Raw genomic sequence first — 288,358 nt, forward strand, 5'->3', positions numbered from 1 at the left:
GGCTCTATCCATGACCCTGGGATCATAACTTGAGCCGAAATCAAGAGTCTGACATTAACTGACTGAACCACCCAGGTGCTGCAAAGAGAAGTTTCAATATTACATCTCCTTCCAGCAGTCCTGCAGGCATCTCCTAGTTTCTGAAATGCTACACCAGGAAAGTCCTTTAGAAATGTTATGAGAGGGGCACCTGGGTGGCTCAGTGTTGAGCATCTGCCTTCTGCTCAGGTCATGATCCCAGGATCCTGGGATGGAGTCCTGCATCAGCCTCCCCATAGGGAGCCTGCTTCTCTCTCTGCCTATATCCCTGCCTCTCTCTCTGTGTCTCTAATGAATAAATAAATAAAATCTTAAAAAAAAAATGTGTTATGGGAGTTGGTTGGGTTCTTGGGCCTGACAGTGACAGAAATGAGGCCAGACTCCCAATCAAAGGCACATAAAGGCTTTATTGGGGCTATAGCTTGAGCTGAAAATAAATACAGAACCAACATAATAGTTTGGCTGACCTCCAGGAACAGAGGGGACACCCTGCTTGCATAAAGAAAGTTCCTGCCCAAATTCCCACTGTGGTCCCATATGCCAATGAGGGAAAGGAAAAAGAAATGCCTCGTCCTGATTGGTTGGAAGGGCCTCATCCTCATTGATGATATTGGCAGGCAGTTCAGGCAGCCCTTGGGTGCTTTTTGGAGAAGGGGTTCTCTGTGTTAAGTCTGGCTTACAGATGTGGCCCATCCTTGCAGCATCCTGGTGATGCTGTCTAAGAGAAGCAGTTTAACAAGAACAACCAACAGCCAGCACCCCCAGTTTTGCATAATGTTTTTCACTTGGGGCTGGTTCCCATGGCCCCTGACTGTCTCAAAAGCTGGATTAGAAACTACCTGGCAACTGAAGGGAAATAACTGACCACCCATGGTCCACCAGTGAGAGGATGGGGGAGCTGAGAGGTGTGTGTGCGCATGACCCTGAGATCCACATGAGCTCAGCTGGAAACAAGCCTTCCTTCCCTTACTTCTTTTTCTTTCTCTCTTTCCCTTCTTCCCTTCATTCCTGGGTATACAGTTGAGTATTGTGGAGTGTGGGAGAGAGAAACAGAAGATGCAGGTGGATGGAGGAAGGGCAGAATGTTAGCCACACCGTGTACATGACAAATAGTGCTACATACAGAGTAGATTCTAAGACAGTATTTGTGAATGAATGAATGAATGAATGAATGAATGAATGCATGCATTAAGTAGGCAGCTAAGGTCTAGGACTAGAAGTTAGGAAGTCAGCATGCATAAGGTCATAGGTTTATGTACAGTGACTTAGTACGGAAATGCTTTCAGGGTAATTGGTAAGAAGCCAGGTGAGGGTGTGATTTCAGGCAACATCTCACCAAGGGCAGCTTCACTCGGTTCCACAGGGAAGTATGGCTTATGCCTGAGAAGTAACCGACCTAAAGCAAGGTATCGGCTTTCACGTGCCTGCACTGGGGTTAGAGAGTCAGGGACAGTGGGCAGGGGCAGGATGGTGGAAGCTGGGGAGAGAAAGAGAAATTATCAGGCACTCTGCTCTCTGCTTGTTCAGATGCTGCTGCTCCAGTGGCATCAAGGCCACCCGTGAAGTAGAATCTCAAGTGTGGCAAAGAGAAGACAGGGTTAGGACACACACCGGGTCATAGGGACCCAAGAGGACCTGGGCTGAGCACTAGCTTGTCTCAGGTGATGAGACTGAACCTAAGGCAGGGCTGTCTTTTCCCTGCTCTGTTACATTCCACTGAGCCTGCCAACTGCTCTATAGGTAACATCTACAATTAACCACGTTGATTTCCACAAGAAAAAATTCATTCTAAAAAATAAGAGATAGTGTTTATTTGCTGCAAACTATGTGGCAGGCTCTTCTTCAAACACCATACATTTGTTATGTTTTAATCCTACATGCATAAGGTTTTGTAGCTCACTTTATAGATGAGAAAATGAAGTCTTAGAAATGTTAAGCAACTGGTCCATGGTGACACAGCTGTTCAGTGCTGGAGCGAGGATTCAAAATGAGGTTACAAGAACCACGGACAACTAGGACAGCACAACTCATCTGCTTTGAAGTGTAGAGACACTTTCAGTGAACCACATGAATATCATTTTTGAGGCCATATCTGTGAAATAGATGTAAATATTTACTAAACTAAGAGATTTAAGTCATTTGATGAATGCACTACAATGTATATGCATTTTAAAACATAAAATATGTCAGCAATTTTCTTCATCTGTTTTTTTGTAATAAAAGTATATGGTCACCAATTAATATTGAGTGAGTTGATTTTGGTGGTCAGATTCTATGTCATCTGGAATATATGATTTTTGATCACATCTACACACTATCTAGTGTAGGACATGAGCAATCCTTTGAGAGCAAAGTTTTGTGTCTAACCAACTTGCAGCAGCTAAGGGGGTCGTCTAACATGTTGACTCCAATGAATTTAAGTTCTGGCTGAAAACCTTGGGCAATTTTTTTTCTTCCTTACTGTGAAATAATTGTCTAGAGATGGGAATTCTCCAGGTGTCTAGTTAAATGCCTCCAGAAGGCATTGGGCATTGATGAATCCCTCTGAGAATTTCTGTAGTTTACAAGTGGCTTTTTTGGTCAAAGAATCTCATTAACCATACCCCTTAGAATGGAATCTCCAAGAGTGGCATGTTAGTGAAGAAATAGTCATGTAAATCTCAGCATCTCTGGATGAAACTCTAATGTAGAGTTGTTTTTTATCTTAAAAAACAAAACAAAACAAAACAAAACAAAACAAAACAAAAAACAAAAAAAACACCTTGGGCCGCCCTGGTGGCTCAGCGGTTTAGCACCGCCTTCAGCCCAGGGCCGGATCCTGGAGACCCGGGATCAAGTCCCACATTGGGCTCCCTGCATGGAGCCTACTTCTCCCTCTGCCTTTGTCTCTGCCTCTCTCTCTCCCTCTCTGTGTGTCTGTCATGAATAAATAAATAAAATCTTAAAAAAAAAACCTTATTTTAAAAATAGTTACTAACTTGTCTTTTTTTAACATGACTGGATTCTATTAATTTTCTGCATATACCCCACTCCCTTGCTCTTAGGACTCAAAAACCTTTATTTTCCCGGGCCATATTGGGCCAGGGAGCAAAGTTGGTCAAAATTAATAAGGCACATCTTGGCAGGCTCTCGCTTCCTATGAAAAGTGCATGAACATCTCATAACCTTCCATACCCCTGAAAGTTCCCTTCAGTTATTTCTAGAAAGTCCCAGGGAATGAGGTCTTTAACCAGCACAGTTTATGTGTGTCCCTGCTCTATACTCCTTTTGGTGCTCTTTACTGAGGCATCTACTGCTTGTGAAGGCAGGTGCCAGACCTGTGCATGGTTGCCTCTATGAAGTGATACTGTGTCTTGTCAGGTACTCTTGCCATGGATGCCACGTTACAGTCCTCGGGAGCTCAGGAGGCACTGCCAAGGTGACTGCTCCCGGCACCAGAATGCCTCTCTTCTTCCTCCCTCCTTCCCACATTGTGTTTTATACATGGTATAAAAGAAGGGCTGTTTGTACTCAAACAAGTTTATAGAATTTACAGCGAAATATTTATTTCATGTTTTGCAGCCATAGTTTGCCAACCACTGATAATGGATAGATGCAGAAAAGCTAAAGAATAAACTTTTATCTTTGGAAGTTGGGCGGGGGGGGGAAGCAAAGCAAACTCAAGGAAATAATAGGAAACGTAATTTTTTTTTAAAGCAGCAGAAATAACTGACAAAGTAACAAAGCATATAGAGATAATTATTAATAAAGCCTAAAGTTGTTCTTTTGAAAAGATTTGCAAAATTAGCAAAACTCTGGTGAAATTAATGAAGAGTAAAAGAATGTAGCATAAAGGAACAATGGTAGAAGTGCTGTAGACCTTTAGAAGATAAGAGAATCCTGTGGATGACTTTATGCCACTGAACTTGAAAAAGAAGAGCAGACATGTTGCTGAAATATAGAACTTCCCAAATCTGATTAAAACAAAAATGACTAACAGGACCCAAATGATTTCCCTAGTGATTTCACTGGTGAGTTTTACCAAACATTTAAAGAGCTATAATTTTGTTGGAATACCAGATCCTCCAGAAGCTAGTATAACTTTTACATACCAAAATCTGGTAAGGCCAACAAAAAAAACGCATAAATTACAGTATGCAAAAATTCTAAACTAAATACTGGCAAACAAAATTCAAGAGAGCTTAAGTTTCTGGACATAATAAATATAAAGATCTATTGCATTTATATACATTATCAGCAATAACTAGAAAACAAAGTTCTTTAAAACATCACTGCCTGAGTCAGATTATTTAGTTCTATATTTAGAGAATTTTTTACTGTATTGGTTTTCAAATGTATTGGTGTAATGTACAGAACATACTTTTTATTTATTTAAATTCAGTTAATTAACATGTAATGTATTATTAATTTCAGAAGTAGAGGTCAGTGATTCATTAGTTGCATGTAACACCCAGTGTTCATTACATCACATACCCTCCTTCATGCCCATCACCCAGTTACCCCATCTCCCTACCCCTCTCCCCTCCAGCAACCCTCAGTTTGTTTCCTATGATTTGAGAGTCTCTTATGGTTTATCTCCCTCTCTGATTTTGTCTTGTTTTATTTTCCCTCCCTTCCTCTATGATCCCCCATTTTGTTTTGTATATTCCACATATGGGTGATATCATATGGTAATTGTCTTTCTCTGACTGACTTACTTTGCTCTCTAGTTCCATCCACATCATTGCAAATGGCAAGATTTCGGGTTTTTTGGTGGCTGTGTAGTATTCCATTGTGTATATATATATATATATATATATATATATATATACCACCTCTTCTTTATCCATTCATCTGTCTATGGACATCTGGGCTCTTTCCAGATAATATGGCTATTGTGGACATTGCTGCTATAAACATTGGGATGCAGATGCTCCTTTGGATCACTGCATTTGTATCTTTGGGGTAAATCCCTAGTAGTGCAATTGCTGGTTTATAGGGTAGCTCTATTTTCAAGTTTTTGAGAAACCTCCATACTGCTTTCCAGAGTGGCTGCACCAAATTGCATTCCCACCAACAGTGTAAGACCCTTTCTCCACATCCTTGCCAACATCTGTCATTTCCTGACTTGCTAATTTTAGCCATTCTGGTGTGAGGTGGCTAAACACCAGATCTGTATTGGTGATACTAAGTGATACTGAGTATTTATTTTTTGATACAAAAAATCTAATGTATCTGTATTTCCCTGATACTAAGTGATACTGAGTATTTTTTCATGCATCTGTTGGCCATTTGTATGTCTTTTCTTGGAGAAATGTGTGTTTATGTCTTCTGCCCAGTTTTTTTTTTTTCTGCCCAGTTTTTGATTGGATTATTTGTTTTTTGGGTGTTGAGTTTGAAAAGTTTTTTATAGATTTGGATACTAGCCCTTTATCTGATAAGACATTTGCAAATAACTTCTCTCATTCTGTCTTTTGTCTTTTGGTTTTGTTGGCTGTTTCCTTTGCTATGCAAAAGCTTTTTATCCTGATGAAGTCTCAAGTGCTCATTTTTGAGCTAATCTTTGCCTTTGGTGATGTGTCTAGCAAGAAGTTGCTGCAGTCGAGATCATAGAGGTTGCTGCCTATGTTCTCCTCTAGAATTTTGATGGATTCCTGTCTCACATTTAAGTCTTTCATCCATTTTGAGTCTATTTTGTGTATGGTATAAGGAAATGGTCCTTACAACGGTCTGCATGTGGCCATCCAATTTTCCTAACACCATTTGTTGAAAAGCCTTTTTTCCTATTGGGTATTCTTTCCTGGTTTGTCAAAGAGGAGTTGACCATAGAGTTGAGGGTCTATTTCTGGGTTTTCTATTGTGTTCCATTGATCTATGTGTCTTTTTTTGTGCCAGGACCATACTGTCTTGATGATCACAGCTTTGTAATAGAGCTTGAAGTCCAAAATTGTGATACTACCATCTCTGATTTTTCTTTTTCAACTTTCGTCTATTTGAGGTCTTTTCTGATTCTATTTAAATTTTAGGATTATTTGTTCCAGCTCTGTGGAAAAAAAAAGCTGATGGTATTTTTTTTTTTTTTTAGATTTATTTATTTATTCACGAGAGACACACACACACAGAGGCAGAGACACAAGCAGAGGAAAAAGCAGGCTCCTTGCAGGGAGGCTGATGTGGGATTTGATCCCTGGACTCCAGGATCATGCCTTGAGCTGAAGGCAGACACTCAACCATTGAGCCACCCAGGTGTCCCAAGTTGATGGTATATTGATAGGGATTGCATTGAATGTATAGATTCCTCTAGGTAGCTTAGACATTTTAACAATATTTGTTCTTTTAATCCATGGGCATGGAATATTTTTCCATTCCTTTGTGTCTTCCTGAATTTCTTTCATGAGTATTCTATGGTTTTCTGGGTACTAGATCCTTTGCCTCTTTGGTTAGGTTTATTCCTAGGTATCTTACAGTTTTTGGTGCAATTGTAAGTGGGATCAACTCCTTAATTTCTCTTTCTTCTGTCTCATTGTTAGTGTATAGAAATGCAACTGATTTTATATCCTGCCACTTTGCTGAATTCCTGTATGAGTTCTAGCAATTCTGGGGTAGAGTCTTTCAGGTTTTCCACATAGAATATCATGTCATCTGCAATGAGTGAGAATTTGATTTCTTCTCTGCCAGTCTGGATGCCTTTTATTTCTTTTTGTTGTCTTATTTCTGCAGCTAGGACTTCTAGTACTATATTGAACAACAGTACATGCTCTTATTTTTCTTTCCATTATCTGCAGCATCTTCAAATAGCTTCTCCTTTCACATTTCCAATTTAATTTCTTTGTTCTATCTTTCATTGTTGTTGTTGTTGTTATGGGAGAGCAAAATGCCAAACATGTCCATTTAAAAAAGAAAAACATGTTAGGACATGCCTCACAAAAATATCAGAACTTATTATAAGCCATAATACTTAAGATAGCATAGTTGCTGCAAGCCTAGCCAATTGGACCAATGAAACAGAAGAGAAAGCAAAGAAACAGAGTCACATTATATTTGGACAGTTGGTATATAACAGAGACAGCGGCATGTTATTGGAGACTATATAATAAATGATGCCAACAATTTCTTGTCCATGTGAATATAATGAAATTTGATCCCTCTCTCACAGCACATAAATGTGACAGGCAAAGCTGTAAAGCTTTTAGAAAGTTTAAGAGAATATCATCATGACCTCAAGGTGGAAAGCATTTCTAAAATAATACACAAAAAGCACAAAGCATAAAGGAAAAGATTCACACATCTAACTTAACTAAAATTAAGAACTTCAGTTCCAAGAAAGTCATAAATAGGAAAAAATTCCATAAACAAGGAGGTGATATTTGTAAAATATATAACCAATAAAGGACCACATCTGAGAATGTATAAGGAGCTAGTCAACATACAAAAAAAGAAAAAAATATCTAACATTAAACTCAATTTTTAAAATGGGCAAAAGATTTGAACAGGCTTTTTAACAAGAGAGGAAGCTTAAATGACCAATAAATATATGGGAAAATATATTTGGCTTCATTAAAAATCAGAGAAATTCTTTCTCTTTCTCCTTCCCCCCCTTTTTTAAAGAGAGGGATCAAAAGCATGCCTATGAACAAGCTGGGAGAGGCAGAGAGAGAGAGAGAATCTTAAGCAGACTCCACATCCAGCAAGGAGCCTGACATGGAGCTCAATCCCACAACACTGAGATCATGACTTGAGCTGAAATAAAGAGTTGGGTTCTTTTTTTTTTTTTTTTTTAAGAGTTGGGTTCTTAACCAACTGAGCCACACAAGTGCCCCAGAAATCTCAGAAATTCCAATTAAAATCTCCAAGATTTTGCCCCAGATTGGCAAAAATTGAGAGATGATAAACCAAGATCATGAAGGATGTAGAGCCACAGGAGCTCTACAACCACTCTGGAAATCATGTGGCATTGCTTATAAAGTTGAATATGTGTGTATCTTTAGAATCAGCATTTCTAATACTTTGTCCATATTCTGGAGAAGCCCCCACGCAGGAGATATCTACAAGAATATTTATAGAAGTATGTCTTTTAATAAGAATACATACAACCCTAATGTGGAAGAATAATAGAAAGGATAAATAAATAACGACACTGTCGTCCCATGGAACACCATTCAGCAGTGAAAATGAACTCAACAGCATGTCTCAACATGGAAGGATCTTCACAAACATAACATGGAGTCCAAAAAATAATGCACAAAACACTACCTATAGTGAAATTCTACTAGTGTAAAATTCAAAAGCTTGCAGAATTAAAGAGTTCATTGGTTAGGGCTCTGAAGTAATAAAACTACAAAGAAAAGGTAAGGGAAAATGATAGACACGATGTTCAGGACAGTGGTCACCCATTGGGGTGAGGTAGCAGAGTACAGGAGATGGATCTTGCATGAGCACACTGAAATATCATGGGAAAAGGGTAATATTTTGTTCTTGAGCTGGTGGAGGGGTGTATGTGTCTATGTATTGTCAGTGTTTTATACTCCTCACATACATTTGAAATATTATCATTATACATTCAAAGTATAGTAATGTATTTTTTCTAAAAGGATTGAGATGAGTAAGTTTATTATTTGGAAGGAAAGAAAGAATAGAAAGAAGAAAATGGGGAGAGAGGAAGGCAGGAAGGGAGGGGAGCTACCAAGAGGGCATGAGTAAGAGTCTAGGTATTTGTCAGTGTTCAACAAAGAAGATATGAATGAAGGGACAGTAATCAGGGAGGGTTGCCCAGAGGAGGGGAGTCTTGAGATGTGCTTTGAAGAACTGATAGGATATGTTACAGTAAAGAGATGGAGAGGAAATGAAAAGAATCCTTATGAGGAAAAGAAGATGTACAAAAAAAATCTGGAGGAATGAGCCCAAGAAGAATCCACAAGGCAAACAGTCCTCTCTCCTGTGTCCACTCAGTAGATGGTAGGGAGGTCTGTGTCTCTTGGGGAGCCTGTGGCAAAGGACGGCGATGCATAGATGGCAAAGCCCCATCAAGGAGGGCCCTGAAAGTCAGGAAAGATCAGTGAGGCTGCTTTAGTTCAGCTGGTGGTGACCACAGTCCCCTCTGAGGAGCTGAAAGGGAGACTCTGACCCTCATGGGGATGCGAGAGCCCCCTGAGTCCCTTAGCCATCTTGGTGAATCCAGACTTTATGTTCTTGCTCTATCAGAATGCCCTGCAGATATTGGATAAATTCCTACTCTCTATCTTCTAGGGCTTAGTTATGTGGAATCTGGCATTTCCTGAAAATAAAGAATGTGGGGTCAGGGGGATGTGGGATCCCTACTGCCTTCTCCCCACTGTGATTCTGCACCTGAGCTAAGATTTCCCTGAAGTTCTCCTCCCTGTGGAATGAGGTTAGAAACCCTGAAAACCATATGCCCAGAGGCCCCATTAGAGTGTGCAGTAAGTTGAAAATATGGCTGTGCCCCAAGAGGAATCTGCAGAGGATCCCTACAGTTGAGAGTCCTGTGAGACAGGGTCACTTATAGGGAGTCCTGCTCAAGGTGGACTCCAACATCATATCTAGGTAAGTGGGACAAGCCAACCATGGGTTGGGTTCAGTGTAAAATTCCACCACTTCCATATTTAGGGGCAAGGAAAGCTCTCAAATTATGGCATATAATATATAAGATATAAACATTACTACTTTCTTTGCAAGGAATGCTTAAATGCCAGGTTTTTGTATAGCTGAGCTTCTCCTCTCATTTAGCTGAGCTGAGTGTTTACCTCAATCAGAAAGACCTTCCTTAGAGGCTGCACCAGTTTTGTTCCCACCAAGAGTGGAAGAGCGTTCCTCTTTCTCCATATCCCTGCCAACACCTGTTTCTTCTGTTGTTAATTTTCACCATTCTGACAGGTGTGAGGTGGTATCTCATCATGGTTTTGATTTGCATTTCCCTGATGATGAGTGATGTTGAACATCTTTTCATGTGTCTCTTGGGCATTTGGATGTCGTTTTTGAAAAAAAATGTCTATTCATGTCTTTGGTCCATTTTTAAACTGGATTATTTGTATTTTGGGTGTTGAGTTTTATAAGATCTTTATAAACTGGTGGAGCCACCCTAGAAGACAGTGTAGAGTTTCCTCAAAAAGTTAAAAATAGAACCACCCTACAGTCTAGCAATTGCACTACTAGGTATCTTTCCAGAGGATACAAAAATACTAATTCTAAGGGGTACATGCTCCTCAATGTTTATAGCAGCATTATCTATGAAACTATGGAAGCAGTCCAAATGTCCATCAACATATGAATGGATATAGAAAATGTGTTATATACGTAGTGGAATATTACTCAGCCATAAGAAGAAGAAAATCTTGCCATTTGCAATGACATGGATGGAGCTAGAGAATATTATGATAAGTGAAATAAGTCAGAAAAAGACAAATACCATATGATTTTACTCATATGTGGAATTTAAGAAACAAAACTGATGATCATAGGAAAAAAGAAACAGCCTCTTTGCTCTAGAGAGCACACTGATGGTGTTGGGAGGATGGGTGAAATAGATGATGCGGATTAAGGAGGGCACTTATGGTGAGTACTGGGGAATGTATGGATGTGTTCAATCACTATATTGTACAGCTGAAACTAACATTACACTGTATGTTAACTAACTTGAATTTAAATAAAAACAGAAAGAAAGAAAGAGAGAAAGAAAGAGAGAAAGAGAGAAAGAGAGAAAGAAAGAGAAAGAAGGAAAGAGGCTTCCTTAATCTCAAGTAAAGTATCCCCTGGTCATTTTCTGTCATAGCACTTGCCATTCCCTACAATGTTTAGAAGAGTGGGACACTATTTTGTCATTGATCTACCTGAATTGCTTAGAGCAGTGCCTGCCAAATAATTGAGCAAATGAATATTATATGTGTATATGCATAAAAGAAGAGAGACACAAAGGTGGAGTAGGAGAGAGAGAAAGGATGAAGGAACAAGGAAGGAAAGGGGCAAAGGAAGAGAGGGGTCCCAGCTCAGGTCTCAGCTATGTCCACCACATAGGGATCCACATATATCTGAGCATGTCTGCCAGACTGTCAGATGGACCCACCAGGAATGTGGTTTCATGAGAAATTGAGGCATCACCAGAGATAAATACTCACTGTAGAGTAAAGGTAGTAAGAGAAGTAAACTTAGTCCTATTAACAAAGGCTGGAACATGTGAGGTGGGCACTGTAAAGTTCAGCATCTCATTTGGCAGCTTCCAATTTCCATGTAAATTCAAATGTGGTATATCCATTCATCAGTTGATGTTTTTTTCCCACTTTTTGGCTGTCATAAATAGTGTTTTCTGTAAACATTTATATACATGTTTTGTTGTAAACATACGTTTTTAATTCTCTTGGGTATATGCCTAGAAATGGAATTGCTGGGTAACATGATATATTATGTCTAACTTTTTTAAAAAAAGATTTTATTTATTTGAAAGAAAGTGAGAGAGAAGGCACAAGTGGATGTAGGCAGAGGGAGACGGAGAAGCAAACTCCCCTGGTGAGCATGGAGCTCCATCCCAGGATCCTGAGATCATGACCTGAACCAGAGACACACTCTTAACCCACTAAGCCACCACGGTGCCCCTGTATGAGTGTTCTCATTTCTCCACATCCTCATCAACATGTATTTTTCTATTGTTTTAAACTCATACCACTATCCTAGTGAGTTTGTGAAAACAAGATGTTCTTATAATACTTAAACTTTGATCACTCCCTTCCCAATTTATATGCAATTATTTTCTAATTATGGTAGTTCTAATTATATCATAAATATCATACATCAGACATTGTTATTATTATTGCTTCATGTAGTCATTAAAAATATTGACCACATAGTTAACAAGGTCTTTGTCTATCATTCCTTCTTGTCTTTCAGATTTTTATTCAAGGCCATTATCTTCTTTGAAATTCTCTTTAGGGAATTCCTATTGATGGCGAAGGCCCTTAATTTGCACACATTCTTGAGAAAGATAATATCGGTTGGTAGAAATATCATATTTACAATTAATCCCTCAACCCATTGAAGATCTTATTTCACTGTCTTCAAATTTCTATTGTTGCTTTTGAGAAGTCAGCCATTAATGTCTTTCTGTTGTAGGTAATTTGTCTTTTTCCACAAACTCCTTTTAGGATATTTTGTATATTTTCTATGGCAGGCTCACTTCAATGTACTGACATGATGATTCTTCGAATTTATCCTATTGGGATTCATTTGACTTCCTAAATATGAGGATTTATATCTTTCAACAATTCTGGAAAACACTTCAAATAATACCTCTGTGCCATTGTATCTATTTCTCCTTCTAGAATTTTGATCAGACATAGATCAAATATGTATGGTAAATAGTTAATTTAATAGTTAATTTAGTCTCTGACCTTTCAGATTTTTAAAATTTATTCATTTTGCTGTGCAGCTCCTGGATAACTTCTTTGAATATACTTTTTAGTAACTCTCTCTTTGGATGTGACTAATTTGCTATTTAACTTTTTTTTTTTTTAAGATTTTATTTATTCATTCATGAGAGACAGAGAGAGAGAGAGAGAGAAAGAGACACAGGCAGAGGGAGAAGCAGGCTCCATGCAAGGAGCCCAACGTGGGACTCGATCCCGGAACTCCGGGATCATGCCCTGGGCTGAAGGCAGACACTAAACCGCTGTGCCACGCAGGGATCCCCTGCTATTTAACTTCTCCATGGGTTTTTATTTTTTTTATTTATTTATTTATTTTTTTTTAAGAGGGTTTTTTTTTTTTTTTTTTTTTTTTTTTTTATGATAGAGAGAGAGAGAGAGAGAGAGAGGCAGAGACACAGGCAGAGGGAGAAACAGGCTCCATGCACCGGGAGCCTGATGTGGGATTCGATCCCGGGTCTCCAGGATCGCGCCCTGGGCCAAAGGCAGGCGCCAAACCGCTGCGCCACCCAGGGATCCCCTCCATGGGTTTTTAAATCTTAGTTATTATGTGTTTTCATTTCTAGACATTTTACCATTTTAAAAATCTTGGTCATTTCTTAAAGTTTCTCGTTCCTTACTCATATTTTTAATATTTTACTTCTTTAAACATATTAAGCATAATTAATTATGTTCTGCCTCTGGTAATTCCAGAATCTTAAATCTTTACAGGTCTGGCTTTTGTCTCTTGTTTCTTCAGGCTGTCACTCATGGCTTATTTTCTTACAAGTTTTATGTGTTTTAACTGAGAGTTTCATGTTCCTTAGAACATTATCTATGGGAATTACTGGTAGATTGAGTAGAAGTTGTGTTCCTCCAGATAGGATTTGTGTTGACTTTCTCAGGCATCTGAGAGCATTTCCAGCCCAGAATCACTTTATTATTTTTTTTATTTTTTTAAAAATTTTTATTTATTTATGATAGCCACACAGAGAGAGAGAGAGAGAGAGAGGCAGAGACACAGGCAGAGGGAGAAGCAGGCTCCATGCACCGGGAGCCCGATGTGGGATTAGATCCCGGGTCTCCAGGATCACGCCCTGGGCCAAAGGCAGGTGCCAAACCGCTGCGCCACCCAGGGATCCCCCCAGAATCACTTTAAATTTAACTGTCTGCCTCACATAATTTAGATCACAAAGATAGTCATTAGTTTCAATAGCTACCTAGCATCAACTGTTAGGATGATCAATTATTGGGGGAAATTTCTCCTTCCCGCCTCTACCTCTAGCATGAATGCAAAATTAAGCACATCTCCTTGCTGTACTTGCTCCATGAAGCGAGTTAATTCTTGTTCGCCATTACCTTTGCAGGGTAACTTGAGGTCCCAGGTACACACTAGGGACTCCTCTCAGTCTGTCCAATCTGGGGAAGCTCCTAGACTTGTCTCGTGTGCCTGCCTCCCTGTACAGCAATCAAAAACATCAGTTCCTGGTCACCAGGGCATAGATGGGTGTACTTAGGGTTTAAGAGGATTTCAGTGCTTGCTTACCAGCTTTGTGCAGTGGCAGTATCATAGCCAATAAGATTTATCAAAGGCACAATTATTGCCAATTGAAAACTTTTCCCAGTTTTCTTGCCTCCCAAGATTGCTGTTTTCACTCAACTTTTGACTTTTCTGAATTCTTTTCATTCTTGACAAATTGGCAATGTATTTAAAAAAGATTCCAACATTTTTAAACCCAGCATTTTTTTTCTTTTTTTTACTGTTTTAGGACAGTGATTCAGGATATTTAGCTCATGTTGGAAATGGAGTTCCATCAGCATCCTCTTTAAGGTATTACTATGGGCAGAAATCATCTATGAACATATATATTCCACAATAGCATAGGACACCATGTTGGGCACCTCATAGTAGCTGTTCAGCTCTCCTCAAGATGCTTTGGTTCTTCCTTCTTCCTTCATGTCTGCATCATGCTTAACTCTCAGGTTAATTCATTTAACAAATATGTATTAAACATCTGCCTTTACCATGATGCTAAGCCAGGCATCCCTGGTTTATGTAGAATTTAAAGATAAATTGCTATAGGTTTCTTTGGGGTTTGCTTTGTGACAGGAAGCAATACAAAAAAATGAAGGTTCAAGTTTACTGTTTGGGGAGATTGTGATTACTCATTTTATACTCAAAATGGCAATAAGTCAACTGGAATAGGAAACAATTACTTTATATTATTTGTAACTCCTTAGATAAGTGGCAATGTGTAGAGCAAGCATTCTTACTAAGGTTCCAAAACTTAGGGAGGGAGGGAGCTGAAATGAGAAGGGAAAGCATTAGGGTATATCAAGTAGGTAGAACCTATATGATTTGGCTACAAATAGGAAATGCGGAAGGTCCCCCTTACAGACAGTTTTAGGCACTTTATTTTATAAGATTTGATTTATTTGAGAGAGAGTGAGTGAGCACAAGTTGGGGAGAGGGGCAGAAGAAGAGGGAGAAGCAGTTACCCCACTGAACAGGGGCCCCATAAGGACTCGATCCCCGGAGGGAGCTGAAATGAGAAGGGAAAGCATTAGGGTATATCAAGTAGGTAGAACCTATATGATTTGGCTACAAATAGGAAATGCGGAAGGTCCCCCTTACAGACAGTTTTAGGCACTTTATTTTATAAGATTTGATTTATTTGAGAGAGAGTGAGTGAGCACAAGTTGGGGAGAGGGGCAGAAGAAGAGGGAGAAGCAGTTACCCCACTGAACAGGGGGCCCCATAAAGGACTCGATCCCAGAACCCTGAGATCATGACCTGAGCCGAATGCAGATATTTAACCAACCAAGCTACCCAGGCGCACTTTAAACATAGCCAATTGGGGTAGACAATCCAGTACCTAGATATGAATAAGAGTTCAGTCATTACGGGAACCAACCATGTTAACCGGACAATAGGAATTCAGGGGGCTTATCAGATGCAGTCATCATTATCCAAATGTATATCCAAGAAACATAGTCTCAAGAAGCTGAAGATATGGCTCTTCCCGAGATTTAGATATGAACACCAGTTGTAAAGGTGATGACACACTTTGAGGGAAAACTAGCAGAATATGTCCCATATTTTATAAATATCTCTATTACCTTGAAAGAGTCTTTTTTTTTAGAGATTTTTTATTTATTTGTTCATGAGACACACACACACACACACAGAGAGAGAGAGAGAGAGAGAGAGAGAGAGAGAGAGGCAGAGACACAGGTAGAGGGAGAAGCAGGCTCCATGCAGGGAGCCCGACATGGGACTCGATCCCAGGTCTCCAGGATCAGGCCCTGGGCTGAAGGTGGCACTAAACCGCTGAGCCACCCAGGCTGCCCACCTTCAAAGAGTCTTAAACCTCAGTGGTGGATAAGAGTCTAGCTTCCCATGTAGGTGCTTTCTTCTGTATCCAGCTATGCATTTTCTGCCCAAAGCTAAGCAACTAGGTTTAGAATCTCTTTGGTTGTCAAGCAGTTATTTATTTATTTATTTATTGATTGATTGATTGATTGATTTCAAGTAGTTTTTTTATTTGCTGATCTGAAAATATGATTTCTTCCAAAGGAGCAGCTTCTAAATGTTTTGAAGTTTTATCTTAATTTTTATTTTAAGATTTTATTTAATTATTTGAAACAGAGAAAGCATAAGCAGGGGAGAGAGGCAGAGGGAGAGGGAGAAGCAGGCACCCCACTGAGCAGGAAGCCCAATGTGGGACTGTCGCAGGACCCTGAGATCATAACCTGAGCCGAAGGCAGACGTTTAACCAACTAAACCACCCAGGTGCCCGATCTTAATTTTTAAACTTAAAACATTTTTCTTTTATTCACTCATCAAATAATTATTTAGTACTAATGTGTATATATATATACGTATGTATATATACACACACATATATATCATATATCAGCCTCTATGCTAGGCACTGGGGATACACAGATGTATAAAAAGGACATAGTTTTTTCCTTCAGGGAATTTTTACATATACACATATAATTATAGAAAGATTAAACATTTAATGACACAAAGACAAAAAATGAAACATATAATTTTACAAAGGCTTCTAATTACAATTGATAAGACTTGTGGAGGAAAATATGTAATATGTGCAAAGCTATTCTCATCTGGGAAATGAGGTAGTAAAGCTTTCCTGGGGAAATGACATTTAATTGGGACTTGAAGTATTGGTTGGAAGGAGCCAAACCCATGGCAGTGGGTACAAGGAGCTGTAAAGTATGTGCAAAGGAATATTCAGGGAAGTGGAAAGACAGGTCTTGACACAGGGAGAGTCAAGTGAGAAGAGGATATGAGCCAGCATATCTAGGTCTTTGTGATCATTGTTGATGATGCTGGATTTTATCTTACAAAAAACAGGCAGCATCCAAGAAGTTTTCAGCTGGAAAGTGACATGACTAGATGTGTGTTTCTCAGTAGTCTTTCAAATTGGCTGTCTGGTGGAGAATGAGAGTAAGGAAACACAACCTTAGGCAGGGTGATATTTTAGGTGATGGTGGTGCCTGGGATTCAGAAAGTGGAAATGGATTTGGAGATGAGCAAATGGATTCACTTATGAAGAAATATTTGAGCAGAAGACTGGATTGAGCTTGGTGACTGGCTGAAGAACCCTTATAGGCCCAGGGCGCAATGTGGTGTGGGTTCAGCACAGTATCACACTGAAATAATTATTATTTCTGCCGTAAGACAGAAGCATTTCAGAGATTAACTCAGGCTTTTGAGGAAATGCCACAGATCCTTATAGTATTATTTTTAATGCGCAGCAAAACTTCTTTAAGAATCCTCTTTTGCCATCTCTCACTCTCAAGGTCTTTCTCACACTTAGGAAGAAGCATAAAAACAAAACTCTCCTCTCCGTGAATGCACTAACATTCTCAAGCATCTCTCTGAAGTGACTTCTCATTCCACCTCAGCTCTTCATGATGGGGGTTTATGTAGCCTTTGTGGCTTCTGAAATCCTTCTCCCTCTGCTCAGTTTTGGGATTCTGCATAAGAGAGCACAGCTCCAAAATGAATTCAGCAAACAAAAGCAGAGAGATTGGAGGGATGACTGTGTTTACTGTTGTCTCTCTGCATAGTCAAATGTGTTGTGTGAGCAGAGAAATGTGTGTGTTTAGATTGGTAGATGAGGGCCTATTTATGGAGATGGGAACAGGAAAAGAGAAGGTGTTAGTGAAAACATGTGATCATGTGAATGTGTTGAGTCTAGGCTGCCTTTTGGTGGTTTAGGGTAGCTGTTCAGGGGCCTGGTGTGCTGAGAGCTGCCTTTTACTGCCTTGCGAGAGTCAATTGCCAAATTTTCAAAAATTTCAAACACAGCCACTAAAAAACTAAATTGTACAAAAGTACAGTTAAATAAATTGTATTAAAAACAAAGGTAATAAATACACTAAAAACTCAATATTATGTATATCTTACTGTTATGTATGAAGTTCCATGTCTATAGTAACAGTAAGCGGAAACGCCAGATAAGGGCATGCAAGTGCACATCTCTTGCCTTTAATGACATCAGATTGGTAGCTGGAATTCAGCCACATATGCAGTATTTAAACTACAAAAAATCGGCAAAAGCTATGAAGGGCTTCCCCTCTCCAATACCACATCACTAAGGGACAACTGGATAAATACACGTGGGCCCAGGAGATGGATCTACAGTGGAGATACTGTTGTAGAAGAAGCCAGAATGTAGGTATGGGGTGGTGGCTTCATGGACTTACAAAAAGATCCCACACTTAGGAACGTCCCCATGTTCGGTTTAATGCTTTGCTGTTGCCATCTTGATATTCTTAATCTTTGAACAAGGGGCAACAAGTTTTCGTTTTGCACAGGGCTGGTATAGGTGGTAGAAAGGTTTGGGTGGCCTGGGGGTTGCTTGATTTACTGCCTTCCATCCCTCAAAACAGGAACTCTAAATTACTCACTGGCTTGGTAGCATATTTGCACTGATATTCTCCTCATGCATTCTCTTAACCTGTGCATTCTTTACAACTGGCTCACAAAATTCCTTTCTTTTTCTTCTCTGTATTATTCTCTTCTCTCTGGTCTTTTTTTGGGAAAAAAAAAAAGTTGTTCACTTTCCTGGCATTAATGTATTAGGTAACTTGAATAAAAATGTCTCTGCTCCAGATTGCAGTGCTTTATACGTTCACCTTTTAGATTAACATGACGTGGTGGTCAAGGTAGTTCTGGAATCACAGAGAACTAGACTTGAATTTTTGTGTGCGACCCCAGATACATTTCTTCCGTTTCTCTACCCCTTGGGTTCCTCATCCGAGTAAAGAAAAATGGTCATTGTGAGCATTAAATCAGATTATCTACATCAAGACCCTGATGCAATGCCTGCTTCATGGCAAACATTCAATTCATAGTAGTTAATTATCAATATGACCTTTGTTCATATATGGCAGTTTGGAACAGCCAGTAACGGGGTTTGCACAGGCCACGAAGCAGCATGGTCGTAGGAGGAATAAAGGGCGTCCCCGGCAGAACCGAGCAAGGATGATTTCAACTGTTGATGGAGAATTTCCCTGGCCCCATAATATGTATGCCCCAGAGTGGACTGGACAACACCTCTTTAGTGCATTTCCACTCGCGTACTCAAGCGCTGACCCAATCTACACGAATTGCATGAATGTGGGGTCTTGGGCATGGACAGCTAGCTGCGGAGCCACCGGCCTTCCCGAGGCAGGGAGCAAGCCTCTTCCCAGCATACAGGTAGCAGGTGGTAGGTGCTCCAAATATTGCAGGCCGGCTGTATCCCCCGCCTCCAGCATGGGGCCTGGCTCACAGCGGGCGACCGTTTATGTCAGGACTGCAGGATAACGCCACCAGGCTGCCCCTCCACCCCCGCAACCCCTGACTTCCAGCTGTCCCTGGGGAGCCCCCTGGCAAAGCCTCCGGGACTCGGGCGCGCGCCAGGACCGGTTCACGGACTCGCTTCCGCGCGTGGCTGCAGTCGCTATGGCAACGGCGAGAAGTAACAAGCCCCCCCTCCCCCCGGGACTAGGAGGGCCCCGGAGGCAACGGCAGCGGAGGAACAGCGGGAGCGCCGCGCCCCGCCCGGCCCCGCCCGGCCCCCCCGGCGCCGGCCCCGGCCGCCCCTCCCCCAGCCGGCCCTCGAGGGTCGCCAGGTCCCGGGACCCCGCCCTCCGCCCTCCGCCTCCCGCGCTGGGACTCGGCTGCGCGCCCGGCGTTCAAACGGCGCCCGCGGGACCTTCGGCGGCGCTGGGCGGAGGGTCTCGGAGGGGGCGAGGGGTCCGGGAAGCTCCTGCCTCCTCCGGCGCCCCCTCCTCCTGCCTTTTCCCTCTGAACGCGCGTTAGGCTATTATTTTGGCGCAAATTAAAATCTGGGCGATTCCGGCCAGAATCTTATTTGCTTTCATTTGGGGAGCAAGCAGGCCAGGAGGGGTGAGGCGGCGAGGAGAGAAAAGACAAGGGATCCGGAGGAGTAGCACGACTCGGACGTGAGCAGCGGCGCTGGAGCATCTTTCCAGGGTGCGTGCGTAGGAGCGCGCCTGCCACGTCCGCCCCCCGCGCCCCCGCGCCCCTCGGTGGGCGCCCGGGGCCTGCGGCTACACCTGGGCTCTGCGCGTAGCGTGCGGGGCAGGTGTGCTGCGCGCGCGGCGAGCGCCGATTGGCTGTGCAGACTCCGGTGAAGTACCTGGGCGAGGTGAGTCCCGCCACCCGCAGGGTCCCCGCGGGGCGCGAGCCGGGCGCACCTCAGCCGCTCTGCCCTTTTTTTTTCTTTTTTCTTTTTTTACCTTGGGCTTGTTGGTTTCAGGCAGCCGCGCCGGTGCGCGCCGCGAGGCAGCCGGGCAGCAGAGGCGGGTCCCCCGAGAAGCCCGCCGGGCGCGTCCCCACGGGGAGGATGAGCGGCACCGGCGCCAGGTCCAGCCACCTGTCCCAGCCGGTCGTCAAGAGCGTGCTGGTGTACCGCAACGGGGACCCTTTCTTCGCGGGGCGCCGCGTGGTCATCCACGAGAAGAAAGTGTCCAGCTTCGACGTGTTTCTGAAAGAGGTGACGGGCGGTGTTCAGGCGCCGTTTGGGGCGGTCAGGAACATCTACACGCCGCGGGCCGGCCACCGCATCCGGAGGCTGGACCAGCTCCAGAGCGGGGGCAACTACGTGGCCGGGGGTCAGGAAGCCTTCAAGAAGCTCAAGTGAGTCCGTCCGTCTGTCCTCGCCGCCCAGCACCTAAGGTTGCACGCAGGTGTGCGGTGCGCTCGGGCCGGGTCCGGAGCCCCGCGCCGCCCGCCCTCGGCGGCCTCCCCGCGCTGCCGCCGCAGCCGGGCTGGGGCTGGGGCCGGGGCTGGGGCTGGGGATTGAAAATGGGACCCGAGAAGGAATTTCACTCGGCGAGCGGGAGGAACAGGAATCTTAGCAAAGTATTCAGTGACCAAACTGGTACTTGACAATTTTCTGTTTTTTTTTTTTTTTCCCTTTTTCTTGGCACCTACTTTTTTGAGTTTAAATAACGATTTCTTAAAAATTATTTAGAAGTGTTGGATACTATTACCTACTCACAAGAGGAGAAAATTGCTTTCTGCATACGCCCCCCTCCCCCCCATTCAACTTCTTCCAACTTTTCCTTCCAAGTAGAAGTAGAAGCCTTTTTGGTAACTGACTACGTCCCACCGTTGTGACCCTTCTTCCACGGCCTGCGTGTTTATGCTGTGAACATAATGCTTGGAAAAGCTTACTGGCTCGCTGTATTTGTCTATATGTCTGTCTGTCTTTAGGTACTTGATGGCTAGATCTTCACGCGCAGGGGATCAGCATTGGTGCTTATTCCTAGTTCCTGGCAGGGAGCTCACTCACAGTAGGTGTGCAGGGAGTTAAGCTGTGCTTAGATCTGTGAAGGGAACAAGGACGTAACTCCTCATCTTTAAGAGTCTGAGACTAACAGGACAGACCCAAGAGGCACACTAATAATTTTAATGTAAGGTACAAAGGAATAATTGCAATGGGAAAAATAAAGTTATGCAGAAATTCACAGTTGAGGGACATTGTGGGGGTGGGTATTGCAGGATAGGTAGAATTTAATATTCCATAGGACTATTTATTTAATATTGTATTTATTTATTTGTGAGAGACGCACAAAGAGAGGGAGAGACACAGGCAGAGGGAGAAGCAGGCCCCCTGCAGGGAGCCTGATGTGGGACTCCATCCCAGGACCATGAGCTGAAGGCCTGTGCTCAACCACTGAGCCACCAGGTGCCCCTCCACAGGACTTTTTTAAAAAGCTCTATTGAGAGCTCTTTCACATAAGGTAAACTTTATGTATTTCAGTCATTTTTAGTGGGTTCATGGAGTTGTACAACCATGATTACAAGCTAATGTTGGAACATTTCCATCACTCCAAAATGAAACCCCATTCCTCCCAGTTTCCCTTTCTGCCCATCCCCTGGCAACTGCTAATCTACTCTCTGTCTCTATGGATTTGTTTGTTCTGGATATTTTGGATCAATGGTATCATACCATATTTGGCCTTTTCTTTTTCTGGCCTCTTTCACTTGGCTCATCCATGTTTTCCAGGCATATCCATGTGTAGTATGTATCAGCACTTTATTCTTTGTATTGTTGAGTAATATTCCATGGTATGGGTATGCCACATTGTGTTTACCCATTGATAGACATTTGGGTTGTTTCACTTTGGGCTGTTATGAAATAATGCTGCTAGAAACAATCATGTACAAGTTTTCATTTTCTTGGTTATATACCTGGGAGTAGAATTATTGAACCGCTTGGAAACTTTCCATTTCATAGTTTTTAATTGAAATTCAGCTTGGATCACAGGATAACAAAAAAATATGTTTACTGTAAAGCTTGTACTTGTGAATTCTAATTTTCACTATATAGAAGTATTTCCCCAAATGTCACTAATCTTGTCTAATATTATTTTTCTTTTCCCGAATGTGCTTAAACTGATTTCTAAAAGTGTTCTTCTTTTTTTCTGCCAGGCATTCTTTTTAAAGCAAGGTGATAGATGCATTTGGATTTAGTTTTCCCTTCTTGGAAACTTCCTTTAGCACACTTTGTCTAACTTCATAGACAAGAACTAAATGAAGTGATGTGTTTCAAAGACATTTAGAACTTAAAGATCAGGAGACATAAGGCTGAGTTGTTAATTAGCTATGTATCCTTGGGCAAGCCACTTGACTCAGCTTCCTGATATGGACAAAGAGCATAACCATTCCCGCCTCACAGGGTTTGTTAGAAAAGTGAATACTATGGATGTGAATGTGCTTTGTAAACATCAAAATGTCATATAAATACAAAGCATCACTATCCAGTTCCTTTCATCATGCTTTTTGTTGATTTTTTAAATTAAATAATCCCCATAAAAAAGCAGTTTCATGGGAATGGAGATCTGTTTTGGAATCTACAGCCCAAATTTGCAGACTCACTTTTGTAACTCATATTCTCTTTTGTTTGTTTGGCATTATCAACTCAAAAGATAAAAACAGGTCCAGTTCCAAACCAAATAAAAAGTGTACTTCAAGTCATTCTTTATATAGATATAAGGGATTTGCATGGTTATTTTTGCCTTTAATTCACATACAAAAAAATACCTGAGTCTGTTATAGTGGTTTCCATGGTTAGTTTTTACATGCTGACAGAGGAATAGTCTATTTCTGTTAAAGTGGTAGTATCTATGGTTATAATGATATAAGCCAAGAAGATTTAAATGCTGAATATATTTGAAGCTTAGCAGTTGCAAATTTACAAAACAATTGAGGCAACTGGCAGGATGAAAGAAAGCCCAGAAGATATTGAAGGTAATTTATGTCATTTAGGCCCTACATGATGTTGGGGAAATTTAGCAATGGTAGAAAAAAATTATTCAAATGAAAATGATCAACTTCCTTCTTGAATTTCTTTTACCCAGATTTTTCCTAATATTTTTGAAACCATAATTAGACTTGAGGTAGCTATTAAACTTTTATTTTATAGTGGAGAATTCTAGAGATGGTTATCTTCCCTAAAGTTTTTCTATGTGTTTCTGAACATTGACTCTACTTCACTAATCATGTGGATCTGAGATCACTTTTCTGCACATGGCAGTTAAGCTGTTTTGCTCCTATGGCAGAAATCAATCCTGGTAGATCTGCAAAAGAGCCATTTTGTTGCTAAACAGAGGGAGTTTTGCAATATTTTATGTAAACACTGTTTATATAAGAAAGGCATGATTTCTAGTAGCATTGATTGACTAAAGCATTCTATCAAAAAATGCAAACAACAATAATAAAATACGGCTAAAATTAACTCTTAGTATAAATTCTTTTTTGCCAACTCAACAATTATGTAGTTGAGGTATCTTTGTATCCCTGGTTATAAATTAAATGCACCTGCTCTGTGTGAAGGACAATGGAACCAGATCACAGTGATGGACTTAGGGCTTGACGGTGACAAAAGTGTAGCTTGCAGGTTGTGTTTATGCTATATCTGAAGAATGATCACAAGTTAATATCTATAGCAAGTAGGAGTTTAATAATAGGGGTCTCCAGAGGTTAACTAGTCCACCCATGTGCATTGATTTAGCTGAATCAATGCCTAAGCTATCCCATGTGGCTGAGCATTTCCATATCAAGAAAGTGTCTTCATAGGAAAGAAAATTCCCCAGCCTTTCATAGATGGTCTAATGCACACTACCAGTACTTTCTTTGTTTTGACCTAAAGGCTGTTATTAATGGAACTATTAAGGACCTGTACACACAAACCACTCTTTATATCAAAAGTGGTATAAGAATTAGAAATACCACGTATATGGTCAGGGGCCAACCACCGTGGGGGAAAAATGTTCCCTCTAAGAAGTGTGTGTTTCTAAGACTTCAATTTCATTGAAGTTGGGAGAAGAAGACAGTGTATCAGCTCTGGTTGGTGATGCTCAAAGCTGTTCCTGCTACCATAATTGCTTTTGATTAAGGAGCTATTGATCTTTGCTTTAGGCTTACGTATTTCCTATGGCTTGCTTTACTTTTTAAAAATTTTAATAAGAAATTTACATAATGACTCAAAAGTAACAAAAGAAACCCTTACTGTTTTGTTTTTTTTTCCTCCCCCAGTTACTTGGACATAGGAGAAATGAAGAAGAGACCTATGGAAGTTGTTAATACAGAGGTAATGCGAATAATATTTTGAAGGTTCAAGTAAATAGCAATACCATTTTTGCATTTCTTATAGCATGTCTTAGGATTTAGACGGCATTCTAATTCTTTATAGACAAAGGTATATATTTTTCAGGTTTTGCTTACGTTATAGCTGAAGAATGACCACTAGTTACTATCAGTAGCAAGTAGTAAAAAGTGTATCAGTGAATTGGTTCTGGATGTAATTTTGTTTGAAGGATATACAACTGTTCAAAGTAGGCAGACCTTGCTTGAAGTTAGTGACCAAGGCCAAATTTCTGTGATAGAATATGAGGTATGTGAATTCTTTAAACATGAGCATATATCTGCTCTGGATTCTTTGTCTTTGATGAAGATGCTGGCAAAGTGCAACAGGTATGCAATATATTTTTCTTATATACTTTCTTCAAAAGATTATCCTTCACAGGGGATGCATTCACGAGGACTCTAGTTAATTTAATTTGCTGACTGTTCTTCCACTGAGGGGCAATAGCTCTTGGTGTCCTTTATTGTGGGTCTGTGTCCCAGCCCCCCAGACAAGGTTCTGACTTATAGGTGCATATGTTACCTGTGAGAAACCCGCCCCTTCCCTCTAACTAGGAGACTGCATCTCTTCTGCTTTATTTCTTCCTGGTGATTCCCTTCTCTTTTCTTCTAACTATGCAGACCCAGCTGTAGCCTTTCATTTCTTCTCAGTTCTTCCCCATAAAGTTTTGTGGAGGAGATAAAGAGAGAGCAGTAGAAGAAGTTTGGAGATGCAGAGGAGATGGGAAACGGAGGTGCTCTTTGACTATCCAAGCCCTACTCTCCCTGTTGTTCCCCTGAGGCCCTCTCTCCCACTGCCATCCTCCCAGCCTAGATAGGGATGTATACATTGCCCTCACTCTGCATTCCTGGTCTTGATCTTCAATGCAGAGACCCTCCTCCTGGAGTCACACCATGACTGCACTCAATGCCTGCTGTGAGCCAGGGGAGCCCCTAATTTCATTGCCAGCAAGGGAGAGTTTTGGGTTCCTTGCATCCCAGAAGGGAGGTGTGGATGCATTTGCTCATAAAGATATCACTTTATTTTATTTTATTTTTTTTTAAGATATCACTTTAACTATTGGCTCTGCAGGATTATCCCTGATGTTTGACGTAGGGCGCAAGGTTTTGTGAACTGTTCTGAGAATGTATTATGTGTATAATTCTTACCAGGAGCAGGGGAGTACCCCTCTCTTTCCCATGGCTGATTTCCAATCAAACTTGTAGGATTCAACAAGTTCAAAGTCAGAGGACTATCTAGGAACAGACTTGATAGACACTGGCCTTTCACAAAAATTATAGATGCTTTCTTGATTTAAGCTGGTGATTTCATTCAGTGTTCGAGTCAATCGAGAAAAGATTGCATACCTTGTCAAAGGCTATTGACTGCTCTTTGTTGGAGGAAGAGAACATATCTTATTCCCAGTCACAGGGAGGGGTTCACAGAATTCTTGAAGTGAGTCTAGAACATGATGAATACATCAATTAGGAGGGTGGAGAGCAGTTTCAAGGAGGGATGTTTCAACACAGTGGTAGCACAGACCATGCTTATTCAGAGATGTTCCAGTAGAAAGGATGAATAAGGTTATTTATCAAAATCTGGGTCATTTCCCTCAAAAATGAGGTGATGTCATACCGTTTGAGTTGTCTGTGTTGGCGACGTGATAAAGGCTATCACATCAGCGTACATGATTCAGTCATCCTAATTGCTCAACACATCAATTCTAAGAATTCCCTGCAAGTGTTAGTGTAGAAAGACCCTTTATCATTCAGAGGCATTCTGCTGGATGTGTCACCTTGTGTCCTAGCCACTGTGGCTCCGTTTGGACATGATGGATTCTGGGAGTCAGAGACGACATTCCTTCCCTTCTCCCAGAGCACCCTCACCCAAGTCCATCATATGATCTGGGTGCTCTTTAGACAGTTAATAATTTAGACACAGTGGAATCCACTTGCTGACCACAGGTCACAGTAGTGAGAACATGCATGTCACCTTGACATTTGAAGTCCTTTTGTGGTTTCTGTCATTTTCTGTTCTATGAGGCTCATCTTTGAAGAGATGCTAAAAGGACAGCTAGTCCTGTTCCTCTTGCTCTTTATGGCCATATCACTAGGATGGAGAAAGGCAGAGCTCTGGTGGACCTCTTCCACTAGCCCCAGAGAAGTACATGGTCCTCTTTGGCCAGCACTTTGGGTGGCAGGAGGAAAGGGGGAGAAGAGAAAGGAGATAAAGATTAGAAACCAAGAAGGTGCATCTGTGGGAGTTTGCACCTGCTCCAAGGTGGGGCAGCACTGTCACTGTGGGCTCAGAGAAGACCTCCCTTGTCTCCCTACATGTGGGTCCTGCTTTTACTAACATCCAGATAAAGGAAGCTCCTAGGTCAGGTTTGCATTCTTGCTCCCGGTCCTCAAGCATTTTCTAGTTGCATTCTTATCTTTCATCCCATCCTCCCTCCATCAGTTGTGGTCTTAATAAAAATGGGTTGCTCATCTTTTGACCTTGGTGGCACATCTTTTATTCTCCATCTTCTCCTTGCTTCCTTCTCCCCTCCTCTCAGCCCAGGTGCAGATCTCTTGCAATATATCTATATACCAAGTCAACTCACCAGCTTTTCTCTTTCCTCTGCTACCTAAGCCGGCTGTGGGGGTCCTCTGTTGGCAAGTGCTAGAAGCCTCTCATCGGCACGAAACACCTTTCCTTTTCCTTACCAGCATGCACTGTGCTTTTGCCCTGAATGGGTTTCTCCTTGCATTTCTACCTCATCTCTTTTGCTTTCATGGGATTAGATGCCTAAACTGTGCAGCACAGTAGGCAGAGTTCTGGGAGCAAAACTCAACAAGACATGCGTAACCTCTCAGCCTCAGGAATTGATAGTCTTGGTGAACAGATGGATGTGTGAACATCTCTAGCACCAGAGGATTAGTGATTCAATTCAGAGGGATTCAGTCCAGTGTGTGTGGAGCCGTTTAAGCACAGTTGGCTCCATCATGTTGCAACAGAGCCCTTGTGAACCCTTCAAACAGAGGCTCCCCCTCTTGGACACAGAGTTGCCCTTTTGCTGGTCATCCTGCCTGGCATAGGGCATCCTTCAGACGAATAGCTGTCTCGCATGCACAACCTGTTCTTCCACGTGCAGGGCCTCGATGCACATTGTGCAGGAGGGGTGAGCAGACAGCTCGGCCCCAGAGAGTATGTGGCAGGTTGGGGTCTGTGCGGGGCCCTGGGCGGCACTGGAGACTTCGCCACTCTCTCTCTGGAGGGATGTAGAGTCTAGGGGAGGAGATGGGGGAGGGGTGGAAATCATCCTGTTATTCCCCAGGGTGCTGGCCCAAAGGTTTGCTCAGAGGACTGAGGAATTGAAGGTGGGCTCAGGCTTATGGGTCAGGACTGTCTACTGTGGGGCTGTTTCCCCTAGATGAAGGCTCCAAGGGCATCCCTATCTACAGCTTGATTAATGGGAATTAATTAATACTTAGATCTGTGTGAGAGGCAGAGCCTGTCTCTTGCCTCAAGAGTGGAGGCCATCTGGGCTAGATGAGAGACGGGGCAGCCTTGCCCTCAGTGAGGCTTGGAGGATGGACCCACAACAAGGCGGCTGCAGGGTGAGTAGAGGCATTGCATGTCCTACAGGCGTGCAGCAGCTCCAGGCTGCCATCAAAATGGCTTTTCCAGTGATTCCCGCTCTCCTTTTGCTGACGTTCCAGGCCTGCTTTGCGCTGTCCATGTTTTACTGGGGATCTTTTTTTTTTTTCCTTCAAGATTTTTAATTAATTTATTCATGAGAGACACACACAGAGAGAGGCAGAGACACAGACAGAGGGAGAAGTGGGCTCCCTGCAGGAAGCCCGGTGAGGGACTTGATCCCAGGACCCCGGATCATGATCTGAGCCGAAGGCAGACCCTCAAATGCTGAGCCACCCAGGCACTCCTTACTGCAGATCTTTAATTGCTACACTGTCCTCACCTCATAATCACCCGAGTTACTCTCCACTCCTCCTGACCTCCCCTCCAAACAGCTCTCAGTCTAGAATGGATTCTACTTCCCTTAGCCACCACCTCAGAGTCCTTCAGGGAGAACCCAGATCTTATGAAAGACGATTTCCTCCCCCCTCTGTCTCAGCCTTGTCCTGTCAGCCTTCTCCAAGAGCTGTCCCTTGTTGCACCAAGTCAATAAATATGATTTCATGGGATAAGTTTGTCCCCATTCCTGGTTAGTCTTGAGCTGATCAGTCTTGAACATATGCATCAGAGCTGCCTGTTAAAATTGTAAGTCTCTAGGAGGTCATCTGATTCTGCAGTACCTAGCATGAGTAGGCTGGTAACAGTTTTTCCTTTTTTTTTTTTTTTTTTAAACATTTTATTTATTTAAGAGAGAGAGAGTGATTGAGAGAGAGAGAGAGAGAGCATGAGCAGGAGGGGCAGAGGCAGAGGGAGAAGCAGACTCCCTGCTGAGCAGGGGCCTGATATAAGACTGGGTCCCAGGATCCTGAGATCATGCATAATCTGAGCTGAAGGCAGACCTTTAACCAACTGAGCCACCCAGGCTTCCCAGGCTGGTCGAGAGTTTTAATTCCCTCTACTTTCAAATATTCCTCATCAACAGTTCAGAGAGATGTCTCTTTGCCTTTTGCATGCCCGGTTGTTCCGGGTTTCACATATGAGTGAGATGTTGCAAATGCCTTGAAGGTTTTCGTGGCCACCATCTATTTAGATTTGGTTTCAGGGATAAACTTAGTTGTGGTTGAGCCTTTGTGTGATGCATTAGTGTCTCCCTAGTGTGATTTGGAGCTGTATTAAATGAACATTGTTCACTTAACAAGGATTTATTGTGTGTCTGCTGTGTGCTGGGCTTCATGCTTGTCCTCTGGGAGCCAAACCCACATGGCCCCTGTCCTCATGGACTTGGCTACCATTTAACCTCTCTTGCTTGCTGTGATTGATTTTAACTCCATTGGCGATGATCTTCGTTGAGGAACTCATACATTTTCTTGGTCAAGGCCCTCATTTTGAGAGCTAAACAGATTTGGAAGTGAAGATTAGACTTCCCCATTATTAAAACTTGATTGGCCTCATCTGCTGGCTCAGCCTCTGGTCTTTGAATGGCCCTCTTGGCCTTGTCTGTCTTCCTCTCCGTGTCTGGTTCGTCTCGGTTCTATGCCCAATGCAAGTTTCTTTTCTTCTTCTTTTAAAAAAATTTAATTATTCATCCATTCATTCATTCACTCATGGGGGACAGAGGGAGAGGGAGAAACAGGCTCCCTGTGGGGAGCCTGATGTGGGATTTGATCCCAGGACTCCGGGATCATGACCTGAGCCAAAGGCAGATGCTCAAACACTGAGCCATCCAGGTGTCTCCTCAATGCAAGTTTCCATCACTGTCTGATACAGAACAGCTTGGAGCTTTATTTTCTTGAATCTCACTAATCTGTGTTCTCAGAGTCAGCAGAAAAGACCATTTTTAGCCTTTTCTCACATTTATATTTCTAAAAAAATTAATCAAGCATCTATTTGGTTTTCTCCTTCTTTCATCCACCCTTCCTCATGTGCTTCTGGAAGTGTCCGACCCACGTGCACCTGATGACCTGGAGAAGGTCAGGCTTGCTTTATTTCTAAGTGATCCATCCGTGAATAAGCGTGCTATCTGTAGTTTTGAGAAGTGGGGCCTTAAAAAGAAATCTGCAAATTAAAACCTGAAATGAGACCCCAATGATGTCCTTTCAGAGGAAGTGGGAGCCTCCTTGATGGATGCGCCAGTCAGGTTGAATTCTCTTGAATACACATCCCTTACCTTAGATGTTCAACAGTGGAGAATTTGGATAAGCTTTGTTTCTTCTTAGTGGAGAGGAACACTTGCAGGAGTACCTGGGAGAGGTGGAGGGGCAGGAAGAGAGATTTCTGGAGCATCAAAACTGGAAAGCTTGTGGTGATGGGGGTTGTCCAGCCTTTGGGTAGGCCACCGTGGTGCGCATCTTTAAGGCTTTGTGAATAATTTTTACAAGTTCATATTTTTGCCTAATTATTAGGTATAATCTCTAATGAAACATACTATGAGATTTGCTACTTAAAGGCTTTTGGTTGGAAATGGGATTCTAGACATTAAATTGGGTGTAATTATTAACCTCACTGCGGGGAAGGCATGGGGCTCTGTGGTTTAACTTACTAATCTTTAGCCTGGGAATTCTGGGTTCAAAGGGGGAACTACCATATAGTTAAAGTCCTAAATAGTTCTTTCTTTAACTTGGGGAAAGATTTCTAGATTAAAGTTTACTAATTTATTGAAGAATCAAAGAAGATAAAACCACTTCTGTGAGGTCTTTCAGCAATAATTGAGACTTCTTCCCAATCTTTTATTTCTTACCTTCCTCTACCTTCCTAATATAACTGCTAAGTAAGAAGTGTTTTTCCAGGGATAGCTAGTTTTCATCAGTGGTCAGGATGATTCCAAGGTGAATATGACCTTGCCACAGTTCTCTGAAGACACAATTTTCTATTAAAAACAGCTAGCGATATTTCACTTTCCTTCTACATTTTCTCGTTTTATTTATTTTTTTCAGTATTGAGCTGTGTATGTATGTATGTGAGTTTGAACAAGAATAAGAATGAAATGTTGCATCAGTCTGGAAAATAGTGGTCTAATGAAAACTATACCGTAATAACCCTAATCAGCTCTGATCAAAAGCTGAAGGTTTGGTGATTTTAGTTTGTCCATTAGCATGAATCGTGACATTTGTTTCAGATATTTTGTATTCTCTATTTGGCATTTAGACATGATTTTAGGAGATTGAATGTGAAAGTGCAAGACATATGAATTAGTATAATTTTTAAGTTTGTAGTAATAAGCTGTTCTAAGCAAAGACAGACTTATAATAGACATTTAGAAAATAATTATCATATTTTAAGAAGCAAACAGAAAAAGTATCTAGTAAAATAAATTGCTAACTAAATGTAAATGTTTGAAAATACCACTTAATCATAATAAGACATTACTACTAAACAACAAGACCTATTGAGCAGAGAAAAACTTCTTGTTCTTATACTGGATGGGATTCAGACACATGTGAATATGTACTATGATCTGAAGTTCTGTCGAGGTAAACCAAGCTTCTGGTTGTGCACTTACTAATACTTAGGTTCACATTTTAGGATAATTAATAGAAGGAGTTTATTGGGTTTTCTGGTAAGGTCAAAGGGACTATTCATGATGAAGGTATGATAATTTCCATATGGTAGGAATAATTGGGAAAGCGTGATTAAGCAAATAGTGAAGGATAGCCAAGGAAGACAAATAAATTATGCTCAGTCGTTTATTGTATACTGCTCATGTATGTTTTCCCATTTTCTCAAGAATATTTATCAAGAGACTGCTGAATGCCAGGCAGTGGGCTAGAGTCCAGCCATACAGACATAGAAAGACACTTACCATAGTAATTGTTGTAGGAAGACTCTGGAAAGAGTTTGAAGAGATGAGATACACCAAAAAGAATAAGCAGATTGAAATATATCAGAGATTGTTATTCCAAGGGGAGAAAATGATTTATTTAGACCTAGTTAATAATTGGCTTCAGTACTTAACAAAGAATACGGTGACTAGCTCTTCTCCACCATAGCTGGGTACCAAAAAGGGGGAAACCAAAATTAAACTATAGGTTGATGGCTGAGGAATTTAAGTAGAATTGAAAGAAAAAATTCTTTAAAAATTGGTGAAGACCACTAAACAAGTGTCAGGGCAGCCTGGGTGGCTCAGCGGTTTAGCGCTGCCTTTAGCCCAGGGTGTGATCCTGGAGACCTGGGATCGAGTCCCATGTTGGGCTCCCTGCATGGAGCCTGCTTCTCCCTCTGCCTGTGTCTCTGCCTCTCTCTCTCTCTCTCTCTCTCTCTCTCTCTCTCTCTTTCTCATGAATGAATAAATAAAATCTTAAAAAAAAAAGAAAGCAAGTGTCATGTTTCCTTTCTGCCTATTTCTAATGATAGACCCATTCTTCTGACTTCCATATCTCGGTTGCATACCAAGATGGCAGAGCTGAGTTGAGATTGATGCCCTCTGACCCAGGGTTTGTGGGAGCCTTACTGGGAGACCCAGGAAGACCCAGGCTTGGGTTGTCACATCCCTGGTTGGAGGAGGCAGCAAGCATGCAGAGAGAACCGCTGGAGTGATTGGCAATCCATGGCGGTGCCTCCTGCTGTGATTTCTTTTATCAGAGAACCCTTCAGTGTAAATAAGCATGTGGTGCTCTGATTCACTGGCACTTCCAGTCAGAAATTTTGAAAAGCAACAAAATTTGGAGCAACATGATGAAAATGAAGGGTCTGGAAGATATTCCTGTCTTGGAATGTGGTTTTTGTATTTAGAACTGAAGGTATCCTAGCATCTTTGACAGATACGCAACCATCTTGAGAGATGTTTCACTTTTTCCCCCCACACAATGTAAGTCTGGAAAAGACAACCCAAGAGGGTGATATGTTAAAGGAATAAGAGAAATGAAACTCAGAGGAATCAGTAATAAGAAACATATAACATCATTTATGATAATACATTGATTTTTTGATTTTGGTATTGAAGCTTGTCAGTGCTTACCTAATTTTAAATTTTATTTCCCTTTAATTTAGAAAAAATTGTCTGTGTGTGTTTACTTTTCCTATTTTACTATTACATGGGTTACTTGTAGAAACTGTTTCAAAGATCCCCAGTGGCACAGAACAGCAATAAATCCTTAGACTTTTGCTGGTGGAATAGCATGGGAAGAATGCCATGCTAATGAAGCCAGGGACTTGTGCTCAGACCTCATGGGCCTCTTAGTTCTGCTAGGTGTGTGGCCCTGGACTGACCCACACACAGCCCCCTACCTTCTCAAGTGTGGTGCTGGTAAAAGCATGGGCCAGAGTGTATGCATAATTTAGCTGCCTCTATCACCATGCTGGAAGAACACCTGTAAAGGTCTCTATCTTGCAGGTAGGTAGCAGGCTAGTAGTCTTAATCTTTCCATATAAAAAAACAGGTTTCAACATACTTCAAAATGGATTGATGGTGGTATTTTTTAAGATAGGGCTGTTGGGGTGTCTGGGTGGTTCAGTTGGTTAAGTGTCTGGTTCTTGATTTAAATTTTTTTTTTTTTTTTGGAGTTCAGTTTACTTGATTTTGACTCAGGTCTTGCTCTTAGAGTCCTGAATTCAGGCCCAGCACTAGGCCCTGTGGCCCTGTGTTGAGCTCCCCACCCAGCATGGAGCCTGTTTTTTTTTTTTTTTTTTTTAGAAAGGCTATTTATTTGCATTTTGTTGATTTCAGCAGGAAGTTTGCAGGTGGTGTGCCTTACTGTCTGGCTCTGTCAACAATGAGAACTCCCACTGATCCTTGTGAAAGACTCCTTTATAAACAGTTAGCCAGATCAAGCTCAGATGTCATCCATGATTACATAGTTTGGATGTTTGGTTTGTTGAAATAAGGCTGATTTCAGCCCACCTGTCAGCTGGGGACAAAACTCTAAGTGGTAAGGGATTGTGGGAGAAAGAAAACTAAATTGACTTGATATATTTGCAATGTCTAATGTTTAACCTGGAACATTTCTCTCTAGGAAATTTCTAATGGTAGTCTGTGCTGCTTTGTATGAGTGGTTTTTTGTTTTCTTCTCACCTTGAGTTTCAGAGATTTATGAGCTTCCATGGCCATTTTTCCTGTTTCAAATTCTATAACCTAATATACCTGGGCTGCCGACTTTTAGAAATTTTTATGAAACAAATCATCTAATATTACCCAAGTTGTAAAGTGTACATACATATTCACAGTCTGTCTTCCTGGAAGTGAACAGACAGCTCAATTTCCAGTGCTACAAGTTTTGCATTATTGAGTGTAGAATCTGCCACTGCTGCTTTTAAAAACTGGATTAGGGACGTCTGGGTGGCTCAGCGGTTGAGCCTCGGCCTTTGGCTCAGGGCCTGATCCTAGAGTTCCTGGATCGAGTCCCACATTGGGCTCCCTGTATGGAGCCTGCTTCTCCCTCTGCCTGTGTCTCTGCCTCTCTTTGTGTGTCTCTCATGAATAAATAAATAATCTAGAAAAAAAACTGGATTAAAAAGAGATTGGATATCTCAGTTTTTTAAAAATTTTTTATTTATTTATGATAGTCACAGAGAGAGAGAGAGAGGGGCAGAGACACAGGCGGAGGGAGAAGCAGGCTCCATGCACTGGGAGCCCGATGTGGGATTCGATCCTGGGTCTCCAGGATCGCGCCCTGGGCCAAAGGCAGGCGCCAAACCACTGCGCCACCCAGGGATCCCGGAAATCTCAGTTTTAAATTATATATATATATATATAGTATACATCACTACATCTGTATCAGTATAGCAAAGAGATTCTTTTAATATAGCTTTGCAAACCGATAGCTTATTTCTCGTGAATGCTCAACTGGCTGATACTTAATTTAGTCAGAGTGTATGGAAATTGAATTAAATTACCTTTGTGCTAGGCGGTGCTTCTCCTGGTCAGATTGCTGTCCACTTGTGTTATTCCTATTTCAATGATTTTATCAATAACATTGATTATCTTTGGCTCTTTTCACCTATTAGTGTAGCTAAACACATAAGCATAGGTATGGATGTAATGAAGGGCAGGGGATGTGACTTGTCACTGGGAACTTTCAGCATTTTCACTTAGTGACTATAACTTCAAACTCTCTTTGTCTCTCCCACCTCCCTATTTCACTTGTTTCCATATAGCCATATTCAATTTATAATTCTCCATCTGTTTGGAAATTCCCTTTGCTTGGCCTTCTGGCATAAAGTCAGTAGAGTTGTGTGCATCTAACTTGGTGTCAACAGGGCATGTTCGGTGCTTATTATAAGTGTATTTACTTGTAGACAATCTTGGCTAGATGTGTACATTTAGTCTGGTAGCAATGCTGGTTTAGTTTGTGTGTCCCAGACACCATGTGATTACTCTGAGTTTACAGGCAGAATTATAAAATGATAATGGCAGTCTTCTTGTACTCCATCTGAGAAATCCTTAAAGAATTTAAAGCGGACGGCTGTGTTTGCAGGGCTTGGGGGAGCGGAGTCGGAGGATGAATTGCTCTGTGTCTGTGGTATTATTTTGGGCCTTCTTTCTTGTAGGAGTGTTGGGAGCTTTAGGGAATGACACTAATCACAAGTATGGTTTTTTTCATTATGATTTTATTTATTAGAAAGAGAGCACAAGCGGGGAGAGAGGCAGATGGAGAGGGGGAGGAGGGCAGAGAGAAGCAGACTCCACAATGGGCAGGAAGCCTGATGCAGGGCGATCCCAGGACCCCAGGATCATGGCCTTAGCCAAAGGCAAATGCTCAACCAACTGAGCCACCCAGGCACCTCACTAATCACAAGTTTTATGGCTCTTTTTGGGAGTTAAAAGTTAATATCACAAGTTTTTCATCAAAAAAAATTATTGAGGACATATGTATGTGCCAGACATCATGCTAAATTGGATTTGCAATGGCAAGGGAGCCAGACAAGGTCATGGCCTTCATGAAGCTCATTGTTCGGTGGAGGCAAACAAGTCATCATAACAGAGCACGCAGCACAGGAGGCATGGTACCCTAGAGGGGCAGCTACCAGAGCCAGGTTTCCTGAAAGGTTTCCTGGAAGAAATGGCATTGAAGTTGAGCCCTAAAGGGATGAGTGGGTGTCAGCCAGGCCGACAGGGGAGGAAGAGGTCCCAACAAAGGGAACAGCATGTGTGAACATCTGCAGATGAGGGAACATGAAGCACATTTAGAAACTCACACAAATTCTGTTTGGCAAAAGAATGGGGAGGCATTGGGGTGACAGGGAGGGGATGGGGATATTGAGAGATGAGACTCGGGAGGCAGAAGGGGACCCAGAGATAAAGTGTTTTTAAAAGAGTTTTGACTTTCTTCTAAAATCACCAGAAGTTATAGAAGGAGTTCAACAAGGGGTTGACAAGGTGGCCCTTGCTGCCCAAGCAAGGCTGAAGGCCAGGAGACTACTTAGTGGAGAAGAATGTGGTGCTCATAATGAGGAGGCTGAAGAAAGGGTAGAGGGACCATATTTGAGAGGCAGAACTTAGTGATTGGTTGGGCGTGGGAGTAAGGAAGAGAGATTAGTGGATGATTTTTGGATTTCTGGCCCTGGACACTGGATAAATGGTTCTATCATCAGTGAGAAGATAGGTTCCCCTTCATGGAGACAGGGAGAACAGTTTAAGATTTTATTTATTCATTTGTAGAGAGAGAGAGAGTGAGAGGAGAGACAAAGAGGGAGGAAGAGAGACAAGCAGACTCTGTGCTGAGCACAAAGCCCAAAGCAGGGCTCTATCCCACAATCCTGAGATCATGACCTGAGCCAAAATCAGGAGTCAGATGCTCAACTGACTGAGCCACCCACGCACCACCCCCCTTTTTAAAAAAATAATAGTAACAGTCATAAATATTGGAAGTCTTAACTATTTGCAAATGGAGCCAATCCAAATGTTGGGAGTTGTATAAAATCAGAGCCCACAGTGGAGAGAGACAGAGAGTTGTTTTACTGTGTGTGTAGTAGTGTTCCAGGGCCCTGTCAAAGTTATCTAATTTAATCCTTATACAGTAGGGATTGTTATTATCTCATTTTGCAGAAGAAGAAACTGGTTACCATGATCCTGTCTAGCTGAGAGGTGCTGCCTGTGTGTCTTTTTTGGTTTTGAAAGGGGATTGAGAGGGTCTTCTTTATTTATTACAGTTTTACTTAATGATGATAGGAAAGAGAAGCTGTATAAAGAAGACTGAAGTTGGGAAGTGAATCCAGAAAAGGGGCACAATTTTCTTTTAATATCCTTTAATATTTTTTAACAAGTCACCATTAATTATAAAGTCTTGCCTGGAGTTATTTTAGTTGTATTCTCAATTGACTTTTTTTTTTTTTAACCTTTGCTAATATTCCCTCTAGGACAAGATATTTATGCTGAATGTTTCCAATACAGCACTTGAAATGGCTTTGGCATGTCTACTTATAAAATGGCTCCCACAGGAAACCTAAAATATTTTTACATGGAAATTTACTACAGGGTGTGAAGAGATTAGAGAAGGAGACATGGAACCAAGAACCATGAATGCATTTTTAACTGTCATATTTACTGTCAAAGGGCTGTTTCTTTTCTTTTCTTTTCTTTTTTTAAAGGATTTTATTTATTCATGAGAGATGCAGAGAGAGAGGCAGAGACTTAGGCGGAGGGAGGAGCAGGCTCTCTGTGGGAAGCCCAATTTGGGACTTGATCCTAGGACCCCAGGAGCATGCCCTGAGCTAAAGGCAGATGCTCAGCCACTGAGCCACCCAGGTACCCTAGTTTGGTTTCTTTAGCAAACATTCTGACCAGATGTTTTGAGTACCAGCTACCAAGTGACCAGGCTAACAGAGCAATCTTCAGGATGGGCAGAAGGGAGTAGGAAAGGTATCATGTTTTGGACACAAATTGCATTGCCCCCTCCCCCCCTGCAAGATCTTTGTGGAGCTCACTTTCTTCATCTGAAATGTGGGAATAATAATACCTCTTCAAATAATTGTGGCGAGGATTAGAAGCATATAGATATATTAAGCTGTTAGCATTATGCCCAAAGCATAGCTCAAACTCAATATGTGGGAATCGTGCCCTGTTGCCATGATGTGAGTCAGGGTTCTATGAATTAAGCAGCTGGCCAGTAAAATAAGACCTCATCCTGGCTTCCTTTGCAGGCTGTGGCCAAAAGGGGAAAATGTAACTGTAGGTGCTCTGTGGACAGCACCCTCTATGGATGCTGCATGGTACTTATCACTCCCTCCGACTAGGGTGACTGTAGAGTAGAAGCTTGATAAACTGTTGAGATGATGATTATATAAACATATCAGGAAACAGGCAATGAAAATAGCACACAGGTAACTTCTTTGTGTGACTGAACTTGATGGTGGTCTTCAACAACAAGACAAAACTTAGTAGCATAAAACAATGATTTATTTTGCTTCTGGGTCCTGTGTCAGGAAGTCAGGGAGGATGCAGCAGAGAGAGTTTTTCTCTGCTTCAGCATGTCTGGATTTCAGGCTGAAGCCTTGACAGCCACATGCTGGAGTCCTTTGAAGGCTTGCTCACTCTTGTGTGTGAGAGGTTGCTAGTGTGGGTTATCAACTGGGCTTTACTTCCTCCTCACTTGTCCTGTCCTTTGCGATCTCTCCTTGTGGCGGGATGGAGCATCTTCACAGAGTGCTGGTGGGGTTCCAAGGGCTCAACCGCTGAGCCACCCAGGTGTCCCTAGACCTTACCTCTTGATGGAGAGTGGCAAGATTCTAGAAAAGAATTGGGCCAGAAATATTGCTGTGGCCATTTTTGGAAAGTACAGTCTGCCACACTGGAAATTTCTTTTGCTTACAACATTTAGAGTTGGTTATTGCCTACCTTCAGGCATCCATAGATTTGATGGTAATTTTGAGAATTAGCACGTAGGCTCTTCAACTCTCTCTCTTTTTCCTTTTTAGCATCCTGAAGACTGTAATATAAATTTTCTCCCCAAATGGAAGACATGTAGAAGGAGACTAGTAATATGACAAGTAGTTCTGTTTTCTGTAAACAGAATAAGTGATACAGATGATTTAGAACATCCTAAAGATTAAAAAGGTCTTCATCTGTTTATTAGAAGTGCAACTGCAGTTGTTTCATTTGCTACATAAACCACATAAAGATTTTTTCCTTAATTGATAGCAGGTACATTTTCTTTTTCAGAAACTGATACATGTCAGTTGTCATTTAAAGAAATTAATAGGGACTTGGCATAGAATCACAAAATGAACCATTTTTATCAAATCATTTGTAGTGCATAAGGCCTGAGGGCAAGTCTACTGCTTCCTTTTGATGTTGCACAGTCCTCCTACCTCCGTGCTGGGTTGCTTATCAAGGAAGAGAGAGGGGTAGTCATTTGGAGCAGCTAATTTTAGACAGGTAGTGCTGAGAAAGGTATGAGACCAGTGGAACAACATTGAGCTAATACTTCGATTTCTTAACAACATGTGGAAGAAACGACTGGGTGCATGTTGTAAGGCTGTGAGTGAAGGGGGACCGTGGAATTGACACGTCCCCAGACAGGATCCCTTCCCATCTTCACTGAGGTAAGAAGGGTTTTATAGACTGAGTGAGAATACAATAGTTGATTGAGTAAAAGATGGGGGGACATCTGAAGAGCTGGGAACAGAGGAGGGGGTGCTGATGGATGTCAGTACATGTCGGGAAAGACCAAAGGAGGAGCCTTTTATTTCAATATTCCTTTCTCCCCAAATACTGTATTTGGGGAGTAAACGTTCCAGTTGCCTTTTGCTGTGATTCATTTTAATGATGGGAACACCTAGTTTCTAAAATTGCAATTTAGACTTGTTGGGAACTCAGCCAGGCACTTTTGTGCTGGAGAGGAGAGCATCACGGTGCAGAACATAGGGTTCAACCACAGCCTCACTTTCTGTTCAGATTGAATGAAGTTCCTTTAAAACCCTTCCTGTGGATCATATTTCCCTGTCCCTCAGTGCCTGGGCTCTCTTTCCTTCCAAATTCTGTGTTCCTCTTGCATCGTGGGATCTTGTCTGCACACAGTAACCTAGAAAGAGATGGTGCAGTCTCACATCAGGAAGGTAGCCTGCCATACATACCAGCAAAGCAGACTGACAAGGATAAAATGTCTTATGTGTTCTTTGTGGCTGCTCATTTTAAAAGGCCATGTTTTTGGATAGTCGAGGAAGCCAAATCCCTCCTCTTTTGAAGCCAGGCAGAAGGACTTTGGAGCTCAAGACTGCCCAGCCCATACGGTTCTTATAGGGTGAACCCTTTGCTTTGATATATTATGCTACTCCCCATGGGCGTGAAGGTTGCAATTTATCTTTTGATGCATATGGCAGGTTTTGGAGTCTTTTGGAAAAGGCTGTCTTGAAATTACACTCGCCTGGGGTTGTTTGGCAGTTGGTAACCTGGAAACCTAATTGCAGCAACAAGCCAGCCAAACACAGTTACTCTTCTGAGTGCTCATAATGAAAGCAATACCAGGAGGGATCAGCCAGGAATTGACTGGACGGTCCTTGCAAACAAGACTGGCTTCTAGTTTATGGTTATTGCTTTTTGGGGTCCAGTAATTCTGAAGCATGTGCTGTGGAACTTTAAAAAAAATAACTAAATAATTCTGCAATCCCTGGTAGCATGTTTGCCAAAGACATTAGTAGCAATTGATACTGGATGAAGTCATTCTCTTTCATTTGAAGATTAATGTAGCTATTTTTAATTTCTTTCTCTATATCCAGGAATATATAAGAGGCTTGCTTTCTTTAAATAAATGTGCTTTTTTTTTTTTTTTTTGTAAGCACTACAATTAAATGGAAAGGACCACAGCGTGGAATCTTGAACACAAACAGCCCTTCCCCATTTTACTCATTCATTTGGGCATCAGAAATATAAATGCTGGTGGAAGAGCAGATCGTGCAGGGAAAACTCACTGTTTCCTGGGGGAGCCGTTTTGGGGTCACCTCATTGGTTCCTCGAATTACATCCTGAATGCAATTAAAGTGCAAAGTAAGCTAGGCCTCTTATAAAACCTAGATGAATCACGGAAATAGGTTGCTTCCACTTTGGGCGCGGTGGAAGGCATCTCTCTTCAATTTCCTGTTCCATTGGAATTTAGGTGACTAATGGGAGTTTCCTTAAGATGGTTGTCTCTGTCCAGCGTATCCATAATTTGGAGCAATTACTGTTCTTCCTTAGGTTTGTAATTGTGTGATGGATGGCAGGGTGAAAGTGAGGAGTTGAAATGAAGCAGAGATGCAATGGGATTGTTTCCAATGAACATTTCCACAAACCGAAGTTGATGAGAGACTTAGTTGAACTTGCTTTTTCTTCCCAGTATGACACTTTATGGTCAAGAAAGCAGACACACAAACTTGGTAAAGGTATTGCCAAGAAATCCGTCTTTGTGCAAAGATAGTAAGGGTGAACTTACTTCTTCATTTGTGTTACTGTTTTATTTTGCATGTCTCCCTGCTTACTCTACATCTACATACATTCTAGGTAACAAAGAATATCCACCCTGGATTATATCTCCAGGCCTCCATCAGGGAGGGATTGGCCATCTGTTTTTATTTGAATGTCTCAGGTGAGCATTGCTTATCATGGAGAGATGGCATGGCATGAATCTTAGAGCCAAACAGGCCTGAGTTTGTTTGATTTATTTATTTATTTATTTATTTATTTATTTATTTATTTATTTATTTATAAGATTTTATTTATTTACTCATGATAGACATAGAAAGAGAGAGAGAGAGAGAGAGAGAGAGAGAGAGAGAGAGAGAGAGAAGCAGAGACACAGGCAGAGGGAGAAGCAGGCTCCATGCCGGGAGCCCGACGCGGGATTCGATCCTGGGACTCCAGGATCGTGCCCTGGGCCAAAGGCAGGCGCTAAACTGCTGAGCCACCCAGGGATCCCCCAGGCCTAAGTTTTAATCCTGATTCTGGGACCCATAGTACAGTTTCCTTATTGGAAACCAGAGAAAACTTTAACTTGTCTTGGAGCTGTAGGCATCAAGAAACGTTAAGTGGATGTCTGCCTTGTGCCAGATACTGACCTGGATGAAAAATGAAAAATACGTCGCCCCTATTGTCCAGGATTTAGCCTTTTTAAAGCAAGATGATAGACATGCATCCAAGTGACAGTTTTACATTTGGTTAAGCATGCCAGAGTTAAGCTCACAGTTGATGGGTGTTCCGAGGAGAATGCAATTAATATTGTGTGGCAAGAGGATTAGACATGGGAGGGAGAGGACACCTCAGACAGGGTCTGGGTCTTAAAAAAATCAGTAGTTCAGTAGACCTATTGAGGATGGGGTGAAAATCCATGAGCAAGGACAGAGGAACATAACATTTCACAGTTGAGGTGGTCACCAGTTTGTGCAGCAGACCTGCGGGGCATGAGAGGCCATGGTCCTCACTTGATAGAAATGTCTCCTGGCTATAACCAGTCCCTAAAGCGTGATTCTCAATTCCTGGGACATTCTAACTATACAGATTCGCCCTATGTCCAAAGATGTTCAGATGTAAGTTGCATCCTTAATTCATTGCATGAACAAACACTGCCTGTTTGGACACCCACAGCACGGCCTGCTTCATATCCCTTATGCTGTGCTTTACAGGAATCTAAACTCTTCAGTACCTGGAGATCTACTAACTGTAAAGGTAGGGCTACCCAGGGGAATCCACTTGAGAATCCTCAGTTGCTGACAACTCCATGCCAATAGGCAGGGGACTTAGAATTACCCTGTGACCTGAGCAGGATCTTGTCAAGTGTCTGTATATATGGAGAAAATATTCCTCTGTGGTTTTGAACAAACACCATGCATCAGACATCTTTTGATGCACAAAACTATTTTTGTCCATTGTCAGGGAATGTATACTTTACTGAGAAAGTCATCTCCACTGTCTTCCTTGAAAGAATGAATGAATGAAATCTAGAACTCATTTTCTTGTGTTTGCCATCTTAGCCATATGATGGAGAGTAGCCAATGGTGGGCATGAAAGTATAAGCCAAGCTGGATCTATGTTAAGTGAGCCTAATAAATACAAGGGGAAGGACACATGTATTAGCGTAGAGACTAGGTTTTTAAAAATTGTGTAAAGAATATTCATTTTGTTGACTAGCAACACCCTATTTCTTTATTTAAGTTCATAATGTTCACAGGTTGGTGACAAGCAGATGGGTGCACTGAGAACTAACTCTATCTGTGAGATTCAGACCCATTACACGCCAGCAACTACTAAAAAGAGACCTTGAAGTTATTAGCAGAGATTAATTTCAAGCAACTAGGTCACCAAAGAAAGCATCAGTGGAGACAAAAGGAAAACGCTTGGGTGTGTAGAAAGATGTCAGGATTGAGAGCTGGAGGTGCTAGACTGGGTTATCTTGTGGGCTCAGTTTCCTGAACCGTGAAGCAGTGATGAGATGGGAACATCATGTCCTAACCCAGGCTGGGTTTTTTTTCTTTCTCCGTAATTCAGTTCAGTTCAACTCTTCAGATGCATCCTGTTTGGTTAATTGTGAGCTCCGATTGTCCAATAGTCCAGCAGCCCGGACTGACCTGTGCGTGGCCCCCTGGGTCCCCTGGGTCCCTGGGCTGTTGCTCGCGCTGTGCCGGGGGGAGGGGGGGGGAATTGGTGGGGGGAGGGGGCAGGTGAAGCCATCCCTGAGCTCACTGGGCAGCTTGTCCTTTCGGGGAGACAAGGGTCACCAAATGCCATAACCACAGGGCAGGGCGGTATGGGTCAGGTGAGGGTGGAAGTGGAAGTTCTTCATGCATTCTCTTTGTGGTTTCTTTTTTTTTTAATTCTTAGTTTTAATTGCTATGAGCAATGATCAGTTTGTTCTTTTTTCCTTCATGTGCTAGGTAGACTATGACTTCTTTTCTGTCTTTTCTCTTGATAGCTGAGATATGTGTCAGCCCCTCTTAATAATCTTCATGTGACTTTTGACTTTATGGATCATTTATACTAAAGTTTGGACTGATTTTCTTTTTTTTTAAAGTTTTTATTTTTTGGAGAGTAAGCACGAGGGGGAGAGAGAGAGAGAGAGAGAGAGAGAGCGCACAAGCAGGGGAAGCTTCAGAGGGGGAAGCTGACTCCCCGCTGAGCAGGGAGCCCTACCCGGAGCTGGATCCCAGGACCCTGAGATTGTGACCTGAGCCAAAGGCTGATGCTTAACTAACTGAGCCACCCACATGTCCTTGGATTGATTTTCTACTATCTTGGGGGAGCTGTTGAGGGGATGTTCTTTTGTGGGCTGATGTGTTCTAAAAGGAAGACTTACTTAAACATTAGCTTGAATTGCAAAGGGAGATAGTAAATATATTGGTAAAATGCTGATTTAACAAATTTTAATTTTGAGTGACTTTTGGATTAGCCAGTGCTGTGATTATCTGTATCCCTTCTTTTCTCCATCAACAAGGAGAATTGGAAGTTTTGTGTGGATGTGCTTACTGAGAAAATTGCAAATTATGTAATGGGTACATGTGCTTTTTCATTTACCTCAGTTAACCAGAGCAGAAATTTTCTTTCCTTCCTCCCTCCCTACCTCTCTCCCTCCCTCCATCCCTCCCTCTCTCTTTTCTGATTTTGGAACTTCCTGTGAAGCCTATTCCCACATATGATGGGATTAAAGAAAAATTATCCTGGTTTGTGGTCTAGGATTGACATAGGAGGGGAATAGGAAGAAGTAATGGCAAGTGAATATGCGGTAGTGAGAATGGTGAGGTTGTGAGAGTGAAGACGGTTTTTGGTCCTCTTACTTTAAAAATCAGAAACATGGTGAGATAAATGTGACTTGTCTTGCACTTAGAGGTATGCATTTGTTTCTTGAAAACAGACTTTGAAAAAGAAGAAAAAAAAAAAAAAAAAAGAAAACAGACTTTGCTGGTTATGCTAAGGAATATATCCTCTTATGGGTGGAGAGGTGAGTGTGAGGACAGAGAAGAGACAGTATGAAAAATGTTCTCCAGTAATTTACTTTTAAAAATAATAAAAATCCAGGCACCTGGGTGGCTCAGTGTTTGAGCATCTGCCTTTGGCTCAGGTCATGATCCTGGGGTCCTGGGATCGAATCTTATATCAGGCTCCCCACAAAGATCCTGCTTCTCTCTCTGTCTATGTCTCTGTGTCTCTCTGGATCTCTCATGAATAAATAAAATCTTAAAAAAAAGTGATAAAAATTGACTTCACCTGCTTGGAATTACAGATTTTGTGGAACACATTTGTTGAAAACTCCTGGACTAGGACTTGGTGTTAACATTACTTTAATTTGTTCTTTGCACAGTGCCTTGTAGAAATGGCCCTCCCATGTGATGTGTGAGGGGCAGTTGGTCTCTCAGCATGCAGGGCAAAATGTCCACTGTCTTTGCAGGTGGGAGGGAAGATCTAAGTTAGCTTTCCAAGATGGTTATTGGTCGAGGCTTCAAGACTTTGAGGGTTTCTCCATAGGAGAATAAAATAAATAAAATAAAATAAAATAAAATAAAATAAAATAAAAAAATTAAAATAACCTACATCCCATGCTGCTTTTCCTGTCACTAGGAGGACCTCCTGAAGTGCCTGTTTACTGTAATGTAACTGTTTGCAGAGTAATTCACGATGGTGGCCTGTGAGTACCTTTATCTGGAAAGAGAAGGGGCAGTATGGGAGGAAGCGGACGCCCTGCTCCCTCCTAGCTGGTGTTCGATTTGAACCAGGCAGTTCTGGAGATCCTGATTTTGGACTGTTCCACAAGATGTGGTTTACTCCAGGGACTTCCTAATTCCAAGGCTTTCCCTGCAATAGGCAGGCTGGAAGTAAGATGAACTTGGCCTCTCTTGATTGTACTTGATATGTCTCTCCTGAATGGATAGTTGGAATCTTTAAAAAAAATAATTAAGACACAAAGTATCATAAGCTTTTTCCCCCCACCCAATCTTAGGATTTTTATGGGCCAAATACAGAGTTTATTTCTTCCTGTGCTTTCCTTAAAACAGTTGCATTCTCATTCATCTTCTGTTCTTAGATGAATGTACTGCATTCACATAGGCAGGAGGTAAGCTCACAGTGGGTGAATTATATAAACTGGGTGTCACTGTGCCGGGATAGTCTTGAGCTGTTACTTTTTGAGGTTTTCTTATGATTTTAATTAAAAAAAAAGATCCTCACTGGACCTTGATCATTGTTCATGTACATCATGTGCTTTGATCACCTGGATGGTAGGTACCGTTTTCACTGAAGGGTGAGATTCTTTTGACCTAGTTCTAACCTTAAGGGAATACAAATATTTTCCCACATAAGCTAGCTTTACTGGTTAACAACAAACCATTCTTTCTTTCTTTTTTTAAAAAAGATTTTATTTATTTAGTCATGAGAGAAACAGAGAGGGAGAGACACAGGCAGAGGGGGAAGCAGACTCCCTGCAGGGAGCCTGATGAAAAACTCAATCCCAGGATCTTGGGCCAAAGGCATATGCTCAGGATCCTGAGCCAAAGGCAGATGCTCAACCACTGAGCCACTCAGGTGCCCCAAAACCATTGTTTCTTATTGTTCTGACCTGTAATCCCAGGGTGTGATAAAACACCCCTGCCTTTGGCATATTGGTGACAAAAACAATGATCTTCGGGGAGAAAACTGTGCCTTCTTCTCTGATTTAGGAGTGCAAGAAATAACTAATTTAGTGTCGCAGGTAGCTTGACAGTTTTTTCTCCTCTTTTCAACTTGTCTTTTGTCTCGACAAAGTAATAGAGGATTGTTTCTTTGCAGCTAGTGCGAAAAGTGAATGTAATCATTTGACAGAAGTGCTTAAGCTTCATCTAATTGCAAATGGAGAGACTTTTGTTGATTTTCTCAGAAGGTATTTTTTTTCTTTCTGTTACATTTTAAATGCAGAATGGTGGTTGATAATCGAGAGAAGACAAGGCAGGAAAGGTGAAGACAGAGTGACGAAGGCCTCCTATATGTTAGATTTTTAGGTATGATAAAGAGTATTAAACACTACATTTATTTAACTTTTTATTTTCAAACATTTTTAGACAAAGTTGACAAGTAATACAGAATCCTTTCTATGCTTTACTGTATTCAGCTTCCTTTGTTAGCATCTTACACAGCCACAGTACAGTTACTGATAGCAGGAAACCAAAATCCATACCATCCCCTATGTTACAAATCTTACCTAATTTTGTCCGTTTTGACACTGATGTCTTTTTTCTGATCCAAGACCCAATCCAGGATCCCACACTGTGTCTAGTTGTCATGTCACCTTAGTTTCCACTGACCTGCTACTATTCCTCAGTTTTTCATGACCTTGACAACTTTGAAGGTCCGTTATTTTATAAAACATCACTTGAGTTTGCCTGATGTTTTCTTGTGATCAAATGGAGGTGATGCTCTGCTCAGAGCCTATCAGAGGGTACTGTTGGGGAGATATAAGTAGAAACAAAATCTTCATTCAATCCAGAAATCCTCTCCCTGAAGGTAGTAGAGAAAGGACTATTATGACTGATTAAGCATTATACCTGAGTACCATGTGCACCATACTCCAGAGATTGCAAAGACTGAAGGAAATCTCTACTCTTTCATATAGCCAAGCAAGTGCAACTCACTACACACATTTTGAAGATAAAAAATAATTGATCTTCAAGGAGAGGACTTGAGGGCACATGTAGTTCATCCTGAATTCACCTGGCAATTGGGGTGGCCAGTCTGTTTAGTTGATTGGCTTTATTCAGAAGAAAACAAAGCTATTCCTGTCTTTATAAGGCGACATAGTTTTGTGACTTGGAGTAAAGTGCCCACTGAATTTCGGCTCCAGTCCACCCACTGAAACTAAGAGATGGTGGTGCTTCTCACTTGATGTTTACATTGTTGGTTCTTGAGGAAGACATTCTTGGGACCTAAAGTTGACAGCAGGGTATCTAATCTTCAGAAGATATTGCATACATTTCAGAGACAGGAGAAAGTACTTGCAATTTCAGGTTTTCTACAGTAAATCCTCTAAGAAAAAGGTGGGGAGGGAAAACTTTTATTTTCATCAGGGAGAACTAATCCTGTTGTTTCAACTTCGTCTTTAGAGTACATGTTTGATATGCCTTCTCATTGGCATATCATAGTTTTGACCCCTCGATCTAAGTGGTGTCTTGTCTATGGTGTGAGATGTAGATGTAATTTTATCTTTTTCCAGAGTTACCTGGGCTACCCAGTTGTCTCAGTATCATTTTTTAAAAGTCCATCTCTGCCCCAGTGATTTGAGATGCCAATTTTACCATATACTAAATTGCCAGTGTACTTACTTTGGTCTATTTCTGGGCTTTCTAATCTATGCTATTGGTCTACTTGTTTATCCATGTATGAGTACACCCCACTAAAATTAATTTTTAGAATCGTAGCTTAGAAGTTAACAAGATAGGGGCGCCTGGGTGGTTCAGGTGGTTGAGCGTCCAACTCTTGATTTCGGCTTAGGTCATGGTCTCAGGGTTGTGAGATCGAGACCCACACTGGGCTCAGCAGGGAATCTGCTTGAGGATTCTCTCTCTCCCTCTTACCCTCCCTCTGCTTATGTGCATACTATCTCTCTAAATAAAATCTTAAAAAATAAACAGAAAATTATCAAAATATTAAATTAGAATAAGTAACAAATATTTAAAGTGAAAATTGTGTTTTCCCTAAATCCATCATTGAAACAATTAGATATCATTTTCGTAAATTCTCTTCCACTTTTTCTTCATATATTTGTCTCTTTTATTTATCATTCTATGTATAGAGTTGTAATCCCAGAATACATCTTATACAAATTTTATACATATTACATATATTATATATATTTTATAAAGTATGTATACTTTATATTTATATATAAATATATATAAATATAAAGTATACTTTATATTTTTCACCGTATTTCACTTACATTGTTTCTCTCACATTTTTCGTCTTTCAGTGCCTGTCATCATTTTTGATAGTAATGTACGCTGTTCTATTGAGTTGATGCTATAAGTTACAGGCATATTTTAATGATCTCTCTTGTTTTTGCCGTGTAATATTCTAGTTAACACCTTTTGGTATATAGCTTTTTTCTATTTCTGGGTTATTCTATCAGGATAAATTTGAGAAATTCAGTGTCAGAGGGCGTGCACGGTCCATTGTATGCCTTGAATATGAAATTCCACAGAGTTTTGAAAAATAATTAATTTAATGTTATCAGTGATGTAGTTTTGCCCCAAATTGCCTGGCATTGGGAGAATGGTTTTGAGTTAGTCTCAAGAATATGTAGGGGTTGTGATTTTTTTCAAGCACTCTGGACTTGGCAGTATTTTGGCATGTGCTTCTCTTGTTTGTTGCAATGCTTTAAGCAGTGTCTTTGGAGAGAGAAGAGTAAGATAGCAATTTAGTATGAATTTTCTAGTTTTAACCAGTTTTATGTGAATAATCCATCCCAGTGCTGGTGCAGATGTGGTGGTTTGTTTTCCTTGGCCTCATTCTTCTCTCTCCTTTGTCCAGCTGACTTCTCTGTGTCCTTTCTGGTCAACGAGGTCCCATGTGAGTCCTCTCTTGGCTGGGTTAAGCACCCTCCTCATTTATGACTGCACACATGTGACCCCTATAACTGTGTGACCCTAGAGGTCTCCCTTGCTTAGCTTCTTGAGTTGGGCTGCGGCTGTGTTTCCGTACTACTCCTGCGGCTGGGGAAGCTGAGAATTCTTTCCTCCTGTCCCAAATGCCTCCTGCCTGTCCTGGCTTTAGCAGATAGAGATGTAGGTATAGATAGGAAGGAGCTTATCCTAAATGTATTCTGATAGGAAATGTATTTCCTACAGACACTGATAAGGCCAAGCAGAAAGGTACCCCTCCACACCTTCACCCCCTTTCCAAGCCCTGAACTCACTTCAGCAGGGTTGCATCCCTTGCACTCCTCCAGTGATGTTCTTGTCAAGTTCTCCCGTAGCTTGACAAGCTGTGGTGACCAATTCAGTGGGTATCTTCCTATCCTCCTCAATCTGGCTCTGAATAGCTGGTCCTTTCTCTTAGCTTTTGGAACACTGCACTCTCTTGGTTTATCTGTTTCTTGTCTGTCTGCTTTTGTCCCATCTCCAGTGGACTCATGTCTCCTCTGTAATCCAACCCCAAGGCTGGATTCTGAGCCCCCATCTTGGCTTTCCGCTCCTTTCTTTGGTGACCTCATGCTGCCTCATGGCTTCACATGCCCTGCACATGCTGATCACCCCCAATTTGCATCTCAAGCTCTGGCTTCTTCCCTGAGCTCTAGCTCACCTGTGTGGTGGCATCTCTACTGGGAGGTCTCACAGGCAGCTCTAATGTAATGTTCACAATGAAACTCTTGATTCTGTTGCCAGGGCATATCTTCCTTCTCTGTCTCATCTGCAGCACCACTGTATACTCAATTTCTCAAGCCCTCTTTCCCTCATGATCCACATGCTTCTTCCAGTAGGTCCTAATTTCTGTCTCCAATATGTTGTGGTTCTGCCTATTTTTTCTTTCCCCATAGTCAACCCCTAGGAAAAGCCACCACCGTCTCTTACGTGGGTAATTCAGCAGACCCCCCTTTTGGTCTCCTTACTTCCGGTCTTGCTTTCTCCAGTTACTCTCCACGTAGCAGCCAGCATGACCCTTGTGGAAATCTGCCGCCGAGGGGGATCCCGGGGTGGCTCTAGCGCCTGCTTTCAGTCCAGGGCGTGATCCTGGAGTCCTGGGGCTGAGTCCTGTGTTGGGCTCCCTGTGTGGAGCCTGCTTCTCCCCCTGCCTGTGTCTCTGCCTCTCTGTCTCTCTGTCTCTCATGAATAAGTAAATAAAATATTTGAAAAAAAAAAAAAAAGAAATGTGCCGCCGAGACCGATTGCACTTAGGCTGACATCTAGCCTCTCTTCCTTGGCTTACAAGGCCCGGCATGGTGCCTGCCAGCTCGTCCTTTTCTGCTCTCACCATCGTACCTCTGGCTGCTCCGCACCAGTCTTATCTCACGACTGCTCCGTTTTCCTCAGAGCACGTTTCATAATTTGTGATTAGGCATTTTTTAAATTTATTCTTTACTTTTTGTCATTGACCCCTGAGCTATTCTTTGGGCTTCGTGATGGTGGGGATCTTGACTCATCTACCAGTGGACTCTCAACACGGAACCCAGTGCCTGGCACAATTGATACCTGTGACATCCCACCCTCAGGGAGCTGGGTGAGAGTGGAGGCCCCCCTCTGCCCTCCTCCGTCGTGAGCACAGCGCACAAGCAGCACCTGTGGGTGAAAACCTCATAGTCCCCAGAATGCTTCCCTTGCCATCTGCCGGTACGTTCATAGCTTCCTTCATGCGTATGAATGACTGGATGTAGATTACATATGGTTGGCACATGCTTCAGTGGGAGTCCTGGGGACTCAGTGACTTATTTAAATGCAGGGGGAAGCTGCCCTCCGCCCATGAACCAGGCTGCATACTCAGCATTGCTAACTTTCATCTTGCATTGTTATGGACACACTTCCCACCACTCTACATTCCTAGTGGAAATTTTACATTCCATTGGCTAGATTGGTTTGGTAACTAAAATCCCATTTGGGAAAACAAAAAACCAAAAATGGCATTGGTGAAATAGTAAGCGTGCTATAAGAAGTTAAGAAGGCATAACAAAGAAAAAGAATTAAAAAATTAATTTTCAGTGCTTGGTTGGGGGTATTTCCTGTAATATCTCCTGAGTTCTCTTGGGTTAATTGGTTATTTTTTAACTTTGTCAGGGTCATATTATCCTCTTCAGCACAGCATTAGGGAGACTCATGCACTTACTTATGAATGCCTTAAAAATGACTCAAGTCATGTTCAGCTTTCCTATAAGGTAGAGTGCCCATTGCAAATAATATTTTTAGAACAAAGGTAATAAACATGAATTTTAACATTATATATTCAGACTGTTTAGGATTATCTGATTTTTAAAAATATCCTACTAAGTGCAATAAAGAGAAAATTAAACGAGAATGCCAGTGGTTTATAAATTGGTAGTATGCTGGGATATTGACTCAATGGTTCGAAATTTGATGAGATTTGATGGCATTTGCTTTTTTTTTTTTTTTTTAATTTATTTATTTATGATAGTCACAGAGAGAGAGAGAGAGAGAGAGAGAGAGAGGCAGAGAGAGAAGCAGGCTCCATGCACCGGGGGCCCGATGTGGGATTCGATCCTGGGTCTCCAGGATCGCGCCCTGGGCCAAAGGCAGGCGCCAAACCGCTGCGCCACCCAGGGATCCCCGGCATTTGCTTTTTTAAGGTGAGATGATTTAGCAGTCTGGACACTTTATTTAAATATATAGTTATACATAAGAGTTTTCAAAGGAATGTGTTACTTACAATTGATCTTTTGCTTAACTTTTCCAAAGTTTTTTTTTATTAGATGTTAATTATTTTTTTAGAACATTTTCATGTTCACAGGAAAGTTAATGGAAGGGTACAGAGATTTCCCATGTGTACCTTATCTCTACATATGCACAGCCTTCCCCATGATCAACACCACCCGTTAGAGTGGTACACTGACACATCATAATTGCCCAGAGTTCATATTTACATTAAGGCCCAGTGTTGGTGTACATTTTTTATGGGTTTGGAGAAATTTATAATGACATGTTACTCTTGGGTCACTTTTAAGCTAAAAGGAAATCCTTCACCTTGCCATGGTTTTGAATGGCCATGCCATTTATTTGTGACTTTGTTTTGAATTGTTTTCCTGCTTCAAGGAAGGGAGGCACTCATTTAGAGAATAGTTCAAAAAGACAAATCTGCAAACTGATGCCAAGGTATATTGTATTGGCAGAAAAATAACCCCCTGAATAAGAGATACTAATCCACACCTGATGGATGAATTTAACTCCTTCCTCTGGGAATCAGCCCCTGGACTGAGTACAACAACATGGGGACCTATAGGGGACCCAGGTAGAGATGAGTGGTTTCATCAGCTTGTGGCAGCTAATTGGACCCTTCTGGGAATGTTCTAAACAGCCTGTTCATTGTAATTAGAGACATCTTCTATAACTAGGTTCTCACTGAAGTTAGAGTAGTTAGAATTTTTATCATTATATAACAATGAATATATTCTCTCCAAAATATCTCAGTAGCTGGCCTGATTTTGCCATCATGCTTTTCTGGAATTTCTGGAAGTTCTGGGGTTTAAAGAATTTCAATGTTCATCCCCATTGAGGTTCCATAAATTATGCTGATATAATCATGTAAAGGTTATTTGATAGGTAGCAGCCAGAGAAAGAGAAACTTCAGTGGTTTTGAGAGAATATGGGAACCAACAAATAAGGGCATTCTAAGTTTGTATATATATGAATATATGCCTATATTATGCATATATATGAATATGCACATATTCAGTTACAGATAATTCAATTATGCATATATATGAACATGCGTATATTCAGTTACAGATAATTCAAGAAAGATCTAATTTAAATAGGTGTGATTATGTGTCTGCTACTTCTGCTAGTGGCCCATTTCTGTCTTGGGCATCATTAAGCAGTAGGACTGAATTCTGCTGGGTCTGGTAATCAGAAGAAGTGGTTTCATGGGTCTACTTCTTTGCTTACTGTGTGATCTTAACAGATGGAAAGGCTCATCTTTTCCCATTTGTACAATTGGAATAATACTAACCTCATAATGTTAGCCTCATATTGTTATTTTAAGGAACAAATGTCACTGTAAATGAAAGCATTTTATCTTTTTATAAAAGATTTATGTATTTATTTTGGAGAGAACACATGTGTGTGAGTGGGGGTAGGGGCAGAGGGAGAGTGAGAATCTCAAGTGGACTTCCCACTGAATGCAGAGCCTAACATGGGGCTCCATCCCAGGATCCTGAGATCATGACCTGAGTTGAAATCAAGAGTTAGACACTTAACCAACTGAGCCACCTGGGTGCCCCAAAGAAAGCATTTTGTAAATTCTGGTGTGTTTTATAATTATAAACTTATTTAAAAATAATTATCTTAAGAAGGTGACATAAAGAGTTAAGACAACATATTGGAGTGTTTGATGCAGTTCTAGGCATGGTATTTACTAAAAAAAAAATTGGTTTGGTGTCAGGAGAAGGATCTGAACTAAATATAGAGATTGGATCATCATCAACAAAGTGATATTTATAATAAATAACATCAAGTTGGATAATGTGACCAGGGAGAGTATTTGAGTTATAAAGAGAAGAATGCTGGGATGATGGAATCCTGGGGGAAGAACCAACATTTAGGCATGGGCAGGAGTATTTATTAACATAGGAGACTGATAATGGTCATAGAGGGGTGGAGTTGGACAATGTATTCTGGATTGGTATGGAATTTCCAGCTACACATTTCATGTTTGCTTTTCTTCACTATTGTAGAGGATCATATACCCAAATATCTATTCCAGATTAACAATATTTATGGAATTTAATTTCCCTAAGTCCAAAAGAGCACAATACTAGAAAAATGTATTTTAGTGTGTCAGATATTGTATATGTTTTCTAAGAAATGTCCAAGGTTTTTAAAATGTGTACTTGTTTTAAAAAAAATCCTTTAATATAAATCTGTTTTGAAAATAAATAGAGCACATGGGTGTTATGTATCTCTTGCAATTTTACATTGATCAAAAAAAATCTGTAGGAGGTTGAAGGTGGCAGCCTTAGGAAGACCCTGAACTCAGCACTTCCCACAGACACACCAAATCTACAGCTACCTATAGAACAGTTCTCTCAGAAAGAGACCTGAGAATTACTTGAATATCTATTCCAAAACAAAGAATAAAAAGACCACACTAAGATGTCCAGGAGAGGCAGAGACACAGTCTTGCCAAAAACCCCACTCCCAGAGCAGCTACCCACAAGATGGAGGGATCTTGCAAAAATGGAGCACGTCTCTGAGGAGTAAAGGGCTTCAGCCCCATGTCAGGCACCCCCAGCCCTTGGGACCATGCTGTGGAGAGACAAGCTCTCCAGATGTCTGGCTTTGAAAACTAAAGGACTTGTGTCTAAGAAACCAAAATAGCTGTAGGAAACTTGAGACTCTGCTGGTGCACAGACTTGCTCGCCCTAGGACCCAGTGCAGAAGCAGAGGATTTAGAAGTACTCAGACCTAGACATCACTGGAGGGTTTTCTGGAGGCCCACCTCCAGCTTTCCACACCATGAGATTGCATTTCCTGCTATTTGCTCTGCTCTTAGCTTTTGTTATACATCTATGCACCTAGTGAGGTCCTTTGGGGAAGAATTAGTGGGTGACATAGACTAGCCCTGCATCTCAGTCTCCTCTGGCATGTCCACTCCCACACTGGCTCTGTCTGGGAGGTTTTTTTCTTCTGCTTGGCATGCCCCTGGGTGTGAAAAGCTGCTATAGGTTTCTTCTCATGTAGGAAGAGCTCATCACTCTCTGGAATTTAGTTCATTAGACTTCTTTTTTTAAAAAAAGATTTTTATTTTTTAAGAGAGAGGGAAAGAGAGCACAGAGTGGGGGGAGAGGGATAGAGGGAGAAGCAGACTTTCTGCTGAGCAGGGAGTCCCATGTGGGGTTTGATCTCAGGACCCCAGGATCATGACCTGAGCTGAAAGCAGACACTTAACCTACTGGGCTACCCAGGCATCTGAGTTCATTTAATTTCTTTGCATCCTAAGTTCTTTGATACATTTAAAAAATTATGGGTTCCAGTTTAAGATGGTGACAGGAAGATCCTGAACTCATCTCCCCCATGGACATGAGTCTTCAGTGGAACAAATTTCTTCAAAAACTCTAAAGGCTGGCTGTGTGACAACTACATATCAGGCAAACAAGGAGAAAACTACATCAACACAGGTGGGAGACGCACCTGGGACACAAACTTACCCCAAACCCCACCCGTGGCAGGGCAAACCCACAAATGGGGCGAAAACTCAAAACCTGGAACTCCTTCCTGAGGAGTGAAGGGTTCAAATTGCACACTGGGCACCTTAACTTTTAGAAACTGCATCTCAGCAATGAGTCCCAAACATATCTATTTTTGAAAACCAGTGGCACTTATGTACCAAGACCCACAAGACTGTAGTGATCTGGAGGACATCTCTTAAGTAGCTCCTTGTGTGGTTGGACTCACCTGACCCAGGGGCCCAGTTCAGAGGCAGCTGATTGTGCATAAACTTAAAGTGAAGGAGACTCACTTTCTTCTATTGAAGCATTGGCCTGAGGGCCAGACATGTAATTTAACACTTAGATCTAGGAGCCTGCTAGAACATTCTCCAGGGATGGACACTGGTGGGCACCATCTTTGCACTCTCTTTTTACTGTTCTCTAGAGCACTAGGATCTCTCCTGGAAGGGAGCTTATACCTGAGTTGGGTCCCCCAGTCTTTGTGGCTCCCACCTCTTGACTGCCTGGCTCTGGAGGCCAAGAGACCTTGTGTTCTGGGCCCTCTGGGACTGTTATAATTGGTGTCACCCAGAAAGGAGCTTAAATCCCCTCTATCACACCCAAGTTCTTGCAGTTACTGCCAGGAAACACTTCCATATTGCCTGGATCCAGCAGCCAGTGGGGCTTACACTCCTGGTTCCCATAGGACTGTAACCAATGGAGAAAGAGTTCTTATATAGCTGTCACAGTCCCAGGACCAAGCAAGAAGCAGGAGATCTAAGACTATTAGCTAATCATGATGGCAGCCTGAGGGGCTGGCTTCTAAATTATACACACTGAGGGACTGCTATCTTCTCCAGAGACCATGGAAGGTGTGTGCTATCTTTGTGTTCTCCCTCTGCCATGCTCCAGAGCACCAGTGACTCCTAGATGGGAGATTTACTCACAGCTGGTACCCTGGTTTTTATGTCTAAAATGCTAATTTTTGTGACTGCTGTCCATGGGACCCTGCCAGATCTCCAGGCCAGTGAGGTTTATGCTTGTGGTCTCCAGGCTATATACAGGACTGTATACATTGATATACTTTAAAAGCTGCTGTCGGAGGATCTGGATACCAAACCGCTTAAATCTAGGTGCTGAGAACTTCCCCTTAGGGATACTTACAGGTCTTGGTATATCTTCAACTACTAGGAGGTATTAAAAATATAATAGGCTATTTGGGCAAACTCCAAGGTTGGGAGATGATAAAGGGCTGGGACTTGGTTGAACAAGGCATACCTGCTACACAAACCACTTCCTCAAGACTGGGAGAGTTGGTTGATTATCTCCTGTATGGAAACCAACACAGAGAGTCAAGCAAGATGAAGAAATAGAGGAATCCATTCCAAGTGAAAGAACAGGATAAACCTCAGAAAATAAAAAACATTAATGGGGCACCTCGGTGGCTCAGTGGTTGAGTGTTTGCCTTTGGCTCAGCTCATGATCCCGGGGTCCTGGGATCAAGTCCTGCATCAGGCTTCCCTCAGGGAGCGTGCTTCTCCCTCTGCCTATTTCTCTCTCTCTCTCTCTCTCTCTCTCTCTCTCTCTCTGTGTGTGTGTGTGTGTGTCTCATGAATAAATAAATAAAATATTTTTAAAAAGGAAGAAAAAACCTTAATGAAATGGAGATAAGTAATTTACCTCATAGGGATCCCTGGGTGGCGCAGCGGTTTGGCGCCTGCCTTTGGCCCAGGATCCTGCGGACCCAGGATCGAATCCCATGTCGGGCTCCCGGTGCATGGAGCCTGCTTCTCCCTCTGCCTGTGTCTCTGCCTCTCTCTCTCTCTGTGTGACTATCATAAGTAAATAAAAATTAAAAAAAAAAAAGAAAGAAAAAAGAAAAAGAAAAATCTTAAAAAAAAAAAAGTAATTTACCTCATAAAGAGTTCAGCATTTTCCAGGATAAATCATAATCCTATGTTAGGCTACAGAAGTCTCAATAAATTTAAGAAGACTGGAATCATGTCAAGCATCTTTTTGACCACAGTGGTATGAAATTAGAAATTAATTACATGAAGGAAAGTGAAAAATGTACAGTATGTGGAGATTAAACAACATGCTACTGAATAACCAGTGAACCAAAGGAGAGATCAAAAGGAAATAAAAAAATACCTGAGACAAGAAAAAGAATTATACCAAAATTTATGGGCTGCAGCAAAACCTACTGCAAGAAAAAAGAAAAGTCTCAAATACAAAACCTAACATTACATATTCCAGAACTAGGAAAAAAGAACAGAGGAAGCCCCACATTTGTAGAAGGAAAGAGATAACAAATATTAGAGAGGAAATAAATGACATAGAGATTAAAAAGACAAAAAGAATGGGGTGCCTGGGTGGCTCAGTCAGGTAAGTGTTTACCTTAAGCTTAGGACATGATCTTAGGGTCCTTGGATTGAGCCCTGAGTTGGGCTCCTGGCTCAACAGGGAGTTTGCTTTTCCCTCTCCCTCTCAACCACCCCCTTGCATGGTCTCTCTCTCTCTGAAATAGATAAATAAAATCTTTTTTTTTTTAGATTTATTTATTTGAGAAAGAACACAAGCAGGGGGTGGAGCAGAGGGAGAGGGAGAAGCAGAGTCTCCCCACTGAGCAGGGAGCCCAATGTGGGGCTGGCTCCACCCCAGGACTCCAGGATCATGAACTCAGCTGAAGGCAGACACTTAACTGACTGAGCCACTCAGGTGCCCCAATAAATAAAACTAAAAAAAAAAAAAAAAAAGACAGTACAGAAGATCAGTGGCACTGAAGCCTGGTTCTTTGAAAAGATAAAATTGACAAGCCTTTAGGTAGACTTACCAAGAAAAAAAAAAAAGAGAGGACTTAAATAAAATCTGAAATGAAAGATGAGATCTCACAACTGATAGCACATAAATACAAAGGATCATAAGAGACTACTTTGAAAAAGTGTATGCCCCAAACTGGACAATCTAGAAGAAATGGATACATTCTTGGAAACATACAGCCTATCAAAACTGAATCATGATGAAATAGAAAATCTGAACATGGATTACTGGTAAAGAGATTGAATCAGTGATTTAAAAGCTGCTGAGATCAAAGGAAATAAAAAAGACCTACCAAGAAAAAGGTCCAGGACCAGATGGCTTTACTAGTGAATTTTACTAAACATTCAAAGACCTACCAAGAACCTACCAAGAAATAGTCCAGGACCAGGTGGCTTTACTAGTGAATTTTACTAACCATTCAAAGAATTAATATGAATCCTTCTGAAAGTCTTCCAAAAAATATAATGGGAGGTCAAGCTTCCAAACTCATTTTATAATGCCACTATTACCCTGATACCTTGGGCCTAATACCAAAACCAGATAATGAATGGCACAAATTACAGGCCTATATCCTGATGAACACAGATGTAAATATCCTCAACAAAATATTAGCAGACCAAAGCCAACACTACATTAACAGGATCATATGCCACAATCAAGTATTCCAGGAATGAAAGGATGGTTCAGCATCCTCAAAGTAGCCAATGTGATACACCACCATGTTAACAGAATGGGGATAAATGAAATCAAATGAAGGATGAAAATCATATGGTCATCTTAATAGATACAGAAAAAGCATTTGTCAAAATTCAATACCCATTTATGATAAAAACTCTCAACTAAATGGGAATAGGGGGAACAGAATAAAGGCCATATATGATGAGCCCACAGGAAAAATATTCAACAGTTAAAAATTGAAAGCTTTCTTTAAGGTCAAGAGCAAAACAAGGATGCCCCTGTCATTATCTTTATGTAACATCATATTGGAAGTCCTAGCCAGGGCAATTAAGCAAGAAAAAAAAAAGGCATCAAAATTGGAAAGAAAGAAGTGGAATTGTCACCACCTATAGATGACATGATATTATGTATAGAAAACCCTAAAGATTCCACACACACACAAAAAAAACCTGTTAGAACTGGTAAATGAATTCAGTAAAGTTGCAGGATACATAATAAAACACAAAAATTTGCATTTCCACACACTAATAACAAACCATTAGAAAGAAAAATAAAGAGAGGTGCCTGGGTGGCTTAGTCAGTTGAGTCTGAGTCTTGGTTTTGTCTTAGGTCATGATCCAAGGGTGGTGAGATTGAGCCCAATGTTGGGCTCCACACTCAGTACTTAAGATTCTCCCTCTCCCTTTGCCCCTCTCCTGCCATGCATGCACATATGCACACACTGTCTGTCTCTCTCTCAAAAAAGAAAGAAAGAAAGAAAGAAAGAAAGAAAGAAAGAAAGAAAGAAAAAGAAAGGAAACAATCCTATTTACAATTGAATCAAAAAGAGTAGAATACCTAGGAATAATTTTAACCAAGGAGGTGAAAGACTTGTATATTGAAAACTATAAGACCTTAATGAAAGAGATTGAAGAAGACACAAATGAGTGGAAAGATATACCATGCTTATGGATTGGAAGAATAAATATTGTGAAAATGTCCTTATTATCCAGCGCAATCTACAGATTCGGTGAAATCCTTATCAAAACTCCAATGACATTTTTTCGAAGAAATACAAAAAACTAATCCTAAAGTTTATATGGAACCAAAAAAATCCCCAAATAGTTGATGCAATCTTGAGAAAGAAGAACAAAGCTGGAGGCACCATGCTCCCCAATTACAAACTATATTACAAAGATATAGTAATTAAAACAGTATGGTATTGGCATAGAAACAGACATAGACATAGGTCAATAGAATAGAGAGCCCAAATAAAACCATGTATATATGGTCAATTAATTTACAATAAGGAGGAAAGCATATACAGTGGGGACAGTCTGTTCAGTGGTGTTGGGAAAACCAGATAGCCATATGCAAAAGAATGAAACCCAACCACTATCTCTCACCATATACAAAAACTGAATACAAATGGATTAAAGACAGGGTGCCTGGGTGGCTCAGTTGGTTACATAGCTCCCTTCAGCTCAGATCATGATCCCAGGGTCCTACGATCCAGCCCCGCATCAGGTTTCCTGCTCAGCTGGGAGCCTGCTTCTCCTCATTTTGCCTGCTGCTCCCCCTTACTTGTGCTTTCTCTCTCCTTCAAATAAGTAAATAGTCTTTTAAAAAATGGATTAAACTTGAATGTTTAAGACCTGAAACGATAAAACTCCTAGAAGAAAACAGGCAATAAGCTTTTCGACATGGGTCTTGGCTATGATTTCTTTGAATCTGACACTGAAAGCAAAAGGAACTTACTAAATGGTAGAAAATATTTGCAAATCATAATATACTGAGCAGTTAATATCCAAAATATATTAAGAACTCACCCAACTCAATGACTAAAACTCCGTTAGACAATCCAATTAAAAAAATGAGCAGAAGATCTGAGTAGATACTTTTCCAAGGAAGATCAACAGGTGGCCAATAGGTACATGAAAAGATACTTAGCATCATTAATTGTCAGAGAGATGCAACTAAAAATCACAATGAAATAACATATTAGAAAGGCCATTATCAAAAAGGGAAGAAATAAGTGTTGGTGAGAATGTGGAGAGTAGAAACCCTTCCGCACCATTGGTGGGAATGCAAACTGGTGCAGCCACCGTGGAAAAAAGTATGGAGGTTCCTCAAAATATATGATCCAGCAGTTCCACTTCTGAATATTTTCCAAAGAAAATAAAAACATTAACTTGAAAAGATACATGCATCCTCAAGTTTATTGAAGCATTGTTGACAAGAGCCAAGATACGAAAATGACCATTGTCCATTGATTTGTGAATGGGTAAACATTGTGATATATATGCTTATAATGGAATATTTGGCCATGAGAAAGAATTCATTCTGTCCATTTGTGACAACATGAATGATGGTCTCAAGGGCCTCTAGGACATTATGTTAAGTGAAAAATGTCAGACAAAGAAAGACAAATACAAGATAGTCTCTCTTAGATGTGCAATTAAAAAAAATAAGCTCATAGATACAGAGTACAGATTGGTGGTTATCAGAGGTAAGAGACTGGGTAAGAGAAATGGGTTCAAAAGGGAAAAGGAAAGAAAAAAGTTATGTAGAATGGATTGAAGTATAAAAAGGTGAAAGTACCCTTATTACGTCCCCTCTATGTATCCTACCCCAGCCTATCCTCCAAGACTAACCACACTTAAAAATTTTACTACATGTTTGTGAGGATATGTACTTGGATGTGTTACACACATACTTGACATGGGATGCTTACATATACAAAAACCATGATACTTAGCTTATCTTTCAGTTTTTGTTGTCCTGTTGGGAACAGTAGTCCCCTACAACCTTCTACCTCCTACCCTGAAGTGGACCTAAGCCTTTAGTTTACTTGAATATGGGGGGAAAAACCTTTTAAAAATGGAAAAACAATCTTGATACAAGCAGAGCAGAAACATTTTATTTGTCAAATTACATACCATTATTACATTAAATACATTATTAGAATGTATTTCCTCATTTAGGAAAAAGGGACAAACAGTGGTAGGAAAACAATGTAATTCTCCTGTCTCTGGAGATCTTTGTTATTCTGCAGGTTAGAATGTGGCAAGACTCGTTGTAATTGAGATGCCTTGTAATACCATTGATAGAAATCCAAGGAGAGGGCGAGTCAGCAATTCCTTTGAAAAGCTTGGTATTGTCCTCACCTCTTGTTACACACCCTTTTCTTTGTCACATTACTCTTTCAGTCCATGCATCAAGAATATCTTCATGATAAGCAGTTTCATTCCGTGAAGCTTAGGACATATTCTCAGCATGAAATACCCTCTAACAGAGGTATCTTCCAATCTTCAATTATCACATAAACCATCACCTCAGGAGGTTGTATCATCACCATCCATCAGGCATCTTGGCTAGTTTTTCTTCCATTTAAAAATTAGTAGGAGTGCCTGGGTGGCTCAGTAGGTTAAGTGGTTGACTCTCGATTTCAGCTCAGGTCATAATCTCAGGGCCCTGGAATGGAGTCCTGCATCTGGCTCTATGCTCAGCAGGGAGTCTGGTTCAGGACTCTCTCTTTCCCCCTCTTCCCCTCCCCATGCTTGCTTGCTCTCTTTCTCTCTCAAACAAACAAATCTTAAAGAAATAGTAACATTGAAAAAAAAAGGATAATCATTTTAAAAAACTTCTTTGGAACAATTCCTAGTTTGGATGTGTCTGCTGTATTGACTCCTAGGTGAGTTATTTTCAACTCTGGTGTTTTCTATAGTTGTTTGGCGCTTTTCTTCTCATGTATCAAAAAGTGGTGAAAATCCATGAAATATTTTGTAAAGGACTTTGCACTGTTCTTTGATGCTGTGTGCTATGTTTGCAAAGTAGTAACAAAGTTTTTCAAAGGTTACCGTTTGGAGAACCTACTGTTTCTTAAATCCATACAAGAAGGAAAATAGAGTTGAAGTCTCTTTGTGTGGGTTGGCCTTTGTTTAGCAAATAAATGACTTCATTACATTTTTTCCCCTAAATGCCTAGTTTATTATGGACAGTCACAAAAACCTGGTATATATGGGGCGGGGGGGGGGGGTAGAGAAAGAGAGAGAGAGAGAGGCAGAGACACAGGCAGAGGGAGAAGCAGGCTCAATGCAGGGAGCCTGACGTGGGACTCGATCCTGGGTCTCCAAGATCACGCCCTGGGCTGAAGGCGGTGCTAAACCGCTGAGCCACCCGGGCTGCCCTATTTTTTAAAAAGTTATTTAATATTGACTTTTAAAATTGTATAGTGAGTGTTTACAAGAGGTCAGTGGTCGCTAGATTTTTGGGATGGTGCACATTTAACAATCATTTTCTCAGGTCCTGAGACTGAGTTTGATTTTCTTGGCCTAGATTTCAAGAGGTTTCAAGAGGTGATGAGTGCTGCGATTTGAGGGAGATGGATTCTCTGAAGCATTCAGTTTAACAGCCCCAGGGAGTGGCATTGCCACTTGGTTAATTAGTTCATGGAGCCTCCCTTTGGGCTAGTTTATCAGGATTATCCCTCTTTTTACAGATTAAGAAAATGAGGTGTGAGGCATTGAATTGGTTCTTGAGAATGTGTTGGCAGTTAGTTCTGGAGTTCAGAATTGGGAGATTATTATTATTTCAAATATATATTTTCAACAACTGTTTTCACTGAGCTCGTTTTTTTTTTATAACAGATGGATTCATATTTTTTGAGTCATGTAAGTTTTAACTTGAATTTGATGCAACTGTGGTTATTGTCTTATTGTCATATGGAGTTTGTGAACTTGGGAGTTAAATCACATATAGATTTCCTAGGTTCACATGAAGCCTTGTGGGCTTGAGCAAGTGTTTAATATGGCCGTCTGTGACACAAACACAATCTAAAAAAGATACAACAGACAAAAGGATGTTTTGGAAAGCATGTGTGATTTGTATTGGAGGATCTGCACTAGGTCCCTGGCTCACCTCATTCTAATAGGGTAAATGTGCTTGTACTGCTTTTGCTACCTTTCACTTTAGGAATAGTTTCAAGAAAAATATTAGCCAAATATTTATTCAGTTCGCTGTTTCTCTACCTCCCCACCTATGCACCTGTTCGCCTTTCTCCTTTACACTCAGGGCATGACTCTTCACTCTGATTAATTAGGCTTACCTATGTCTCGGTATCCAAATAAACGGGTTTCTGAGATGGTGTTGAACCCAGTGAAGAATCCAGGCAAGAGATTAGCTGTTAGCGTATCCTCCCATTACTTTGTGGTGATTCTCAAACTGACACAACCCAAGCAGGACTATTATTAATGTGCTAGGTCCAAAATGAATGAGTTTTGAATTGATACCTTTTCATTTGCTTTGGTTCCATGGTCATAGATTCCACACTAACATTGGCCAGCCATTGACCAATCACCAATAAGGCTATTCCTGGTACCCAGGGTCTGAGTGGGAGCACCGCGCATGCCATTCCTGGGTGTCCATCCCACTGTAACTAGGTGTATGGATACTTAACATTATACTCATATTTCAAATACTATTTATTTATTATTTTTTAATTTTTTTAATCTTTAAAAAAATTTTTTTGTTTGTTTTTATTTATGATAGTCACACACACACACACACACACACACACACAGAGGCAGAGACATAGGCAGAGGGAGAAGCAGGCTCCATGCACCGGGAGCCCGATGTGGGATTTGATCCCGGGTCTCCAGGATCGCGCCCTGGGCCAAAGGCAGGCGCCAAACTGCTGCGCCACCCAGGGATCCCAATACTATTTATTTTAAATGGCAAGGGAAATTGTATGGGCTAATAAGAAAATTTACACATTTTAGAGACATATTCTAATTTATTATTGTATTTTTCATTATCTAAAGCCATAGCACCATGTGATCAATCCCTCATCCCTGAAAAGGAGTCTAGAAAAGCTTCCCTTCTGTGCAGTTGATTTGACTTATTTTTGTGTGTGTGATTGAAGTTATTATTTGAAATGCCAATTAAAAAATGCATTGTAAATTAAAAATCGTGCTTTCTCCAAAAAGTTTTAGTTGTCTTATACAATGGTCTTACTTTTTTTTTCTGAACTCAGATATATTACTTGGATTATTTTTTCAAATTCTATTATTAGTATATCTGAAAACAGCCTAGTTAATTTAATTATAATGACTCAGAAACATATATTTAAGGTTAATCTTCAGTTCAACTGGTTAATCATGAACATTTGGGGAAAATTTTTGCCATGCTGAATGAGGAAAACAATTATTATTCAAAACAAGTGGTTTGCTTTAGTTCCAGCAGCAACGTATATACTCAAAATTATATATATGTTTTTAAGTTCAATTTGCCAACATATATAATTATTTTTAAGTCTTTTATTTATGCATTTCTGTATATTGTTTATAGATATGTATGCTCTAAAGAAAAAGAATATTTTAGCCAATTCAACAGGAATTTTGAAGTTATTTGTTTACACAAATCCCAACAGGGAAGGTCTTAAATAATCAAGGTCAAGAGGCAAGACTTTGAACAAAACTACTAGGGTATGAAGTCTGTGCTCAGTACATTACTAGGTAATATTGAGAGTAACACCAGAGGAACATAATTAAAAATCAAATACATAAAATGTGTCACATGTCACATGATGGTTAAGTGCTATGGGAAAAGCATCAGGGAAGGGCACTAGGGAGCCAGGAAAGTGGCATCAGCTTTAAGACAAGCAGATGATTAATGGATCCAGTAGAGGTAGCTGGGGACAAAAATCAAGGTGAGGATTAGCTTTATGAAGAGATAAGGTTCACCGGAGACAGGCAGCAAAGGGGAAAGGTGGTGAAGGTGAAGATGTAGATGAGGTGGGTTGTGGAGGAAGGGGAGCTCCAGGGGCTTCATGCCTGTTGGCCCCAGTTTCCTTCAGTTTAGAAGGAAAGTGAGTGTACCTGCCCTGGGATTTTAGAGTTCAGCATGGTGGGTAGGGATTGAGGAAAAATCCACAGACAGTTGACTAGTGAGCAGAGGGCTGCTGGGAGCTCAAACCAGCCCTCGTGCCCAGGGGTGCCTTGTGCTTCTTGCCATTGGCTGTTGAGAGCCAGGAAACAAAGGCTGGGGAAGTGGGCCGATGGAGAGGGGAGAAGTGGAATCTGTAGGGAAAATGGGATGGGGTCACGTGCCTGGGGTGGGGGGAGCGCCTAGATTCAGCCTGAAAGCGGAGTCTGGGGTGGCTGGATGGGGAGCCCTGCAGAGTCCCAGATTTTATGGGATTACTTTGTTTCTGTGTTAGGGAAAGCAGTGTTTACAGTGTTGCCTCAAAATTCTCAGGTGCAGGCCCAATTGCGGGCACAGATGGTAAGCAGTAAAGCCAGGGCTTGGGGGAAATTTTTCTTGAGAGCTTTGGTAAGGGCATGCAGTAGTGCTAGAAAGTGAGCTCAGAGTGTTTATATAATTGGGGGACACCCCCACCCCCACCCCACGCCGCAAGATTTTAAGATTTTTAACAAAGGCACAACAGGTCTCAGCCCCTTCCTGAAAACCTGTAGCTTTTTTTAATTCCTGGGGGGCTGGGGGGGGTGGGGAGAAAAGAAAACCTAACAGAAGCTCAGTGATTTGCATTTCTTTGCTTTTTTAAAGGTGAAGCCAGTAATGCACAGCAGGATCAACGTGTCCGCTCGCTTTAGAAAGCCACTGCAGGAGCCGTGCACGATCTTGTATGTTGAGGACTTTTACATTATAGTTGGAAGTTTGCTTTCCTTGTGGTTTGGGATTTGTTTTGTAGCTTTAAAAGTCTAACCATTTCCAATGGTGTGGCTAGCTGGTTTTTTGCCTTTTTTTTTTTTTTTCCAGTTTGATTGCAAATGGAGACATCATAAGTCCGGCTTCCCGCCTCCTCATCCCCAGAAAAACCTTGAATCAGTGGGATCATGTGCTACAGATGGTCACGGAAAAAATAACTCTGAGGACTGGAGCTGTCCACAGGTATGCCAGAGTCCCTCTTCTGTGAGTGCATGGGTTTCAGAAGTTTTCAGGATAATGTCAGGAGGCTCTGGAGCCACTGGTCCCCCCGTGTGAATATAAACATACTTTTTTATTTTTTTTTATTTTTTATTTTTTTAACAAATTTATTTTTTATTGGTGTTCAATTTGTCAACATATAGAATAACACCCAGTGCTCATCCCGTCTAAACATACATCTTTAGTATATAAATACATAAATGTAATTGAGAGTAATACTTAACATGTGGTAAGAAAAAGATTCAAATGGGACAAAAGACCTAAAAATTATTTCTCCTACCTTGAGCTCTCCAGCCCCTCTCTCCAGTACTTTTCTGCAGTCTTCCAGAAATATTCTGTGCATATGAAGGCACATACATCTGTTATTTCTTAAAAACACAGATGGGCACACATACATATCCACACAGAGTAAGTACATAACCTTGTACTTTATAAGTAAGTACATACCTTGTATAGATTTTTCCTGTAATAACAAATCTTGGAGATTTTTCTTACCAGCACCAATGGCTACAAAATACTCCATTTTGTGAGTGAGCCCTGATCTGTTATAATAGTCTCCTCTTGATGAAAATTTAGGTTATTTCTCATCCTGTGCTATTACATGTACATGTGAGCAGAGTTTATCAGGAGATGAAAGTGTCTTGTAAATGTCTTTAAAATTTTGCTAGATACTGTCAACTGTCTTCCAGGGAGTTTGTACTAATTTGTACTCTCACCAAAAGTACAGGAGAGGGCCTACATTTCCTACTCTGGTCTATACCTTAAAACTAATAAACATTTTGTCTTTTCATTCATGTTGGGTGAAGGTAGTATTTCAGTGTTTCTTGCTTTTTATTTAATATACTACAGTAATAACAAAAACATCTGTTGCTCATTTCTTTTGTGCAAGGAATTATTTCAAGTGCTTTACATTTTAAACTTAATTAACTCGATAACCCTGTGAGATAAGTAGGGTTATTATTCTTTTTTAATAAACATGAAACATGCAATGGGGGGTGGGTGAAGTTATTTGCCCAAGATTAAGCAGACAGTGGGTAGCAGAACTGGGATTCAAGCCTGTTTAGTAGGCAATCTGGCTCCAGAGCCTGTGCTCTTAACTACTAAGCTATTCTCTGAATAAATGTCACAAATTTATCTTTCATTATATATGAATTATCTGTATAGCCTTTACATATTTATCCTATTGATTTATAGACACTCTTTACATATTATAACACTTGGCCTCTTCTCCTATGAGTTTTAAGTATGTCTCCTATGAGTTCTATGTATGTTTTCAGTTTGCATTTTTTATTCTCTTTATGTTTTTTGTTTTGTATACAGTTAAGTTGAATTTTGGTACAGTGAAAATTTCAATCTTATGATCATTAAGTTTTATGACCAACTTAGCCTTTCCTCATTCCAAGATTATAAAAATACTCTGCAGTGTTTTCATCTTGTACTTTTAAATTTCATTTAAACTTTTGATCCTTCTGGATTTATTTTGGTGTTAGGAGTGAAGGCAGTAGTTCCTTTTTTTCTTTTTAAAGATATATTATTGTGTCTTTTGACATATACATAAATGTAAACCAACTCAATAAATAATATAAAGCACCCAAAGATACATACATACAGTTGCATGCCCATATATACCTGTTCATACATATATTGATCTGAACAAATTTACACATGAAAATAAAATATATATAAGTATAAATACAGAAATGAAAATATAAGTTTCCCCCCCCCTCTAGTACTTGAATACTTAGAGAAATTAATTCTTAGTGTATGCCAGATATGAGTGAGATTTGGTTGCTGGTCACTTGGGACATGCCTATTTTCCGTTAGCAGAACATTGAAAAGGCTTATGGTTGGATCCTCCTTGTACTTTGGTATATTTGCATATCAAAAACATCCCATTAAAACTGGTTCAACTACCCGTTTATGTTTCTTGCCCTTTATAAAAAAGAAGAAAGCAGGTCAACCAACGTCCTATAAAAGAAGGTCACAGGTTAGAATTTATTCCGTATACTTAACTACCTGCGGAGGAAACCAATCAACTCTTGGCTATTTCCAGATCCACAGTGATACTGTCTTTTCATTTCAAGCCATAAAGTTAACTACTGACTCAGATCTTCCTGTTTTGAAGGAAAATGGGTATCTGGGTCCAGGCCAGCAGTTCTCAACCTGGGATGATTTTGCCCCTAGCAGACATTTGGCAGCATCCAGAGTCATTTTTGGTAGTCACAGCCTGGGATTGGGCAGCTACTACTACCATCTAGTGGGTAGAGGCCACGGATTCCCTTGGCATCCTGTGGTTAGTTCACCAGCAGCTCCTGCCTCTCCCCATCCCCCAACAAAGAATTATTGGAACCAAAATGCCAATAGCACCATTGTTCAGAAACACTGGTCTAGGTTAAGGCAGGAAAACCAGAAAACCTGGATTAGATGTTGATAGTTAGATTTGTAGGGATGGATAGAATTACAATGTTATAAAGAAGTAGCGTCTTTATATTAAATCAATCCAAACACATTTCAGGTTTTTTGTGGCTGTTTTCTTTGTACTTCTTGGCTTCTTTTGATATAGCCATTTCCATAATCAGTCAAGAAGCAGACACATCAATACCTTTTTTTTCTTTGTAAATGTCACTGACTTTTATTAGGTAATATAAGAAGTCTGAGAATTTTAAAAAATTATTTTCTTGAACTCCTCCCAGTCACAAACTCTTGTTTATAACCCTCAAAATGACGCATTGCCTTTCTCATGTGGTTTTCTGATAGTCTGCTTTTTCTTGTTCCTTAAAAAAAATTCCGTGGACTCTAAATTGTCTAGTAAAGTTATCACTGTTCTGTTAATAAGTAACATATTCAGTGTAGCAGTTTTACAGTAAAGGGAGGTCCTTGTGAAATCCCTTGATTCTGGGAAGATGAGGGGAGCGAAAAAATAAATAAATAAAGCAAAAAGGAAGAAGCATGAATGCTATGCAGTTCTGCATCATTAATCCTAGCAATGAGCTCCTTGGCCTCTTGTTATCTGACCCCGTCCTGTGTATGTTTGGATGCACTGTCTTGGCTGAGGGCTCTTGCACAGAATGCAGTAAGTTTGTCAACCTGAAAAGGACATGAAGAAAATGAATTGGAACAGTGCTAACAACATAGAAATAGAAGACTCGCTCTTCAGTGGGAACTGAGCTTTATTCAAAGCACCACGCTCTGTGCAAGTGAACGCTTTCCATCCAGTCTTACTGTGGCAGCAAGAGAGGGTCCTTCTGTCGGATTGTTTGGTTTACTGGGGTGAAGCACTGGGCAGGGGGAGTGTAACTGTCTCTACATCGTAACCCTGGCATTTAGTCAAACCTAATGACTTTGAGGCATTTCGGATTTGCTAACTAGAATAGTAACAAATGAGCCAACTGGAGAGAAGAATGCTTTCATGGAACTTTGTAATTTTAAGTAGCTCTTTCATGCTTGTTAAAATTTTAATGGTTGGCATTCCTATTTCCGCAGACTTTACACGTTGGAAGGAAAACCTGTTGAGAGCGGGGCGGAGTTGGAGAATGGGCAGTTTTATGTGGCCGTTGGCAGAGATAAGTTTAAGAAATTGCCTTACAGTGGATTACTTTTTGACAAGTCCACAATGAGAAGGTCCTATGGGTAAGTGTTCATCCTCATGCACGTCTCACCTTTTAGTTATCACTTGAAATAACATTGAGTCTTATGCTGACCACTGGTATATTTTATGTAATCTTGTTTGTCAGTTAGAATGGAAAGCATGTATAATGTATATTGATTCTTTTTGCCATGATGGAGACTGGAGATTTTTTTTTTTGCACAAAAATATAATCTTGGGGAATCTATGAAAGTTATATAGTATTTTTTTTTTTTTACCATTCACTTGTGAATTCATATTAAATATAAAGATTCATTTTTGTGAAGAAGATACAGGGCAATGGGCTTCTATATAGCATCATTATTTGAAGTTTTAATAATGTCTCCACTGGCTACCTAGACCAAATAATTTTCAGTTTGTGCATATACAAACATCTACAAATGTTAAAAAACATATTTTATCTTTGTTTTAATGATAATAAGAGATAAAAACGATATAATTGTCCTTAAGCCATTAAGTCGAGCAGTAGACAATATAATTATTACATGCAAGATTTTAAAGATTACACTTTTAATTACACACAATGCACTATGACCCCTTTTCTGCTGTGAAATTTCATGTATTTGTGAAAGATGCCTTATTTCAGCCCAGTAGATGGATGTCAAAGGCATGCATGAAGAGCCCCCAGCCTCTGGCAGATGCAGGCACCCTGGCTTGGTCATGGTGCTGTGGTTTACCATCTGTGCTGCTTTTCACAGAGGATTCTATGGCCACTTAGCTATCGCAAACTGAATTTTCAGGACTGTCCTCTGCTAGGGTGTGTATTACTTGCACAGATACAGCAGAAGATCACCAATTTGTTTTCCATTAATTTGCCATTTGTGAAGCTTGTTGGAGAGAGAGGCTGGCCAAGGATTTCCAGATAAGTAAGGAATGAAATGGACTTTGGGGAGGTGTTTGGAGTGTGCAAGAACACATGGTTTTCCAGCACTTTAGAATTACTTACAAGCAGACTTACTGATGACAACCTTAGCCACCCATGAAATATAGTCCAGTGACACTGGATTCACTTGCTGTGGGCTACAGTGTGTTCTTGAGGGCAGTGAGAAGTCTGTAGCTCATGGTGGCCTCTCTCAGACAAATTAGTAAGACATACCTTCATCTACATATGGGCTTCTTTTCAGAGGAGATCAGGGAGTTCCAAGATAAGTTTCCTCCTAACATCTGTGAAGCAGTATTTCTATAACCAAAGAAAACTTTTATTTTTGGTTGAGAATGACCAGTCTAGGAGTGTCCCTGAATATAAATGCTAGTGTTTTGCCATTCTGAGCTTCTGCGGACATTATGAAAACAATGGAAATGTATTGTTTGGAAATGTATTGTTTGGCAAAATCACCACTCAGCTTAGGAAAGGACTTTTTGAAATGCATGTAGAAAGTTTAGGGAGTTGAATAAAACTGCTGCAGAAAAATTGAAGGTGGTACTAAAAGTTTATAGGGAGCATTGATTAAAATAGCTTAATGTTAAAATTATAAAGCTTTTGGGATGGAATTTAACAATTTTATGGTGGTCTTGGTGAAATTGGGAAAGTATATAGTACTTTCTTGAAAAACCCATGTCCCTTAAGCAGTTGACTTGCAGGTTGGGATGACAAGTTGGGATGACAGTTGTCTTGCATTGTGTATTATTTGTAAATAATATTCAGATTTCTAAATTGCTATTTGTTTCCGCAGTCAGAAAGCTTCTTCACTACCTCCTATTGTAGGATCCAGAAAGTCTAAAGGGAGTGTAAGTATCAGATGCTTTACTCATTAATGTTCTCTATTCCTCTATGATACAGAGAGACTGTCCTCTGGGTTTCAATTAAATTTGAAGAGATAAAACTTAACTGCCTTGTTGGCATATAAACAATTATGTGAAACAACACTAGAACATTAATGTTGCAGTGTAGGTCTTCGAAGTGAACTAACATTTTTAAAATATAGGTTCCAAAGTAGGTGTCTTTTTCCTTGTGTACTGACCTGATGTAACTTACCTCACAGTTGAAATCTGAGCAATGACATGTAAAAGTAGAAGAAAGGATTAGATCACATTAGTGGTCTCCTCAGTCTGGCTTTCTATCTCTGACAAGGAATAAATATTTTTTTTGAAAAAAATAAGATCAAAAGAAGACAATCCTAACGTTACATTCTTTTAGAAGACTGAGAATCACTCTACATAGTTTCCTATCAGAACTTTTCCACCCATGATTCCTCCATCTATTTGCTAACTCGGCAAATGTCCATTAAGTACCTTTCATGGAGGAGCTGTGGTGAGAGTTTAGTAGGTGACTTGGTAACCTGGTTGTATCTTCAATCCATACTCCCTGTCAGGGATGGGAGACAAGTCATGCTGGAGTGCTGCTTTGAGAGGTTTTTCGGGCTGAGGCTTCTCTTTCTGCTTCTTTGAATGAACTGCCTGACCAGCTGTGATCAGAATTGATTTGACATTTCCCCATCTGGACATTTTCCCCTGATTTAACTAAGCAAAATTCTTTTTTACAGATTTTATGACATAAGCGACTACTGGGCAATGATCGGTGTCCTGATGATGGTTTAGGTTTCTCTTCCCCTCCCGCCCCCCCCCACCTTTTTGTATATCATGCAACAGTCTTTGGAGAAAAAAAAAGAAGTAATTTTGTGTGAAGTAGCGCTGAACTCAGAATAACAAGCAATAGATGTTTATCGCCCATGTGCAAGTTGAGGGAGGGTCTCATACTGTTTATAACAAAGCTTTTGTGCTCAGGAAATGTATGATCTGGTCGAGAACAGCCTGAGAAGGTAACGAATGCTGAATAGCGAGTATGTAGTGAGATTGGTAAATATGAGGTAGAGGGAGTCAAATGTATGTTCGCCAAAGCACATGAAGGAAGTTGCACATGAGCCACACCTTTGAGGGTTATTTGCAACAGGTGAAGGCTAATGAGGGAAAGGGGTTCCCGATGGAAAGGATAGTGTAAGAAAGGAGCCACGATGTGGATTTCAGGAGGCGATAATACAGGTTGCTATCCACCCTCAAAAACAAGAAAGGGAAGCCCCAACAGAAGGAGCATATGTTCCCACTGAATGAATGGCAGGGGACAGACTTGAGTATAGATGACCTATCTGGAGGGAACTCACTCTCATGACCCTGGGGACAGTGAGTCCCTCAGGCTAACTGATCTGAGTAGAGGATCCATCCTGTGTGGAGGCTGGTATGCCTGGAATGGTAGGTGGCTGTTTCAGATGGCCTTGAATGTCAGAACCAAGAGTTTACTCCTTATCCTTGAGTAGAGGGCAGCTCATGAAGGCTTACAAGAAGTGAGAATGTGAACCTGGAAGGTTGGATCTTTTTTTGTGGAGAAAGACTTAGCATGGTGAGAGGCCACAGATGAGAGACATGTGTTATGTGACCATTGGAAGCAGGAGCCTTGGCATAAGATGAGAAGATCCTAGGCTAGGAAGGTGGGAAAGGTGGCAGAGGGTTGAATGGAGAGATTGGAGCCAAAGATAACTGCACGTTCTTGAGCTTGGATGGCTGAGAAAATAGGGTTACTCTGGCCAAGGAGAGGGCAGTGGGAGGAAATAATGACGTGCCTGATTTCAAACATACTGAGTTGAAGTGTCATCACAGAATCTAGTTGAAAGTGTTCAGCAGGCAGCTGTGCTAGAGACCGAAGCCTGAGGAGGATATGGGGCAAGTCTATCCTCACAGCGGTCATAGCTGGAGAGCAGACCTGTCACCCTGGTGTTCTTTCCTGGCATCCAGCACAGCCTGGCAGGGAGCAGCCCTCCTCCTGCAGTTGAGTGGGAGCCTGGAGAGGGTGTACACAGATCACAGAGGACCCAGCCTGGAAGCAGCTTGACTGCATGGATCTGTAGAGGAGGAGTAGAAGGAGGAAAGAATGTTCCAGTGACTGAAAGAGCAATTTTAGCCACTACCAAAGCTAAAACCCATGAATTTAGGGTTTGGAAATTTTGTCCTCTTGCTCTTCTTCAGGATTTTGGAGCAGAATCTCCTTGTCTACTAGGTGTGTGCAAGCTCATCAGTTCCCATGGTGCCACTGCAAGAATGATGGTTGGGCAGATACCCAGTGGACTTCATATCTGACCTTAGGTCAACCAGGAAGTGCATGTCCGGACCAGGACCATAACTCAACTCTTTGCATTCACAGTTACCAGATCTTGAAATCACATGCTTATTATTCTGAAGTTTGGAATGTCTAAATTTTTTGTTAGAAATCTGTGTTTTCCACTTTAGAATTCATATGCAAGAGGCACATTTATGCAGTCTTCTTTCTTGCCTGCTTGTTTGGAAATTCTTTAGAATCTGGACTGTGAATGCTGGTTCGTCTAATGGCAAATGGAGTTGCCCATACATCTAGCTTGGAACAGAGCCCCAGGGAGATGGAGATGAGCAAGAAACCCATGGTGCTCTGAGCCCAGGGTACACCTGGCAGAAAGCAAGGTTAAAGTAACAATTCCAGAAATCAATATATAATTACGAAGTGCAGTGGGAATGACAGAGAAGTACAGAGCAGTAGGAGAGACAATAGAAGGAGGACCTACTTAGAATAGGTATGTCGGGACTGGTCTTCTCTGGGTAAGTGACCATTGTGGAAAGACTCAGCGTCATGTCGTGCTTCCATCTCATAGACTGAGCAAAGACTCAGAATTACATTTCCATGCTCAGACTTAGAAAAATAAAATGACTGTAGTTTTGACCTCTTTCCATGATGCTTCAGAAACATTCTATCTATCCATCTGTCTACCCATCTGCTCATTCAGTCAGCCATTCAGTGTATACTTGTTGAGCACATGGGAGTAGACACTATCAACCTCTAAGCAAATATACAGATAATTTCACATGGTGCTACACAGTGGGAGGAAAATAAAATGTAGCAGGGCACAGATTGATTGAAATTTCTCTGAGACCTTAATGATGTAAATGAGCCAGTCCTGTAAGGTGGGGGCAGGGACAGAAAGAGCCCCTATGGCAGAGAAAATGGTCACAGAGGCCCTTGGTGAGAAGCCTGGCATCTGGGCATGTGAGAAGGAGATGCAGAAAGCCAGAGTGGTCTGCGATGAGATTGGAGGGGCACATAGGCACCATGCTAGGAGTTGGGGTTGTATCCCTTGATGGGACACCATCTGAGGGTGAGAAGAAGAGAGGGATGCCGTTTCACTTAGTGGTTTGAGAGATGACTCCGGCTGTGGTGTGTACAGAGGAGTGGGTCGGGAGAAGGACATAAGCAGGAGGCAGTGGGGTGGCTAAACCCAGCACACTGTGCAGGTGACTTGGACAGGTGGCAGCAGGTGAGATGAGTATCTGTGACTATTCTTCCTTGAGTATCTTGTAACAATTGTCTCTGATTGGTGTATTCGGCCAACAGGCATTTACGGAGTGCATGTTACTGTTTTGGTGCTTGTGGGGACAGTAGAGGCAGGGAATCTAGAGAAGACACTAGGTGTATGAAGCTTACATTCTGGAGGAGAGAAAGACAATTACACAATACATTCGGCAATAATTGGGAATAAGTTTGAAGAGAAAACATGAAGTAATGGAAGAGAAAGTGAGAGGATGCTATATCATCTGGGTGGCCAGGGCAGGCCTCTTTTAGGAGGTTATATTCGGGCAGAGGGGCATAACCCGCTTGGCACGCAGCAGTGTGAATGCTCGCGGTGAGCCACATGGACAGACCATTATTGTCGCCAATTCCAAAGTCACAAACTCCGTCTTTAACAGAAGGATTATTTTACTCCTTTCCTGTAATTAATTGGAGAATGTACATGTTTGCAAGATGGTTAAGTGCTTGGCCCTGATGGAGGTGTGAGTGAGGGGGAGTCAGGAGGAGACCTAAGCTTTGCACTGCCCAGTTAGCAGGAGAAGCTCCTCTTGCTGCTGATACAAATCGAAGGGGATGCAGAACCAGATTTTGGAATTCACTTCTTGCAAGGCTTTCTAGGAATCACTCTGTTGCATAAGTAAGGGGAGTGTGGGTGGGGGCCTGATAGAGCACAGTGGGGAAGAGGAGAGAAAGCTGTGGGAGCCTGTGGCGGGCAGGTGTGGGGGGTAGGGGGACCCTGCTGGTGTGGGAATGCCTGGGTCAGCAGTAGGAAGTGCTGGTGATGGGGGCTTCTGGGCTCAGGGGACCCTTTCAGAGCAGCTAAGGAGCCCCCAAGGCCAAGCAGGGCTGGACCAGCTGGCCACGCCTCCTGCAGACTCCTAGAGCAAATTGAGTGTAGTTTTAACCTGCAGCTCTAGCCTTGAAAACAAAAGGGGGATATAAGTGAATTGTGTTAAATTCTAGGAAGTGTGAGAAACCACCCAATCGATCAGTGGGAAGCTGCTGTGGAGCTGCCCGGGGAACAGCCGTGGGGTCGAGCTGCCCCCTAGTGGGACAGGTATAAGCTCTGAGATAGTTGAAAGGCCCGGCCAGTGTTCTTGTCATTACCCCGTGGCTGATAGATCTTGTGACCTGTAGTTTACAGACTCAAATATCATCATTGCTAAAGTTCTGGCAAAAAGAGCACAAAAAACAAAACACGATTCTCCATGTATCACAAAGTCAATGTGTAGTGAGAGAAACTCCAGATGCTCCCAAAGCTCTATTTTGCCTTTTGGGAAACAGAGTCCAGTATGGGTAACAGGGCTTTTTTTTACACACTTGCCCTCACCAGGTATGCATGTGAGAGAAATGCCAGCCTGGGTTTGGGTCTTGTTTCCTTGTCGAGAGACTCCCTTCTGGGTGCATCTCTGAAAGACACCGAGGTGGAGGCTGCTCCGTGAAGCAAAACCCTCACAAAGTTGCCAAAAAACAAACTTGATGTTTTTTGGCCTCTGGTGCCTTTGGCATGTGTTCATGGGGGCTAGGAACACTTTTCCTGGGATAATGAAGGAACACCTGAGTTGGATGTCTCTTGTTGGAAAAAGCCCAGAGAACTATTTAAAAAATCCCAGTTTCAATAAAGTAGGGGAGATGGAAGGGCTCCTTTCAGTTTTTTGTTTATTTGAGCCAGAGGATTGCTATTCCTGACACATCCAACTATGATGGGTATAGGTCAAGAGGCAGGACAGTGGTCCAGATAACACACAGGGTCTAGTTTTCTCTTCTCTCCTTTCCTTTTCTTTTGTTTTCTTTTTCTTCTTTCTTTCTTTTTAAAAAGATTTTATTGGGGCAACCTGGGTGGCTCAGCGGTTTGGCGCCTGCCTTCAGTCCGGGGTGTGATCCTGGAGACCCAGGATCGAGTCCCACATCAGGCTCCCTGCATGGAGTCTGCTTCTCCCTCTGCCTGTGTCTCTGCCTCTCTCTCTATCTGTGTCTCTCATGAATAAATAATAAAATCTTTTTATTTTTATTTATTATTTTTTAATTTTATTTATTGTCTTTTTATTTTTAAGATTTTATTTATTTATTCATGAGAGACACAGAGGCAGAGACACCAGCAGAGGGAGACGCAGGCTCCCTATGGAAAGCCAATTTTGGGACTTGATCCCAGGACCTCGGGACCAGACCTGAGCCATAGGCAGATGCCCAACCACTGAGCCATGCAGGTGCCCCTGGGGTCCGGGTTTCGCGTAGGACATGCTGTAAAATCAGGCTTCTTCTTGAGTCCCTCCACTTTGGCACAAAGCCACAACTTGTCGCTTCCAGGTGGCCTTTTCAAGGAAGCATGCCATATAATAAATATTTGTAGGGCCTTGGCATGAGGAAGCTTCTGTGTAGTACAAAAATCAGACTTGGGTGACCTTGAGAAAGTTAATATCCTTTATCTGTAAAACAGTGACAATAATGCCATATTTGTGTTAAATGGGTATTTAGTATGTACAAAGTACTCAGTGATACTGTTTTATCAACTGGCATAGCTGTACAAGACTGGCAAAACTCCCTTATTTCCTATGCCCTCCAAAGAGCCACAACTCTCTATTTATGTATCCAGGTTATAAGTCACGTGTGGAAGTCCCCCCCTAAAAAGGAAGGAAATTCCTTCTCTTGATTCCTTTGTCCCCTCCTCCATATTTATTTGTAGATCACCTATTATTTATATAATTAATTATGTAAGTAAATGTGAGCCTATATAACTTACATAATTAACTATGTAAATAAATACGAATATATGTAATTTACATTGTATAGCTTATCTTTTTGTGTGTCATTATATATTTTATATTGTTAACACTTTAGATGAATCAACCTTTTTTCTTTGTTAAAAAAAACAAGCATTTAAATTGTTCCCAATCTTCCTTTTTTAAAAAATACTTTATTTATTTATTTATTTGAGAGAGAGAGAAAGAGCACAGAGGGAAAGGGAGAAGCAGACCCACCACTGAAAAGGGAGCCTGACATGGGGCTTGATCCCAGGACCCTGAGATCATGACCTGAGCTAAAGGCAGACGCTAACCAAGCAACTGAGCTGCCCAGGCTCCCATTTCCAGTCTTCTAATTACAAAACAGATTCTTCCCTTTATTTTAGTTTAATTTAGTTCAACAGAGCAACTGGCGATCAGCCATAATTCATTAATCAAATACATGAGTGTCCATTACTGAAGCCATGTTCTGTATCGTTATTGGAATCCACCAGTTTTTCCTGATGCTCCAGAATAAACCCTTTTGAGTGTCCTAATCGGAAATGGAGTAAATCAGAACTTCCTGTATAGTCAGTAAAAGAGTTGACTTTTAACACTGTATGAGTCCCAGGCACCCCTAAATGGGGCTTCAGCTACTCCCTTGTCATATGCCATTTGCAAAAATGCCTTCTCCTGGAGAGCTATAAAGGACTCTCGTGCCGAGATCCAGAGGTTCTTATCCACTAAGCTTCATTTTAGTCCTTGAAAATTCCACATCATCTTTGAACGTTCCAGTGGGCTTGCTAGAAGGGTGACTTTTAAAGTTTTAAAATTGTGGGGTGAATACACATGATGGAAAACATGAATATGAGACCTGGTGGATGGATGTGGAATCTCTACTCTAATTGTGTGATCTGTATCTTGTGCCAGGTAGTCTGTGGCCTTGTGAAAAAGAATCACTGGAGAAAAAGAAAATAAGCAACAACTTTGGTTGCAGTTAATGCAATAATTAAATGGAAGCGTATGTTTAAATTGCGGTTGGAATGGGAAATTAAATTATGCAAAAGAGTGTTATAGATTTGGACAAGTTTTCATACTGTTAATAAATCTATGCATAATTCATTTTCTTGTAGGCTACGACAAAATAGCATAAATAACTTCATTTGTAAGGCTGTGAATTTTTCTATTCTTAATTGGGTGATGGCTGAAACCATTTAAATGCTTCTGGATGACTGAATATATAAATGTTTAAAATGAGCAGTTATAATAGGTTTCTAGGCAGATTTGTTTATTTAATATTACTGCATTTATTTTTAGATACTAGCATAGTACAGATGTTGCATAAAGATTTCACTCAATATGGTATGACTTGGATATGATTTTTAAGAAAAAGATATTAACTCTGCTCTTGGAGAAAGTACTCTGCTACTCATGGAACAAATAGTGCCTGATAGGCACTGTACTAATTATTTTATAAGTGTTACCATTTCCTCCTCATGATAGACCTCAAGGCAGGTGCATTAGCCCCATTCAGCTAATTAGGAAACTGTCAAAGAAGGTAGGAGTGAGTTAGCAGGAGGGCCCATGGTTAGTGGTAGTGGCTCTGAGCCAGGTATTTTGGTCTCTAAAACTTGTATTCTTTCTTTTTCTTCAGCCTCATGCCTTAATACACTCAAGTGAGTTTAGCATCTGAGCATCTGAGAACCAAGTTGTCTTGTTAGCGGGGGGTTCCTTGCTTCAGCAATGGCCAAGCAGAGACTAAGTTGTTCTTTGGGTGCTTACAGTAGTCACCACTGTGGTGGCTGTTATGTGGCTCCCCGGGAGGGGTGGGGGGTTTGGGCCAGCGCAACTCAACCAACCTCTCCTTTGTGCTGAAGAGCCTCCTTTGCAGATGCAAAGTCTTCATTTCCAGTAGCATGTGGAGACCACGGACAACTACCGAATGTATGATAATTGGTGATTGCCTTGCAGGAGAGTGGTCTTGAACCGTTTGTGTCTGAGTAGCTCTGGATTTGCAATTGTTAGGGAACCTAGCAAGTACGAACAGGTGAATACATATTTGAGGTTTTCTGCAAACATAGTGTGATGATACCCTCACAGTGGCCACTGGTTAAGAAGGCATTTCTAGATTAACTGATCAAACTGAGGGTTATCAATCTTCCTCATCCAGTAGATTTTTTCGGAAGTCACAGGAGGGAGAGGGTGGTTCAAATGGTGGTCTTGCTGACTCCATGACCTTGAGCAAGATTCAACCTCTAAGCCTCATTTCCTCTGTGCAGTAAAGTATAACAGTATCTGTCTCACAGGGTTGTGAAGATTGAAAGAATTTTATAGAATGTCTGATACATATTAAGTATTCAACACTTCTCAGCTACAATTTTACTCTTGTGCCTCTGCTAGACCCTTCTCCTTGCACTAGGAAAAGTTAATGTGCATATTAAAATGAAGAGCAGGGAAGTAGTCCATTCCCTGTTCACCACCGGTTAATGACTTATGTTGACTAGGTGTTACTCTGGGTTTTCATTAGCCCATGGTAAGCGTCTCATCTTCTGCCACTCAGGGAAATGATCGTCAATCCAAGTCAACAGTTGGATCCAGTGATAATACATCCCCTCAACCCCCAAAGAGGAAAGGGAGAAAAGAAGAAGTGAGTTTGGAAAAACCCAAGAAAGGGAAGCAAAATGTAAAGTTAAAGAAATCACCACAAACAAGTCCAAACAGTGGTAAGTTTGTCCTTGTTATCATTATATTGTTTTTATTGAATGTCATCTTAAGGCTGTGATGCGATTTTAATTCTTAAATAGATCTATTTGTTTCTCTGGACCCACGGAAGATACTCCTTATCATCATATAGGAGAGTTTTCAAGGAAGACCTTTCATGTATGAAAGATTCTTCAGTATTTCCTGCTCACGTTCTGTTTGTGATTAGAGGTTGTGTCCAAGAACATGTGTTTTGAGGTAAAATATTTCTTGTGGTGGTCTCATGTAAGAAAAGGTAGCTCTTGTCATCTTTCTCTTCCATTGAAAGGGCTTGATTAACATTTTTATCAACTACTGTTAACATTGGTCTGTCTCACTTGTGTGTCTACAACCTCGGTACACATTGATCACAGGTTACTTTTAGCCACAGATCCCTTTCTCCAAAATGTTTTACAAAATTTCACTGATATCCAAGAGGATACTACACATCCAGAAAACTTTACCCATAGACCACATGTACGCAAATTAGTTCTGTATCTTGCATTACCAGGTAAGGGATGCCATAAAGTTAGTTTTTAAAAATTTTCATCAGTATGAGGTTTTGTGCAGTCAGAATTGTGAACTTTCATGGTAGTTTTTGGGAAGACAGGCTCTTTTTTGGTTTCCTCCAAGAATGGTGTCAGTGGGACAAGCCCACAGCAGTAGAGGGCTGGCCAGGGCACAGCCCCTTGAAGGCACTGCTTCTCCTTTACCCAGGTCCCCTCACTCCACTGCAGGGGAACATGCTGGGCACACAGGAAGAGGACGGATGAGCTGTTGTTCCAGATTTGTGGCCAGCTCTCTGTCTTCTACTTGGGAGCTTCAGCTTATCTCAAAGTTGATGTGAGGAGTCACAATAGAATGATAGCTACTGTGGATCTCACAACTAAGGAGACATGTGAACCTATAGGGATTTCAGAGGGTGCGGCAAAGGTGATGAAGTTGTCACGGGAAAACTGGGAGGCTAAGTGAATGAGCCAGTTAGAAAGAGGAGTTAGAATGATGGGGGCCTTTCATCTTCAAAGATTTCCATGATGAAGACCAGCTGGAGAAGGGGACTCCTGGATTCTGGTTGCAGTTCTGCTATGGCCCTTGGGCAAGTCACTTAACATTTGGGGGACCCCATCAGCTATCTGCAAAATGTGGGTTCATATTAAGATTTACCTTGAAAATTATGCTTACCTGTAAATCTGTATAATCCCTTGCAGTGACTACGAAACAGGGGAGGCCAGGGTAAAATGTGGCCAATGAACGTTTATTGAATGCATAATTTCATGGAGGCACCAAAGGAAGAAAGCTAGCCTGGAATAATATTCCATACTTTGAACATTTAAAAATAATAGAGCCTTTATTTTAATCAATATATCAAGTTGTGAAGCCCCCAGGCCCTGGGCCGTGTCTTACTAGGTGTTTTGTTTTTATTCACAACAGCTGGCACAGGTCCGATTTGAGACGAGACTCTTAATACATGGCAAATGAGTGCTGGATGGCACAGCATAGAGAGATCCCTGTGATCCTTTGAAATCCACCTACTTTAAACTTTTCATGAATATTTTTTCATTAGAGGCTTTTATAACATGGGACTTAATTTCTGTGAGGCTCATCTTAGCCTGGGAAAAATCCCAATTCCTCCTTCTGATGTATATGTTTTAAAAGTCTTTTGTTTTAGTGGTTGTTTCTCCTTCAGAAGGAAGGGGATGTTCACTTTGTCAGGCTTCTTGTTTGTGGAAATGATGTAGCATGAGGCTGCATCAGTGGTTTCCTCTTGTACTGGAAAGTAACCTTTATTAAAAAGTTAAATGATCCATATTTTAGCTTTCATAGAAGTTCGCAGTTTTCAACAACTGTATTTGGGAGGATGAAAAGAACAAAAAACAGGTTGAGCATTTAAAGTGCTCAGAAAAGGTGGAAGCCCATCGCTGTTCTGCCCTTGTCTTTGGAGAGAGCCTGACCATTGTTTTAGAGAATTCCCATTTTATTTTATTTTTTTTTAATTTTATTTATTTATGATAGGCACACAGTGAGAGAGAGAGAGAGAGGCAGAGACACAGGTAGAGGGAGAAGCAGGCTCCATGCACCGGGAGCCCGACGTGGGATTCGATCCCGGGTCTCCAGGATCGTGCCCTGGGCCAAAGGCAGGCGCCAAACCACTGGCCACCCAGGGATCCCGGGAATTCCCATTTTAAATGTATGTTTTCTGATGTCACTTTAAAACGTGCAGAATGTAGGCTTCTCACTGCTGAACCTCATTGTTAGGGACTATTGCTGGTGACTATCAAGTGATGGTTTTGGGGAGTGGAATTTCCCTCTATCCCTACGCTCTGAAGAGTTTTGATCAGGAATGGATGGTGTATTTTGTCAAATGCTTTCTCTCCAGCTATTGAGAGGATCATATAGTTCTTGTTTTTTCTTTTGTTGATGTGATCTATCATGTTGATTGTTTTATGAGTGTTGAACCACCCTTGCATCCCGGGGGATAAATCCCACTTGGTCATGGGGAATAATCCTCTAAATGTACTGTTGGATCCTATTGGCTAGTATCTTGTTGAGAATTTTTGCATCCATGTGCATCAGGGGTATTGGTCTATAATTCTCCTTTTTGGTGGGGTCTTTGTCTGGTTTTGGAATCAAGGTAATGCTGGCCTCATAAAACAAGTTTGGAAATATTCCCTTCCTTTCTATTTTTGAAACAGGGTTAGTAGAATAGGTATTATTTCTTTAAACGTTTGATAGAATTCTCCTGGGAAGCCATCTGGCCCTGGACTTTTGTGTCTTGGGACACATACATCTTTGGGACTCTTGTGTCTTGGGAAGTTTTTGATGACGGCTTCAATTTCCTCGCTGGTTATTGGCCTGTTCAGGTTTTCTATTTCTTCCTGTTCTAGTTTTGGTAGTTTGTGGTTTTCCAGAAATGCATCCGTTTCTTCTAGATTGCCTAATTTGTTGGCGTATAGCTACTCATAATACGTTTAAAATCGTTTGAATTTCCTTGGTATTGGTTGTGATCTCTCCTCTTTCATTTGTGATTGTATTAATTTGAGTCTTTTTTCTTTTTAATAAGAATGGCTAGGGGTTTATCTATCTTATGAATTCTTTCAAAGAACCAACTCCTGGTTTTGTTTATCTGTTCTATAGTTCTTCTAGTTTCTATTTCATTGAGTTCTTCTAGAATCTTTATCATCTCTCTTCTTTTGCTTGTTGTAGGTTTTATTTGCTGCTCTTTCTCTAGTTCCTTTAGTTGCGAGGTTATCTTGTGTATTTGAATTTTTCCCAGTTTTTTGAGGGAGGCTTCTTTTATGATGTATTTCCCTCTTAGGACCACTTTTGCTGTATCCCAAAGATTTTGAATGGTTGTATCTTCATTTTCATCAGTTTTCATGGATCTTTTTAATTCTTCTCTAATTTCCTGGTTGATCCATTCATCTTTTAGTAGGATGCTCTTTAACCTTCATCATGTGTTTGAGGTTCTTCCAAATTTCTTCTTGTGATTGAGTTCTAGTTTCAAAGCATCGTGGTCTGAAAATATGCAGGGGACAATCCCAATCTTTTCTTATCGGTTGAGACCTGATTTGTGACCCAGGATGTGGTCTATTCTGGAGATAGTTCCATGTGCACTTGAGAAGAATGTGTATTCAGTTGCGTTTGGATGGAAAGTTCTGTATATATAATCTGTGAAATCTATTTGGTCCGGTGTTTAAGGTCATTTAAGACCTTGTTTCTTTGGTGATGTTCATCTTAGAAGATCTGTCATTTGCTGAAAGTGCTGGGTTGATGTCTCCTACTATTAGTGTATTATTATCTAAGTATCTCTTTACTTTGGTTATTAGTTGATTGATATACTTGGCAGCTCCCACATTAGGGGCATAAATATTCATGATTCTTAGGTCTTCTTGTTGGCTAGATTCTTTAAGTATGATTTAGTGTCCCTCTTCATCTCTTACTAGAGACTTTGGTATAAACTTTATCTGATATGAGGATTGCTACCCCAGCTTTCTTTTGAGGACCTTTGAATGGTAAATGGTTCTCCACTCTTTTATTTTTAGGCTGGAGGTGTCCTTAGTTCTAAAATTAGTCTCTTGTAAACAGCACATAGATGGATCTTGCTTTTTTATCCAGTTCAATACCCTGTGTCTTTTGATGGGATCATTTAGCCCATTCACCTTCAGAGTAACTATTGAAAGATATGAATTTAGTGTCATTGTAATATCTATTCAGTCCCTGTTTTTGTAGATTGTTTCTTTGGACTTCCTCTTTCTTTTACAGGGTCCCCCTTAATATTTCTTGCAGAGCCGGTTTGGTGGTCTCATATTCTCTCAGTTTCTGCCTATCCTGGAAGCTCTTTATCTCTCCTTTTATTCTGAACAACAGCCTTGCTGGATAAAGTATTCTTGGCTGCATGTTCTTCTCATTTAGTACCTTGTATATATCATGCCAGCCCTCTCTGGCCTGCCAGGTCTTTGTGGAGAGGTCTGCTGTTAATCTGATATTTCTCCCCATATAAGTTAAGAATCTCTTGTCTTGTGCTGCTTTAAGAATTTTCTCTTTATCTTTGGAAATTGCAAGTTTCACTATTAAATGTCGAGGTGTTGAATGGTTTTTATTGCTTTTTTGGGGGGTCCTCTCTATCTCTTGGATCTGAATTCCTGTTTCCTTCCTCAGATTTGGGAAGTTCTCAGCTATGATTTGTTCAAATATACTTTATGGTTCTCTCTGTCTCTCTCTCGTTCTCTCTGTCTCTCTCTCAGCCTCTTCTGGAATGCCAATTAGACATATATTCTTTCTTCTCAAACCATCATTTATTTCCCCAACCCTTTCCTCATGAGATATTAATTGTTTTTCTCTTTTTTCCTCAGCTTCCTTCCTTACCATCAACTTGTCTTCTATGTCACTCACGTTCTCTTCCACCTCATTAACCCTAACAGTTAGGATTGCATCTCATTTAATTTATTTTTAATTTCGGCCTGATTAGATCTCAATTCTGCAGTCACTAAGTCTCTAGAGTCCTTTATGGTTTTTTTTTTTTCCAGAGCCACCAGTAGCTTTATAATTGTACTTCTGAATTGAATTTCTGACATGTATTGAAATCCAAATTCTGTAACTCTGTGGCAGAGAGTATTGTTTCCAGTTCTTTCTTTTGAGATGAATTCTTCTTTCTAGTCATTTTGTCCTATGCAGAATGGTTGTGTGAGTGGGCTGAGTCAAACATATCAACCACGACCTAAGTAAAATATACCCTAGATGATTCTGATGAGGTCAAAGACCAGAAAATAAAAGAAAAAGAAGAACAGAACAAAATAAAACCAAAGGACCACTAAAGTGAAAAACAAAATTTAAAACAAAGTAGTAAAAATAAAAAGCCTAAAACCAAAAACGAAGAAGAAAAAAAATAAAGAAAAGAGGGAGAAGAGAGCAAAAAAGATGGTCGTGGTGAGGAAGTGGTAGTGGAGGGATCATGTAGTCTACCTGAGGGGTCCTAGAGGGTAATCCTCTTGGTTCTGAGTGTTTTTTGTTCTGTATTTAGAAGATGCTCATTCCAAAATTTATATAAACCAGAAATACTTATAGAAAGCCCAACATTGACCACCAAAATATAAACAAGATAAAGGGGGAGGGGGGCAGAATGGGAAGGAAAAAAGAGTATAATCTCACAGAATGACCCAATATGGTGTTCTATTTGGTTGTGTTGAGTGTAAGTTGGTTGTGTTCTAGAAGGTACTAACTTCCACCATTGTAAAACAAAATGAGCAGAAAAAAAAATAAAAGCTCACATCTTGTATATCTTGTATAATAACTCATATTCAAAGTTAAATTGAATACATTGAAGTGATCCAGAAGTGGAAAATATATCTAAGACATGTAATTGTAGAAATATGAAAGTCAAAAAGGAAAAAACTTAAAAATGAAGAGCTGGTAAAATATTGTAGTTAATGTGGGAAAAGGAAAAAATATTGGAAATTTTTAGTCTGATGTAAAAATGAGTCATAATGGGAACAAAAAAGGACCCTCTAGTTCTATATACTATTTTCCCTCAGACCTGGAGCTTTCCAGTGCTGCTTGGTCAATAAACTTGCTCTTCCCTTGTTCTTCTAGCAGTTCTTTTTGGGGAGGGGTCTGCTATGCTGATTCTCAGGTGTTTGTGCCTGGGCAGAGATGCCCCACCCCCTGCTGGGTGCCAGGCTCAGTGTGAGCTGTTTACCCTGTGAGGCCTTTGTTCCCTGGCGATCCTGTGTCTCCCAGGCACAAAGTGAAATACAGAGGAAAAACACAATAGTGCAGCCAGATTTCTAGCTTTGGAGTTAAGCTCCCCATGAGTAACCAACCACAGTCTCCCAGTCCACACTGGCCTAGATGCTCCCAGGGCTGGCGCGAGTGCACTGATCTGCACAGCTTGGGGGCGCCCAGTGGCAGGAGAGTTCTTGCTGTCCTGTTCCCTCCCTGCTTCTGTTTGTCCCAGGGGGAATATATGATTGCGGCTTTGTCTGCTTCGGTAGCCTGGAATCTGAGGTCTGTGCCACTGGACCCACGCTTCCAAAGACCACTTGTCCTGAAGGGAAGAGGGCACAGTCACCTCCATCTGGACCCGGCCTGCCTAATTGACTGGCTTCTCCCAAATGTCTTGGAGGGCTGCAGTGCTCTAGCCCTTTGCCGATATCAGCCCACAGTTTGCGGTGAGCTTTCCCTGGGCGCCCCTCCTCTTATAGTGACTCCGGGAATCTTGAGGCTTCATTGCTCTTCCTGTGATTCTGCCCAATTTCCCTGCTAAGCACTTATTTGTCAGGAAAGCTCCGGCATGGGTTTTTAAAGTTCCCACCTCTGTAGGGCTGGGCTTTCCTGTCCTGGAGGCTTTTGCTGCTCTACTTTAGCCCTGCTAATCATGGTTCCCCTCCCCCACTTTATTCTTTTCTTATTTTATTTTTTGACTTCCTACTTTGTTAGAAGCAAAAACTTTTCTCTCTGTAGCATTTTAGCTGTTTTCTCTTTAAATCTCAGGTTTACTTCGTAGGTTCAGGATGTTTCGAAAGTTATCTAAGTAAGTCTGTGGGGTCAGGTGAGTTGAGGACCTCTACTCTTCTGCCATCTTGTCCCTGTCTCTCTTTTCATCTAGGTAGGAAGAACATATAACCTGGAAAATGAATCTTGGCTTCTGAAAACAGTTTTTTCAGAGAAAATGAAAAAAAAAAAAAAAAAGATTTGGTGCAGTTCACTAGATTAAATCATCACTTGACAAAATTAAGGATATTAACTTAAGTCCATACTTTAGAAAATTGAGCCTTTTCCCCCAATCAGATTTCCTTCCAGACATCTTTGGGTCTAGAAATCTTCCAGGTTGTAGTATCAAATTTATCTTTCATTCCTTAACTCAGTTTCATATTCATTTATTACGGCAATTGCTTTTTTGCTCTAACATCCTCAATTCTAGTAATTAGAACCAAGTGTATGCTTTTGGATAGTTATGTCTCAAGAAGGCTCTTTTCTCTAGAAAAGGATTGTAAGCAATAGGATTGTAAGCAAAATGAAAGAGAAGGTGTATGGTGAAAAATGAGTGAAAAATGCAAGAATTTAATTACATATTGTGTATTTGAAAATTGCTAAGAGGGTAGATACTAAAAATTCTCATCAGAGGAAAAAGGGTTTTTTTTTTTGGTAATTGTATGGTAACAGGTGTTAATTAGACTTGCTGTGGTCATCGTTTCGTCATATATACAGATACCGGGAAAAAATGCAAGCATTTGATGTTAGAGACCAAAAATAGTTTTTTTTCGACTTACCAACATTTTGCATTTGGAATTCAGTGGTTGATTCAGTTTTCTTTCAAAAGTGTACAGTGTTAGAGTTAGGATGACTATCTAGATCATCCCATAACATGGGTTAAATTGTGCAAATTTTAGCTCCAATGTTCATGACCTATATACTGTTCTCATGTTAATTAGAAAGAGACTTTGTAGGCTGCCTTGTTTTTATTCTGATTGAGGCTGTAGTCATACATTTGTCTTTCTTTTACTGTTAATATTTACTGATACTCGAGTATCTAATGCTGTATGAATGAGCAGCGCTGATATCTGACTGTAGATGGCAACCTGGTTCTAACGTTATTTCTCTTTTGCTTTTGCTTTTCTTTTCCTTTTTCTTTCCTTTTTTTTTTCTTTCCGACTCTGTTTCTTTCTGTAATAGCAAAGCTTAATAATTCAAGCAGAGCTGTGACATATTTCTTCAGGGAAACAAATCCCATTTTCTTTTGGTAGCCAAGATGCAAAGTAAGATTGGTTAGTGATTGATGAAGTTGGGTGTGAAATGCATTTTTAGTGCTGCATTTAAATGCCAGCTTAACTGGCCAGCCTATTTTCCATACACTTTCCACTTGATTTGTAGTGCCTTGAGATATGTTTTAGAGGCTGTTAACTAGCTCCGCTTTCCACTGTTAGCAAAGTAGTAATGATGATTGTCTTGAAATAGTATTTTGGGATTGCTTGTATTCATTGATATCTTAAATATTTTCTACATGAAAAAAAAAGTTAGCGTCTTTAGTACCCTTGGAACAGAGGAAGCACAGTGAACTTAGGGGTCTTTTGAAATACTGGAAATGCTGCAGAAAAAAATAGAAGGGTCTGTGTTGCTAAGGCTTACGTGGTATTGATAATTATAAACACTTTTTAAAGCAGAATTTTAAAATGTAAGCAAAAACAAGACTTGTTTTCTGTTGAATGATGTTTGATCTTCTTTCTGTCTGCATCAGTAGGCGTGTGTGTGAGCGAGTGTGTGTGCGTGCACATCCACACACCTATACCCACACCCACACACAGACTGGTGTCCTCCTTCATGCAGTTCCTGGCTTATTCCCAGCATTGTTTTGTGATGGTTCCTAAGGGACTTGCCACGTTTAGATTTCTGATGAATGATGGGGAGCAGGTGCAATGCTGGGAAGAGATGTCTGAATATTATGACCTTGCTGGGTGATTGGCCTTGAGCGGTCATGCTCCTGAATTCTCTAATAGCTACAATCTGTACATGGTTTGCTGCGGTGCCCCAGGCATGAAGCATTCCTGCAATCCGTCCTCCCAGTCAGATCACTGGGGCATTCAGACGAGCTGCTGGGGTTCAGCCCAGGATCCAGCTCACGCACTTGCCTGGTTCCCAGGCACAGGAGACTCTAAAAATAGAACAGGAAGCACATTTCCAAAGGTGCTCCCCCCAGCCTCACCCTCTGAGGGGAATCACATATTGGAAGAAGGTCTACGAGAGGCCACCAGGATGAGTTCACAAAAACAGGGCACTGGTTTTGCTTAAGAAGCCGCGGTAAGATTCAGGATTCATGGGTGTCTGGTGCCACGCACTCACCTTGTGACGGACAATGCAGGCTTCTCCTTCCTTCACTGACTGTGACTCATCTCAGAGGCAGTGTGGCCTGTGGGATATGGGTCACATTTTACTACATCAAGTCCTAGTACAATAAAAATTTGTAAAACAAGCATTCCTCCATACCTCAGCGACACTTGATGGAGCAACCCTCCATCAGGGTTGACAGGTATGACAGGATTCTAGTACATAAGGGACATTAGTAACTTCTGGAAGGTTTATTATGATATTCCAAGTCTATTACTAAAAGTTAGTTTAGGAACGTGTACTTTACTGTTCATCTGAGCTCTGAGAGATTGACGAATCAAAGGCTGCCTGACTACCAGCAAGTTGTTTATCTTTGTTGGAGAGAAGATTCTCTTCATATCCTGCTGTCTTCTACACTTTGTACCCTGGATGGAGAATCACTCTGAGGAAGGCAGTCTTGCACAGCTGAGTTAGGGTTGAGGCCTCTGTAGGAAACTTCTTTGGGAGGCTCTTTTTTTTAATGTAGGCCAGGGTTGGGGTGTGAAGATACTTTTTGTTTTCAGAAGGCAGAGTTTGTGAATTACATAGATGTTTTCAAACCTTTGGAAGATTTTTTATTCCAGATATTCACTTTATGGAGTGAATATGGAGGTATTTTGGTACTCCTCTCCCATTTTCCACACAAGTAGCCTGCAACATTCTGTGTAACCCACAATGCATTTTAATGTTTGTCCCATACTCGTCTATGCCTCATGTGTTCCCTGACATGCACCTCCTAATGTGTCTAGTAGGAAAGTGAGCTAGAAGTTCCATTTCAGAATGCCGAGGACTCCTGGTACCCTGTTGCCAAGGCACGCGGACCTGCCCTCAGTCAGATTTCTGGTGCAAGCCAGAGGTTGAGGTCAGGATCCAACTAACTGGGTTAGGACTGAGGAATGCAGAGGCTGGGGGGCCGGACCTGGCAATATGGAGTTTGTCAGGGGTGGCGGGGGCACTGAGATGTGGGATGAAGTTCTTTTATTATTTGATCCCCTGCAAGAGGAAAATGTTGGGATTGTCTCATCTTTATTTTTTCCCCCAGCTTTAGGCTTTGGCTTGCCAACTTCCCTTTCTGTAGATGCTGCCCATTACTTGTAGATAGGGTCTCATTCCTTCTTGGCCCATCAAAGACCCCAGCAGATTCGTAGTATTTCTTTGGTTCTGCTGCCTCCAAAGTTAGCTGTGAACTTTTCTATAGCGTACTCTAAAGGAAATATGAAATCTATGCCAGTGGTGAGTTGCTGGCACACAGAAGCCTCGAGTGTGGCTCATCTGCTTTGCAGGAAGAAGTTAAAACTGGGTTATCCCCAGCTGGGTATTTTATCTTGGGGCCTGAAGTAGGGCTCAAACTCAGGCTGGGTTGCGGGGGGTCTCATGTCAGGAATGCCTGTGACATGCTGATTGCGGGAGTGACATGGTGTAGGGAGGAAGAAGAAATAGCCAGTGCTCTTCCCAGTTTTCCCTTTCTTCTAGTAAGGTGGTGAAGTAAAACCAGGGCTGAGGGTGGCCTGATCCTTTCAGGCATCAGCAGCTCCTCGCTGTCACTGTTACGTGAGACACCAACGAACTACCAGAGCATCTTGCTCGGAGCAACACTTAGTTGAATGAGAGAGAGAGCGTGTGTGTGTGTGTGTGTGTGTGTGTGTGTGTGTGTGAGTGTGTGTTTAGGTCCAATATGCCTATGTTTGTGGTTACTATTGAATTTAAAGCCTACAAATTTCAATCCCTGGTGAATAATAAATTCTTTTTATATTTTTTTAATTTAAACCCAGTTAATGAACATATAATGTCTTATGTTTCAGAGGTAGAGGTCAGTGATTCGTCAGTCTTATATCATACCCAGTGCTCATCCCATCACGTGCACTCCTTCATGCCCATCACCCAGTTACCCCATCCCCCACCCCTCCCCTCCAGCAATCCTCAGTTTGTTTCCTAGATTTAAGAATCCCTTCTGGTTTGTGTCCTTCTATGATTTCATCTTGTTTTGTTTTTCCCTCCCTTCCCTTATGATCCTTTTTTATTCTATATATTAGTAAGATCCTATGATAATTGTCTTTCTCTGACTGACTTATTTCGCTTAGCACAATACCCTCTGGTTCCTTCTATGTCATTGCAAATGGCAAGATTTCATTTTTTTTTATGGCTGAGTAATATTCCATTGTATATATACACCACATCTTCTTTATCCGTTCATCTGTTGATGGACATTTGGGCTCTTTCCACAGTTTGGCTACTGTGGACATTGCTGCTATGAATATTGGGGTGCAGGTGCCCTTTCCGATCACTACATTTGTATCTTTGGGGTAGTTACCTAGTAGTGCAATTGCTGGGTCATAGGGTAGCTCTATTTTCAACATTCTGAGGAAACTCCATCCTGTCTTCCAGAGTAGCTGCACCAGCTTGCTTTCTTGAATGACACAATTCTGATACCCATGCTCCAGAACATCTCAAATGTGGATTTTAATTTGATATTTTGTAAACTTCATCTACCAATCCTCAGAATTAGATAAACAGCATTTCCCGGGTTTTACAAATGGGAGAGAAAAAGAGGAGGCACCCATTTTCTCAGAGTCAAAGTGTCTATCAATGCCTCGAGATTTCTGGAAATTGCCCCGCTGACGCATTGCTGGCTGAGGGGTGGACATACCCGTGGGGTTATTTGTGGGGCGCAGATGCCCACAAGTCTAGGGGGGAAGAGGAGGGAGCCGTCAGTGGGGTGGGGAGGAGCTCAGAGCTATCTCCCTTCTGTTTGGTGGTGAGTGTTGATATATCACAATTGGCCCTGAAGCTTATCTGAGAGATCGTGAGGAGTTCCCACCTTTCTTCTCTTCCATTCTTCAGTATTTCATCTTACCTTTGTAAATGGGGGTGACAGATTTGAGCCCTTTCTGTTTTATAGGTGGGAGGAACAAGTTATCACCAACAAGATTTTCCTCTTCAGCAACGTGGTGTGATGGTGGGTTTTCTCTGCCCTTGGACCGAGGCCAGGCCTTCTGCGTTCAGACCCACTTCTTCAGGGTTAGGGAACCTTGACATAGGTGGATCCTTTTGAGGCTGACCTCTATTTATCAAATGACCGAACCTGATTTTTTTTAAGAGAATTTTTAGTTACTTTCTAGGACTTAAACTCTTACAACCCATGCCCTTCTTAGCATCTGAGTTTCCTTCTACACATTTCACAAATCTTTGGACTTAGGAGCCCCGCTCCCTCTCCAAGAATGCCACGTTCATGTCTTCAGTAAACATTGGCTGAGTGCGTACTGTGTGCCACACAATTTTTCATCAGCAGGGCACCTCCATTCAGCACTCCATAACTGCTCAGCACTAGCACATTTTCTTCCAGAAGCCATAATTATGCCTTTACCAGGAAATCGTCCTCAATAAAGTAGAAGCAATTCCCTTCTTCTTTACAGTGACCAGACTCCATTTACCACTCATAAATGCCGAAGTGTGTTTATGTCTGATACACTGACATGTTTTTCTTCTTGGTAATTCACCTCTGTATCCACTTTGTCCAGGTAGCAAATAGTATTTCTGCTTCAACGTGCTCAGTACGGTGCCTGGAACAGTGAGTAATAATAGTACTTGGTACCACAAGACAGGGCAGGGATCTTTCCCCACTCATACACCAGGACTCCCTTGTACACTGGGGACTATTTTATATATGAATGCTATTTTTATTCATCTCAGGAACCCTTGTTTTTTTTTTTTTTTTTAAATTTTTTTTTAATTTTTACTTATTTATGATAGTCACACAGAGAGAGAGAGAGGCAGAGATACAGGCAGAGGGAGAAGCAGGCTCCATGCACCAGGAGCCTGACGTGGGATTCGATCCCGGGTCTCCAGGATCGCGCCCTGGGCCAAAGGCAGGCGCCAAACCGCTGCGCCACCCAGGGATCCCAGGAACCCTTGTTTTTGAAATAAGATATAACGTGTTGCAAATCACGCATAGCATGCTATTGCAGTGGGGGTAAAGATGAGGAGAAGATATCTACAAAGTACTTGTGAGGTTTATAAGGTTTTTTTTTTAAAGATTTTATTTATTTATTAATGAAAGACACACACACACACACAGAGGCAGAGACAGGAGCAGAGGCAGAGGGAGGAGCAGACTCCATGCAGGGAGCCTGATGTGGGACTCAATCCTGGGATCCCGGGATCATGACCTGAGCAGAAGGCAGACACTCAACCACTGAGCCACACAGGCATCCCGAGCTTTGTAGGTTTAAAGCTATCCATTTATTCTTATTTTATACAATTGGGTGATAATGCCAAATTGTTTCTCTGCAATTGTGCCACGTATCATTCCCTTTAAAATGCTGTCCATACCAAAAGGCACTTTTTACGGGGTGCGAAGCTGACAGGCCCCTTCTGCCCCTTCCCAAGTTGAAAGCAAATGTCTGTCCCCTTTAGACTGATTGTGGAGGCTTTCTCCCAGACTTTGTAGTGCTTAATGGGATGGGGTAGTCATTTTATGGAGGAGCCTTACTGATGCCGTGGTCAGAAACAAGCATCCTCCGCCCAGGTCATTGAGGACAGCTCCTGTGGCCTCGGTGAGATAGCCTGGCGCTCTGCATCGCTTCATGACCCCTTGGCATCACCCAGAGCTTCCAGATCACCTTACAGTAGAGCCTCTTAACCCAGGGAACTTGCTGTCACCTCCCAAAGTGGGTTCCACGGTATAGTTTTGCATGCTCTTAGTAGATGTTTCTTGTGGTAGGAGTGCGGGCTCAAATACAAATTTGGGAGATGTTGGGACGTCTTTGCTACAGGATTCCACAGAGCCTTTCACATGGAGGTGTCCCTTGCTGCTTCAGACTTTGGATCCCTGTTGCTGAAACACATTGGGCAGGAAGACTATTCTGCAGAGCACAGTGTGAGGAGCGCTGGGGTGTGTGCACAGCGGGTGTTGCCGCACAGCCCTGCTTCCTCAGAGGTTGGAAGACAGGAGAATTTCTGATGAGGATTAAATGAGACACCATCTCTTTGTGTGGCTCCGATCAGAGCAGTAGCTCATGTAATCAGCTCACATTTTCTGAGTGTTTACTCTGCACTGGAGACTTTAGCTTTAGAGTCTCATTAATCTTCTGATCAGCTCTAGGACTTAGGTGTCATTACTGTTAGCATCTTCCCTGTCTTACTCATAAAGGAACCCAGACACTGAAGGGTTAAGCAGCTTGAATTGGACTGAACAAGCAGCTGAGAGTGGAGGCTCAGACCCCCTGTTTTGGTCTGTTGTAGGAGGCTGTCTGGGGGCTGGCATGGCCTCGAATCCAGGCAATGAAGCCCTGGATCCTGTGCCCCTCAGGGCTGTCACCAGCTGTCCCAGTGATCAGCAGTGTGAATTCACAATGGCCTGTGTGTGTGCTTACAGGGACCAATAATCACATTTATTAGTGACGGGCAAATATGAATTGATGGCATGCTTTTAAAAGTGCTCATGTTCAGACAGATCCAAGAATTCTAGCAGGATGCAAGGCCACCGTTGTTTCATGCCCTGCCTCACTGTGTTTGGTTCCCCTGGTGGTTGTGAGGGTATTTAAGGAGATTTCATGGTGGTGGGAGAGAAGACGTAGAGCCCTCTCTAAGATAGAAGATCCAGGGTCAGGGTGAGGAAATCCCATGCCAACCATGAGTCCAGGTTGTTTCCTATGCTCCTGACCAGGCAGCTGTCAGTCGGAGGTTCCCATGACCCCAACTTTGGATTTGACAGTTTGCTAGCATAGCCCAGAGAACTCAGGAAGACAGTGTACTTACCTGCTCATTGGTTTATTGTAAAGGATACAACTGAGGAGCATCCAGATGGAAGAGACGCACTGGGCAAGGTATAGGGGATGGGATGTGGGGTTCCATGCCCTCCTAGCACCTCCATGCCTTAGCCAATCTGGGAGCTCTCCAAACCCCTTTGTGTAGGGTTTTTTATTTTTTTATTATATTTATTTATTTAAAAATATTTTATTTATTCATGAGAGACACAGAGAGAAGGCAGAGACATAGGCAGAGGGAGAAGCAGGCTCCTCATAGGAGCCTGATGTGGGACCAGGATCACACCCTGGGCCAAAGACAGATGCTCAACTGCTGAGCCACCCAGGCATCCCTGTAGGGTTTTTTAAATAGAGGTTTCATCATGTAGGCATGATTGAATAAATCATTGCCTTTAGTGATGAGCTCAACCTCCAGCCCCTCTGCTCTGCCTGGAGGTACTGGCATGGGCAATGGGAAAGGAAATTTGCAACCCCCAAATCACATGATTGGTTACCCTGGCAATTGGCCCCCAACCTTAGGAGCCTTCTGAAAGTCACCTCATTAGCTTAAACTCAGATATGGTTGAAAGGGCTTTTTATAAATAGCGAAACACTTTTTTCACCTTTGCCCTGGAGCTATTTTAGGAAATGACGTTATTTGAAGACAAAAGACCAAATACTGAAAGACGCTCACGTTCCCTTTTATCACTTAAGAAATTATAAGCATGTTAGGAGCTCTGTGCCAGGAACCATGGACAAGGCCAAAACGTATTTCTTACTTTAGGATGTTATCACATTCAGCGTGTCTGAGAATGTCTTCGTCATGCTCTCACATTTAATTTTTAGTTGGGACAGACCTAGAATTCTTGGAAATCCTTCTCACTCAGTGTTTTGAGCGTATTACTTCATTGCTGCTGTTAGGAAATTTGATGCCATTCTTACTCTTGCTTTTCTGAGTGGATTTCCCCAAAACTTTGCTTGATGCCTGAGGATCTCAGAAAAGGACTTGAGGGAAGTAGTTCATTTGAGAGGTGATAGCGGAAGCATGGGCAGGTCTGACATAGAAGAGAGGAGAGCTTATAAGGGGGGTCCTCTTAAAGAGAGTCCTCTCTGGGCATCTGGGACTCAGTCCTGCTGGAACCTTCCAAGAGAGTGTATAAAACACACCTCAAAATTGTCCGGTGCAGGAATGAAGACACCAAGACATCTGCCTACCAAATCCTGTCCTTCATTGGTTGAGGGTGGTTCTTGGAACATAACTCTCTGGCTGCTCTGGCCTGTCCATGCTCAGTCTGAATGAGCTTCTGTGGCTGGAAAAAAGCCTTAAGCAAAGTCAGGAACTTGAGGTAGAAAGGCCTGGAAATATATGGGAACTGCTCATTGAAGTGCAGTAGATTTCTGATGTGCAGTTGGGCTAAGAGGATTGAGGGCGGGGCAAGAGGAGGACTTCCTGGAGGCGACCTGTTGTGGACCAGGAGAAGGAAAATTTTGGACTTGACAGTGTTTGATGGTGGACAGGAAGAGATGGCAAGTTTGAGAAACATGTAGGAGACAGAATGAATGTGATCTGAGGTCACATGGGAGGGGGTGAGAGAGTACTTGGGACCCAAGGGGACACTGAGCATTTTGGCTTGGGTAGATGGTTGTGTCATTCACTTCTGGGGGATGTGCACATGAGGAGGGAAAGACTACATGTGGATGTAAAGGGACTGGTCTGGCGTCCAGTGGAATGTGCATGGATCAGCTGGAAATGGAAAGAATCCCCTTGTGGAGGTACCTCCTGAGGTTACCAGCTGATAGGTGAGTGTCAAAGTCAAGTGCAGGAGAACATGCCCCAGGCAGGACCCGTAGGTCTGGAGGAAAAGAGGCAACTCTGACTCTTCAGAAGCAAGTTCAGAAAAAGGATGCAAAGAGGTAGGAATGAAAAACATTTGTGTAGCACTGACACCTCTAGTGACCTCGCCTGTCTCTTACAGCACAAACACTGAGACATAGGTGTTGTTCATAGATGGAAATCCTCATTTCCATTCTACAGATCCAAAGGCTAACATATAGAAAGATTTAGTATCCCACAGTCTGCAGCGAGCCAGAAGGTATTCAATAAATGAAATTTATTTTCAAGCTGTCCCAGCACACAAGCCAGGGTCCTCTGCCCTCAAGTTTAGAGTTTTTCCCATGACTACAGTGGCCTTAGCCAGACTTTGTAGTTGTCCAGAGCCTAAGTGTGTTAGAGAGATTGTATGTCTATTTTATATGAAGCTAAGACCAAACAGAAGGTGCTGAACTCTGTGCCCATCAGTGCAGTCAGTGCCTTCCCCACGTTGTACCCTGCACAGTGTTATTAACCCACATGCACAGCACCCATGGAAGTATAAAAGCATTGACATCTCAGATCGAAAACAGAGACAGAGTCATTATGCACAGTAATTGAACACCAAGAAATAATAGCAAGAAAATTGATTCAAACTGTACTTAATGAGGGATATGAAGGAAATGATTGTTCAGAATCCTGAAATTGTTCTTAGTAAGAGGTGAACATGTTGCAGTCTGAATATGAATGATGGTTTCTCTCTCACCGTAAAACTACCAAAAAAGATCCTGTTGAAAGTCTCCAGGGGTGCCTGGGTAGCTCAGTGATTGAGCATCTGCCGTTGGCTGAGGTCATGATCCCGGGGTCCTGGGATTGAGTCCCACATCAGGCTCTACACAGGGAACCTCTTTCTCCCTCTGCCTGTGTCTCTGCCTCTCTTTCTGTGTGTCTCATGAATAAATAAATAAGATCTTAAAAAAAAAAAGTGTCCATATCAGACTAGCCCAAGAATTTATTAGGAGCACAAGGGGAAAATGGCTCTATTTCTTAATTAAAAGAAGAATACCACCATTTACCCCTCACGGGGACCAGAGTTCTCAGTATAATTATGTCTGATTTTTGGAGAGAGTGCTTGTGGGCTGTCACCACTGCATGACAAGAAGAGTAGCCACCCGGGACAGAAACAAAGGAACCAGTGATCACCATCAATGACAGTCTCCATATTCTTTCTGGTGCTTTCTGCCTTAGCACACATGAGATTTACTGCATTTTCAATTTGGTAAGGTTTGCCAACTAAAACAAGGTCCCAGATCTAATTGGCCTGGCACTCGGTAATGTTTAGGTGGACAAATTCACCCCTTATGGGTTTTTATTTTCTCAGTAAGCCTGGGATAGAGGAATAAAGTTTCTTTGGCTGCAAGACAGGTATAAGGCAGCTTTTCATTTGTGAAGCAGGTGTCCTGTTTAATTTTTAGAAATTTGTTAGGAAGAACAATTAAATTTATCTTTAGACTTTATTCCTAGGTTCGCCCTGAGGTTATGATTTAGAATCATGGTTATGGTTGTTTAGCATTTTTATAATGATGGAGCATGAACGAAAGTGGATGGAAAAACACTTCCATAAAGTGGTAAGTGCCTGAAGAGGCTCTTGGCTAATTGCAGCGTGTGTATAAGGAGACATCAATTAGTTTGGACCAGTCTCCAAAATGTTCCTCTGGAAATGAGGAACTTAAGTACTTGGAATCAGGGAGCCTGGGGCTGGGGGGCTGGGAGCCCCCATCATCACTCCTGCTGCCCCAGGGAGCTGCCTTGTGGCTTCCTGCCCATCCCTCCCCAGACTGAGCTCCTACTTCAGTATGAGCCCCAAGGTGATGTGTTCTGAAGGATGAAGGTCAGCAGGATTAGACAGAAGGAAAAGATCAGCCGGGCAGACAATGTCCTTTTATTCCTAATAAAAAAAAATTTTTTTTTAACCCTAAAAATGGCATTCAGCATTCATTCTTTCTCACTCCAGATAGTTTCTGGGTTGACCTTGCTCTGTCTGGCTCTGCCCCATTATATAGTCAGCAGTGAGTGCACTCTGGGGAGGAGAACCATAATAATGGGGAAAGACATGGTTTTCTTCTCATGACGGTTAATGGAGGTTGGAGACTCAGACGGGTGTCTAGGTCACGGTAGGACATGGCAGGTCGCAGGACAGAGTCCATGTGAGAGGCTTCTAGAACAGGAGAGGAAGGTTGAATCTGATTGCTGAGGTTGGGAATTGATATTTATTTGAGAGAGGAAGTTCTGGCCATAGAATCTGATAGAGTAGGGAAAAGACTAGGAAAGCCAGAACTGAGTTCAGCATTAAAATCTCTAATGCATTTTAAAGCCAGAGTAGTTAAATGTTAATTAATCTTCCAAATTAGAATAGTAATTGCATTTAATATGAGCAGGGAAGGGAAGGATTATTCAGGAATTTGTTTATTGGACAGTGGAGAATTGCTGTAATTTTGTTTGTTTGGTGGTGGGGGAGCTTTTCCTTGATGGCTTAATTGTACAATGTTATTTTTAAATCCTTTCTCAGATTAGCTCAAAAGTTCCTGTGTACTTTTCTTAAAAATCATAATAGTGAGGGTGAACATCGCTGTTTATACTCAAGGCCATTGCTCCCAAAACAATGAAAATTGGGACTAGGAGCCTTTAGTTTGTCATTGTTATGAATGGTTCACTAAAAGGCCCTTGCACATTCTCAACAGCCTCCTTTTGGACATGACATTGGAATTTACTTGCGACTCAACCACTCTTTTTAGGTGAAGACCCGTATTTCTGACCACAGTGGAGCCTTGAACAATGCGGGGAGTGAGGGGTGCCCACCACTGCACACCTGAAAATCCGAGTATAACTTTTGACTCCCTAAAAATTTAACTAATAGCCTATGGTTGGCTGGAAGCCTTCCTGATAACTTGAACAGTGAATAAACACATATTTTGTAATATGTGTTATATACTGTATTCCTATAGCAAAGTAAGCCTGATAGAGAAAAATGTTACTAAAATCATAAGGAGAAGATACATTGATGATACTGTATTTATCAGGGAAATAAATCTGCATTGTAGGAAGACCTGAGCTGTTCAAACTCATGTTGTACAAGGTCAGATGTATGGAAATTTCTACCTTGACTTCCCACAGGCACCCTCACCTGCATGTGTTAAACAGAGTATTTTCCGAACCCTGAATTGCCTTTATTTTTTTATTTTTATTTTTTAAAGATTTTATTTTAAAGGTTTATTTATTTATTTATTAGAGACACAGAGAGAGAGGCAGAGACAGCGGCAGAGGGAGAAGCAGGCTCCCTGCGGGCAGCCCAATGCAGACTTGATCCCAGGATACCGGGATCACGACCTGAGCCAAAGACAGATGCTCAACCACTGAGCCACCCAGGCATCCCCTGGATTGCCTTTATTTACAAGTTTTCCCAACATATTCCCTGGCTCAGGGTACCATTAGGCCAGGACCCTGGGGTAATCAATATGTGTGGGCAGGGGTTTGAGGGCGTGTGTACAGTTTCGGCTAGCCTGCAGCAAGAATTCAGGAGATGAGCAGTCCCTGCCTGTTCCATGGAAAGGAGGTCTATGCAGAATAGCCTCCAAATTAAAAAACCCAAGGAGCCCAAAAACCAAAAGGAAAAAGGCTGACAAGTCCACTTTGAGGAGAAATGGTTTATTATGGGGACTTCAGGACAGAAGCATGTCTTGGGTGACCCCACCTCCTGCAAGACATTCTTTTGTGGCCTTGGAGGCTGGGAGCACAGGTGGTGGGGTAAGGGAGCTACCTGGAGGAGATGTTAGGGACTCATAGTCGTGATATCTCCAGTGCAGATGGAGGACATTGTGCCTCAACGGTGTGCTTGAGGGGGTGTGGTTAGACCAATGGGCAGGGGGCTGGGCTCAGGAAGGCTTCAGATCACAGAGCGGTCACAATGGCGATTTATCCAAGATCGCAGCTGTCTGCTTCCTGCACTACTCATTACTTTCTAATCCCTTTCACGTTACCCTTTCCATTGTTTTAATCCTGGTAACTTTAGAGGCAACCTAGATTTTCCATGCTCCTCACTCTCCCCGTACCCAGCCATGACCAACTGGCATTGATTCTCCCTTCTCAAAATCTCTTGAATCTGGCCTTCCTCACTGTTCCTGACTGACTCTCCTTATTTTCTTTTTTTTTTTTTTTTTAAATTTTTTTTTATTTATTTATGATAGTCACAGAGAGAGAGAGAGAGGCAGAGACACAGGCGGAGGGAGAAGCAGGCTCCATGCACCGGGAGCCTGATGTGGGATTCGATCCCTGGTCTCCAGGATCGCGCCCTGGGCCAAAGGCAGGCGCCAAACCGCTGCGCCACCCAGGGATCCCTCTCCTTATTTTCCACACAGACTACCGCAGCCTTCTAGATGGTCCCCTGAGCTCCTTCTTTGTCAGTCCTTCACAGTTCTGCCAGCCTCGTGTCCTTAAAAGACAAAAACTATTCTGATGAGATTCCTTCGGAAGCTTATCACTCTCATGGCCTCTCTTCCAGCCCCATCTTCCACCAGCCTATTTAATGCATGGTGTCCAGCACCACCAGATACCCTAATTTTTGGAGATTCTTCTCTTTATACCAAAAATTTTAGAGAATGTTTTAGAGTTTCTTGATTGCATGAGCCTTTTCCATGTCCCTCTGTGTGTATGCCTAGAATACCTTCCCGGTTCCCGTCAGCTTTGTTCTCCTGAAGACTCCCTGTGCTCTCATCTCTTCAGGAGAATCTGGTCCATGAACAATTTCAGAGCCAGGATTGTCCTCTTTATTGCCTTATTCATCCTGGTGAGCTCATCATCCAGGTCAATTTCAAACATGTAGTGAGCTCTCTGTAAAGTTTGATGAGAGAATGACTGAATTTTTAAAAACATTGTATGATTTTTTTCCCAGCTGTGCTTTTACTTGAATTTGAACATTGACGTTATTAATGATATTTCTTACTGAAGGTTACCTTGATGAAATCAGATTGCTAATCAAATGTCTCCTAGTGACATAGAGGTGAACTGGGTCTGCCTGCACCTGCCACCCCAGTAAGGCAAAGTAGATGTATAGCCATGTAAGTAGATGCATTTTATTCAAATTCAAGGCAAAGTAATAGGTTAGAGACAAGACTGCTTACTTGAGTTAATAAATCAGTATCAGTGCTCAGGTACAATATATGGCTCTGTGTGGGAAAAACTGGAAAATTTATCTTGTTATAATTTAATTAAAAAACAAACCACAACATGGGTGAATGGCCTCTGAAACGGTGCACTGCGCTGCTGAGACAGCAGCCTGAAGAAGATGCCACTAAAAAACAAAGGCTATTAAAACCAGAGTTGATGAATTTTCCTCACTTTATAATGTGAAATTATTCTTTGTGTAGTACTGTCTATATACTATTGGATTTTCCATTATTAGAGGATTTAAAAGCCACTTTGGACAAAAGATTATTTACATTTCTAATTTCTCACGTTAAATGATGGAGCATAAATTTAAGTTGTGGCCCCGCACAAACAAAATTGTACAAAGACTGCATGCTCAGCCTCCTGAGGCTCTCCCCTGTTCACACACAGATTCAGGCCATTCACTCTGCTCTGTCCATTTATTTTTTCTTGAGCTCTATTTTCTTAGACTTTAACTTGTGAAAATATCCCAATATTTGGAGATTCTTCTCTTTCCCTGAGCATCCAGTTACCTGCCCGAAGGACAAGGAGCTACACAGAGACACACATACAACATTGGCACATTTCTTTAAAAAATTAACTTTTCATCCATGTATATGTACAGAAGAGTGCTCAGATCACAAGGACACACCTTGATGAATCTTTACAAGTTGAGCAGACCTGTGTGACCGGCAGCTGGATTAAGAGATAGAACATTGCCTGTGTAAGGTTTTCTTTTCTTCTTGACACCAAGTACCTGGTGTCTTTTCCAATACCATTTCACCAGCACCAACTAGGTGTCCTACAATTGGGTCCAATTCCAGCACTACCTATCAGAGTAGTGACAGACTCCATAGATTTAAGGGCTCCATCCCAAAAGACAGCACTCAGTTGAGATGCCAGTTGCAAGGTTATTAGATCTCACTTCTGTCTTACTTGGCTACAAAATCAAGGATGTTGAAACTTGCCTCACCCGCTTTTACCAGAACAACCCATGGACCTCAGAAAAGTTCTTTACATCCTTTTTTTTTTTTTGGTATATTCTATCAGATCTTGGAGGTTCTATTTATTAGGAGGAGTATCCTTTTTTGATTGCTAAGACTCTTTTAAAAATTGGAATGGGTTTTAAATCCTATCAGATGACTTTTCTGTTCCTATTGAAAGGATTTTTATGATTCCCTCCCCCTTTGTTCTTTATGATGCCGTGAATTACATTGATTTTTGGATATCAAACTTAATTGGCATTTTTGGATTAAATCCAAATTGGCCATGATATTTTGTCCTTCTGATATCTCACTGCTGCAATCACATAGGCCTGGAGTTTTCTTTAGGTGAAGGTTTTAAATTTCAGATTTGACCCCCAGATCATGACCTGAGCTGAAGGTCATGCTTAACTGAGCCACCCAGGGACCTCTCAGACCTGATTTCTTTAATAGCTATAGGGATATTTATGTTTTTTTTTTTTTAATCTTTCCCAGTGTCCATTTTGGTAAATATGTTTTAAAAGTTCACTTAAAATTTGCTAGTGCAAAGCTATTCCTTATATCTTCTTTAAAAAGGTCTATACTGGGGATCCCTGGGTGGCGCAGCGGTTTGGCGCCTGCCTTTGGCCCAGGGCGCGATCCTGGAGACCCGGGATCGAATCCCACGTCGGGCTCCCGGTGCATGGAGCCTGCTTCTCCCTCTGCCTGTGTCTCTGCCTCTCTCTCTCTCACTGTGTGCCTATCATAAATAAATAAAACAAAAAAAAGTTTAAAAAAAAAATAAAAATAAAAAGGTCTATACTAATGTACTATTTTTCATTTCTCCATATTGGTAATTTTGCTTTTTTTCATTATAAGTCTTGATAATTAATAATCCATCAATTTTTTTTGGTCTTTCAAGATAACTAATTTTGGCTTTGTTGATCTTTCTGTATTACCTGTCTTATTTTTCACTGAATTCTGCCCTCATATCTATTTTTCCCCCTCTTTGACTTTCTTTGAACGTGACTTGTTCTTTTTCTAACTTCCTGAGATGTTTATTTAGAACACTTAGATGTTCTCTAATAGCACAAATTGTTTTATAATCCAATGTTTCCTCAGAGTACCTTTTGGAATCTTATTTTATGTAAGATAAAAAATATATTGTTTTTCTGAAAAGACTTACGTGTGGGTATGAATCAGAATAGCATTGATTTTTAAATTTCATTATAAAACTAATTGATTAGTTATATGAAAAAGATATCATTTAATATATTATGTATCGATGTAAAATTGACCAACTGATTAATTCAGATTCTTTTCTCTTCCCAAGGTTAATGGTAATGATAAGTAAATATTAAAGGCACTGTGTTGTTCAGTTTTCATTCAAAAAAAAAAAAAAAAAAAAAAAGAACATAGATTTCGGCAGCCCAAGTGACTCAGCCATTTAGCGCTGCCTTCAGGCCAGGGCGTGATCCTGGAGTCCCACGTCAGGCTCCCTGCATGGAGCCTCCTTCTCCCTCTGCCTGTGTCTCTGCCTCTCTCTCTCTCTGTCTCTCTGTCTCTCATGAATAAATAAAATCTTAAAAAGAAATGGAACATAGATTTTTCAATCCTTCTTTTTCTAATATATACACACAAGCCTATAAATTTCCCTCTAACCACAGCTTTAGCTGTATACATGTTTGATTTGTCTTATTTTCATTATTTATACAATTGTTTTCATATTTCCATTGCCATTTTGTCTTTGATATAGGGTTATTTAAAGTACTATGACTTAATTTCAAAACCTCATTTTTTTATTTTCCAGTTATCCTATTTTGATTTTGAGCCTAATTCCATTGTGATAAAAGAACATACTTAAATAAATGAACCTCTTTAAATTGTCGAGACATGCTTTGTGGCTTGGCGTAGGATTAAATTTGTTAACAATTGCAGAGGTATTGAAAATGTTTGTGCACCATCACTGCTGAGTGCCATGTCCTGTGTTTCAGTTAGGTCAACTTTCTTAATTTTGCATTTTGGCTTTGGGATGGTTCCGGACTCTTCTCTTTACCATCTGCTTTTCCCTTTTTTGCTCCTTCAGTCCTTTTGCTCTTTTGTTTGCTTTCCCCACGGCTTCCTCTTTTGGCCTAACTGTATTTGAATTCACCTATGTTTTCACATCGTTTCTCTTGGCTCAGACCTGTCTTCTGACTAAGATTCTTGTTTCTATTATTGCCCCTTACCACTTGGATTCTGTGGCTTTGATCAGTAGGCCAGCAGGGCAATCTGCCCTTCCTTTAGATTCTGTATGTTAAAGATGCTGATCAGATGGCTCTCAGCAGACGTTTGCGGAGCACAGGTTATGGGATTTCAGAAATATTGGACATAGTCCATGCCCTCAAGGGGGTGTGATATGGTTGGAATCAGGACCCCCACATACAACAAATACAAGGATGTATTTAATAAAAATGGTGTGAATAGAAAGTAGTGAATGGAGTAGTAGGAAGAAGGCAGTCATTATGGGCTGGAATGGCTTTATAGACAGCCTGAGATTTGTTCTGAAAAAAAAAAAAAAAAAGGGAAAACAGGGCTGTGAACCACAGGGAATTTGTGTGAGTAAAAATCCAGAGGCAGGAAAACCTCACAACTCTGTGTTTGTATTTCATAGATCACACTAGTTAGAGGGAACAATACCAGTTAGCAGAATTACAGTAACCTTGTCCAAAGAGGTAGATTGAGGTCAGATCACAAAGGGCATTTAGATGTCATCCTATAGGTGTGCAGGGATGGTGTTGGAGATTATGATATGTGTACAGTGGTCTGATGTGCAGAGAGTAGTGTTTTTAGGAGAATGATATCTGATTGCTGTGACAGAATGAAATTGGCAGTTTAGAAAGACCTTGGAAAAATTACTTGATTTGAAATGATACTGTACATAGCAAGATGGTAACAGATTAATAAGGAGTCTAGGGCAAGGGATAAGATGGGTTCAGTGATAATTCAAGAAATCCAGCCTAGATTTTTAAGAGACTGGAGGTGCTACTGACAGGAATAGGGACGAAACGATGTGGAGCAGAATTTAGACACAAAGATGGTGCCCAAGACCAAAGAGTTGGAAGCAGTGTTGTTACAGGGAGGATTGGCTTAGGTGGGCCGTGAGAGTGAAGAGTGTGGGTGTTGACACAGGTGTTGGGAGGCAGTGAAGATGGTAGATGGAAGGACCTCACCTAGACTTCTCTTGAGGATAGTATAGTCTTGAGAGATCTGTGATGACTTTGTGTTTAGTCACACGAGCTATGGAAGCCAACATAACCCAATACTGCTGTCCACGTTCCACATTCTCTAAAGTAACAGACTGAAACCAGTTAGCAGTAATTGTTGCGGTAAGTAGTAAGGGGGAAAAGTAATAGTAATAAATAATAGTGATGAGGGAAAAGCACAGCCCTCCTAAAACCACAAGTGAATTTCATTTGTGATCATTTGGGATTCTGTTTTAAAGGAATAATCTATTCTGCATGTATCCTCCCCTTCTGAAGGTTCCCGTTTTGCCATAATAAAGACAGTTTGCTACGGAAACAAGGCAAAATCCTAAATTCTAATTAGCCAGTGCTATCAGAGATTAATAACACTTTAGATCTGCTGCAAGCGACTTCACATTTGAACCTCTTCCTGTGTATCATGGCAATAATTTACAAATTTTAATAATAGATGTCCTCTTTGAGAAATTGCCTTTCCTTATGCTATGGGAGTTTTTATGATTAGAACTATACTTCTTTCCTTGCAGTTGTTTTTCAGGCATTTATGTTACCATTTCTGCTTATCAGTAATGGTTCAAAAATTTTCTAACACAGAGCAATTAATATCTGTCAGTAGAAATAAATTACATTTTTCATCGCTTGTGACACGCTCTCAAATGCTGTTTGAAAATGCCATAATTATGCATCATCATGCTATGTAATTTTGGTGCCTGATATATTAGTGCTTTAGTGGTATGATTTATATTTTCTGTGGGTTTTTTTTGTTTTTGTTTTTTTGGGTATTTTTAGTGTCGAATTAATAGGATGGGTGTAAGGATCGAGATGTATGTTGGGAAATGACATTTTGCAGAATACTTTGTGTTATTTCCCTTCTTCTAATGTGTTCTTTTTTTTTTTCAGTTGTTCACATATTTTACATATTTAGTGTATGCAAATTATGCATGTTAAGATTGTACCACTGATAGCTTTTGCCCTACAGCACTAGAAGGTGTAATATGCTTTCAGAAATTGAACGCATAGAATATATGCATGTTCAGAATATGTCTTATTGCTCTAAGAAGGAAGGATGTAATATTTGTAAAATTATGACCTCTCTAGGGTCCCTTTGGTCTTTTGAGTACAGTGGGGCAACTCTTGGTGTTGTACCTTACAATTACTGGCAACAGACAAGGGCTGTGGTTCAGACCACTCTCTGCCTACCCTTGGCCTGTTCTCTCCATTGGCCCCATAGCCTGGACTTGATGATCTGATTTTGATCTCTTTGCTTTTGGTTACCAGTCTTCACTCACCTGTGATCTAATGAACTCCAACCTGCCTGGGGGTTCTTGCCAGTGTTTTCCACCACTTGCCCCTCAGCTCTTACTGCATCAAGTGAGAGATTATCAGGAAGGTAAGATCAAGAGGATGGGGGTAGAGTCTACTCAGGAATGGGGTGAAAACTTGGCAAATCACACATGACTTGACCTCTCAAATTACACTGTGCTCAGAGCACAGACCACTGTTGTCATCAGGGATGAACAAACAAGCCCGCTACTGCCTTCGCTTATTGCTACATGTAAGTGAGTGAGTGAGAGTCATTCTCCCATTCTCAAAGTGAGTAAGGAGAGTCAGAATATCTAACCCCAAAAGATGCACTATTTGAGCTAAAGGCAATTGAGAAACAGCAGCTGCCAGAGGAACTCATTGCCCTTTACCTTTCTGCCAAAAGCAGAGTGTACATGTCCATTTGTAAAAGTGTCCCTTTATCCCACATCAGGGAGAGGAGAGCTCTTACTCATTAGAGAGGGCACTGACCTGAGACTGCATGAATGAACCTCGCTCAAAAAACCCATACCTTCCATTCATTTCCTCCATATATTTACCTTCTCACAGTTGACCACTCCTGCTTTTCCTATGTCTGCCTACTTCTCCACAAATTATCACTCTTTGTTAAAATGGTATAGAAGCCCCCAGACCTAAACACTTTTTTGTGGGTTTTCACTTCTTTTCTGTGAAGCCCCTGTGTACATGTAGAATAAAGTTTTTATCCTGTTAAGCTTTCGTCAGTTTAATTGACACACCCCCATCACTAAGCCTTAGAGGATAGAACAGAAACTACTTTTCCTCCTCAACGTATTTCATCCTGTTAGACTATAATCAGTGATTCCATTATGAAAACAGAAAAGAAGACCTTTAATTCTTAAATTTAAAGAATATTGCAACCTAAACATGTAAGTAAATAAAGGGAAATGGGGTTGGGGCGGGGGTCAACGAGAGTAACTCATTCAAATAAGTCCACATGGAATATTTACTCTCGAGCACTGATCAAGGGGTATGATAGTCCTGAATTACAACAAAGGCTGTCTTCACTGTGCATCCCTTAACATTTTTGTTTTTTTAACTTAACACTTTTGGTTGGGCTTATTTAGGTTTGGATAAAAGACAAACCAGGAATACGGTGATAAAAACCTAAAACACAGGCATTTTAGAACAAGCACATCCACACCTTCTCTTGAGACTTTGAAATTATTCCTCCAGGAAAGGCCCCATTACTGTGCATCTCAGCAGCATCACTGTGAGCAAAGCTGGGCTTCACTGTTAGAAAATTTTAGAAGAGAAGCTGTATTAAATTTCTCAGTTGAATAAGGAAAAGTATCGTAGTGAATAAAGAATTTTCTTCCTACATGAAACTCAAACCATCAGATCCCTTAAGTAGAATTTTAGGAATTTGTACCATTAAATAGGTTTTCACAAGTCAGCCATCTCCACAGAGCTGTGATTGTCGTATATTTTTAATTATGGAGGCATTGAAAGCAATCAGCTCACATTAACTTTCCTCTAAATAGAATCATAAAGCAGCCTTTCACCGCCAATTCCTTTGTGTAGGGGGTCACCAAGTATTCTTAAGTGAGTCACTTTAGAATGAATGGCTCATTGTAGGATTGAGTTTTATTATATTGAATAAAGAATAACAGAAATCTAAGTAGAAAGGACCTCTGAGATTCTGGTCACTTCATTTCACACCTTTCCCTCTAAGAACAAGTACCTAAAATGATTTAGTGCCACAAAGAAACTGAAGCTGTACATGGATGGCGTGCTGGTAATTGGCATTTGAAGTTTTAAAGGAATAAGGGCATTAGGTTAATTGACACAACGTGAAGACAGATGCTTTATATTTTCAAACATCTTATGAGTTATTCGCTGGTGAGCTCGCATCTTAATTTAACATTTCTGCAGAAGTTCATACTTTGAAAATGTGTATCATGATTTTTATTTGTTGTGTCTCTTCTGTGAGGTGGGTTGGCATATCTTTATATATTGAATGAGTCATCAGCAGGTGGAGTATCTGGCACATAGTTGTCTGCCTCTGATAGAATGGGAGAAGCAAAAATTAAAATTTACTTCTTAGTTTCTTAATATTCCAAAGGTCACACGGTGACCTTTGCTTAATTACACCTGTCCTGCCACTTAGACTGGTTTTAGTAAGTTGTACCTAAAAATAATAATGCCTACCATTGATGAAGGGCTTCTTGTATATCTGGCATGATGCTAAGGTCTTTTTTGTATTTTTTTGTATATTTTTTTATTGGAGTTCTATTTGCCAACATACAGTATAACACCTAGTGCTCATCCCAACAAGTGCCCCCATCAGTACCCGTCACCCAGTCATCCTGTCCCCCCGCCCACTTCCCCTTCCACTTACCCCTTGTTCATTTCCCAGAGTTAGGAGTCATGTTCTATCACCCTCTCTGATTTTTCTCACTCATTTTCTCTCCTTTCCCCTTCAATCCCTTTCACTATTTCTTATATTCCCCTCATGAATAAAACCATATGATGATTGTCCTTCTCTGATTGGCTTACTTCACTCAGCATAATACCCTCCAGTTCTTTTTTTTTTTTTTTTTAATACCCTCCAGTTCTATCTACGTTGAAGCAAATGCTGGGTATTTGTCGTTTCTAATGGCTGAGTAAATATTCCATTGTTTATATAGACCACATCTTCTTTATCCATTCATCTTTTGATGGACACCGAGGCTCCTTCCGCAGTTTGGCTATTGTGGACATTGCTGCTATAAACACTGGGGTGCTGGTGTCTTGGCTTTTCACTGCATCTATATCTTGGGGATAAATCCCCAGTAGTTGATGCTAACTTCTTTATATGTGTTGTATAATTTAATTTTCATGACAGTATCATGAGGCAGCTACTCTCTCAGTTTCAGAGATGAGAAATCTGAGGCTTGGAGAAGTTCAGAGAATGTAACTTCTGTATGAAGCCCCAGGTCTGGTGAGTGAGAGGGTTGGTGTTTGAATCTGAGGCCCTGCTCCCTAGAGCTGTTATCATGCCATGCCTTTGCGTAACTAAGGATGGCTACGTTTCTTGAGCAGCTACTTAATGCTGGCGTTTGACGAAGCTCTTTAACAACATATTTTCATTGAAACCCTCCAACAGCCAAAGGCATTTTATTTCCAATCTACCAATGGGGAAAGTTCAAGAACATACTTTAAGCTGTTAAGGGACAGAGCTGAGTTTCACATCAGATCACTCTGGCTCCGAAGCCCGTTGCTATACCTGTATTCCCAGCTGTCCCCATGGAAACCAGTTCCTCTTCGTGTCTGTCATACTGAACGTAGCCAGTCCTTATTTGAATGGAAGACAGTACAGCATATATCTGAGTGACTGAGCAGTTTATATGAAAACTTTATAGCTTTCTCCCTCCTCTTTCCAGGATCTGTTTCCCTTCTTGATCACACCGCATCTTTCCCATACTCATCTTTGGGTGACTAGAGCCTCCAATCCATCTCTTGTTCCCTCCTCCCCAGTACAATTACATGTTGTAAAGACCACAGTAAGCCCCTTTGCACCAAGTTACAAGTAATAGTGCCTTAATATTTAGCTCTTCCTAGAGTTATGGGCAATTTGCAGGGTTAATTTTCCAGGAATTCTAGGTAGTAGACACTGGCTGGAAAAAGATTTTTCATGTGGTTTTCTTGGGATCCTTTAAAACATAATAGAAGCTGACTCTCTTTACACATATATGAAGACCAGTTGTCATTTCCTTTGGGGTTATCTTTTTCTGTGGGGACACTCTTCAGATTTTATAACGAAAGCCAGTGAGAGAATGGGACCTATTTCATGGTAGTTCCCGTTACCTTAAATTGTACATGTGCCATGAAGTGAGAGGAAGCATGTATATGGATAAAGGAAAGATAAGAAGATGTGGTCTATATATACAATGGAATATTACTCAGCCATTAGAAAGGACGAATACCCATCATTTGCTTCAAAGTGGATGGAACTGGAGGGTATTATGCTGAGTGAAGTAAGTCAATCGGAGAAGGACAATCATCACATGGTTTCACTCATATGGGGAATATAAGAAATAGTGAAAGGGATTATAAGGGAAAGGAGGGGAAATGAGTGGGAAAAATTAGAGAGGGAGAAAAACATGAGAGACTCCTAACTCTGGGAAACAAATAAAGGATAGTGGAAGGGGAGGTGGGTAGAGGGATGGGGTAACTGGGTGACGGGCACTGAGGGGGGCACTTGATGGGATGAGTATTGGGTGTTATACTGTATGTTGGCAAATCAAATTTCAATAAAATAAAAAAACAAAACAAGCTTCCAAAACTGGCTCTTTCCCATTTTCCGAAGTCAAGACTTCTCATCACTTATCTAAGACATGCATAGCTTATAGTCAGGTTCATTAAGCGAATGCCTGTTAATTGGCATGTAATTTAAATAGGGTAGGGAGTTTATTTTCTCTAAAATTTCACCACTAAACATCTAGTCATTTAGAATAATATATTTTTTAAAGAAATGTAAATAATCCTAGGAAGCATAAGCCTATAATTTCCTGACAAAACTATTTTATGGGAAAATATTCAACTTGGTTTCTTGGTGGAATTTCATCTCTCATGATTTTTACTCTTTTTGTCTGTGTTGTGTTCTGGTGGTTTCTTTAGATCTGCCTTTCAGATCATTAGTGCTCTCTTCAGCTGAGAAAACTTGCTTAGTCTGTTTGATATTTAATCTGTCTATTGAGTTGTTAATTTCAATGACATTGGTTTTCCTTTCTAGGTCTATCTGATCCTTTTCCAGATCTGCCACTTTTTTGTGTATACTTTTCTTTGAGCATTGTTTCCATTTTGTTTTATTTCTCTAACCATTTTAAGGTGCTTTAAAAAACATCATTAGGGAGCATCTGGGTGGCTCAGTGGTTGAGTATCTGGCTTCAGCTCAGGGCCTGATCCTGGGGTCCGGGGATTGAGTCCTGCATTGGGCTCCTCATGGGGAGCCTGCTTTTCCCTCTGCCTATGTCTCTGCCTCTCTCTGTGTGTCTCTTATGAATAAATAAATAAAATCTTAAAAAAAAAAAACACACACACACACACACACACAAACATCATTATTTGAAAAAGGATATACCATTTGGCCTAGTCATTCTATCTTCTGCAAACTGGTTCTATACATAAATTAGCACACGTCCCAAAGATACATGTGTTTGAGAATATTCAGTTGGGTATTTTGAGGATGGTCAAAAGAGTGTACATGCACTTCTAAATACTTTCTTTTAAAATTGCTGATTATCTCCTGCCTTTGGGAGTGCCAATTCTCTGTTTGTTGTGTCTACTGACTCTCTTTCATGGTGGTGAGTTTATAAATTTTGGTTTGTAAATTTTCATGGTGGATTGATTTTCAATGGGCAGTTTGTTCTGCTAAGATGGTCCTGTGTGCCTGGGGTTGAGAAAGCCACCCTTGACAGTGTTTTGTGTTCTGCATTTGCTTTTGCAGAGGCCATGGATGCCGTCCTGGTTATGGACCAGTTTTAGGGTTAATTTCTTGGCTGGAGATTTCTTCAGCTACTTGAACAGTATACATTTAGATCTTTGTAGCCTTTTGCATACTACATGGTTTAAGTTCTAATTTCTCAAGGACCTCGGGGGTATGCCTGACTTTCTTGCTGCTCTCTGGCCTAGTGCACAGCTTAAATTCCACTTCTCAGAGATGGGGAAATCCCTGGAATGATTCTTGTTTTGTGTTACAGTCTAATTCCAGCCCTCCCACCTTGGGGATGTTAAACTCCTAGTTCCCAGCTGCTAGAGCCAAGTTCTCCATCCATCTTCCCTTGAAACACAGAGACAGCTTTCTTTATTTACCTGGGAAACTGCCCTTTCTTCAGAGCTCAGTTATGATGAAAACTTCCAGGTCCCATATTATCTGTAGTCTCCTGTGTTTGTAGCAGGAGAGAGCCTGTGTCCCAGCCCCTGACACCCCCCCATCATGTTACTCTACCTTCCAGACACCTAGATTTACACTGGAGGGTTTTGTCATCTGAGTTTGAGGATAGATGAAAGACTGCCCTGGGACCCCAGCACTGCCTGCAGAGGGGGGTGAGGTCTGGGCCCCCAGAGGAGAGGTGACGGAGGAGGGGCAGGGGACGGAGACATGGTATAGACCATGGAGGAAAAGTGGGCGCGGACACAGAAAGGGAGGCTGGAAGGCAGGGGACACCAGCTTCCTGCTCTTGCTTGGGGGCGCCCCTGCCCTCACCCTGCAGATGCACAATCTGTACTTCTCACTGACTCCGGTGACATTTACTCAGCCAGAGCAAACGAAGGAGAATCCAGGGTGGCAAAGGCAGTCATGTCCTGAAAGGTCAGGGTGATTTCTGATCATCTCAGGTGATTTTAGGGTGGGTATGTCTGCTGCTTTTCCCACCACCCCTGCTTCATTTTTAAACCAATCTCACGTACTGCTTTTTTTTTTTTTTTAAGAGAAGTCTTTTTATGAGGCTTTTCGATTCCAAGTTATTCTGCACCTATTTGTTCTATTGGACCCATTAGAAGCAAATGCAGGCAGCGTCCCCATTTCTGGATTTTCCCTCAGTGATGTTAGGAGCAGAAGGAAATTTTAATTGTTAGCAGCAGCAGGATCTACTTCCTTCTGAAGTCTTCTGGATTTTATTTTCTGGATGGAAAATGTTCTGCTTATGGCTGCTGTTTGCTGCTGGAGCAGAAACTGTGGCTGGCTGTTGTTCAAACATCCATTGGATGCTACTGTTATGTGTTGATTGGAGGTGAGTTCTCTTCCATAGGAGGCATGCTGTATGCCCTATTCATGTGCATCCTAGGGTGAATCCTGCAATGGAAAACAGGCATCGTAAAAAAGGGAAGGGGGCACCTAGGTGGTTCAGTGGTTAAGTGTTTCCCTTTGGCTCGTGTTGTGATCCCAGGGTCCTGGGATTGAGTCTCACATTGGGCTCCCTACAGGGAGCCTGTTTCTCCCTCTGCCTGTGTCTTTGCTTCTCTCTCTTTCTCTCTCTCTCTCGGTGTCTCTCATGAATAAATAAAATCTTTAAAAAGAAGAAGAAAGAAAGAAAGAAAGAAAGAAAGAAAGAAAGAAAGAAAGAAAGAAAGAAAAGCAGGCATTGTGACCGGATGTGAAATGTTAACCCAAGTTATGAAGCAAGTGGGGAGGACAAACTGGGTTTTTCTTTAGACTCTTGTCCATTTGTCTCTGTGCTGATGTCTCTTTGCTGCCGGCTCAGCCCGCCCCCATCGCTCACCCCTCCCTGTGGCTGCCTCTCTCTGCTGAGCTGGTCCTGCAACCAAACTCACCTTTGAAGTTAGAGCACCTGTCACACGGGATCCCCACTGCATGCAGAATCAGTCATGGGAGCCACAGCTCAGCCTGGGTCTTCCTTCCCGATAGGCCCCCATCCCCATGTCCTCTGTGGCCCCTGGCAGCAACAGACAGGAGGGCTTTTGTCATCCTCTTAACAATGATAGTGATTATAGGACAAAAAATAGCAACTGTAATAATACAATAACCACACTTGCCAGGTCCTGATACACCCAGGAGGTGGGACTCCTACTAGCCTCATCTGACAGGTGAAGAAACGGGGGTGGCTTCAGTAAGTCAGCTTTGGTAAGGATCACACTATTAGAAGAAGAGTTAGATGCAGTCCATTTGCCTCTCCAGACGTGTGTGGCTCTCCCCTTGCAGCCTGGCTTTGGTCCAGGTCACTCGGCTACTCTGCAGGTGGAGCAGCCTCTTTCTCCCTTTGTCCAGACAAGGAACTCATGGGTGCTCGCCGCTCTGATCCTCTCTCTGCTCTGTGTTTGATGGGTGAGAGGCTCAGCTTCTTTCTGAACCTGGATGTGTCTTTCTAATTTTTCTCCTCTGTTTTCTCTCATTGCAAATTGTGTTTGGAGAGAGGAGATACCTCAGAGGACAGACTTCCAGACTGTCTTGACTGGAAGGGTCTGGTGCCTTCTCGGTGGAAAATTTTCCTTCCTTCCTTCCTTCCTTCCTTCCTTCCTTCCTTCCTTCCTTCCTTCCTTCCTTCCTTCCTCCCTCCCTCCCTCCCTCCCTCCCTCCCTCCCTCCCTCCCTTCCTTCCTTCCTTCCTTCCTTCCTTCCTTCCTTCCTTCCTTCCTTCCTTCCAGATTATCCACTGTCTGCCTCCATCAGGCTCCACACTGGGTGGACAGAGTGTGGTGTTTGTCTTCAGGGAGCTCAGGTCTCCTGTGAGGAATTTGATGTGGCTTCTGTGCTGTGGTCAGGTTTGTAACACAGACTTGACTCTTTCTGGGGGTGGGTGAGGGTGGAGTAAGGGCAGGGAAAGCTCAGGGAAGACTCTGGAACAGAGGTTGCAATAAACCTCCCCCAGGTAGTCAAACAGGGGGAGACCTGTTCTAGGCAGAGCCAGCATATGCCCAGGCTCGGAGGTGTGGGTGACCATGGTGAGCCAGGAGTGGGCCAGGAAGACACCATGTAAGGAAGTGGATCTGCCCACAACTGGGAAAGGAGCCCAGGCAGAGAATTTAGAGGGCCCTGGGGACCTGGCTAAGGAGTCCGGATTTTCTTTTGTGGATATTATAGGTGCCAAGAAATAATCACAAACCAGGAATTTACTATTTGGGTCATTTCTTTTTGAGGAGATTGTATTCTCCATTTGTACAGCTACTAAAATAGGAAATATACTCATATATCCTGATCTCCTTTAGGAATAAGACATGAAAATATAGAAAGACAAAAAGTAAACAGTCACAAGTTAGAAGAACTTTGAGGAGCATGGCCTATTTAAACATGCTCTTTTGAGATTGCTCCCTGAGTGCTTTGTAGGTCTTTAAAAACACTGCCAGAAGATATTTAAATATCCTCCCTAGTGAACTTTTCATGAGTATGGAAGAGCAGTTTTTTGTTTGTTCGCTCATTCTAGAGTTTTTGCAGTCAGGGCATATTTGAGAAATTATTTTAAAATCCCAGGAAATATATGTATTTTAAAGATATGGTTCACTGCTTATTTTTTTTCCTCTAAGTCTTTTAGTTCTCACTTCTTCCTTGAAACTTTCCTGTGTAAATACAAGGGAAGCTGGTGATTGTACCATTTTTATTTTTTAAGATTTATTTCCTTATTTTAGAGTGAGCAAGCGAGAGAGACACAGAGGGTGAGACAGAAGGCATGCAAGTGTGGAGGGAGGGGCAGAGGGAGACGGTGAGGGAGAGAAAATCCCAAGAAGACTCCCCGCTGAACACAGAGCCAGACCTGGGGCTTACTCTCAGGACCCTGAGTCACGACCTGAGCCAAAATGGAGAGTCGACCGCCCAACTGACTGAGCCACCCAGGCACACCAGGGACTGTACCTTTTATCGTGACCTCTAAATGAACCCTGATCTCCAGGCACAATCAAGGTTTAGATATAAAGATGTGAAATATATTTACAGAAACTGTCCTGTCCTCCAGGACACTCCATGTAGAGAATTCTAGCATTATAAATGTTTGGGACTCATGGTTCTTTTTCTTCTACTTGGTCATAATTTGGAAGGGCCTGTGAGAGAACTGCAAGATGCAACACACAGCCATTTTTTTTTTTTCTTCTTTAAATGCTCATGTTGGTTGGTTGTACCCTGTGCCTCGCCGTAACAGGTCATTAAACTCTGTTTCAGGCCCCGGCTGCAGGTCACAGGTCTTGTAATCCAGCGGTAAAATTTCAGCCTGTACGCCCTTACAGGAATTGACAGGTACTAGAATCCCAGAACCAGCAAAAAAATGATTTCACCCAAGGAAGCATCTACAAATGACTTTCATTGTTGCTGGTTGTCTCAATAGCGGTTTTGGGCACTTTGTGAGGAGACATTTTGACTTTACACAAATAGTTGTGCACAAGTAGGAGCCCATTATCTTGTTATAATATTCAATTTCCTTCCCATTCTCGTAATTGAAGTGAAGTCGCCCTGCTGCTTTTGGGCAGTGGAAGCTTTATGAATATTTTAAAGTCTCAGCTGCACAAGGGATTGATTCTTTGTTTTCTCAGCTTTATCTGGTACTTTCTCTGTGTGGGCTGTCTCTTGTTTCTGCCCACAGTTTGATGCTATTAACTGTGCGTGTTCTATCAGCCCAGCCTGTGTGTGATGGTGGAGCACTGATTAGCCTCTCTGGATTACTTTGATTTTGAAATTGACTAGTTCCCTCGTCTGTAAGTCATTTATTCCAAAATGGTCATCAAAATAATAACTGTAATGATTTTCCACGACGTAGGCCTGCTATGTGAATATAGCTCGTGGAAATTGCTAGGAAAGCAATGTGGCTGAATAGGCCTATTCTTACCTTGTCAACTAAATAATTTCATAAAAGTCCACCACTTTCAAATTTAGCCCAAAGCCCCCATGGAAAAAACTTTACAGTTCAATTAGCAGCAGATAAATTGCACGATGCCTGTAATCAGAAAAACTGGCATGAACTCAATGTTGAAATACTACCTCTAACCTCCTCCTGCTTCCTGATGTGTCCCTGAAAGCCACTGAGGATTCAAGATTGATAATTAATTTTTAGGGTGAATTAAAAGAAGTATTGTGACTATAATCAGGGCTGATTTTTAGCTGGTACTGATCATTGTGGTCAAAACCCACACTAGTTGTTTGTGATTTTTCTGCCTAGTCAGTACCACTGTTCATTTGTTCTAAAATACATGGACTTTTTAACTTGCAAATAATGCCACACATGATTTTTATGTGTATTTTTAAAAAGATATTTTATTTATTTATTTGAGAGAGAGAGCGAGAGAGTGTAATTAGGGGAGGAGCAAGAGAGGAGGGAGAGGAGAAGCTTACTCTGTGCTGAGTGTGGAGCCCTACATGGGGCTTGAGATCATGACCTGAGCCAAAACCCAGAGTCAGATGCTCAACAGCCTGAGCCACCCATGTGCCCCATTATCTTTATGTGTGTACGTGTGTGTGTGTTCGTGTGTGTTTCAGATTTTATTTATTTATTCATGAGAGACACACAGAGAGACAGAGACAGAGGCAGAGGGAGAAGCAGGCTCCATGCAGGAGCCTGATACTGGACTCAATCCCAGGACCCTGGGATCATGACCTGAGCCAAAGGCAGGGACTCAACCATTGAGCCACCCAGGTGCCCTCTTTATGTGTTCTTTAAACTACACTCCATCTATACCCAAATCTGTACTTATGTTGTTGTATACACCTGTATTTGCAGTTTTGCAGACCTGTTTACCCTGTTCTCTCCCCAACACCTACCCATCGCCTGTCACATTGTTAGTGATCAGTAGTGTTCTTAGTTGAACAAGTGGAAACACATCATCTCAGTGTCTTTTGTACATTGCATGCCAGCTTGGATTGGTAAAATACACTTTTTATTTTATAGAATCATTTCATTATGTGCATTTTTTTTGTTCAAAGTGACTTTGAATATTGGTTATTTCAATACAGAATTTTCAGCAGCATTGAAAAAAAGAATTCTAAAGACAAGGGCCATGCAAAGGACCTCGGGGATCAGGACCAGGGACACAGATGGCCACCACATTCCCATTGTGTCATTCAGCTGTCCTCCTACCCCTCAACTTCATTTTTCCTTCTTGAACACAGACTTCTTTCACATGATGGGGACATGTTCATGGGCAGTTCCTGGATTGTCCAGGAACAAACATCAAAGCAAAGAGAGCTTTACCTTTTAACTTCAGGTTGAAAAATAAAACCACAGAGAAAGATTCTTGTTGGCCCAGCTCCATGTCCTATGTCCACCCCTTGGAAGTATGGCCAGGGAATAATGATTTATGAGTCACTGGGTCAACATGCCCACCTCAGTGTTTAGAGGGGTAATGCTTGTGACAAGAACAAAGGAGGGTTTTTTTCTGAGCCAGGCAGCCACCCCAATGTGTGCCTACCACAGTCCTAGTGAATCAGGATTATAAATTTGTGTCTGGAAGACAGAATCACCTGCACACCTTTGGGGAGCTCAAGGCCTCACAGGGCAGCCATTTCTGTTACTCTGAGCATGACTGGTCCCTCCCTATGTAGAAACACCATCCACTCCCTGTAATCTCCACCATTTGCTTCCGATGGACCCATCAGAAGGCCTCTTCTGTTTGATGACCCTTCAGATATTTGGAGATAGACATTGCCCTTCATCTTAGCCTTTTTTTAGTCAACACATCCTTGATTCTTTTAGCTATTCCTCAGTGAGGAGGGTTTCTGGATCCCCCCCTATCCTGGAATTACATGCTACCTCTAAACTTTTGGGTGTGTCAGTGGCCACGTTCCTAGGAGATGCCTGGAACCGAGCGCAGATGCCCAGAATGTGGCTTGACTTTGCAGAACGTACTGTGGGGTGATTCTGCCGTAGCATGATCAGTGGCTTTAGAAATGGGACGTTTTCATTAAAGGAAACTTTATGCCAAGTTCACTTTGTATAATAAATTAAGGGGATCTTTTCTGGCTAAGGGAAGTTTCCTGGACACCTGCCCCTGTTTTCCTTCCTCATATATTCTGGTGGCCACTGAAGCATTTGAAGGAACCCTGAGGGTTGGGTGGCCTACATCCATCTGAAAAATGAATTGTTAGAAAATGTGTTGCGTATTTTTACGAAGGCCAAGTTTTCAGACTAGGTTTAGGTTATATTAAATTGAAGTGCTACTAAAATTTCTGTTTATTTTCACTTGAACAGCTGTCAGGTCATACCTTCTGCTCCCGTAATGCAGGATCCCCATGTGTTTTATTAGGTTTAATTTTGTTGATCTGTATTTTGGACTGTCACAATCATTTTGGGGGTCTTGAATTATTTATTTATTTATTTATTTATTTATTTATTTATTTATTTACTTACTTACTTACTTACTTACTTATTGCTATCTTTTCTATCTTACCATAATCTGGGTGTTTGGTAGTGGGCTATCTGTATGGTATCCAATTATTTTAAGTTTGTTGAAACAAATAAGGGCCAATGGGAGCACCTGTTCTTCCAATTGACACCCCTACAGGTGAGCATTTGGAGGAGGAGGAGAGTTCAAATACATTCCTGAAACTAAGCCAACCATCTTCTGCCCCAGAACTTTCCATCTGGATCAGTGTCATCACCCGTACACTTGTCCCTGAAATCGAGGCACAGTCTTGACTCTTCCTTCCTTCCCCTTAGCACACATTCCCACTTGATCACCATGTTCTGCTGATTTTACGGACTCTGTGTTGGGGAGATGCCCCAATTTTCATCTCTCTCCCAGAATGCTTGTTCAGTTTCTGCTTTGCCTTCCACAGGCAGTATTGACCTCCTCACCAGGATCCTTCTTCCTGGCCTTTCCCCACTGCCTTCTGCAGTCATGTCCAGTGTGTCCCCACTCTGCAGCACAGCTCGGCTATGTGTGTGTGTCACGTACGGAAAATCCTCCCGTGGCTCCCTTGTCCTCTGCATAACAAAGCCCAAGGTCTTCACCATCACACTCAAGGTCACAATCTGGCTCTTCTGCATCATCTCCTGGAATGCTCCCCACACTGGGCCTGAGGCTTTCACAACATCTAGTGGGCTTGTGATTTCCTCCAGGCCCCACACTCTTGTTTCTTACAGTCTTTGTCTGACATTCTCCACATTCATACTATTGCCCAAACTTCTTTTCCTCAAAGCTTGTTTGTTTCCTCTTTTTTTTTTTTTAAAGATTTTATTTATTTATTCATTAGAGACACACAGAGAGAGGCAGAGACAGAGGCAGAAGGAGAAGCAGGCTCCATAGAGGGAGCCTGATGCAGGACTCGATCCTAGGATGCCAGGATCATGACCTGAGCCAAAGGCAGGCACTCAACCACTGAGTCACCAGGTGCCCTCTTTATGTGTGTTTTAACTACATTCCATCTATACCCAAATCTATAAGTACTTATATTGTATACACCTGTATTTGCAGTTTTGCAGACCTGTTCACTCCCAGGATCATGAGTGGAGCCAAAGGCAGATGCTCAACCACTGAGCCACCCAGGCACCCCAAAGCTTGCTTGTTTTTAATATCCAGCCTAGGTATGCTCCTTCCCTAAGATGTTCCCCCAAGCCTTCTCCTGTCACTACCAGAGCCTCCTGCTCCCCTCCAAGTCTGGTTTAAACGTACTTATCTGTGTACCTTTGTGTAGAACTCTATCCACATTTTATGGTTATCCCTCACTAGATAGTGAGGTAGTCAAGTCAGGCACCATGGCTCACTTGTTTTGGCATAATCTGCATTTCACCTGGTCTTTTTTTCCTTTTAAAGATTTAGAGGGGGGGGGGCTCACTTGTAAGCATTCAAATGAGTAGGGGAAGGGGCAGAGGGAGAAGCAGGCTCCCTCATGTGCAGGGAGCCTGATGTGGAGCTCTATTCCAGGACCCGGGGATCATGACCTGAGCTGAAGGCAGGTGCTTAACCTACTGAGCCACCCAGGCATCCCTTACCTAGATTTTGATAGATACTCAGTAAATATTTGTTGAGCAAAGTAATGGATAAATAAACCTACTTAAATTCACATAACCATTTCATTCCCCATCCCAGATTGTACCATCATATACACAAAGCTCTGTGGACTAGTGAATCTATTAAGCAGCATGTTGAAATGCAGATACTCTATGTTTGATATTTTCTTCATCTATCAAACTGGCAACCTGGTTTAAAAATTTTTTTTTTCTCATTACTGATATGCTAAGTGAACTTATTTTGGAACCTTTTCCATTGCTACATCTTTTTAAAAATTATTTATTTATTCATGAGAGAGAGGGAGAGGGAGAGAGAGGGGCAGAGACACAGGCAGAGGGAGAAGCAAGCTCCATGCAGGGAGCCTGATGCGGGACTTGATCCCAGCACTCCAGGATCATGCCCTGGGCTGAAGGCAGGCGCTAAACCTCTGAGCCACCCAGGGATCCCTGCTACATCTTTTATTAAATGCACACCAACGATCCTGGAAGGCATGTACTTCTAATTAAACCACCTGAGTGGAGAGCTCTTTCTACATGGTTCTCTCTTTTCAGTAGCTGCTAATAATCAAACCTGAGGTAAAATAGCATAGATTTATTGACTCCTCCCTGTGATGCTGTAAGATCTGCCTCCTGACACTAAGCACTCTATAATCTCATCAAGAGGAGGTGGCATAAATATCAAACAGATAATAGTAAATCCAGCAAGTGGTCAAGGATCAAAAAGAATGGTACAAACGGTAAGTGTCTGACATTTTTATGAAATAGCAGTGATTCAAGCAGACAAAAAGCAAGCAGACAACCACACAAACATAACAAATGGGCAGAGACTCCAGGTGAAAAGTATAAATTAGTTATGAAGGGAAATCAGGCCGAGGTCGGGGAAACAGGCCCTCCCTTGATTTTATGTTGAGCCGATTGTGAGGCTATGAGGATTATTCTAGAAATGAACATCATAGTACACCTATCTTTAAAAATGATGTAACTTTTTAGAATAGTGGCAGACCATTTTATCAGAACTTTTTGATGAAGTCTGAGAGCTATTGGAATCAGATAGGACACCTTGCCTATTAAGTTTGTGTCTGTTGAAAACACATTATATCTGGTGGAAAAAAATAAAAAAAGAATTCAACACAGAAAAACCATGGAGTGCTTCCCGGAATAATCATGCTCTTCTGTGCTTCAGTTTGGGAACACCATTCCCTGTACTGCTCCTGGGTAGACACAGAAAGAAAGTTTGCTAGGTTTCCCATGGTCAGAAGGAAGTATAATCTGAAGCAAATATACTTTTTCAAGAACTCCATTCACTCATTCACCTTTAGGAACTGTTTATTGAGCAGTGGGTCCCAGGATGGTTGAGAGACATGTTGAGCTATGGAGACAGTTCCATGATCGCTAAAGCAACACTATGAGTTGGTAATTCATGTTCAACTCCTCCCCACTCCCGCCAATAATATTTTGCCCATCAGCTGGATATAGTGTATTGTAAATTAAAGAGCATTGCCCGCGTAAGTGAGAAATGTGGGTCTAGTCATGCCTTGGGCAAATTATTCAACAATTCTGTTCTCAATTGGAAAATGAGAGGGTTGAACCATTTGCTTTCGACAGTCCTTTGAGGCCCTAAAATATAATGATCTAATTAATTTTGATGGCCTTCTGGCTTGCACTTCAGTATTTGTGAGTTTGTTTAGTGCTTGAGCAGGCTGATTGAGTTGACTTTGTGAACCTGCATAGAAGACAAAGTTCTGAGATGCAGTGACAACAGTGCTCACTTCAATGAGGAAATATCCTGCAGGTAGCAGACATGTAAACTTTCACGGCTCAGGTGTTTGAAAACGTAACGAGTTAATATTCCACTGTGGGAGAACAGTTAAAATTTTTCTGAGCCCGCTTAATTGAGATGCAGTGCTTTGATTTTATGGCATTTTATATGAATACATTTTTTAATGCACTGCTTGAGTACATGGATATTACTGATGCTTCAGACATCAGTAATACATGGCAGGGACATATATCTTTTTGTATATGTTACAGCAGATGAAATCGCTGTGTAAAGTTTAAACCATTCCATCAACAAAATTGAGCATTTAAGTAAAAGAAATTTATATGTGCGTGTGTGTATATAATTACATATATTATGATTTTATATATACATGTATGTAATTATCAAAGTCACATAACAAATATTATTTCAAAGTCATTTTTGAAAAGGAGTATTTTAATGTTCCCAGTGAATAATTTCTCTCTGCCTGAGAGCTACTGTTGCACCCTGGGAAATAGTCAGAGGAGAAGATAAAATTATTTAGATTTGCAGCTTCTTGTCATGGGAGGTGAAGGCCTTTTTATTATTATTATTAATGTGATGGGAATAGCTTCACCACACTGTGTGTCTGCACAGCATTCTGAGAACAACCTTTTCATCACATAAATAATTACAGTTCTGTTTTTTTAATGCCTCCTGTCACAACTTCCCTCCACCTCTCAACTATTTTCCATCTGAGTGAAGAGAATAACTCAGATAAAGGTTTCCCTAGGTAGTGACAAAAGGTAGGCACTGGTCCCAACAAGACCCACGTCTGAGCTGGGTGGAAAGAAGTGTATCAGGAAGCAGGTGCATGTTCTTTTAAAAGTAAACTTCCTGGGGTGCCTGGGTGACTTGGTCGGGTGAGCATCTGCCTTTGGCTCATTTGGCTCAGGTCATGGTCTCAGGGTCCTGGGATCAAGCCCCGTGTTCGGGCTCCCTGCTCAGCGGAGAGTCTGCGGCTCCCTTCTCCCTGCTTATGTTCATGCTCTGTCTCTGTATCTCTCTAATAAATAACAAAATCTTTTAAAAAACAAAAGTTAACTTCTTGCATGTAGAAATTGCCATGTTTTTACAGAGAAAGAATCATTGCTTCTGGCCTGATATCTTTCCCCTTCTTCAGGGACCTGCTTCTACATCCAGGCCCCTGGCTGCTTCTCAGAAAGAACAACCCATGTATGATGATACTGAAGGCAACACTGGGCTATCCTCTTAGGTGATATGTGTGGGGGGAGATGAGCAAGTCGGCAAGTTCCTTGCTCTTGGTGAGGGAATGCTCTAGTGAGGGAGACAGGCGACAAAGTGGGAAACAGACGCAGAACTCACACCAGGTCAGGTAACAGTGATGCCAGAAAGGAAACTTTGCAGGATGGGAGCTGTTCTCCATGTTCCCACCTCAGCATCTGGAATCCTCTCCATGAAGGGCAATCATGGGTCAGGCAAAGTGTGTCTTTTGTAAGCTCCCTGTTTCCATGTCACTCTTGCCCTTATGTGGTGACTTCTTCCAATTTCTCTTGGGTCCCCCATGCCGATCTTTACCAGACTGCAAGGAGCACAGCCCTTGTAGAGTATCTGGTGATGAAAAGAATAACTAGACAGAATCCTACAATTTAAAAACAATGAAGATGGTTGTAGAGAAGAACTTTTTCCTAAAAGATTTGATCTAGTCTTTTTGCATATAAATGAAACTTAGGGGTAGCTTTTGTAGTGAATATTCTTAGTAACTTTTTCTTTGTTTGCTTCTGCCCCAGGACCTTTGCACCAGCCATTGCCTCTGCCTGGAATATTTTCCCTTTCTTCATGCTTTTCAGGTCTTTATGAGACTGTTATTTTTTTAAGTGAGGTCTACACAGATAGTCTGTTTAAATTGCACCCTCCAGCAGGCACTTTGTAGCACTTAGATGATTTCATACTCTTGTTTGTTGTGTTTTTTCTTCCTCTCCATTGTCCCTCCTCCCTCCAAGCTCCCTGAGGCCAAAGATTGCTGCTTTGAAAGCTGTGCATTCCTCCTGCTTAGAACCAGGTCTGACAGAGAGTAGTAGGTGCCTAATAAAAATTGTTGAATTTATAAAAGGTTAAAAAAATATATTTCTCAAGTGTTCCTATTTTAAAAATATATCTCACAAGGGCAGTTTGTTTTTGGGAATTAGGGGTTAGGATAGAAATGCTAATTCTTTTCTGGCTCATGGAGGAGGGGAATGTGGTCCAGGTGGCCACCCAGTTTGGGGGAGAAATAGGAGGTTGGCGAGGCCATGGGCCTCTCAGAGGGGACAAGGTGTGACTGGGAGCTGACCACAGGTGAGGTATGGGCTCAGCACCCCTGACTTCTCCTGCAGTCCCACAGAGATTAGTGGCTGGAAATGTGGACATGGGATTCACCTCTCTGGTTGGTTGGTTCTGAAGACACAAGTATAAAATAATGTAACTGAGAAATGCTTAGGATTCACCTTCATTTACTGGTGGTTTGAAGACATGGTCATAAGTGTTTGGGATTAAAAAAAAATCATATCAGAATGTCAGCGTTGCGAGGAAACCAGCTTTTCTATCTGACTGGCTGATTTACTGTAAAAATGACCTGAAAACCTTTCCCTGAAAGATTTAATGGGAATGCAGTGGGCAGAATAATCGCCCCCAACGAGCCACATCCTCATGCCCGGGACCCAGGACCGTGTTAGGTTACCAGGCGAGGGGGACTCAAAGTTGCTGATCAGCTGACCTTAAAACAGGGAGATGGTCCTGAATGACGTAGGTGGGTACAAGGTAGTCCTATCAACGTGGAGAGGAGGCAGAAGAGTTGACATTGTGAGAAACTCAAAGGTAGGTCCTCACTGGCCTTGATGGAAGGGGGCCACGCGCCCTGGGACGAAGGTGGCCTCTGGAAACGTCAAGACAACTGGTTTTTCCCCAGAGCCTCCAGGAGGGAAGGCTGTGCTGGTGACACCTGGCTTTTCACTCAGCGAGACGCATTTCAGACTCTGACCTCCTGATCCCTGAGATCATTAAATGTGTATGATTTTAAGCCACCAAATTTGTGGTAGTTTGTTACCATCGAGATCGAAAACCAGTGCAGGGAGAGCAGGGGGTAAAAACCACGTGTCTCCTTCGCAGTGTTGTGATTTTCAGTATTCCAGGGAAAATTGAAAAGCCAAACGCTGAACCGCAGAGCACTTGAGGGGGCCTGGGCTGCCACACCTGGCAGTGGCCACTGTGCACCTCGCCCAGGGACTGTGATCGGGGACGGCAACCAGAAGCCCACGAAGTGGGACCTACCCTGGGAAAGGCCACGCGGGGAGCCGTGACTCCCCCACCAGAGCCTGGGCTGGGGGCAGCGGCGCACGTGGGAAAGGTTGAAAGTGAGCGCGGGGCTGCTCATGGAATTCTTCATCAGCAGATGTTTAAAAGTCAGCGCTTTCAAATTACTTGCAGAAGCTTATAAATATGAATTTCCTGTAATTCACATTTTATAAGAACTCCTATCAGCTGGATCACAGCTTGAAAAATACCAGAAACGCATTAGAAAAATCTCTCTGTTTAAAACTAGATTGATCCCACATTTACATGGCAAAAGAAGGCCATTACACGGCAGGCAGTAAAAGCTTTCTTTCAGAGAGTTTGAGAAAACACTCAAAATAATTCACTTCTACCCAGGCCATTTGACAACGGTTAGACTTTCCCTCACAAAATAAAATGAAATCTCACCACCTGCTGCTCGAAATCTCCAATTAATGTTATAAAAAGTACCTTCATTTAAAAAGCCAATGTGTAAATTCCTCCAAGCTGAGTGCAGACATGTCTTCAAATTCATGGTAACCTTTTGATCCTGTCTGCAGTAGGAAGAGGCTTCCAGATGCCAAAAAGAAGCCAGAACTGACTTTCAACTAATTATTTAAGAGCTAAACCCCTCTCTGTTCATCGGGTTCCATTCTATAAGACACTGATGATTCCCATATCCATTGCTGCCATGTGTGTTTAATCGAAATTAAGAAGCTGGCCAGTGTCCCACCTACGAACTGAAACAGGGGTGTTTTTGCACGAACCACAGATGGGCAGGGAGAGGATGGGAGAAAAAGTGAACAGTGTCCTTGTTTTTTTTGCCATGAAAGGCTCTTTTAAGATCACATCAGCAGGTGTGAGAATCACCACCTTTGAACAATTTTTAAGTGGTGAGCAAGTCTGGGTCTTTTATCTCTTCCTTCCCACCCTGATAGTCAGGTTAATGAGAATTTCCCAGGGGTAAGCCACTGGGCATCTTTGACGTGCCCCCTTCGGTTTACCACGTTAATCGGGGGATGGTCAGCTGTGCACGTTGGGGAGGCGGAGTCGTTTGCAGCCTGTGCTGATGGAGAAGCAGCAGGCTGAGTCTATCATTCATTCTGCCTTCCTGCCCAGGCAGTTGTCAGGGCAGGAGCTGGGACAGAGAGTGGCCAGGAGTAATTTGGGGCTGTCATGCTCAGGCTTGGGTACAGAGCCAGGAACTCCTGATGGACAGGATCTGCGGGCATAGCTGTGACTGGGGAGGGTCCCAGGGTCTCTGCTGGACTCTCAGAGCCCTTCCGTGGCCCTTCAGGGGGTCCAGCTCTATCTCCCACCACCCCTCAATAGGATCCGAGGAGACAGGTCCCTTTCCTTGGGTCCCTTGGTGATCCTTGGTCCTCCAATGCACTGTTCTTGTTTTTAATTCCTGCCTGGAATGTCCCAATGCTCTGTTTCTCTTCTTTATGGTCTCATGCTTTGAAAGTCCAGGGGAAGTGCATCCATGCCTGGAAGATCTTGTAATCCTTACCCTTGTTGACCTGAACCTTCATGATCTACTCACTCACGAACAGGCATTGAATGTAGAGGCTTGCTTTCCAAAAGCTGTTCATGTCATTTATTGCTTAATTCAGTACATCATGCTGATGTTTTGTATCCTGCCATCTTCTCAAAGCTCTTCCTTTGGTTTTTGCGATGTTCCTGCCCGCTGGCTTCCCTTCTGGCTTCCCATTTCTTCTCAGTCTGAGAAGAAAGATCAGCCCATGTCTCTGTCTTGAAGTGTGGCATCCACTGGTGAGGTCAGAGGCTCTCTCTTGTGTTCTGCATCTCTACTCTCCCTGTTTCCCTGGAGCACCAGTCCTGCATCCCAGCTGCCTGCTATGTGCCTTCACTGGTGCCACTGGATTTTCGAGCTTAGAAGATTCTAAATCGTAAGTATTCCTTGTGTCTCCCCTCCAGACACATATTCCTTATGTGTTCTACCTGCAATGCCTACGTGAGAAATCTCAGCGTCCCCCTTCAGCTCTCTCTTTTCCTTGCTGCATCCCGTAGGGCACTGTTTGGTCCATTTCCAGCACATGTCCTAGAGTTACCTTTGCTCCCCCATGGCTCTCGCCCCAGGTCGTATTCTCCCTCCTCACGGGCAGCCCCAGCTTAGGTGTTCTCAGCTCTTCCCCTTTAATCTGATCCTGATAGCCACAAGTTATTGTCTGAAACACAGATGGGATCATGACTCTATCCTGGAAGCTTCAGTGGCTTCTTGCTTGCCAGAGCTGAGCCTGTGTCTTATGCGTACCTCGTGAGTCTGGTCTGGTCTGGTCTGATCTGTCCTTGTCTTCACAGCTTACACTCATCCAGGGAATGGTCCCACCACCGGGCTGCTGGATGCCTTGTAGGAGCCACCTGAGATTTCAGTTTCTCTGTGAAATCTTCACTAGGGCCTTAATCAGAAATAATCACTTTTTTTAGGGTACCATTAGCTATTTGCACACCTTCGTTATGGTTTCTATTACACAGAAAGCTTTTTTATTGTGAACATGATCTGCTTGAGGCCAGGGTGTCTTTTGTCTGTGTCTGTGTCCTGAATGCTAGTTCAATATCTGCCTGGATCATGGTGGGTGAGAGTGGGGATCAATAAACACTTGTCCGTCAATGGATGTCCACTTCTGTACAAATACTATGTGTTAAACTGTTTAAAAATCCTTATAAAATGCAGAACATACATGTGACAAAAAATAAATACTTGTTGATTAATTTGTGATTAAGACTGTAAGCAGGGGGCGTCCCGGTGGCTCTGTCCTTGGGCATCCAACTCTCAATTTCGGCTCAGGTTGTGATCTCAGGGTCATGGGAAGAGACCTACGTGGGGTTCCATGCTGAGCTTGGAGTCTGCTTGTCCCGCCCCCTTTCCTCCCCCACCCACTTGCATTCACACTCTCTCTTTCTCTCTCTCTCAAATAAATAAATAAACAGAATATTTTTAAAAAACAACTGTAAGCAAGAGGGAGTGGAATAGCAGGAGACAGGTGCATCATTGAAATACTAGAGGAGAATGTTTTGCTGACGTGTGCTAGTATATGGAGTCATGCTGTGTTATGATTTGGTGTAACGTGCAGTTTTTACTGCTCTGGCATTAATGGGAGTGCACGCTTTTATTTTAATTTTATTGTTTTAAGATTTATTTACTTATTTATGACAGAGAGAGAGAGAGAGAGAGAGAGAGAGAGAGGCAGAGACACAGGCAGAGGGAGAAGCAGGCTCCATGCCGGGAGCCCAATGTGGGACTCGATCCTGGGACTCCAGGATCGCGCCCTGGGCCAAAGGCAGGCGCCAAACCGTTGAGCCACCCAGGGATCCCCAGGAGTGCACGCTTTTAAAGTGGAAAATTAATTGCCAGGCTTTTGGGGGAATATTTACTGAGGTTGAATTAGGTAGTCAAATTAAAAAATAAAAAGGCGTGTCAGAGTTAACCAAAAAGCTATAGTCTCAAGATATGCATATCCAGGGGCGCCTGGGTGGCTCAGTCTATGAAGTGGCTGCCTTCGGCTTAGGTCATGATCTCAGGGTCTTGGAATCGAGCCCTGTGTAAGGCTCCCTGCTCACTGGGGAGCCAGCTTCTCCCTCTCTCTCTGCCTGTCTCCCTGCTTGTGCACCCACAAACACACACTCTCTCTCATATAAATAAATAAAATCTTAAAAACAAAACCCATACATATCTGTGTGTGTGAGATTGTATAGGCAAAACTTCCTACCTAAGTCTCCCTTTCTATAATGTATAGAACTAGCAAATCATGGGCTTGCCAATGTTGGAAGTTCTTTACTGGTTAAATAAAGAGTTAAAGAATCTGACTGGCTGGTGTTACACACTGGTTGTGAAGGCGAACCGGCTGGTTAACAGACTCTCGAGTCAGGTCACTGCTCAGTTTGCAGGGCTTCTTCATGAACTTTTATCCATCTTCCTGTGCACAGGTCTATACACGCACATAAATATGCATGGATAGATGGGTTTATGCACACTCATTTGTATGCGTGTATGTTTATGCAGTGAAACCACGTGCATTTGCACATCACAAACTTGTTCATTTATTGGTATCCACTTGCCTGTTCTATATTGGTCACATATAACAAGCTCAAATACAGGAGATACTCGAGAATTACTGACAGCTGATCATCTTTGTACATCTAATTGAAATGGAACAAACATTTTGTTCCACTTAAACATTTTTAAAAAGCACTTGGCGTCCCACAGCAGTGATGCATTTGCAAGTTTTCACTGGGAGGCTCCCTGCCATCCTTAGGACAATATCCTTAGTCTTGAGATGGGCTTACAGGATCTTTGCCTTCTGGCTGCTTTCTACCTTCTCCGTTTTCAAGCATAGCCACACACCATGCGTGTAGGTGGGCACACCCGTGTGCATGTGCTCACACACACACACACAAAGACACACGCCCGCCAAGTGTTTCAACTCAGGAGAATGGAGCAGATCAGATTAGTAAAGACTCAAGTGTCATTGCCTTCTGTGATAGAATGCTCCACCCCCAACATCTCTGTTTGCTCACCTACTAGTCATATGTCAACATAACAGAATGATTTTTTCAGTTTTCAACTTCCAGTGAAAACACAGTGGCATTCGTTGCCCTTGACCTCCGGAAGTTTACCTCCGGCTTCATCTCACTTGGCGTCTTGGCTTCCTGTGTCACTTAACACTTGTGTGACTTCAGACAGGTCACTCAAATGCTTTCCATCTCGATTTCCTCTAGTATAAAATGAGATGACAATAGTATTGTTATGATCACAACCCTGTGAGTATTCACTGAGTTAATATATGCAGAAATTGCCTAGCATTTAACTCTTCTGATCACTCTTTAAAAAAAAATCTCTAGCTTTGCCAGCCCTCTTTGGTTTTCTCACCTACCTCTCTGTGTCTTTCCACCTTCTTTGTTGCCTCTCTTGCTCATTTTGCCTCCCCTTGAGTGTCAGAGTCTCCGAGTATATCGCCTGACACCCCAGGTGGACACACTGATCCTCGCCTGGGACTGCCCTGCCTCCCACTGTCCCCCCAGAGCAGCTCGTCTCTTGGCTGCTCCCAGAGTGGTCTATCTAAAACTCAGACCTCAGCATGTTCCTCATCTGCCTTAAACCCTGCCGGAGGCCGCCCCTTCCAGGACCAAGCCCTTTTACTTGGCCTACAAAACTCCTTCCACTGTGCGCTTCAGCTGACCCTGCAGGGGTCAGCTAACTTTCTCTGTCCTTCTCTGTGGAGTGCGATTTATAGCTTCCTTTTGGAGGTTAATAAATTCAGGGAAGTATGTCAGGTGTGCAACAGATTTACACAGATTGTTTATTTAATGTAAAAGTGTCTTTCTTTAGGTGTTTATTTCTTTAGTTATTAATTTGCCAGCATGTACCATCTCTGACAATTCAACAACCTTCCCTAAGGTAAGGCGAAGTTGTCGCGACCTGAATGAATTTTGTCAAGTGTGTAAGCCGGGCAGTGGAGTGCTGTCCATGGGCACCACGTTAGCCCTGCTCCATCTGTGTACACACCAGGGCTGGCCCACCCCTGCTTCCCTCACCACCACGCACAACCCTGGTGTGTGGTTCCATCTTCTGGCTTTAAAAGGGGCCGCTTGCATTGTATTTATGAACAACATGGGATACACTTAAATATAAAATTCGACTGTCAGACTTTTCTGAATAGCATTCAGAATGAAGTCAGTCTGGTTAGACATACTTGGAATTATAAGTTCCCTCTTTATTTAAAAGCTTTTTTCAAAAGTTTTAAATAGAGGTTAGTCAGATTCCATTTAAATAGGTATGGGATTCATGAATGAGCGCTAAATTCATTTGGCCACTAACTTCGAAAAAGAATAAATTGATTTTTTTTATTTTTTATTCACACATTGTACTCCTATAAAAATATACACTTGGGCAGCCCGGGTGGCTCAACGGTTTAGTGCCACTTGCAGCCCAGGGTGTGATCCTGGAGACCTGGGATCGAGTCCCACGTCGGGCTCCCTACATGGAGCCTGCTTCTCCCTCTGCCTGTGTCTCTGCCTCTCTCTCTCTCTGTGTCTCTATGAATAAATAAATAAAATCTTTAAAAAAAATACACTTTCCTCATTACTTTTTTTTTTCCATGAAAATTCAGCTTTTGTCCCCAGAAGGGACAATATATTTCAAGAAGCAAATGTGATTGCAAAGGAAAATAGTTTTTTTTTAAATTTTTTAAATTTTTTATTTTTTTTATTTTTTTATTTTTTGGAAAATAGTTTTGATTGTGATGGAACTTTGTGACTTCACTGTTGAATCAGGCATTCCATATTTTGATTGTTTTTATTTCATAGTCTGCTTTATTTTGCCACCCAATGGGTATACTGGTGTATTTGCAGCATAACTCATCACTCCTGCCTTATTCTTTTTTTTTTCTCCTGCCTTATTCTTAACTCTCCTCTCAGTGAAAAAGAATATATATATTCTTGGGAACTTTTAAGGAAAACTGATGGTTTTTCAGAGTTTCTTTACTCTGAAATAAAAGCTCTTGCTTCTCACTTTGGAGCTAAGAATGAAATTGTCATGTTCTCACACGAGATTCAGTACCTGTTACGCCCACATCCTACATTAACATTTTCATCATCACCAGCATTTCTGATACAATCAGGTATTAAACCCTGTGGTTATTTTGGGAATTACATCTTTGATGGAAGGGTTCCAACAGTTAAACTCTAAGACAGGAATATATATAGTTTTACTTCATGTGGTAGAAGAATTATCCTGAAAGATGGCTAAAGGATTCAATAATAGGTTAAGTTTTTATCTTTTAAAGATTTTATTTATTTATTCATGAGAGACAGAGACAGAGAGAGAGAGGCAGAGACACAGGCAGAGGGAGAAGCAGGCTCCATGCAGGGAGCCTGACATGGGACTTGATCCGGCGTCTCCAGGACCATGCCCTAGACTGAAGACGGGGCTAAACTGCTGAGCCACCCAGGCTGCCGTAGGTTAAGTTTTTTTTTTTTTTTTTTAAGATTTTATTTATTTATTTGAGAGAGAGAGAGAGAGAGAGCAAGCAGGGAGCAGCAAGGAGAGGGGCAGAGACAGAGGGAGAAGCAGAATCCCGGCTGAGCAGGGACTCCATCCCAGGACCCCGAGATCATGACCTGAGCCAAAAGGCAGATGCTTAACTGACTGAGCTTCCTAAGTGCCTCAAGGTTAAGATTTTTAAAGAAAAGCTCACAGATAGAGTCTCCAGCTATCTGTCCACAAAGCCAAAAGCAGACAAAACTAACTTTCTCCAAATCACCACCCGGGCACATACCAGACTCAAACTCTCATAGTTTAAGTTCTATGCCTGAGTTGCCAATATTTTTTTTTAATTTTTAAAATTTATTTTATTTTTACTCTTCAGGCTCCATGCCCAGCATGGAGCCCAACATGGGGCTTGAACTCACAGCCCTGAGTGAGATCAAGGCCTGAGCTGAGATCGACAGTCAGATGCTTCATCAACTGAGCCACCCAGGTGCCCGGCCAACATTTTTAAATTGATACCTCACTGTTCCCTGTTATTCCCACAGAGTTTCATTTCTTACACTTTCCTACAGTTTTGGTTTATTCTCAAGAGTATTCTTTCTCTTTCTCATTGGTTTTCCCAAAATGAACTCTAAACCACTCAACTTTCCCCTTCCCCTGCGTGCCCCCTTTTCTTCCCCATCTGGGCCTGCTACCTCCATTCTTAACTTTTGAATTTACTTCTCCTCCCCATAACTTAGGAGGCAGCCTGGAACTTCAAAAGTAAAAGAGCTCTTCTTCGTGACTTCTCCAACATTTGTTCAGGTTTAGTCCAGTAGGTGTAAGCTGGAGTTGCTGACCTTCCTGGTGGGGTGCTGCTTCTATGGTGGGTATCATTTAAAAGGCATGGTGGTTGGGATGCCTGGGTGGCTCAGTGGTTGAGTGCCTGCCTTCAGCTCAGGGAGTGATCCCAGAGTCCTGGGATCGAGTCCCACGTCAGAGTTCCCTCAGGGAGCCTGCCTCTCCCTCTGCTTCTGTCTCTGCCTCTCTATCTGTGTCTCTCATGAATAAATAAATAAAATCCTAAAAGAAAAAAAAAAAGGCCCTATGGTTGGAAACGCTTGCACCCTGCGCCTGGCTCTGTGCAACCTTGGGCAAGTTATTTAAACCTCAGGTTCCTTATCCATGAAGTAGGACATAAGCACCTACTTCACAGGGTTTTCATGAGGATTGTGCTCTGCCTTCAGCAAAGCCAGGTGCCTTTTCCCAGTCCTCACTCCCCACTGGGTGCTGTGTGTAGCCTAACCATATGGTGTGTCAGGGGCTTTGGAAGACATGAAGTGAATTTGAAACAATCCCATATCCTCTGTGTGACAGTGTCTAATTGTCTGTCACATGATGCTGTTAGGGGCCAGAGTGAAAGTATAGAAAGTTCAGAGAGATGAAAGATGACTTCTGGGGGAGGGGGTCCTTGAGTCACAGCCAGAAGAGAAGACTGAACAGGCAGTGTGGGCATTCAGAGATGGCATGAGTGGAGGTGCAGAGCTAAGGAGGCGAGGGCCTGCTTGAAGGGTGTCAGGGGAGGTGAGGACGGACAGCCCAGAGCTGTCGTTCTTCTGGGTGAGAAGGGGTGAAGGGCCTAGTGACAGAGCTGTCGGATGTGTTGTTGAAAAGTGCAAGCTGGGCCAAGCCATGGTGGTCTCTAGAGATTGGGCATTCTCTGAGGAGTTTAGAACCTAATGCAGGAATGCAAGCAGGAATGCAAGAAACCGTTGACCTGGTATCTTTTGGGGTGGCAAGGAGAGAGGATTTTTATGCCTCTCATTTTCTCCAGTGTAGTGAAGGGCTTTTGAAATGTTCTGTGACCCACAGAATGAAAAAAATGTACAACACTAGCCAGGACATGCACACGTGTTTATATATATTTGTCTCGTGAAATAGAAGATGTGTGGAGCAATAGTTACTGTGTGTACTGCATAAGGCTGCCTGTATAATTTGCAGGGTCCAGTGCACAACAAGGACGTGGCACCTTTTGTTCAAAAAGCAGGAGAAAAGTGCTGTTAAAGATTCTTATACATATACTTTTCCCTTGCTTCTGTGGTCTTTCTCTTTCTCGATGGTGTTTTTCATTTGCTTTTACTGCCACTCTAAATAAAGAAGAATTAAATTAAAAATTTTCACCAACATGAACTTTGCCATTTATCTTTATATTGTGCAATGCCAGTGTTACATTGGCAGCGTAAGAGCATTCAACTCACGTGTGCAATCACAATCACACAGTTTATATTTCTTAGCTCATACCTGTGTATGCGTTCTGCTCTTATCAGACAAGTGCATGCTATTGGCTGCGCTTCTTAATATGCACACATTCTACCTGGACTCCTTACCCAGGGCATGCTGGTGAGTGAGGAAGCAAGCCAAGGGTTACCTCCTGTTCCCTTCCATGCCACTGTTGCCAGCAGAAGCGCTTGACTTCTCCAGGGACGTCACACAAATAAGAGAGAGCGAGCCAGGATTACCCCTGGTCTATCTTACTTCCTAGCATGCCAACGGATTCTTTCTTCCTTGGAAGCAAGTTCTGGTTTTAATGGCACGTGTGGCCTTGAGGGGCCGTCCGTGACCCCACCACCCCCTGCTTGGATGCAGACATCACAGGCTTACCTTGTACTCACTCTGAGTCTCAACAGACCCCCCAGTGTCGTGGCGCAACTCTGTGCTTGTTACGGGGAGGGCACTGTCTCACTGGGTTTCACTTACAGAACACAGGTTCAAAGATAAAATTATTAAGAATTTCAAGATGGTGACAGCAGAGCATTAAGCCAAGTGGAGCATTCTTCTTAGTGAGGGGCGGGATGGCGGGGTGGTGTGCAAAAGTTTGCTCCCCATGCCTCATGAAGCTGACCCTGGTGTCATGATCCATTTTCTATTTTCTTCTATTTTACTTTAAAAACACTACTTGCAACCCATTAAACTGATGTCGCAATCCACTCATGGGTCATGGCTGGCACATCAGAAAGCCTGCATTAAAAGCATGGTCACGCCATCTAGTTTCAGTCACTGTATCTGAATCTTGCCACTACCATGTGTCTGAACTTTAGAGTACTTTTGTTTTCTTTATGTAAAATGCAGGAGTATCAGCAATGACTTCATAAAGTTGTTTTGGGCATCAAATGAATCTTACATGTAATGTGCTTAGAACAGTGCTTGTCATAATAAGCATCCAGGAACTATTAGCTAATCATCATCATTATTAATATTGTCACTTTTTTTTTAAATTTTTTTATTTTTATTTATTTATGATAGTCACAGAGAGAGAGAGAGAGAGAGAGAGAGAGAGAGGCAGAGACATAGGCAGAGGGAGAAGCAGGCTCCATGCACCAGGAGCCCGATGTGGGACTCGATCCCCGGTCTCCAGGATCGCGCCCTGGGCCAAAGGCAGGCGCCAAACCGCTGCGCCACCCAGGGATCCCCAATATTGTCACTTTTATTATTAATTTACACCTTGCTCTAGGTAAATGCTGAAGAAAAAAATGCTTCCTGACCAGATAATAAGCATTTCCATCCTCTTCTAAAATAGATATTTTTGGGGTTTACCAATCTTTGTGTTTTATCTTGATTGCAAGTATATGAAAACATTATAATAACCAAGAGAAAGTTAATTCTTATCCACTTAATGCAATGGAAACACTTAAAAATGATAGGTTAATGAAAGATTACTTTGTTTCTGTTTCCCCCTCCCCAAGATTAAAAGAAGTAGATTATTAGGGGGCAGCTGAGTGGCTCAGTCAGTTAAGCATCTGACTCTTGATTTTGGCTCAGGTCGTATCTCAGGGTTGTGAATTCAAGCTCTGTGTTGGGCTCCACGCTGGGCTAGAGTCTGCTTAAGATCTTTCTCTTTCTGCCCCTACCCCCATGTTCTCTCCCCCCCCCAGAGGAAAACAAAAAAAAACAAACCCAAAACAGAAAACCCATAAGTTAGATTATTAGTATTTCTCAATTATCAGTTAAGAAAGAAGCAAGAGTATTTGAAAAATACCATCCCTGAGTTTTAGAGTCAGGATTATTCCTTTTTTTTCTCTTTTTTTTTGGATTATTTCTTTTGGAAGGAAACTATTAGATGATGAACTTCAATTACAGGCAAAATGTTAGAGATGAATGTTTTCTGTCTTTGTGAAAGTCCAGCATCCATAGATTTTTGTATAATACAGACTAATTTTGTAAGTCTCAACACTACATAAAGGAGAATTTGGTAGATACTTGGTCAAAATATGTTGTTGAAGCAACGTTAAGTGTAAGTGAGCAAAATGTGGACTGATTTGTTTTGATCTGTTTTCTTTCTTGATAGTTTTGTAATAAATAGTACGATTTTGTAGCTAATCTGCATATTTCCCATCATTAACTGAAGCTACTGGGATCACTTTTCCCATTGACGGTCTGACTTTTTATGTTTCCTTGATTCTCTCAAATTCTGTACTAAGTCAATATATAGTCACTTTATTGCTGAATCTAATTGCTGATATGAGGGCATATTTGTGGCTATATAGCCATCTTAACGATGGGACTCTGTAGACTCACTTAGTGGATTTATCTCAGTCTGTTTAAATAAAATTTGGAATGTGATAAGATATTGCAGAGAAAAGTATCTTACGCACAATTTTTTGGTGTATTATTTATTGAGAGGTGCTCTTACAGAGTTTATAGTGATATGCTGAATTGAGTATATTGTAACCTTCCTATTTAACCACCAACCAAAGCTAAGTTATATCTTTAGCAGGGCATCAATTCTGACAAAAAATTTATCATCTTCTCCAGAAATTACTGTGGAGCGGATATAAACACCTACAATGCTAAGAGCTCAAGAGATCTTGCTTTGATTGTCTAAAGCAAATAGAAGCGTGCTATCTGTAAAATGCTGAAATGGTGAAATAGAAATGCTCTCACTCAGATTTAATGAACAATTCAGTCATATTACCTTGCACCAAATAGCTTAGATAAAAGATTATCTGATCCCTTTATTCAGAATGACTGGTTTGGGCCGATTTGCACACTTGCCCTGCATGTCCCTTTACCCTGAGCAAGGACTGAACCTTGCTCTAGCACCGGTCTCAGGATTAGACTTGTTTTTTTTTTTTTTTTTTAAAGATTTTATCTATTTATTCAAGAGAGACACATAGAGAGAGAGGCAGAGACACAGGTAGAGGGAGAAGCAGGCCCCATGTAGGGAGCCTGATGTGGGACACAATCCGGGGACTCCAGGATCACTCCCTGGGCTGAAGGCAAACGCTTAACAGCTGAGCCACCCAGGCGTCCCTAGACTTGTTTTAAAGTGGTGATTCTTGCTTTATCCTTCCAGCAGTATTGGCATTGCTGATCATATTATTTTAAAGTATACCATTGCTGGTGGTTGAAAGCAAGCATTGGTTAGATTCTCAAAGGAGTAATTTAGTAATAATTGGGATTAATAACTAACTTTTGAAAACAGTTACTCTCTTTTTATTTTCAGGTTTAAGCTTAATCCCCTAAGCATATGCCATATATGTGATTTGGAAACAAATATTTAGAGAAGTATTTCAGTCTTGCATCTCAAGTTTTATTGACTCCAGATAGATCTTGAAAATTTTAAACCCTGGTTTTTCTTCAGTCTTTGGATTTTGAGATTCTTGCATGAATTCTCAGTTTTCTGGAGCTAAGGAGTCTTTTATTTCTCTGTCTGGGAGGACTGTTAATGACCATACTAATTAGGCATGCAGGATGAAGGTGCCTGGTTTCCTGGGATGGGTGCCTCCCTGATGCCTCTGCCCCAACTCCCTGCAAACAGATTACCACGTTGTAATTCATTTATGCATTTTAGCTGAGGTTCAGCTTCCAGTAAATGAGTAGAAAGAATGATTGGTATTTTCATGGCATATAGTTCTAGTTACCTTTGTGTTATCAAGATGAAGATGGTCTGCTTTGGTTTAACTTGGCCACACGTGGATGGGAACTGTTTGAGTGTTTGCAAAAAAGCTTGGATTTCATTAGACAGGCTCATGCACTGGGGATATAGGTTTTGCTACAGCTTTATGGTGCTGACATCTGTGACAAATTCACTGAAAGCCGAGAGTCAGAAGAGATGGGATTTGACACCCCATTCAGCCCTCCCTACCTCATGGCCTTGGGCCTCTGAGTTCAGCTTTATAAGTCATCTCTACATCCCAGTGAATCATCTTGGAAGACTGGTCCACACTCCTGTCTTCACTCCCTCACCACTGTTTCACACCACACCCCAGTATAATCTGATCTTCGTGCTCTACTGATACTGCTCTCACCTCATTGACCAGATCATTGGGATGCCAAACTGGAAGACACTATTCATTCATTCATTCATTCATTCATTCATTCATTCATTCATTTATACATACATACATACCAGCACATTGTTTTCAATCTGTATGCATTCCTCTTCTACCCATCCCTTAAACATTGCTTCCTAGAATTTTGTTCCTGGTCATCTATTCTCATTGCAAGTTATTTTCCAGACCTAAGACTTTATTTGTCAGCTGCATTCAGATACTCCCCAAACCTATATCCTCATCCTAGAACTTTATCCTCATTAACAGATTTGTATTGCCAACCATTTACCTGACAGGTCCACTGAGATGCTCAATGTGGGTTCTGACCAGTACATCCAATTCAGATCTCATCATCTCCTTCCTACCATCCAGCCCCATTGTCTTCTGTCCCTCATTTTGGTAAATAAGTCTACTATCCACGTGGACACCCAGGCCCTAAACCTTAGCGTCGCTTGTGGCTCTTTCACGAACTCTGCCCTTCCATATCCAAGCTGTCCCGGAGCCAGTACAGCTCTGTGTCCCTGGTGTTCCACTCCGCCCATCCTGCTGCCACTGCCTTCATGTCAGACCTGTAAGTCTAGTGCAGGCCACAACCCCACTGAGCAGTGCCTGTCCCATGATCACAACAGATGCTATGTGCTCTGGGCTTGGTACCTCGGGACCCATCCTTCCATACATTGGTTCCCATAGCATCTCCGGGCTACCAGCATCTTGTTGTGTCTGTCTGACCCACATTCCAGACTTTTGTTTCTGTAGTCTCAGCAAGGCTTCTCTCCCTTTGCCACATGGCCTTGTGGAGGACCTTCCATATCTCTTTCTCTGCACACACCCCCTTCCATCCAGGCAGCCGTCTTCCAGGGCAGTCCCCCACCCCCAGACAGCCTGTGTAGCACTTGCTACACTTACTCTGGCCATTGATTTTCCCCTTAGATTCCCCAGCAGACAGAGAGCATCTTGAGGCCAGCGCCTTGTTCATCTTTTTACGACTGGTACCCAGCACACCCCTGAGCTGGGAAAGGCTTAGTAAACATTCGCATAATGAATGAATGAATGAATGAATGAACACAAAGTTAAGGAATCTAATAGAATAATGTATTTCTGTTACGTGCAAGTACTCTGTTTCCACAATGAAATTTCTCGAGTAGAGAACTAGTTTGAGGATGGCCGGCTCTTTTACAGACCACAAGGAATACACAAGATCATTTGAAGGTGGTTGGACCAGCCAGAATTAAGAACAGGAACTGAGAATTTTAGGCTGCTTATTAAGTAACTCCGAGTCACTGGGGTATAAAGAGGAACAATTCAATTATCCTGATAAACTAAACCTAATTTGCAGTGGAATTTTTATAAGGTAACAAAATTGGAAATGAAAAAGTAAAGCCATATATCCTTGTTGGCTTAGGTATTCAGAGGTACTTCATTATTCTTAGTCCTGTGTACCTGATACAGACTTTAGAAATTATACCAAAATCTTCATAGTGTATACCATGGCTAAGAGTCATGAATTCTACATATTGTAAATGTGTGCTTCATTCTTTGTCCTCTGAATATTTCTGATTTTGATGAAAATCTAAAACACCTGTACCTAAAAAACATTAAAAAAGAAATGCAGGGCTAAGAACAAAATTGCATACAATCTGGGGAAATAAATGATAATCATCCTACTTTTAAGTCCTGTCTACTCTTGCAAAATTTTATTGTATAACCATGACAGTTAAGATGGAGTCTATGCAGAGTACACAGTCAGATTCAAACATCAGTTGTGTAACGGGTGATATTTAATACTCTGGAGTGGGAGTCAGGGAATAAAAAGAAGCCACCACATATTTTAAACTGCGGCAGACAAAACTCAGCCTATATAAGCATATGGATAAAGTTGTTTTCATGTAGTATTCTAAATTGCCAAAGAAAAATATCACTTGTGTTATTCTTGTTTCTGTGAAGAGTTTCCATTTGGGTTTATGGGACATAATGAAACACATGGAGGAGATTAGTGATTAAAAAACATTTGTGTTCTATTTCTGTACTACCTCAGAATGCTCAGAACATTCACTGTGATGTGCTTTGATTCTTCCTAACAATAATATACTTTGATGCAGAGGAGTGGTATGAGGAGGATATTATAAGTATAAGCTGTAACAAGGATCAGGGGAGGGTCGACCAGTATCCTCTCATAAGGAAGCATTAACATGTGGCTCCATTCTTCCACTCTGCCTCATTGCTTGCTGAACTTGAGGGGACTGCCTCATCCTGGGTCAGCTTTCTGTAAGTGCTTTCTTTAAAGTTCAATAAGATATGATGACAGTAATCTATCGATGAAGAGTTTTGTATTAGACATTGAGTATATTTCACATGTGAATGTATTCCCATTAACATTAGCTAATGAAAATAATTTTTTATGTCACCTTCTTACCAATTTTATTCTTAATTCTGTCTCTGGTAACTAATGTGACACATACAAAGTGTGTAGTTTTTCTTGTAAATAGGCCTATGTATTTTTTCTTCTTCGAATATTATTTTATACACTGAAGGCTATAAACTCCTTGTTTCCCTACATTTTTTTTCTCTACTGGGTTTAATGAGATACCTTTTAAAATTAATGTCTTGTTTCTAATTTAACATTTCTTTATGAGGCAGTCTCAGTAGTAAATCATAGTAAAACGTTTGTAGTCACATTAAACTTTTCTTACTTATATGTAGAGCTTCCACTTAATAGATACCTAATATTTCCAGAGACTACTCAGAACTGGACATTATGCTCTTATTTTTCTTTTTCTTTTTCCTGATACATTGATTTCAAACATTGAGGGCATCAAAATATGGCTTACAATACTACTTAAAAATGATTTTTTAATAATTCTTGGCAAGGAAGTATGCTTTAATACTAATGATCACTGACTCCATGTGCCTATCATTCATTATTTGGTAACTTCTCTTACTCGAGAATGTCTGAGTCCTGTGACATTACTAACCTGACTAAGGATGCTCTGAGACCAGTAAGTCCTTCCATTTCTGTTGCTCCAGCTGCAGAGGCTACACAAGCATGAACGTCTGCTTTCCCTTTCTGCAGGTCGGGGGGAGCATTCCTATTTATGATAAACTCCACAGTAATGCTGTGACTGCTCCACCTCAGCAGCTCTGCTTTCATTTTTTAGGCAATAAAATTCATAAGGGATAAGTGAAAAATAATTGAGGAGCATTTTTATTTTTACTAGCATGTTTGCTATTGCTTTATGGCATAATATACACTAAAATGTCTATTCACAAGTCAGACAAGAAAGATTAGAGCTGCATATGGGCCTATGTGCATCCAAGCATTGAACTTGATCCTTAGTATAGTAATTGAATGAGAGCAGTATTGTGTATCAAATTTATCCCTGTTCTTTAGTTTGTTAGCAAATGGGTCTTATTACAAAAGTTTCAGGGTAGGGAAGATGTCAAAAAAAAATGGAATCCCTTTCCTGCTGGGAAAGATGAGTCGGTGTCTGAGGGGGGCAAAGTGAAAAGAAGTAATAATAGAGGAGGAAAACCAAAGCCAGTGGACTTGAAAGGGTTTCTCTGACCACCGCCTGAAAGGCAGGAGGAGCAGATGGTGCCTGAGGCTGCGGCCCCCATCCAGGAAATACCTACAGGAGTCAGAAATCGGGTTTGCCATGGCTACTGCCCTGATGTTTTCTTTAGACCATGATTTTTAGATGCGTGATACATTCGTTTTCTCTTGCTGCAGTAACAACTTACTACAAACTGGGCAGCTTGAAACAACATACAAATTCATTATGTTACAGTCCTGGAGGTCAGAATTCCAAAATGGTCCTCATTGGCTTATAACCGGAGTGTTGGCAGGGCTCTGTTCCTTCTTGAGTCTTGAAGGGGGGAAATTTGTATCCTTGCCTTCTTTGGCTTTCAGAAATTGTGTACATTTCCCTGGCTTATGATCCCCTCCATCTGCAAAGCTAGCAATGACCAGTCAAGTCTCTCTGACACTGTTACCAATGTGACCCTGCTTCTCCTGCCTCTCTCTTTCATTTATGAGGACTTACCTGATTACAGTGGGTCCTCGAGAATAATCCAGGATAATCTCCCCATCTCATGGTCAGCTGATTAGCAATGGTAATTCCATCTTCAACCTGAATTCACCTCTGTCCTACAATGTGACTTATTCATGGTTGCTGAGGATTAGGACATGGACATCTTTGGGAGGCTGTTACTTTAGCTACTGTGCATAGCATACAGAGTTGAGCCCTGTGTAGGTTGTACTCCAGCCTTCTTTCTCCTCAACCCCTGTCTCCCCCTCCTTATCCAGATGCAGTATTGCCACATATGGCCAGATGGGGCATAAATCCTCTAACAGCATGAAGAATTAATGGACTGGGCTAGTGGCTTTTAAATTGTATGCTCCTTACATTTTATCTCAGGGCAGCAAATGTTTTTGAGTTGTCTGCTTTTCATTTTCTCAACAAACACCTTTTGAATACCTATGTGCTGAACTCTATTACGTACTGGGGATCAGCCATGCACAGTATGGGCAAGCTACCTGTTCTCTTGGAGCTAATGGGTTGGTGGAGACTGACAAACACTAAAACACCAAATAAACAGGGAAAGTGCCAGCTGCTAATAAATGCTAGGCAGAGGAGTAAAAGCAGCAATGAATGACTGGGTGGCTGGCTAGTGGAAGAGGAAGGAGGAGGGTTTCTGAGAACTGAATGGCAAGGAGCAGCCAGTCATGTGAAAAAAGGGGAGAGAATAGTCCAGGCCGAGGGAATAAGAAGTACAAAGGCAGGAATGAGTTTTCTGTTGGAGAAACAGAATGTAGCTAGAGTTTAATGGGCAAAGGGAAAATGGTATGAAGTGTGCGCCAAGGGAGGGTAAGTGCCTGGTCACACCCTTGTAAGCCATGGTAGAGAACTTGGGTTCCATGAATGATGGAAAAACATCAGAAAGTTTCTAAATAGGTTTTCTCCTTTATTGAAATCACTTGGCTATTTTGTGGAGAATGAATTGCAGGATAGCAAGAGTGAAGAAGAGAGACGATGTGTAAGCTTTGCGAAAGCCCGTCCTGTGGATAATGGTGATTTGGTGATTAGACTGAGTTGATAGTGGAGATGGAAATAATATTCACAGATCTGAGATATAGTTAAAAGGAAATTGAATTGACAAGACAACAATGGGATGGATACAGGGAGTGAGAGCTGGATGGAAGTGAAAATAATTCCTAGATTTGAGGATTGAGAGGTGCTGCCATTTCCTGGGGTAGGGAATAGAGATGAGGAGCAGTTGCTGGGGGCAGGGAGGGGGACCAGAGTTCTGTTTTGACCATGTCAAGGTTGAGATGCCCATGTGATATCAAAGATGAACTGTTCCGGTCCATTGTCAAATTAATAGTGATTATCTCTTGGTCATGGAGTTAGAAAGATGTTTATTCTCCTCATTTTCCAAGCTTTCTAAAATGTGTAAGTATTATATAAATAACGTGGAATCAGTACATGCTGTGTAAAAATATTTTTCTCTAGAAATTCATATTTCTCTATTTTTAATTTTATATATATGACATGTATGTAAATATTAAAAATCCTAGTAGGCTTTCTCCCATCACAGAGTAATTTCCTAGCTGTTTTTTTTTTCACTACTATTTATTCCTGTGAATTCCCTCTGACCGTCCCTTCTTTCTCTGTGCTGCTGAAGGAGAGGGCTTACACATCGGTTCACTGATAAACAAGACCCTGCACCCATCCCGGAGGCAGACACGTTTATCTTTCTGTCACTGTACACAACATAGAGTTTTGTTGATTTGTCCCTTTGCCTTTTATATTCTATGGCTGCCATTTTCTATTCCAGTACCCTTTCCATTTTATTTTATTTGTCACTGATTTTATTTTTCTTTTCCTGTGAAATGTTTATCCTGAAATGCATCTACAAGTCATTCGTGGCTCTGGTCGGATACAGTTAAGCATTTTGCTGGATGTATTTAAGAATATATTTCTCTCATATCTCTAGGTTTCTCTTGGTAGTGTCTTTGAAAGCAAGCACAATGCTTGGATGCAAAAATGTCATCCTAAAAAGTCATGTTACTCATGTCATAACTAGAGTGCTGCATCTTTCTCTGAAGGCTGACTCAAGGGACATTTTGGGGATGGGTATGATTATTGTCTTCTGAGGTAATCTGGAAGGTAGCAATGAATGTCGAACATGTCTAATTTTCCATTTAAAACCATAATGGAGGGCAACCCCAGTGGCCCAGCGGTTAAGTGCCGCCATCGGCCCAGGTTGTGATCCTGGAGACCTGGGATCAAGTCCCACATCAGGCTCCCTGCATGGAGCCTGCTTCTCCCTCTGCCTGTGTCTCTGCCTCTCTCTCTCTGCGTGTGTGTGTCATAAATAAATAAAATCTTTAAAAAAATAAAAAATAAAACCATACTACAGGGACGCCTGGGTGGCTCAGTGGTTGGGCACCTGCCTTTGGTTCAGGTCTGATCCCAGGATGCGGGATCGAGTCCCACATCAGGCTCCCTGCGAAGAGCCTGCTTCTCCCTCTGCCTGTGTCTCTGCCTCTGTCTCTCAGTCTGTGTCTCTCATGAATAAATAACCTTTGATAAATTGTGTAGCCTACGTTTGAAATCTGCCCCTGCGCATTCTCACGGTTATGAGCTCCACACGTGAATAAGGCAGAATTTATTTGCATTCTTTCTGCCGTTGTTTCCTTGGGTTTTACGTTCCAGTTTGCTGGCGAGACCGAGAGCTTAATGTGTCTCTGTTGACTCCCAGTTTTATAGACTTGATTACTCCCTTTCACTTTTCCTCCTTTATGACAGAGTAGTTGTAAGCTCTTTTCCTAGTCCTTCAAGTGGCCTGCCTTACGCTCTTGTTGGGTCAAGGATGGCTTTATTGAGTGTGTAACCAAAACTGTGCATTTATTCTTGCCTCCATGAAGACATCAGCGCATTCCCTATTTCACTTTCTATATTATTTCTTTCTGATGTTGTGGAGGTTTTAGCTGAGTTTTCATTTTAGGTTCATGTCAGTATAAGACAAGACCAAGTTAGGACATAATCCTTGGATATGCTGTGTGAGCCAAGTCTTTGGGGGAGGATTAGTGCTGTTGATAACCCAAAATAGTTGCCAATGCTGACGTCATCATTTGGTGATGATTATTTGTAGGGATTCCTGTGTATATGCATATTTTCAGTTCTCCTCCACCTAGAGGATATTTAACTGAGAAAACTCTAACGAATGAAAAATTACTCTGGATTGCTGAAGCATACAAGAGCTGATGGAAGGAAGGGATCATTGGGAGAAGAGACTTGGTTGGATGATAGGAAGAACCACTCTGGGATTAAATGATTGCTTTAGATAATCCTCAAAATGAGTTAATCCATGTGAATTAATCAGCTTTGAGGGCAGCTTTGTTGTCCCTGGGTTTTAAAAAGGAGAGTAGAGAAGCCAATATCCAGTCAAGTTCCAAAAAAAGTAATTAAAAAGTAGAATGGTTTCTCTAGGAGAAACAAGAAGGGCTTGAGTTTGGGTACATTTCCTCCCTCCTTACCTCCCCTTTTCACCTGGTTCTATCTTCTAAGTGCCCGTAGTGATCTGCTTACCCTGTTCTAGCACATCCACCAGGGCACCTTACTGGGGTGTATATACGTCTCTGAACATACACTCATTGGTCTGTAAGCAACCGGAGTGAACAGCCCACATCTCATTTATATCTTAGGTGGCCAAATGGACTCACCTGGTGCCTTGCCTCCACAAATGTAAAAGTATGTTTTTAATTTTATCATAAATAACGAGTGACTTTATAACTCAACCATGACACGTGTCAGAAAATTGTGTTCTGGGAAACAAGCTTCCATTGGAGAAATAGAGGAGGTTTTAAGATAAGAGATGAACCCATATTTTCTAGACTACAGGGGTAGTCTAATAAATTTCTAGAGAAGGAGGTGAAATTTCCATCCCTGGAGATCCTTGAAAATTGCACGCAGGAAAGATCTGGGAGGAGGACTGAAGCATCAAACTTATTTTGGGGCGCACAGATAGAATGACAAATGAGAGAACGTTCCTGCCGCTGCGCTCGGACCTCGTTGCTCCAGCCTCCGGACGTGTCCCGTCCTTCCAGCCTGCGAATTGCAGTATAGGGAAAAACCCATCTCACTCTCTGCCCCGTACACACCTTTGAGAGAAGCAAAAAGAATTAAAATAAATTTTAACAATGAGGGAAATCGTGCACATCCAGGCCGGTCAGTGTGGTAACCAGATCGGTGCCAAGTTCTGGGAGGTCATCAGCGATGAACACGGCATCGATCCCACCGGAACCTACCACGGTGACAGCGACCTGCAGCTGGATCGCATCTCCGTGTATTACAACGAAGCTACAGGTGGCAAATACGTACCTCGTGCTATCTTGGTGGATCTAGAACCCGGGACCATGGACTCTGTTCGCTCAGGTCCTTTTGGGCAGATATTCAGACCAGACAACTTTGTTTTTGGGCAGTCTGGGGCTGGCAACAACTGGGCCAAATGCCACTACACAGAGGGGGCTGAGCTGGTTTATTCGGTCCTGGATTTGGTATGGAAGGAGGCGGAGAGCTGTGACTGCCTGCAGGGCTTCCAGCTGACCCACTCACTGGGTGGGGGCACAGGCTCTGGCATGGGCACGCTGCTCATCAGCAAGATCCGAGAAGAGTACCCTGACCGCATCATGAACACCTTCAGTGTGGTGCCCTCCCCCAAAGTGTCTGACACGGTGGTTGAGCCCTACAATGCCACCCTCTCTGTCCATCAGTTGGTAGAGAACACAGATGAGACCTATTGCATTGACAATGAGGCCCTGTACGACATCTGCTTCCGCACCCTCAAGCTGACCACGCCAACCTATGGGGACCTCAACCACCTTGTCTCAGCCACTATGAGTGGTGTCACCACCTGCCTCCGCTTCCCTGGTCAGCTCAATGCTGACCTCCGCAAGCTGGCAGTCAACATGGTGCCCTTCCCACGTCTCCATTTCTTCATGCCTGGCTTTGCACCTCTGACCAGCCGTGGAAGCCAGCAGTATCGGGCCCTCACTGTACCTGAACTCACCCAGCAGGTCTTTGATGCCAAGAACATGATGGCTGCCTGTGACCCTCGCCATGGCCGTTACCTCACTGTGGCTGCTGTCTTCCGTGGGCGGATGTCCATGAAGGAGGTAGATGAGCAGATGCTCAACGTGCAAAACAAGAATAGTAGCTACTTTGTGGAATGGATCCCCAACAATGTCAAGACCGCTGTCTGCGATATCCCACCCCGTGGCCTCAAGATGGCAGTCACCTTCATTGGAAATAGCACAGCCATCCAGGAGCTTTTCAAGCGCATCTCAGAGCAGTTCACAGCCATGTTCCGCCGCAAAGCCTTCCTCCACTGGTACACAGGCGAAGGCATGGACGAGATGGAGTTCACCGAAGCGGAGAGCAACATGAACGACCTTGTCTCTGAGTATCAGCAGTACCAGGATGCCACCGCAGAAGAAGAGGAGGATTTCGGTGAGGAGGCTGAAGAGGAGGCTTAAGGCAGAGTACCATCACCTTAGGCTTCTCCATTCCCTCTTCCTCAGCTGCCCCTGTCCTCTCCCTCAATTTGCATTCTCTGCCTCTTATTTTTTTTCCCCTTTTTTTTGGGGGGGGGGGGGTGTTCCTAGAACAGTGCCTGGCACGTAATAGGCGCTCAATAAATACTTGTCGTTTGTTGAATGTCTCCTCTCTTCCACTCTGGGAAACCTAGATTTCTGCTGTTCTGGGTGACCGTGTATTTTCCTTTGGTGTCCATTTTCCCGTTTGTGCAGTTGATATTTCCCTTTGTTTTTTAAGGTGATTCTCCGAGAAGCTGGGTCTCATTAGATCCCATTTAGAACATGTGCTGAAAACATCACCACCATCTTAAGCCCATGTGGTAGCCCAGGGGAAAGGAAACCAAGCTACCTCATAGCAGTAGAGGTACATATTGAGAAGGTAGGGTTTTCTATTCTAGAGCAGTTTTAGAGAGGGAAATCCAGGCTCTTGAAGTCCAAATCCAGGAATCTTCTTGCTCTCAGCTTCAGGGGAGATGTTGACAGTATTGTCTATTTTTAGTCTTCTTCCAAGCTCAGTCCTGAGCTGTTTCTTTTGAGGGGTCTGTGCCACTTTGTTGAGTGGGATCCTTCCCTCCTACATAAACTGCTTCACGTGTTCAATTTCTTCCTTTTCCCCAGGGGAAAGAGGGACTGGCCTTGATCTCCTAAAGTCTCTGGAAAGGCCCACTCCCACTCCCCACTTTTTCCTAACAAAACTCCAGCTCTGCTGTGTACATATGGAAAAGTGTATTGCCACCTAAATCATTCGAGTCATTCTTCCAGAGGGGACAGGGAGACCCTCCACCTTTTGGCAACACCTCAGCTCTTCCTTCTGCTATTCCCTTTCCCCACACACCCTTGATTTTTGTCCTGTCCTACATTTCAAATTTCTACTTTGTGTTGAACTTGCTTTTTTTCATATTGAAAAGATACCATTGCCCCAAAAGCCAAAAATAAAAAAACTGAAAAAGGAAAAAAAAAAAAAAAAAAAAAAAAAAAAAAAAAAAAAAAAGAATGACAAATGATTCTGTGATTCTTTGATGACTTGGCCTGGAGGAGAAAAGACTGAGGGGAAACAGGAAAACAGTGGTCCATGCTTTCTGTGGGAAAACAAGTCATGGGAGCTTAACCTAAAGCCTTAGACATTTAGATTACATTTTACGGTTAAGGCTTTTGAGACCTAGGCTGTGAAATCCTGTGGAAATCTGCAAAATAGAAGATTGATTTGTGTGAGACCTGGAGTCAACTCTGTGATTCTGTGGCAGGGAAAAACAGTATTTTTTAGAACAATATTTTAAGAGAATTATTCCAACACACTATATTCAGTGTACTCTAAAACTAGTATTTTCAGGCACCAAGCCTCATCGCAGCTTTCTGGAAAGGAGTGGGGAGTAGATAACAGGTGTGAGGTCCTTTCTATGTAAATACCTTTGCAGGGTTGTGTTACTAGATCAGCAGCCAGAGGGTGAGAAGGAGTCTGGGACACAGCTCTGCCTTGCTGGGTCAGCCTTGTCTTCATCACTGACCCTCTTCCCTGTGAAAATGCAGAAGGTGGAGCGGAAGGGCTGCAAAAACCCTGTGCAGTTTCAACATTCAGCCACATGATGTCACAATTGGATTTTTATTTTCACTGTGCATTTGTCTCCAATAATAGATGAAGGCGTTTTCAAAGCTGGAGCAGAGAGGTCTGAGACACGGGGAGCAGCAGAAGTCCAAGAAGATGAAGACACTCAAGTTGAGATCCCAGTTGACCAGGTAGTCGCCACGTTAAAAAATATATGTAAGCTGGTGACCACTTTTTTCTTTCAAGTTTCGTGTTATCTGCTCCAGGCTATTACTACGCATATGCTGGTTCAAACCTCTCAGGTGCTGGGTGGCCAAGTGACCTACAACATACCTTCAGGTCTTCCTAATATTCCTACAAAGAATAGCATTTGGGCTGTCCTTTAAAAAAATTTTAAACTTTTTTTATAATCATAGAAAATGATGTAACTTAACAAATAGCATTGAAGCATGAGGTGGATTGGGGTAAACCATGAGATACAGAGAGGGAGAAAGTTTGATAAAGAAAAAGAATATTGGGGGAAAAAAAAGAATATTGGCTGGGGATTTTTATCTTGAAAAAAAGTCCTCCATTTAGAAAAGCAATTTTTAAAAAATGCTCTGATATTCTTTCCTTTAAGGTCCTTGGAATTGTTGTGGGTGGAACTTATTTTTCATAAAATAATTGCTTAGATAAATACAATTTGCCATGTGTGTCTTGATTTCAGACCAATGGAACACTGTACTCATAGGAGTGAGAGAATGAGTATGTGAGTGTGTGTGTCTGTACATGTTCTTGTAGAAGGGATGAAGTAGTGTTAGTGTTGGTTAAATGATGCAAAAAATAAGTCAGTTAGGCTTTTTAATACAATTCAACCAGATTTCTTACATTGCTAAATGGAAGATGGGAATTGAGTTGGGGAGGGGGAAATCATCACCCCAGGTTCAGGGGAATGAGAAGTCACGAGGAATTGCCACTTGTCCTCTGACTATTATGGTATTTCCTTTTTGGAAGGCAAATTTCACAATCCAGCAGGTTCCATAGATGATCTTCTCAATTATGTTTGTCTTAACAGTGTGGCAGTGAAATTGCCGCTCGATTATTCCACAGGCATTTCCCATAAGCATCGCCTTCCTGATGAAAAGCCTAATGTGTTAAAAATCACACAGATTTCAAAAATCCAATTTATTACCCAGGATTAGCTACAACTCATAATTTTTCATAAACTCCAGTTATAGGTATTTTTTTCCCTGAGGGAAAATGGAATTTTAAGTCTTCTCTGAAGCTATAATTAAATGTTACATTTTAAGACAAAGAAGACTAATCATCATGTCTATTCAGCCCCTGACAGCTGCCCCAAAACAAGATGAATGGATTCCAAAGTCAAAACGCCAGATATCAAGAGAAAAAAATCTTACCATTATTACCAAAAGAGAAATCTCTTTGTTAAAAATCACTTAACATGTTTCAAAATCTGTGCTAGGTATTTCTTTACTTGTAAGTTTGGTATTGTAGGGAAGTGGGGGAGCTCACGGATGGAATGGTCTCTGATACTACCAGAACAGCCTGGGGTAAGTGTGTGCAGAGCTTCGTTTCTTATCCGACTGGGGAGTGTTAGCTTATTAAAATACAAGTATGGAGAGAAAGTGAGTCAACGGATTGGTAGAAGCCAGGCAGCATCAACAATGATGTTGGTTTGAAGGAAATAAAACTGGGTAACAAAAGGTCAGAATTCCTTTCTTCTTTGATCCTATTAATAATAGAGCTGGAATTGGCTAGCACATGTGGCTGGCAAGACATACTTAGGGGGGTCAGGTGTTAGAGTCATTCCCTCTATGGGCCGGTGAGCTTTTGCTCCATATCCTAAGCAGCTATGGTGTGGAGAAATGCGTGGAAAGCTCCATTACAGTTAGAGCAACTCTGAGGATGTATTCTCATGGTGTTCTTTGTGAAGCGGTCGGTACCCTTTACTAAGTACCTACCAAGCGCCAGGCATCGTCCCATCTCATGTAATTGTGTTGACAGCCCTGAAACATAGGTCTTATCACCTATACTTTATATATAGAAGGCAAGTGAGCTCATGGCAGAATTGCTTGTCCAGGATTGTACCATTACATAGAGGAGTTTGTTTTTGAATGCACGTCTGTCCAATTTCAAAGTGTGTGAATGATCCAGGGAAAGAGTATTAAATGCAACAACAAAAACAAAAACAAAAACAAACAAAACTCCAAAAGCCAATTATTAGATTAATGAAGGAAAAAAAATCCTGCATAAGAAAGGAAAATGTAGTCATCGTATACTACTTGGCTCAGCTATAAATGACACTTGCATACACTCCCTTTTGGGCCATACCTAGTTAACTTCTTTGGACTGATTTCCTTTCATCCAAATGGTTCATATTATGACTTTAGTCAGAGGGCCATGGACAAGCGTGTGTGTGCATGCGTGCATGTGTATGTGTGTGTATGTATAAATATCATGTGTAATTGGCCAAGTAATTTATCTCTGCCTGAAAAGCAGATCAAGTTTTAGAGGTAAATATTGCTAGGAGCCAGTTCTCCATGGATCCCTTGTGTTTCTGCATATCTTATGAGCAGAGAGACAGATTGCCTTTGTTCTGGACTATCTTTTCTTTTTTTCCTTTTTTGGACTGTCTTTTCAAAGATGTTTGAATTAGCTTGGAAGACAGATGCAGTGACTTCCTCTGGAACAATCATTGTCAACTGGAGGCAGTCTTGCCTCTAAGGGATGTTTGGCAATTTCTGGGGACATTTTTGATTGTTAAAACTGAGGGAGTACTCCTGGCATCTGGTGGGAAGTGGCCAAGGATGCTGCTAAATATCTTGTAATGCGCTTGACAGCCCTCACAACCAAAAATTATCCAGTCCAAAATGTTAATAGTGCTGAGATGAGAACCCCTGGTGTCGAGCAAAGGCCAGGTTTGTTTATTGTCCAGTATAATAAAGATAATGTCTTCCTGTGATGCAAGGGTCAGGGAGGTTTAGTATCTATTATAAAAAATATGGTGCCATCAAACCATATGCTCAAAACTAGTCAAAATTGGGAGCAGCTGGGTGGCACAGTCGGTGTAGGATCCGACTGTTGGTTTTGGCTCTGGTCGTGATCTCAGGGCCTGGGATCGAACCCTGTGTTGGGTTCGTGGAATCTTCTTAAGACACTCTTCCCCTCCCTCTGCCCTTCCCACTCCTGTATGCGTACTCTCTCTCTCTGTGTCTCTCAAATAAATAAATACATCCATCTGAAGAAGAAACTAGTCAAAATTGCCAATGTTATGTTACGTATGTCTGGCACAATAAAAGTATTCAGAAAAGATTGGGTTCTTTCCATGGTGATATCCTGGCTACTGCTCTTGTTGTGAGCAATAAAGTTCTTTGTCTCTGACCCAGGAGTCTCATGTCTTTGGCCATGTCCATGAAATCATGGAAGGCTAATGAGTAAGCCTGTAAGTAGGGTAAAACTTCAGACCTTCCATAGGGCTTGCCTCTGCTGCATGGTGTGTGTATGTTTAAGTGCATGTAAATGTGGACTAATTGTAGCTAAGAACATGGCTCAGCTCTGTCCCGATGTTCAGACTCTTGTCATTTTTTAGATGATCTTGGATCTAATACTACTCCCAAACCCATGGGAAACTGAAGAATGGCACGTTTTTTTTAAAAATGTATTTGAGGAGGCCAGAATAAATATTGTTTCTCAGGAGAGAGTTTAGGTCTAACAAGAATAAAGTACTCTTTTAAAAATTAATTTTTTTTTGCATGCACACCCCCAATCAGTCTGATTTCTCCTAAGCATGGAGCAAGTGGTTACATCCTGGCACTGGTGACTCATGTGGCACTTATAAATTGATGCTTTTCCAAGCTAAGGAGGTAAGAAATGAGCCTGCTCCGAGTTAAGTAAACTGCCTCTAATAAGATCAAGTGGAGAACCCACCATCATCTCAGAAACCCAAGTAATCAAATATCTATAAAATAGGCAAATAAGAAGTTATATTTCGGATTCTGTAACGTTGTAAAAGAGGGCAGAAGATGGGGATAGTAACTTTTGAGTGGTTTCGGATTATTTTATAGCTCTCCTCATCCATTTGCAGTTAATTTTAAATAGCAAAATAATGAGAATTACAAGATTTTTTTATGCTAAGTAGTTTCATTAAATAACATTTTAGCTATATCATGAACACTGGAGCAGTGAAAGCTTTTTTTTTTTTAATTGGAGATTGTGATATATACACTTCTTGTTTATTTAAAATATCATTAACCATTAATAAAGTTACACATATAATATTTTTTAGAATTTAACAACAATTACAGCAAAGGTAGCAATGCCATGCCTCACCCCTTCTCACCTGGTTTCCTGTTCCCACAGAGATAATCCATGTGAACCAGTTCCGTTCTTTCTCGTAGAATACACCATGATATTTGTCAACCATACAGCCTTCCCTCTCTTCCATTTTAATACCTCTGAAATCTTCGGATCTTTTTTCATTAAGATTTTATTTATTTATTCATGAAAGACAGAGAGGTAGAGAGGCAGAGACACAGGCAGAGGGAGGGAGTAGCAGGCTCCACACAGGGAGCCCGATGTGGGACTCGATCCTGGGACTCCAGGACCACGCCCTGGGCTGAAGGCAGGCACTAAGCTGGAGTCACCCAGGGATCCCAAAATCTTCGGATCTTAAAAGTGATTGCATGTCATCGTTTAATTGGCTTTTTCCCCTCTTATTCTAAGAGGTACATAAAATAACAGACATCCTTTTAAATAGGTGTCATCTCCAATTTAATAAAATAAGTTTCTTGATTTTAGTTTTCAGATTTAGATATGATTAACGTTATCTCTAATGCCCCTGGAAGACGGTTATTTAAAACTCTTACTCTTCCCACCCACCAGTAAGGCCACATGCCCGTGCGCTCGCACACACGACCCTCTCAGTTCTCTCCACTCTGATTTTGTGATGATTTTTGGTTAAGTCAGTATTTAATCCACATGTCATTTTTACCATGTCAGCTATATTATTGTTAGTTGAGCCACAGAGTGGACTCTTGTTACATTTCCTGAGTACCACTCTCTTTCTCCTTCCTATTTTAGTACTTGTCTTTTTTATTCATTGGCTTAGTTTTCTGTGTAGCTATTACCAAGCCATTTCTAGACTCTGCTAGGCAGTTGACTTCCTCTTACTCTATGCAAGCGTGTGCAGTGATGATAACGTTTCAACTTCATCTTTTCCTCGGACACGTCTGTCATTCATTTGCCTCAGGCTGGTTAGGTATTCTCTAGATCTGCTTTTTAGAGTTATCCTGGTACTTTTTTTTCTTTACCATTATTTTGGGAATTTCCTTCTCTTCTTTAGGGGATGGCTCTCTTATTTCTTGGATTCCACATCTTCTTTCTGGTTACACCTTCATTTGTTGTGGAATTCATCCAAGTAGCCTCCTGGGAACAGCTGTATGGGAAGCACCTGGTGTTTCAGGCTTTCCAGGTCTGAACATGTCTTTTTCTTTTTCCTTTATTATTATTATTTTTAAGATTTTATTTATTCACAAGAGACACAGAAAGAGGCAGAGACATAGGCAGAAGGAAAAGCAGGCTCCCTGTGGGGAACTTGATGAGGTACTTGATCCCAGGACCCCAGGATCACGACCTGAGCTGAAAGCAGGTGCTCAACCATTGAGCCACCCAGGTGTCCTGAACATCTCTTTTTTTCTACTAAAACTTGACAGTAGGATGGCTAAGTATAAAATTTTAGGTGAGATAATGATTTCTTGGAGAATTTTGAAATCACTACTCAGTTGTCCTTTCCATCCAGAAGGGCAGAAGGGAAGTTTGATGCCATTCTATTTCTTGAATCTTTGTAAATAATCCTTTTTCCCCCTCTTTGGAAGCTTTTAGGCTCTTTTTCTTTGTTTCTGCTGTTTTGAAAATTTCCAGTTATGTGCCTTGGTGCAGCTCTTTTTCCTTACTGGACTTGGTACAGAGAGGGATTTTTTTTTTTTTTAAGATTTTATTTATTTGAGAGAGAAAGAGAGAGAGAGAGACAGAGACAGAGAAAACGAGCAGAGGGAGAAGCAGACTCCCCACTGAGCTGGGAGCCCAATGCAGGGCCCAATCCAGGACCCCGAGATCATGACCTGAACTGAGGTCAGAGGTCTAACCAACTGAGCCACCCAGACACCCCTCTCAATGGCCTTTTTAATTTTGGAAATGTTTATTTCTCAGTTCTGGAAAAAAAAAAAAGTATTGAACTATCTCTTTGACAATTTCCTTCTCTCCACTTCTGTTTCTGGAACTCTAGGTATTTGGATATAGGCCTTCTTAGACTGACCCTCCACTTATCTCTCCTATGTTCCACCTCTATAATTTTTTCTATTTTCTCAACTTCTTTAAAGTAAGAAATCCTCAGCATTTATCTTCCATCTCTTGTTTTTTCTTGTCATAATATTTTTAATTTCTAAGAGCTCTTTCATATTCTCTGAATATTCATTTTTATAGCATCCTATTCTTGTTTTATGGATGCGATATCTTTATTATCTCCAAGGATTCATCTACTATTTTAATTTTCTTTTCCTGTACTATCTCTGTTTCTTTTGAGTTTCTTTGTTTCTTTCTAGGTTTTGATCTCTGTCTCCATGTTAGAGGTGTTCTTTGGCTGCTTGGTTAGATTTTTTTTTTTTAATTGAAATATATCTGACATGTAACATTTTATAAATTTAAGGTGTATGTTTGGTTAGATTTTAGGGTGAAGCATTAGGGAAACTCTATGCTTATGGGCACAGCTCCTTAGGTTGGGGGAGTTCACTGCAGGGTGATTGGTTTTTGCCATTTCATCGGCAGACCTCCATTTTCCATTGTTGTTTTGGGTTGTCTCTTTTCTTTGAATGGAATCTTTCATGTCAGCATGACCATGGGATGGGGACCTTGGGATTTTGTGTTAGGTAAAGAGATTTATTCTTGGTTTCAGTAGGTGTCCTAGGTGCCCTTGTTCTCAGCTGCACTGAGTCCAGCTCCCTTGTAGTTCAACATCTTTAGAGAAGAAACCTCCTGTATTTCTCAAGGGCGGGGGTGGGTGGGTGGGGAAGAGTGGATCTTGGGAGTCTTTCTGCTTCTTTTAAAGACTCTAAGCCAGTCCCCCTATTTTTAGTCACACTGACCCCTACTTACACCACTTCTTCCAGAGAGAGATGGTGCCGCCAGTCCCTCAGCCTTCTGTAGGTCCTTCAGCATGCAGAGGTTTGCTTCTTGGATTCTCCTCCCACAGGAGCAAATTTTAACGGTATCAGGTCTGCTATTACTGGCCCTATATCCTTTAGCTTTACTGTTTCTTGGAGTTTGTGGCTATTTCCTCTCCAGGCTTCTGTACCCATACTGGTTCATTCTTTTAAAAAAATTGCCTCTATTGACAGTTTAGAGGGACATCAGAAGGGAACTGAGGAGAAAAAACCCTCACATTTGTTCAACTTGCCATGTTTAACCAGAAACCACTTCCACACTAACTCATCACAGAGAAAATAAACGGTCTTTATAGAATTTCTGCTAGTGATGGAAACTGGCAGTTTGTGACTGAATCTCCTAGAATCTTCTCTGGCTGGCTTGGGGCTTATAGGATCTCCTTACTACCCCAGATACTCTTCAGCATCCCAAACTGCTGCACATCATGTTTTAAACACCTGTCCTGGATTACACACTTATGTCATTTGCCCAGAATCTGGGGGCATTTGAGCTTGTGATCATTACACCTAAAGAATATGCCATTAAAAAATCTGGAGTTAAAAAAAAAAAAAAAAATCTGGAGTTGAGGCACTTGGGTGGCTCAGTTAGTTAAGCATCTGCCTTCAGCTCAGGTCATGATCCCAGGACCCTGGTATGGAGGCGGGTGGTGGACTCCCTGCTTAGCAGAGAGTCTGCCTCTTCCTTTCTCTCTGCTCCTCCCCCTGCTTGTGCTCCCCCCTTTCTGTCAAATAAACAAAGCCTTAAAAAAACCAAAAAAACAAAAACAGAAGGGATGCTGGTGCAAACTTCTTATTTTGCCATCAAAGACACAAAGCCCTATCTTCCCACAGAGCCACAGCCTGTTGATGAGGGAGTCCACACAGGCACCCAGGGCTCCTAGCTTCTAGCTTGGAACTCTCTCTCTTTGAACACCTTGAGGAAGGGCAATGGGGGAGATTAGGGACTTCTAGTTTTCCCACAAACAGCAACACATTCCATCTGTGTGGAGGGCGACTCAGCTATCTCTGCCTTCACTGAAGTGAGAGGGATCATTGTATAAACAATATTTCCACCATTCTTTCTTCTCAAGTCCTCTCCTCTCTGTGAATCACGTTCACGTTTGCTGCTGCAAGCCTCGTGCACAGCTGCAGGAGTTAAGATGGGGTGATCTGGCTTCTTGATTTCCCCATGCATCATCAACAAGGCTGTTTGAGACATCCCGTTTGTAGATTTGTGTTTACTTGACAGAAATGGTATTAAACATTAAAATATAGCCTTCAGAGATTTCTGATGTTATCAAGAGAAAATCAACATTTACTTCTAAAGTGAGAGAATTTAATGGAGATTTTTTTTCCCTAATGATGACTAAAATATTCTCAAGCTATCTAAATATAAGTTTTCCGTGTAGTATGTGTTCCCCTCTGGGGGTCTCAGGAGCATGGGGAGCTTCATGGGCTCAGGTGAGCCAGCTCTCAGCAGGTGGCTGGCCAGAGCCTCACTCTGCTGTGTCCTTGCAGGGTCACATCGGTGAACATAGCCACCTGTTGTGTAGGTCACGGTACTTCAAACCACATCTAAACCTTTTATTATTTTTTTTCTTTTCCCTCTATGAAAGCCGAAAACGGGGAAGCAGTCCATTGTGATCATGAAAAATTGAAACTGATTATTTCAAAACACCTCATTCTTGGGGTGGACATGACTTTTTGGTTTCCATGGCAACAGAACGAAAAACAAGTAGGGTGACTTCTGTATTTGCAACACCAGTGAAATCCACAGAATCTCCTTCCACTCAGAGCCAGAAACAATCCCTCACTCTTCCCCAAAGCGCAGATGTGCTTGTGAATGGTACATGTGAAGAGGAAGAGGAGGTACCTGAGGTTGTCGTTTTGTTTCATTTTTTCGTTTTGGTGCTCATCCCCAACTCCTGGTAGGGTGTGCTTCAGGGAGGAGACCTGTGGTTAGGGAGGATGCTTCAACTAGAAAGTTCGAGCTGGTGCTGTTACCTAAGATAGCGAGAGTCTTAAACCTTTAACGTCTGTTCCTCAGAGAATTTTGACATAACTAGAAGACAAACTAACATTCACTTCTGAAGGGGGCAGAATGTCAGCTGTGGTCTCTGATTAGATGCCGTCCCCATTTCTAATTTTCGGTGCTGCTGCGGCTGTCAGAGGGGCGATGCGAGTTTAAAGTGCAAGTCATTCGAGCAACCCCAGCTGTCTGAGAATACCATCCAAGTAATTGATGCTTTCGACATTTTGTGACTCATTTCCATATGATTTCCATATTCCATCTTCCTTCTTCATACCACTCAGGAATCCTGAGTTAACCTTCGTCACCGCACGCACGTTCTCGAGGAATCCTGAGTACTTGCGGTTTCCCCTGAGCCGTCCCCACTAGGACGCAGCAAGCGCTAATAACTATCAGACCTTTCCTGACTTGTCATACAAATCAGCCTTTATCTCAGGCTGCCCATTACAAAATAAGTAGTAAGAAATGCATGTAGGCGAGTGCAGGCGAGAGACATTTGGAAGGCCAGCACTGGTGTTGTATTAAGGAAAAATATGGAACATTTCTAGTGGAAGTTTTTAAGAGCAATTGCTTATGGTAAATAATGTGCTTTTTCTTTTTTTTTTTTTAAGAGGGAGGATGGGGGAAGGTTAGAGGGAGAAGGAAAAAGGAGAATATATATATTTTTAAGATTTTATTTATTTATTCATGAGAGACAGAGAGAGAGAGGGGCAGAGACACAGGCAGAGGGAGAGGCAGGCTGCCCGAAAAGAGCCCAGTGCGAGACTCCATCCCGGACCCTGGGATCACGACCTGAGGGGAAGGCAGATGCTCAACTGCTGAGCCACCCAGGCATCCTGAGAAGGGGAATGTTTTTTTTTTAAGATTTATTTATTTATTTATTCATGATAGACAGAGAGAGAGAGAGAGAGAGGCAGAGACACAGGAGGAGGGAAAGCAGGCTCCATGCCGGGAGCCCGACGTGGGACTCGATCCTGGGGCTCCAGGATCGTGCCCCAGGCCAAAGGCAGGCGCTAAACCATTGAGCCACCCAGGGATCCCGAGAATCTTAAGCAGACTCCTTGCTGAGCGTGGTGCCTGATGCAGAGACTTGATCTCACAACCCTGGGATCATGACCTGAGCCCAAACCAAGAGTCCTATACTCAACCGACTGAGCCACCCAGGTGCCCCTAAGTAATGTGCTTTTTGAAAGGTAAAAGTTCTTGGCTTTCTTATAGAAACTTCTCTGTTTAAGGGTACATACTATCTGTAGTTGTACATGTGTGTGTAACGTGTCTGTTATTGTAGCTGCTCTGGGGATGTTGAGGTCAGAAGGGCCTTGAGGCTGGAATCATTTAAATGACTTCTGTGATCCTTGTTGCATTATTATGTACGTTGGTTTAGTGAGTGTCTTGGAGAGGGTATAATGAATACCCTTCCTTGATTCCTGTGAAGCATGGAAATTGTGCTTTATACAGGACATAGGATTCCACAGTTATTCATAGGAATCAGCTAGTCCTGAGATTTTAGGATGGATGTAATGTTTGGAGGAACAATTCCTACTCAAAAACTAGTTCTCTTAAATTTTAGTTAGTTGGCTAAAATTTGAGGTAAATGTCAGGGGAGAAGACTTGAAGTATAGGTGAAAGTATCTTCCTGATATTGTTGCCTTTGCAATGAAATGCTGTGTCTCCTTTTTATTACATGACTCTTAATGAACAGGGTAATGTCATCAGAATAAATCTTGCAGAATTGTCTTTATGGCTAAGCAACACTCTTTTGATAGTCAAGTCTATTTTCTCCCAGCTTTCAATAAAATTGGTACTTTTTTAAACATAAAAAAATGCTATCTTTATTTGAAGAGGCACTATTTCAAGTCTATTTACAATTATAAATTTTAACCAAAAGTGCTTTCTGGAGGGATGCCTAGGTGGCTCAGTGGTTGAGTGTCTGTCTTGGGCTCAGGTTGTGATCCTGGGGTGCAGGGATCAAGTCCTGCATCTGGCTCCCCACAGGAAGCCTGCTTCTCCCTCTGCCTGTGTCTCTGTCTCTCTCTTGGTATCTCTCATGAATAAATAAATAAAATATTAAAAAAAAAAAAACCTTCCCAAAGTGGTGGTTTATTTCTGACCATGCCTGGAGAGTACCCTGTAAATACGAGCCTTGTCACTATCATCTGTCCCTTCCCAAAGTGGTTTATTTCTTCATACCTGGAGAGTGCCCAGTAAATATGAGCCTTGTTACCATCATCTGTCTCTTCCCAAAGGCACATATTGTGCTGGTTTTTACCTGTAGGAAGCATATTTGTGTTTAATTCAAGACAGTGGTATGTTATACCATGGTAAATGTGGCAGTGGATACAAAGGTGAATAAGAAAGAGCTCTTGCTTCTAGAAACTTCCAGAGGGCCTCTGCAGAGCCAAGACTGATATTTCCCCATTATTTCATAATCATTCCAGATATCTTTCAAGGCATCTACTTGATAGCAACTTTGTGTATCACATAAATAGTGTATAATCGCACACGGTAAGTAGAGTGTACTGATGGAATCTGGCAGGTGTCATGAGAGCACAGGTAAGGCATGGTGAAAGGAAGAGCATTGCAGGTGGAGATAGAGGGAACAGAATGAGTTAATAGCGTGGTGCAGGGGACAGGCCAGGGCTCCTTTCAGCCTTTTCCACAGAGGACATTCATTCTCCGCTGTTCCCCAGCCCCCAGTACTTAAGTCTGGGAAGGTCTGGGTTTGTCCTCCCCACCCCGCCACATCCAGCCAGCCTTCTTCCCTTCATGAAGAGCCCAACATCTCTAGTTTGTGCTGAGGGACTTTTAAAGGAAACAGTGTGGAGGGGAGAAGGAGGGAGAGAGAGGGAAGAATATGAATATGAACATGAACGCCTGTGGAGCTGAGGAGAAAATGGAGGTAAGGTGGTCTTGGTGAGCGTAGTGGTCTGCCCAGCTGTGAAACAAAGTACCCCAGCTGGGTGGCTTCTGCAGTAGACATTTACGGTCCCCCATTCTGGAGGCTGGGAGTCTGAGATGGTGTTGCCGGGTTGGTTTCTTCTGCATGCTCTCTCTTCAGCTGGTGGATGGATGTCTTCTCCCCAAGTCTTCACATAGTCTTCACTCTGTACCTGTCTGTGTCCTAATCTCTTGTAAGGATCAGTCGTGTTGGACCAGAGCCCACCCTGTGGACCTCATTTCAAGTTAATTACCTCTTTAAAGGCTCCAACTCCAAATACAGTCACCTTGTCAGAGGTTAGGTCTTCAGCATGTAAATTTTGAGGGGACACAGTTCAGCCCCAAACAGTGAGAACGTGGGGTTTGTTTAGGCAGATGCAGCATCTGCCTAGTACATGAAAAGACCAATATTCAGGGATGCCTGGGTGACTCAGTGGTTGAGCATCTGCCTATGGCTCAGGTCCTGATCCTGGGGTCCTGGGATCGAGTCCCATATCAGGCTCCCTGTGGGGTGGACAATCTCAGTGGACCAGAGTTTTAAATATCAGTTTGCATTTTTTAAAAAGGCTTATTTATTTGAGAGAGAGAAAGAGAGTGAGAACGAGCACAGGGGGGTAGAGGGCCAGACAGCATCTCAAGCAGATACCCCACTGAGCATGGAACCTGACATTGGGCTCCATCCCAGGACCCCCAACATGACCTGAATGGAAATCAGGAGTCGACCACTTAACCAGTTGAGCCACCCAGGGGCCCCAACATCAGCCTGCATTTTAACTGTATTAACCCATAAGGGCAAGACTGTCACTAAGTGTCTTCTCTGACTTTTTTGTTGTTTTTGTGGGAATGAGATTTGGAAGGGAGATTGCTCTGAGTGGCCCACCAGAACACAAGTTCATTAGTGTAAACCCTGTGCTTGGCTTTTTCATCAGACAACCCCTAGAATCCTTCCATTCAATGGCAAGAAAAGTGGAGTGATGCCAGTAATAAACACAGATGTAGCTTGTTACGTTTACAGTGGTCTTTTCTGTGCATGGTCCTATTTGTTCCGTACTACAATCCTGTGAGGTTGTTGTGATCATCCTCCAGTTCCAGAGGGGACTCAGGCCAGGTGTGCTGACTTCATTGGTACTAGGGTACTTTGCTGGCCTGAAGCAAGTCGCAGCTGCCTCACCCTGCACAGTGTGTATTTGACATTGCCTGTCGACGCCACCACTGCAGCAAACATCAGCAGTCACAGATCGTGTGCAGGAGACCCCCGTGCTGTTGCTCAGGTGATCTCTCAGGATCACCTGAGAACTGGCTCCTGCCAGGTTAGGGGATGAGATCTGCATGGGTGCTCTGCTTCCTTAGCTGCAGGAAGGACCTTTGATGGGACCTGGGGAAAAGGTTTTTTTTTTTTCCCTTCCTGTTTCTCTTCCTTCTTCCTCACCTCCCTCAAGATGAATTACCATTTCTTAGTCTTCTCTTTTCCTTTGGGATACCTGCGCCTTCCTCCCCATACCCCCCAGCCCCTCCTTTGGCTGTTGTGTCTACCCCTCTCTATCTAAATTATTAAACGTTATCAGGATCTTTGTATGGTTCTTTGAGGTGGGAGTGGAACGTGGGCTCTGTGTACCTGAGCCTTGCTCAGTGACTAAACGCTGGTGCCTGGCTAACTCTGACTGTGACCGTGTCCCCTGGCAATCAGGCAGGTCCAGCTAAGTGGACAGAGGCTGAGAACTCCGTGGGGATTTTAAATAGTTGTAAAGATTTTTTGGAGGGAGTCAGGGGACTAGGAATATTTTTCTAGCACTTTCTATGTTTCTAAGTAAGCTGCTAGTCTCAGATCTGTTTGTTTATTCATTCAGCACCACCAATGACTTCCTACCACGAGTCACCTGATTTTTGGGAAGCTTTTTACACCTGAGACAAGGGAGATGTCTGCCTAGAGTGTAATTGCAGAATAAAGCAGGGAAGATAACCAGAAGTTGGTTCCTCAGTTAGGTGGCCACACAGAGCCGGCCACATAGCTCTCCCTGGTGGTCAGGAGTTGGGGCATATGATTCCTTTAAAAATTGAAGCAAGAGGAGCACCTGGGTGGCTTGGTTGGGCATCCAACTCTTTATTTCAGCTTAGGTCATGATCTCAGGGTCGTGGGATCGAGCTCCGTGTTGGACTCTGTGCTGGGTATAGAGCCTGCCTAAGATTCTCTTTCCCTTTCCCTCTGCATCTCCCTTCCTGCTTGTTCTCTCTCTCTTTCTAAAAGAAAAAAAAAAAAAAAAGAAAGAAATTGAAGGGTCTCCTAACATACAACTGAACATTAACCGTTCTTAAATATACAGATCTGTGGCCTTTAGAACATTCACAATGTTCAGCTGTTACCTCTGTCTAGTTCCAGATCATTTTCCATTTCCCCAAAAGGAAACCCCATGCCTATTTTTTTAAAAGACGTATTTACTTATTTGAGAGAGACAGAAACAGAGTGTGCAAGCAGGGGGAGGAAGAAGCAGACTCCCCACTGAGCACAGAGCCGGATGTGGGGCTCCATTCCAGGACCCTGAGATCATGACCTGAGCTGAAACCCAAGAGTTGGACGCTCAACCAACTGAGCCACCCAGGTGCCCCAAAACCTCATGCCTATTAAGTGACCTTTCCCATTCTCCCTTCTCCCCATGCCTGGCAACCACGAATCTGATATCTGTCTCTATAGGTTGGCCCATTCTGAATGTTTCACAGAAATGAAATCCTCCAATGTGACTTTCTGTGGCTTTGTGCAGAGCTGTCTAACTCACAGCCTGCCCCCCAGGGAAGAGCTGTACTAGCTGTTAGATGACATCCCAAGGCCTCTGAGAAGGACATTCACCCGAGTAAACTCTCCTTTGTGGGTGTCCCACTGCCAGGGCTGAACATCAGGCCACTGTTGTGTGAGGGTCATTGGAGTCCCGGAGAGTTTCTCTACAGCAAGAGAAGCAGGGAAAGGATTGAGGAAGTGAGCAGAGCTGACTTTGCCTCCTTTCTTCCTCATTGTCCTGAAGGACAGCTTCCTCCCCCCAGGGACCCCCACCCTACTGTGGAATGAGCATTCTTTTGCTTCTCTGCAGGCCTTCACCATGGTATAGATTTTATCTGTGTGTGTGTGTGTGTGTGTGTGTGTGTGTGTGTGAATGGGTGTGAAACCCGGTGTTCCTTCTGGGGACGATTTGATTGATGTATGCACTGGAAACATCCTTAATAATTTAATGCCTGCTTCAAAGGAGATTACACCAAAAAGCACATTGCTTTTCATTTATTCATTACAGATATGTCAGAGCAGAATTTTTTTTTTCCTGGCCTGAGTTGTAGTGTCATAGTAATAATAAATTGTGTTCTACACTGTGGATATTTTCGAGGATTAAAAACCTTTTAACTCATGTTACTGTCTTATTTAAACTGATCCATTTGGTAGTGCAGCACCTCTATCTTGCATTTCGTAAAGTTGCACTAACCAGATGTGGCTTCATGTGAAGACGATAAAATAGCCATGTTGGGAAAGTCCAATAGAAGTAATGGGATGGAAGGTGTAATACTAGGTGTTAGCAGTGGTGCTAGTGTGTTGTGCCCAAGATTGCGAATCCGAGAAACCACCAAGATGCCAACACCAATACAAGCGCACGAGGGTTTATTAGCAAGCTCGAGTTTGGGTCCAAGTATACCCGACACAGCGGAGCAGGGACTTGGACTTCGAAGTGGGTTACAGCTGGGTTTTTTATAGGCTGGTCTAGGGGATTTTCAGAAGGGGTGGAAGAATTTCTCCAAGTCCTGTTTACATTCTGATGTGGGGCTTTCAAGGGCATTGAGCTCTGTTCTCATTCTAACATGAGACTTTCTACCATGGGCGTGGGCTCTGTTGTCTTTCTGATACGGGATTCTCTGCTGAGGGCAATTCTGAGCTCTGTTGTCTTTCTGATATGGGATTACCTGCCGAGGACATTGAGGACATTCTGCAGTTTTTCCCATAAAGTTCAGCTCTCATTCACAGGGGCCTAAGATGGCTGTACTTGTGCTAATGCTAAACTTTAGGTGGGATGGCCTTAATTTCTCTCGGCCTCCACAAGTGATGGTGGAAGAACAGGGCCTGAATTCAGGACTGGGTGTCTCCTTCCTTGGAGAGAGGTTAGAGTTTGTCCTAGTTGCTTGCATGAAAAGGAGAAAAAAAAATGTATACATTTTTGGAAATTGGTAGTGAAGACAAAGAGAAGACAAAGAGAAGACAAAGGAGAAACACAAAACCAAGAACTAAGAACTAACTCACACTCGTTTTGCCACCTTTTGGTATAAATCCAGATTTCATGAAGGGAAAACAGACTTTTCCTGTTGACACAGAAGTAGTCACCTTGGGGCACCTGGGTGGCTCAGTCTGTTGAGCATCTGCCTTCGGCTCAGGTCATGATCTCAGGGTCCTGGGATGGAGCCCCGCTTCAGACTCCCTGCTCAGTGGGGAGTCTGCTTCAACCCCTGCCTCTGCCTGCTGCCCCACCCCCACTATCTCTCTCAAATAAATAAGATCTTTAAAAAAAAAGAATTAAAAAAAAAAAGTAGTCACCTTAACAGACTTCAGCAAGCTCTTGTATTCTCAGAGAGAAGGAACAGATCTAGATTCCTAAATGATCACCATAAATTTTGGGTTTTCTCTGTTATTATTATTAAACGCTTTTATTATAAAATTCTGTATAATTTCTCTTTCAAATCAAAACCAAATGGGCAAGTTAAGGTACCTTAATGATTTCTAGGAGGGTGATAGACAATTATCCAGTTCTCAGAAATAATTTAAAAAGAAATGTGCTCTTGTTGGCCATTAGTGCTGTAGTATTTTTGGATTTTTGTATATAATGCTTCAGGGACTCTGCCTAACAATCTTTATAATGTTCCCTCCCTAGAGGGAACACCAAAAGTCTCTAATAGAGATCCAGTCTCTAATGTTTTTGTTCTCAGGTCGGTCATTCCTTAAACATTAAAAGCTATGTTGCCTCTTGCAGAGTCACATTTTCTGGCTGTTGAAAACACGATAGTGACTATGTGAAATAGCAGCTTCTGACATTGTTCGAGGAAGAATAGCAGGACTTGGCAAAATATTGCCTTGGGGGGCAGCCCGGGTGGCTTAGCTGTTTAGTGTGGCCTTCAGCCCAGGGTGTGATTCTGGAGATCCGGGATCGAGTCCCATGTTGGGCTCCCCGCAGGGAACCTACTTCTCCCTCTGCTGGTGTTTCTACCTCTCTGTGTCTCTCATGAATAAATAAATAAAATCTTTGGGATGCCTGGGTGGCTCAGCGATTGAGTATCTGCCTTCAGTTCAGGGTGTGATCCCGTGATCCTGGGATCGAGTCCCACATCGGGCTCCCTGCATGGAGCCTGCTTCTCCCTCTGTCTCTGCCTGTCTCTCTGGGTCTCTCATGAATAAATAAATAAAATATAAAAAAAAAATACTGCCTTGGGTTCAAATCCTAGCCCTACTTGGTCACCACTGCTGAAGCGTTGAGTGGTTTCTCATCTTCCTTATGTGGATAAGAGATATAAGAAGCGTACTTTGCAGGGTTGTTGTGAGGGTTTCAGGAATGATAAATGGATGAGCACAGAGCATGACACTCAGCATGGACGGGAGACGGGTGCTGCACTGTGTTCTCCACCCACAAGCAGTGTTCACGTGGTGTTTCATTGGTCATGGTGACCAGAGCCTGGAGACCTGATGGCAGGCTGCCACCCCCACTGTGAAAGGTCCTTTTCCTGACCCATGCTCTGGGCACTTCTCACCTCATGCTGTATTATACTGTGCCCTGTGACTGCGCTGCTCTGAGCTCCTTGATTCGAGACTCTGTGTCATATCTGTCTCTGAATGTCCAGCATCTAGAGTATTGTTCATCCCAGGTGGGTCTCCAGGCCCAGTCATGAGGGTTATGGTGACAGATCCCTCCAGATGTCTTTTTAGGGTCACACATCCTTCTGAGTCACTAAGAAAGGAGCTTCTGGGTCTGGGTTCGAAACCCCTCAGCGTTTTCTTGACCTCTTGAGTGGGAAGCCACCCACCGTGATTCTCTGAGTTGGCTCCTTCTTCTAGCTCTTCCTCACCTGGAGTCCCCTCTCTGACATTTCTTCTCTTCTGCTTTCATAATGACAGTGCTCACCCTCTCACTTAGCAGACTCTTCCATTGCCCATTGGCTCGAAGTGTGTCTGCCTCATTGCTTTGCCATGAGTGTTCTCTGTACAGAGAGAGTGGGATAGGGCTTAGGAGATGGGAGCATACTGTTTTGCCTCTTCAAGGTTGGAAGTTTTTTTCACCTTCAGTTAGGTCTTATACATAAAAGCTGGAAATTCTTGCCAAGCATTGTGGGGTTCCATGCCATAAATCTTTGTCTTTTCTCTTAGCACCATCTGGCAGATTCACCCACACACATACGTGCCCATTTCTGGCCTTCCTAGGGGCCTCGCCCTGGGCAGCAAGCTTAGGGGTCTTGGGGGCCCCGTGCCTTTCGACATTAAGCATCCGAGTGGAAATGTGAAAGACAGAGCCACACTGTACTATTATTTAAGCTGTGTGAAGACAAAAGACCACGGTTATTGGAATATCTTAAGAGCAACTGATTTTTTTCTTTCATTTTTTTAAAGTATGTCTTTGATAATTATGCGGTCAAAACTGAGACTCTACTTTGAGCAGAATATAAGCTTTCATGGTTCAACTCTTTCTGCTTCAAAATAATGTGTCGAGTTTTGCCCTGAACTTTCAGTCTACTTTGTTTGTTTTCCCTTTACTTCCAAAATGGAGAGTATTATGTTAATTTTACAAGAAGACCATGAAGACCTCATAACAAGCATTTGTGCAGCTTGAGGAGAATGGATTTCCAGAGCTACAAGGGAGGGCAGGGGTAATTGCATCTCAGACCCTCCTTTTATAGATGCTGGAGGACTAGGTGACCTGTCTCCTGTCAACCAGAAAGAGGCAGGGCTAGAGTCCTAATTGAGAACAAGTCCTGTTCTTTCCTACACTTTAAAAGAAAAGCTGTTATTTTATTGGAGGCAATGAAAAGCCTTGAGGGTTCTAGGACAGAGTGTATCAGACAGATGGGGAGCGACTCTAATGTTTTCTTAGGATGTGATGTGCCAGGTACTGTGGTAGGCATGCATATAACTTCTCTCATTTATTCCCCCTGGGTGTCTTATTATATTCTCCTTTTATAAGTGGGGACTCTGGTGCTCACAGAGTTAGCTGATGGATGGCCAGTGCTTGAACCTGGGTCTCCCAAGTCTTGGCTCTGGAAGTCAGCCCCTTGTGTCTTTTAAAGCAGCTTTACATGTATCCAAATAACTGTGAAATGCCTAATTGGAGCTTATAAATTCCTGAGCACTTATTGTTTTTATAGAAAGAACATACAGTTTCTTGGCCTTAGATCTGCACGATCGTTTTTGTGTTTTGAGATACACCATGAACTCCCAGGCATTGTGTAGGAAGTGGTCCACATCTGGTGCTAGATGACTTGGGTTCACATCCTGGTACTACCACCATCGCCCTCTTTCTGTACTTAGAGACGTAAATACACACCAGGCAGTTGTAGTAAGGATGATGACATCTCCACAGGACTTTTTGTCTTTTTTTTTTTTTAAACCTCCTCTTCAGGGTGGGACACTCCACTAGATATTGGCCAAGGACCCTGCAGTCTGGCTTCCTTTCTGCCCCTGGGGCTTCTAAGCACTGGAGGTACATGCTTCATCCCAGATCTGGCTCTTCCACTTATATACAGTAGGATCTTGGGCTAGACACTTGGTCTCTTTGTACCTTAGTTTTCTCACCTGTAATAGGGGAATAATACTAACCTCACAGGATTGTGGTGAGGAGCCAATGAGGAAATCCTGGTGAAGAGTGGCGTTCAGTAGGTACTCAATGAGAGTTAGCACGTTCTCTACTGCAGACTGCTATGCACATGTAAGGAAGTTTTACCTGACTGTGGCATAGTAATTATTACATCATTCTAATGTGCAGTGCAGAATCTCTGTTGCGCTGCTTGCTTTCATCCGTTATTCATTCTGACCCACCAGAGACCAGCAGAAATAGTAGATGAGGAAGAAGATGGAGAGAAAGCAAACAAGGATGCAGAGCAGAAAGAAGATTTTTCGGGAATGAATGGTGAAGTTGAAGAAGGAGGAGATCTGGAGGCTACGGAAGCCTCTGAGGAGGTGGAGGAGGTCCCGGACCACAGGGAGGAGCCTGCAGGTCCCACCCGAGGTAATGGAGGCACCGATGAAGAAAATGGGGAGGAGCTGGATCAGGTTACTACTGAGCTTCAGGAGGCAGTGGACGAGGATGTCAAGTCTCAAGGAGCTGGCACTGGACAAAATGAGGTATTTCTATTGCTTTTGCTCCCTGATGTTCATGCTCGAATGTGTGTGTGGTGCGCATGCCCAGGCACTTAGCAAATTATTCAAGCACTTAAGACTTTCTTAAGTCTTTCTTTGAAACCACTTACTGTTGAGCAGGGAAGGACTCAATACCATTTACTCGACTATGTTATTTCAGTCCATTAATAAGTATTGTCATCCATCTATCAGAATCCGTGCGTCTGTCCTGTCATCCACCCATCCACCTACTCATCCGTCTATTCACCCATTCATCCGCCTATCTATCCACTCACCCATCCACTCATCTACCCATCCGTCTACTCATCCATCCATTTCACCCACCCATCCACTCATCTACCTACTCATCTACCCACTCATCCACCCTGCCACCCACTCACCCACCCATCCCCTTACCCACCCACCCATCTATCCACTCACTCATTTACTGCTCACTCATCCATCCACCCATCCCCTCACCCACCAATCTACCCACCCATCCCCTCATCCACCCATCTACCCACTCATCTACCCATTTCACCCATCCACCCACTCATCCACCCACCTACCCATCCATCCATCCTAATCTCATTCTACAAAGTTTGCAGAGGTCCTAAGAATGTATATAACAAATATAAACACATGCAAATACATTAAGATCAGGAAAGGTACAGACAAGAAAGGAGCATCAAGGCCATGAGACCTAGACATGAAAGAAAGAATGTCACCTCTATCACAGGTGACGTCTTTGGAGATGTTAGTTTGACTTGTTTAGTCTGTGTTAAATGGATTAACCAAATTAAGCATTTGATGCACCAGAACTTAATAACATGTGGTTCTACTTATTATACATAGAGGGTAAGGAAATACGTGGTAAAGCCTCCTTCCTAGCTTGCTTTTCCACCAGGGTTCCTGCAGCAGGATATTCTCAATGTGCAGGCATTCTTCCAGAGGAGAGATGATTAAATTAGCGACTGATAAATAGGCTCAAGTTCAGTGTCACAGTGTGAGGGGCAGGGTGAACTGCACAGCATCCCCACTGACCACATATGCCCTTCCTTCCTGTCTATCTCTTTGGCCAGGGCCCACCTCCCTCAGGCTGTAACCTCTCAAGTGGGCTTTGCTATCATTATTCCTGATGCCCGGTCTCATGAGTGGGGTTCTCTTGATGATTTATTATCGCTTCATCTGTTTTATTTTGCTTAGAGGGGGATCAAATTTAGTAATGTTAAAATGCGAACAAGTTCTTGCGGCCAGGTTTCAATAACCAGTACAGAGTTCTCTGTAATCTGTTATTCTGGCTCATACAAAAACCATCCCTAACATCTAAATGAAAACACCCAACGTGTCTTCCACTTCATCTTTCCTCAAGATGAGGGACTCATAGTTGTAGTCAATAAATTCCCCATCTGCAGTTCTCCACAGTCACTGAAATTTAGTGACAGTTTATATTCTGAAGTTGTTTGTAGCTAAAATTAGAAAAAAAATCCAATTACATGATTCCTTTTCCCTCAGTAAGGAAACAAAATGAACTTCTCAAGGAAACAGACACACACATGCCTATACAAACACACTTTTACTTTCTGAAAGGAAGCAAAATGGTTTATCTGCTGGTGTCATATGGAAAACACATTGTCATTTATATGGTGACTGCAGTAGTAGACTTCACGAAGTTCTTTGTGATGGCTGCCTTCGATGAAAGTTCACTGCATGAAATCAAAGTGTAAATCCTATGTGGGACCTAGGTGGTAAGATCCAGTATGTACCCTTCCCGTAGTCTAGGTTTTCCTTCAGTGTCATAACCTAAAACTGTTTTACGGAAATGAATGGATGACCTACCTATATTTCCATTCTGTAAGTTTAACTTTTAAAAATAAGCCTTTTATAAGAATTGAGCCTCAGTCAAGATCAAGGTTATATAATTTGAAGTGCAAGTTTCCCCAGAATGTATTGACGGGAATCTAAGCTTGTGGAATTGCAAAGGAGCAAGTGCCTGATACATGGCGAGTTAGGGATTTTATTTTATTTTATTATTTTTTTAAAAGATTTTATTTACTTATTTATGAAAGACAGAGAGAGACAGAGGCAGAGACATAGGCAGAGGGAGAAGCAGAATCCTTGCAAGGAGCCCGATGTGGGACTCGATCCCTGAACCTGGGATCTGGGATCATGCCATGAACTGAAGGCAGATGCTCAGCTGCTGAGCCACCCAGGTGTCCTGAGTTAGGGCTTTTAAAAACTATGCAAATACCAGAGCAAAGCAGTTACCCAGAAAGAGATTGAATCTTATTTGACCCATCTCTCTTATAATGGCAGTGTGTGTTGTTTTCACTCTTCCTAAAGTACTAGTTCAGGTACATTTTAAGCATATCAAGTCTATGAAAAAGAAGATACATATGAATTATAAATTATACATTAAAAATTAACCATTTCCAAAGGACTATTTACTTCTCAAATGACTAAGAATTCAGTTTATCGTGTAACATTCTGTTCTATGTAGCCGTCCTTAGACACAGTATATTGTGATTATAGGAAGACAGCAGGTGCATATGACAGATACACAACAAGCAACTGACATTTACTGGGCTTGTGTTATATTCAAAGTACTATTTGAAACACTTCTTGAGATAACGTGAAATAAGAGACCACCCCGGTCATTTTCTTTTTTTTGTGCAGAAATTATGGCTGGAGGTGGAGGGGCCCTGGAGCTAGTCCTACTGTCTTCACACTGGTGGCCCTTCTGGTGGCTGTGGAGTCTTCCGGGTTCCCTAGGGCAGAGTTTGAAAATCAACTAATTCTAATCTCATCCCCTTGGATTTCAATCTAGTAGGAAAAGGATGCATTGTACACAAGATGCAATTTTTAATACCCTAAAGGAAGTTCAAGGGGCAGGGATGCCATTGCTGTTGGAGAAATACTGCTCTATACTTGATTTCCTTCCCGCTCTTCTCTCTCTGATACTTGATGGCACTTGGTACTGTATTCACAAGAGTTTGTGAACTCCAACTAATAGAAGAACATCTGGTATGGGGCTGGGTTAATGTGACATGAGGATAGAATTGCTGTGCTTTTTTCCCTCTTTCCTCTGAAAATGCTGAAATGAAAAGTATAAATACGCTGTTGAAAAGAAAAACTTAAAAGTGTAATCAAGAGGCAAAATTGAGAAAAGTAAAGCCTGTAGCACAAGAAATGAGTGCTTCTTAGGAAGCACATCGTAGATTATGGTTCCAGGCAGGGCTTTTGTGCAAGCAAGGTGTTGAGAATGGCATGTCCACTGGGTAATGTTCAACTGAAAAAGAAAGGGGACCCAAGGAACCATTTTTAATTGAATATTTATACGATTTTACATGAAACACAGAGTAATTTTTTTTCCTTGCGAATTTTATGACCTTTGTGACTAAAGAGCTAAATATCTTTGTTATGATCTCTCTTCTTCCAGGCTGACTTAGACCACCAAAGACCACCAAGACCAGAAGTAAAAATCACCAGCCCACAATGAGAAAATGAGAACAACAAACAAAACAAGGACTATGTTGTCATAGCATAGATAATTTTCAAAAAGAAGAGTATGTTGATTATCAGAAAAATGAAGGGTTATAATACTTGAATAATAAGGATATAGTTACTGCGGAACATAATGTGACAATATGGTTGAATACTACCTACTGAATTTTAAGATTAGAGGCTTAAAGGAAAGACTAGATAATTTTGAATAGCTACTAAAGGGGAGTGACTTCTGGAATGTATTTTTAAAAGTCTTTTAAGAAAATTAAAAGGGTATAGGAGCACTTTCCCCGGATGACAATTGGCCACTTGTCTTTATAAGCAATGGAAAAGAATAGGGCCACACCCATTGGATCCTTCTCTATAAATTTAGAAATGAGGCTATTAGATGGGAGTTTATCCTATAGCACTTATCTAGGAAGGCAGAGAATTTTAAAGAGATGGTAATAGGAAAGCATGTACTATTTTTTTTTTTAAAGCAATAAACTCTTGCATAAACAACTGTAGTTTAGTTTCAGAGACTGGCAGTAGATTGAAATGTTTCCGTGACTTGTCAACATTCTTTTCTTTCTTCCTCCTCATCCCAAATCCATCTTACACAAATTAAAAAGACAGCACAGGGTGTTCACTTTGGAAGGTGGAAGTCTTCATTCAGGGTAGTGGTGATTAATCTTGACATGACATTCCCTCAAGCGTTTCAGGTTTTAATCCTTGTGTCTTTAGTGACACATTCAGGAAGGAATTTTACCATGGGACACTCAGTTACATTCACTGAGCCTGGCTGGCTGGTTTGCAAGTTCTGGTATTCTGTGGATTTTCATGGAACTAGTCTGCCCTCACCAGTAATATCCATCTCTTCTCCATCATGTTCTTATGTTAGAAAACTCCGTATTGGCTAATCTAAAGATTGAATTCCCTCCAGTTTTTTACAAAAAACTAGACTGCCTAATAGGAAGAGTTTGTCACTGCTCCATTTGACTTGCATTTTTCCTTATTTCTGTTAGGATTGGCCTTGTCATACTTTTGCCCCTGTGGTTATTAGCAAATGTTTATTGTAATGCCCAGTTATGTTTAGACTTTCAAGCAGATTCCTTCCTAAATAATTAGAATCCATTTGGGAGAAATTGTTGAAAAATATTTAAGTTGTCGTAATGAGACCAGTTCCTTATTACAATTCTGTGGGCTAATTAAATGAACTCCCAATGGCCTTGTTAGGTAGATATGGGGAAAAATACGATTGTATTAGTTTTTTGAATTCTCAAGAGATGATGCAGATCTTCCTTAAATATAGAAATAATATATTTTTTCGTATTAAAAATATTTTGTGATTATGTAGACGTTATAAATTTGAAATGTAAAATTACAGTGCTTTTGTAGAATTCATTGTTAATCCTAAATTTAAAAGATTTTCTTCCCCTCCAGGTTTCATAACCACCCATTTGGAATAAAGGTAGCTATATCAAGCACTTAATAATACTACAGAAAACTAATGTATTTTTTCCTAGCAGCTATTTTAGTATTTTCTACAAATAGGAAGCATAAACAGAGACTATAATGTAACAGTATTGGAAAGAGATTGTGATATAAGGGTGTATTGATCTGGGAGGATGAATTGTCAACGAGGGTTCTATATTTCTTGTATAAAAATCTAGACTGTGCTTTTTTACAAGTCAGCTTATTTTTTCAAATGGGACAATATGAGATGTAGTAGACTACAAACAACAGTCTTGTGTTGCTAGGGAAATAAGACTAGCTGGTTTTTTAATGTTAAATTCCCATGCTATTACTGGGCCTGGGATTAATTATTTTAAATAGTTTATAGAAATCAGGGGTTAAATGCCTGAAATTAGAAGTAATTCTCAAGATGATTCTTTCCCTTTTCTTTCTTTAATGAGTTTCTCTTTTTTCCTTCTCTTGAGTTTTTTTTTTTTTCCCCTCCTGTTCTTCATTATACTATGAAGCTTAGGTTTTCAGAGCCTTTTTAAGAGTTATTTCAATGAAGCCCAATATTGTTTTACATGAAAAACAAAGTATACAAATACTTCAATATGATGAGAGGTCATAGTAACTGTAGCAAAAAATTTAAAAATTAGGATATAATTCTTCTCTTGGACCAATGTGCATGTTTTACTGCCTGTTCACAAGATATAATTGTGGCCTCCCTTGAGGGCATGAACAACTAATCACTCTATAACACTTTGCAGACATATATTACTAAAAAAAAAAAAATGAATGAAATATGTCGTCTAACCATGGGAAGACATCGTTCACAGAAAATGCAAAGTGTGCCTGTCATTTTGGAGATGACGTCAACACAAAGGAGGAATGCTGATTCACGTCCCCCGTGTGGATGTTTTCTCTGTGGGAATGGTGGTCCCGGTGGCAGGCTAGCTGCAAGGGTTAAGCTGGGCTCACTGACAGATCTGGAGAGCATTTATGTGAGTGAGCAGAAGAGATCTGGGTTAGGCTGCAAGTGTTGTTCCTTTCCAAGAGGGAGGATACTGTGAAAAACCCCTGTAGCTTTGGTGTGCTAGCCAGCGGAATGCTTTTAGTTTTAAGGAACTCTTTCCTCAAACTTAATTGGGTTCTAAGACATTTATAAACAACTGGTTGCTTAGTTGAATTGGAACATTAGAGTTTTGCAGAAAAAGACACAAATTTTAGCTAGTGTCATTTTCATGCTAAAGATGTTCCATCTTGCTCCGTAGCCTCCTCTGTTCATCACCTAGGCAGCATCCACTGATTTCTAGTTAGTTATACAATATGATAGTATGGCCGTATGATAAATTTTTACTCACTATTTTTCTCTATAGCCATAGGATGACTTTCCACTTAATAAGACATTTTCCCCTATGTGTTTTGGGAAATAATCAAATGCCAGACTCACAGGAAGAGCATGATACCCTCATGTTTTATTCTGGAGTGTTGGCTTCTGGTATGGTCTGTAAAGACAGAACCAGCCCCTAGGTATGTGGCTTGGAGTTTCTTGGATATCTCTGAGGGATATGGTTGTGAAGCCATACTAATCTGAGCTTCTTCATGCTAACTTTTCCAGCATATAGCTCATAAACCAACATCCTGGAAGACTTCACTAAATGACCTATCTTATACATAAGATGGGATGAACGTCTGTCTATTCAAAATTGTGACCATAGAACATCAAGAAGGCTTCTTTATGTTATTCACTGACTCTCCTAAAGAATTAACTCTGTACTTTCATTTTGATCAATAAAGCAGCAAAGCAAAAAATTTTAAAGCAGATTAATTACTAGAGAGAAAGAAACATCTGAACTGTTGCCAATCTGAACACAGAGAATAAATAGATATTCACCTATACATATCAAATACTTGTACAGTTGCACTCACACACTTTAATACTGAACAGGCCTCTCCAGGCATAGCGTTGTTAATAGAATAAGACTCTTCTGAGAGAGGCAATGTGTAAAACACACGTGGAGAGGAAACACTAAGAAATGATATAGATCATGGTGCTTTAAAACTTGTTTCCTGGAGACTTTAAGAAATTTAAAATTTCAGAGTAAGAAAGTTACCAGAATTTTAATGAAAAATTTATTGTATGGAGGAGTGATTGCAGATAGATAGACAGACAGATGATGGATCATCTTGTTTTCCTGACCTAATGACAGAGTCCAGTCCCTTAGTTCATTGTTACCAGCCCTAAGGACCATATGCCTCAGGTGGAGAATATTTCATACCAACAAAGGCTCTGTCCAAAGGTTACCACTGTTCATGAATGTGTGTGCATGATTTGCAGGAATGCATAGAGGACTCTCTTTGGTACCAAATAGCCAGGTTCACTACAAATAGAATAAAAGACTGACTTATTGTTTCACCTCTTTATCTATAATGCTCTGGTTCAGTGCAGAAACTTCATAGTGTCCCTGAGTGACTCTAATGTCCTGGAGTGGCACCACTTTCTTGTTTTCTTTGCATTTTTTTTAAGGTTAATCTATCTGTCTCAGGTGATGAGTACATGCAGTTCTTTGTTATTAAATATCAGTCTTGTAAATGCTCTTAAGATTCTTGCTTCCCAGAAATTATCCTGGTATGGAAATGAGTCTGATTCTTACCATATAAAATTTGTGTATCTCTTATCATGAATTCTAAGGGACTTGGAGAGAGTGTGAAAGTGCATTCCAACCTGTTGATGCAGAGGGAAATACTGTTTTGGAAAAGGCAGGCATCCTATAAAATATGGGGAATTAGGAAAGAATTTTAAAATGTCTGGATAACCATAAAGCATTTATAAAATCAGGAGGTAAGTAATGGAGCTCTGTTGACTTAAGCCAACAACAGACTTAGCTTCAATCTGTGAATGGGACCAAATGAATTCCCTATAGTTTTATCAGCTTAAACCACATAGTCTAATTGAGTGGCTGAGTTATGACCACAAATGTCATGGCAAGTGGGAAGAGGGAATGGCCATAGTCAATTTCGAAAGAAGTTTGGAAAAAACTTATTCTGGTTGTTGCTTCATTGCTTCTTTTGTGCCTTAAATTCTTACTATGTACAATGATTAAGGGTGATTATTGATGTTATAAGTAAAGGTTTAGTTGAGCTTATCATTTTTATGTGATTTATGTTTAGAACTTCTCTTTGTAAGGCAAGTTATTTGTGCTTTTTTTTTTTTTTTGTTATTTGTGCTTTGATCAAATTATGAGCATTAGCTTTTTTTTTATTTCTGTATCAGCGCTCACTCTGAAATATAAAAGTTTACTGTATCTTTTGAGTAAATAGATATGTGTTTTGTGTAACTGAAATGTGTCTGGGCCTATTTATTGTTTGTTTATGATGTTGTGTGGCTGATATTTCATTTATCAATTCTCTGCATGACATTTTTTTTCACAAATGCAATAGAAACTTTTTGATTTAAACCATGTATTCAACAATACTTCTGTTTCTATTTGGCATGGGTATTAAGTTTCATTACGTAAAGAAAAGTAATTTACACCTTCATGCACATGTTGTTTAGTTGATGAAATTTTCAGGTATTTTAAAAGAAAACATCGTTTTTTCTTTTATGAAATCGTTTTAGGGAAACACAAGTCCTGAGTTTTTGTTATGATAAATGAAAATATCTTTTAAAACAAAACAAATTGTCCAAATCACACATATTTTTTGTAGATAGAGCTATGGGAATAAACCTACAATTTTTTTTAAACTTACAATTTTACAAAGAAGGTAGCTAAAACTCTGCTTTAGTTTGTGGGCAAGTCACTGCTTTCATTCTACCAAATTAAAGTCGTTTTGTGTTTTCCCTTCATGTGTGAGAAAAGTAGTTAAGCACAAGCATTTAGCCTTCTTGATGTGTGATAACAAAATATGTGTATTGAGGTCCCATAACTGAGGAGAATACCCATTGAGCAGTTCACTCATGTATCTCTGTTATTCCATGAGAGTGGAAAAGCAAACCTCACCAACGAAGAAGGCATCTGGATTGCCAAGGTCAAATCTCCTTACAGACTTCCCACAACCAACAATTACTGTCAGTTCTACAAGGCATTGTAAAGTGACTAGCCATGCACTGGTTATAAAATTCTTATTTATGAAAATAAACATACAGCTTTTCTGCAGGTTTCCAAGTGTGTTTCTCTCCCTAATGGTACCTCAATCTATTAAATATTTATATAGATCTCCCAATGTCCTCATAAACTCAATCTTCCATTAAAGAGACAAAAATGATGCAGCGATATCATGCCCTTTTCTTTGCATTTATTATTGGTTTCATAATAAAAATGATTTTTAAAATATAAAAAAAATACACATCAAGTTTAAAACTCAGGGCAGCAGCCCTGAGTTGTATTTATTTATTCTATTGTATTATTTATTGTATTGTATTTATTTATTTTATTCTGTATTTATTCTTTTTAGATACAGAGAGGTGTGAGGACTACTGTGGTTCTCCCTCCAACTCTGGCTACTAATTTATTAGTCCCTCTTCCATCTCTTTGAATTTTGGTGGTGTCCCTGAGCAATCTCACATGCAGTCACGATCCTAACAGCCACCTATGTACCTGTGACTCCCAAATCTGTGTCTCTAGGTCAGATGTCTTCTGCATGGGAGCTCTAGATCTGGGCATACAACTCTTAGTTGGATATCCCATAGCTGCCTCAAACCCAAATGTTCCATTTTCCTGAAGTTATATTTGTTTTCTAATTTTATTATCACTTCTGTGAGTGGCCAGCAGATCAGGAAGCAGAACTAATATGAACTAATATATTTCTTTTTTAAAAAAATTAAGTTTTAATTTTAATTCCAGTATAGTTAACATTCAGCGCTACATTAGTTTCAGCTGTACAACATATTGATTTGCCATTTGTATACATCATGACATACCCACTGCAGTAAGTGTACTTACCCTCTGTTGCCATACAAAGTTCTAACAGTATTATTGACTATGTTCCTTCTCTATGTTGTACTTTACATACCATTAGCACCATTTATTGAACATGCTATCTTTTTTTCCATCGATTTGTAGTGGGAACTATACCAAGTTCTCCTGTGTTTTAAGAAAATTCTTGGGTCAAGATTGGAGGAGAATCCTATCATGGCCTGAATTATGTCCCCACACATAATTTTGTATGAAGATTGTATGTTTGTATGTTGAAATCTCTGATCCCCAATATGACTGTATTTGCAGATAGGTCCTCATGGAGGCATTTACAGTTAGATGAGATCTTAAAAGTGAGGCTAAAACTATAGGACTGGTGTCCTTACAAGAAGAGGAAGAGACAGGCTGAGTTTCCACTCCCTGCTTGTGCACACAGAGCAAAGGCCGCTTCAGGACACAGCGAGAAGGCAGTCATCTATAAGCCAGGCAGACAGGCCTCTCCAGAAACTAAATCCACCAGCACCTTGATTATGGACTTCTACCTCCAGAACAGTGAGAAAATAAACATCTGTTGTTTAAGCCACCCTATCTGTGGTGTCTTGTTATGGCAGCTGAGCAGATGAACACAAATCCGTTTCTGCTGAGTTCTGAATTATGTAATAGGATTTTTTTCTTTCTTCTTTCTTTCTTTCTTTTTCTTTCTTTCTTTCTTTTTTTGTCAGTGAATATATAGCAGAAAATACAAGTTTAGAACTTTTCTTTTTTTAAAGATTTTATTTATTCATGAGAGAGACACACAGAGAGAGGCAGAGACACAGGCAGAGGGAGAAGCAGGCTCCATTCAGGGAGCCCGATGTGGGACTTGACCCCAGGACTCCAGGATCATGCCCTGAGCCAAAGGCAGATGCCCAACTGCTGAGCCACCCAAGCATCCCTAGAACTTTTATTTTCAACAAAGACTCTTTATACCAAGATAACATCAATTTGGTATCCTATATCGTTCACATTTGTTTTCCAGTCACTTCCTTCCTTAGAAGAGTATAAGAGGCTGTCCCAGTGGAGAAGTGGATCCAAGGAGGCCCGCCCAGGGTCAAGCTCTTCAGAATTTGGACACTGCTTCTCCACCTATGTGTTGATTATTCTTTTCTTTTATATCCAAGATGATTGACAATATTGAGATGCAATGGAAAACACTTCTCATCTAAGGTATTGAAACACTTCTCATCTAAGGTATTGAAACACTTCTCATCACAGTTCCTCTCTAAAAAAAAATTTAATAGAGCAAGCATGCAACAATGGTCATGACAGTGCTATGTAAAAAGGCATGTGATACTCCATGCTTGATCCCTTCCCTAAAATGTTTATTTTAATTTTATTTTTTAAAAGATTTTATTTATTCATGAGAGACATACAGGGAGAGTCAGTGGCACAGGCAGAGGGAGAAGCAGGCTCCCTAGGGGGACCCTGATGCTGGACTTGATCCCAGGACCCCAGGATCACCACCTGAGCCAAAGGCAGATGCTCAACCACTGAGCCACCCAGGTGCCCTTCCCTAAAACTTTTAGATATGATCTCTATTTTTCTCTCTCTCCTTTTTTAAGATATGATCTCTTGGGACAGGCATTACCCAAGCCTTAGGGGTACTCAGCTCTCCTTGTGATACTGTATTAAGTTCTTGTGTTCATAGATGAAGGAAGCATGTTTGTGACAAATTGCCCATAGAGGAGGGTCTGTTCATAGAATGTCAGCCTGATGTTTCTGCTTCCACTGTATTTTGTTGGGCTCCTTCTGCTAAAACTTCACTTTTAAATTACTATAGCTCTATAATAAGGGATGTTTGGTTGCATGAATCTCCCACTCCATTCAAAATTATCTTGACACTTTACTATTCCGTAGACATTTATAAGCTAAACTTGTCGGGATCTGTGAAAAGCTCTGTTGAGATTTTGGTTAAAACTGCATAAATCTTTATAATATCTTTTTAAAATTTGAAACTTTCATTTATCCAGGGCTTTTTAAAGAAATACAAAAATTTGCATAATTCTTATTGTAAAGGTCTTGAACACATTGTTCTAATATATTTATTCCCAGAGAGCTTATAATTCATTATTATGAGCTATTATAATAACGGTGGCTATTGTGAGTTGAATAATTTTTTTAAATTATGTTTTCCAGTGATATATTCATATTGAGGGATGTCATTGATTTATGTAAGTTGTATTTAGGACCTTGCTGAACTCTCTTATTAAAAGTGATTTGTAAGTTTCTGTAGGCTTTTTAATGAAGACTGTAATGCTGTCTGCAAAACTATCACTAGTTTTCTTTCTGTTCCAATTCTTAACATTTTTTTTTTAAATCTAATTCTTATTGAACTAGGTAGACTCTTCGGCATATCTTATATGATAGCAGCAACGGTAGATATTTTTTGTCTTTCCCTGATACTAAGGGAATGCTTCCAGTATTTAACATTAAATTTAATGTTTGTTTATACTTTTGGTTTTGTATGTATTTTATCAAGTTAACTTTCTCCTTCACTTGTAGTTTCCTAAGAGGTTGTTTTATTTGCAAACTCCAAAAGGATGAGCTACAAATGGTTTTTATAAGACTCTGCATCTCTTAAGGTTTTCATGATTTTTTTCCTTTCATTTTTTTAAATGTTGTAAATTATATTCATCTTTTTTTCCCAATGTTAATCTGTAGCATTCTTCTTAGGACAAAACATAACTCATAATATGCATTTTTATATGTTGATGGACTTGATTTGCTAATATTTAGGATTTGCATATCTTTGTAAATGGAAGTGACCTCTTTTGATTGAGTCTCATATGACCTTTCTCTGGTTTTACTCTCAAAGTTATAATTCCTTCATAAAATAAGGAGGAAAGCGTTGTCTTCTTTTCTATTCACTAAATATTTTGCAGGTGTGGGTCATCTCTTTCTTGAGTGCTTGATTGATTTAAAAACTGCTTGTGCCTGATATTGTGTATGTGTATGTTTGAAACAGTTTTTTTTAAAAATTAATTTCTTTAATGGCTACATGTCTAATAGATTTTCTATTTATTGAGTCAAATTGACAATTTATATTTAGCAAATTATATTTATATTTCCTTCATGTTTTCAAGTTTGTTTGCCAAAGCTATTTATAGTCTTTTAAAACATTTTAAAACTCTTGTCCAAATATAGTCATGTTCTCTCTTTCTTCATTCCTAGTATTGTTTATATCTCCTTTCTCTTTCTTGTTCAGTATCACCAGATACATATTTTTATTAGTGTTTTTTTTAAATACCCAATTTTCTGATCCTTTGTACTCTTTTTCAGTTTCATTATTGCTCTCTATTCTTATTATTAAAATATTTCCATCCCTCTGTTTCCTCTGTGTTTCCTGTAACTCCTTAGGTTGAATGTCTTGCTAATCCTATTTTGCCTTGATTCATTTCTAACGCGTGCTTTTGAGGCTGTCCATTTACCCATATGTGCTGTATTAGCTACAACCGCATGTTCCAGTATAAGTTTTTATTGTTATTTGGCTCTAAATAGCTTTTGTAGGTTTCTCTTTCTTCTTCATTGACTCGGGTCAGTGGGTGTGGGCAGGGGATGCTGGTGGCACCCCGTCCAGATCCCCTTTTATGTGGCCAGTGCACCCATCCACCAAATGCTATGAGTGTTGACTTTCTCTTAAGGAGGTCAATAGAAGCTGTCCTTCCTAGGGAGTCCCATTCTCACAGTGATGGCTGACATGGGAGGAAATAATGTCAGCCCCCTTGTCTCAAGATGACACCAACTCGTTGGTGCCATCCATGCTCCAGACCCCCCCTGTGGGAACAGGTCACTTTTCAGCGGGGACACATTCTTGCTTTATTTTCCCCTCTGCCCTCTCTTATTTCTCTCACTCTTCTTCTCCTCCATCAGTCATACAAGAATCCTCATCTCAGGTTCTGCATCTAGAAGATACAACACTATCAAGGGTACCAGAAGAGCATGGGCTTGGGAAATAGATTTTTAGGGTGGAATTTTGAGGTGGAGAACTCATTAGCCAGCAAGCAATGGGTGTCTCATCACTGGAGGTAGATGGAGTTTTGATAGTCTCTGGTGTACTGTATCATCTGTGGTAAATTCAGACAGCATATAGGTGGAAGGAGTACATTCACTGGTGCAATATCTCTGGGATCTGAGAGGTACATGGGGGAAGTGGTTATGCTAAGGAGGACTGTTGAAATTAGGTTGCTCTCACTAAGTGCTCTTTAAACTCTGAACAAAGGAAATGACAGGTCCAGATCTATTAATCAGCAATTTAAAGCAGAGTATGAGATTCCAAGGGCCTCATTGGCTGCATTTAAAAGAATTCTTTCCTCCTATGTTCAGAGGCAGATAGAGTTGAAGACCAAACCCAGGACATAATAAGAGAAGAACTCAAGCTGAATTCTCAGCCTAGGCAAGTTCCCTATAGCAATGCTAGGTCCTTAATAGTGGAAGGACTGGGACCCCAAGACTTGGTGTGGGACCATCTGGGTAGATGCAATTGAGAACGTTGAAGCTACTCTAGTTTCTCATGAACCTTCTGCATCTGAAGAAATCACTCCCTCTCATTGGAAATTAGAGCCCCCTTTGCTTGAATACTGTGCAGAGGTCTAATTCGAGGGCAGATCACTTGCTAGATTGTGCTTATCATCCTGCAAGAACCAGGATAGCATGGCTTGCAGTGGAGCCTAAGGATGTTGGATCAAGTTGGGAAGAATATACAACTGGATGGAGAGCTTTCCAACTTGGAAGCATGCTCTGGTGACACAAGGTTGAATTCCCCAGCACAGGCCCTGGGACACAGTTCTAATATTCTACTGGGATAACTCTTAGAAGATTGGAAAAAGCACTGGTTCCAATTAAATGAAGTATAGATGTCAGACAGTCATGGAAGGCTATGGAGGAAGAGATTTAAAAAAATGCCTTGATGTGAGCATGCTAGAATAAGTCTCCTATGTAAAACAGGCAAGTGTTAGGAGAGACTGGAAGACACACCACTTCTTTTTTTTTTTTTTTTTTCCACACCACTTCTTAAGGCAATGAATGTGCTGGTAAATACCAGCATTTTTTTTTTTTTTTATATACCAGCATTTTTTGCAGCTCAGCAGTTGCTGTATTTCGTAGGCTGGAAAGGATGGTAGGAGATGCTGTTGCAGAACGGGGCTTTGTAGCAGCAATAAATATGATGGGATCCCAGAATAGCACTTAACCAAAGCTAAGTTGGAGTAATTACTATTGTGGACAGCAATATTGGATTGGCGCCCACAGGATCCTGCCTTGCAGGATCCATAAAGATGGTTAACAGAATATGGTGTTCCTAAAGGCAAGATCAATGGACAGCTAACAAGGATGTTGCTTCATATATATTACTAAATGGAGTAAAGAAGGATTGAGCAGAAGGCTGAAGTCAGTTGCCCCAATAAATGGTCACAATCCTTTGTCTGGTTTTCAGCCCGAGCTATTTTTTTAGTCCCAGGACCAATTAACTATGGAAGCCAGGTCCCCATGGAGAAGGACCCTGAAACACCATGACATTGGCAGTTTACTAATTTCCTCACTCCTTCCCCAACAAGAACTATAGACGTGTACTTGGAGAACCATATACAGAAGAAAGGGACATGCTCAGTTTTTTGAGCACTACTGAATACAGGTTCCAAGTTGACATTGATTCTTAGGGACCCAAAGTGATATGGCTTCCTCTATCACTGTAGAGACATATGGGAATCAGATAATCATGGGGTCCTGGCCAAAGTTCATATCACAGTGGGTCCACTAGGTACACAGACCCATCCAGGGTCATTTCCTCAGTCTGAAATAAATAATTAGAATGGGCATTCTTAGCTTTCACCTTGATTCTTATGAACTGTGGAACAGGGGTTATTATAGTAGGAAAAGCCAAGAAATTTTCCCTCCAGGCCAAGAATCAAAGTCACATGTTGAGGGGATGATAGAGATCAGTGCTATTCTTAAACATGTAAAGGATGCAAGAGTGGCAGTCCCCATCATATCCCCATTTACTTTACTAGGCCTGGCCACTGCAAATGGTAGCAATAATATACTACCACTTGGGCAGCCCCGGTGGCTCAGTGGTTTAGTGCTGCCTTCTGCCCAGGGTGTGATCCTGGAGACCTGGGATTGAGTCCCATGTCGGGCTCCCTGCATGGAGCCTGCTTCTCCCTCTGCCTGTGCCTCTGCCTCTCTCTGTGTGTGTCTCTCATGAATAAATAAACAAAATCTTTAAAAAAAAAATATATACTACCACCATGTAACAGCCTCAATTCCAAAAGTTTGTGTCAAATGCGATACCTTTTATTAGAAAAGATTAACACAGCCTCTGGTACATGGTATGTACTTATATTGATCAGGCATATGTGTTCTTTTCAATGCCCAATAAGAAGGAGAATCAGTTTGTACTTCTGTGGGCTGGTCAAGAGTAAAGATTCTTGGTCTTACTGAAAGGCTATGTTATTTCTTTGGATATCCATACTACTAATATAGCTTTGTTTGGTTAGTATTTGGTTGGCCATATCTTATTTCTTTCTTTTACTTCCAACCTCCCTGTGCCATTATCAAAGTATCTTTTATCAATGGCATATAACTGGATTTTAAAAATTCAATCTATGACTCTTTGTGCTTTAAAAGGGAGTTTACTTAATTTGGATGTATTTTTACTTCCTTGTATGATCCCTTTTTGAAATATCTATTGCTCATATTTACTTTGTTTTCTAACTCTAGAACATTCTCAAAGAATTTCTGGAAAATTCTAAGGTTTACCACATTAAATAATACTTTAATCCCATTCTATGTTTTTTAAAGATTTTATTTATTCATGAGAGACACACAGAGAGAGAGAGAGGCAGAGACACAGGCAGAGGGAGAAGCAGGCTCCACACAAGGAGCCCGACATGGGACTCGATCCGGGGTCCCCAGGATCACACCCTGGGCCGAAGGCAGGCACACTAAACCACTGAGCCAGCCACCCAGGCTGCCCATTCTATTTTTTCTGTACTACAACTTTCTTTAGGTATGTGTTGGGCATTTAATTCATTTTTCACATCATGATCTTTCTTTATATTTTTACCCATTTATATTTTTATACTGGTAATTACTTCAGATATTTCTTCAGTTCCCCACATCTTTCTTTAGCAGGATCTAACCTACTGGTTTGAGGGGCATTACTTTTTTTAAGATTAATGAGTATGGTTATAACAGTTATTAATATACATGATCCAATATAGCATATAAATCTATAAAGCAAATATTAACAGACTGAAGGGGAAAATAGCAATAAAATAACAGTAGCAGACTTTAATATACCACTCTCAACAACATATCAACTAGCCAGAAAATCAAGAAGAAAACAGCAGACTTGGACCATACTTTAGGCCAAATGGAGCTAACAGATATACACACAACATTCCATCCAAGAGCAGCAGAAATCAGACTTCTCAAGTGTGTGTAGAACCTTCTCAGGATAGATCATATGTTAGGCCACAAAACAAGTCTTAACAAATTTAAGAAGATTGGCACATAAAGAAGATGTGGCACATTTATAAAATGGAATATGACTCAGTCATTAGAAAGGATGAATACCCACCATTTGCTTCAACATGGATGGAACTGGAGCGTTTTATGCTGGGTGAAGTAAGTCAATCAGAGAAGGACAATCATTACATGGTTTCACTCATACGGGTAATTTAATAAATAGTGAAAGGGATTATAAGGGAAAGGAGGGAAAGTGAATGGGAAAAATTAGAGAGGGTGACAAAACATGAGAGACTCCTAACTCTAAGAAACAAACAAAGGATAGTGGAAGGGGAGATGGGTGAGGGGATGGGGTAACTGGGTGACAGGCACAGAGGAGGGCACTTGACAGGATGAGCACTGGGTGTCATACTATGTGTTGGCAAATCGAACTTCAATTAAAAAAAAAAATTCTAACCACCATGGTATGAAGCTAGATATTAATAGGAAAAGTTGGAGAGTGCAAATGTATGTAGAAATTAACACTGCTAAACAACCAATGTGTCAGACATCAAAAGGGAAGTCAAAGAGTATTTTGAAACAAACAAAATGGAGACACACTATACCAAAACTTATGAGATGAAGCAAAAGCAGTTCTGAGAGAATTTTACAGTGATAAGGCCTACATTAAGAGGAAAGAAAGATCTCACACAACCTAGTCTACACATCAAGGAACTAGAAAAAGAACAACAAAATAAACTAAATGCTATCAAGAAGAAAGGAAATAATAAAGATTAGGGCAGAAATAAAATACACCAGAAAGACAATAAGAAGATCAGTGAAAGTAGGAGCTGGTTTTGAAAATATAAACAAAATTGGCAAACCTGATAAGGTTTGATAAGGTTGATAAGACTAACCAAGAAAAAAATTGAAACCCAAACAAGGTGGTGAAAGTGGAGATATTACAATTGGTATCACAGAAGTACAAAGGATCATAAAAGACTACTATGAACAATTATATGTCAACAATTGGATTTCTTAGAAGAAATAGAGATAATCCTAGACACACATATAATCAACACTGAATCATGAAAAAAATGGAAAATTCAAATAGATCAATAATGAGTAAAGAGATTAAAGCAGTAATCAAAACTCTCCCAGCAAAGAAAAGCTCAGGATCAGATGACATTCAGTGGTGAATTCTACCAAATATTTAGAGAAGAATTAATGCTAATCCTTCTCAAACTCCTCCAAAAAATTGAAGAAGAAACACTCCCAAACTCATTTTATGAGGCTTGCATTACCCTCATACAAAAGCAAAATGAGGACAATACAAGAAAAGAAAATTATAGGCCAATAATGTCTGGTGGACATAAATGCCAAAATCCTTGACAAAATATTAGGAAACTGAATTAACAGTACATTAAAAGGATCACACACCATAATCGAGTGGGAATCATTCTTGTGTTGTAAGGATAGTTCAACATCTGCAAATCAACAAACATCACACACCACATTAACAGAAGGAAGGATAAGAATCCTATGAACATGTCAATAGATACATAAAATCTATATGACAAAATTCAACATCTTTGATAGTAACAACTTCAACACAGTAGGTGTAGAAGGACTGCACCTCAACACGATAAAGGCTTTCTATGACAAGCCCAAAGCTAACATCATAATGGTGAAAAGCTGAAAGTTGTACCTATAAGATTAGCAGTGAGAAAAGGGTGTTTACTTACCACTACTATTCAACATAGTACTGGAAGTCCTAGCCAGAACAATTAAGCAAGGAAAAAAATAGGCATCCATATCAAAGAGCAAGAAGTATAATTGTCACTGTTTGCAGATAACATGATATTGTATATTGAAAATCCCAAAGACTACCAGAACACTATTAGAATTAATGAATTCAGTAAAGTTGTAGGATACAAAGTGAAAATATAAAAATCAGCTGTGCTTATAAATATGAACAACAAACTAGAAAATGAACAATCCTAGAAAAAAGATTAGGAAAACAATTCCATTTATAATAGCATCAAAAGAACAAACTACTTAGGGATCAATTTAACCAAGGAGGTAAAAGATGTATATAATGAAATCAATAAGAAACAAATCAAAGAAAATACAAATAACTAGAAAACTATCCTGTATTCAAGGATAGGATGAATTAATATCGTTAAATGTTCATCCTACCCAAAGCAATCTACAGATTCAGTGCAATCCCTATCAAAATTCTAATGGCATTTTTTTCCCATAGAAATAGATAAAAGAATCCTAAAATTTATATAGAACCACAAAAGACTCTGAATAGCTAAGCGATCCTGAGAAAGAATAAAGTTGGAGGCTTTACACTTCCTGGTTTCAAACTATGTTACAAAGCTGTATTAATCAAAAAAGTTGGCAGAAAAATAGATACATAGGCTATGGAATAAAATAGGGAGCCCAGAAGTAGGCCCATGCAAATAGGGGGCAACTAATCTTTACAAAGACACCAGGAATTGCAAGGGGAACAGATAATCTCTTCAATAAATGGTGCTGGAAAAACTGGATATCCACGTGCAGAAGAATGCCTTATCTTATGCCACTCACAAAAGTTAACCTGGAATGGATTACAGACTTAAATGTAAGACCGAAACCATAAAACCCTTAGAAGACCACATAAGAGGAAAAAGCTTCTTGACATTGATGTGGCATTAATATTTTGGATTTGACACCAAGAGCACAGGCAATAAAAGCAAAAAACAAATGGACTACAACAAATTAAAAAGCTTCTGCACAGCAAAAATAAAATCAACAAAATGAAAAGGCATGCTACAGAACTGGAGAAAATATTTGCAAGCCGTCTATCTGACATGGGCTTAATATCCAAAATACATAAGGAGTTCATAAAAACTAAATAGCAAAAAACCCTAATAACCTTTTTTAAAAATGTGCAAAGGAACTAAATAAACATTTTCTCAAAGAACATATACAAATGGCTAACAGGTATATGAAAAGATCTCAATATCACTAAGAATCAGGGAAATGGCAAAACTACCATAAGATATCCCCTCAAATCTGTTAGGATGGCTGTTATCAAAAAGACACATGTGTTGGTGAGGATGTGGAGAAAAGGAGTCCTTTACACAGCTGTTGATGAAAATGTAAATGGGGACAGCCATTATAGAAAACAATATGGAGTTTCCTCAAAAAATTCAAAAGGGGAAAGGAGAAAAAATGAGTGGGAAATATCAGGGAGGGAGACAGAACATGAGAGACTCCTAACTCTGGGAAACGAACTAGGGGTGGTGGAAGGGGAGGTGGGCGTGGGGTGGGGGTGACTGGGTGACAGCACTGAGGGGGGCACTTGATGGGATGAGCACTGGGTGTTATTCTATATGTTGGCAAATTGAACACCAATAAAAAATAAATTTATAAAAATAAAATAAAATAATAAAATAAAATAAAATAAAAACTCAAAATAGTACTACTCTAAGATCCAGCAGTGGTACTTCTGGGTATACATCCAAAGAAAATGAAGTCAGTATCTCAGGTATTTGCACTCCCATGTTCATTGCAGCATTATCCGCTGCATGGGGAAAAAAACAAAACAAAAAAAACCTTGTGTCCATCAACAGACAAATGGATTAAGAAAATGCACTACTGGGCAGAGGCCGGGGGGGGGGGGGGGGGGGGGGGGGAAGGGGCGGGGCTCAGTGGTTTAGCGCCACCTTTGGCTCTAGGGTGTGATCCTGGAGATCAGAATCGAGACCTGTGTCAGGCTCCCTGCATGAAGCCTGCTTTCTCCCTCTGCCTGTGTCTGTGCCTCTCTCTGTCTCTCATGAATAAATAAATAAAATCTTAAAAAAAAAAAAAAAAGAAAGTGCAGTATCTAACAGAATAGAATATTATTCAGTCAAAAGAAAGAAGAAAATCCTGCCATTGATGCCAACAGGGATGGACCTAGAGGATATTATGCAAAGTGAAATAAACCAGACAAAGAATAGCAAATACTGTATAATCTCACTTGTACGTGGAGTCTCAAAAAGTCAAATTCATAGAAGGAAAGTAAGATGGCAGTTACCAGGGACAGGGGGAGGGGAAACGAGATGTTGGTCACAGGGTATAAACTTTTAGTTCTAAGATGAGTAAGTTCTGGAGATTTAATATACAGCGTGGTGACTAGAGTTAACAGTTTTATATTGCACACTTCAGAATTGCCAAGAGAATAGATTTTCAGGGTTCTTAGCACACCCACACAAAAAAAAGAACTATAGGAGGTACAGAAGTGTTAATTAGCTTGATTGTGACAATCATCTCACAGTGTATATATACATCAAATCATGTTATACCTGGTAAATATATATTTATAAATTTCCATTGTTCAATTACACCTCAATAAGTCTGGGAAAAATGACTGGCTCATTTGTAGAAGCTCTACTTATTTTTTTCTAATTGGTTCTTTTGTCTGTTTGAAGGTTCTGTTGTTTTATTATGTCTCATAGCTTTTCTTCCCTAAATGTAATAGTTTTGAACATATTTAAATTGAAATCTTTAATTATAGACCCATAAGACTTTTTTATTTTATTTTAAATATTTTTGTTATTTATTTATTCATGAGAGACACACAGAGAGGCAGAAACAGAGGCAGAAGGAGAAACAGGTTTCAGGCAAGGAGCCTGATGTGGATCCGGGACTCCAGGATCCCGCCTTGGGCCAAAGGCAGGTGCTAAACCACTGAGCCACCCAGGCATCCCACCCATAAGACTTTAAAAGCTACTGTTCTTGCCTCCTGACTTTATCTCCCCAAGTCTTTTCCTTGCACGGTTTGCATGTTGTTACCATGAGCTCATCTTTGTTCTTTATTTTGCATGAGACAAGTATACTCTGGGTTCTGAAAATGTCTCTGATGAGGCGTCACATTTCCTTTGCCACTGCCCTAGAGGTTTAGTGGTCTTCTGTTTCGTTGTTTGATGTAGGAGTCCCACGGAACTGGTGTAGTATAAATTTGGGACCCCATAATATTGTTGGGTTGGGTTTTAAATTTACATGTGTATGTATTTTTTCATACCAAGAAAGTAATGTAGAGAACAAAGGGTGCATGCTATTTCTAGAAGCCTATGAGCAGAATTTTTCTAATCGCTCGTTCATAAATTGGCTGTTGTCTTGGTCTGTTCAGGCTGCTATAACAAAGTACTCAGGGCTCACTGCCTCCTCTACCCTCTTCAGCTTTTACCTTGGGTCATTCCCACTGACTCTGGTGTTTAAGTACACAGGTTTCAGCATCAGGCAGACCTGGTCTGAGTTTTGGTATTCATTTGGTGTGAGTTAGGCAACTTCTTCAACCTCTCTGAGTCTCAACTTTCTCATTTATGCCAAGGAGAAAATAACAGTAATTTGTTGACTTGTGAGGATTTATAGAGAGAATGCATGGACAGCGCTCCACCGAGGGTAAGTGCTCTGCAGCTGTTACATGTTATGATTATTAGGTTTGACTTGGTTTCTGGCATCTTCTTCTGAAACTCCTGCCAACTTTCCTTGGCTTCTTACTTCTTCTTTATTATCCATGTTTGAGCCAGAATTGATTTTTTTTTATTGGTGCTTTTCTGTTATTGATAAAAATACTCCTCAAAGCACATCTTTTGGTCATGCTGTACCTGTATTACCTTGGACCTACTAATTTCATGATTTCTGTCTCTCACAAAAGCTGCTGATCAATTTTCAAGGTATCTCATATAAAGAGAGTGAGATGGTATTGGTGGTGTCTGAATATGTGTCTATATGAAAGCAGGGATGGGTCAGCCATATTGTGTGTGTGTGTTAACTGTTTTATTTATTTATTTATTTAATTTATTTGAGAGAGAGAGAGAGGTGGGGGAAGAGGCACAGGGAGAGAGAGACTCCTAAGTGTACTCTGCACTGAGTACAGAACCCAGTGTGGGGCTTGACTTCACGACCCTGAGATTATGACCTGAACTGAAACCAAGAGTGGGACGCTTAACCAACTGAGCCACCCAGGTGCCCCATGTCAGCCATATTATTTTATGTGTCATCATTTTGACATTAGTTTTGCTAAACTTTGCCACATTGAACACACAGACTGTTTATATGCAGATTCAGGGGCTTTGTCTTCATATTTACCTTACAGCCTTAATTGCTGTTGATCCTAACCCATGCAGCCCAAATGGAATAGGCACAGGTTACCCTGGAAAGCTTCTATTATGCAGTCTGTGATGTGATCAGTGTTAGGCTTCCTTTGAAATACTAGTGGGGAACCAGACTCCTGTCTGGACATCACACTAGTATGACTATGAAGTTTTAAAAATGATCATTTTCATCATTAATGAAATGTTGATAGAGCTCCCTGCGTGTACAGCACTGTGCCGCCAGCCTCTGCCTCCCAGCCTCTGTGCTTCTGTCCATGGATATGACCCCAGTACAAGGAGGGAAGGAGTCACCAGACAGCCATCATTTTCCAAATGCAAGATCAGATCCCTCTGTGCATTTCTAGAAGGCAGTTAGAAGGCAGTTAGAAAATAAAGCAAAATCATGATGACAATTTGGGCTATCCAGACAAGAAAAGCAACTTGTCCTTCCTTTTTATGAGTGAAATTTTTAAGTTTACTGAGATTTTTTTCAAGGTCCATGTTCATCATATCCATTTTCTGAAGGAAATTTCCTAGGAAGAGTGGTCTGGTTACTTGATGCGGAAATTGCTTTCCTTTCTGTATGGAGACCATCATCCTCAAACTAATTTCCTGTTTCGTGTTCAATATTTGAAAGCAGGAAATTATCATAATAAATGGGAAGTTTGCAATGGTGGTGGAAATGCGTTCAGAAATCTGGTTGCTAGGGAAATCACTATTGCCTACTTTAATTTATTAAAAACCTAGACCTTATTTGGCATTTCCCCCCTCATTCCTATTCTCATCAATAGCCCATTATCAAAAGGATTTTTATTAAATATCGATCTCTGCTTGGCACTACAGGCAATTGGGCCCCTGCCCATTAACACCTTGTAACAGTAAAAACAACGGAGAACCACAAGAACAAAATTATAGAATTAATTTGATACTTAATTATTGATAGGTATTCTTCTAAGAACCTCAGTTGGCTTTTAAAAAATGTAGTCTCCACTACAGCTATATGAGGAAGGGATTGTTATTACTTCCATGATATTGATGAAGTGCTAAAGACACAAAGTCAATAATTTACTCAAAGTCACACAGCTCGTAAACAGAAGAGTCTGGATTCACCCCTCCCCAGCTTATGTCATTAACCACTATGTTCTACTGCTTCTAATCTAATGAGAAAAAAAACTAGAAAGAAGAGAGAGAATGTACAGGTAGACCAAAAAATATAAATATGGATTTATTACCGTAGGCTAGAGTTAGCATGTTTTGCAGGATAGGGTGAGAAAATAATTTGAGGAATTGGATATTGAGGGGAATTCCTGCTCTGCAAAACAGTGAGCTTCTGAAAAGGAGACTATGTATTTGTAAATTGATTGAAAGGATGGGAAAGGCAGGTGCAGATGCAGAAAGATTACATTTTAGAAATGGAAACGGTCTGATGGGCCAAATGAAGGGTGGAGTCGAATAACTTAAGGTTGGTGGGCTCAGGTGGTTGCTCAGGATAGGAAGCAAGGCCAGCATATCACAGAGACCCAGCTCCTTGGAACCTGATAGCTGCCAGCTCCCCTCTGTAACTAGAAGAAGCAGGATATGGTGCCAGCCTACCATGGCCTCATCATGACCTGTCCATAGCCTCTTGTCTGTCACCACCAGAGGCAGGTGAGTTTTAACCAACCACCACACACCTGTTGAAGCTTTTTATCCTAATGTTGGAGCAACGTGATCTAGTGACACAAATGCCACCTAGGAAGTCAATAAAGTCAGATTCTATTCTCGGTGGTTTCTGGGATGAGTCGCTGGCTGAGTAGCTGAAAATAACTAACAAGACATTTTAATGAGTTAATAAATCTTTCTTACTGAACTACATGGAAAGACATGAAACATTACACTTTAGCTACTCACTAGCCTTAATTAAACTTGATGTTGAAAAGGTCAGTGCCCTGTCTGGCAGGTTCCAAATCACTTCAGACCTGACAGTAGGGGTGGCTGTAAGGGTGAAAGCAAACGTGTGCACAGGCACATGCGGGTCTTAAGCCGACAGCTGGAGCCTTCACTGGGTACACTAAACGAGCCATGTCCCAGCTAATGATATTAGCATTTATATTGAGTGCTGGCTCTGTGTAAGTCATGGCTCCAAGTGTTTAGATGCATTAGTGCGTTTCATCCCCAATAGCAACCCCAGGAGGTACATGCTGTTATAATTTTTGATAGATAAGGAAACTGAGGCACAGAGAATTATAACGACTTGGCCAAGGTCCTGCAGTCTACAAAGTGAAGAGCCAACATCTGAATGCATGGATTCTGACTCCAGAGTCCGGTGCTTGAATACTAGTCTTTGCTAATTCCTTCCATTATGTTCACATAGTTAAAAATGCACAGGCCTCCTGTGCGTTTTGAGGCACCACTATCTTCCAGGAATTCCAGCAAATGCGTTTTAGGATAGGTCAGAACACACAAGGCAAGTGATTCTTACCAATATCATGTGGATTGGTAGAGGTCACTGGGAGATTGGGTTGATAAGAACAATTATTACAGTTTTTTGAACTAAAATACCTTGATTTAGCAAACATTTCTTGAGCTTCTACTGTGAACCAGAAACTATGTTAGATGTCAGGGAGAAATATGAGTCAGATATGGTATTGACCTTCAAGGTGTTCAAAGATGAGCAGATCTGCCCTTTATAAGATTTCTGAGGAAACACAAAAATAGCAGTCTGGACGGATGTTTTGCAAACTCAGCACTTGAGTTCCGAGGGGGACTTGCTGTATTACCCACACTGGTTTAGACTGAGTTCCCATGTAGTGGTAATGTGTATACTGTGTATACAGCAGCTCCTGCCCACGTGTTTATGCTCCAGACAAGTGCCGAGCTCTGTGATAAAGGACATGTGTAATCCAAGGTATTTTGAAAAGAGATGAGATGCAGTTACTTTCTCACCCTTTCCAGCAGAATCTATTCTAGGGAGGGAAGTCTTTGAGTCAGGCCCCCTCGGTGTAAATGCCAGTTTGATCATTTTCCGGCTGTAATGTTTTTGGGAGACTTACTTCATCTCTCTGAGCCTAGACTTCCTTTTCTGGAGGAAATAAACGTATAGTCACCCTTAGAATTCTTTCCAGGATAAATTAAATGCAAAAAAAAAAATGCACAATAGCATTTATCACATTGCGGGCTACAGAGAAAGCACTCAAAAAGTGGATGCTGTTTTGATTACTTTCTCAGCATTCCATTTTCAAGTTCCATCTCATCAGGCACTACTCTGGAACAGACTCTCTAGCAAAACAAAAACTATATTCCTCTCTTTCAAACACCCCCACCCCCACCCCCAGCAGATAGTACACTGGGCAGGGCAAGACATGGGAGGAAGAAGGTCAGCTTTTCTGGCTGATGTCTTGTCATTCTTGGAAAGCAGGAGAGTAACAAGGGAGCTGCTCCTCTGAACCAGACTGAGGGGGGTAATGTGCTGGGGATGGGGGGACACTCTGGCCCTTGTGTTCATATCTAATCCATGCCCTCTGCTCTCCTGCCCAAGGCTGCTCTGAGCTGTCCTCTGCTGTCCCCATGCTTCCCTTTCTCCTCTGGGCCCATCCTGGCCTCCTGCAAAAAACCTTGTCCTCTGCCACTACTCAGCCTTGTCCCCCAGGCTGGCCTGTTGCATAGCTCTAGAGGGTGCTGATGGGAGCATGCAGCTTGGTGGCCTGGCTGTCCCAGAGGCTCCGCGTTGGCTCCTGGGCTGCTTTAGCTGGACAGTCCCTCCCGGCTCTGGCACCCTGTGTGTTGCTTCTCCCTTGAAGGCTCTTCTCTCTCTCTTCTACCCCTCCATTTCCACCCCCTCGAAAGAACAGATTCCTCCTTAGGCCAGGATCACTGAGGTCAACTTCTACTCATACTTCAGGGCATGGATTAAATATCACTTCCTCAAGGAGGCCTTCCCAGAAACTGAATCCAGGATAGATCCCTTCATGTACACAGGATCCCTGGATGCTTCTTTTTTGTAGACTCTGACACCACAGCGGTTTGCCACAAGTCTGGAGCAGGGACGGAAATGGTGTCTGTCCTGGTCTTCTGTGGGTGAATTAAAATAGTCCTGCCTCCACTCTGGCCTCCTTTCTGAGGCCTGAGAGGTGACCTCTTTTAAAGATCCCTGTTTGAAGTTCTTAGTGACTCATACCATAACTGCAAATAACATACTTATGTATGATTTCTTGATTTATTCACTGAGGCAATATTGACTGATTTCCTAGCATGGAAAGATGAGGGTTTCATTTACCTTCTCTGTAGCTCATTTTATTCCCTGTCTTCTTTCTAATGTTTGTGTTTCATTTTTAGTGCTTTCACTGGGCTATCTTCATAACTACAAATTATAAACTTAAGCCATCACCTGTTTTTATTTTTTGTTTACTTAATTACTTTATTTGTTGAGAGAGAAAGGGAGAGAGAGGGTGAGAGAGAGAGAGAAAACGGGCCAGGGAAGGGGGAGAGAATCCTAAGAGGCTTCACACCAGGAGCTCAATGCAGGCTCGATCTCACAACCCTGAGATCACAACTTGAGCCAAAATCAAGAGTCAGAGGCTTAGCTCACTGAGCGACCCAGGTGCCTCCTTTTAAAATTTAATTAAATTAATTAATTATTTTTGAGACAGTGTTTTTTAGTTTTTCTTTTTTTATTCTTATTTTTACACCCTTTTCTCCTTTCCTTGACCTTTAGATAGTTTCTCTCTCTCTCTCTTTTCTTTTTTTTAAGATTTAATTTATTTATTCATGAGAGACACACACAGAGAGGCAGAGATACAGGCAGAGGGAGAAGCAGGCTCCCTGCGGGGAGCCTGATGTGGAACTCAATCCCAGCACCCCGGAATTCCGACCTGAGCCCAAGACAGATGCTCAACCACCTGAACCACCCAGGTGCTCCTAGATAGTTTCTCTTAATTCCTCACTAGATCAGATGATAATGTCAGTTTTCTTACCATTGTCTCCCCATATCCTTTCCTTTCTCTTTTCCAAATCTTGCTAGCTCCACCTGTATTGCTACAGCATCAGATTTATCACATAGTCTGTTTCATAATCATATTCTAGGCATTTTGTTTGTCTACAGTTTGATTCTGCAGGTTAAAAACAAGTAATTGGTTTGCACTTTGTTAACTTTGTAAATGTTTGTTGTGGTGGAACCCTCAGGTGGCAGGGTTTGGTGGGTTCACGTCCCAGCCCCTGTCCCACCAGCAATAGACTGTGTCTGGTGGGAAGAAAGGTCAGATTTCACATGGCTTCTCTTGTCTTAAACTCATCAGTTCTTCCCCAGGATTCCAGAATCATGCCTAATAATTTGATTTCATTGTGCACTTTATTTTTACATTTTTTCTTTTAAGCATTTATTTATTTATTTTTAATAAAACTCTAGACCCAATGTGGGGTTTGAATGCATGACCTCAAAATCAAGAGTCTCGTGCTCCATCGACTGAGCCAGCCAGGGGAGCTTATTTTTAAATGTTTTTTTTTTTGGGGGGGGTTCTATTGCTTTATTTTTTTTCTCCTTGATAAGAGTCAATGTATCTTTCTGTAGATTAACCTTACCATCTATTGTATAAAATCACAACCCTTCTCTCTTCCCACTCTGATTTTTATTATTTTATAGATGTCTGGTTGTTCTCTCTGGAAGCTTTCTTGGATGCTTCTTTCTTTTTTGTCCTAAGATTTCACAAAAATGCGTCTTTTTTCTTTACCCATTCACCATGTTGAATATTTAGCACAGAGAGAAGGAATTTTCTTCTATTATTTTATTAATAATCTTTTTCCATTTTTCCCCATTATCTTTTTATCTTTGATCGACTCTGTCTTTTATTTTTGATCTCTTCATAAAATTTTACGAGAGGGGATTTTACTTTTTGGAAAGTGTTTTCAAAGTATTCGTGTAGTAATTTCTTATTCTAAAACGATTTGATGTTCTCTTTTATAATATTCAATTTGTCTTATAGTGCAATTTCTTCTTGAAGACTAATTAGATTTTTTTGTAAAGTTCTACTGTGATTTCTGAAATACTTGTGTTTATCATGGAATCTCTTATTTTCCATTTATCCTCTGTCAGGGTGCTCATCTTCCCCAGGTGTCTGATGATTCTGGCTATAGTTTCCTATTTAAGGATGAAGGACCAAGTTGTTTGCTTAGGAGTATTGGAGACAATGACTCTGCTCTTGACCAGGCCATTCTAGATCTTCCATCTGTCTCTCCCAGGAGTGAGAATGCCTGATAACTCTGTGTCAGTGAGGAGGGCTCCTTGGCTGGAAGATTTTGCTTTTATTTTTTTATTTTTATTTTTTTTAAAAGATTTTATTTATTTATTCATGAGAGACAAAGGGATAGAGAGAGAGAGAGAGAGAGAGAGAGAGAGGCAGAGACATAGGCAGAAGGAGAAGCAGACTCCATGCAGGGAGCCCCATGTGGGACTCGATCCCAGGTCTCCAGGATCCTGGGTTGAAGGCGGTGCTAAACCACTGAGCCACCTGGGCTGCCCAGATTTTGCTTTTAGATGTAGTAATGCCAAGCTGGCCATTAGACAGGGCTCCCCAACTCAAATGTTAGGGTGAGGAGAGCTTCGCTTTGAGATACTCATTTGCATACTCTGATCTTAGTTCTGTGCAGAAAATCCATTTTCTCCCCTGTGCACACACATACACACATGCACAGGTGCACACACACACGTTAGGTATGCCGAACTTTTAGTGCTCCTCTCAATCATCTGTTTTCTGTACTGCCAGCACAGCAAATGCCTGGGTCTAAATACAGGTATGATAGTTGTTTTAAATGACCAGATAATAGTAGCCCATAGCTTTGACAGATTCACTTTCGAGGGTTCACCCTCATGAACATATGATCTCTGTACCCAAGCAGTGAATAGTCTAGCTTCTAATGGAAGAAACAGATGTGTAAACAAATCACTGTGATACAAAGAGATAAGTGTGATAGAACATGTCTGCACAAAATGCTGGCTGCATGGAGGAAGAGACAGCAAGTCTGAGCCAGAGTTGGAGAGGGAGAGGGAGGAAACACCAGAGAGCTTGTTGGATGGAAGCGTAGCCTGCAGACTCCAGGGCCAGGCTGATGAGATTTGAATCCTGGTTCTTCCTGGGCAAGTTTGCCTGTGTTCTCCCCTGTCAAATGGCATATGACAGTAACTCTGACCTAACAGGGTTTTGGGGGAGAATTAGATCCTACATAAAATGCTTCCACTCAGCACATGGTAGGTCCCATTATTATTGCTATTATTTCCCAACGTGGCCTTGAATGATGGGTTCAACAGCCAGCGATGGGGCAGATGGTTATTGCTGGGAGGAGAAGTGGTGTGAATGAAGGCATGCTTCGGGAGGCTGGGATGTAGGGCTCTGGACTGTCAGAATAAGACTGGAAAGGAGCTGGATCAGATGCTGGGAGGCCTCAGATGCTTCTGGAGGGCCTGCTACAGTCTCCTGCCATCCGTTCTCAGGCTTGAGATGCTGTGCACAGAATAAGTCAGGGGATCTCTAACCTATATACACTGGAAAACTTGTTGGGATCCCATTTCATAGGTGGCACGGATAAAATAGGATCAGTAAGAACATCCAGTGAGAAGAACATCCAGATGTGTCTCCCTGCAGAAGACAATGTGGGAAGGGCCAGGAAATCATTGAATGAAAATCCTCTGAGCCTGGGACAGGGGTGGGGTGGTTAGTTAGCCATCTTAAGACATGTTAGGCTTGCAGGTAACTTGGAATGTTAGGATTTGGTCCAAGTTGTGGAAGGTTTAGAAAGGAGATTTTGGAAAGATATGGGAGTAAGCTTACAAACCGTGTAGAGCCACCTTAAGAGGCGGGGGCTTGCCCTGCGAGGCAGCAGAGGTGCATCACAGAAACTCCTGAGCACTGACTAGTTCCGTGCTGATGTGGGTGGGCCCACTGCACACTATACCTGTGTGATCTCCCGGCTAAACCCATCCTGTTTCTCCAGTTGCAGTGTGAACACCATCTGGCCAGCTTCCCTCCCCAGCTGTGGGCATGCATTTTCACACTGGAAATTTCAGGAGCAGGGAGGAGAGACTAGCTCTCTACAAGCAGGCAGGTTGAGACCAAGGCTCTAGGGCCATCCTGGCTGCCATTCCACTGACATCTGCCCTCTCAGGCTGTTCCCTGTCAGTACATACGGCCTGAGCTGTCTCCAAAGATCATTCCTCTGCTTTCCTACAATCCCTCCCAAGGGCACAGGGATGGTCCTCACAAGCACCTGCTTTCAGATACCCAGGGCAGGACAGGAAAGCCGGGAGATGCTGAATTGCTTTTTCAGAGTCAGCCTCTCCTCTCTCCTCTTGGTTTCCTTTAGGTCTTTGTGGGGAACAGAGCTGCTTTTTAATGGCTGTTATCATGCCTGTACCTAAAGGTTCCCAAGCCCTGCCACCATTATTTGTTCATTGTGGAGGCTTGGCAAAGCCAAGTCTCACCCTCCAAGATTCATTGGTGCATGAGGCAGAAGCAAGCATGGAAAGCTTCAAGTGATGTTGCCTTGAACAGATGCTAGGGAATTACATAAGGCTCCAAAGGATAAATTTAAAATGCTATTTCCACAGCAAGGTGAGAACGTGAGGAAACGGGGACAATTTCTCCCCAATCTGGCCCATGATCCTTGTTGCAGGTGCCCACCTGCCCTGGGTTTCCTGCTGGACCATGCATAGCAAACAGTGTGCAGCCAGAGCACCAACTGTTTGCTTGGTTCTTCCAAGGAAACATGAGAGCTTATATGGCCTCAGGACCAAGACTTGCATGTTGGAGAGACAACAGCCATGGCGAAGGAATGACAATACAACTCAGGTCTGCTTGGTCACATATTTTATTTATCCAGTGAAGGAGGAAAGAAAAGAGAGACAGAACTCGAAGGTGGCACAATTTCTGAGATAATACCAAGGTCACATGTTCCTTAGTCCAGTTTGAATCTACAGATTAAGTCCAAGTGCATAGGGATGAGACGAGCATCTTGCTGGAGAATAAAATATCTGAGAAAGAAAACCCTTTTCAAGGTTAATATCTACTCACGGGCTTCTTATCTGAGGATGGCTTACTTTTGTCTTTATAAAAACATGACAGCGCTATATAAACTGCTCAGGTTGGATATTGAAAGGTGAGTAGCTGCTGATTCGGAGATTTTCTGAGAGTTGGGCTCTCAGACAGTCCCACTGAGGTGTGAGCCATGGGGATATCACAAACATGTCCCCAGGGAGACATGATGACGGCGCCAAAAGAGGAATCTTGGCCACCACATCCAGGATCTTTGTCATACAGTTGGGGAAACTGAGGCCAGGGGAGGTTAAACGAATCCCCCAGGGTCACACAGCTAGTTCATAGTCATATCTCATTCCCTGGCTTCTGGACACTGCACAGACACTCCCAATATTAATCTCTTCCCCAAGATTCTAAAATTGGCAATATTAGCTTTTCAAGTGAAAACGTTGGAAAAACCAAAACAGAACAAGATTCGTGGAGAACTCCAATAAATTTGTATCCAGTCTCAGTAACCTCAGGTGAAGATAGAGTTGAAAGACTGATGTTGGGGTCTTTGGGGTCAAAACCAAGGAGCTCGATTTTTCTACGAACACACATGACAATATCTTACACGTAGTGAGACAGGAATGGAAGGAGCACCACACAAGAGAGATCAGGAGACCAATAGGAGAAAATACAACACAGCGCGTTAGCCGTTGGTCATCTGGTCTAGACTGCTGGGTGCTCTCCCCGAGGCGCGGGAAACAGCAGAGCATCACGGCGGCTGCCAGGGGAGCTCCCGAGGCACCTGCCGGCCCCCGGGCGCCCCAGGAGCGGTGCATCCGCAGGGTCTGCGCCCCGCCCCCGAGCCCCGAGCCCCGGAGCCCCCGAGCCCGGCCGCCCTCAGCTCACGCCCCGCGCCCGCCGCCGACCCCGAGCCCCGGCCCGGCCAGCGCACGCCCTGGCCCGCATCTCAGCGCCCGCCCCGCTCCCCGTGAGCGCTGGGACCCCGGAGCGGGGCCTGGGGAGGCAGCGCTTCAGGTGGCCGACACGGGCTGGACATTCTGAACCCTGGACAGCGTGACCGGAATCTTTGTCTCCCCGGGGCCCGGAGCTTTCGTGATGGGCTGGGCGGGAGGCCTGACGCCGGCGAGCCGCTCCGTAAACCTCTGCTGGAAGAGCTTCTCTTCCTGGGAGTAGCTCCTCACGAACGCGGACATCAGAAGACACCCTGCCATGGACGTGCCCCCCAGGCAGAAGAGAACCGCCCCGGCCAGCTTGCACGCGTCCAGGGCGCCGTTAAACTGCACGGCCTGCGTGTCCACCACCACAAAGTCGGCTTCCCCGAAGGCTTCGATTTTGGGGGGCACCAGAAAGCCCACTGCCAGAACAGTCAGTCCAAGAATCACAAAGACTGTGCCCGAGATGAGTCCGACCTGGAGAGAGACACACGGGGGTGGGACAGAGTGAGCACAGCTCTCCGGAGCCCTACCTGGCAAGACATGGTTTTTGGGAGACGTTCATATTCCCGTTCACCCCAAATCTGTATCAGACGCTTACATCATCTCCTAACTGTAAAAGAAGGTGGCAAGAGGAGGCCACCAGGAACGGCCGCCCTGCCTTGATTTTCCCTTTGAGCTTTCTGTTTGCACAAGCTCTGCAGCTGACCACGCCGCCTTTGGTTTAGGCGGTCTCGTTCAGGCTCTGAGGAAGAGCAAGGCCGCCCTGACATCAGGACTCGCTTGACTCTATCCACTAGGTCCTGATGCTCAGAGAAGCTGGCCTGGCGCTCACAGGGATGCTGTGTTACTCTCCTGCTGATAGAATCTGTGACACAGAACATTAATGTCAAATGAGCTCATCCCACGCCCGTGATGAAGTGACATGAAACAAGCCCGCTTTGTCGTTGTCTAAGCACAGTGAAAACCACCTCATTGTGCAAATCACAAAATATCAAAAGCCTCCCCCCAACTCCCACCAAGTAATACGAACAACAGCTGCTTCTTTACCAATTACAGCTTTAGTCCTACCCTCATCTGCCCTCCCTGTGGGTAAGATTTCTTATTTATTTGTTATCCAATCATAGGACTGATCCTGACAATCCAGAATGAACTCTAGCTCTATAGACCCTCTGCCTGCCCAAAGCCCCCATCCCATAATACATCCTTCCTCACACTCTTACTGGAATACCCGGGGAGACCCTCTGGTGTCCCCTCTCTCACTGTGATGAGTGATAAAGTCAACTTGTCCAACATACAGGTATGTTCCTGGTGATCTGAATGGAGGATGCTGGCAATCCACATAACTACCCAAGTTACTGGGAAGGAATTGCTTAAGTTTAACGGTTCAGGAAATGTAGCCTCAAGGAAGGAAGGTCACTGGCCCAAGGACAGATGACAGTTACCAAGTTGCAGAGGCAGGGCTAGAAGCCACAGAAGGGCCCCCAGGCCATGTCCTTTCTCGGCTCACATGGAGCCACTCGGGGTTTCCTTGCGCAGGCAGATGTTGAGAAGCTCTGGGAGTGGTGGATGGGAAATGAAACTGCATTAGCTCCAGTCTGAATAAAATGTAACACATGGAAGAGAGAGAGAAGACTGTACACCCACATGGAGGAGAGAGAGAAGACTGTACACCCTTTAGTGGTTTGGAATGGACAGATTCCAGCTTCGGTTCTAGGGCTGCCAACTAGTACTTCAATCATACAAGGAAAGTTACTTAAACACTCTCATCCTTAATTTCCCCATCTATAAAATGATGAATGATAATCGGAGTTGTGGTGAAAACCAAGTGAGGCCAGGCTCAAAGGCACTCAGCCTGGAGCCTGGCTAAGCAATAGACTGTAATAAGTAGCTATTATTACATCTATTTGAATGCACCTCTTGTGAAATTATGCCACATTGGCAACAGCATTGCAATAATCTGAGCACTTGGACTAAGGAACAGCTAATGTAGTTATTCATCTTTTAAATACATTTTTCATTTCCTCCTGTTCCTCATAGCTTCTAGCTAGCATAACAAAGTTGGAGAAAACCCAAATGGCATACCACCATTTAATTTTGAGCTTCGAATCTAAAGTATATTTATTTAACTTACTTATTAAACTTCAGGGTAATACACTAATAAAGAAGGTCTGGATAATAGAAGGAAAACATATTCACAAATTCATCAGAGAGCTAGTGTGCTATTATCTTTTGTGACCATAGCATAGCGTTTGACATGTTTTCCACTTCATCCTCACAAGCATCTTATGAAAGAGAGGTATTTTTATCCCCATTTCAGCTATAAGAGACTGAGGGACATTGGGTGGAAGAAGCATACTGCGAAGTCCTGTAGCTAGCAGGTGGTGTGAGCGGGCTCTAACCCAGGTCTGTGTGACTTCCAAGCCTCACACTCCACTTTTATTCTACTGTGGTACTTCACCAATTACTATTTTGCATATTATCTGCTATTATTTTTATTTTTAATTGCCACAGAGTTTTAGTCACCAATATGGATACATTTCCATTATGTAATATTGTAAAGAAATTGAAAAAACAGAGCCAATATCATGTCTTCTGAAAGAACAAACTAGACTATTCTACATAAGATCTAAATACTATAGGAAAAATTAGGTTGTTAAATATAACATTTTGGATGGCTTTCTAGATTCTTCTAAAAATAGTGACAACTTCACCTCCAAAGACCAACCATTATTTGTAACTTAAAAATGAGTCACATTGGAAAGTTCTGAATGCACAAGCTAAATTAACATAAATATCCATGGTGACATGCCTCGCATGTCACTAAATCACCTTCCTCAAGAATTGGCACTGATTTTCAGGAACTGAGCACTGTGGGAATGTATCCATCTCAGTTTCTGAGGTTCTCAAGAGCAACCGAGGCCAGTGCTCTCCGACTTCTATTTCTGTCTCACTCTCCATATCCCATTCCTGCCTTACACGCCATAAATATTCCTAACTGAATAACTTGAACTGCCAGACTGCTGAATACGGAGCCAGGTGATTGATTCTCAGAGCAGCCTGCTCCTCAACTGAGCAGTGCTTTATAGATTAAAATCCACTCTTGGAATCTCACTCAGAAGCTAAAAGGCAAACTAAGCCTTGCAGATGGCAGGACTCCTGCTCACTTCAAGAACTGGAAAGTGGCTGGCCTCCCAGCGCCTCTTCCCTGTTGCATCAGAGTATCAGAAGGAGGCCTGCCATCTGTGGAGGGGAGCATGACGGTGGCGAACAGCCCACTCCTAGGACACAGAAGGTGCCCTCATTGCAAGTCTAAAGAGGATCTCTGAGACATGTGCCCAGAGAGGACCCTAGACATCGTGGAAACACATTTGGGAGAGTATGGGAAGGCGGGAGTGGCGGGGCAGCCATGAAATCTAAAATACACTGTGTCTTAACTGAGAGTATGACAGAGGTGAGAAGGGATGTTGGGATGCATCAGCTTAACCCTGGTACCATCCTGGAGTATCAGGAGGAATAAAGATTTTGGGAGTGATGCCATTACAGAACCAGAGAAACTATCTCTGGACACAGCTCTAGGCTGAAGAGGTCCTTGATCAAAGAGAAAAAGGGCTCTATTTAATAGAGAGAGTTAAAACATGCAACACAGAGGCCCTTGAAGGTCTGAGAGAGCAAGTAGCCCTGTGTGGGTGCACGCAGAGAGTGGGAAAACCACAGGGCGGGGGTCCTCTGGGGCCAGGAGCAGCCTGGCGCTCCTGGTGGTGGGTGAGGTCAGGCCACTGTTGAGACACAAGGGCCTATTTTAGCTGTGACAACCCTTACAACAGCAGAAAGGAGCAAGAACAGTGACTTTGATGGCCTTCCTGGCTGTGGGGAGGAGGTGTGAGAATCCAGTGTCTGCTGCTGGCATTGGACAAGGAGGAGGACCCCGATTCCAGAAATCTGCTGTCGCAGGCTGCCAGCCAGAGCCTGCTGTTCCTCTGACCAACATCCCCGGCATCAACTGCGTGTGAGCCACTGAGGTCTAAATATACCTCTGTTTACTCCAAATAGCAGGGCTGGCAGCAGGAGCTGTCGCAGCTGTTCTGGCAGAGAGGATGTGGCAATGACTACTGGAAGCAAGAACCAGCATGGCAGGAAGGATGCTGGGGGCGCTGGCTGGAGCTGAATGTGAAAGGAACCATCTGGGTTCGAGGTCACACTCGAGGGAAGCTCAGCCAAGATGGAAGTCTGGCACTTCTTCTCCATCAGCCCCAAGGCCGCTCTGACATTTCCTCAGCAGGACCTGGGCTCGGAGTGCTGTCACCTCCCAGCGGTGACAGCCGATTGCAACTCCTCTGGCCTGACCTGCCTGTAGGTACACTGAGCTCTACAGAGCAACCACTGATGTCCAGGTGTGATCTGAAGGGCTCGAAGATCCCTTGCCAAAGGGCATGGTGACCTGGTGCCCCACACTCAGTTTTCTACCTTATGGAGGCTCTGTCCCTCCAGCACACGAACTCATTCAATTGTTTCCATCTTCAAAAGCCATTCCAGAGCCCTGTGTCTCTCTTTAGCTACTGCTTGAACCCATGCAACTCTTGAAATTCAAGCTTGGTCCCACAATTTCCCTGAAATTGGCTTCTCTGAGGTCACCAAAGACCTCCTAATTGCCAAATCTAGTATCACTGCATTTGATTATTCTGCAGTCAGGGATTCTGAGCACTTGCATCTTCTTAAAAACCCACACTCTTGTTGTCCCTGTTACAACTTTCCTGTTTCTATAACTGCATCTTCAACAACGCACTCTCAACCTGTTTTGCCAGGTGTTCTTAAACTAATGGTGTTCCCCAGGGTTCCCCCTTGACTCATATCTCTTGTTGAAGATGATATCTCTAGGGATGAATGTGTGACCATGGTTTCAACTCCCACCAATAAACCAGTGACTTCCAATTTCCATCTCCAGCCTGGATTTCCTTCCTGGGCTTTATCCCCGGATTTCTGACAGCTGGTAGGAGGAGCTACACAAGAGCATCCCAAAAGCTCCTCAAACCGAAAATATTCAATATTCCTTGCTTGTTTCTTTCCTTCCTTCCTCCCTCCGTTCCCACTTTCTCTGTGTTCCTGCCATCCACCCATCCACTGAGCTCCTCTCATTTCTAGTATAAGACCAACTCTGTAACACCTAGCAAAACTTTGAAGAAGAATCCAAGACACAAGTTTAAACTCTGGCTTATCTCAGAGCAGACAGGAGGAGGGTGTTGGGAGTAAACAGAGGGGCTACAGAGGACACAGTCTTACCTTGTACTTGCACATTACTGTGGATCACCCTCTGAGAAGTTTCTACTATGGGAGGAGGAAGATCACTCTGAGGTGAGGAAAGCATAAATGGGGTAAGGAGATTGTTCCCATTCGTTTATACCTGCCTTCCTGAGGTGATCTGCTGCACAATCGGGTGGCAACAGCCTTAGCCAAGGTCCAGTGCAAGAGTAAGAAGAAAAGTCCCCCCGCAGCCAGTTTGATTCCTGGGCAGTGCAGTAGGTGGCAGGGGGCAGGTGGGACTGCATCACATAGACTTTTGCAGGTGGCAGGAGTTGCAGGCACTGGGGTAAAGGAGTTGTGGTTGAGGCAACCATGGGGTAGAACCTGTGAGGTACAGAACCTGTGTGTGTGTATGTGTTTACACCTGACTGTGACACAACCTTCCCAAGAAAGCCTAGCTTTATTTCTTGCTGTACTCAAGCTGGAAGCCTCTGGAGAAATTTAGATTTCAGAGCTTTTCAAAGTCTTCTGTGATCTAGCTTTGTATTCCTTCTCCCATTCGTCTCTGGACCCCCGTCTTCCAACTTGTACTTTACCCCAGCCGTACGGAGCTATTTGCAGGCTTCTGAATATGCCATTATCTCTTCAGGATTCAGCTTCTGCAGGACTCAGTTCTGAAGGACTCAGTTTCTTCCTACCATGATGCCTATTTCCTGCTTGCTCAAGGGTAATCTCTTTGGGGAGCCACTTCCTCTCCAGGCTGCTTCAGATCCTTCCTGCTCCTAAACCCCATGCTCCCACTATGGACTGTGACTACTTTTAGAGTAGTGTTTATCATTCTGGATTTGTAACTGTCTGTGAACACGTCTACTTTCCCTATTTAAGAACTCCTTCAGGTCACGGCTCTATCTAACTCACAGGTGAAGAATAGCACCTTATTCACAAACAATTCCCAGAGCCTCCCACATAACCTTGAACACAGCAGACATACAAACATTTGTAGAAAGAAAGAATGAATAGCATTGTGAGACACAGGTTATATCACATGACAGGGCAAAGATTCTAACTCAGGCTCATTTGATTCCTATCTCCATTCTCATTAAGTCCATCCATGCTGCTGGTTGCTAAGGAGCCCGCTCCATGGCAGAGTCCCGCGGAAGTACCTGGGTAGAGTCCCTCAAGAGAAACCAACGCCACCTTAGTACCACTTTACTCGGAATGGGGAGAGGGCAAGCCCATGAAAACACCTACAGATGCAGTTTGAAATGAAAGAAAAAAAAACCATAAAAAAAGAATCATAGTTAGAAACATGTGCACAATCACTGCCTTACTCTATATTGATACCAAGCATTTCATAAACCCACTGGCATGAATTCACTTGTACTTCCTATAAAGAACATGAGGAACAGTGAGTTTATTCCCTTGGCAGAGGTGAGGCCTCTAAGAAGTGAATTCTTAGATGATTCAGGTTGACTATAAGCCTCTGAATGCCCAGTCTCATGTTTTGTGGTTAGGTTCTGAGTTTAAGATTTGGATTTCGCTGGAATATAAACTCTGTGAGGCCATGAACTGGAGCCTGTTTTAAGTCTCTGAAGTAGGTCCAGCATAGCAGGGTGGGTGGCGGGTGTTGTGGGGAGGGGGGGACTTTTGAATCTTGTTTGTGTAAAATAGAAGTGAAAATTCTGAATTCTGAAATCTGAATTCTGGGGTTGGTAATCTACTGTGAGTTCTTAGTTTGAATCCATCCCTATAGGTTATTTGATGGATTTATATAGCTTCTCAAGTCACATAACTGGTAGTGCCTTGGAACCACGTGAATGGTTTCAATATTCTGTATGACAGTGGCATTTCAGACTCTTGGCACAACAGATCCTGTCAGGCAAATATTTGTTTTTTTGACACATGGGGAAGCAACTACCCACTTAACTGGGTAAATACAAGATGTGTCAAGCTTGGCTATGCATTTAATTGGTTCAGGCCAGTAAGGATTCATCAGAGATGACATTTCTACAGGGCAAGGATGTTGGCTCAACCAATTTTAATACAGAGTACATGACACTTGTAAGATACTGAATTAACACAGGTCTTGGGTAATCCATGTTAACAACTGTGTTACCCACTGCTTTATGTATTAACTAGGTTTCATGTTTTATTTCCACTTCAGGACCCAATGTTTCATATGGCATCTGATAGATAGTAGGAGCTAATATGCCGAATGCTTGAGTGCATACCAGACATCTTTTTAATTCTTACAATTTTACCTGGTAGGTACGATAAGCATCACCATTGGGCCCCACTATGATCAATTAACTTGCCCAAAGGTACAGTGCTTTAAATGGAAGAGCTGAGGTTTGAACCCATGTAATCTGAGGACAGAGGCCAGGCTCATAAACATTACACAACATTGCTTCTTGTTAAACTACATTGCTAGTAAATTGTAAGTTTATGTCAACATCAATGTTAAACATTCTGGGATCTTTTGGGAGAAGACTGGGAATGACTGGGATCCCAGAGCTGGAGGGGACTGGAGCCCCCTCCAAAGGTTGTACTTCTCAGCATTCCTCCCTAAATCCTCACTCTGTTCTTGATTTCTGAATGTTCAGACGTCCTGATGCCTCTTCTATGTCCATACTCTCTTCTTGGATCATTTTATCTAGTCCAGTTCCTCATATATTCTGTATATGAGAGACTCCCAATCCATGAGCTGCATTTAAATTACCACTAGAGATCCCCACTCACATGTCTAATAGGCATCTGTAGCAAAACATGGCCAAACTCAAACTCTTGATTCCTCACCACTCTCACTGCTCTCCCAGTGTTCACCATCCCAGAAAATTATGACATCACTCAGTAAATAGCTTGGGTCACAAGCCTTAGAGGCGTACCTGACTCTTCTATCTCTCATGTGTACTTCATTAGCACATCCTGACAGCTTGGTCTTCAAACTTTATGCTACGTCAGATTACTTCTCACCATCTCTACCAACACCACCTAATCCAAGCCATCATTACCTCTTGCCTGGGTTCATTCAGACCCTCCCAAATAATCTGGCTGCCTCTACCCTTGTCCTCCTATAATCTGTTTTCCATACTGTAGTCAGAATGATCTTATTAAAATCGTAGTCAGATCATGGCACTCTTCTGCAAAAGACATTCAGGTGGCTTCCCATATCTCTCAACGTAAAAGCCAGTGTCCTCATTATCATCTACAAGGCTCTACATAAATCATGTGTCCTGTTATTTTTCTGGATCCATCACCTGTCCTTTTTCCCACTCTTATTCTATGTCAAAAAGACTGGAACTCTTGCTATTTTTCAAGCACGCCAAATTTGTTCCCATTTCACCATTTGGACTTGGTATTTCCCAGCCCAGAAGGACCTTCAGCTAGGTAATCTTATGGTCTGCTTCCTCAGCTCATCCTGGTGCTTGCTCAAATGTCATCTCCTTTGAAGGAGTGTCTATAAACAGCACACTAAATACCAGGCCTCCATCACTCCCTACCCTCTTGTCCTCATTCATTTCTCTTCACAGCACACGTCACTACCAGTCGTTCTGTTATTTGTTTATGGTTTATTTTCCATGATAGGTTGCAAGTTCCAAGAAGGCAAGGGATTTTCCTTTTCTGTTTACCACTTTAATTTCTAGCACTTTGCAACTTCTTGGCACATAGTAGGTGCTCACTAATTATATGCTGAATGACTGAATATATTGTCTAATGAGGTGCCTTCAGGTGAAGAAGCTGAAGCTCACAGAGCCTCATGATCACATCTGGTAGAGGTAGAACTGGCACACTGACCATTGTATTATGTCTCAGCATCAATCTCTCTCAATAGCCAATGATTTCTTCTTAATAATTGTTGTAATCTGTCAAATGATACTTACCAAGCCTATAAGGGAGGCTAGAAGCATAATGTTTGCCTATGGGTGGCTTCACAGCTGGTGAATTTAGTGGCACATCAATCACAGTAGCAAAAATAATAATTGATGATGACACTTATACCTATCTGTGTTTAACCTGCAAATCAACAATTTTACTGTGTTCAGGGGCTTTCTTCAGCCCAAGGCTTCTATTCTCCTTTCCTAAGGGAAGAAAAACCACTTAGTGTTACCAAGACTGATGCACACAGAGAGGACCAAACCCCTCAGTTCTTCATAGCTACAGGGTTTACCATTTCCAATAACGTTTTCATCTCTTGACTCACACAATTGTTCTTTGCTTACCTTCCAGAATACTGAGCTCCACCTATTAGGGGATCTCTGGATCTGGAAATCATCCTCATACTCCCAGATTGAGGTGGTACAGTCCTCATAAAACTGGTGCAGGTAGGACCGGACTCCATAGCGCTGGTAGTTACCCTCAGTAGCAGTCTGTGCCTGCTTGGACCGACAGATGTTGCTGCAAGAACTCATCCTTCGCATCTAGAATGACAACATCCACAGGCATCAGCCCCATGAGCACTGGCTTCAGGATTAAGAGGTGAGGACCAGGCTGAGTAATGTTAGTCTATTTGAACAATTCTCTTTTCTTAAGAGAAGAGACAATTTTAAAGAGCTCTGCTTTTCTACTTAATGCAAAATTACCCCCAAACACTCAGTGACTAGAAGCTGGTTCTCCATAAATGAGACATAACAGCAGAGCTCATTTAAATTATGCAAATATTTCAGCAAGAACCACATGAAAAATGGCAATAGAAAAGCGGATATTTTCATTGTCTTGACAAGGAATCTTTAATCACTTAGAATCCAGTAGTCTTTACACTTACATGTTAAAGAATTAGCCAGGTACTCTCACTTGCTACATATGGAATTTGTCTTGGATTGTCCTCTTGGATGCTTAACCATGTTCCCTTGTGGAGAATACATGGTGTTACTCTTTAGCAGTTTGCAATTTAGCTTTCAGATCTCATGGATCTTGCTCTAACATTTTAGCTAAATGTCACATTGTACAGAAGCTGTATTTGAAGGCTGCTGAGCAACTTACGCTTCATGCTTTATTAACCACAAATGGCTCAGCCAATAATTTACACCTCACCAACCCTAACACTAGATTTCTCAGTCATTATTTGTGGATACATGTGTCCATGTGGGATGATAGAACACAGTGAAGAGGGTAAACCTAGCCTTTCATTACATTGCATGAAGCGTCCACTATACACAAGAGGCCAGAGAATTGTTAAATGAAACTATGCTCTAGGTGGGCTCTTTGAGACTCTGTCTTCTTAAGATGGAAATTTCTACTTGATTTAACCTAATCAATATCTTTTAGAGAAAAGCATTTGGTTATTAATTCACATAAAAAAAAGGAATTGCTGACAGACAGCAATTTGGGTGAGTAAGGAAGCTTTTAGTAATTCTCTGGTGTTTGGTTTTCTTATCTCCATATAAGCAGATAAATATGTAGCTGAAACGTGAAATACTTTTTTAGATTTTCTAGTTATCCTCCAGATGGGTTTCCCTGTATGGACATAGTCTCAAAATGACAAAGCAAGAAACAATGTAGAAGGATATTTTCCCATTGAACCAAGTTCTCTCAGGGCTTGTCCTGTAATCCAGACTAAAAGAAGACATATAAAATATTTCCAATTACTTATCAAGAAACCACATAGTGATGTTTATCTACCTACAAGGAAAAAATTAATCTAAGCTTCCAGCAAGGGTCCCTGTGTGAGCACTTAGTTTGGTTGGATAAAATTATGGGGCTAGGAGTACCTGGGCATCAGTGGTTAAGCGTCTGCCTTTGGCTCGGGTCATGATTCTGGGGGTCCTGGGATAAAGTCCCGCATCAGGAGCCTGCTTTTCCCTCAGCCTATGTCTCTGCCTCTCTTTCTGTGTCTCTCATGAATAAATAAAAAATAATATGAGGCTTAAATCAAAATTGAAGTTAGCATTGTCCTGTCCCATGGCCACAAAGTGAATCCATAAAATTATCTTGTAATGTGTGCTCTTAACCAAAAATGGGTTCTGGTTAGAAAATGCAGTCAAATTCAGGAAAAAAAAATATGGCCCCGATCTTAGAAAAAATGATGCAAATAGGTGCTACCAATGGTGACCAATACTCACATCTTTTTAAGTGTTGGTCAGTATTACGCTTAGTGTCTCTCTGCCTGTTTCAGACATGGCAGCCAGGAGACATCACCCAGGAAGAGAGAGCAGGGGAGACAATTAAAAACTTCTTTTTCTTCTTCTTCTTCTTCTTCTTCTTCTTCTTCTTCTTCTTCTTCTTTTTTCTTTTTTACTTTTAAACATTTCAGAAGGATATTATTTCATAAAGTATAAAGATTTTAGAATGTACGTTGTCTGGAGCAGCAAAGTCTGTTGCATCTAATGCTTTTTTTAGCATAATTTTCATATGTTAAGTGTTAGGATGATCTCTTTAGTACCTTTAATTTAATCCCTTACAATGAAGATGATAAATAAGGGTCTATTAGTAATGATACATAAGTATACTAATTTAATTTTTTAAAAGATTTTTTATTTATTCATTTGAGAGAGAGAGAACATGAGCATGAGTGGGAAGGGGGTCAGAGGGAGAAGCAGACTCCCTACTGAGCAGGAAGCCTGGCACAGGGCTCCATCCCAGGACCCTGAGATCATGACCTGAGCTGAAGGCAGATGCTTAACTGATTGAGCCACACAGGCACCCCAATAAGTAGAATAGTTTTATTTTATTTATTCTTTTAAAGATTTTTATTTATTTATTCATGAGAGACACAGAGAAAGAGGCAGAGACATAAGCAGACTCCCTGTGGGGAGCCCGATGTGGGACTCGATTCCAAGACCCTGGGATCATGACCTGAGCCCGGGATCATGACCTGAGCCAAAGGCAGATGCTCAACAACTAAGCCACCCAGGCGCCCCTAAAGGCACTTTAAAAAAAAGACATTCTAATAAAATTTTGATCAAGGGGAGAAGGGATTAGTATTTTACTAATTCTGCTTTGTCACTGAACAAACTAGGCGCAGAAAAGTCATCTGCTAAAGGTTATATCATGAGTCAGGGAGCAGATGAAAGATGACAATACAGAAAGCAGGAGTATGGACTGAATTACATACTTGTATAATCAGACCAACTGATCCAAATATGTATTTTCAGGTTTTCTATAAAACATCAGAGACTTTAACATGGAGAAAGGACAAAAATAGGACAGGAGCAAAAAGAAATTCCTCATAGCAACAGTATGAGTTATTTTGCTTCGATGCCAAAGTCACGTTTGCTCAGGGGTAGAGCTGTGATGTAGAGCTGGATGGTGTGACATATTGTAGTCCCTCCCCACACTGCTGGTTTCTGGCACACAAGGTCGAGTGTTCCTGCTTTATAGGATGGGACTCAGTAGTCCAACTTGGTTAAATAAAATATGGGTCAAATCATAGGGATAGAAAGTGTTTTAAAACAAATGTTTTTGAGCTTGACTGATGGGAGGCCCTACTCTAAGTCAGAATAAATTTTTAGTGATGTTGGATATGTGCCAGGAAAGGAATCCCACTGAGCCTTATTTTCTTCTCCAGGCATATGAAGCACGAGAACACACCCACTGTGCTAACCACCCAGGGAAGAGAATGGGTTCTAATCCTAGTTCTTGACCTACAACATTTTGGTCATGACATTGCAGGTAAACTCATTAACCTCCTTGGCCTTTGGTTTTATCATCCTTAAAATAAGATGTTGGGCCATATTGCCTTGAATTTCTTCCAGATACAATTTTTCAGGAATCTTTGGCCATGAATTTACAAAACAAGTCAATAATTTTGTTGTATAAACAACTGGGTTTACTGATTTCCCATCTCCTCTCATACTTTCATTGATTGATTGTCAGATTCTTTATCATCATCGTATATATGAAGCTTCAGTTTAAAAGAGCACATAAGCTACTAGTTAGGTCAGTTACTTGGTGTTAAGTAGACTAAATAGTTGTGAATTGTTTATTTGTTTAACAACTTAATTCAGGATTGTATACATTGCTTAAATAGCACAAGTGTATCTCAGATTTTGTAAGTTTGGTTCCAGACCTCAGCAATAAAGCAAATATATAAAACAAGTTTAAATAAACTTTTTGGTTTCCCAGTGCATATAAATGTTATTTATACACTATACTGTAGTCTACTAAGGGTGTAATAGCATTATGTCTATTAATTTTAAAAAATGCTTTATTGCTGAAAAATGTTAACCATCATCTGAACTTGCAGCAAGCCATAATCTTTTTGCTGGTGGAGGGTCTCTGCCTCAACGTTGATGGCTGCTGACTGATCAGGGTGGTGGTTGCTTAAAGGTGGGCATGGCTATGGCAATATCTTAAAATAAGACAACAATAAAGTTTGCTACATCAACTGACCCTTCCTTTCACTCAAACTCCTAATGGCCACCATAGAGGTATTGATTGTCCTAATTTCAATATTGTTGTGTCTCAGGGAACAGGGGGCCCAAAGGAGAGGGAGAGAGACAGAGGAATGGCTGGTTAACAGAGCAGTTAGAACACATACATTTATCGATTCAGTTTCTTATTTTATATGGGTGTAGGTCTCAGTCCCCCAAAACAATCACAATAGTAACATCAAAGATCACTGGTTACAGATTGCTGTAACAAATATAGCAATAATGAAAAAGATTGAAATATTGTAGGAATTACCACAATGGGACACAGAGACATGAAGAGAACAAATGCTGTTGGAAAAATGATGCTGCTAGTCTTATTTGATGCAGGGTCGCCAAATTACAAACCCTCAATTTGTAAAAAACATTATCTGTGATGCACAGTAAAGTGCAATAATATGACGTATGCCTGCAGTCCCTGGGGGTCTTAGAGGTTTCATACATCTTTCCATATATCTAACTAATTGGATTCATTCTTTGAGGAGAATGATCATTAGAAAGGAGTTTTAAAATATAGCATGTTAGGGGATCCCTTGGTAGCTCAGCGGTTGAGCATCTGCCTTTGGCTCAGGGCATGATCCTGGAGTCCTGGGATCGAGTCCCACATTGGGCTTCAGGCTTCCTGCATGGAGCCTCCTTCTCCCTCTGCCTATGTCTCTGTCTCTCTCTCTCTGTGTCTCTCATGAATAAGTAAATAAAATCTTTAAAAATAAAAAAAAATATATAGCATGTTACCATGACAATTTTACACCTACAAAAACTCAACAGAATTATAATTCCTCATAGGGAAGCCCGTAACTTTTTGTCTCAATATAGAAATGTTATAGTTATTTAGAATCTACCTGGTTGATTGATACCTCCAATATTATGAAGAGGATACACAATGCCACTTCATAAAGTCACTTTAAAAGCTGGGCAATTATTATAAAATAAAAAGGAATGACAATAAATGGAAGATATGTACAAAGGCTTTTCAGCTTGGCTCAGCATTTACCTAATAAGCAATGTTTCATGAGAAATCTGGTGTTTGTATTTGAATAGCTATAGCTATAGTAGCAGCTACAAAAACAATAATGTTCTATCTATGACTCTTATTAAGTGATGGATTCTAGAGATGGCTTTGCTTTAGATAAAGCCTTAAGATTCCAGAAAGTGCATGAAATGGGGGTGGGGGGTGAGTGAAAATATTTTCTAGTCTTGTACTTAAATGAGTCCATGTGAGTATTCCTTTTATAAACACCCTAGCTCAGGTTTGATGTTGTGTCCTTGCTGCCAGTATGGCCATCATGATGGAGCATGAGCAACATTAACATCTGGCTGTTTGGTCCTCTCTAAAAAGGGAGTTATTCATTCTCTCTGAAGGACATTCTAGGTGCTAATTAGTGAGGATCTGTCCATGGTTCTCTTCTTTTTATAATAATGTCTATGGTATCTATCTCCATTGCATGCATGTTTATACATTTAGATGGATATTCAACTCTTGGCAGCACAGCACACCTGTCATGTCCCAGAGACCAACTAGAAGAGAAAATCATTCCTTAACTCCTTTCCCAAACTCTTCTGGGAGGCTTCCTATAATTAGCATGTTCAATGTCAGCACTCAATCACTCTCTATCCTCTTGTTCAAATTTGTATCTTTTTATAGTGCTTGTTACCATCTGATGCTCTGTTATGTGGTTTATTTGCTTATGGTCTGACAGCCTATGTAGTGATGGACTGTAAGTTTCATGAGGGCAAGTGCTTTTTCTCTCCTATTGACAAGCACTTTGAAACTTCTTGGCACAAAGCTCTACATGGGCTGGTGTGGATGATGGCCTGAGTTGTCCTTCCTTTTTCATTCCTCCCTTCCTTCCTTGTTTTTACAGCACTAATTATGCACCAGATTATGTGAGATAATAAAGATGAGTGGAGCTCAGTCTGCTCTCAGTGGATACTTAGATTCGAAGGAGAAACACTTCTCGGAGCAAGAAGTACAACAAAATGGGCACCAAAAGCAGGTGTTTGCTGGAGTGCCTGGGTGGCTCGGTTAGTTGAGTGTCTGACTCTTGATTTGGGCTCAAGTCATGATCTCAGGGCCATGGGATCTAGCCCTGCATCAGGCTCTATACTCAGCAGAGAGTCTGCTTGAGATTCTCTCTCAGCCCCTCCCTCTGCTTGTGCATGTGCTCTCTCAAATAAAAATAAACAAATCTTTAAAAAAAAAAAAACCCAAGTATATGCTGCTGGAAAAAATGAAAATGCTGAGAATCCCTTGAACAATTTCTCTTAAAAATTTTTTAATTTAAATTCAATTTAGTTAGCAGATACTATATTATTAGTTTCAGGGATAGAATTTAGTGATTCATCCGTTGCATATAATACCCACTGCTCATTACATCACATCCCCTTCTTTACGCGTATCACCCAGTTACCCCACCCCTCCACCCCCTACAACGACCATCAATTTGTTTCCTAGAGTTAAGAGTCTCTTATGTTTTGTCTCTCTCTGATTTCATCTTATTTTATTTTTACCTCTTTTCCTCTATGAACAATTCCTCTTTAAGGAAAACCCATATGTGTATTATTATGATCTCTATGTGTACCAATATGCTATAGTATCAATTTGTTGGAAATTTGAATTTCAGTCAAATAAATGCAATTACTTTTTATTTTACTTGAAAAATGTTCATTGTCATGAAAACAGAAATAAATATGCCTCACAAAACTCCAAGAACACCACAGACTCTATATTATTTGTCTTCATGAGAGAAGAGAGACAGAAAATTGAGGCACAAAAAAGATTAGTATTTTCCCATGGCTCCATGTGTGAGTCATTTGTGAGGCCAGGCACAGGCCCTGTTCTGTTTATTCTCTTTGAAATATCATTCAATTTTTCATACTGCTTTTCTTTCCCATAACATCATTCTGAGATAATGAGAGTGAGGTCCCCATTAGAGCCACTTTTCCACAGAGCCAGTGCTGCAGGGTATAGGCACAGAGCTGCTTTAGACCATTTATCCAACACCAAACCAAAAGGTCAATTTGCTTAAAGGACTCAGTCTCAGTGTGGAAGCAGGAAGGCATGAAAGTCTGCTAACAGCTTTTTCATTTTTAAATCAGGCATTCTAGAATTGTATAAGCATGACCTTAAAACTTGAAAATGTGTTTCTACCAAAAGATCATTTCAGAAATATTTTCTTTCCTTGGAAGTGTGGTAGAGATTGTAGCTTTATATTATGACTTTGTAATACCTTATAAGTCAGTAGGTATGTGGCCACTTTTATAATTTTTTTAAAGGTTTAGTTATTTGTTTTAGAAAGAGAGAGAGAAAATGAGCAGGAGGGGCAGAGGGAGAAGGAGAGAGAATCTCAAGCAGAGTCTGTGCCAAGCATGAAGCTGAACACAGGGTTCAGTCTTATGACCCAGAGATCATGACCTGAGCTAAAACCACGAGTCAGCCACCCAACCAACTCTGCCACCCAGGTGCCCCCACTTTTATAATTTTTTAAAAAGGAGTAATGATACGCAATTATCTTATTACTTTTTCAAGATATGTTTTTAACTAAGGTATACAAGGTTCAAAACCAAAATGAGAAGAGAAAAAGAACCCATATTCTCTTTAAACCTCCTCTTTTTTTTTTTTAAACCTCCTCTTTATATGCAAATCACAAGGTGCTTATGAATTCACATGTGACAAGGATGGAGTCTTACCTTTGAAGTCTTCCTCTTTCTCTTCTCCTTGTTTAGCCTTTGACCTTTCTTTTCAATGGCACATCATCCTTCAAATCTATTTAAGAAAAAAAAATCTGCAGAACGTGATACAGATAAAAATCTAAATTCCATAGGCCATTCTTGTGGCTGTAAAGAGTCATTTTAATGTTGACATAAACATTGACAAAGGACTTCTTGTTGAAGAGCAGGGAGATGTTTGTTTTTAACAAAAGTATGTGTCTTTCATAACTTTTTAATGGGCTCTCATGAGACTTTATAGGGTAAACGATTGGGGTTTATAAACTATAACACACTATGCAAACCATATTCTTATTTTGATATGGTTATATGCCATGTAGTCAGTAATACAACTAGACTAATACATCTGTATTTTAAAAATTCTAAATAAAAAGTTTATTTGCTCTCTAGACACTCTAGAATTGATTTATTTGGTGCCTCTTCTATTACATTGTAAAATAAATTAATCTTATAGCCATTGTATTTTCTGATCTGTTTATAAGCATTTAGACTTATTAAGTTTCTTTAGATGATTTACTCATTGGGTTGATTTTTTTTACTTCTATATCCATTTCTTCCTATCGTGATCATTTTACTTTCCATCTGCCTAAGAAAAGCAGGTGCCCATGCAAAATTTAATTAAAAAGCCACTGTCTGCTATAGAGCTACTGGCTTCCTACATTACTCTAGTCATGTGAAATAAAATAATAGCTGGGGGATATTTTTCAAGAGGTCACTAAAGATTCTTTCTGACGAGCAGCTCCTCATCCATTTGGAAGAGAACCTCAAAGACTTGAGTGAACAAGCCTAGTTGATGCCTGACAAACTGTTTCCAGTATTTTCCAGTTTCAGTCTATATGAACCATAGTCAAATGTTCTTCAAGACTCATTTCTTTGCCCTAAAATTTTATTTTGCAGATGTTATGTGTGCAGATTTGGGTGGTGGTGGTGGGGGGGGGGCAAATTTTATTAGGGTCCTGGATCTGGATAAGCAAAGAAAACAAGTGTAGCCCCCCTTCCCCCGTCTGTGCCTCTCTCAACTAAATGTCCTTCCTTTTTGTGTTCTCTGAAGGAAATGACTGCACACATGCCCTTCACCGAAGGCTGGGCTGGGCGGGCTGGGCGGGCTGGGCTGGAGCCCGGGGAGCTCTCCAAGGTGCTGAAAGCATTTCTGCTACAGAGCCAGGAACCAATTAAGTAAACACCAGCTGCTGTTTAACCCCAGCTCAGTTTTCTTTGAGGTCATCAGCTTTGGTCTGACCCCCACCCAACGCCTCTTTCTAACAATACAAAGAAGTAGGTCTTGAGATAATAGCAAAGCACTCAAGTATCTTTGAATATGGCAAAGGAATGGGGAGGGCAAGGGGGGGCCGGTGAAATTCAGCTTAGAGAACAAATCAAACCAGCTTTGCAAACTCCAAATACGTCTATTTGACTCTTACCTAATATAGAACTTTTCTGGCCTCCCGGGAAAGAAACTCTTCAGTTTTCCCTGTACACCTCCCAAATTCTTACGTAACACAAACCACAAATCACCAAAGCATGGAGCTGGCTTCCCATAATCTGTATGGGTTCGCGGATTTTAATGTGCATGAAATTTGCAGAGATTTGCGCGCCTGTAATAGACGCGAATGAGTAAGGGGTGTGTGTGTGTGTGACACAGATGCGGAAAAACAGAATATGAAGATCTGTGCGTGAGGAGGGAGGAATGAGAGAAGGGGAGGAGAGGGAGGGCCGGGAGAGACCCCCGGAGCGGCTCCGCACGGCTTTACCTGCCGCCTCGATCCCCGACCCGTGGAGCAAGTGCAGCCGGCTAGCCGCAGATCTCTCGCAGGGGTCCCATCGCCGCCGCCGCCGCCGCCGCCGCCGCCGCCGCCGCCGCCGCCGCCGCCTCGGCTCCCGCCCCGCGGAGCTCAGCCCGCGCGTGATTGACAGCTGGGCGGCGCGCGCGAGGCCGGCGCCGGGAGGGCCACGTGCGTCCGCGGGGCGCGGGGGCGGGGCGGGGGCGGGGCGGGGGCGGGGCCTCGCCGGGAGCGTGCGCGGACCGGGTGCCCGCCTGGCGGCGCGGGGGTTGCAGGGCGGGGCGGCGCCGGGTCCGTGCTCCGGCGGTGCTGGCGGTCTCCGTCCTGCGTGCGCGGTGCCAGGCCACAGCAGGTGCGCTCCACCGCATCTCTCAGGTGGAGAAGGCCGGCAGGCCTGAGATGAGCTGCTTCTTGCACCACCGCGCCATTTGGGATACAGTTAGGGGTATGCAGAGGCGTCTCCTCCGGACCTAGAGTTTTGTCCTTGATCAGACTCGAGGTGAGGAGCTCCGCTGGGGGGGCAGAGCTCTGAGCTGTTGAAAGAACCTTCTCGTCCTGGCACTTTGAGTCCCTCACCTGGCCCCTGACCCCAAGGTCAGGGACTCCCCCTGGGCCAGATGGAAGAGAGTGAATTCAGGGATGATACTCAAGAAAAAAACACACTAGAAATTGCCTGTGAACATCTCAGAAAAATGTGTGTAGGTGTGGGCAGGTTAGCACGAAAGTACAGTGACTCCTGCTCCGGGAGACTGCAGACCACTGGTAAGTGGCATTTAATGGAAATGATTGCTAAAATCGTTAATAGTTGCCCAGCCATTCTACACATAGAATAACAACACCTCAGTTTACGTAGAACTTAACTATGTGCCAGGCAGGCATTGCTTTAGGCTCATCAGGTATATATTAATTATAAACACACTAAATCGTTAAATCCTCACATCAGCTCTGTGTGTGTGTGGAGGGGATTCTTCATTATCCCAATTTTGCAGATAAGGAGGCCGAGGTATCGAGAGAAGTGGCCTGCGCTCACAATGACACAGATTCAACAAATACTTGTCACACTACTGAATGGGAGAGGACTGGAATATATAGATTTACCTCCTGGACAGGATGTAGGATATAAGTGATATTTTGCCTGAAAAACACTAAGAAGCGACTCTATTTTTATTAAACAGGAGACAGACCAAAGCAAATGCTGAGAAAACGCTTCCAGGGGAAGGAACCACAGGGATGGCTGTGTGTCCTGGGTTCTTTTGGTTCTCAGCTCTTGTCCCAAGTTTCAACACTACTTTTCAACCCTATTGAAACTTGTAGGTGCCACTTAGTTCTTTCTCCCTTCCCAGTCTTCAAGAAGTACATCTTTAAGGAGTTTTGACATGTTGCTTGTTTTTCTCATATTCAGTGAGAAGATCTGGGGAACGTTTATTTAATCTTAGATTGTAACTTGGCTGCTGTGTTTTACATCTTTGAAAGTCAAGAAGAATCACACATGCAAAGAATCCAGCAGCTCTCAGTGATATTTCTATCAGAGGTGAGGCTTTGGAAGGGCACAGCTGACTTCCAGTTGCCTACCATGTTGGTTTCTGCTATGTGTCCTGGTCTCTTGAACAATGCGTGGAGAATCTACCATCCATTAGACTCCAGAGAGGTAGTCTCAATAGGGCTTGGAATTGAACAGACCTGGGAATTGAACAGAATCCTGAATTTGCCAACTCCTGCTATTAAACCTGGTCAGATTGCTTCATCACCGTATTCTCATCTATAAAATGGTTGTAGTAACATCTATTTCATATGTTAGGAGAATGAAATGAAATTCTATTTATAAAGCATTTTTCACAATGCCTGATACATAGTAAGTACTCAGTAAATTATGGTGGTGATGATGATGGTGGTGGTGGTGATGATCTAGCTGAATGTTTTTGGGAGCTTATGAATATTTTCAGCTGGGAGTCTCAAGTCTTCTCAATTTCCCAAGCATTCTCCATTTGCTTCTTATCTTCCTTCACCAGGTCTATTTCCCACCTATGCTATCTCTGGCCCCTTGGTGGATGTTTCTGATTAGGTGGCATGGTGTTGGGGTCTGTGTGGGATCCAGGAGCCCAAGGGCCAACACAGATCTTCCAAGTTCCTCTAGCACATCTGCCTTTGGTTCATTGTCAGTCTGAAGTAACTTGAGATAAGATGATTTACACATTTCAAAATGCCCTTAAAATGTGAATTATCACTACTGTCTTTCTCAAGACCATAGTTTTTATTTATTAGTTCTGCAAACAAGAGAACAAAGATGATCATTTCGAGGCAACCAAGTTTTCACTTAGAACATACTACCCAATTTCCCTGGGTTATATTACTTAAAAACATTTACCAGTGAGTGTCTTTTTAAATTAATTATTCAACACACATTTATGGAATGTCTGCCATTCGGAGCACAGAGGGTGAGATGCAGACAGAAGCATTATGGAAAGTCACAGGGAAAAGGAGTCAGGAGAGGTCATAGATGCTGGAGTTGTTTTACAGAGGGATGCTACAATTAGGTCTTAACCTGCCTTTGTGGATCTTTTGTGATTCCCTTTTAAGTTCATTTCCCATCACACTCAATGTATTCAGTGTTCTGTAAACACAGCTTGCACATTCTTCCTTCCCTTTATTTCCTTTGGTGGACCTTTGTGCTGCTTCTTCCATATCTGTGTCTGCATTCTTTGAGTCCAAACATGACCACCACCTTTTCAATTAAGCCTTCTTTGATATCCTTGAATAGAGGTCATTGTTCATTATTTTGAACCCATACAGCATCTAATCTTACCTGTCTTATGGTGCCACTACTTTTTTTTTTTTTTGGCCTTCTGTTGGCATTATTTATATGTTTATTCGCTCTCCAGGCTTGTAAACATCATGAAGGAAGGATCTACCCACAATTGGCTTTGAATTCTGCACAATGACTAGTATATCACTTTGTATCAAGTAAGTACTTGTTTTTGGTAAATGAATAAATCAGTGAATGAATGATGTGGATCTGGAGATGAGCCTTGACAAGTGGATGAGATTTGGATAAAATGAGGAGAGAAGAAGAGAGTATTATGACAGGCATAGGGGTGAAAAGCAACAAGAGTCAGGCTGCAGTCTCGGTTCTCAGATTTGTTCCCGGAATCCAGGATCTGTAAGACAGGGAGAGGACAGTGATGGAGAAGGGGCTTCATGTAATCAATTCCCTCATTGATGAGAGCCTTGCACTGCTGGACACTTGCGTGGCCTCCCTTGCTCCTGGGGTGACTGCAGCCTGTCCAAGCTGAGGCCTCGGTGTTCTGGTGTTCTGTACCAGACTGTCGCTTGTGATTACTATGCTCTCTGTGTTCCCGGACAGAACAGATGTCTGTCTGCTTTTTTCTGTTTAATGATGATGGCAGGTTCCCAATGATCAAGATCCAATTTCAGATCTTCTGAAATGCCGTGGCTGAGAAATCCTGTTTAGCCCAATTCTAAGACCCAGGCTCCTTCATAGGAATCTTTGCTTTGCAGATTCATAGAGATGGAGAGCACAGTGGGCAGGAGTGGTCTCGCTTAGCCTTGTCAGATGGAGCAGGGAATTGGAGGGCATTCCAGGCATGGTCCTATCTATGTATGTTTGTTTTTCCACATTCTGTTTTCTCCAACAATAAGTAACACTAGGAATTTTGTGGATCTTGTAAACCAATTGGTACAAGAGAATATTTGATATTTGAAATAGTTTCTTAGATAGGTTTATCTTTGGAGGTGGAAATATATTAGTTGCTACTCTAGTAATAGGGAAAAAAATCAGTTAGATCCTTTCTTATAAGAGATTGATTTTAGGGATAGAGAAAGGATACCATAGAGCTGGGCTAGCAGTACATGTGTTCAGAGCCTGAAAAGCTGCCCCAAGATCTTAAGCAGTGTATTTCCATAGTGTTTTTTTTTTCCTGTGTTCCTTCCCCAGAGCTTTATTGAGATATAATTGACATGTGATATTGTGTAAGTTTGAGGTATACAACACGTTGATTTATACAGTTACATCTTGTAAAATAATTACCACTAAAGCATTAACTAATACTTCCATCACTTCACATAATTACCATTTCTTTTTCTGGTGAGAACATTTAAGGTCAACTCTCTTAACAACTTTCAATATGCGTATACAATATAATATAGTATTATTAATTATAAGTATCATGATATACATTAGATCCCAGAACTTACTCATCTTATCACTGGAAGTTTTTGACTTTTGACCAACATCTTCTCATTTCCCCCACTCCCCAGCCCCTTGTGCTAAGTTATATTGAGATTCACAGATACATAGATTCTATCCTCTAGAAGTTTCTGATCTTATCTGGCCCTGGAAATAAATTCTGCACATAAATAATTGTGATACAAATATTCCAGGAGAAAAACATATAAGCTGCTGTGGGAGTTGAAAGAATTGAGAAATTGCTTCTGATTTGGGGATAAATGAAGTACATCTTAGAAGGCTTTGAAAGAAGGGTGTCCAGTGATCTGGATCTTGAAATACAAGTGAGTTTTTTAAACTTGTGACTCCAGGGAGGAAATTCAGAGATGGACTGGAAACATGCCCAGTGTGGACGGACCCCAGTAGCTCTAGAAACCAACACATTTTTACTTCTGGGTTATTGCTTTTTTCATTTTTTTTATTCCCTACCTCTCCAATTAGATTCAAAGCTTCTAAAGTATTTCTAAAGTATTTCTTGGCACATGTTGGAACGTGATAAATCTTTGGTGATCATGATGGTAGCTGCCTTCTGAAATTTTATGTTCTTCATGAAAGTGGAGACAGGAGTGTCAAGATTTAATCTAGAGTCATAGCTAATGTTTGGATGGAAAATCTTTTGTAACCAGTTGGTAGAGCTTGGGGGGGGGCAGAGAGAGAGAGAGAGAGAGAGATACACATATTAAACATAAGGATTAAAGGTTTTAAATATGGGAATTGATTTCAAATATGTTTTGTAGTCACTACAGAGAAATCATCACTCTGGCTTCAATGTCAAGGATGAGGTTATTATTTGAGACAGACACTAATAGATAGACAAGTTAAGCATAGCAGAATGTGGATATGGATATGTAGAAGATGGTTTGTAAGTAGGACTCTACTTTGTAAGTAGATTGTTTCTTAAAAAGTGAAAACCTATTCAGGGGATCCCTGGGTGGCTCAGTGGTTTCAGCAGCTGCCTTTGGCCCAGGGTGTGATCCTGGAGTCCCGGGATCGAGTCCCACATCGGGCTCCCTGCATGGAGCCTGCTTCTCCCTCTGCCTGTGTCTCTGCCTCTCTCTCTCTGTGTCTCTCATGAATAAATAAAAATTTTTTAAAAAAGTAAAAACCTATTCAGTTACCTTCTTGGTAGGTCATGGCCAAGCAACTCACCGTTGCTTAGTGGATGGAAGAAGAGTATTGATTCTCTTTGTTCTAAACCCTTGTTAACCAGGCAAGCTTCTAATTTATTATGAAGGACAAGCTGGGCCACATACACATTTTTCAGGCTCACTCTTACAGCCTTAGGCAGTTTCTAAAATCAGACTTAGGTGTTCAGTTTTGAACCCTAAGAAAATCTGGCAGGACCTGAGCTTCCTTATGAGTAATTGGTTCATGTTAAAAGTTGTTGGTGATCCATAAAATTATGCCCAGTTGGCATCATGCCTGCTGGGAGGGATTTTATGTGACAGGACACAAAATTGGCTGACATGTAGGAATATTGTGATTTCAGGGGCTCTAGGGAAGATCATTGCTCAAAAAAAGTCTTTCTCCAACTTCTAATTGCAGAAATATTCCAAAGTATCCTCCTTATAGTGTGTAGCTTTTTTTTCATGTTAAATTCTCCAAGAGAGGTTGATAATTCTTTGTATCTATTAGTTAAGAAAGGGCCTGAGAGTATTGAAGTGAATGGCCCCAAAGTCAGCAGGACCAGAGAAGACATTTTGGTTTAAAGGAAGACAACTCCTCCACCTTTTTTTGTGGCATATCTAATACTATCAGTACCAATAAATAGCATGCTTACTACTTTATGGTATTAATGGTATAGCTCAAAATGCTTGATAATGTCCCTACCTCTTGGGGAGTAAGTAACTAAGGGTTTCCTCCATTCTAAGTTCTGTCTTACAGTATTAACCTGACAGTTTAATGAATGAATTCTTTGAGTTGTTGGAGGAGAAATGAAACATATGCTATGGCTTCTTTTTCTCAGCTTATCTGGGTTCCAGCTCTGCTGGCTGCATATACGCACCTTTAAAAAGCCCATCTAACAAAATGGCAGGCCTTGTATGAGTAGCTTCTTTCAATTCTGGAGGAATCAGTGCCAAAGGGTTCCTCTGCTTTTAATTACTTCTGTGGAGACAAGTCTTATGTATAAGCTGGGTGTTTTTCAGCAGGTGTCCAAATAGCTGGGTAGAAGACTTTGTCCTACAAAATATTCAGACAATGAACATCTAAAATCTATTTTATAATAAATAGCCACTTAATTGGGTTTTGGAAGAATAGTTAGGAAACAAGAATGTTAAGGTTTAATGGGGACATATTTTTTATATTTATAAATTTATTTTTTATTGGTGTTCAATTTGCCAACATATAGAATAACACCCAGTGCTCATCCCATCAAGTGTCCCCCTCAGTACCCATCACCCAGTCACCCCCACCCCCCGCCCACCTCCCCTTCCACCACCCCTAGTTCTTTTCCCAGAGTTAGGAGTCTCTCATGTTCTGTCTCCCTTTCTGATATTTCCCACTCATTTTTTCTCCTTTCCAATGGGGACACATTTTTAAAAGGAGGCAATCAGTGATGCCTAGAGAGATGTCTGCAAGATTTCATCACTAGTTAGAGACAAACCTTACCTAAGAACCACGATCCCTGATTCATAAGCTAGTTCTATTTCCACTGCTTGCTGGTGTGGTGTCTGATTCATTTGTGTCACACTGAGGAAGGAGGAGGTGTCATTAGTCATCTTTTCCCCAAGGTCCACTAAAACTTGATGTAATAAAAACAGTAGAGTTATGTGTCACTATTATGATGCCCATACAACAACCAAGACCATAATGGGGAAATGGAACTTAGGGGAAATATTTCCTCTATCTGGAAGCATCATATTGGAAGAGCAGTTTGATTTGCACAAGTTAGAAACAGTGCTTTCACTTGGCTTGTCAGAAATAATGAATGTAGATACATAATGCAATCTAGGTTGGATCCTCCGGTTTCACAGGCCCAAAACTTGGAAACTGTATTTTGGAGTTAGAGAGAAAGATGATTGGGATTTTTTTTTTTAATGCTTTGAAATCCTATCAACCTAATTTACCTGGTCCTGAGGAGTTAGTTCAGCTGCTATAACTACCATCCCACGTTTTGCCAGATGGCTCAGCATATGGCATAAGGGCCATATCCTTGGGTGTATATAAATACTCCTACAGTTGCTTAGTCAAATATGAGTCAAAGTAACATTGCTTTGTGCTGCCTAGAACTTTAGCGTAAGAGAGTGTGTTAGAGTGCTGTCCATTTCCCTTCCTAATTGGGGTATCCTTAAGTGCTGGCCTTGGGAAACCCATCTACACCCAAGATTTGTCCTCTTAGACCCAAGATTCCATGCTTTTTACCGTCTTCTCATTAAACCTCCTTTATTCTCTGTTCTAATTATTTCTTGCCTCACACTAATATTTTCCTTTCTAGGTGTTCTTTTGTGTTTATTCTTCTTACCTGTCATCCCTCTTCCTTCTGCCATCCTTATACTTGAGAGTAGCTTAACTCAATTCCATAGCATTTATTAAAACCAGTATCTAGAAAATATTTATGCATATTCTGTGGGAAGATATGAAAGGATTAAAGATGCAATCTCTAGCTCGTCTTGTAAGATCAGAGGTAAAGCAGACTGCACAGAATATCTACATCACCTTTCCAAGCAATGGATGACCCACAGTAGGGACAGGGCTGAGGCAGATACAAATCCTAGCAAAGTGCCTTAAATTCTATAGACACCATGTATGCATGCTGGGTGAGAGAAAGGCCAAATTTAAAGTAAGGAGCCACAGTAAAACCTTGGTGCTCATTAGTGGTGAAGGTTAATCTGGGAAAATGTTTTGCAACTTTTTGCAAGTTTCCATCCGGCTTTCTGCCCACATTCTGTCCCACCTACAGCAAGATAATTACACAAACTTGCTTGCATGCCATCTTGGGCTCATCCCTCTATCACCCCCCATCCCATTTGGTGAAATTATATCATTTTTCAAGACCCAAGTGAAAGGTCACCTCATATGGGATACAATCTCTAAATTGCCCCAACTACCACACTGTAAGGGTGTGTTGCTCTCCACATATCCCTCCATCTTGCCTCACTCTTGGGCTGAAGAGGCCAGATCAAGCTTTCAGAATCCTCCTCTAAAGAACATTGACTGTACTGAGCATGTGCCATGTAGAATGCAAGCTGGGAAAATACAAAAAGATATAAATCATGACCTCGAACTCAGGGCTCATAGTCTAGTATGCAAACCCATACTTGTACATAAAACAATTCAGAGTGATAAGAATCATAATAGAATCAGGGTTTACACTTAATGACTGCTTTGAGTATTCCTAGCCGGAGAATCTTAGTTTGAGCTGAAAGCAGTTAATAGGTTACTTGTGAAAAATAACTACAGATTAAATTTAAAAATCTTTAAAAATGAGAAGGGAGTATAGTTTGAAAGTACCCAGTAAGCTACTGACACCATAATGTGTTTCCTGTAAAATGACTACAGCCTTGCCCTGCGACCAGCTTCTTCTGGAGAGAGACAGAGGCTGTGGCTTGCTATGGGTGGGGAAGAAGGCTGAGGGAGGGGAGCAGGCTGCAGATTCTCATGCTTAGGAATCCCCATTTCATAGTGTTGGTTTTTAGACTAGAAGGCTTGGTTGAAGAAGGGAAGGCCTAGGGAGGGAAGATGCACCCAGTCCTGTTGGGCCCATCTTAAGTGCCAACCATGCTCAGTCAAGAACTTGACAATAGTGAAAGCCCCAATCAGGCAATTATGCAATGTCTAATGTTCCTATGCTATTTTGCTTGTATTAACTCTACAGTCCTGGAACAGGAAATGTGCTTGAAACATTGGAAGTAATTGAAGATAAATAATTTTGCATTAAATCTGTTCTCTGCCAAAGAGTAAGCTCAGGGCAATGGCCAAGCCAACCCTTAGAAGGGGAATAAAGGACAGCTGAGGGGACCCAATTTTAACCTTCAGAGCATTGCACTCCTCCTCTGAATAGAGCAAAGGAGACTTAGCAGGCAGGGGGAGGGAAGGGCAGCCGAGTGGTCAGCCCCGGAGCTAGCCCAGAGCCCTGGGCTAAAGTGTTGGACTGGGAGCCAGTATACCCTCTGTAACAAGGAGTGAAGATTTGTTTTGTAGACCAGTCAGGTGCTGACTGGTCTCTGACATCTGTATGGGAGTTTTTTCAGTCTTTGGAATACAAAGAGAGTTAAACCTGCACACCCCTTTCCATGTGCTCTGAGTCTAGACCAGCAGCTGCTTTGTTACTGGATGTTGCACACAGCTTGACGTTTGGAACCCTGCTTGAACCAGGTGAGAAGCAGGTATGCAAGGTATGTAGGTGGACATTCTAACATTAGCTTGTCAGTTCCTCAAGGGTCAAGCCTGTGCTGTGCTCCTTTTTAAAGATGTAGCATTAGGATGATCTAGGTTAGTGGAACTAATCAGAAACTTCTGTGTTGGCCTTTCTGGAACATTCCTGGGAGACTCCTGGTTAGCAGACAGCTCATCTAGAGGTCACTGGAAGGGACCATCAGGGTTCCTTTCATCTAATAGTCAGCCCTCCCTTCCTGCTCACTGCCTCCCATACGTGTTCTGTGTTTCCTCTGTTCTGACCCCCAGGGTCTGTGGCATCCTTTAAACAAGCAAATGGCCACCCGACTGCATATCTATGCTGGGCCATCCCTGGAAAGGAATGGGCAGCCTGAGCAATCAGTGCAGGTTATCCCCAGGGGAGCCCACCAGAATCCTGGTAGCCAGCCTGAGTGGAGGGAATATTCCAAAACCGCGCTCTTCCCTCTTCTAGAAAGAAACAGCATGGGCAGTTTTGCTGGGGAAATGCTCAGCTTTACAGCAGGGGCTTGGGTAAAGTTGTGGAGACACTGGATTGTTCTGGAATGTCTTTCCTTCCTCTTTGTTTCCTGTGACACTCAGTGACATTTCTTAAGCTCTTGTGTCAAGTGGTTTTGGTGAGAAAGACAGCTCAGCCCAGACTCTGCCCCCTGGAGCAGCCTGCCTAGAGTATCATGGTAACATGGCTAGTGGAAGGAGTGTAGCTGAGGTCTTGGGATTGGTGCTGATCTATTAGCAACAGAAACAAAAACAGTCTCAGGTAGGAGAAGAGAATGGAAACAGAAAAGCTATTTCTTTTCATTTCACTTATAGATTCTGAGCAAAATTGCTAAAGCCCTCTCCAATTTGGAGGAACGCTTTGGTTACGTGTTGGAATAGAGCCTCTTGATTAATAAATGTGATTGGGACATAGAAGCACAGAAAACTGTGGCATTATTTTTAATCTTCACAATAATCAGGTAGTAAAGCATCACTTCCTTGGGGCATTGAATGTGGAAACGGCAAGCTTACAATTAGAATGCCTTCTTATAGGTTCCTTGATGGTGCCCATGTGTGTGGAAGGATGTCAGAAAAGCTGGTCAGGCAGGGGAGAGATACCTGCAGTGACTCCAGCCTTTGGTCTGGGCCTGGGCATTGTCTTAATGGTTTTCCAAAAAGGCAGTAACAGTTTGAGAAACTCACTCTTCACAAAACTTCTTTGAAACAGCCTCTTCCCTGTTATCAAAAACCAAAACCACCTCTGCTCAGTGTGAAGACTCATGCACATGCACACATTTGTATGCTTAAAGTGTTCTCTGCAGATATTCTGTGGTTATACTTTTGATGTTTATCCTACTATGTGATAATCAGAAACTAATAGCAAACTATTGAGTATTATGAGGTATCAGATGCTGTAATTTATCTGCAGTATCCTTAATCCTTTATATCCTAGCTCAGTAGCAACTCTTAGTGTCCCTCCTTTACCAACAAGGACACAGAAGCTCAGAGACATTACATGATTCGCCTCAGTCCATGAAGCTAGTAAGGGACCAAGGGCAGATCTGAAGTCAGGTCTCTGTACTACTTCACCATATTCTGATGAAAGAGACATGTGAGGGCGTGAGGGGATAGACCTCCCAGGGACTTCACAGTCCCTTTGTGGTGACCCTCTTGGGCTGCCCATAGAGATGTTCATCTGGACGAGGGGCCATTGCTTCTTCCCTAGAGAGTTATAGTTCCTTGACTATAGTAAAAGGGGATGAGGCTGCCGTATGTTCTGGTTTGTATTTGTGAGATCTTCTTGTCTTCTACTGGTCACCCCCCTGCCTGCCTGTCTGACAGGGGGTGAGGATGAGCGGAAAGAGTTTCTGTCACAAGTAAAAGCAAATCTGCTCATTTTCACTTACTCATCCACCCACTTACTTAGCTACTCATTAAATACATCTTTGAGCCCTTTTCTTCCTGCGTGACACACTGTGACAAAAGCCTGGGAATACTGTGGGAGAATTGGTCAGAATGGAGTGGACGTGCATTACTCATGTGACATATCTGAAGACTCCCTTCATGTGGTTTGAGGGAGACAATGCCAACCTCAAGAAAGCGATGAGGGGGCAGCCCGGGTGGCTCAGCAGTTTAACGCCACCTTTGGCCCAGGGTGTGATCCTGGAGACCCGGGATCGAGTCCCGCATCAGGCCCCCTGCATGGAGCCTGCTTCTCTCTCTGCCTGTGTATCTGCTTTTCTCTCTCTCTCCCTCTCTCTCTCTCTCTTTCTGTGTGTCTCTCATGAAAAATGAATAAAATCTTAAAAAAAAAAAAGAGAGATGAGAGCATTAAACGAGAGACTATATGTGAAAGTACTTCATAAATTCTGAAGTGCTGAAGAGATAAAAACCAATGCTATCATTTATATCTTAATGGGTTACCAAGATGGGACCTTGTCTCAGCTTCCAGGACGCCTCCAAGAGTTAGCATCTGCTCTCCTTGCTGGCTGCTCACATTAGTGCTCCTGAAATTCAAACCCAAACCTTGTTTGAGTTCCTCCTGTGCTCAAATGCGTCATCTTGCTCAGTTCCTGAAAGTGCATTGAGTAAGGAGTCAGTGCCCAGGACCCACTTCAGCTCCTGCCTACTTTGCTCTGAACCAAAAATGGCAACATTTGCTGTATATTCTCTGCAGCTTGCCTTTTCCCTGTCCTTATGTATCCAGGACACCTTACCAAGGATAGCCCTTCCTTTGCCATTTTTAGACCACTTTATTCTTTTTAACAGTTACATAGTATTTAATTACATAATTCAGCATCCTATATTTACTCCGTTCCCTAATCACAGGCATGGGTATTCCTTCTAACTGTCCCCATTGCAAACAATGTCTTAGTGAAAATCTTTGTACACATGTCAGCGTGGATTTGTGTCAGTATTTCTGTAAGATGAAAGTCAGATCGTGAGTTGGAGGAAATTCATGTTTTATATTTTGTTAGATACTGTCAAATTGTCTTCCAAAAAGGTTGTACCAATTTATACTATTTCACACTGTATGTATGAGTACTCCACATTCCTGCCAACACAGGATATTATCAATCTGTAAAAACATTTGACAAACTTATGGGAAAAATTCATATTTCATATTTCATGTTCCTTTGTTAACGGAGTGTTTTTGGCTTTTATATGTCTTCTGTAAATTGCTGCTTTATGCCTTTCACCTATTTCTCTCCAGGTTGTTGGTATTTTTCTTCATTAAGTTGTAGGAAGTCTTTATGTGTTTTGGATGTTAAGATTTGTTTGTTAGATATATTACAAGAGATTGCCTTTCTGTATTGTTGAGTAAATCTCCTTTTACTCCTGTTAATGGGTTTTAATCTCCTCTTCCCTGAGAAATTCTTAGGATCATAAAATTCCATTCTTCTTTTGGCATGCCACACGCAGAATCTTGGCATTGAATTTTTGAGAAGTATCTCCCTATAGCATGATGCCAACAGGAATATTGGTAAAAGCGTGAACTTTAGACACAGGTAGTCTGATACTGAGTGTTAATTCTATCGTTTGCCAGCTGGGTGACTTTGGAAGAGTTGCTTTACCTCTCTGAGCTTCTGCTTCCTTACTGTAAGATGGGATAGCTGCCATCTCTGAGTACCATAACTATCCCCAAAGCCTGGAGATGTTTAGAAGTCCCTCTTCTAGGAGGTTTGTGGCATATAAAGGGTTTAAGAACGACAGACCTCTTGGTAGTAAAATTATATAGACCAGGGAGATCTGGGAACCCTGAACAGGGCTTGTGTTGCTAATCTGGCAAATTAGATTGTTTATGTTTTTTAATTGAGAACCGATTAACATAAAATAAAACATATCGATTTTTGATGAATTTGGACAATTACATACACTTAAGTAGTTACCACCCTAAATAAGATATGTAAAACTTCCATCCTCTTCAGAAGGTTCTCTGTACCCTTTGTACTCTTGACAGCTTTCTGATTTTTATCACAATGTATTCATTTCCCTGTATTTGAATTTCATATATAAATGGGATCACATTGTATATATGCATTTGTGCCTGGCTCCTTTTACTCAACATAATTTGAGAATCTTTCATGCTATTTCATATATCAATACATCAGTCCTTTTAATCACAGAATGGCATTCCATTACAGTGATATACCACAATTTATTCATCTATTCTCCCGGTGATGGACATTTGGGTTGTTTCCAGCTTGGGCTACTATGAGTAAGAATGCCATAAACATTCCCAGACAGGTCTTTTGGTCGACATAAATTTTCATTTCTTTTGGATACCAGAGTTGACTGTTTGAACCAAGTGTATGTTTAGTTCCATCGGAAACTTCCAAACAGGTTTTCTAAAGTGGTTGCACCAATTTTTGCAATCCCACCAGCAACATGAGAGCATCCCACTTGGTTTTTTGAGATGTTTTGACTTTAGCCCTTCTAGTGGGTATGAAGTTGTATCTCATTGTGGTTTGGCAAGTTGGAATTAATGTCTTAATTTTCAGTGGTGAGCTCTCTCTCCATACCCGTGTACCTTTCTCTTTTTCCATGTGTGTCGGCTCTCCAGTGAGATTTGAAATTCCATGAGGGCAGAGGCTCTGTCTAGTGTACCTCCCTTAAATTCTGGACCACACCAGACACAAGGCAGGGAACAGAGTGGCTACTTCATTTCTTGTTGGTGGATTTCTTGCTACTAAGAAACATGTGCAGACTGTTTTGTAAGGAGGACAGATGAGAAGGGGCTGCCTCCACCAGATGCTTTCCAAATGCTTGCAACTTGTGTTGGTTTCCTTGGAGGCAGTTCTCAGATATCTTAGGAGAGACTGGCCCTGGTTTCTCTCTCCCCCCTCCTCCCCTCCTCATTCTCTCTGACAATGAGGTAATCAGTTAGGGCTTCTTAGCAGCTGCTGGATGTAGGTGGCACTTTCATGTGTCGAGGGCTGTTCAGCAATAGCAAGTTCAAGAAGGCAGAGAAACAGGTGAGTTGGGATGTTTTATTGGTCAGCTTCCCTTTTCTACCTCAGTTGGCCTCCTCCCTGCATTTTAACCCTGATTGATGCTACTTAGTGTCATGAAAATGGCTCTTTTTTTAATTTTCAGAGTTTTTTGTCCTTTGACCTGAATATATTCCCATAAAAAATGAAAGAGATAAATGAAGTTGTCTACAATGTGAATTTTTACTTCTAAGAATTTGAAGGAAGATAGTCTACTGATAACCTAAAAACTTTCTGAAGATTATCACAGATTGCATGATGATTTTTTTTTTTTTTTTTGCTGTCTAAATGTTGTATCAGAGAATCCTCTGAAGCTCTTTTCTTTGTTAGAAATCAGACTTTTTTTTCGTCCATGAGAGTAGTGAGGGGCCTGGTATAGTGTAGAGCATCTCAGTTGGAATGCTAGTGTAGGCTTTGGCAAGATTGCATGAGGACTTGGAGCAAGGTACAAACCTCCCAACTTGCCTTGGCTTGCTGTTGGAGGAGGTCAAAGGAAGAGGATGTGAGCACAGGCTGACCAGAGAGCTGGCACCAGGCAAAAGGAGGCTCCATAGCCCCTCCCCTGCCCTTGGATGTACCTTCCATGCACCATTCCTGTGGTGGGGACCATTTTCAAGGACACAGCCTTGAGAGTAAGGTGTTGCTGGGACCATCTGGAGTGTGCATGTGTCTGTACAAACTTTAAGGTTCTTGAGGGCAGATGGGGAGGTCTACTGATCTGGCAGCTAGAGGATGAGCCTCCTGTGTAAGTTCCTTTGAGTATTAAAATCACTACCCACCAACCCACCTCTTTCTTCTACCTCCCTGCCCCCGTGTAGGAGGGGCCAGTTTCAGATTTTACTTGGGAAATCCTTGAGGTTGTGAACCAGGATTTACCTGTCAAACCCCTAATCTGACAGTTGTGAGGGGCTCAGAGATTTGAAAAACAAAATCAGACACTGTGGAAAGATATTAAGGTTTTAAGTATCACTGTCTTTCTTTAATTTCCTTGGGTAATGCATACAAGATATATTATACTTTGTCAATAGTTCTTGTTTTATGTATTTAGCAGATACTGATTGTATAACTTCTGTGGGCAGGCTTCATTCTAGGTGCTGCAGAGGTATCTGTGAGCCAGACAAGCCCTGTGCCTGGCTTTGCAGAAAGAAGTCAGATAGTGTGGCCATGACCAACAGGCAAGCAATCAGAACCTTTCAGTGAGCGAGTGATAGGGTTGTGGTGGGTGCTGGCCAGAGTTGTTGGGTTCCTCCCTTAGGCTTTGGGGTCAGGACAGGCTTCCCAGAATAAACCTAATCCAATTTGCAATGAGTGAATGAGACTTAATTAGGCAAAGGGACAAGAGGATCACTATTTTAGCCAGAGGGAACACCAGGTATGAAAGTTGAGAGGTGAGAGAGAGGGATGGCTCCAGGACCAGAGGTTGATTATTGCCAGAGCATGGGAATGGGAGGATTGTGGTGCAGACCACAGTGAAGGATAAGGGCTGGGGCTGAAGGGAGAGGCTAAGGCATGTGGGGCCTTCCAAGTCATGTGAGGGAGTGTGTCCTGCATCTTAAGAGCAATATGAGCCTATTGTGTGGTTTTAAACAGAGGAACGCTATAATTAGACTTGTTCTCTAGCAAAATCTCTTTGGGTTGCTGTGTGGAAGTTGAGAAGGGGTGAGGCGTGATGTGGGAAGGCTACCTGCAGAGACTGGGGTGAGAGGGGTGTGAGGGGCTGGGAGGAAGCAATGGCTTTGAGAAATGATTGAGTACTTCGGGTTCTCCTGGTTTCCTCAGCAGTAATATGTTGGCTGGACGACTCAGAGGACGTAGAAATATTGGAAATCCAAATGACCTCTTTCAGCCCCCTGTGGTGCTATTTCTGAGCTTAGAATCAGTAACTGAAAGCTGAGTGAGACTTGATAAAATCACCAAGATGAATTCCAGGGTGAATCTGACTGTGTGCGATTTTCTGAGTATGCAGGCAGCATGCTAATTGCCATGCCCCTGCTTTTCTGAGCCGCATGATGCTAAAGACGAAAAGAATTTATCCTGGTGAGAAAAATGTGCCAGTGTTTCAAAACAATCAGTTTTCTCATAAGTCTGTTGCATCCAAGATCATCCTGCTCTGCGTAGAGGGAGCCAAACCCGCTCCAGAGAGCCAGTGGTGGCCTTCCTGGTCCATAGCACAGCTGCTGCTACTGGGCGCCGTGGGTGTCTGGTGATCACAGTGCTTCCTGCTTTTTTGCTTTACCAATCATCAGATTGTCCATTAAAATATCCCTCTCCTCTCGCCATAGCTGTTATGTCGTGCTCTCCTTCATGGTTTTTGAAGTTGAGAGCCAGGTGCCCAGTTCAAGTCAGCAGGCTCATTGCACAGGAACTGATGAAACTGACCAGCCACCTGCAGGAGCTTCCCTGAAAAACTGGCTTCCTGTGGAAGGAAGGACAAAAGATGATAACTTTTCCATCTGTAGTTTAGTCAAGGAAGTCAGTAGCCTGCATCGGTATGTGCCCTGTGGAGAACTGAGAGTTCCTTAAAATCACCAGAGCAGATTGTCAGCTGGAGCTGCTGGCCACGACCTTTGCCTCTTTCCAGTGGCCACAGGTGGATAGGGTTGTGGTGGAGGTTTGGTGTCTGCTCCCCCATGAGGAGGAGGGGCTGGTGTTTGCTTCTCCATGCAGAGGGGGGCTTCCCCCCCCACACACACCAGCCCTGGGCCTGGCCATGAACATCACTGCTGTCTTTGTGACCGTAGCCCATTCCCGAGGTGCCTCTGGGGCAGGCTGCCCCTCTAGCTCCAGAGCCATTTCCAGGGAGGCTGGCCTTGCCCTCCTGCAGCTCTTCCATTGCTGGCTCACTCAGTTTTTGTCCCACTTGACTATATTGACTTCTGGGCACAGAACTTTACTCTCATTTGGAAAATGCTTCTCTTCTCTCTCTCTCTCTCTCTCTCTCTCTCTCTCTCTCACACACACACACACACATATGCACACACACGTACACACACACACATTTGCTCACCTCAGGGACTTTGGTTCCCATCTGCTGTTGTACCCGCAGCTGCTGAATTTCATTCTCTGCTGGGTTTCTCCCTAACCGGCACTAGAACTTTGACTCTTCCAGTCTGCCCTGCCCAGTCTTCCACACTGCCCTACTGTGTGTATGTCTAAAACATGAAACATAAAGACAGAATCAGAAGGAAAGCAACTGGACTGTGTAATACAGATGTTCGCTGGAGTCACCCAGGCTTCTGAAGGGCAACTGGAACTCACTTGAACCTTTATTCCTGCAGCAATGGTATGCTTCCAGTCTCTTGGGGGGCACTGGGATGGATGCTGTGAAGTGGGCTATTTTCTTCCATTGGCTCTGCTTATCTGTTCCTTCCAATCATCCAGTTTCCTGGGGTTGTCTCGGTCTTGGTACCCTATGTGTGCTCTCTCTCCTGATAGTATTCCATGTGGGATACCTCCCTGCAGCTCCCAAGAATGCTATCCACAAGGGCTTGCAACAGAGCCTGACTTTAATGGAAGCTTCAGAGTTATTGAGGGAATTTATATTACAACACTGCAAAGCACTGAAATCAAGGGAGCATATTCTGCTGGATTTTAAAAGTCTGTAGGGGAAATGGTTCCTTGGCGGTTCATTGTCATTGGCCTCTCCTCCCCAGACTCCTCTACTTAACAGTGTTAGTTGCTTGAGCCAGCTGCTAGCTCCAGTGAACAGAGAGCTGATTCAGTTGGTATTTGTTTTTCTGCCTTTGGGGGCTTGCCTTTCCTATTTAGAGAATCCAATCAGAGTCTTCTGTTTGCTGGAGCCTGCCAGGGCTGGCTAGAAAGAGCTGTTCGTGAAATGTTCAGGGCTTTGGGGCCTATCGGCCACAGTAGGAATGTTTACATCACAGAAATTGGCAAATGTCATGAATCAGGTCCTGATGTTGTCTGGTTTGTTTTTGTTTTTTTTTCCAGAGAGCTATTTTAGTGGCAGACGACCACTTCAGAAAGCTTATCTCATGGAGAAACTTCCTTTCATTCTCTTCCCACACGGAAATGGCCATTGTAAGTTGTCGTATCTTTCTCTTCATCACACAGGCTGGAGTAAAACATGTTTGTGTTTGAATTTTCTGCCAGGCTTAGCTAGGATCTGCAGAGAATGTGCTGGGAGTTTAGATCTGGACGTGTCTGGGCTGTTGTTGCTGTGAGGAGAGACCAGGTCTGCTTTCCCCAGTTAGGTGTAGGTGTCCTGTGCAGAGGTAATGGAGTGTGTAGTGCTAGCAGGGACAGGCTCTGTAAGAAGACATTTGTGAAGCACACAGATATAGCCACATCCTGTTTCTGTGGGAGAATAAAGGTAAAGACCAGACAGGAAGGGACCAGTAGAATGAGCGTTGGATGCCAGGCTGAGGAACTGTATCCTCGTTACCTGAGTCAGTGAAAAACAGGGATGAGATTGGCCAAAATGGAATTTACCAAGATTTTTCTTGTGAATTGGTCCAGGATAAATTGGGGTGGGAGGTCTGCTGGAATGAAGGAGGTTAAGTGGACAGCTGCAACTCTCTACCATGCCCCCCACTACCTACCATCTTAGGCTGTTCTCTCTAGATGCTCTTCTACCACAGATGAGACTAACAGAGCTCATGTTTTATTTTTGCTGGACCCATACTAAATAAGAGTGTGTTTCCAAATGAGATTTATTTGTTTCACTTCTTTATGGTAAATCGTTGAGGAGAAAATTGCTTTAATAGAAAACCCAGTTAAAACCCACTGCCAGTAGCTGCAGGGTCCCTTCAATGGAAGATTAGCATTGTTGGCCTTTGACTCTCACCTAATGGGTATTAACCACTGGCCCATGGACTCCAGCATTTGTGAAAAGTTAGTCTGGGACTGGAATGAGGTTCTGTGACAGGATGTAGCATCATGGGGAAGGACACTGATGTTGAGACTAGTCTTCTGGTCCCTGGACTGGAGCATCCTCCTCTGAAAAGTGAAAGGGTTAGCCTAGTGTAAATTGGTGCAGCAGCCTTGGGGGAGGGGGCAGTTTGATCAAATCCGTTGAAGTTGAATCTGTATACATTATGATGCAGAAATTCAAATTCCTGATATCTATCCTAGAGAAAGACTTATACACATATGTATGGCAAGGAGACATCCTATTTCTTTATTTTTTTTTTTAAGATTTATTTTATTATTTATTTTGAGAGAGACAGAAACAAAGAGAATGTGAGTAGAGGAAGAGCCCAGGGAGAGAATCTTCAAATAGACTTCCCACTGAATACAGGGCTCAGTCCCAGGACCCTGAGATCATGACCTGAGCTGAAACCAAGAGTTGGACACTTAACTGACTGAGCCATCGGGTGCCCCAAGACATACCATTTCTAAGCACCCTTCACGCTCACGCTAAGAGAAGACAGCAAACTGTAGATAGTGGGCCAGGCAGACTCATGACTTACTATCTCTTGGACTCAAGCTTTTTCATCTGTAAAATGGAAATAATAATACATGGAGGGTTGTTTTGAGCTTCAGATGAAATAATGCCCATAAAGCACATTGCACAGTGTCTGACCCATACATTTTCAATGAACACTGTTTTTTGAAAACGTAGTTTTCATTTTAAATTAAATTTTAATTACATAAAAATATATTATCCCTGCAAAAATATTGTAATATTACAGAGAGGTCAAGGGGCCCTTGAAGCTATTCATCCTGCTTAATTTCATTCTTAGTCCCTTATTTCTCTATTGGGAGGTGATTGCTCCTGCTGCTTGCGTCTGTGCGTGTGCATGTGTTTGTGTCTTTCCTGGTGTTTTGCTGGGCATTGATACATATACTTTTTTTTTCTCTAGAAAACATATACAGTATTATTCTGCATCTCTCCCCCCCCCCCCACTCAATATGTTTTCAAGATTTATCCAAATTAATAATAGGTTTTAATAACCTCATTAGTTTTAACTGGCAGAGTCCCATATTATGTGTGTCTCATATTATTAAAAACCATTTCCCTATTGATGGATATTTGGGTTATTTCTGGATTTTTACTAGCACAAGCAGTGTTGTAACAAACACCTTTCTAGCTCACTTGTGCAAGTAGTACAGAAGGGAAGCTATCAGGAATGAGATGTGTAGGATCGTGAAATACATAGACTTTTAGCTTCAGCTGGTTCTGTGCAATGATCAGCAAAGTGGCTATGCTGGTTTAAATAATAACCACAGCACACGAGACGGATCTTTTCCTTAGTTTCTTGTTAAACTTGTCATCACTTTAAAATTTTTTGATAATCTTGTGTGTGAAAAAAGAAAAGGGATATCATTTACAGGTTTAATGCACTAATTACCAGCAGGTTTGAGTATCTTTTCATATGTTTATTGACCATTTATATTTCCTTTTTTGTTAGTTGCCTGGTATTATATGTTGTCCATTTTTCTACTGGCTTGTTTGACTTTTTCTTATTGGTAGGGAAAACTAATCCATTGTTCTGAATGTTGCAAATATTTTATCCCAATTTTTGCTTATGTTTTGATTTGTTTATGGTGTCTTTTGATAAAGATAAGTGTTAAATTTTGATGTAGCTAAATGTGTCATTGTTTTCATCATTTTTGCTTTTTTAAGCATCTTTTTTAAGGAGACCTTTCACTGCCATCAAAGTCACAGAGATATTCTCTACTACTTTTTTAGCACTTTTATAGATACATATTTTATATTTGTCTTTAATCCATGTGGAATCTCCATATGAATAGATTTTATTTTGTTTCAAAAGGAAGTCTGTTATTCCCAGTATCACTTGTTCACTAATCTACTCTCTCTTCATAGACTTAAAGTGTTACTTTTGTGAAATATTAAATTCCTATCTATACACGAATGTTTTGATTTTTGACTTTTTTCAAATAATCTGTTCACTTTTACACTGCTACCATGTAATTACTATAATTTTTAAGTTTATTTATTTATTTATGTATTCATGAGAGACACAGAGACAGGGGGAGCAAGAGTGAGACCGACAGCGAGAGCAAGAGAGAGAGAGAGGCAGAGGGAGAAGCAGGCTCCATGCAGGGAGCCTGACGTGGGACTCGATCCCAGGTCTCCAGGATCAGGCCCTGGGCTGAAGGTGGCGCTAAACTACTGAGCCACCCGGGCTGCCCTATAATTTTTAATATGTCCTGACACTGCCAGCCTGGACCCAATTCTGCTCTTTTATAAAATTATCTTGGCCATTCTGGCCCATTTATTCTTCCAAATGAATTCTAGAATCAAGTTGAATGTTATGTGAAGACACTCAACTGGACTTTTATTGAAATCATATTGAATCCATGGATTTTATTTGGGAGAAGTGATAACAAGTATGCTATCAATGAAGAAGACAAGGATTACTCTCTGATTTCTGCTGGAGCATCTTCTGGAGTTCCAAACGGGATGATCTGGGACAAAGATCACAGTGAGAGCAATGAGTTATCTTCTCTGTTTCTTCTTTCTCTCCTTAGTTGAGATCTTTTCCCTGAATAAAGTCTCCTTAGAACACAGTGCAGATGAGATCCAAGGAGACCATTGGTTAAGGAGATCACATGACACTCAGAAGTAGCTATAGGTGATCCTTACACTCTGATGCAACACCTGCTCACACATTTCTTGAAGATCATTTGGGGCTTGGGAACCCAGGGTCCATTCCAAGATCTGACCTTATGAGTGAGATCAGCTGCCACATGAGGGCCCCTTTTAAAAGTCATAGCTCTCACATGAAAGCAGTGGCTGATCTAGTAACTATTGTTCGATAATACATACAATGAAAAAAATTCTACTGTGAGTGGAGTAATTTTTTAAAGGTTTTATTTATTTATTTATTTATTTATTTATTTATTTATTTATTTATTTATTTATTAATGATAGGCACACACACACACAGAGAGAGAGAGAGAGGCAGAGACACAGGCAGAGGGAGAAGCAGGCTCCATGCAGGGAGCCCAATGCAGCACTCGATCCCAGGACTCCAGGATCACGACCTGAGCTGAAGTCAGTCAGACACTTAACTGCTGAGCTACCCAGGCATCCCGGAGTAATTCTTTTTTTTTTTTTTTTTAATATTATTTATTTATTTACTCATTCATGAGAGACACACACAGAGAGAGGCAGAGACACAGGCAGACAGAGAAACAGGCTCCATGCAGGGAGCCTGACATGGGACTCGATCCTGGGTCTCCAGGATCACACTCCGGGCTGTAGGCAGCATTAAACCGCTGCACCACCAGGGCTGCCCTGGAGTAATTCTTTTTAAAAAGGACTTATTGACTTATTTGAGAGAGAGAGAGAATCTGTACACACATGAGTGGGGGAGGGGCAGAGGGAGAGAGAGAGAGAGAGAGAGAGAGAGAGAGAATCTCAAGCAGACTCCCTGTTGAGTGTGGAGCCTGACAGTGGGGCTTAATCCCGTGACCCTGAGATCATGACCTGAGCCAAAATCAAGATTTGGATGCCTGACTTAGCCACCCAGGTGCCTCTGGTTGAAGTAATTCTCAAATGTGATTTGGTCATCTACAAAATAGGTGTGTATGGGTGAGACATGTTACTTTAGCTATAGATGGCGCTTGATGACCACAACGATTGGAGAACCCCTATTCTGGTATATAGCGAACTCCCCTTCTAGGGCATTCTGCAACCTTCTTAACTGGATTAACTCAAAGACCAAGGCCTATTGCATGTAATCTCATTTCTTGTCAGATCCTTCTATGCTCCTGGAAGATTTCTAAACTAAAACCTATTCAAAATTCAAAATTCTTCAAGCCTTTAACTTGTAATATAGTCTTACAAGTTCACAGAGTGGTGCACTTTTTCCTCTCCTGTATCTAGGTGATAGGTACCCAGTATAATAAGAAAAACATATTAGCCTTCTAACAAAATAGACTAATCATCCACAGGTAAAGCAGCATTCATGTGTACAATGAACATTGCATGAAACAAGGATAATAATAGTCCCCATTTCTCAAGGTTCTGGTGAAGAACAAGGGATCTGATGCATAAGAAGCCATTTGTAAATCTTGAAGCTTGATATAAATGCTGTTTTGCTCTTCAGCCCTTTAGAAAGTTATAAAAGAAACAACCATCTTGGTTCCTGCCTTTGAGGCATTTAAAAGCAGATCTAGGTGAGCAATTAAGGAGAAATTGCAAGGTAACTTGGAAGCAAGCTCCTGCCAATAACAGGGCTGCTGTACCAAGAGCCAGCTCTGCCACACAAAGGCGAAGCAACCCGCTGTCCTGTCCCAGCAAAGGTAGGCTGCTTCTCATGGCAGCAGGGGCCTGCGGCTCCACCCTCCTTTCTCCCACCTCTCCCTTTGAAAAGCCCTCCTTCCCCTGCAGATTTCCAGGCTGAGCTTCTCAGCTACTCAGGGCCTCTTTCTAATAGTTCCTTTGCCCCTGTGACTGCTCCTTCCTCCCACACGGCAATATTCAATCCATTCTGCTAGCAGTCCTGGGATTTGTGCTCTGTGGTACGCGTTCCTGATGAAAACAATGTCAAAAGGAACCCACAGCAGGATTTCTGTCCTTGGCTCCAGGTAAGAGCCTTGTGTTTTCATCACTTCATTTATTATGCTCCCATTTTGAAATGCTGAGCACATGTACCCACTGTTCTTTCATCTGAGAAGGTCCGGGGCTGCTGGGAGGTATTCACAGGTAATTAATTTGTCAGGGTAGGAGAGGCAGGCTTGCCAAATACAGGCAAAAAACTCCAAATTCACACCTCATCTAGCAGCTGATTAGTTCTTCAAATGACCATGAATAATATAAAAATGGTGGGGGTGGGGAGTGGTAGGGAAGAGAGACCTACAAATGGATGAGGCTTTAATGCAAAGCTTGATGCATTCATACTTTTTGCTTCTTTACAGGCAATAGTTCCCCCTTGTAAATGAATTCCTGTGGCTACCACGTCAATCTCCTAGGTAAATAAGTGTGCTGATTGCCTCATGTGGATCTTGTGTAGGCCAAAGGAAAAGTTTGCTTTCTACTTTTTTTCTTCTCCTTTTCCTTTTCCTTTTCCTTTTCCTTTTCCTTTGACTTTCCTTTTCTTTTAATCTTTTTTTCTTTCCATGCTTTTCTGTGCCTTCTTCCTTCTTTCTTCCTTCTTTCAAAGAAATCCATGCATTAGACTGGCTCTAAATTAAAGATACCATGAACAAATGTTCCAAACTTAATATTGGGAGACATGGTCTGATGACAAGAAAGAATATTTGATATCAGCTGAAAAACCAGTCTATGTTATGGCCACTGTACTTACAGATTAGAGAAGTCTCTGCAGGTAGATTGATTGTCCCTTTAGGAGTTTGGACGATTGACAGTCTGGAAGTAACAAGAGTGTAATGTTTGTGAACCTTGTGAGTAAAGCTGCCTGAGAAACTCGACACGATAGCCATCTAATATCTTCTAGTTTCCTTCATCCTTTGTAAGTCACCAGTGATTTGAACAATAAGTAACAGAGTGATTAAATTTTATAAAGTTTCTAATGACTTGTTCTGTAAGCAGTTTTTAATATCTGGAGATGCAAGGGGAATATAGTGTCTCAGTGACTATATTTCCAGTATACCTTGTTTCATGAACTAAATGTGCCTGGGAAGTTGTATAAAGTTAATGTTTGGAAATGACATTGTATTCATATGCATTAGGAATATTCTTCTGTTAACAATATCCCAGAGGGATCTTTTCTTTGGGGATGGAAATGAAAACATGAGTTTGGTAAATTTTGATTTTTTTTTATCTTACTTATGGTTTTCTTGGTTATTCAGTTCAGCTAGCTTTAAATGAGAATCTGTTATGTTCTAGGTATTGCTTTGGCACACTCACAGAATATAATCTTACAGAATTCTTTCAAGAACCACCTTAGTTGTGTACATAAGGGCCAAGTGTCTAGTAACTTGCTCAGGACCCATGGAGTTAGCAAGTGACATAATCAAGATTTGAATCCAGGACTCCTGCACTGTTATCCTGCCCAGCCACTAATTATAAGGTTTGATATTACTACCTTTTCTCTTACTCTGAACAACCTGGGACTTTGAAGACAATGTCATTTTAGGAAAGTTTCTAAAAAAAAAATAAAAAAGGAAAGTTTCTAAACTTCTCAGAGTTTTGGTCAACTCACCTGTAAAATGAGGATAGTATCTGCCTCAAGCATAAGGATTGGAGAAAATAAAGTACCAGCCACATCACAGGTCCTTAAGTGTTAGCTACTATTACTGTCCTGAGTGGTAGTGGTAGCACTTACACAGATGTTTGCCTGTCAGCCTTGACTATGGAACCCACGGGAATGAACACATCTTGTTCACCCAGGGGACATTTCTGTGGGGCAAGTAGAATATGCTACCAGGGGTTTATTATGTCGTGTCGTAGAATCATAGGAAATGTAATAGGTTTTCAAATTCATTAAAAACCCCTTAGATTTCCTAGTCACTTTCCATTCATCCACAGAACCAAGGAGGTGCCTTTCATCATGTTTACCAGGCTCTAAGGAAAAGGTTTATTGACCTTTGGTCTGTACCCTGGGTTCACGTTCTGATTCTGCTTCGCTGCAGGTGTTATGAGCTCACCTGCTCTTTCCACCTTGGAGTTTCTCATTGCAGGTCCTCTCCATGGAAATGTCAAACTCACTCTCAATTCATTTTTGGATCACATTTCTCACTTATAGTTAGATTAAACTAGATTCTTGATTATTTTTCCAATTTGTTATTTAGGGCACTTATAAATGTTTGCCTCTTCTGAAAACAAAAGCACTTATTGTCACCTGTATTCTGGTATTCCAGATAGTAATAAGTCTAATCAGAAACCATACAGCTGCTTTCCACACCAGGGCAGTAGGAGAATTACATGCGAATCTTGAACACTGAAGAAGAGGGCTGAAGGAGGAGCTAACCTGGTGAGTGCCTTACTTACAGACCCCTGGGGGTGGGGTTTGTTTTGGAATCTTCTTTTCCAGGACAATGGCTAATATGGTGCCTAATGTGATGCCTGTTACAGAGGAGTTGCTCAATAAATACTCCCTGAGGGGAGCAGATCAGCTATCCCAAACCAGGAAAGGCGAGTTATTGGATTTAAGTAGCTCTCAGATGCCGCTGGACCCCATCACCCAAACCCTGATATAGGGGATTGCTCCTTAAACTGCAATGCCCTCGACTTCCCTGCCTTCTCTTCTTTTTGAATTCCATTCTGGTCAAGTGTCACCTGCTCTCTGAAGCTTTCACTGGTTTCCCCAGATAGAATTTATTCCATCTTGCTCTTTTGTTTTCTTTTAAAAATCATTTGACCCCAGGACTCTCCTATAGCGATAACCATGCACCAGGCACTCTGAACTGCAGCTCTGATTTGGCTTTGGGCAGACCTGGTCTCAAGTCCTAACATCAAGAATTACCAGCTATAGATTCACAAGCCACTTCTCCAAATCTTGACTTCTTGAGTATAGTGAGGATAATAACACTTAACTCATAAGGTTAACAGAAGGATTTGAACATCATCCCTGTAGACATGTATTTCCATCACACCCAAACCATCAAAATCAGAAATTTGGTTTCTGTTTACTTCTGTAGCACCTACTTCAGTACTAGGCATTTAAGAGAGTCTCAATAATTTTTGTATTTGTGTGTGTGAAAAATATAAATGGATGGATGTGGTGGTAATAATTGTTATATAATAATTACATAGTACCCATCATATGTCTGGCATAGTTCTAAATGCTTTGCAAATATTAACGCATTAACCACATAACAATAGCAATAATGGGTGTCATGAACTAGAATATTATCTCTTCCCTGAATGCAGAGCTAAAATGGTAGGAATGGGGTGTGTGTGTGTGTGTGTGTGTGTGTGTAAGAGAGAATGAATGAGAGAGAGGGAAGGAGGATGAAGATTTATTATTTCAGAGGTTAAGTCTCAACCCACATTGCTAAGTAAGGAAAGTTTCTGTGGACCCCTTTTATTACTTTTTTTCTTTTGCCTCTAGTGTTTTCTGACCCTGCTCCCTGAGGGTGCTTAGCACAGTTTATCCCTCCTATGTCCTTCCATTGATACCCTGACTGATGACTGGTGATAAACAGCTTGATAAACAAATTAAAGTCACAGTAGTCATAGCTGATTGTGGCACAATTACCAATGTCCTTTACAGATTGCATGCACGTTAGAATGAGTTGCCAGTGATTAAGTCTAAAACAAGAATAATTTGGGAGTGTTTTCCAGAGAGATTCTCAACATTTCTAATAGTGAAGGGAATTGAAGAACTTAAAGCAGGAATAGAAGCAGGAAAGTATGTGTTCAGTGGGTATTGATCGTGAAGCTTAATGAAGGAAGTTCAAGAAAGAAGAACAGAAACAAGAGTGGAAGACAGCGTTGTGCCTCAGGTGTGAGGCCCTGAAGTAGACGATAGAGTTCTATTTCTGTGGCTGAGCCCTGGATTACTGTTAGCCATGGTAATTACAGAGGAGCTTCTTAATGCTTCAGAAGAGTGGTTGAAGATCTGTGAATATTGCTACTTGTACAGTAATATCTGAAAACGTTCTATTTAATTCTTATTTGAGCTTATTCTGTATTGAACAGTCATGGCATGCAATGCTTCTGAGGTGAGGGTTCTGATAATCAGCATTTTTTTTTGAAATGACAATGCACTATATATTGTATGAGCTAAGAATCAATTAGACCATAAGTCTGGATTTGATTTGATTTGAAGGGTTCAGTGTAACTTTTAGGCATTATCAAATGAAACAGCCACAGCCCTTGAAAGATTAAAGACAGTGTAGCAAGCTTTTGGCATAGGTAGTAAATTTGCATTGGTCTTTCCAAAGGATTCACTAAAATCTACGAACAGGCAGCATGGCATGAGAGGAAAAGCTACGTACTATTTAGAATACCAAGCTCTGAATGCACCTGAAATGCAGCCTTGCACACATCACCTAATTTGTATTTCAATTTTACGTGTCTGTAAAATCAAGAATATAACACTAAAGACTCCTTTTTCCCCTCCAATTTAATATTCCTATTCATTTCTTTGAATTCTGTGAAACTGTAAAATCCCCCCCCCCCCCCGCCCCGCAGCGTTCTTATTTCAAAAGAAAAAGATCTTGCTATGGTTGACAATGGAATGCATTTTCTAGGGTATAAATGGTAGTTTCTACATTGAGCAGGGTGACAAGAGCATAGCTGACTATCCCCCAAACCCCAGGGGACTCTACAGTGTGAAAGAGTAATTCATCTTCTACAAAAGTACTTGTCTAATGCCTATGGAACTGCCCCAAAGTGTCTCCTTCCTGCTTATTACTCACATTTCATCAATTCCAGTGTGCTTTAATGCTGTTGGTTTTTAAAAAAAGTCTTTTCCAAAAGTTGTCAAAGGAAGATTTTTACAAAACTATGGCATAACATTTACCTCACGATCATAAAACCTTACCAATTGTGTGATGCATCATGATTTCAGAGCATAGTTTGTGAAAGAATGTATGTCTTAGGAATGATGAAATAGGGTGTTTCTTTATTCTGTTCTTTTTCTTTTTCCTTGTTATCTTCTCATACACTACACCTATTTCTTCTCTCTCTTCAGGGACCCTAATATGAACTGAACATTTTTATAATGTGGAGTTAAATTCTCTACCCTTATTTTTTTAAGATTATTTATTTGACAGAGAAAGAGAAAGTGTGCATATGTGGGCCCATAAGTAGGAGGAGGGGCAGAGGGAGTGAGGAAGGGGGAGGGGTAATGGGGAGGTGGAGGGGTAGAGGGAGATGGTGAAACACGCTCCCTGCTGAGCAGGGAGCCTGATGCAGGACTCCAGTCCAGGACCCTGAGATCAGGACCTGAGATACCCAGTGCCCTCCTTGCCCTTATTTTAAAAGCACTGGAGTTGAATGCCTCCCCGCCTTTTTCCCCTAAAACACAAATTCAAAAAACTTTTAAGTGTGTGTGTGTGTCTATGTGTGTGTGTGTGATACTGTCTATGAGCTCTTCATAGACACATATTTAAGTGTGTGTGTGTGTGTGTGTGTGTGTGTGATACTGTCTATCTTTTTCCCCTAAAACACAAATTCAAAAAACTTTTAAGTGTGTGTGTGTGTTTGTCTGTGTGTGTGTGTGTGATACTGTCTATGAGCTCTTCAGTTTTCTGAAGGTTAGTATAATTCAGTAGCAGAAATATTCAACTCATCTTTACAGGATAAAAATATGTGTGTTTTTTGGAGAATGCATATGCAGTATTTGGTCACAGGTTGCTGGAATGTTTTGGAAAATTTACAGCAGTTAGCTGGTCGGGTATATTGTATGGACTTTGAGGTCTGATTTGGCAGTTCCTGCACAGGATCCCAGGGCCACCGATACTCTGACCAGGGAATTGTCACTGAAAACAGTGTCAGTTTCCCAGTGCTGTCGTAACAAACTGGGTGGCTTCAAATAATTTCTCACAGTTCTGGAGACCTGAAATCAAGTTATAAGCAGCATTGGTGCATCTGGAAGCTCAGGGTGAGAAACTATCCCATGGCTCTGTCCTAGCTTCTGTTGGTTTGCAAACAGTCCCTCGTGCTTCTTGGTTTTTAGATGTGTCACCAAAATTTCTGTCCCCATTTTCATATTCTTTTCTGCTGTGTGTCCTGGATTTCCTCCTTTCTCTTATGAAGACACCAGTTGTTGGATTTAGGAGCCATTCTAATCTAGGATGACCTCATACAACTAACTGCAGAGGTCCTATTTCCTTTTTTTTTTTTTTTTTTTTTAAGATTTTATTTATTTGGGAGAAAGAAAACGTGAGCACAAGCAGAAGGGAAAGGGCAGAGGGAGAAGCAGGCTTCCTGCTGAGCAGGGAGCCCACTGCACTCCATCCCAGGACCTTGAGATCATGGCCTGAGCCGAAGGCAGATGCTTAACTGAGCCACCCAGGCGCCCCTGCAAAGGTCCTATTTCCAAATAAAATTACATGCTGAGGTTCTGGGTGGACATGAAATTTGGGGGGATGCTCTTCAACCCTGTACAATGCAAAAGTGTAAGAAGTATACCAGGAGGAAGGGATGGCCACCCACAGCTAGACCAGCTCTCTTGAACCTGGAGAATAAGACCTGCTTTAACATGTGTTGATCTGGGCACACATAACAATGAATATTTTTATAGTCCTTTGGATGCTACAGATGTTATTCGCATACCTTTAATTACTCAATGATTGAATATCAAAAGGAGTAACAATGAGGGGTGAATGAGAGGCAAGGAAGCCTGCTGTCCATGTGGCATCTTAGGAGGATGCTTGGAGGTTCACACAACCAGCTGCCTGTGGCAGCGGCTGACATATCTCTGTGTTGACTTGCCTTCTTCCCTGATTTACCTTCCTGCTCCTGGAATCCCACTTGATAAATTTCTCATGCAAATGTCTCTCAGGGTGGCTCTGCTTTCTGCGGGAACTGAGGCTAAGAATGAGCTACTGGAAGCAGTTGCTGTCTGGCTTTCCTTGACAGAAGTGTGCACCTGGTAAATGTGTCTCATTTGAAAATTTTTGGCTTGAGGCTGGATGACTGAGGTGGTTCAAGTGAGGCCCCATTAGTGAACTACAGACCCAAAGTGACCCGTTAAGCTTCATTTTATTTCATGACTAGACTCCATTTTGTTCTATGACTTCCATGCAGTCATCCTGAGAATATGTACCTACTTCATAAAGGAGATGAATAACTTTCATTCACTCTAGGCTGCATGAATGGGCCTCGCTTTCCATCCCTTCATGCTCCACGGTGTGGCTTTCACCCCACTACTCACTGTGCATATATTCTTTCTTTCTTTCTTTCTTTCTTTCTTTCTTTCTTTCTTTCTTTCTTTCTTCCTTCCTTCCTTCCTTCCTTCCTTCCTTCCTTCCTTCCTTTCTTTTTTCCTTCCTTCCTTTCTTTTTTTTAAGATTTTATTTATTTATTCATGAGAGATGCAGAGAGAGAGAGGAGCAGAGACACAGGCAGAGGGAGAAGCAGGCCCCACATGTGGAGCCTGATGTGGGACTCGATCCTGGGTCTCTAGGATCATGCCCTGAGCCAAAGGCAGGTGCCAAACCACTGAGCCACCCAGGTATCCCACATTCTTTCTTTTTTGAGAGAGAGCACAAGAGAAAGAGATAAAGAGCAAGCATGAGTGGAGGACGGAGGGAGATGGAAAAGCAGGCTCTCCCCTGAGCAGGCAGCCTGATGCAGGACTTGATCCCAAGATCCTGGGATCATGACCTGAGCCAAAGGCATATGTTTAACCCACTGAGCAGTGACCCAGGCACCTTGTGAATATATTCTTACTCCCTTCTTCATCCCAGACATCCAATATCATAGTTTATTAGGGTTGCATGTCATAAATGTTTTTTAAAATTGTCCTGTCTTCCCTCTCCACAGCCCACAGCCCAGCCATTTCTCCTTGAACCATCACAGCCACATCCTACTTGGTTTTATCATTTCCATTCCCTTCCTTTCTACTACATTCTCTGTACCCACTACCTACTGTAATGTTTCAAAATGGACTGCTTTGTATCTCCTCCTTATCTTAAAAACAAACATGAAAACAAAAAACAAAATTGAAAAACAAAGAACTCACTATAGGTTCCCATTACTTACAGGATTAAATCCAAATGCCTAGGTTTCTTTGATCATACTCCTCATGTCATGTTTCCCTCAACATCCTCTGCCCATCTCTTCAACGTCATGACCCCAACTCTTGTCATACACTACAAATTTCCCACTTGGCTCGTAAATGCCAAGTCTTATTCTATTCGCCTTTCTTTCTGCCCATAATGTCTATCTTTTTCTTTCTCCTATGTATTCTTGAGATGTGACATAAACAACATTGCAGATTTAATTGCTCTGCTTTGTGTGTTCCCACACCTTTTCTTTTTTTTTTTTGGTGGTTGTTATTATATTGAAAATCTTCACCTTCTTCCCTACTCTTCCATATTAGAATTTCATATTAGAGATTCTTGTGAGTAGGACCTGGGTTTTGTCATCATTATATCCCCATCAGCAGTTGTCTTGTTTAGATACTGAGAAAAAAAAATTTTTTCCCCAGAAGACTGGAAGGATGAGGAAATTTATCATCCCACCCAGAAAAACAATGTTGGTGAAGCACCAGCATGGCTTTGCACCCCATGTGAAGGAAAATCTAGGGTTAGCATGTCAGATTGTATTTTCTGCCATGTTCATGAGTGCTGGTATATAAGACAGTTTAGAAGGAAATCTTGGAATAAATCATCCAAATTGGGGTGCACGGGTGGCTCAGTTGGTTAAGTGTCTGCCTTCATCCCACGTCATGATACCAGGGTCCTGGGATCAAACCCCATGTCGGGCTCCCTGCTCAGTGGGGAGTTGGCTTCTTTGTTGACCCCTACATCCTCTCATGCTCTATCTCTCTCTGTCTCTCTCTCTCTCAAATAAATAAGTAAAATCTTTTAAAAAATCATCCACATCTTGTTTGGTAAGAATCTGCTGAATTGCAGGCTAGATCCCAAGGAGAGATGATGCTTTCCTGGTTAAGTAGAGTAATAATATTCTACATCTCTTGTTTCTTGCTCCTGGATAGCCAGTGCCTGCTAAATGATTGAATCTGCAGCTTGGTAGCATCAAACATTTCCTGTGTAGCTTGGAGGTTGCAGTTCACAATTATCTAGTCTGGACGCCACTGAGAAGTGATAATTAGGTGCTAAATGTTAACTGGATTACAGCTGGGATCGCTCCCACCGGCCATTTAACACCTCATCAGGGGTCGGGCCTTAAATATTGTTTTCTACTTAATCTTCCTGTGCAGCTGCCTCTTTCTGACCTTTCTTCAACAGTCTATATTTTATCTTTCTGTCCAATTTTGGGACAGCCACATCTGTTCACCTATTTTATATCAGTATCCTTAGCACATAAGTAGAAATCTGTGATTCTTCAAAGAGGGTAGGAGGAGCCAAGAGCCTTGGAGTGTCTCTGAATTTTTCCCAGAAAGAGAATTTACTGGAATCACAATGTCAACCATATATTGCTGACTTCCTATGCACAAGATAGCCCATAAAGTCTGTAAAAGGATTATTTGGTTTATGAATTGTTATGTATTCTTACCATCCCCATGCCACAAATGTGGAAACTAGAGTGATAGGAAGTTTGCTTGGATGGACTCTGAGCCCTTGTTCTTAAGCATTGTGCTGTGTAGGGGCTCCAAATTATTTTATCCCGGCACGTCCATTTCCTCATTTGGCACCAAGCATGCATAGAGACACTGTTCCTCTTTAGTGCTTCAGGTGTGAGGGGTGTATGTACTCAACCCCCGTGAGCGCATATCCGAGTGTCTGAAGTGTTAAAACAAAACAAAAAAAAGTGTCTAATGAGTCTGAGAAGGACTGTTTATGTGAAGCCAATGAGGGAAATTTCCCAGGCAAAAATATAGGTTGTAACAAAGACTTACAGATCAATGGGATTAAGTTCCATGGAATGTGAGCTGATTTAGAGAAGATGGGAAAGCCACAGATAGAGAGGTTTGAGAGTATTTTTACTCTCAAAAATATTTATTTATTCATCAATGTCTCAGATCGCTTTAAATGTCACTAAAAGCAAAAGGATATGTGATTTTATTTCTATATTCATTATATAAAAAATTTCAAGACATTACTCATACAGTGGCTGTAGATTTTTTTCTCATGGTTTTTCTTTTTTATTCTATTACATTGGTATTTTGTAAATAATTTACATTCACTTTGGCTTTTGATTGTGGATTTTCTGTTAGAGAAACTCTACATGACTCAAAGCATTCTTATTTTGGAGTAGCAGATCTAGCAGTTCTGATAGTAATTTTGAGTTTCCAACTTATATTTTGTTCTGAAACTTACTTACCAATATTTATTGTGTCAACAAAATAGATTTTTATTATTGTACCCTTTTTTTAAACTGTAGGGGAGAAAAAATATTTCCTCAACTCTTCCGAGGTCTTATAGCTGGTGTGATCATTAAATTGACATCCAAGACAGATCAACAGGAAAAAAAAATTAATTTCTTACATATGGGCACCCCAAAGAAATGAGACTCAAGGGCTAGTCAGTTTATAAGGGGTCTGGGGCTTCACAGAAAAGATGGGAAGTTGAGAAGAGCGAATGTTTGATAAACAAATGTTTGCCACTCCAGTGGGAGACAGCAGGACACAGAGAAGACTTTAAACATATAGGCCCTGCTGAGCTCCTCCCAGCTGATGGCAACTGTCCCAAACTCTCTGTAGTTGTCTCTAGTGATAGCTCTCTTCCTGGGCCAGGTCCTCTGTCTAAATTCGTAGAGGTAGTTGAGAGCAAAGTTAAAATCTCTTCCTGAGTTTATGGGCCTTGATTGTCTTCAGCTCAAAATAATCCACATGCCAAAGTGGCGCATTCCCCTCAGAACCAAATCCACTGAGAATATGCATATTGGGTAAGTTGTTTGGTTGGCTGTATATTTTTTCTAAATATTCCTGTGAAATTGTACTTTCAAAAAGGTAATTTCAGCCCTCACAGCCCTTACTTGCCATTCAAGATACTTTCTCTGGTACAATTTGTTATTCTGAGGTTTTCTCTAGGTGGTTGTTTTTACACTTCTTCTTCAGCATGTATTTTCTTAGTGTCAACCATATATCTGGCTTGATCTTGGGACAAACTCACTTAGCATTTTAATCTGAATCTTGCTTAATCCTTGTCACTCAGCTGATATAGACTGCACATTTACAATGCTAGTTTAATCATTCTGGAAACATTTGGTCATGAATAAAAGAACTCAGCAGCTGTTCCAGCTTGCAGTCAGGATGAGACCCTTCTTTATAGAGCTGTTCCGGGGGCTACTGTACATTCAAGTGACCTTGATTCCTTGCTTAGGAGAGAGACAAATATAGAATCAGACATTTTATTAAAATATTGTGTATATGCTGAGCCTTACTAATCAGCCCCAGGAAACTTTTGGGGTCTTGTAGGGTCATTTTATCTTTCTGTCTTTTCCTCATCCCTCAAAAAGAAGCAATTTGTACTTGCTAAGTGTTTGACAGACAAAATGGCAGGGATGGAAGAACATAAAAATTGTATCACTTTTTTTTTCTGTGATGAAGACTTATATGTTCATTACAAATGAACCCTGCTAATGCTGTATTTTCTGTGGTTCAGCGGTAAATAGTTGGACTAAATAAATTAAACAACCTATGGACTCCTGCCAGTCCCTTCTATCTTTGTGTAGGAATCTTCTTCATTATCAGAGATATTGTTGCCTTGCACCCTGGTCCTTCTCCCCAGCTCAGTCTCTAAGTATTGCAAAGATGCTTTGAGAATCTGTTTATTATTCTCTGTGTCTATCAGGAAGGCTAAATTGTGGGGAAAAATAACCCCACAATCTCAGTGGCTTCAAACCTCAGTTTATCTTGCTCCTAGAACATGTTTATTGCAGGTTGTCTGGGGGCTTTGTCTCTCTCAGGGACTCACTGAGGGAAGCTCCATCTCAACTATCAAGGCAGGAGAAAGGGGATATGGCAAATGGAGGTCTGGACTATAGACCTTTTGCCCAGATGTGACATCATCATTGCCCACTCACGTTTTATCAACAGCAAGTTTCATTCCATTTCTACCTATGTCTACAAGAAGAAGCCAAATTTCTTGATCAGCAGTGCTAATGACTACCACATCCCTGGGCTACACAATCCTGTGGAGTTCCAGGCTATAGTTGGCTTGCTGTGATCCTTCCTTACATTCTTCTGAGGTTCAGCTGAAGACATACACCCAGAGATGGCTATAAGATTTGTGGGGTTCAGTGTGAAATGAAAATATGTGGCCACTTATTCAAAAATTATTAAGAGTTCCAAGAGAGTAGCACCTGAAGTCCTAAGTGTGGAGCTGTGTGCAAAAGTGCAGTTCACAGGTCCATAAAGCTGGACCTGAGTACAACCCAGGAAGGGATGTGGGAAGACAGTCCTCTAGGAGAAGCCATTGGAGGATGCTAAATCAAATGTGTGTGCTTGCCCAGGAAGGCCACATACAGTATAGCAGATTGTCTGCCTGTCTCACAGGAGGTGCTGTCAGAATAAGTAAGACAATGTAAGGGAAGGATTTTTCCTTTGTGAATCCCTACAGGGTGGTGACCTCTAAATTCAAGGCATAATCATTTTCCAACAGTGGTTTAATAACATCAGTTACACTCCTGTGACTGAACTGTCTCACTCTTGTAATTTCCTTAGAGGAGGAAGGTTGGGAACATCCTTCCCCACCCTGACTTTCTCTGGGGGAGGAAATATGGTAGCCTGCCAATAAGCATTAGAAATTATTTCCTTGGGCATCCTGGGTGGCTCAGTGGCTTAGTGCCATCTTCAGTCCCGGGTGTGGTCCTGGAGACCCGGGATCGAGTCCCAAATTAGACTCCCTGCATGGAATGGAGCCTGCTTCTCCCTCTGCCTGTGTCTGTGCCTCTCTCTCTGTGTGTGTCTCTCTCATGAATAAATAAAGAAAATTAAAAAAAATTATTTCCTTTTGCCTGTGTCCATTTCAGCAAAGCTAAGCCAGAAGAACAGGTTTATTTAGGAGATGGACAAGAGGACTATTAACTGGAACTTCTCATTGAGATGAGCTCCAGCCTATCATGTCCCCCCTAAAACAACCCTAGGGAGTCTGCCTGGCTTGGGTTGATCTTTGAGATTTGGAGATTTTATTTTAATTGTTTTAAAATATAAGAAGGCAAATTGGCTATTTAATCTTTTGGATTAAACTCTTTATGGAGTCATCTACTTGTGTAAAGGGTGTGAGGGGCAATTTGTATAGCTCTATGCCCGATAGGAATGCTATGGGTACTATTGATGCCCTGCCCTGTCTAAATCATGCACCTGCCATGGGGAGTGGCTGCCCAGGGCTTGCCACCTGTCTCCTCTGCCCCTCCTGTGGAACTGCTCATGGCTAATGAATGACTCACTGATAGGTGGGTACAAAAGACCAGACCCCTTGCTTCAAGGTGAGGATGACTTTGTGGTGTGATTTATGTTGTAGAATCCTCTGTGGACCAGGTTGAGGCTGCCATTGATCTGAGACCATATCCCTGCTCAATATATTCCTTTCTGTAGCCTGGTATTCTCTCTCTCTCTCTCTCTCTCCCCCCCCCCCTTCAGGATTTTCTTGAGGAGCACCTCTCAATAAACACTGGTCTCAGGATCTGCCTCTAGGGAATCCCACATAAGAAACTATATCTGTCCTATTGAGAGATTGATCTTGAATAGTTGTCACTGAGTCAGAATTTAAATGCAAGGACACAGACTATGGGTGCATTCTTTTCCTAGTGACAAGGTCCTGGTGTTGGCAATATTAGAGAAATTGCCTCTCTTTTTCTTTTCCTGGTCTGTAGATGGCTAAACAAGCAGCAGATGAAAGACGAAGATCTGTGTTAATGTCACTGATGAGGGCTGCTCCTATATGGCAGCCATCCTACTAGCAGTGCTTCTTCTGACCTGGGTCTCAGGGGAGCTGTTGTGCCACATCCTACTTCTCTTGTCCCTACTCTGCAGCTCCTAGTTAACCACTGATGGTATGACAGTAGTCTTAGCTAGCAGGCACACTGACTGAGTGCTTTCTACAGGTCAGCACCTTAAATCACAAAAATCACTCCATGGTGTAGGTCCAAGGTGGTAGAGCTGATAGGGGACAGAGCCTATTACCAGCTTGGATGTAGGTTCCATCTCCTTACTCCTTTGTTCTACTGCCTCACAGGTAGGAATAGAGAATTATTCTCACCTACTTTATAGGGTTGCAAGATAAAATGAGATATTGTGAATTAAACCCTAAGTATAGGGGAACCCTGGGTGGCTCAGCGGTTTAGCGCCACCTTCAGCCCAGGGCCTGATCCTGGGGACCCAGGATAGAGTCCCATGTTGGGACTCCCTGCATGGAGCCTGCTTCTCCCTCTGCCTGTGTCTCTGCCTCTGTGTGTGTGTGTGTGTGTGTGTCTGTCATGAATAAATAAATAAAATCTTAAAAAAAACCCTAAGTATAATAATAGTTACTATTAGATAATAAATATTATTATTTTGTGGAACAGTTTGCAGAGATACCAATATTTGAGAGCTGGAATAAGAATAATCTTAGTGAATTCCTTTTGAAATACAAACATTCTTTGGAGTCCAATTCCTTGCCTCACTGACCTCTGCTCCTTCCTATCCCAAGGGACAGACCCTAGAGACAGTTGCAGTTTCTTTTAGCATCTCATCCCAGCAAGTTGATGGTAACAAGTACAGAGTTGTCACCGTGCTCCAGGTGGTTCTGGCACCACTTTGTAGTATTCATGGCCATTTATGGTCTTGGAGTAACATAAGGAAAGATGCAGGCCACTCTGTTTAGAATTGACTTGGATATTATTATTTTCAGGCAGAAGAAAGAGGCACACAGGAAATAGACAATGCAATCACTAATCTTAAAACTGAGTTGGCAGATTGAGAAAACATTACAAGACAGGGTTATTCACATGGGTGGTATCTTTGGCTTTCATAGTGAGTCATCCTCATCCATCGCAGGTGAGTCACCTGTGCCCAGACTTTCACTGAGCATCTATAATTTGGTTGAGCGTGGAGATTTTTTGACACTTGTCATAGTAGATAATAGACTTGCCATTTATACCACATACAGTGACAGTTCATTGACTTTCAGATGAATGGATTAGCAGCTAGATAGGGCTCTATTAATTGGCCCTGAAAGTCATGGAAAGATGGGAGAAATTTACTTTCTGGGAGGTGGGTAACAATGACGTCATATCAACAAATGATAGCCAAGGCATGCATGAGGACATGGGAGTACACCTTCTTGGCTTAATTATTAATGGATACAAATTAACTCAAGTGAGAAATAGCTGGGCAGTGGACTAATTTTAAAGTATCATGCTGTCTGAAGTTTACATTCTCTTCTGGAATATATACATTGTATAGCAGGCTGGGAGTGAGGAAGGGTTGTTAAGGTAGTAGGGTGGTGGTAGTGCCAGAAGGGTGAAATTGTGTGTAGTACTTTCTGGGATTTGGATCTTCACTGTGAATTAGTTAAAACACAGGTTAATAAAAGCTTAAAGCATTCAAAACCCACAGACACCAGTTTAACGTCTTCCTGTTCTATTGTCATAATCAGAAGACCTGGTTTTTGATCACATGACAAGGAAGAGCGTGTGGCTAGAGCAATTGAAAATTATCACTGGAGTTAGGGAAAAAATCAAATCAGGTTTTTCTATAGTTTGCTGGTTGGACTCTGTTCATCGCTCACTCTTGGAGAGGAGACTGTTAGGTAAAAGGATTAAAAAGGCATCACTTAGGGATTGGGCCAGTGACTTGTTGAAAATTTTGTTAGATCCTTAGATTTTGTTTTTATTTGCTTGTTGGCTTTGTTTCACTGCATATGCCTGAGCAAGTCACGGCTAATTTGCTTTGACTATCTGGAAATACTCTTTTGTTGGTAGTTTGAAAGAATTAGTTAATCTGTTAAGGTACCCAGTACAAAGGATAAGTAATAGAACAGATATGATTTCTCTCAGTGCAAGTTGGAATGTTAGTGGGGAGGCATTATGAGTAGGAGTTAAAAGCATAGACTTTGTAATAAAAGTGGTTAAGATATATTGGAATTCATCCTCTACTCTGTGGCCTTGGAAATACTATTCTATATCTTCTATTTTCAGTTTCTTAATCTGTAAAATGGGGATTATCTTCAGGGTTTTGTTAAAGGATTAATTTTGACAACATATACAGTGCCATCTGATGTATGTTTACAATGTAGGTATTCACTGAACAGTAGGCATTAGGGTATATGATGACTGCTGTGGTGTTAGCAAGAACTCTCATGTCTGTTAATCACTGGGTCCATATAAGGCATGTTTCCATCTCATCCCTATCTTTGAGCTGAAAATTCCAGTAAAGATAGGTGTTAGGGTCCATCACGCTCTTTACAACTTCCCTACAGTCTCAAGATCCCCTTTACTGTGATGGTGAGCCCTCCCTGGCCTGAGAGGGAGGCTTCTGTAATGAATGATGATCTGGCTCGTTATCCTGGGCTCTTTCCTTTCTAAAATGGCATGATTATTTAGAATCTAGAAACTAGAACTACTAGTTTAATGTTTTTCAAATTTCTAGTAATCATAGCTAATATGTATTTATCTCTTACTGTGTACAGGCATGATGGTAAGCCGTGCACAGTCCTTTTCTCAGCTGAAATCTTCCTCATAGCTTCACCGTATAAAACAGGTAGACACAGAGCCATGTGATTGAAACCAGTGGGTATGCCTTGGGGACCGGTTTGCCGGAGAACTGTTGTTACCTACCCTCTCTGTTCTCCCTCATGACATCTCCCTCATGACCTCCCCCTCTTGACAACCTCTCCTTGGAACTCTTGCACCTGATGGTATGGTAGTCAATTAGAAAACAAGTCTAGTGAAAAGAAATAATATAGCCTTTGTTCACTTACTGTGATAGTGAAAGCAAGAGGCCAAAAGAGACAGTGCTGGTTCCTCCACTGTCCCATTTTTTCCCCATGGAATGGCACTGGGCATGGGTCAGATGGATCAGCACAGATGAGGGCAGGGGAGCCCCCAAATGAAAGCCCCCTGCCATCTGATGGAGAGCAGCCCTCCTTGCCCCATCACACACTACGAGGCTTCTAAATGGACATGCTTAGGCTGGGCATGCAAATATGTATATGAGCAGGGCTGGTGGGTAAGAGGGCACAGTCCTTGACAGCCACTCCCCTGGAGACTGTGGCAGACTAGCCTTGCACCAAGTCTTATGTTGGGAGGGCAGCTTTCTCAAGCCAGGCAGAGCCTATGTTTGCATCAGGAAGATCACATGTAGGACTCTGACATAGAGCAGTGCTCCTCAGGACCCGTAGAACACAGTTTGAAAACTACTATAATACTTGATAGAATATAGGACTGCTTTGTGAAGGAAAGATGTAGTCATTTGGCTTTTAGGGGGAATGGAGTTTAATATATTCTGTGCTAACATACAGTTTATATTTATGCCTGATTGGCTCAGTGAACTCACTTTAACAGAGCAGTTGATCATGCTTTTGGAGGCATGCTCTTTATCTTGCTAATGGAAACCAAGTTGGTCTTCTACTTCCTAGAAAATATTTTTGCCTTTCACTGTTTCAACTTTTGTGACTCTTCTATGAGGAGGACTAAATGAGAACTCTCAATTCTAGCATAAAATGTTAGAGCTTAAAAATATGAAAGCCTTTCTAAATAAGATGCCAGTCATTGTTTAGAGTTAATTTCAAGGTTGCTCAGTAATTAGGAGCAGAGGACAAGTCTTGCCAAATAGTGATGCTTTGCCTCTCAAATCAGATTTGAAATAATTACATAATTATTCAGCATTTACATGGTATTTTTTGAATAAAATGCATCCCAATCATTTTTATTAGTGTTGAGGATGTACCTTGTGGGATTTCAGTGCATTTGTGTTGGTTGATGAGTGAATTGCTCTATGTAAAAGAAAACAAAACAACCTTAGGATATAACATTCCATTTCCAATTTTGAGTTGCAACTTAGATTTAAGTTGAATATCTTGACTTTATAATTCATTTGCATAAAACTGTCAATGGATTCAAATGAGCCTTTGCTGATTTGTTTGCATGTTTCAGAAATAAATTTGGTGTATTGTTTAAAGCAGGTTGTCAATTTTCTCCAGGACAATTGAAGTCAAAATTTTACATGCATAAATGCTTAGATAGGGTTTTTTAATTTAGTGGAAGCATGTCTAAGAAGCTGTCAGTCTAATTTTTTTTGATAGTGTGCCCTTGGGTCCCCACTTTTCTGTGTTTTTGATGGATATCCAACTTGTAGTTTTCTTTCCTTCCATACCAAACGATTCTCCAATGCCAGCTGGGTATCCTACAATTCAACTCAATTCTGACCCTGTCTACTGGAGATAGCTTCAGGACCCACAGGTTAAGGGCTCAGTCTTACCAGACTCCCTTCCCCCACTGCAAGCACTAATCATAAATCTAGGTTAGTACCTATTCTTTTGACCCACTACTTATAGATTGGATGTTCCAACAACCTTCTCCTTGGGTTCCATTAATTTGCTAGAGTGGCTCATAGAACTTGGAGAAACATTTCACTTATCAGATTACTAGTTTATTGGGGCCCCTGGGTGGCTCAGTCAGTTAAGCATCTGCCTTCATCTCAGGTATGATCTCGCAGTCCTGGGATTGAGCCCTGGATTGGGCTCCCTGCTCCGTGGAAAGTCTACTTCTTCATCTCCCTCTGTCGCTCCTCCTGCTTGTGCGCTCTTTCTCTGTCAGGTAAATAAATAAAATCTTAAAAAAAAAAAAAAGATTACTAGTTTATTATAAAAGGAAGTGACCCAGGAACAGCCAGATAGAAGACATGCATAGGGCAAGGTGTGGGGAAAGGACATAGAGCTTCCATGACCTCTCTGAGTGCACCACTCTTCCCCAAATCTCTATGTGTTCACCAGCCTGGAAATGCTCCAAACCCTGTCCTTTCGGATTTTTGTGGAAGCTTCCTTATATTGTCATGATTGATTAATCATTGGTCATAGTGGCTCAGTTGGTTAAGCATCTGCCTTCTCAGGTCATGATCCTAGTGTCCTGGGTTTGAGCCCCACATCAGGCTTCCTGCTCAGCTGGGAGTCTGCTTTTCTTTCTCCCTCTGCTCCTCCCTGCCCTGCTTGGACTTTCTCTTTCAAATAAATACAATCTTAAAAAAAAACATTGGCCATTGGTGATTGACTTAACCTGCAACTCCTCTCCCCTCCTTGGAGGTTGAGGTACAAAGTTGAGACTGAAATTTCCATCTTCTAAAGAAGGAAGGCCCCCTGGCAACCAGCCCTCATCGTTAGGCCACCTAAGGGCTTTCCAGCTGTCATATCATATCAAAGACACCTTAATGCTCTCTTCACTTAGCAAATTACAAGAGTTTTAAGAGCTGTGTGCCTGGAATGTGGATGAAGACCAAATATATATTTCTTACTGTAAATCACAACTTCACAGTGGGGATACTGTAAATGATAGTACATAATAATTGTACCTCTCAAGAATTTCTTTCTAAAAAGAGGAACCAATATTAGAATTGTGGCTCCTGTAGAATACTTGGAAACCACTGGCAAAGATTTGATTTCTCTTACGTAATTATATCACAGGCTGGAGCCATGGACGTAATTGGTCATGCCCTCAAAATGGCCATTCATTAAGCACTTTCAGCTTGGAAGGAGATAACAACTACTCTGCTGGTCCAGAAGCAGTTAAAATATTAGACAAGCCAGTAGTTTGATGTTCTCTTTCTCAAATAACTGGTTCTTTGATTTCCAGATTGCTTTTCTCTTTTATAGGCACAGCCAAAGAGGAAGGTTCTGAGTTTTCTCTTGGGTTCTGTCTTGTTTATCTAGTTGGTTGGAGAACACGGGAAAAGGAAGAGAAAGTACAGTGGCAGTTGGCTGAGGACACCTGCCCTCTGGAGGATAGGATTAGCATTTAATTAGAGGTTAGAAACAAATAGAACTAAGTTCAATTCCTGCCAAGTGTACTTATTCATATGGAAAGGATCAGGAAGCTCTACAAAATGAAGTTCAGAAATAGAAAAGATGCAAAGGTTGACCATTTCACCATTTTGGAAAAGCAAAAGTGAGTTTGTGTTAGTAAGTACTTTAACAGGGAAAACAGAATATAAACTGCTACCATCTGGTTCTGCTTCTAATTGATCACACCCAGGTTCAGGGCTGGTTTTTGCACTAGATTCTGCACCTGGGGAAGTCAAGAAGAATTTGAAGTGTTCAGAGAAGGTCAAGAGTGCTTTCATGTTGGATGGTAATATTATCAGTAAGGGTAAAAGAAACCACCATTTATTGGTCTGAAAAACAGGAGGCTAAGCACTAAATGAATACATCTTCAGATGTTGCAGGAGAGGAATTTGACTTAATTCACGTTCCTAATGGCAGTAGAATTACACAGAATCATATTTGAATGGATCCTTGGGGCTTCTCATCTAATATGTTACTTTATGCAGGAATCCCCTAGATAACACTCCCCAGTAGGTAGCCATTCATTCACCTTCAGGTGGCAGACAGTCTAGCACCACTCGGGCAGTTCCATAAAAATTTGAGGCTTTTAATTTATGGAGTCTGCATTCACATAGCATCTCCTTTGTTCCAGGTCCTGATCTTTAGAGCCAAAGAGAATATCATCTCTTCTCTCTCCTGCAAGTAGGCAGACTTCTGGGTAGTTTGAGGCCAGTTGCCATATTCCTTGCAAGGTTTTTTCAAGGTAAGCACTAACACTACTTATTTTTTTTTCATCTTTGTCATATGCTTGATTTATCTCTCCTCTTGATCTTTCTTCTTTAAACAAATTTCAATATGTCAATGTGTTTTTAAAATTGTAGCACAGATGGGGCGCCCGGCTGGCTTAGTCAGTGGAGCATGCAACTCTTGATCTCAGGGTTATGAGTTCAAGTCTCATATTGGATGTAGAGATTACTTATAAATAAAAAATCTTTAAAAGAATTGTATCACAGAGAACTGGCATACTATAGGGGGAAACAGGGCCTCAGCTTCTTTATACTGTATCTGCTGTTAAGGAAGTGTAAGGTGACATTGCATTTATGACAGGCACATACCTCTGAGTGCACAGACACATGAAAATCTTGGTTATTTAAGTTACAAAATTATTTACTTTCATGACACTGCAGCTCCCCATTTTATTTTAAGAAGTGTAGAATATTGGGGCTCCTGAATGGCTCAGTTGGTTGAGGGGCAACTCTTGATTTTGGCTCAGGTCATGATCTCAGGGTCCTGGGATCAGTGCTCAGCAGGGAGTCACATTGTCCCTTCTCTCTCCCTCTTCTCCCCCTCCCTCTCTCTCAAATAAATAAATAAAATCTTAAAAAAATAATTTTAGAATATCATGTTAATTTCCCAAAGCTGTTGTAATAACTTAACACAGATTTGGTAGCTTCAAAGAATAGAAATCTATTCTCTCACAGCCTTGGAGACCAGAAGTCTAAGGGCTGCATTCCCTCAAGAAACAGTCTCTTCCTGGCCATTTGCACTTTCTGGTGCCATCAGCATTCCTTGGCTTGTGTCTGCATCTCTCTCTTTTCTTTCTTTCTTTCTTTCTTTCTTTCTTTCTTTCTTTCTTTCTTTCTTTTTTTTATTTTATTTTATTCATGAGAGACACAGAGAGAGAAGCAGAGACACAGGCAGAGGGAGAAGCAGGCTCCATGCAGGAAGCCTGATGTGGGAGTCAATCCTGGATCCCAGGATCATGACCTGAGCTGAAGGCAGATGATGAACTGCTGAGCCATCCAGGCATCCCTGGAGGCCATAAGTTTGAAATTAGTAACCCTGGACCAAAATCAAGGCCTTGGCATGATTGTGCTCCTTCAAGAAGCTCTAGGAGAAAACCCATTCCTTGCTTCTTCTGGCCTCTGGTAGCTGCCGGCAGTCCCTGGATTCTGACAGCATCTTTTTGATCTCTCCCTCCGTTGGCACAGTGCCTCCTTCTATTCTGTGCTATTATTCTCCTCTGCCTCTGTCTTAATAAAATCCTTGTGATGGCACTTAGGATAAGTGGGTAATCTCACATAATCCACACCACTATCCTCAATATAATCACGTTTGCAAAGAGCCATTTATCTAAATATGGTTCCAGGTCTTCAAATGTGGATGTCTTTTGGGGGCTATTTTCCAGCCTATAATAAAACCATCATGTTCAGCCCCCCTTTTTTTTAACTCCATCCCCCCACCCACTCACCCTTGTACAACCCTTTGTTTGTTTCCCAGAGTTAGGAGTCTCTCATGATTTTTCTTTCTCTAATTTTTGCTACTCAGTTTCCACACTTCCCTTATGGTCCCTTTCACTATTTCTTATATTCCACATATGAGTGAAACCATATCATAATTGTCTTTTTCTGATTGACTTATTTCACTCAGCATAATACCCTTCAGTTCTATCCATGTCAGTGTAAATGGTAGGTATTCATCCTTTCTGATGGCTGAGTAATATTCCACTGTGTAATATATATATATATATACACACACACATCTTTATCCATTCATCTGTCAAAGGACATCGTGGCTCCTTCCACAGTTTGGCTACTGTGGACATTGCTGCAAGTGTCCTGTTGTTTCACTACATCTGTAATCTTTGGGGTAAAACCTAGTAGTGCTATTTCTGGGTCACAGGGAAACCTCCTTTTTGTACAAAGAAAGAAACAGAAACTCTGAGAGATAAGTCAGTCTGTGGGAATGGGTTTATATACTTAAGACAAATAGCTGGAGCAAGAAGACTCCTTCCAGACTGCTGTAGTGGAAGAAAACGATGCTTAATTCCTTGCCCATGATTTACACAGTTGATACTGGGAGGAAGTAAATATATAATGCTAAGATGATTGTTATTAAATTTTGCTATATTTTGACTTTTTGTTCTAATCTGTTCACTATATCAGGTTTTCTCAGCAGTGGCACTGGTGACATTTGGATTGGAAAATTCTTCCTTGGTTGATGGAAGCAAGGATGGGGCTGTCCTTTGTATTGTAGGATGTTTATCAGCATCTCTGGCCCTACCTACTAGATATTGGTAGCACCACTTTCCCTTTTCCCTGATCCCTGAGTTATGGAAACAAAAAAAATATATCTTTCAGACATTACCAAAATGTCTTTCGGAGGAGGTACAAAATCCCCACCAGTTGAGAAGATATGGACTTGTATGGAAATGCTAGGATTCAAGGTATTCTTTTTTTATTTTAACCTTATTATCTGCCAATTTGACCAATAATCATTTTCTGTAGCCAAGTATTAAAATTTAAATGTAATAATATTAGAAAAAGGACAGGACTATCATTAAAGCACTGCAGATCACCATTACCTTCTTCTTGATGGACCATAAGTCTACTTTTTGAAACCAGCTGTCAATCCCTCTAATATTATCACCATCTAGTTTACCTTATTCTAAGGGTATTCTGAGAATGTTTGTAAAGTGACTTGCTGAAATCCAGATCCTAGTCATAACACATTTTAATGCAAATTATTTAGGCTAAGGGGATAGAATGAATTCAACTAATCTTTGGTCTGTTCTGGGACTGAGTAATTATGGTGAAGTTTTTTTGTTTGTTTGTTTGTTTTTGAAGAGCACACAAATCATACTATTCCTCATCTGTTCTAGAGTCCTTTGGTGCTTAAATTTGAACTTACCAGTTTATGTTTGTGGAATCAGCCTTTCTCCCTTCCAAATATTTTTCCATTCCCATTCAAAATATTTGTCTATTCCCATTCTTTTGGTACTTAAATTTTAATCCTTTAGTGCATGATTCCTAAAAGATTGGGAACCATAGATCCAAGATCCTGTCTACAGTTTTTCTTAACACCTGAACATACACTATGTATCTTTAATTCTACTTCTGTATTTTTTTTAAGATTTTATTTATTTATTCATGAGAGGTAGAGAGCGAGAGAGAAAGAGAGAGAGAGAGAGAGAGATAGGCAGAGACACAGTCAGAGGGAGAAGCAGGCTCCATGTAGGGAGCCTGACTTGGGACTCCATCCCTGGTCTTCAGGATCACACCCTGGGCTGAAGGCGGCGCTAAACTGCTGAGCCACACAGGCTGCCCTCTACCTCTGTATTGATCTCTATCTGTATGTAGGAGACTTTAACATCTTGGAATCAGTAAAAGGCTTTTGTAGAATCTCCTCCATGATTAAAACCTTGCCTCTAGGTGCCAGAATTACATATCCAACTGTCAATTTAACATTTTCACTTGGATATCTCAAACATTATTCAAATTATCTTGAACTCCTGATATCCAACTGTGGTCTTCTTTGCTGGATCTTAGCAGCAATCTTTTTTTAAAAAAATATTTTATTTATTTACTTGACAGAGAGAGCACAAGCTGGGGGAGTGGCAGAGGGAGAAAGAGAAGCAGACTCCCCAGTGAGGAGGGAACCCAACGTGGGGCTTGACCCAAGGACCCTGAGATCATGACCTGAGCTGAAGGCAGATGCTTCACTGACTGAGCCACCCAGGTGCCCCTTTCCATATCAATTTTAGAATAAACTTGTTTATGTCTATGAAATACCTTGGTGAGATTTAGATGGAAATTGCATTACATCAATAGATCAATTTAGGGAGAAGACTTATTACTATGTTGAGTCTACCAATCCATGAACAGTATTTCTCTCCAGGTGGGCTTGCTTTGATTTCTTTCATCAACATTTTGTAATTTCTTTTCCAGATGGATCTTGTACTTATTTTGCTAGGCTTATACTTAAGCATTTCATCTTCTTTGAAGAGATTTTTAAATAATACTGTGTTATAAAATTTCACTTTCTTCATGGTCATTGTATGGTATAAAAATGTGATTGATTTTTGAGTGTTGCTCTTATATGTAGACAATTGTGACAATGCCTTTTCCTGAATTTATGTTTTTTCACCAACTGGATTATGAAGGCCTTTGGGCACTATATGTTTCTATGCTATACAAACAGTAGGGGCTTTATACATATTTATGTGTGAGAGGTCCAGCACCATTAGTCCTGTGATCTGTGACTCAGTCATGTTTAATAAGACCTCACTTTTATTCTTCTACCTTTTCCTTTTTCCTGAAAGAGCTAATTGACAATGCATTTGTCTACATGCCCAAACTCCTGTTTTCCCTTGGTGTGCAGTGCACTGAATCTATTTGGAATAGTTCTCATTTATTTACAGCTTCAAGAGAGCAGTGTCTTAGCACAGATTGAAATTGGGATTTAATTAATGTCTTTACACAGTACTTGGATACAAACCTCTTTAACTACCAGAGAAATACCTATATATCTGATTCCATTTAGACTCTTTAGCAGGTACACAAAGTGCTAGAAATAGTTTTTTTTTTCCCTTCTGTGTGACACAGGCAATAATTAAAGTTTAAAAGCTGTGTATTGGCTCTTTTTCATAGTTCACTTGGCATTAATTGTGTTTCTATGCTTTTGCTTTGGTTGAGGACTTTCATTTAGTACTTTCTATTACTTGTGCCATGTGTTTGTACATATATCATATTTTTCAAGCATTTTTCAAACACCATCTTTCCGCAGTCTCTACAAAAGATAATTAATACCTGGCAGGATACAAATGAGAAAGAGAATAGATGTGGGTGAACAAACTCAACGATTTAAAGTTAATAAGCAGAAGAAGAAGAAGCGGTAACAATCTTTTCAGGATACTCAGGACAGCAGCTTGGAAATGATTAATAAAATCTAATGATATTATCTCCAACTTTACTAAAGCTGCATATTCTGCAAATACATGTAATCAAAAGTTAATATCGAATTTTGTTAAAATAGAGACTAATATTACTGGGTGATAAAATCCAAAATGTTATTGTGGTTTGCTGAGACTGCATTAATATAATAATACATGTGAAGAAATACAGTAGATAAATCAGGAAGTCATAATCCAGAGACTAAGGGATAGTAGAATATACTACCCCTAAATATGCTACTTTGTCATGTGGGTTATTTTGGTTTGAAGGCAATCAAGGCCCAGCAGACCTAGGAAGAATTTCTTACCTCCACCTTACCTGCCCAGAAGATTTTAGATACAGGCCTGTATAAGGAAGAGAGCTATTACCAGAGATCATTTTTATATCAGAAAGACTAATTTGCATGGTTTGGCAGGCATTTGTTTACCACACATTTACTTTTCCTGTGACTTATTTTTCTTCTGTTGAACTCTAGGTCACTACTCTCTTCTTAACTCGGGATGGCACACACACCTCAATTGCCAAACTGCCTTTGAGTCTCGTGTCATTGTGAGAATCTCGTATATATGTAATTAAATTTGTTTTTCTTCTGTTAATCTGTTTTGTGTCAATTTAATTATTATATCAGCCAAAGAACCTAAAAGGCAAGAAGGGAACATTTTTTCATCTCCACAAGACCGTGTTCCCTAAAATAAGAGCCTCTTTCTCCTGATAAATCAGAAAGAAAGAGGGACAATTATTTAAATATCAAACATTCAAGATAAAGTGTAGGTCAATTCAATATGACAACTGTGTATTGAATCTTTGGTATATCCCATGACCCATAGTATAGACTGGGGAAGGAAAGAGGCATAAGGCACAGCTCTTCCTCTAGGTGTGTTGAAACCATGACTTTCCCTGTAGATTGCTTAGGGATATATCTTGAAGGCAGGGCACTCAAGTTCCAAGCATTTAGAATCTGCAATATCAAGGATAATCAGACTGAAAACAACTATGCTAAACAAAATCAGATATTCCTGAGATGCATCACATTAATAATAAATGAAGGGAAGTTAAAAAAACAATAGTCATTGTGAACCTTAAATTCTGAATATCAATCAGATTCATGTACTTTCAAAACCCTTGTCATAAGCACCAGAATCAGCACAACATGAACTTGATAGTACAAGTAGCAGTTCTGTGTTAATTTCTGGACCTATAAACCAGAGAATTATTTTTTTGATGGTGGCCAAAGGTAATATAATTGTGTTTTGGAGACAGATTTGAATTAGGTGGATCTTGGTATGACATTGTTAAAGTGTATTAAATTTGTACCTTTTAAGATTTGACAGATAAGACAAGCAGGGCAAGAGTATTCTATTCCAGTGGTTTTCTGATTGGATCCAAATGGAAATGCTCAGGTGAAACAGTCACTCAATGGACAGGATCTTTCAGGTTGCTGAGCCTCTACTTTGTATGGAGAAACAAAGGTAAGTCATGACTGATGCCTTCAAGAAGTTAAAATTCAGTAGCGTAGACAGATTGATGTGTGAGGAGTCCAGCTCCAGATTAAAAGCATAGATGTGATTCTTTAGGCCTGGCTAAAGTCAATTACAGAGGCCTTCTATGGCTGGCCTCAGGGAGAAGTTGTCCTCACCATGCCCAGCTTGGGGCACAGCCAGGGCACAGAAGTCTGCAGGGAGTTGCAGTCATGATCTTTCACATCTTTATATTCCAACCTGCAGTACCTTCATTCTTGGTCTCTTCACTGGGCCCTTCACAGAGTCCTATAGCCTACCCCCCACCCCAACCCCGCCCCCAGCTGCTCTTACAGGAAATGAGGGGGAGAATCTTGAAGACACTTCCCTCCCATCATTAGGCTCAGCTCATTTCTAGCCCACCTTGCTTGCCCCCTGCATCCCATGTCAGAGTCCATAAAACAAAATTCACGTGACAGAAGGACCCTCTGGTCTGCACTGGATAACTCATGTACCATTCTGTGGGGCCAAATGGAACAGGAGTTGATGACTTATACTATTGCAGTAAGTGATTAAGGGCTTGATGCCTTCATTTTTGTCTTGTTTTATAGGCTGCTTCTACACCTGACAGCTCAGCTGGGTCTCTCCCAGCTCAGCTGAGCTCCCCAAAATGTGGATACAAGTACAACAGAGTAAGAGACATATAAGGGCATGGCAAAGAGCTCTGAGAGTCCAACAAGTGGAGAAAAGGGACAGCCGAGGAGGTTATAGTTCAGTGTGGGCTTATAGGTGTGTGCTGGAAACAAAGATACTCCTGGCCTTGGGGCTTAAACTCCACAGCCCATCAGGAACCTGCAAAGAGACCATGTGGAAGACATCAGCAAGTGGTGGCAGCAGTGAGGCTGGTTGCCTAGGCAGGGGCCACCTGGACTTCATTCCCCCATGGAGTTCCTGAAAATAGAAGAAAAACAGATTCATCTATTCCCATTTGAAATGATAAGATTTACAAAAATAGTACCTCTAGAGGCCACGTTATCATTACCTAAAATACCTTCACCTTCCTGTCATCTCTGAGTAGGACTGTTGCTGCTTGGCTTTAGGAGACGTCAGAGAATAAAGTCCTTGCTCATTCACTAGCTGCTTTGTCGATTTAGTTTTCAGCTTGTCATGTTTGGATCATTTGGCTGACAAATTTATTTATTAAAAATAAAGTGAAATTTGTCATGATTTTATTGACCTTGCTGACAATCAGACCGTCCCATTAACAGCAGAAAGGTCCTTCTTCTGGGCAAACAGGACACTGTGACAGAACCTCCAAGTCCCAAACATATTTATCTACTATGGCATTGTACGCTGTGTACACAGGCGGGTGGAACTGGAGGAGCCCTGTGCTAGACTCCAATAAGAGACAATTGACATGGCGGTTAAGGTCATGCGCCAATGCAGGCTATCTAGGCTTCCAGCCCCACCAGTTACTAGCTGTATGAGCATGTAACAATGTTACATGTTCAGTGTTCCTCAGCCTCAATTTCCCCCTTCCGTAAATGGAGATAATACTAGTACTTACCTCATACGATTGTGGAGATGATTATGTGAGTTGATCAATGTAATCCGGTCTTTAGAATGGGCTAGAAGAAAAGAGACAGGTGGTTGCAGAAAGAGTTTGGAGAGACAGACCTCTGTGTGTTGGGTAGTGGCTCAGCACCTAGATTTTTAGAGCTAGAAAAGTTAGCAGTGACAATAGTCAGATTGCCGGAGGCGAGAGGAGCTGGGAGGGAGGGATAAGGAGTGAATATCATTTGGGTGATCTGGACTCCTTTCTTAAAATGTCAGGGTTTCAGGAGAGATGGGAAATAATTACAGCTTCCGGAAACAGTGCTATTCAGAGAAGATTAGGACAGAAGAGGCTTGTTTTGAAGACAAGAGAGTAATGATCAAATGGAGGTAGATTTACTATGTTAGGGAACAAGAATAATTTTAAATAACAATTTTTAAAAGATTTTCAGTTTTTTTATTATTTTCAAAATTTTTAGCGTGTATGTTTTCAAACATACACAAGAGTACAGACAATCTATAATTACCCATCACCCAGCTTTGGATAGTTACCAGTATTTTCCAAAATTTGTTTCATCCATTCCCCACACAGGGAAGAAAAACTTGCCAAAACATTCTGAAACACGTTCCAGATATCATGCATCATGTCACTCATAATAATTTAGTATGTACCTCTGCACTGATAAGGACCTTTGTTTTCATAACCATAATGCTATTATCAGACTAAAAAAAATAACATCAACTTCTCACTGTCATCTAATAGCCTATATTTGAAATTGTCCCCAGTTGTCTCCAAATGTCTTTCCATATAGAGCGTGCTCTAATTGGCATCAACATGAGTCTGTATGCTGCATTTGATTATGATTTCTTTTACATTTCTTTCAATCTGCAACAGCCCTTCCCGGACAATCCTTTTCTCCCATGCCATTTATTAGTTGAAAAAATTCAGCCATTTATATTGTAGAATGCCTCCCATTCTGGATTTGACTGATTATTTTCTTTTTGTGTCATTTAATTTGTTGAAAGGCAGGACGCCTGGGTGGCTCAGTGGTTGAACATCTGCCTTCGGCTGGGGTCATGATCCCTCAGTCCAGGGATCGAGTCCCACATCGGGCTCCCTGCATGGAGTCTGCTTCTCCCTCTGCCTGTGTCTCTGCTTCTTTCTCTCTGTGTGTCTCTCATGAATAAATAAATAAGATCTTTGAAAAAAAACTTGTTGAAAGGCAATGCATGATGGTATAGATTCTGAGATGAAATATTTTTCTCCCTCTGAGATGGAAGCAAGAGAAACAAATGATTGATATGAAGAGGGGAGCAATGTGCATGTCACACCAAAGGGCTTACATCACTTTGGCGAAATGGAATGTGAGCTTCTTGTTGAACAAAGAATAAGAGGGGCTGTGACCAGGAGTTGAGGGCAGAACCTTTGAAATACAGTGTGGGGAATGTGACTGGGAGTCAAATTGGGGTGTATTAACTGTCTACCCAGGAATAATGAGAACGAAACTGAGGTTGATTAACATTGCTCTGTGTACAAACAGTCCACCTGTTTTCTTGGCTTGCTTCATCACTAGTTGGTGGACTCCAGGATTAGGGTGTACCAAGGGTTGATGAGTGCCAAGATGGGACAGTTGAAGAATTGGACAGATTTGTAGGAATCAAGGGGGCAGCTGAGCAAAAGGCTGAAGTGGACCAGCTAGGAAGGATTTTGTGCTAACAGTGCTGGTGGGCTATGCAAAAAGAGGAGATGAGAAATATGGTGGCCAGAAGGTCTCACAATTTGTGGAATGTCTTCAGATGCATATGCAGCTGATGGTGGGTGACCGAAGCTATGGGTAAATGATACAAGGATGAAAGGAAAAAGTGTGGGCAGCACAGACCTAGGCCCCACTCTCACTTTGCTACTACCTTGTTGCAAGACCTCAGAAACATTGTTTAATCACTCTAAGCTTCCATTTCCTCTCTCATAAAATGCATTCATCAGTATAAGCCCTGACAATTTTGTTTTCTAACAAAAGTGTTGTAGTGTTAAAAAAAAAAAAAAAGATTTTATTTATTTCAGAGAGAGAGAGAGCAATCATGAGCCAGGTGGAGAGTGGGGAGGGGCAGAGGGAGAAGCAGACTCCCCACTGAGCAGGAAGTCTACCAAGGGGCTCTCTCCAAGAACCCTGAGATCGTGACCTGAGCTGCAAACAGATGCTTAACTGAGCACCCAGGTGCCCCCTGATTGAAACTTTGATAGCTGAGGCATCCATTTAAAAGGGGCATCCAGTTCAAAGATGGCTGTGTATAAACACTTTGCCAGCCACACAACTAGTAAAGAGCCACGTCATCTCCCCCAGCAAAGGCTCCTTTGTTTAAGTTTGTTAATTCTGATAACAGACCATTTGGGCCACTTGTTTTTGTTTTGTTTTTTTTTCCTCCCTCTCTTTAAATTCCTGGTCTTATATTTTAAATACACCAGGAAAGAGTGAGCCCACCACCCGTGAGCCCCCACTGTGGACCCCAAACCCCAATAAAAGCAGAATCTCAGAGCACGTGCACTTTCTCTACCTGTGACCTCCATGGGTGGCTCTAGGTGTGCTGTGTAATTTCTAGGTTTTATAAGAAATAAGCCTTACTTTTTCAAAGTTTCCTAATGGTCATTGCTGAAGGGCATCTTACAATCATAAGAAGAGGTGATGTGGGAGAAAAAAGACAAAAGAAAAAAAATAAATTTCCTTACAGCCCACTGACATATCCTTGAAACAGGCACATTGACCTTCCTTTATGAATTCAGCTGCCTTGATGTTGACACTTTGCTAAGGGCAAAAGGCAAGCTTAGCCCAATCCCCTAGGGCCCTATAAGTCTACTTTAACATATAAGAATTCCTTTAGAAATTTCCCTTATCTCTACTCCCTCCCCAAGATGTATGTTGGCATTTGTCCCCCAAGCATATGGCCCACTGATATACATCTGAAGCGTCTCATGACTGGGGTTTTACTAGACAGTAATAAATGACCTTTTCCTAGCAACAGGTAGCACCCTCAAGGTTCTGAAAACCTTGACTAGAGACTTACACTCTCTCTGACCCAATCCCAACTTGAAAGTATGTAATGGGCCACTCCTCACAACCCCAGTGCAGCTCTTCCTGCCCATAGGTCCTGTCCCTGTGCTTTAATAAAACCACCTTTTGGCACCAAAGATGTCTCAGGATTTCTTTTTTGGCCATCGGCTCCAGACTCCAACATTTTCTGCATCAGAAGCATCAATAGCTGTGACCTAATAAGCACTCATAACAGCTATTTCTAGAATTGAGGAGGTCAGGGAATCATGAGGTCAGTGTGTCTTGCATCCTAAAGATGTAGGCTGTGGGGCAGCCCAGGTGGCTCAGCAGTTTAGCACTGCCTTTAGCCCAGGGCATGATCCTGGAGACCCGGGATCGAGTCCCACATCAGGCTACCTGCATGGAGCCTGCTTCTCCCTCTGCCTGTGTCTCTGCCTCTGTGTGTGTGTGTGTGTCTCATGAATAAATAAATAAAATCTTAAAAAAAAAAAAAGATGTAGGCTGTGTGTTTAAGGATTATTGTCCACTAGAAAGTCCATTAGTACTTTTGGAGAGAAATCCAGTAGATTAAAAAAAATTAATAACTCTAAATAACAATTATCTGTGCCAAATTAGGCAATTAGAAATATAATAAAGCTAAAAAAAGACTTGTTTTCACACCTATCCTCAAACATACATACAATGCACCCATCCACATGGTATTCATGCCTACAAGCCCTTCATGTTTTAATGTGTTCCAGACAGATGATCATTGTTTTATAATCTCTGATTTATAACCATGCAGTCAATAATTAGGTATTCTGGCTGGGTGAACCAGATATTCATGAATCTAATCAAGGCTGTTTTTAAGTAAAACACATTGAACCAAGCCTGCTTTCAGATTCCATTCTCCTATCTTTCAGTATTCACAGTCTAGCTGAGAAATTCAGAAGAGCCCGTTTGTGGTAAAATTTCGCTGAATATCAGCATATATGGGAAGCTACCTGTATGGTAGCTCCCTATATGGGAAGCTATATGGGATAAGATAAACAATGAGCAGAATGCCTTGCTCTTTGGAAAGAGTTAATGGGGAGTAGTGAGATGAACTCACCAGTTTCCAACTCAAGCATTTTTTTGAAATATTGAAAGACTGATCTGCAAGTTTATGAATACAAATGTACCCGTCAGTCATCTCATAAGATTCACAAATGGCCTTGGCTGCCACTAAGTGGGTGGGAGGAGGAGAGTGCTGCTGTGTTTATGTGGTACTCGGCATTATACTGATGAAAAATGCTGGCAAGGGGCCATGTTTTCACATACTTGCGAGAATCTCCTGCCTGTGTTTTTATCTTTGGATGTTACCATGGCTACTGATGGAAAGAAATGAAAACCAAAAGGTGGAGGGAGGTAGACCGATTAGGGGGTGGAAGGAGTGCAGAAAACAATCTCAACAGCCAAGCATCTGGGAAGATTTATTGTTGAAGGTCTTGATTGCCTGTCCTGCAGCATATACTGTATATTCAAATATCCACTCAGAAGCCAGTTACCTTTTTGAATAAAGCTCCACAAAGGACACACTGGAGATCACTTGACCTGCTTCTTGTGCAACTGTCCTTATATTTCTTACGGAGTGAGTTAAGAAAGTAAGGAATCTTACCTTCAAATCTCAGCTCTGCACTTCCCAGCTACATGGCTTTGGCTGAGTTATTTCCCTTCTTGTAGTGAGCCTCATCAAGTTCTTGGGGGATCACAGGTGTGAAAGTACTTAGCACAATAGCCCGTATACTAAAGAGCACTTTGGGTCAGTTTTTATTCTACTGCATATAAAGTTGTATATGGGTTCGTTATGACAGGCCAATGCAATCCACTTGTCTGTTTCTCAGTCTTCAGGGAATTTCATGGGTGGAATCTATTTCATTAAAGTGATGTATTATGGCTAATAATAGCTGGTGAGCAAACTGTACTTCCAAATTATTTATGGGCAATTCTTGCCCCTCTGGTCAAGCCTTGGTGAGGAACAAGGCATGCTCTATCACTGCTGGCTGCAGTAGCCCTACCTTGTCCTGATACCTTTTTCAAGTTGAGTATAAATAACAGTTTTATAAATGGAGACATCTTTTCTTGGAACATCTTTCCTGTTACATGTTCTGTCTCCTCTCTGATGGAGAAGAAATTAACAATAATTTTTTTTTTAAATTCATTTACTTATTTGGGAGAGAGAGATTGAGAGACTGCAGAAGAAAGGGCAGAGGGAGAGGGAGACAGAATCTCAAGCAGACTCCTGCTGAGTGCAGAGCCTGAAGTGGGGATTATCTCATGACCCTGAGATCACAATCTGAGCCAAAATCAAGAGTCAAATGCTTAAACTACTGAGCCACCCAGGCGCTCTGACAATGCTATTTAAACCTAGTTTCCCTTTCAGTGGTTCTGTCAAGTGGTTAGTTAATTTTGTAATGGACTTAAATCCATTAGGAGGATTGTTTCTATTTAAAATTAGTGAAAAGATCCTTTCATAAAGTAAAGCTTGCTTTGGAGATGTGAATGCTTAACTTCCTTCATCTCAGTTTACTAGGTTATAAATGTGGGTCTTCATTGACAGTACTAAGTTTTCAGTACTAAGTGCACGAATGAACTCTGTCCAATATCTTGATCATCTTGTTAAAATAGACACAGAATGTATTCTCCTTCCCTTTACTGGAGGAGTTATCCAATGTTGTTTGATATTTATAGGTGTCTTACATTTTTGGAGAAGTAATCTAAAACATTTTGGAGAGTAAGAATTCATTGCTTCTATATATGTTTCCCCCTTACATGTAATAAAGGTTATTCTTCATCTTTCTATACTGTCTACATAATTGCTGAATTTTCCAGCTTAGGACAGTGTTTTCCTGACTGTGGGAAACCCACAACCCATTTGTGAGCCAGAAAATAAATTTGGTGGTGGCTACGAATATATTTAAAAAGTGAAATGGAACAGAATAGAAAATACCAGAGTACATTATACATGGGAAGGTTAAGTATTGCTTCTCAACATTTTACTTCAGTTATATATTTATTTATACTCTCATATGCAGATTGAGGTAGAAAAAAATCGATAGCCACTGACTTCAGAGTTGTAGTCTAAGACTAGTGGGGATGGAGAATGGAACGAGGCAAGTTTAGGCTTTTATAATGAAATGTTCACCTATCTTATGGGGTGAGAATGTATGATATCTGTAGTTCAGCAATTCTTTTTGTATTAGAATATTTTTTAAACATTTTATTTATTCATGAGAGACACAGAGAGAGAGGCAGAGACACAGGCAGAGGGAGAAGCAGGCTCCATGCAGGGAGCCTGATGTGGAGCTTGATCCCAGGACTCTAGGATCAGGACCTGAGCTGAAGGCAGATGCTTAACCACTGACCACCCAGGTGCCCCTGTATTTGAATATTTTTTAGACTTCCACGTTCCTATCAGAAATGCTGCCATCTAGCTAGTTACTGAGGCTTAAAATATCAGGGTCCTTTTTGTCTTCCTTTCTTTCTCTCTTATTTTTTTCTCTTTCTCTCTTTCTCTTATTCTTGACTTCACATCTGTTGCTGGGTAATGATGATTCCACCTACATTATCCATCACTGCTCTGTGCCCTCCCCTCATTTCTGAGCCCTGGGGAAGTCCTAGCTACTCTAACAGAATTCTCACACCTCCACATTTTCTGCTGCCCAGTGGAATTCCAGATCATCACTGTTATGCTTAAAAAGTTTAAGAGCTCCCCTGATAGTCACTTTCAAATGTGTTTCCTGATATTTAAGGGCTTCATGATAATAATGCTCTCTTACTTTTCCCGTCTTCCTTGTCCCTTCCTCCTGGGACCTACACTTCAGCCAACTGGAACTTCTTGTTGCTTTCTACCCTCACCTGTGTAACTTTTCTCCACGTTGTTCTCTCTTCCTGGACATATATTTTCCGTCTGTCATTTCCCTCTTTTGCTCCCAATTACCTAAATTCATAGCTTTATCTCTTATTCATATTCATGCCCTAGTGCTTGACTTGTTTCTCCAGGTGGAAACATCCTTCCCACATTTAAACTCATTGCATTTTACCTGATTCACCTCAAGGATGTGGCTTTAGTTGTTCATGTACAGGCCTGCTCTGGCTTTAGATGAAATAATCTCCCCTCCCCCATTTCCTATTTATTACAGTGTCTTGAAACTAGTAAGTGTTAATACATGTTTGCTAGTAAGTTATAAAGTGACACCCTTAAGGTAGTGTGTTTTGGGTCTGAAAGGGTTAAATCAGCTTCCAAAATTACCTCAGATAGTTCTAGAAATTGTTCTTTGTATGGGAAGAAAGAGAACCATAAAAATCTGGGAGGAACTGTTCTTTCACCTGCTTTCAGACACCTAAAAACACTGACAAGGCTGCTGCCTGACATATTGATTCCTTCTCAACCCCTTCACAGGAATACATAGTGACCAGTGACATATCCTTAAACATCCTGATAAGGAGCAACCTGCCAGAGCCAACAGCAGTGCCTGCTGCAAATTTCAATGTTCTGTCTGCCTTGAACCTTTTGTGTTTTGGTTAGAGGTTTTCAAAGTATTGTCCCTGGATTAGTAAAACCAAGATTACCTGGGAACTCGTTAGAAATGCAGATTCTCTACTTCACCCCACAGCTATTGATCAGAAGTTGTGGCATGAAGCTCAGAAATCTGTGTTTCAATAAATGCTCTGAGGAATTCTGGTATGTGCTGAACTCTGAAAACTTCTGATTCACACCTCTCTCTCTTCTCTTACCCTCACTCTTTCTATAACTTGCACGAATCCTTAACACCATCACAAACTTGGGAAAAGCATTGAGTCACCCATCTCTAATCATGAATGGTTATGCATTAGAAAAAAAAAATCCAAACCAGAAAACAAAACAGTATTGCAACTATACAAAGAATGAGGAAAGCCAAAGTTCATGGAGCAAAGTTAGACACATGTAAGCAACCTATCTCATCATCCACCAGGTTTTTAAGTTACTAGAAAGTCTCTTCAAAATCTTCGTTCTTCATTTTCCTTGATCCTGGCTTTCTTTATGTAGTGCCATTCAAGATAAACTACTTCTCACTCAGCACTTTTCCCGCGTATTCCCTAGCTATGAAGCTGAATTCTGTTCTCCATTGCTAATTTGTAGACTATCAGCAGCATTTTAACTTGGGCGGGCTTCTGTAGACTTCCTTAGGGGTCTACTTTGCAATTAATATCATTGTTGCTACAAGGAAATGTAGTCTCTTTCAGAAGTCCAAATCACAAAGCACTGAAATGTGGCAAATTGGTGCATTGGGAACTTCCTGTGCCGGGTTGGGGGCGGGGTGGGAGTGGGGGGTGGGAGCTATTGTGCCTATCAAGTTCTCAGTTCCTGCATCAGATGTGAAAAATTGGCATCAAAGTATATCTTTCACTGAGAATCTTGACTAGGCACAGATAGAGCTGAGTGGGCAATAATCCATGTCAGCATTTTTTATTTTTATTTTTTTTGTAGGTGCAGAGAGATGTTAACTGCCTCTTGAGTGCTTCCCTGGAGAAATTTCACTTTTGAAGTTTTTCCCTTTAAATTTAATCTTTGTTTCTTAGTAAATCATAAGGGCCTCTGAAAGGGACAACATTTTCAGGTCTTTTTAGTTCCTTTTCTTTTTTTTTAAAGTAGGGTCCATGCCCAGCATGGAACCCAATGCAGGTGTTGAACTCACAACCCTGAGATAGATACCTGAGCCAAAATCAGGAGTCAGACCCTCAAATGACTGAGCCACCATTTTTAGTTACTTTTAAGCCTGAGTTTTTTAAAAGAGGGAGAAAATGTGAAGAAAGTGGACATCTGAGGTAGGGGATGCATTGTCTCAGGGCCTTTGCTCCTACCTGTTGTTCTCTTTACCAGAAATACTCTTTCCTTAAATCTTGGCTTTCCTTATTCTTCGTATAGTTGCAATGCTGTTTTGTTTTCTGGTTTGGATTTTGGTTTTCTAATTCATAACTACCTCTTTACCAGGAATATTCTTTCCTTAAATCTTAGTTGGGTCCTATTTAATCATTTTAGATCCCGCTTAAAAGTTGCCACTTTAGAAAGTTCTTGCCTAAGTCCTTTCTCTCAGCTCTCACATCTTGTTTCATCTTCTTCAAAACATTTATCTGGGGGCACCTGGGTGGCTCAGTGGTTGAGCGTCTGCCTTCAGCTCAGGT

The 288,358-nt window shown here is 41.6% G+C and overlaps 3 protein-coding genes and 1 pseudogene across 3 annotated transcripts; 3 read left to right on the forward strand and 1 right to left on the reverse strand.

Moving 5' to 3' along the window:
* The first annotated feature begins 13,972 nt into the window (after nt 1–13,972).
* LOC121501113 lies at nt 13,973–14,144 on the forward strand (annotated as a pseudogene).
* A 5,736-nt stretch (nt 14,145–19,880) lies between these two features.
* DCDC2 (doublecortin domain containing 2) lies at nt 19,881–182,044 on the forward strand. The gene is made up of 11 exons (XM_041771741.1): nt 19,881–20,119; nt 20,231–20,610; nt 24,517–24,571; nt 66,997–67,073; nt 67,210–67,341; nt 70,861–71,007; nt 72,697–72,751; nt 81,609–81,771; nt 153,439–153,539; nt 173,555–173,857; nt 177,291–182,044. Exons 2-11 carry the CDS (start codon nt 20,318–20,320, stop codon nt 177,348–177,350), a joined length of 1,386 nt encoding a protein of 461 aa, XP_041627675.1. The 5' UTR covers nt 19,881–20,119; nt 20,231–20,317; the 3' UTR covers nt 177,351–182,044.
* On the forward strand, nt 150,290–152,748 carry LOC121500201 (tubulin beta chain-like). Its single transcript, XM_041771742.1, has one exon. It carries the CDS (start codon nt 150,411–150,413, stop codon nt 151,743–151,745), a length of 1,335 nt encoding a protein of 444 aa, XP_041627676.1. The 5' UTR covers nt 150,290–150,410; the 3' UTR covers nt 151,746–152,748.
* Nucleotides 182,045–206,138: 24,094 nt separating the features above from the next.
* Nucleotides 206,139–226,500, reverse strand: NRSN1 (neurensin 1). The gene is made up of 4 exons (XM_041770000.1): nt 226,352–226,500; nt 224,562–224,637; nt 216,726–216,923; nt 206,139–207,741 (listed from the first exon to the last, which is right to left on the reverse strand). The coding sequence occupies exons 3-4, from the start codon at nt 216,921–216,923 to the stop codon at nt 207,343–207,345; spliced, it is 597 nt and encodes a 198-aa protein (XP_041625934.1). The 5' UTR covers nt 224,562–224,637; nt 226,352–226,500; the 3' UTR covers nt 206,139–207,342.
* Between the last annotated feature and the right edge of the window lie 61,858 nt (nt 226,501–288,358).

Source organism: Vulpes lagopus, chromosome 10, assembly GCF_018345385.1.
Source record: "Vulpes lagopus strain Blue_001 chromosome 10, ASM1834538v1, whole genome shotgun sequence".
Lineage (NCBI taxonomy): Eukaryota > Metazoa > Chordata > Mammalia > Carnivora > Canidae > Vulpes > Vulpes lagopus.

Excerpts from the sequence above, each read along its gene's own strand:
- DCDC2 (XM_041771741.1), top strand. The coding sequence starts at position 20,318 with ATGAGCGGCACCGGCGCCAGGTCCAGCCACCTGTCCCAGCCGGTCGTC. Across the intron at positions 20,611-24,516 it reads GAAGCCTTCAAGAAGCTCAA|TTACTTGGACATAGGAGAAA; the intron begins GTGAGTCCGTCC and ends TTCCTCCCCCAG. Across the intron at positions 173,858-177,290 it reads CTGGCACTGGACAAAATGAG|GCTGACTTAGACCACCAAAG; the intron begins GTATTTCTATTG and ends CTCTTCTTCCAG.
- LOC121500201 (XM_041771742.1), top strand. The coding sequence starts at position 150,411 with ATGAGGGAAATCGTGCACATCCAGGCCGGTCAGTGTGGTAACCAGATC.
- NRSN1 (XM_041770000.1), bottom strand. The coding sequence starts at position 216,923 with ATGCGAAGGATGAGTTCTTGCAGCAACATCTGTCGGTCCAAGCAGGCA. Across the intron at positions 207,742-216,725 it reads GGAGCTCAGTATTCTGGAAG|GTCGGACTCATCTCGGGCAC; the intron begins GTAAGCAAAGAA and ends GTCTCTCTCCAG.